This window comes from Perissodus microlepis, chromosome 7 (assembly GCF_051167445.1).
Source record: "Perissodus microlepis isolate ML-2025 ecotype Zambia chromosome 7, ASM5116744v1, whole genome shotgun sequence".
NCBI classification, from domain to species: domain Eukaryota; kingdom Metazoa; phylum Chordata; class Actinopteri; order Cichliformes; family Cichlidae; genus Perissodus; species Perissodus microlepis.
In genome coordinates this window covers 41,589,897-41,867,242 of record NC_140467.1, presented here as the reverse complement: position 1 = coordinate 41,867,242, position 277,346 = coordinate 41,589,897, and the positions used below count along the sequence as shown (strand labels likewise).

Here is a 277,346-nt window from a genome sequence, read left to right as displayed (position 1 = left end):
ATTACAGCAAGTTGCTAGTACCAACCAACTATCTGTGTTCTTCACAGATGTCTTAACTTAATGTGATTAATTTGAACACAGCCTTTTTGCTACCATAACGGTACGAGTTGTATTTAACTTACCTCTACATGCTTGCGCAGGTTTGATGTGGAATTTTTAAAAGCTGCTAACTCGGTCTCTCTGGGCAAACACAGCTTACACTGCATAATAAAGCTGTTGCCTTTCTTGCACTTGAAGCCGAAATGGTCCCCCTTGTGTTGTCCTTGGGATTCCCATATACTTGTTTGCCATTCACCTACGGGTCATTTTTGACCCGAGGACAACACAAAGGTTAAATACGGCCAGGGGTTCACATCCGTTTCTTCGAGTTCAGGGTCAACAGAATTCGACGGGGCTTCTTTTTTCGCTGGATCCGAAACACCGATGTCAGACTCCATCTTTAACGTGACCTTAGCGCCAATTTGTTCTACTGCCCATCATTCCCTGCAGTATTTCTGAAGCGCAATGTTTTTTATTTTATTTTTAATTTACTCAGTAACGGGTGTGATTGAAAACGTAGCGAACTACAATACTTTTTTTTAAAAATATACTTAAGTAAAAGTAAAATTACAGACTTGAAAAATGACTTTAAAAAGTACAAATACACAAAAAAACTACTCAATTACAGTAACGCAAGTAAATGTAATTCGTTACTTTCCACCTCTGCCTAAATGCCCTCTCCAACATTTCTTTCTTCCTCAGTCTTTTTAGTCTTGCAACATCATCAGACTCCCTTACTCATTTCATGACTTTCCTTTTCATTTATTACTCAACTCTCTCACACCATTTTGAATTTCTGGTCCATGCTGAGGAATGAGGTTTACAGAGCTACCAGGCCTACAGAGGACACCATAACCACAACACTCCTTACTGTTGTCCTGAGCTACATGAGGCTGCTCTTTGTAGATTTCAACCTCCCTCACAAACTGGTGACAAAACTGACAGACTGTCCAGTCACTTCTGGTCTGACTTCCTGTCTTTTTGACTCCTAAAAGGTGAGAGTAGGCTGCTACAAGTCCTCAGCCCTCAGTCTCAGCACTGGCTCTCCACAGGGATGTGTGCTGAGTCCCTACTCTTCATCCTCTATACTCTCAACTGCACCCCCACCCATTCCAGCAACAACCTCATTAAATTTCCAGATGACACCACTTTAGTGGGGCTCATCTAAGGGAGTGATGAGTCTGCTTATCAGGTGGAGGTGGAGTATTTATCTGGTTGTCGTAGTGATAACAACCTGATCCTTAACACAACCAATACCAAGGTGTTGATTATTGACTACAAGAAGTAGAAAATGGATATTCAGACCATTTTCATTTCATGTGTGGAGAAATTATTGGACTGATTCCTGGGCATCCAAGCTGAAGAGGAGCTGACCTGGAAGAAGGCAAAGCAGAGACTTTGCCTCACTCAAAAATCTGCTTATGTCCTCCTATCACTGCTCAGTAGAGTAGAGAGTGGTTTCCCAGCTGCACAGTAGCAGAGAGAAAAGCGCTTTCAGAGGGTGATCACAGAAGATCACCTCTCTCCTCCCTGGAAGAGCTTTATAGTTCCCGGTACCTCATAGAAGGAAAGAGCATCCTGAAACATCCATCCCACCTCGGACACTTACTGTTTGAACTGCTGCCCTCGAGCAGATGTTTCAGGACATTAAAAACAAGGACAAAAAGATTTAAAAATAGCTTTTATGCAAAAGCTTTAACAGCACAAAATGCTGCTGGAACTCTGCAATTTTGTGAAGACAGAGAGATATGCAATGAATGCCTGGAGAATGCAAAATGTCTTGTGTGATGTGTGAAGTATGATGCGTGTTTTATCTTCCTTTTAAGTTGAGTAGAGAGGTAGCAAGTATAGAGGTTGCTCATTTATAAACTTTTTATACATATATTTATGGACACATTCTAAGCCTTTTTTGCCTTTGCACTGATAGAATTGCATCTGATGATACCATCAGATGTAGGTTCAAGGTTCAAGGTTCTTTATTTGTCACATGCATAGTTATACAAGTATAACACACAGTGAAATGTAGCCTGACACGCTCCTCGACATGTGCAAAAATGGGGGGGGGGGTAGAGGAAGAACATTTTATATATATATATATATATATATATATATATATATATATAAATACTATATACATTGGGTGAATGTGCAGTAGTAGCAGCAAGCAGGTGAATTCTGTACATTAATATGAATAGACATCTGAGATGTACATGTAAAAGTACTTGTGTACTTAAATTAAATCTATTACTGTCTGTTATTATTATTATTATTATTATTATTATTATTATTATTATTATTATCATGACCTTGATTAAAAAGGGTTATACAAAATTCAGATTCCTGATGATAATCTCTGTACTCTTAACACTCTTTGTTATTCTGATCAAAGCTTCCATTCAGCTGGCCACCCTTTGGACATGTGCCTTGTTCTTTATCTCTACCAAATGTCTACATCTTACATCAGACCTTAAAGAAGATGGCAGGGGAAGCTAGGCTCTTATCAAGATAAATAATTTTTTTTCTGGTAAACAAATTTTGCAATACAAAAGATGAGCAAATGTATGAAGCTACAGTTTGAAATTCAACACAAACAATCCTGAAACATATATGAATGCATACCGAAAAACAGGTAGTCACAATTCCCGTTCCACAGAAATTCGTGCCCCTCATGATGTCATTTAATTATTTTAAATGTCTTGGGAGCTGACATTCAGTCAAATTTAATTTCAAATATTGACAAAAAAGATTAAATCATACAAAGAAAACGTTACCTACATATAAGAATGTTATCAAGCTAATTCTTGGATACTGAAATAGCTGAAGAAATCCCTGCAGTTAAGCTTAACTGAAAGTTTATGTCTGATTGGCTACAGTGACTTACACCCACTGCTTGAGTGGTTTATAGACAGAGGCCACGATGCACCCGTAGGATGGTCTGTTAGTAACGGCATTTAATTTTATTTATTTTTTTCCTTTTTAAAGACTGTATATAGGTAAGTTGTAAACGTGATGTTATTAGATATTTTCGTATTAGGCTGTGTGGCGATGCATTTTAATTAGCACTTATCCAACTCAGAAGAAAATTTTCGGGGTCGTAAAACCCGTTGTTTGTGTTTCAACCATCATTGGTTTCAACAGTGTTTCTGTTATGAATAACTGAAACCCGAGGGTCGGCCTTGTGATTTTTTTAATCGCTTACAAAAATGACGAATTGGCCGAGCGGAACCTTGTAGAATCCGAACCTTGTTTCTATCCGGACACATATTATTGGGCTCCTTTTTCGCGACCGGTTGCTTAAGCGACGTTCATTGGTTGTTGATAGTTCCAGGTTAGTAACAGGATGTTGTGTGTGTGTGTGTTGCAGGTGTTCCTATCAGTTTAGTACCCGTTTCATACCTTTAGCTGTCCCTCAGGCGGCAGCAGCTTCACTGAGGATAATGTCTGCTGCTGGTATGCGCTGTCCGGCCTGCAGTTCCACAAACATTGTAGACGATGACCTGTACTCTCAGGCTCAGCTGGTGTGTGTGGACTGCGGCTCTGTGGTGTCCGAGGGAGTCCTGGCTAATGATCCAGTGGGAGGTTCAGGTACGAAAATGAGACTGAAGTCAAGTCTGTCCCGTTAAAAGACCGTGTTAAATATGAGTAGTTTTTTTTAAATTATTTGTTTCTTTTCTTAATTTTGTTTGCTGAGCTCACCGAGACAAAGTACTGATAGTAAGCGGGACCTTGTATGTGCTCCCTAGTGGACAAATTATGTAATGACGAAGCTTAATTTCCTCACAGTTAGGGATTTCTTAGATATAGATTCAATAAGGTTCTGGAAACATTCATCATAGATTTTTGGTCTGTATTGGTGTGAAAGCATCATACAGTTGCTGCAGATTTATCATCTGCACTTCATGATGATCATCTCAAATGTTCAAAGGTGCTCTACCGGACTGAGATCTGGCCACTGTGGCCATTTGAGTACAGTGAACTCATTTTCAAACCAGTGTTGCACTGTGGTTATAAAGGGACGGGACATGGTCAGCAACAATACTCAGGTAGACTGTGGTGTTTAAATGATGCTAAGCTTGTACTAGTGTGCAAAGAAAACATGCCCCCACACCACCATCTCAGTGAATCTTAGCCTCAGTTACCTGTTCCAGAGTTTCCAAAGATGCTCATCTGCATATCTTGAAATTGAGGTTCTGTTTCCTTCCTATCAGTTTGAAGCAGTCTGGTCTTTCTCCTGTGACCACTGGGGTCAAACAGGGCATTTTCGACCGCTGCTGCTCTGTTGTTCACTGGTATTTTCTGTCTTTCAGAAGATTCTCTGTAAAACCCTAGACATGGTTGTGTGGGAAAATCCCAGGAGATCAGACATTTCTGAAACCCTTTAAATCACATTTCTTACTCATTCTCATGACTTCAGCAGGTCATTTGACCATGTCTGCATGCCTAAATGCATTGAGGGGCTACCATGTGATTGGTTGAATTGATAATGATGTTTATGAGCAGTTGGACATGTATGGCTAAAAAAAGTGTCAGGTAAGTGTAGATACATAATTTGAAATTTCTTAGCATTAGTCAGGCCGGTTTAATAAATTTGTTCTACCGGGGATTGAAAAGATTATGTAATGTCAATAAATGTAGATTTTTATTTTTTTGCTGCTGACATTGACTACTAGCTTCAGTACAGGGCAATGACTACGAGGGCACTTAAAGATTGTAAAGCATGTAAAGTAAGTCCATATGAATGAAATTTATGACCCTCTACTGCTGAAGGGATGGGAGATCTGTCTCTTTACATTTAATCACTTTTGGACTTTGCCTTGATTATTTTCCCCTCTTGCAGATGTCAGCTTCAGTCGAACCACTGCTGTTGCCAAAAGGCCGTGCACAAACCTGATAAAAGGTGAGCTCTTGCCCTCCAAAAGAAGCTTTTCCTTGTTACTTCAGTGTAATTCAGTCCTGTTGCTTGTGCATTTCCTCAAATGGATTTGTTTTACACCTACAGGTCAGCAGCGTGTGAAAGCCATATGTCGGATTCTCATGGTCAACAGGGAGATTGAGGATCTCTCACAGATGTATTACAAGATGGCCTATGAGCATAAAGCTTTCCTCAAAGTGAGCCTTCAGAAGAAAGAGATTCTTACTGGTTGCTGTGTGCTTCTAAGCTGCAGGCAGCTCAATTGGCCCATTACTGTGGGAACCATCAGCTGCCTGCTGGATGCCGACTCGATGGCGGTGGGAGCGATTTATCAAGAAATGGTCAAGAACCTCAGCATCGAGGCCCCAATCATCAACGTCACTGATGTAATAGAAGCTCACTGTCATGAGTAAGTGAAGAACTTACTGCAGCTTTCAGTCCTAAAATGCTAAGTAGGTATTTCAAAACAACTCATTTATTGCAGTTGTAGAAGAGCAACAGTTGTAGGTCTTCTAACTGAGACCTACAGTGGTGATGTAATTATTTGATTCCCTGATGAATTTGTTAGTTTGCTCACTTCCAAAGAAATTAACCATCTTTATTTTTTAAAGGAGACAGAATATGAACCAAAAATCCTGAAAAACACATTACATAAAAGGTAGAAAATGATTTGCATGTCATTGAGTGAAATAAGCATTTGATCCCAGAGCAAAACAGGACTTCATAGCTTTGTTGACAAGAACAGCAGGAAGACATTTCTTGTAGTTAGTATTTTAGTTCACTCCTCTTTACAGAAACTTTTAGGTTTCTTGGCTGCTGCCTGTGAACTCGAAGCCTCAGCTCCCTCCACAGATTTATCTGTAGGACCGAGGTCTGGAGACTGGCAAGGCCACTACATGACTTTAGTGTGCTTTTCCTTTAGCCACTTCTTTGTTGCCTTGGCAATATGTTTTGGGTCATTGTCATGGATCCATCTTTAAAGTTTTGGCCAAGGGAAGGAGATTCTGAGATTTCGTGGTGCATGGCCCTGTCCATTGGCCCCTCGATGTGTCGTCCTGTAACCCTTAGCAGGAAAAACTGACCCAAAGCTTAATGTTTCCACCTCCGTGCTTGACTGTGGGGATGGTGTTCTTTGGGTCATACTCAGCATTTTTGTTCCAAATACGGCATGTTGAGTCGATTTTGCTCAGTCATACCGATAATTTAGTGGTAAGTTATCCTTAGTTGTCGAACATGTAGTTATTTGCTTTTATTTTAAAAAAATTTTTGGCATACAAGTTTTTTATTACTTTAGTTAACTTAAAAAGCTGATTTTGTTTTTCCCCGTGTTTAACATTCATTTCCCTCTTGGCCTGCCCTGGTTTTAAAGGAGTTTCTTGTTTCAGCGTTAAACCTCGATTAAATTTTAAAACCCATTTCATTGGAGTCACTTGAGATTAACTGTGTTTATTTGAAAAGCTGATTGTTAAAATATAAAACTGTCAGTGCTCTAGATGATTTACCAGCTCAGTCTTTATCTCAGATTTACTGAGAGCATTTCTCTTTGACAGATACAAAATTAGCTCACTCGATGTTCCTGAAGAATTGGCTGAGAATTTGAGGGACCTGACCAAACGAGCTGTGGCCCTGGTAGAGCTGGCAGCAGATTCCTGGATTGTGACTGGCCGTAAGCCCATCCCCATAATGATGGCAGCAACGTATTTGGCCTGGCAATCCTTAAAACCCAACAAGCATCGCCTGAAATTCTCCCTGGACAAGTTCTGTCAGGTTGCCAAAGTGAAAAAGCTCAAGTCTGCTATGAAGAGAGTAGCTGAAATCAAGGAGGTGTTGTGTAAGCTAGGCAAGGAAATACCCTGGGTCAGGGAAACAGTGACACCGGATAATGTTATTCAGCTGGTTGAATGCATTCTGCAGAACAGGTATGCCCTGCTAAGAAGGGCTATGAGAACCCACGAGGACGCTCTGCTGGAGGAGAGTCAAGCCAGCTGTGCTGAGGCTCCGCCTGAGGGGACTGCTTCCTCCCAAATCTCTGAGTGTGCAGATCAGACTCCAATTACGTCTTTTGTGAAACAAAATGGGTCGAATTCTGACGGGAAAGAGAAGCCAGGAGATGTAGACTATAATCCGTGTGTACTGCCAGAGCACAGCAACACTCAGGAGAGTCAAAATCCACCTCCAAACTGGGGTAAAAGAGTTCTGTTTGCTCCCCCATGTGTCATTCATGCTAAGAAAAGGAGAGCTGTGCAGCCTGAACACACGGATGTGACTGGTGATGAGGAAATCTCTGACAGTGAAATTGACTCATACATTCGCACACCTCAGGAGGCTCGAGACTTCGCTTTAATGCAGCAGATGCTGTCTTTGTCTGACAGTGCTAAATCATAACCGAGCCCAGTGACTGGTTCTTCAGAGATGGCTGGCATATTTAAGTTTATGTGCACTTTCTTTTTTTTTTTTTATGACTGTTGAACTCAGGATGCAGACATTTTTGTTGGCTTGATTATATAACCTATTCATCTGATTTTGTACAGTCTACATAAGGGGCTGTATCTTTTGTGTTTGTACTTTAAAAAGCTTCACTCAGCACTTGAAAATGTAGCATGAGGAAGTTAATGTGTGTAAATATTTTGTTTTAATGGAAATGTGACTAAAGCAAAGGCCTGATTAAAAGGATGCACCAAGTTCACCGTGTGTCATGACATTTTATGATTTTTGGATGGCTTTTCTGTTTGTTCTTTTATATTAGAGCTCTCACCAGTGAAATAACACATGGCTATAAATGGAGCAATTACTGCTGAGTCCACAGCAAACAAACATAAAGAAAGTAATAAACAAATGTAAGTGAAATCTAAGGATGTGTTTGAGTAGAGCTCTGGTAATTAGTCAAATATACACTCACCAGCTACTTCTTTACTTACACCTTGCTAGTACTGGATTGATCCACTCAAATGTCAGATTTATTAAAGCAGAGCTCAAAGGTTTTGTGTAAGAGGAAAATGTTTGAAATAATTTTTATTGGAACTTGTTTGTACATTCTTCATCTATCTTTGGTAGCAGTTTCCATTTCAAAGGTCCTATTTGGATTAATCCATGAGGGGATTACCTGCAGTTGAACTTCCCAAAACAATCGGCTTTGTTGCTATATTGAGAGAAAGTTCAAAAGTATAGAAGTATCAGACATGCATTTGCATTCTCAACCTCTGTTGGATTTCATTAAGTATTTACTTCCTCTTCAACATTTGTAGTGATGAAGATAGACCTCTAATGGTGCTTTTGCACAGGACACTGCATTTGGTGCATTGTTTAAGGACGCTGTAAATAACAAAGCAAAATAGTCAGGTTTTAAAACTAATACTGGTAATATTTTGTTCTGTATGAAAACTGTCTTTTCCTCATTGCCCTAATTAGAAGCTTTAGAACAGCAACTGGCCACTTCATTAGTTAGACGTTGCTGGCACCCAGGTGAACCTTTTGCCTTCAGAACCTCCCTAATTCTTTGTGGCATAGATTCAACAAGATGCTGGAAACATTTCTCAAATTTTGGAGGCTATTTAAAAGCTTATCGTCATGTTCAAGAAGATGGTAGACTGTGGTCCTAAAGGGCTAGACATGGTCAGCAACAACACTGAGGTGGGTTGTGGAGTTTAAATGATGCTCAATTGATATTAAGGGATCCCCACACCATTACAGCACCACCAAAAGGTTGAAGCACTGGTACAAGGCATGGTAGAGGCATGTTTTTTATGAGAGATCAGATGAGGTAGCACATTTTTCCAGTCTTGTCATGTCCTGTTTGAATTGTAGCCTCGGTTTTCTGACCTTAGCTGTCAGGAGTGGCACCGGTGTGGTCTTCTGCTGTTGTAGTACATCTGTTTCAAGATGCTCTTCTGCATATGTTAGTTGTAACAAGTTGTTCTTCCTATAAACTTTCCATTCATGTTTATTAAGTTGAATTGGTTTAACTGTCCACCTCTGACTTCTGGTGTCAACCGAGAGAACTGCCACTCACTGGGTATTTTCTCTTTTTCCGACCAATAGTCTCTAAACCCTAGAGATGGCAGTGTGTGAAAATCCCAGTAGGTCAGTAGTTTCTGATGTACTCCGAAATAGCAGCACCAGTAGCAATGCTACATTTAAAGTCACTTAAGTCGCCTCACTTCTTCATTCCGATGCCCAGTTTAAAGTTTAAAGAGCAGTTGAACAGGCATTGGGTTTAAGGTTTGAGTATAACTCTGGTAGTTCCTAACACGTGAGTTTAATAAAATCTAATTTCTCACACTAATGGACACCATTTGAAAGAGCTTTCTTCTGCATATTATGTATGAAATGCCTCATATATCAGATGGACATGGACAGAAACTCGCCCGAACATCAAAACCATAAATTTCAATTCATTTTTTTTCCCCTGACAGACCGTTTTTGTGACAACATCACAAATTCTACCTGAGATATGAGGCCTGTGGAGTATAATAAGCCCTTTTTGCTGAATTCATGTTGACATATTGAAGTACATTCAGGTTGTGTGTGTCCTGCCTCTTTGTTGTATGAACCACAAAGATTTCCTTAATACAATAAAGGGACGCTTTAAGGTTACCACTAATATGAGCATTTCCTACTTTGAGGAATCTGCTGTGGAAAAAGCCTGTTGTCCTGAGGCTACATTGTGTTGAGTAAACGTCCAATTTTCATTTCACTTCAGTGAAAAAGTTTGTTGAAACAGGAAATATCTGTTTGAAAATTATTGTTATTGAACACAATGCAGCTTAAAACTCAAAATTCCCACAATACATAATAAAAGATTCACGTAAGTGGCAAACCTGAGAACTTAAAAATCAAACCAACAAAATAAGTTCCCAAAACTGGGGTTCCTCTTGTAGTGTGACTTCAAAACTCAGTCAGTCCTCATAGATGTATAAAGAAATAATCCAGCTTTACAGCTTAAAAAACTGGTGTTGAAGTGGGACAGAGTGATCTGGAATGACGTTCTGGCATTTTCTGCTAATTATGTTAAATCTGATTGTGTGGTTAAATACATAATAATACAAAGCACCATTATTTTTCCTGTGCTGCAGCCTGGCAGTCTTTTCAGCTGATCGCACTGAGGTACTTGCTCAAATTAAAAAGTGGCATCCCACGGTCCTGCTTGCACCCTCTGCACATCCTGTTTTCCTTCTTATCCCTGTCATGCTTTCATGCACACAGATGTCACAGCTGTTGTTGTGGAAATTCTGTATTATAGCCATCTAACAAGTGCTGAAAAATGGGAGCGAGATAAAAGAAATGTGTATTTTCCATCGAGAGAAAGCCTAATGTGTGATAATATAAAGAACTGATGTTATAAAGAGAGGACAGGAGAGGAAGATGAGAGTTAATTTATGTTGTGAAAAAAACTTGGAAAAACAAATTGAATTATAATCAACTTGTGTTATTCCAAGTGTATGAAATTTTTAAGCTGTTTAGTGAATGCTAAACAGCTTACTTGGCAGTGAGCACTGAGATGGATTGGTAGAGCTAGTGGTAGGGTGCAGACAACCAAGGAAAAAAGTTAAAAGAGCATGTATAGGAATTTCTTTTACTTATGTATTAATCACATTATTTTATTGTATGATGCCTTGGTGCCACTGGATTTTAACATGTCTGACACCCATACTGTAAGACAAATGGTGGGGGTGTAGTAAGGAAGTTGGGGGGAAGCAGACCACTCCGCAGGAAGAGTCTTTTGTCTCTTCGAGGACTCTGGGAGGTAGCAAGGGAGTGTGAACCTTAAGGTGTGAAATAGCTGTACTGCCTTTTGTTCCTGAAGAAGGTATTTAACTGAGAGCCATGCTAGGCTCAGAGAGACTCTGCTGACCGTCTGCCCCGCGGTCATGTAGGCTCTCCACAAGCTTGGTTTTCTGTTCTTTGTGTGTTTGGATTAAAGAATGTTAGCTACCGCTCACCGCTCGTCTGCAGGCTTTATTTAAATGGAAAACTTCCACAACAAGCATAAATGTGGCTTTTCTTTAAAGGAAAACAATCAAAGAAGAGTTTGCTGTTGTCTGTTGATGACAGGCACCTTTATTTAAGTGAAACTCATTATAGATTATTTTTTATTATTAATGATTGATCAATTTCAGCAACAGTAGCGGTTATCAATTTAAATTTAGGCTGGTCATGCTTTTTATTTTCACTCGTAAAATGCTATCTTTTATATTAATTTTGTACTTGGTGAGAATGCTGCCATGATAGCTTGTGTAATATTCTTAAATGTTGAATAAATTGTCTAAATCCAAAACCCCCCCCCCCAAAAAAAAAAAACAGGTCAGCTGATCACAGCGTGCACACAAAGAAAACTCTACTGGGGCTCACAATCCAAATCATCATACCGCACTGCTACACTGGAGCTTAGCGTAATCCCACCTATCACATCCCGTTTAAACCCTTGATCAAAAAGCATGTTTACTGGTGCAAGTTTTTGGTCTCTGTGGATAATTTTCCTCTTAACTGGAGTCATTGAACTCAACCTCTCTGGTGTGTTTGCACCTTTGTTGCCTTTTGCAGCATTTTAATTATCTGACAAACTACATGTCCTGCTGTTGCACTTCAAAGCCTTTGTTTTAAAGTTTTGGTAACTGAAGTTAAAGTGTATACTTTAGTGTTTGTTTGTTAGAGCACTTTGCAAAATTCTGGAGCTACCTCTCATTTCCTTATGTTTTGTTAGGAAAATGGATATATGTGCAGTGATTTATTGAAATGTGTGTAAACATGCATGGAAATACAGCATATTAGGTAATAACACAGTCAAGCTTAAAAGTCAATATTTGGTATGACCACCTTTGTTCTTCAACACCGCCTGAAGATTTCTTGTAATTTCTTTAAGTAGTCTTTAGGAGTAGTTCTTCATGGATATTTAAAGCTCTTTTTCGGATGTTGGCTGTCTTTTGTTCTGTTTACTGTCAAATATGATCCCACACAGTTATGTTTAGGTTTGAACTTTGGGGAGGCCAATCCATGACTGATAGTTAGTACCATTGTGTATCTTTCTATCCAGGTGTGGTTTTACCGCATTGGCAGTGTATTTAGGATCACTGTCATGCTGAAAAATGAAGCTGTTGCCAATCAGATACTTTTCAGATAGATGCTCTCCACCATTGGATGAAATGCAGTCGAAACCATGACACAGCTTCTAGTGTGTTTTACAGATGGCTGTAGACACTCACTGTTGTACTTTTCTCCTGACCTTTGTACTTACTAATGCTCATTTTGGCCTAACTCTTTTCTTTTATCTTCCACTAGTCTAATTACCTCATATTTTAAGGACACACTGCACACCATGTGGAGATTTAGCAGGTTTTCAGGTGTTAGCTCTTTGGGAATCACAATGTTGGTGTAAAAATATTATTTTATGCCCGTAAAACTGTGCTATCTTTGGCATTTTTCAAAGACTGAAGGGAAGAAATTTAAAGAAATGATTATGAGCTTTGCAACATGCTGCTAGTGACAAAGAACTACAACATACACTTATTAAGTAAATTCTTCGTTAAGTTATCTGCTATGTACAGACACATCACTGATTCATCCCTCGAGTTAGGTGCCTTCTAAGTGTATTAGGAAATGCGACATTCTTATAAAGGTAAGGACTGGACTGAAAATGAGCGAAATAGCAACAAATGTCCAAACAAAAAAGTCTTAGTGCTCAAGACCACCTCACAAAATGAAAAGAAAGTCTGGCTGGAAAATAAAAAAATTAAAACTTTTGCAGCTTAATGTTTTTAACATCAAACGTGCTGTGTGTTGATCCTGTGTGGTTTATAAATCCATTTTGATAATCACACTTGCCAACATTAGCTAATAATCCACTTAAAAAGACAGCCCAAAATGATGATTTCCCTTCTCTGTTAAAAACAAAACAAACAACCAAGAAAAAAAACACAGATAATATTGAAAAAAAAATCATCAGCTTGCTGGTTAAAAGTAAAACACAAAAATTAAATAAACAAAATCATACATGACTGAATGAGTTGATGATAAAATTTCCACCTACTTAACTGGGTGTTGTCGTGCTGAAAAACAACCACTGCAGGAAGCGAACATCTTTGTTGGCAAGTAGCAAGTTCTCTGACGTGATTGGGGAAATCAATAAATTATCACGTTTTTCAGTGTCCTAACAGGCCTAATTGATATGCAGACAACACTTTTCATCCTCCTCTTCCATTTAATTAGTAAATTCAGCTGTGCAGCTGCACTCTGACCAAGTTGGATATAATTTGCTTCCCGTTACTGCCATCACACAGGCCGGTCAGAAACAGCAAGGTCATTTCATCTCTGGATTTAATCTCAGATTTTCCATGCTACACATTACAGTATACTGTTGTTACATGCCACACCACATTATTTATATCATTTTAAACATTGTGTGATCATTATAACACTTTTTTTTTTTGCAAAGTATTTATACTATGTCCTTTAATATAAGAATATGATAGGGAAAAAAGCAACAACAAAAAAAGAGAGAGCACGCTGTAACATTTGAAATTTGTTGACTCTGCTGCAGAGGCACAGATGTGCACACAGAGAACACAAAGCAAGAAGCATAACATCTGCTGTGCAAACTAAATAAAACTGGATTAAAGACGGTGTAAACAACAGGCAGCTCATCTGTTATCAGTTCAGTGTAACATGTTGGTAAATGCAGTAGACAATTTTATTAGAAAGCTGCATTAACATGACTTCTTTCTTTCTTTCTTTCTTTTGGCATTTTCTGCCTGGATAACCAGTCTTTCCCATTATGTGCAAACTTCCAAAAGCCAGTGGAAGCAAGAGAAACCACAGCACAGAAAAAGCAACATCGAGCCAACTGCCACAGTATGATTATTTTTCTGCAGCAATTATATTATGCTATCAAAAATAACTTGATGACTTAAGCCGCATATTCATCAAATACAGGAAATGTGGGCCTTAGGGACCAAGCTGATGAATTTAATTTCGCACTACACAAAGATTAGCTCTGACACCAGCCCCCCTGGTGCAAACAACCACCTTTGTGGTTTCCAAATGCAATTTGAACTCATGGTTTAATGTACTATTCATATCCAGTAAAGCTGCACCCGTCTGACATGTTCTCTGTCATTTTTGATTAAAAGCTGAAACCCTTCTGATTTTATGTCCTCTAATTCACTGGAAATATTACTATTAAACAAATAATTACAAACATTTTTTTTTAATATTAACATTTCTTTTCAAACAGCGCTGTGGTCCATGACAGAGTAGTCTGAATTCTAACCGTCTGATATTTATGAAATCTGCTGCTGATATGCACCCTCCCCCCGTGTTAGCAGGGATTCTTATCTTTCAGCTCGTGGCACATGGCAACCCATACAAATGAAATGTGTGGATCTAAGTAGCCACAAAAGTAGCTGCATGCACTCATGCTTGCCTTAGCCTGGTTTGGGTCCTCTGAGTTTTCGCCGCTCTTGGCTTAAATGATCAGCCTTTTACACAAATAAACAGGTGCTACTCCTACCTAAACACGACTGATCGTGCCATTTAACAGATCGTCTATTCGCTCACAATCTTTACTCTGCTGCTAATTTTTTGGAGTGATTCCTAAGAAAATGAATGCACATTTTCATGCTCCCCAGGAAATAAACCACCTGAGATTCACCCCCATCCCGTTTTATAACCAATGACTGCATTACCACGAATGTTTAGGTGGATGGGTTTGCTGGTGAGACCTGTGTTTCCACTTGCGCTCAGGATGAGTCAGAAAGTGACACTAAATTAACGACAGAGGATGCTCTTCACTAGTCAATTACAATACCACGCTGGCGGCACAGTGATTGGCAGGCACTCCAATGCGATGATGGCACTTGAACATCTTCCGCAGCTCGGTGCGGAAGCGGTCGTGAAGCCAGGCGTACAGGAAGGGGTTACAGCAGGAGGAGCTCATGGCGCACAGGTGGCACAGCAGTTGGATGAGCAAAAAGTAACGCTTGTTAATGAGGTGAATGTCAATGTCTCTCAGCACGTTGAACACGTGAATAGGAAGCCAGCACACCGCAAAGGCAGACACCAGGAGAGCGACCAGGCGAAAGATCTTTCTTTTGCGAGCCTGCTGAGCGCCTGCCTGGTCCTGCGTCCTGTGGCCCGGAGCAACGCAGTTCCTCAGTTTGACAGTGATGCAGAGATAAGAGACAAAAACAGCCGATAGCGGGAGGACGTAAGTAACCAGCAGGGTGCTGTAGGCATAAGCACGTCTTTCTTTTTCCTGACCCAACCAGAACTCCTCACAGATAGTGAAGCCTTCCTCTTTGAATTCAACATGATAGGTGTGGGTCACTGCTGGAGCTACCAGGCCACAAGACAGAAGCCAGATTCCAGTGAGGACAGAGGCACAGGTCGCCACAGAGGTCCGCTTCTTCAGGGGGTGAACTGTTGCATAATATCTGCAATGAATAAGGAATAGTACTTTATAAAAAAGAAAGGGAAGGTGCTCATGCTTAATTAATGAATGGCTATTAATGCAGTCGTGAACTCCTGCAATTATAATACAAGCTCATTGGCTATAAATGTTAAGTTGAATCATTTTCTCATAACCAGTTACTTTGCATTCGACGTGCTTCACTGAAGGACAATCAAATTTGTTAGAAAAGACAGAGTCGACTCCGTGACCTGCACAGTCCACGAGGAAAAAGAGTGAATTATTTATATTTTAAACTTTAAGACTGAATCCAGTTGTGCATCACAAAATGACAGCAGCATTATATTCTCTGTAAAAGTAAAGGGACTTTTCATTTCATGTTAATGTCTTCCCTTTAGAAGGAGGAGACATTGCAGTAGATTGAATGCAAAGTACAATTGAAAACTTTACTAAAGATCAATGAATTTTTCATGGGTCCAGTGAGCAGACCTGTTCAAATCTGAGGTCTGTTGCATGTCTCAGGGATTTAATGATGAACACCCTATACAGCTGAATAATTAGGTTTTGTCTGGGTCTGGAGCTCATGTAAATGAATTAATGCATTCAGTGGAAAATCTTTATTGTTTAAGTGTCACCTCAATGAAAAGGAAACACTCAGTAATCAGTCTCCCTTCATATCTGCCTAATTTCTAAACTAATGTCTCATTTCTAAGTAATCATAATGAGTTATAATTGCAATTTATAATCACATTTACAGTCTCTCATATATACTGTGAAGTATTTGTTCCTTTCCTGATGTCTTTCTATTCTTTTTTTTTTTTTTTTTTTTTTTACATATTTGTCACACTTTGTCCATGTTTCAGATCATGAAACAACAACAAAAAAAGGCAGTTCTTCATGAGTTTCAGCGGTTTTGCTGTTAATGAAATTAACAATTGTCACACTAGAAGAGCAAAAGTGAGACAATCCCCAAAACAGGACTGGTTTTACATCTTTTCTCACATTTAGGATCAGTTTCACTGCTGGTAGCCCAAGGCGATACCTGGACCCAACAGAGGTAGCACAGGTAGTCCAGCTCCTCCGGGATGACTCATCAATTTGTGCCATGCCAGAAGGTTTACTGTGTCTTCCAGCAGTCTCAAAATCATGGAGGAGACTTCAGGAGTCAGGCAGATACTCTAGGAGAGCTGGATGGGGCTGTAGAAAGCGCTTAAACCATCAGCAGGACCAATATCTGGTCCTTTGTTCAAGGAGGAACAGGATGAGCACTGCCAGAGCCAAAGCCCTACAAAATGAATTCCAGCAGACCACCAGTGTGAATGTTCCAACAATCAGAAACAGATTTCACAGAGATGCCCTTAGGGTCCGACATCCTCCACAGTATTCACTGCCCGGCACCGTGGAGCCCAATTTACATTTGCCATAGAATATCTGAACTGGCAGATCCACCACTCGCATCCCGTGCTTACAACAGATGAGAGCGGGTTCACCCTGAGTACATGTGACAGACACAAAAGGTGTCTGGAGAAGCTGTGGAGAAGGTTATGTGGCCTATAACCTCGTTTAACATGGCCTGTTTGATGGTGAGTCAGTGAAGGTCTGGGGAGGGATGCACAGACCTCTGTAGGCTGGCCAAGAGCAACTTGTGTGCTATTAGGTATCAGGATGAAATCCTTGGACCCATTGTCAGACCCTACATTGGTGCAGTGGGTCCTGGGTTCCTCGTGGTGCATGACAATGACAATCCACGTCATGTGGTGACAGTATGTAGGCAGCTCCTGAAGGATGAAGCAATTGATACCACTGACTGTCCCCCAGGCTTGACTAACTTAAATTCAATAGAACACCTCTGGGACATTATGTTTCAGTCCATCTGATTCTGCCAGGCGACACCTCAAACTGTCCAGGATCTAGGAGGAAATCAGGACTTCAGCCATCATCTCATTCAGAGGATCCCTCGACATTTTCAGACATGCATACAAGCACGTGGGATCTGTACAAACTGCTGAACACTATTTTAAGTTGCTGCAATGAAATTTTGACAAAATGATCTGACCTTGCTGCATCAATTTCTCATTTTGATATTTGGGGTGTTTTCAGGGTCTGATCATTTTTATTTCCATCATATGATGCGGCAGCCTTTTGTACCAAACACATTACCCAGTCCATATCAGTGTAGATATCCAAGAGGATTTTTTTTGCCATTGAGATGTGATGCGTTTTCAAGCCTTTCTAATTGTCTGTGAGATATATACATATATATGTACAGAGCAAGAGAGAGAAAGAGGGAAAGACAAAGGGAAAAACATTTAAAAGAATTCAAATAATTCAAATATTCAATTTTGATCTAAAGAAGATCTCATATGCCACAAGGAGCACTCACCTGTCCACAGCAATAGCAGTGAGTGTGAAGACTGAAACATACACTGTGACAGGTTGGACGAGAAACACCAGATAGCACATGGTGCGCCCGAAAACCCAACCATGAGGGTTGAAGGCGTAGGCGAGAGTAAAGGGGACGCAGGTGACACACATGAGCATGTCAGAAAAAGCCAGATTTCCAATGAAAAAGTTGGTGACGTTGTGCATCTTTCGGATTCGGCAGATGACATAAAGAAGCAGGTAATTCCCAAAGACACCCACCACCACGACTAGAACGTAAAAGGGGATGATGAGAGGTTTGAAAGTTTGCAGCAAGGCCACGTCTGCAAACTGGGAGCTGCGGTTGGTGGAGTTGGTTTGTACTGCAACTTCATAAATGTGCCCATCAGTCTGTCTTTCTAGCAAAGATGGTTGTGTGCTTCCAGTCAAACCACTGTGATTACCCTCCATGGGAGCAGAATCAGTCTGCCAGTAACTGCACTATAAAAACAAAAAACAAAAAGCAGTGAAACGACATTCTAACTTTTCCAAAGGTAAAATCTCAGTTTTGTCCAGTCAATCCAAGACTGGACAAAATGTAACCACATTCTGGTGCAAGCCATTCGTGACATTTGGAAAACAGAACAGCAATTTGCTTTAGTAAAAGCAACACACAGAAAGTGTTGGTCATGGAGAGAAGAGAAGAAGACATTATTATGGTAGTTATGAATGCATTTGAATATGAATGAACAGCCCAGCATGCATTCTCTACTTAAGCCTGCATATTGAGAATGTCAACCCATATGATTGTATCTACTGTTAGAGCACATTCTGCATCTCGTAACTGTGATTATTAAGCTGACTGCTTACAGCACTTTTCTGCATCGACTGAATAATTCAACACGACAAAGAGACTTTGTTTTTTATGCATTATATTAATTGATTAAAATGTTGCTTCCCTTTCCGGTTATTGTCACATGCCACCTAGCAGAGAAGGAATTGCGAGTTAATTAATTAACGGGAGGAAACATTTAAGCGTAAAATTAAATTAACCACTTCCTTGTTTTTGTGTGCCTGAAAAGTGGAACCAGGAACAGCTTCACATGTGTAAGGTGGGACCGAACACCTCTTGGCTCTGTGGTTCGAAGACTTGTGGAAGACTTAAAAGAACTACAGATATTTACCTAGTAAAAAACTGTTTTAAATCAGCGAGCCAAAACTCGCTGATTTATCATCATCGATGTTAAACCTGTCCTTGAAGCTGACAACTGGAACACCACCAGATGGAATGAAAAAGAAACAAAGGAAAACAAATGCTATCAAACTAGCTCTTCTAGGCATCATGTTGAGTTTACAAGGCTGATAACCTCCTCAAAATTGCAATGGGCTGCCATTATATGGAGCACCCGGATGGAAATTTCTGAATTTCTACATATTAAATCTCCTGTGCAAAATAACTTCACAGCCTTATTTTGAAGCCAGCTTGCTGATGCAATGTGTCGTGTAATTATCTAAATGTAGTAATTTGCAAATAGATGATGAAACATGAGCCCCTCTGCAAAGCAGTGGTGTTTTGAAATGAAGTCTAAAAGGAGCGCAGTCAGAATCGATGAGGTTTATTATTGTGGTTGTTTTGTTTTTGCACATAATTTCATGAAAATCTTTCTGTCCTTTTCACCTCACCAGATTGCACAGCTGCAGCACAGACTGTGACTTTCTGTACTCATTCTCTTCTTTTTACACTTGACACTTATACTGCTCTTTAGTGTAGCAGTACACAGAATAACTAAGGACTGAACTGTACTTTGTCAAGGCCTTTTTTTTCCCCATTCAATTCTGCCATTGATGCAAAGGACTGATTCTGACAGCTAATCCTAATGTTCACCAAGAGTGTGAAAAAATGAAAAGATTGTAAAATATGATCAGATTTCCTCCATAGTTTGCTGGTGCTTGTTCAGGATTTTCTTCTTTTCAGGTACAATTGAATACAAGTCTCTCCTTTGAACCTCTTACAGATTTCAGCAGTGAAGAAATTATGCACTCCATAATTTGTATGTATCACAGGGCTTTTTCATACTTGTAAAATGTATTTTCTTTCAGTTTGCCAAATGGATGTTGACAGGTCTAAAAGACTGACCCTGGTGCTTTAAATGTGGTTAAAAAGATCACATCTGCACAAATAAAAAGTACTTTGCTCCCCCAAATTACTTTCCACACAAATGAGGCTCAAACCAAATGACATAGTAACCTGAATGTGAATAAGGAGAAAAAAATGATGGAGTCATGTGCACCAAAAGAGCTCCAAAGTGACAAAATATAAAGTGCTATCAATAAACGTTGTATAAGTGAAAAAAAAGTAAACAACAGAAAATTAATATGCTATTATATGCATTTTCTATGTCTGATAAAAGCATTTTAGAGAACTTTCAACAGCTCTTATGTGGATGAAGGTTTAATGTTATTGTCTCTATATCTAACCCAATATTAATGCATTGATTTATTTGGGTTTATTTTACATCAGAGCTTTGTAGGAACCTGCTGCAGGGTTCCTTATCTGCCCTTAACTCAGGCGATGATGGCAAATAAGCTCTCATCTTTGAGAAAGATCACTTCTGACAGAATTCTGTGTATTGTACTGTATATAGGGGTATCAGGGTTTCACAGGTTTTTGGTGATTCTCAGCTGATGATGCTGTTGGAGTTCTTCCAAATACTTCTCAAAATAAGGCTTTCATCTGTTGGACACAGTGTCCTGCTACCTATTTTTGTTTCCTGTCCGAAGCTCATTATGTTGTACATCTGCAGAAGAGCCTGGATATCTAGAAACATCTGCCTGCTGCAGAATTTCTGCCCGTGAGAGTCTTCGCTAATGCAGGGTGACCACCACCTTGTGTCCTGTTGCTATGCTGATGTTTTTCATTGTGTAACCTGCCAGCTCTCCAGCAGCCCCATCTTTCTCATATGTCCATCTCAGATACAGGTTTGTACACCCTTCCAGCACTTCTTATTTACTAGTATTTTGTTATTTATTAAAAAAAAATATTCTTATATATATATATATATATATATATATATATATATATATATAAAAAAATAATAAATGATATATAAATTATTTCTATTTATCTATCTATCTCGCTCTCTATCTAAAAAGATGCAAATTTCTTCTCATTCAGATATTTGCAATATACATGATTACAAATCTAAACTTTCTCTTGACAGACTAATAGATATTTCATATCAAGAGCAATTAACTGTTCCAAAATACTTTTTTTTCAGCGTTAGATGACATACACAGGTCTTTTTGGTTCCTTTGTGTTCACACACTCACCCTTCAACAATACAAATCTTCACATGTCCATGCCAGCACTTATTTGCAATCTGATTTTATGTTAGAAATCCAGCTGTAGGCCCTTGGATGAAAATGCCAAGAAGCATCATAAAAGAGGTCTGGCATGCAAAGCTATTAGCTCACAACAATGTATACCTTTATATGCATTAATTGAAAAAAAATGTGGATAAGCATGTAGTTGCCATATATATATAACATTCTGAAATTACCTAACATAAGCCCCTACCTGTGAGGCTTGTGTTACATGTGACTGGAAAAGCTTGAAAAACAGGAAACACTCTGCTCGTTTCTGTTCTAATTACATATTTTTATGCACTTGGAAAAAGAAAAATGTTACTACTACTGCTTAAGGTGCAGCTTAAAAAAAATAAAATAAAAAAGAATAAAATAACATGAAAATTCCTTAAAAAAAACAATCAGCTGATAACCTACCTGTGCTGCTGTTTCTCAGTGCAATGACGAGTTGAGTGTGTGAGGAGTGTGAAGAGCAGACCTTCCTTGTGTGCTTCTCCACAGTGAGTGAGCTCGGGCTGAATGCAGTTTTATAAAGACAGGAAGAGAGAGTGCGTGAGAGAGGAGGAGAAAACGGGGGGAGAGAGAGTGGGTGAGAGAAATGCCAATAAGATAGTTTAGTTCCAAGTCTAGGTTGGACTTGCCAAAGACGTTTGATCTTCAACACATTAGTTAGCGGTCTGACTGAGAGATCTGGGAATGGTGACAGTTAAGATAATTAGAGCTGTGTTCACAGGCATGTGCAGGACTTGCTATGACAGTAGTTTAATTAATTGCTTGCTGAACTGTTTGTTTACACGGTTGCGTTGCCAGTAACCTTCTGACTTAACACACAATCAAAGTGCTGTTATTGTCAAAAAGATCAGAAAAATGGAAGCTGAAGCTGGATTCCTTCCAATCCTGCTGGAAAGGGGTCTACAAAAGCCCACGTAAGACAACAGCCACGCATGTTGGCTGCTACAGATGCAGGTCTGCATGTCAGCAGTATCTGAAGTATCTCATGTAAAAATGAGTTATTAATTACCATGAAATATATGAATGAACAGTTAAGGGTGAAATAGAGGAATGAAGATCGTGACTTACACTCATATTAATGTGGCTCACGAGAAGGGTTACCACTGTACTGAAATTAAGTAAACACTGCACAAGTGCTGTTGCAGTTTTTTATATATATATAATTAGAGATATATTATAATTATATATATGTAAAAATGCAGATGGTTAATAGTGGCTACTACCATTACCTCTTGGCAAAAAGGTCTGGGATTAAAATCCAAAAGTTGGCCATGGGCTTTCTGTGTGGAGTTTACATGTTCTTTCAGTGTGAGTGTGTGTGGGTGCGTCCTATCAAAGACATGCATGTGGGTTAACTGGTGATTCTAAATTGGTTGTGAATGCTAGTGTGAATGGTTAGCACTGCAGTAGACTGGCAGCCTGTCCAGGGAGTAACCCCCCTCCTTGCCCTGTGACAGCTGAGAGAGGATCCCATTCAACTGCTGCCCTGCATTGAATAAGCAGAAGGAAATAGATGGGTGGATGGCTGGAAAATGCAAATATGTTAATAACAAAATAAACATACCCACTGGACCCGCAAAAGGTCAAGTTAGGAAAAGCGAGAACAGCCAGAGGCTGCAGCACAGTGTGGGGCTCAATTTAATTTACCGCTAACGCTAACTAAGCGATCACACCACAGTTCCACTACAAATCCAGACGCAAACTTAAACTACACACTGAAGAAGAGTGTGGTACAATCACCAGCACAGTATCTTTCAATGCCAAAAGACATAAAACAATCTATGTATTAAAATTACAGGATAATTAAAACGCAACTGGATAACAATTAATGACAAGTCCGCATAGTCCAGGCACCTACATGTTTTGGAATGTCTTTAAAATGAGTCTTTCTTGGGGAAACACATCAATCTTGGAGGGCCGTGTTGAGTCTTTGCTTGGACAACAAAAAAAGTGACTGTTACACCTGATGCATGGTCGCTTGTTGCCCAAGCACCTCCCACTAGCACACCCACTAAGGAATCACATACACTACATTAATATAGCCAAAAGAAAAACTGTGGATTGCTCAGATGTAATGAATGGATCCACTGAAAATGAATGAACGCAGATGCCAGGCAAAAAGGAAATTGAATTAACTGCACTTCTCTCACTGAGGGATTCATCATGACGGAAACTGACTTAGGGCGATGAGATGGTCAACAAAGCTTCCTGTTTTTAAAGAAAAATTGCTTTTCAAATGTTTCCATTTAGAGCATTGTCCCGCTAAAGCCTGTACAAGTGCTTGCTTACAGAACACAGCTCCCAGAGCCTGCACAGATAAAAGGTTTTTAAAGTGCACCGTGATTGACAGTTGAGTTTGCGGTGGTTGCAAATGGCAGAGGTAAGCTGTATGTAATTATTTAACTAAAAATAATAAAAAATAACAAACTGACCTTTTCAATGTAGGAGACTGAATGATGTAAATCCGGCAGCAGTTATGCCTCAGCAATTCTTCTGCTATAAATTTTTTGACTTTTTAGAGGAAAACAAGGCTGTCATTTCAGTTTTGTGACAGCTGGGACCCTGTTTACAGCTGGGACCCTGTTTACAGCTGGGACCCTGTTTGCTAGAAGGTTTTAAAATTTCTGTACTTTTAGGTGACAGAAGGAGACATGTGGCCTGGTCAAAACACAGAGAGCGGCACTCTAAAAAAATCTTTAAATATAGTAAACATACCTTGTGTGCCACAGACTGCTCCCAAACACGAGGGGGCAAATAATACCTCTAAAACACTTAAGTTGGCTTTATTAAACGTTAGATCTTTAGCTGGGAAAACATTTTTAATTAATGATTTAATCACTGAGCACAGCCTTGATTTTATGTTTTTAACAGAAACTTGGTTGGACCAAAGTAACAGTGGAGCTGTTCTCATCGAGACGACCCTTCCTAACTACAGTTTTATCAGTGAGGCCAGGGTGAGCAGGAGAGGAGGAGGGGTTGCTGTCGTATTTAATGAATCATTTCAATGTAAGCAGCTATCTCCTGGAAGTTTTCAGTCTTTTGAATATGCGGCTTTACAGCTGAAGGCCCCATCCAAAGTTCAATTCAATTCAATTCAATTTCTTTATTGTTCCACAAGAGGAAATTAGTTTAGCAGCAGGATATAAATAAACAGAACAATACTATAAAATAATAATGACAATAATAGTGATAGAAAGTCCAAGGACAGTTATTTGCCATTGAGGAGACAAGATGCAGTGGGGATAAAAGAGACCTGGAGTCTTTTAGTCTTCCTCACAGTCTTCTAAAACGGCGGCCGGAAGGCAACAACTCAAACTCACTGTGAAGTGGAGGGTTCAAACAATTAATAATAGAATGAGCCTTTCTAAGCACATTTCTATTGTAAATGGCCAAAAATCCATCTTGCCAGCGCCCTGAAATTTTGCTAGCAGTTTTCACCAGAAGTCCCAACCAATTCTTATTCTTCACCGTCAGGTTACCAAACCAGGCAGCGATACAAAAGGACATCACAGATTCGATAAAACTTCTATAAAACAAAGACAACATCTCAGATGAGACATTAAAAGACCTCATTTTCCTTAAAAAGAACAGTCTTTGTTGAACTTTTTTAGTAGTGGCATCAACATGAGATTCAAAACACAGTTTATGGTCAAGTACCACACCTAGATATTTATAACTCTCAATGATCCCAATATCAGCAGTTTTAATGATAGTGGGTGATGAGCTATAAGAGGACTTCCTAAAATCAATAATCATGTCTTTAGTTTTTGACACATTAAGTGAAAGGAAGGACTCATCACACCAATTCACAAAATCATCTACAACCTGTCCATGGCCTGACTCGTCCCCCACTAGAAGACTGACGATCACTGTGTCGTCAGCAAATTTCAGGATGTGTCTGTTCGTGAAATTGCTGCGACACTCATTCGTGTACAGAATGAACAGAAGGGGAGAGAGGCAGCAACCCTGGGGTGATCCAGTAGAGGAGGAGAGCACATCAGAAAATACATGATTCACCCTCACGCATTGTGACCTATTAGTCAGAAAGTCTGTCACCCAGCCGACCAGACTAGTGTCAAGCTTGAAATGATTGTAAAGCCTGTCAGCAAGTAAGAAGGGTTGAATTGTATTGAATGAAAGTCAGCAAATAATAATCTTACATGTGTGTGGGGGGCCTCAAGATGCTTATACAAGAGATGCAGGAGTGTGACAACAGCATCCTCCACACCTCTCCCTGCTCTATAGGCGAACTGGAAGGGGTCAAGATGATGTTCAACATACATCAAAATCTCCTTCTTAATTATCTTCTCAAATGACTTCATCACTAAAGAAGTCAGAGCCACAGGCCTAAACTCATTCAGCACCTTAGGAGAACTGCCCTTAGCAACAGGAACAATGACAGCATGTTTCCAAATCTTAGGTACTGTCTATAGCTCTAAAGAAAGTGAGAAGATATGGTGAAAAATCCCACTCAGCTGATCAGCACAAGTTCTCAGTACCTGTCCACAGATGTTGTCAGGTCCAGGACTCTTGCTTTTAGTGGGTCTAAAAAGATTAGCTACCCCCTCTCATCAATACAAATTGATGGGGGAGTGATAGTCTTTTCCCTCGGTGTGCTGGTCTGCCTAGAACAGTCAAAGTTCTCAAAACGAAGGTAAAAACTGTTAAGACTGTCTGCCAGATGTTTGTCAGAGGTAAACCCCTCTAAGGTAATATTACTTTTACCTTTCGTCTGTAGCCCTGCCATTGTTTTCATACCAAGCCAAGCTCTTTTGAGGTTGTTACTGCTGAGTTCTGTCTCAATCTTATTTCTATACCTCATCTTGGCAATCTTTATTGCAGCCCTCACCTCCTTCCTCAATATTCTCATAGTGGGAACGTCTCCCTCGTTAAAAGCAATTTTCCTTTTAAGAATCAGATCCTTAATATCTTTAGAGAGCCACGGTTTGTTATTAGGGAAAGTCTTAAATTCTCTGACTGGAATCACAGAGTCTTTGTTACACACCACATCAGTGAGTTCATCCAAATCAGAAGTGCTCTCTTGAAACAAGGACCAATCAGTGCAATCAAAACACCCCTGAAGGGCAACACAACTGTCTTTTGTCCAGACATTAGTCCGCTTCACACAGGCCTTCTTCCTCCTAATCACACATCTGTAAGCAGGGAGGAGATGAATAACATTGTGATCCGAAGAACCTAGCGCAGGTCCGGCCACAGACTTATATGCCCCCTTAATTGGTCCATAACACAAGTCCAGCGTTTTGTTATGCCTTGTAGGACAAGTGACATATTGAAAGAAATTGTTCAGTGATTTCTTAAAATTACAATTGTTAAAATCACCAAGAATAAAATTAGGAGCATCCGGTGAGAGAGTCTGCAGATTGTGTACCACTTTAAAAATGGCATCGGCAGCAACTTTAACGTCAGCTTTAGGATGAATGTAAACAACAGTGACAAAAATTTGAGGGAATTCCCTCGGTAAGTAAAATGACCTGACAGATACTGACAGGAGCTCGATGTCAGGAAGACACAACCGCTCCCGCACAGTAAAGTTATTACACCAGCCCTGGTTGATATACAAACATACCCCTCCTCCGTGAGATTTACGTGTTACTCCACAGTTCCGATCCAATCTGACAGGGGTCCCAAAGCCGCTGATTTGCAGTGAAGTGTCACTGTCCATATCGGTCAGCCACGCCTCGGTACGCGCCATCAGACAAGCCTCCCTGTATTTCCGTAGATGAAGCACATTTCCTTGTAATTCATCCGTTTTGTTCCTAAGAGATTGGACATTGGCCAGAATCATAGAAGGCAGAAGAACACGATTCTTCCTCCGAAGTTTTCTTACACGCTGACACACGCCGCCTTTCTTTCCGCGTTTTCTCAAGCGGCGGGGCTTTCCAAAATTAGTCTTTGACCGGGCAAATAAATCCTCACCAAGAATCACATCTGTCCGAGCATTAGAAGAGTCGTACATAGACAAACAGGACCACTGTAATCCAAGTAGTTCCTCGCGTGTATAAGTGATTGTCAGTGAGAGTGAATGACTCCAGGTGAATATCGCCAACAACAATAAAACTAAGGTGTAGAAGATCTCCATCTCGGCAAAAAAAAAAACTTCATAAAAAGTTAAAACCACGGTTAAGAACAGAGTTAAAACAAAGTTAAAAAGAAAAAGAAAACGCCAGTAAACACCTGCTGCAGGTCGCCACAAGAGCAGCGCCCCTTTGTGTTGTGTTGTGTTCTTAATGTTTGCAGGCCTCCCAAATACTGCACAGACTGTTTTTTTAATGATCTCAGTGAACTGCTGTCTGTGATCTGTGTTGATTTCGACTGTGTAATTATTGTTGGGGATTTTAACATCCATGTGGACAACCCTCAAGACAAAGGGACTAAAGACCTGAGTAACACTCTGGGCAACGTTGGGCTGACTCAGCATGTAACAGAGGCCACACATAATAGAGGACACACTCTTGACCTACTGATCTCCAAGGTTACTGTGTCTGATGTGGGCCTGTCTGATCATTACTGTGTTTTCTTTGAAAGTAAAATTTCAGCCCACACAAATATATCAACAGCAGTGATCACAAAACGGTGTATAACTGAACACAGTAGTGAGATATTTAACCAGGTCTTCCCCTTAACACCTGGCCTGTCCAGAGGTTCAGTCATTGAGCTCGTCCATAGCTTCAATGTTAAAATGTTAAATGTAATGGACAGTATCGCTCCCATTAAGGTGAAGGTTATCTCTGGAAGGAAAAAGTCTCCCTGGAGAAACTCCACACTGGTGAAAAATGAAAAGAGAGAGTGCAGGAAAGCTGAGCGCAGATGGAGAAAAACAAACCTCCAGGTTCATTATGACATCTATAAAGAGAAACTTCACAATTATAATTTACAACTGAAGAGTGCAAGGAGGTTCTACTTCTCTGACATCATCACCAAAAACAGTCATAATGCTCGGGTCTTATTTTCTACAGCTGACAGGCTAACAAACCCTCCTGTGTCAGTGGCAGCTGAACTTCATTCGACCATGGCCTGCAATGACTTTGCCAAATTCTTCACAGACAAAATCCAAAAGATTAGACAAGCAATTGGTACATCAACAGCATATTCAGGATATGTACTGTGTCCACTGAAAAACTGTTTAAACACCATCAAACAGTTTCACGCTATTAACAGCAAAGACCTGGAGGACATCTTAGGTCAACTGAACTCCTCCTCTTGCTGCTTAGATGTCCTGCCAACAAGTTTTTTCAAAAAGGTCTCAAAGACTTTGGAGTCAGACCTGTTACAGATCGTCAACTGTTCTTTAATGTCAGGTGTGTTTCCAGAACCACTAAAAACTGCTGTAATTAAACCTATACAGATTAACATTAATTGTGTGACCTTTAGTGTTTTCCTGTAATCGTCTTGAACTTAACTTAGTAGAAGAGCTCTTGTCCCTTTAGCAGGAAGGAAATTTCATGTTTAGAGAGTGCAACTAATCGAATGTGCAGCTCATTAAATTTGAGTTCAAGTCTGCTGACAGATGTTTCCACAGGAACTTTGTTCAAACACTGTTATGGCTGATACATAAGCGGCAGTTAATTAAGGCTTCATTAGAGTATTGGATTTATCACTGATACACCTTTAAAAGTTGCACGTTTTGGGTTTCTGAGTTTTGAAAAGTCTCTTTTGCTGGAGTCGGTCCAACCACATGATTACCTTTTTAGTTCTTCATTTGAAAAAAGCTCCAATGGAGCGTTTAAGCCCTGACTTTCTTGGAAACAGCTGCAGAGCTGAATCCAAATTTTATTAAAGCAGCTATGATCAATATTTTTATATAGCAAGAGACCCACTCAGTGTTGTCAGTGACAAACCTACAGACCATCATTATCTGAGTCTGCTGCTCCCTCCTGCACCGAGCTTTCACAATTCAGCTCATTGTTCAGATGTCTGGCCCACAAATTTACTGTAATGGTCTCCCACCAGCGATACAGTGCATCGTTTACAGCCTCTGCTTTTCTAAACACACAGAACATAAAGCACCTAAAGGGCAAGACATTTTCTCTCAGGAATTACAGACTGAAAGCAGTGTTCACACAATTTGGAAACACAAAAGGGAAAAAACAATGCCAATGCATTTATTTTGACCTCAAGTGACTATAGTGAGGTTACAGTTTGTAATCCTACATCTACGCGGCCAAAATTAGTTGTTGCAGGTTTATTAAGAAATTATAAACATTAATAAATTAGTATTGCTTGCGTGTTGTTAATGTTAACTTAGGTTTTAGCTACAAGTTTTGTTGCTTAAATGTAGGAAAGTTGTGTCCCACCGGCAGCCCATGGATGGGCTTTCCTTGCAGCTTCAATCAAAGATTGAATGGCCCTCCAGCAGCTCCTGTAATGTTCAACTTTGCAAAATGAGCATCCTGCAAAGCTTCTGCATCCTCCTTCTCTTGGCTCACAGAAAGTCCTCCTGCCCCTGTTCCTACACTTTTCCTGCAGGTCTTGGTACCTTGTGCGTTTTCTTCTCAAGGTCTTGTTTGAAATACTCTTTCCATGGCACCGTGAGTTCCATCGTGATCAAATGTTTTGAAACTTCAGAGGTAATTATTAAGTATGGTCTGACTGAAGTTTTAACAGTGAGCTCTGGGAACTGCTTTTCACGATATACTTCCAACTGCCAGTCCAAGGCTGTGTGAAATGGCCTGTATTTGTTTGTTGGTTTCTCTGAGGCTTTGACAGTTGATATTGTCTTCTTTGAATCATGATGCCGTTTGCTGCTATTAATAGATAAGTCTAGCCACTGCCATAAGAACCTGGTCATGGCGCCACAGTGGCTGTCTGCCAACGTAGACATTGTCAAGCCCACCTGATGAAGTTCAAACTGAGCATCAAAATGGGGAAGGAAAAACAATTTAAGTGACTTTGAATGTTGTTGGTGCCACACAGGTTTGCGTTCAGTATTTCACAGCATTTCAGAAACTCTCTGGGAGAAAATACCTTGTTGATGCCAGATGTCAGATTAGAGTGACCAAATCAATTCAAGTCAGATTTATTTAATGATCCCCAAATTACAATAGCAGTCATCTCAAGGTTCTTTATATTGTAATGTAACACCCTACAATAATACGGACACTAACCCCAACAATCAGACAACCTCATATGACCAATCCCTTGGTGAAAGTGGGAAGGAAAACAGGAAGAATCTGGAAACTCACCAGCCACTCTATTAGGGACTCTTTAGCACTGTCAAACCCAGTGCTAAAGAGTCCCTAATAGAGTGGCTGGTGAGTTTCCAGATTGTTGGATTTTGAACATACCTGCATGTGTGATGAGGTTTATATAGAGACATTTAAAATGTGTATTTTTTTTCTTTTATACAAATGAAAAAGAAACAACCCTTAAAGAGTCATAATCTATATATTTTCTAAAGTATCTCTCTAATGTGTGACTGCAAAATGAGAAAGAGAGACCTATAGAAACATTTTAAAAGGAATTTAAAATATAAGTACAAGGGGACATATGTACTTCAGAAGAACTGAGAACAAGTGTGAAACTCACAGGAGGAAAACTAAGAGCTTTGCTGACACCCAACTCACGTCGGTTCTGATGTGAAGTGACTCATGTGATTGCTGAGGTCATCATCATTGATCTTAAAGAAGGTGAAGTATCACAGCACTCGTGACTTGTTATGTTCTCAGTTGATGGGGTCTCAAAACACCTTTATCTGACTCATAAGACGCACAGACTCTGTGTTCACTTCATCAGGATAAAACTCACTTCAAATGCTGCATCACACCCTGATGTAAACAAACCGCACAGTTTGTGAGGGACATGTGGAAGAATACTGGTGTAGTAAAGAAGAAAATATTAAATGAGAGGTTTATTTTTTTATTTAAAGGATTTTATCACCACATTTTCTTTCTTTGCCTTCCATGGAATTTGCTCAATGTTAAAGGGGCGATGCACTTTTTTAAAACATGATCGTACCCGGGATCTTCGGCTCTTGAAGGAGCTCTCATAGCTTCGACAAAATAACCATAATGATCTCTTCAGGGTAGCTCAGCTTCAGCTGGTGACTTAAAGCAACGATGATCAATAATTTCATTCTGACAATGGAGCACATGCCTACTTGGATGAGAAAGGGTTCACTCAAAGTGATTTTTCATCCCTCTCATCAACCTTATGCCTTTTTTGGCAATAGGAGGCAGCTGTTTGAGGTTTAAAAAAGGGGGGAGAGAAAAGGGTTTAAAAAGCCGTTTCTTGCCCATCACCAAATGACAGATAAACGACAGCTGGTGAATGTAGAATAATCATAGCAGGGGCTTAAATCACAGCAGCAGCAGCTAGCTGCGGCACCACTGGCTCCCTCCAGACGCCAGAGCATTACAGAGGCGAGTGCTGCTGTTTTGGGGTGACGCCACAACCTAATGTAGCTGTTTGGCACCGCCAGGGGTTGATGCCACTTCTTACCATAGTTGTTGCTGCTTAATTTTGTAGACTATATCTAAATTATATTCATTTTTACCATCTGTGACATGGAAAGCTTTTTGTATGGACCCTTAGACTGTCACAGTACTTCAGTCTTCTCTCTGCCCTTTCAAAATAGGCAGCATTTAGGCTTTATCTTTGAATTTTCTCTGAAACCATTAATTTTTATGAACATACTGATTAATAGGACTGTAAAATATCATACAGTCCTGTATGATTTAGTTATTGTGCCTCCCAGCAACAGATGTGTTCAACTAATTAGCAAGTATAATAAATGTGAAATGCCTAATAAACATCTGGTTTTCAACCCAATTAATGCCAGAAAGTATCATACTAAGTGAAACATGTAAAGATCATAATTAATATACAACTTCCTTACTTACTATCAAAACACAGTTTTTAGGGAGGCTAATGATGCAAAACCTACTCATGGCTGCAGTTCTAGGACTTGTATAATAAATAATGATGCAGAGTAAAACATTAATCTGTGCTTTAAATTGTCCAAATAAAGGACCACAAGTCGCTCTAAGTTTCAGCTGGTCCCGCAGAGACATGGGTGCTGTGTTGATGATATTTTAGTTCCTTCCAGGATCAGAGTTGAACATTATTGTTCTCATTGTTAGAGCAGTATTTGCAATTAGGCAACATTAAACCATTTTGAATTCTGGATAGACATGGGAACACAAAGTTAATGAAAATTAAAGTGAACACAGATTTATAACATTGAGAGAAGCTAAATTAAAGCCTTTAATTATGCTATAATTTAAAAAGAAAAAAGAAAAAAGAAAAGAAGCTTTTTGGCGATGATTTTTAGCACTCATTAAAAAATCCCAACAAATGTTCCTCCTTCTGATTAAAAAGGCTCATATTAAAGATTTTGTGTCCAAATATGCAGAAGATAAGTAGCCAGTTGGTTATTAGGTACACGTGTTGAAACTGGTATTTATGCAAATATCTAGTCATCCCATCACATTTCAGCAGCTCAGTGCATTTAGGCATGTAGACGTCATCAAGACCACCTGCTAAAGTTCAAACTGAGCATCAGAATGGGAAAGGTGATTTAAGTTGTTTTTGTCAGATGGATTGCTGATGTACTGGGATTTCCATGCCACTGTTTGTATCATGGATGTAGAGATTCATTTTTAAGACAGTTTGGGCCATAAATCAAAAATGCTGAATGTGAGAGACCTCCATATTTAGTCAGAATGTTAGCATGTAGCAAATTAAGTTGTACAAATATCAGATTATTGCCTGATACAAAATAGATCCAATATAGAGTTCAAGCCTATCCCCACTGTCATAGGATGAAAGGAGGGTTACATTATGGACAGGTCACCAGTCTATTGCAGTGCAAAATCAAACCCATGAGCCAGAAATCCAATTTAAGGCCAAGACCATAAGCAGCATGACAGAAAGTATAGAACAAAAGGATATGACATACGCAACAAAGCAGAGCAGGAATATGTCTGTGTAGGTTCTCAGTCATCCAGGTCATGGTAATCTAAGGAGCTTGGAAAGAAACTGGATGACTGGACTTCTTTAAGTTTCTTGAGGATGTTTCACCTCTCATCTGAGACACTTCTTCAGTTCTAAGACCAAATGGTGGAGAGTCAGGTGTATTTAAGTGGGAGTTAAGAGGGTTGTTGACCCACTATTGCCTCCACCAGTGTGTGAATGTGAGAGTGAATGAATAGTGGAATTGTAAAGCGCTTTGGGTGCCTTGAAAAGCGCTATATAAATCCAATCCATTATTATTATTATTATTATTACTATTGATCATGTGCCTTATCACATGAGCCAAGGTGTGAAAAAGGGTGTGGGTCATCAGTAAACAAACAAAAGACAGTGAAGCACAGAGGGCACGAGTACATGAACGTGACATTAACCCTCTCCAGGCAGACGTTGCAGATTTGCAACAGTTAAGAACTAACAACCTGATTACCCCACATACATATTTTATGAGTTGTTTTTTTTTACTCAGAAGTACCACTGCAGGACTTGGTTGTGCATTAGCAACAAAAAACTTAATTTGGGCCTGAGAGGGTTAAGAGCGCAGACAGCGAGGCCCCAACGAGGCTGGAATAACAAAATGAATAGAAACCAGAAATCAATTTCACAAGAACAAAGACTCACAATCACAAAAAATAAAACTAGCACTACAGTGGCAAGTAAATCAAAATACGAATGAGAACTGAACCAAAGAACTGAAGCGTAACATGACTGGAATAATAACCGTAATCAAAGCAGGAATCCAAGACGTCAATCCAAATAATACCCTGGGAATTTTTTTAACAAGCAGATTGAATCTTTTATCTTTATCTTTATATATTTACTATTTAATTAACAGGGAACACACATAGAGGTTTTTTTTTAAGTGGTGTTATACAGTACAAGTCTACAATCCAAGGATCCGAGGCTTAAAAGAAAAATAAGGAGAAAATTGTAGCTACTTGGCTGTCTGTGCGTTTGACTTTCTGGATAACACAGAGAGATCATTGTGACCGGTATATGAAGCTTTCAGTAAAAACAACAAACAACAAAACACAAAAATCAGTGTAGGACAAAAGAATGTGTATGCAAATGTATAATGGCTTTCATGTGCCTAAGATTTGGCGCAGTCTCTAAAAAGATCTGTGTGGATTTGTGAGATTTTGAACAAATCTCTTTCATATTCTGGTTGTCTGGAAAACCCTAATATTTGATGTGTTAAATTCCAGTTCATTGCACATGCAGCTACGTGTGCAAATAACACACTTGGTTTCAATGCATTCAACCACAACAACAGCTTAAGTCTTCCCCTGTGACTTTGCCAGAATTTAGTCCATATTAATGCTTGTGTGACTGTGTGTGTGTGTGTGTGTGTGTGTGTGTGTGTGTGTGTGTGTGTGTGTGTGTGTGTGTGTGTGTGTGTGTGTGTGTGTGTGTGTGTGTGTGTGTATTATCAGAACTTTGGTGGTCCTCAGTCAGTCACGAGCAGAGCAGCTGTACATCAGTTTTCGTTTTATTCCCTGAAGGAAATGACCTTCATTAATTAAGATTTTCTGCATTGTCCATCTACTGCACTCACAGCCTTCAAAATGGACCACCTACAAAATGACTGTGCACTAAATTATCATCTGACTTATAAGAAGTAAATGTGAATAAATATTTTTAGCAATTTGCATTTTTTATGCACTCAGTATCAACAATCAGGCTGAAGATGATGTGAAATGTCCATTATTTTGAAAATGAGGATCAGATTTGATCCACAGACATGAACTTATTTACATAGAAAGAGAGAAAACGTCAAAGAAAACTTTCAACAAGACAGTTTGAACAGCGATTGAACAGTGAGTGAGTCAATATCTGTTTTTAAAATCCCATGTGTCATCTCAGTTTTCTTTGCACAGAGAACCCCCACCCCCCACCCCACCTGCCTGCCACTTCCTGTCACTGATTTGTGTTATGCAAATTTCTTCCTAATCTCTCAGCGATTGAACACGATGAGCATTTTGTTTGTTTGCTTGTGTAAATTGGGAGCTAAATTATGATCCGCTGCAAGCATTTGCACCTCGCCTGCTCCTCCGGCATTTGCTTTAATTTACACAACATGTTTGTGTATGCGAACACATTTGCGTAATGTGTTTTTCCCTCATGAAGCAAGCAAATGTTTCAACAAAGGCCTTGGTGATTAGTCAAGCTGAACCCCAAATAAAATTTCCAAAGTAAAAGAGCACAAAGTTGGTCAGACTAAGTATATATGCTCAGGATTTTCACCGAGGAATGGTAATAAATTACTTTAATCCCACTAGATGAGAATGAAGTAATGGATCAATACTGACCAGGAAAGCAATGAATAATGATCATGTTATGGAGCAAATTTCAGATCACATAATACCCTCTATTTTTGCTTAATGAATTTCTGTGAAATTCATTAATGGGCCCATTTGCTCAGCTTTCATGTCACTGAAAATATTTAAATCTGTATTTCTTTAAAGGTAATTAAGGTGTCCCTTTGAAGTAAAGCAAAAATGAGGGATGAATATCTGTTTAGCTTTATAAATAATAAATAAAAACCTAAACAAATAGCTTCAGATTTCAGCTGTGAACCTTAACTTTGAAAGTCAAAAAAATTCATTTTTATCCTTAAATAATGGATCACTTGAGTACTCAGGATGGTGAACCTAGTGAGCATTTCCTCACAGGTTGAAATCTTTCAGGTTTTTTGTTATGCTTTTCCACTGACATGCTGTTTTTGTCCACCTTCGATGCTCTCATACACCTCTTTTCCACTGACACAGTGTCAATGCCCAATCTAAAACCGGTTCCACACATTTACACCAAAAAAAAAAAAAAAAAAAAAAAAGGACTGGTTCCGGTGCCAACAAGCTCGCAGTGGCATTGCACCACATAATTGCTGGGCACAAAGCTGGACCCACTAACAACAATAGTTGCCACAAGAATTGCACAGATGCAGCACGGACTTTGTCTACCTCTTTTGTTCTTCCACAGAGCTGACCCCAGCTTCTGCTGGTAATACTATACATAATAATAAGTAGTTCTCAGATCCACTGATATCTGGGCTGGTGCTCCAACAGAAACACAGAACTGGCTTTGCACTGGCACACTGCTGGAAAGAGGTATTTAGTGTCATTTCTTTGGCCCAGCAGGTGGCCATGTGTGAAAATCTTGTAAAAAAAAAAAATGCAGCTGCACATCAGCACCAAGCAACATATAACATATTTCCTGCATAATTTTGCCCTGCCATTTTTGAAGTACAATTTTGTTAGAAGCAGAAGAAGGTGGGTAATGTGGCCTTCGGGAAACTAAGCCAAATTGAAAGTTAAACGTTAATATATTTTTTACATATATAATCTATTTCTAACACTCTCTCTATTGTATACACCCACCATTAGGCGGCTCGGGTGTTTGACCCTCACTACACTCTGCAGCCCATTAGTGACCTGTGGCTGAACTAGAGTTTCTGCAGTCACTTCTGTTTTATCTTTGTACAACAATGATGCTGTAAGCACTTGGTGAGGGTCAGTACATTTTTGCTTGGCTATTTCAAAGGCCACGAAAAAAATCATGGAAAGGATTTCCATGTTATTAAATTGCTTTATTTTAGCATTAGGTAATTCTGTTATTTCAACTTCAAGTATTTGAGTTGGACCAATGTAATTAATGACTAATCAACTTGATTTAATTGAGTTAATCCAATCCACGCAAATTACGTTAGTATAACAAAGTATTTAATGCTAATATAAAGTCATTTATTATATTTTGTTTGGTAACACATTATAACACGACTAGCAAATAAGGCGCAAGTACCCTGTACTTATGTGCATTTTGCAGGCCACAGATCAGGTTTTCTGGAATGCGAGCCATATTATAGAGTCACATGCAAGACCCTCAAAACAATGAAACAATTACACTGTAAGTACCCTGTACTTCTGTGCATTTTCTGAGCAACTAGTCAGGTTTTTTCAGGAAACAATGAAACAAGTACACTGCAAAAACCTGACTTGTTGCCTCAGTTAATCATCAGTTAATTCGATTGTGGGAGGAAGGCTGAGGACCCAGAGAGAACAACACAGAAAAGGCCCCAGCCAGTTGGTAGATTTGAAATCAGGACCTTCTTGCTGTGAGGTAACAGGGCTAACCACCGTGCCACTGAACTGTCACGCCACAGCAGGAATCAAGGCTTGATACAGAATTTTCTTTATGTTTTTGTCTTTGACAGGTTAAATCACAATAAAAAGCAAGAGCGTGCATGTGGTGTGTGTATGCTTTTCTGCCTCTTATAACCCCAGTGATTTTCCTTTGGTTTGAAATCTCACGTGATCTTGTGAAATCAAGTAACTAACCACCCTTGCTAGACTGTATCACTTAATCTCAGTAAGAATAAATTAATAACAAGTATTAAGTTATTGAATTTCATGCAGATTCAATTATGTTCAACATAGAAACATATAATTATTTTGTTAAAATTACAAGTTAGACTCTTGTAAATGTAATGACCACCCAATTTCACTTTTCGAGTGTAGGTTGTCAGGTTTACGCATAAAAAACACTTTGGTGAAGCTTAGATAAAGGTCAGGTTTGGGTTTGACTTACTTTGTCATAGCTACAATAATATTTGTGCAAAGGTCACACAAAAGTCTTATTTAAAATTCATATTAATGATCACAACAGCAAAACAAATATGAGTCACCTAGGTTCTTGCCAGTGTGGTAGCTTGCATATAGCCACTAGAGGGCGAGGTTACAATTAAAATGTGACGGGAGATGTGGCATTCAGGAGAATCTGCATTTTTGCTAAAATGATCAGGCGCTACACTAGCGCTAAACTGCTTTTCTTCTTTAAACCCATCATCTGATCATTTTCTTTTACTTAACTGATTCAGGGTCGCAACTCACTTATCCAGCTGTCATGAGCCAAGAGGGTCAAGCCAGTGTCACATTCACACTCACACCTACAGCCAATTTATAACCATTTATTAATATAACATGAATGTTTTTGGACTGTGACAGGAAGCCAGATTACCTGGAGAGAACCCACCACTTTCTTGGCATGACAACACAGCGAACCACGGCACCATGCCGCCCTCTTAAATCCTTTTTACGTCTTTCATTTTCCCTTCACATACTTTCTGGAAGATTCAACAAGAAATTCAAGCTTCTTCATCTTAAATGTCAAAGCAGAACATTATGCATATTTGTTTACTCATCCACTTCTTTCATTCAGCATGTTGTTGACTGCAGTGGCATGTTGGTAGTTTAAGCTCATGCACATGTAAGTCAAGTCCTCTTTAAACTAGTGCTGTCTTTTACTTCCTGCATGTGTACGGAATGAGGCTTGAATCACAAACAAAGCAAATCTAAAACTGAATGTAAAGAAAAAAAGGAAAAAAAAAAGTTGTGGTTTGTGATGCCAATTCACCTTAAGAAACACATATATACATTAATTTTCCCAGTCTTGCATAAGTTACTGTGAACTTGAAACACTTTTCTATATTTCCACCTTTTACGGTAACATGACAGCCACATTGGTGCTGAAGCCAAAGCAGCATACCTTTTTACTTGTTGGCAAATCCATATTGTTGATAATGATCTTCTGTCTCAGCTTACCGCCCACTTATGTCAGCAGAGGGCTGAGTGCACAGTATGCATTAGCACATACGGTTTGCTGGAGGTTTTCTTGCTTTGCTGTTATTTCTCTTGTGCTGTCTGGTACATCTGCAGTGCTGTGTTCATTCACCTTCCACAGGACTATTTAGGGATAATTCTTAATGTGTTGAAGTAAATATAAAGAAATGACCTCCGTGTGTGACCTTGCTATCGGTGCATTCCTCGAGATATAAAATGTCGTCGCTTGTGTTTGCTGTATCGACTTATTGTCACCTTGTCTAGTTGTTTTTTGCTGTAGTAACATATGTCCTGTCGAGTCATTCTTTCTAAGTGGTCTTTTATAATGTTTACCTTGATTAGCTCATATATTACAGTACACAGTGAAATACCAAATCCTCTGTCTTGTGAATAGAACTTACCAAAGGTGCTTGTAAAAAAGGATTAAACTGAACGCAATAAAACAAAATGATTTCTTTGAAAGCTTTTGCATCACAATATATATAACAATGCGATAAGGCAGAAAATGACATTACAAATTTAAAATGTTTTAAAGAATTTACACACCTGTAATTCTTTAAGACCAAGATCAATAAAGGGGCACAAACTGCACGATAACTATGCAGGACTAAACAACACAGCAGCCTTTTGGGGCCTCTAAAACTTCAAGACAGCTTTGAAAACGCCTTGTTTTTTCCTTCTTAAATGGTTTCAAGCTATAAAAACAGGCCAGATAAAATAGCAAGGAGCCCGCTTATACAGTTGAACATGCCACCAGATTGTCCAGGGAGCAAACAAACATTACAGAAAATATGGATGTCAGGATGTCATGGATCTGGACACCAGTGCATTCTCATTTTGTACACTGATCACTCACTAGGACCGCCATAAAGCATACTCTGCTTTTTCATCCATTTTGCATTAGAAGTGACCAAAATGTAAGAAAATGAACGTCTTGCTTCACTGAAGAAGAACTGAAACTAGTGACTGAGACCATGAGGTCATAAATGAAGTAAGCAATGGGGCATTTTTCAAATATCTATAAAATCAGACTTCTTTTTGCAGCTGAGAATGGAAGTTTAAAGGGGCCTCTTCATTGGCTTGACTTTTATGGGCCTACAGCTCCTATTTAGTTGTTTTGGTTCCACCTAGTGTTCACCTTGACCACTGCACACTACAGCATCTCCTGGGCCTATTGTTCAGACACTGAGCTGTAAGTTTATACTTTATGTGACATTCCCGATAACCTGATTAGAGCATGTACTGCCTCCCAAATCAAGATAGCATCTTGTTAAGTAATTGAATCAAATGATAAAGGGCTGACTTAGCAAATGAGTAACTGCTACCAATTAAACAAATGGACTTCATTGACTAGATGGTAATGAAAATGCTGCACTGTAAAAACAGCTAGATGCCAACAACATCCATCTTTTTGTTGCTTTTAAAGATGTGGAAAGCATATAAATTTCACTCTCTATAATGCAATTAATAAATCCTTAACACAGCATCAACAACAAGGACAAGAAAAAACAGAAATCTCTGCATAGCTCACTGATCTTTGGTTTAATTGTTTTTAGAAAGCGTCAAATAAGGCACAGTGAAATGTAAAAAGCACAGATGAACAAACTGTAATAAAAAAAAGCCAATATTGTAGATTCCAGAGTAAACACATGGCTGAATGTTGGAGTGAGATTTTCTTTACTCGCCTCCACAGAGCTCGAGCAGAATTTTGCGGTAGTCACCAGATGTGTCTCCCTACGGGGGGGTTAAAAAGAAAAAATTAGAACATATTTTTACGACTTCAAGGCTTCTGAACCCCCCCCCTCAAAATTATCTTAAATATTGTCTTGCAACATTTCAAAACAACATAAGGACATTACATAAAGTTAGAAGTGCATATATTACACCCCAGCTGATGTATTGCAAAGCTTTTGCTGACGAGAGGGCGTTACCGTCCCCTGTCTTTGGTGCCTCACCTTGATGAAGGAGTGTAGAGTTTTTCCATACATCTTCAGGAATTGTGCTTTAATGTCCAACATGTCAATCTCAGCCCTGGCTACCATTATCCGGATAAGGACACTGTCTGTAGTGCCCAGGCCCTGGAAAGAGAGAAACAAAAACTGTATTTGTACTGCACTGGACTCTGCCACAGACTATAACAGCCTCGGACTGATTTCTTTTTGGCCTAATTCATAATATATTATGGCATACAGTGCTGTGCAAAAGTCTTGAGCCACTTTTATTTTTATATCTACCTACAAGAAGCCTGACTTCCTTGTACAAAGTAGTTTTGAGCAATCATTATTCAGGCTCTCTGAAGGTCTTTCAGATTTTTTCCTTTGGACAATGGTTGATTTTTTCCACTCATTTCCACTTTCACAGGGATGTTTTTGCTTGCTTGTTTGTTCAAACCATTTAACACTAAATTATGAATTATAGAAGCATAAAAAAAATCTAAGGGAAGCTTAGCAAAGAACCAAGTTTAAATTGTTGTCTTTAGGCATTTTGTGACAGGCTACAGTAACAACCTGTCACAAAAATTGTGTTTGTTCCAAAAACACAATTTGCTCCTTTTCTTTTATTTGAACCTACAAAAACATAATAATAATAGTAATGTCAAAAATAACAAAGTTTGACAGGCGTGAAATTGTATTTTTGTACCAACAAGGTGCTATTAGCTGAAACCTGGGCAAATCTCAGCATGCCGTGCAGCGTGTCCTTAAAAATTTGGAAGAAACTGTGAGAACAAAAGAAAAAGTGGCAGGCTTAAGAAACCATCTACATCAGATCAACAGTATCTGAAAGTCATGTCCTTAAGAAAAAGAAAAAAAAAAATCCAACAAAGACCTGATGCAAGGCTGGCTGCATCTCAGGAAGTAGAGGGTGTCGTCTACCAACTGAGTGGTCGGTGGTTTGATGCATGTCTGCATGGCTAAATATTTCTGGGAAAGACATTGAACTCCAAGTTTCCCCTGATGCATTCTTTAGAGTGTGTGAATGTTAGACAAGTGCTGTTTGAAGAAGGAAAAATATAGGTACATAGGTATATAGGTAAATAAAAGTGTTTTATATACCATAGTGGGCCATGTGCCACAGGACCTGAAAGATACATCCCGCCCTTCAGCTGATCAATCTATTGTCTGCCATACCTTCATCAGAAATGAGCTCAATAGCTGTCAAGAAGCCATTAATGTTGAGGTCCAACTTCAACATTAATGAAGCAGAGAACAGGACAAAAGGCAGCCAACATCCAGAGTTGAACTATACTTGCAGACTTTTTAAAGAAATTACAAGAAAAACTGTCTGAGAGAGTTCAGGCTGTGTTGAAGTATAAAGGTTGTCATACCAAATATTGACTTTGCAGGCTCATTATAATTGCACAAGCTCTGTTTTTGCCCTATATGCTGTATTTCCATGTATGCTTGCACACATTTTAATAAATCTCTGAATCCATTTCCCATTTTCCTAGCAAAATATACAGAAATGAGGGGTGACAGGAGGCTTTTGCATACAGTAGCACTTAATGGAAGTAATTCTTTATATTTGTGGTTGTTTTATGATAGAACTGGAAGTGGAAGAAAGAAAAGTAGCTATGTATTACTGCATGAAATATTTACCTTCATTGATTTGTATAATCGCTCAGCAAAAAAAGCCGGCTTGTTCCTGATGCATTTCACTGCAAAGTAGAAAACAAATCACTACACATGAGACGCAAATCGTAGTGTATGATGCAGAAAAACAATTTATTCTACTTGATTAATATATTGATCTCTTGTGACTGAAGAGTAGGCCTTCAGTCGACCTGCAATTCCTCATTTTGTGGATTTTTAAATATTTAGTGTCAACTGATCAGTGTATTTTTGTGTTTTTGCACTAAACTTTACACAGACCACCTGGTAAATCAGCAGCAAATATTGTAAGCTTGCTTATTTATTTATTTTCTGTGCTAATTTGAACCCACATGTATCTTAGACTTCATCTGAAGGATCACGTAACTGAAAAGACACACCTATAGCCAGAAAGACGTCTTCCAGGCAGCCAGACATCTCCCTCTTGATGCTCTCCTCAATGTCTCTTCCAGAAATCTTCTGATACTCCTGAAACACTGGAGTGGGACATAACATGATTCATAAGGAAGTTGCCAATAGTGACCTGATGACTCACTAATTAAAAGATTATGTGATTTAACAAGTGATTTTGGTCATAAATTTGATATAATCATTAACTGAAATTCCTTTGGTAGCCAATTTAAGGAAGTAAGGCAATGCAAAGTATTTTCACATGACACCAAGCACTTATAGTACCTCGCAGCAGATGGTTTCGGTTCCTCACACAAAGCACTGTGAGGAATTTAACCTCATCTGTGCCCCATCGAGCCTCACCAGCCTCATAGATTTCCTATAATCACAGACATAAAATTGTTGTCAACCAGTCTCTACGCCTGTGTAACAGGGGAGTTAAATACACCATTTTCCCTTATGACCTGAACCTTTACCTTGGCATCTTGAATAGCCTGGGCCTCGTCCACATTGGTGCTTTCATCCCGTCCAGCCTGCAAAACAGGAGATGTGTCAGCTCAAGAGAACGTGCGTACAAGATTAAGCAACAGAAAAAAGTAATATTAACTGGTTATTTTATTATGCAGAAGTGACTCATTCTTCCTCTTCCCTAAAGAAAATATATTCGATAAAGGTCCAACTGACATTTTACAAGTAAGGCTGAACCTGCTAGTAAATACCAGGAGGTTAATACTTCATACTTATAATCTACACAGCTTGACTTTGTTCCATTTGACAATGGTAGTATTTGCGATGCTGCATGCAAATATCACACTAAAGTCCAAAATGTTTGGGTTTCCTTACTTTTTTGATTGCTAAAATGCTAAAGGTTCTAAATTTTAAAACAAGCCGAATTTATTTTTCTGTTGTTTATTTTCTATGAATTTTAACTTAAAGCTGTCAAACAGTGTCCGTTCTTTGGATTAACACAGTTTAGTAAAAATGCAAAATAGATAAATATTCACTTATGTCAGCTTTGTAAATGATCAGACGTCCGATTAAAGCTTTGTAAACAAACTGGAACAGAACAGCGGTGTGCTGGATGAGGATTTAGGGCACTTACATCAGAAAATGTTCAACAAATGACTTTTTTTTGTTTTGTTTTTTTGTAACACGGTTTGGAGATACAGTGAAGTTCAGATAAGCATTGGCAATATTAGAAACTTCAGTTGGTCTGGACGGTATAATTGCTTGTCTACTTTTGCGTCTCTGGCCAGCGTTTCGCACACTGAATAACACTTTAAAAAGGTTGTGGGTCAAAGTTTGCTCACCGTGAGTAAAGAGACCAAAACCCTTTGAAACATTCCAGATGTATCCCCAGTTACATCATCTTCCAGTTTCTTCTCATATTCTGCCATTAATAAAAAAAAAAAAAAAAAAAGACATAAAATCATGTGACATTGTACTCTTTTAGTTTTTATTTTAAAATTACACTTACCACTAAACATGCAGTTCACTAAATGTAATTAGGCTCTGTTGGTTGTTAGTACTCGTAGGAAAGATGCTGTTAAATTGCTACTTGCTCAACTAGTTCAGTCAGTCATTAAATGTGTCATTAAATATTAGCCATACAGTAGATCAAGACTGAGCACTCTGGAGGATTCTTGTTGATGGCTTATACCGCAGGAGGCGTGTTAGACATAAGTAATATAGTAGATTCTCAGATTTCTACATTATGAACAACAGCTCGTGGGAAGAATAATATTTACTGCAGGCTTAAAAGGGAGCCATAATACAGATTTCTATGAGATTCAACCAAAATAAAAAATAAAAAACAGATTCGGAAGCCAAATATTGACATTCACGTTCAGTTAATATTCATTGTTTTTAATCTAAAATTTCCAACTATTATGCTCTATAGAAAAACACAACAAAGCAGACAAATCACTCAAGGCAAGGTTACTGAAAACCACTTTATAAATACTTTCCAGCTACTCTCATTTCACCCACAGAGGAACAATTCAGCAACAATAAACCGCCACACAGAGAGCAGCAGTGGCTTTTATGAATAATTTACACCATCCAGTGTTTTCTAATAAAGGAGGTCATTGCAACTTCTAACAAAACACAGAGTTTTGTTGGTGCTACATAATATCATATATCATTGGTACCAGCTGGTAGGGAGACCTGACGAGGTGACACTGTTACCTTTCTTGTAGACGTCGTTGATGACTTTTACTTCCTCGTTTGACCTTGAGGCGAGGATATCGATGAGACAAGCCTCTTCGGTTCCAGCCCCCTGTAATAAATCAGTATGCCGTAAGCTGCACATTGGGAATTAAAGGAAAAGGCTGGCGGTATTCAGTATATTTGTTATTGTCACATAATCCCACTTCCTGAGGTTCCCAGTCCCAAGCAAATTTCTTCAATATTTTCCCCAAATCACTTCACACTGTTATAAACAGTGCAACTGTTTAAGTATACATGTATATAAGTTGAGCTACGGATTAATACATATTTGTAAAACAGCAGAGGGCTGATACTGTGTGCAGGATTAGCTCAAAATAAACTACAGTATGTAAATAACAGCAACAGAGGTGTGTCATTCAAAGACTGTGAACATAAATGATGATTTGTGTGACATAAAAATAACAGACTTTGCATACACAGATAATACATGTTGACCTTGGGGACAATAGGAAAATATACAGGCGCATTACTAAAAGACTAGCAGCTCTATCAAAAACCTCTTCTATCACCTTCATTGCATTTCTCAGCTCGTAGGCATCGTATACAGGCGCCAGCATCAGCAGACCCAGAACAACACTCCTGAAGTTCCCACTCAGCTCTGAGGACAGATCATCAGCCAGGTCCTGAAGGGGGATGGAAACAGATGAATGTTCTTATTGTTTTAAAGTTAGTCCTGCATTTATTACTTCTAGCCTGGACTACTGTAATTCAGTATTGTCATGATGTCCTAAAAACCCTCTGAAAAGCCTACAAATGATTGAAAATGCTGCAGCAAGAATACTGACAGTGTCTACAAAGAGAGCACATTTCTCCCATATTGGCTCCTTGTCATTGGCTCCCTGTTAAATCCAGAATCAACTTTAAAATCCTTCTCCTCACATACAATGTGTTGAATAATTAGAGTCTAGCTTATGTACTGTATCATCCCGATAGAGCACTTCACTCTCAGGCTATTTAAAGTAAACCGGGAGGCAGAGCTTTAAGCTTTCAGGCCCTGCTTCTGTGGAACCAGCTTCCAGTTTGGATGCAGGTCTCTACAGCGTCTCTACTTTTAAGATTAGGTTAAAAACCTCCTTTTTGATAAAGCATGTAGTTATGTTGGAACAGGTGAATCTAATCCTCCCTTAGTTATCCTGCAACAGGACTAGGCTGCTGGACAGCTTTACACACCTCTTTTCACTCTGTGTGTTTACACAGCACTCTGTGTTTAATCATTAGGTATTATTAATCTCTTGCCCTCCACAGTGTGTTTTTGTCTTTTTGTCCCTCTCCTCACCCCAAACTGGTCATGGCAGATGGCTGCCCCTCCCTAAACCTGGTTCTGCCCGAGGTTTCTTCCTGTTAAAAGGGAGTTTTCCCTTCCCACTGTTGCCAAGTGGTTGCTTATAGGGGGTCGCCTAATTGCTCAGGTTTTCTCCATATTATTATAGGGGCTTTAACTATGGAAGTAGAATATAAATCACCTTGAGATGACTGTTGTTGTGATTTGTTGTGATATAAAAAAACTCAAGTTGAATATTTAAGTGAATTTATTAGGCTGTGCCGGTGTAACAAACACAGACTCTCTACAACATTCACTTGAGTGAAATGGATTTATGTTGACCATGACTTCACTCATTCCAACAGCATTTGGGTCTCCGCTAGAGGGTGTGGTTCTTGGAAAGAGTTTTGGTGAAAAGAGGAGCTTGTTCCACTCAGCCCCACCCCCTCCCCGTGTGGGTGTCCGCGTGTGCAACATGACTCACTTTTCCTGACTGCAACAACTCCGCTCACTCTGCTGTTCCCATAGCTCCCCTCAGTGAACTTTCAGTTGCTTTTAATGACTTTGTACCAGATGTGCAGTGTGTACAGTGTGCAGGGAGATAAATATTATCTTAATATGTCAATACAATAAAGATCTCAAGCTTCCCGTTTTGTTAATATATTGAGCCCCATAATCAGGAAACAACCGAAGTGACAGTGGGTAACACACCTATGTGGGTTCAGCCTGTGTTTTTTATTGCCTCAGACCTTCCTCTTCTAGAAAACTCACAAGCCCCTCTCCGTATTAGCCTTTATTTGCAAGTGTTATTCATTTCTGCTTTGCAGTTAAAGGTTAACTTGCACCTTATCACCTTACCCCACCTAAAATAAGGACAGTGAGAGTACACAGCGGAGTAAGAGGCAACACATCCGCTGCTACTGCCAACAGCGTCCATCAAACTCATTTATATATTATTACTATATTTAAGATGCAAAGGCACATCTTCAGTTATGAATGGACTACTTTTGCTGCATCTCACCTTCCCCACTGTTTGTTTGTAGGTAATTTTGATGCGCTGCCTCTGGTCAATAGTACGGTGGGCCAGGATCTCAGTGATAGCTGCCTCATTAGTGCCTGAAAGAAATTTCATAGACTCAGGTTATGTAATCTTAACTGCTGTCAATCTTGAAATAAAAGGAACATATTTATTTCTTTTGCTGGAAATGCATTTAAAAGCATAGGTTCGGTCATTTTATGTAGGCCGTAGAGTCGGGCGACACTGCTGCAGGCCTGGAGATTATCCTAACACAAGGTTGTTTGTTCCCATGGCCATAGAAACCATCTGTTTCCAATGGAGCTCAAACAAGAGTCAGGAGAAGATTATTAGAGTATCAAACCCTAACAGCTTGAACATTCCTCTCCATGAATTTGCTGAATTTGTTAACACTACCAAATGCTGAATGTTAGAGGGGATCTACATAGCACCTACACAGTATCTCCCTGCTTGGCTTTAAAACAGCATAATCCATGACAAAGCTAGTCTACTACTACAACCTGCATGATAAGCAAGACTCATTTCCTTCCTTATCAGGAGTGAAAATGTTGTAAAACACAAAGGTTAAAGATTAGTCACTGTCAGAGTAAAAGATTACCAATCAAATGGACTATAAAGGAAACACTAAGATACCCCATGACCGCGTGAGCACTGCGCAATGTTGAAATTAGTTTTCAAACTTTCCTTCAGAAGAAGGGAGAGACCAAGGAGAATTTATTTTCTCCATAGAGGGCTAAGGATATCTTTAGCTGATGGTCAGTGGGTGACAATGGTGTTGGATCACTCACCAGCTCCTTTCATGGATTCTCTAAGCTTCTGGGCATCTGCGTCGGGATTAAAATTAGCGGCTTCAGTCACGGTTCCACGGTTTCCGATCTGATTACAAATGACAAAAATACAATTATTAATCTATTAAACAGAAATTAAATAAGTAAACACAAAGCTTAAAGTACAACTCAATCATTTTTCCCATAAATGCCATTTTTAAATAATCTCACTATGTACACATGTGAAGGGTTTGACTTGATGTTTTGACATCAATTTGTTTGAACTAGTTTAACACATCTGTGTAAGAGCCAATTTTAAAGCCAGTATCCATTTCTCAGAAGCTTATCTGCCCATCGCAAATTTCATCTTTTTCAATAAGTAGAAAAGTAAAGATAAGCAGATGAGCATTTGTAAACATTTTACAGAATTAATTAAAAATATATGTGTAATAAAGTATGTCTGATTATTGATCATTTATGCTAAAGTCAAAGGCATATGTGCTACAATGCGTAATTATTCTTCTATTCATGAGTGTTAGATTATTTTACAGTTTTACAAAGCAGGATCGAATTGTAAGGGCTCTATAATCTTGTTTAGGGGACTTGCATTGAACATAAAAACAAAAAAACGAAGCAAAACAAAACAATCTAATAAACTACCTTTATCACGGGTTGCTGAACCTTTAACCTTTCTTTAATTTGAATGCTGTGTCGAAAGTGCAGTGACTCCCTACCGGTGATGCAAATTCACACTGACTACATGACCGTGCAGCTGAGAGAGACTTACTGCTGCCATTGTAGGAAGAGTGTAGATTTTCAAACTGGAAGTCCTGAAAGCTACAAAAGAACAGATTTAAAAAAATGCACAATGAGTACTTTATTACATTGCAGGGGCAGGAAGATGTTACAGGTTTGAATGTGGCCTTCGTTAACCTTTGATCAATATTGTATACAGCTCATCATCTCACAGAGGGTTTCCACCACACGACGTTTCGTCACAGGTTCTCATGTGTCCTACATCTGTGGTGGTTTCCCGGGAGCTTATCTCATTAAACTTGTTTGTTTGGATACACCTGTAATTACTTCACTGAGAGGAAACCTAGTACACTCCCACCTGGTTTTATCCCTGTGGAGATCAACTTACCCTGTCCACTTCCATCCACTTATGATCCGGCACATTAAATGTTTTTACCATAAATTATACATAACATGACTCATCTCCCAGTATTTGTCTGTGGAGATATTTGATATTCAAACAGGGGAGCCTAAACTCTGCACTTAGGGTTAGGGCCACACCTTGTGGTGTGTAATGTAAATACGAAGCATGCGATTCTTGCTGTTGCCAAAGCGCAATAGTGCAACCTAATGTAAAAATCCTCATTTGCGTGAACAAACCAATACCTTGCTTTTCAGGGTAAACTCTTGCACTTGATCGTGCATGGAGGGGGAAAAGTTCTAACAACTGCTGGATTATAGTTTTCCTGTTAGTAAACCTGTTTGGGCTGCTCACGCTCATTCTGATTCTCCGAAAGCGAGCAAGTGGATTGTCAGTGAATTCACATAAAAGGATAAACTAAAAGCTGAAGCTCAAAAACGAAATAGACTCATAGTGCCAAAGACATTCTTGAAACTGAAACTTATTGATCGATGCATTATAGATCTATGGTTCAGACGTGGTTAGATACGAAATATAAAGAGTACATCGCATCGATTAAAAAGTCAGGAAACAGAAGACTTTACAGTTAACTTGTTTTAAACTCAGTGGGCACACCCTACAGACAGATAGACAGAGGAGCTCCCGCCTAATCTCCACGCTGACAAAGTCACACCGCAAAACAGCGTAAATAAATGACTGACCGGTGCTAAAGTATAGCTTACCTGTCCCGGAGACAAAACTACTGAGCCTGAAGTCAGACACGAAGGTAGAGCGTCACAGTACAGCGAACTCTACAGCTTATAACTACCAGCTGTTTTTCTTGCGCCTCCCACGGACGTCAGTTTTTTGCAGGGTCGCTTGCGTTTTGAGGTGCGTTCGCGGAATGTCGGCCAAGACATTGTTTTGTTCCACTGCAGAAAAAAATTACCTTATAACTCAGAGTCAAAATTTTGAGATATGCAGGTACATTTTATGTTGTGTAAAATCTATTGTAAATTATAAATATATTCGAATGTTTTTTTTATTTTCCAATCACTTTATTCCATGAAATTGAACATACACAACGTAAATTGTAACATAAAATTACATTATTTTTGTCTCCACTGTTTTTTAATTAAACCTATAAAATCGAAAGTAAAACATAAATGCAGGATATGTCTTTATATAATTGAATTTTATTTTATCATTTGGATGCACGCGTGTGAGCGACGTGACGTAATCGCGCCACATGATCGAATAGCTAGGGTGAGGGGGAGGCTGCAGCTGCGCTCTGAACTACAATACCCATAATTCCGTCCGCTCGTCAACAGCAACAGCTAGGATGTTGCGATAACGGTGGAAGCCAAAGATTGCTGTGGTTGCAGAGATTATACCGCTGGGCTGAAACCTCTGTCTACTGTTTTGGTAGATGTCAGAGTCTGTGATTACATATTCGCAGCTATAACTGCGACAGGCGGAGGCTTCAGTCTACTGTCGATTCGACGCTTGTTTGTGTTGATGAGAGGCTTCATCGCGCTAATGCGTTAGCCAACTAAAATCATAGTTTTTTTTATTTATTTATTGTAAATGGAAGCAATTAAATAGCGACACGGTCAGCTAGCTATGTGGCAACAAACGGTCGCTCCACTTGGCTGAGGATGGAAATATTTTTGCTGGCAACGCTGTCAGACAAGTTACACGTCGGTTACATCGCACCCGAAGACATTATCTTCAGAGGATAACCTGGATAACCTTAACGTACACGAAATGTCATAGCGCGTAAGTAGCTAGCATTGAGCTAGCCTAAAAATGGCTGGACGAGATGGAGATGGACCGAATGTTATCGCCGTCAGCAGCAGCCGACCGTGAACAGCTGGATTGATAGCTAAAGAAATACTTTCTCCGGAGATGCTTTAGCCTCCTGGGTGGTGTAATTCACTTACATAACAGTTAGTCGCAACGGCTCTAGCTATCACCAACTGTCTTGATCTGGCAAGCAAATGGGAAATTTGCCACCAGAAACCTGAGTTCTCACAATATTATATATCATAAAGGCATCACTACAGGCTCCACATAGACTCGTTAGGGTTACAGTCTGAGCTGCTTTATTATCTATATCACTGCAATAATTGTGCATACAAGGACCTACAGCTCATCTGAAGCCGCAAATACCCCTGTCATTTTGACACTATGAGGAAGTTCTTTGATTCCCGTCGGGAGTTAGTCAGCTCCGGGCCTGGTTCTGGAGGAGGAGGGAGCAGCTCGGGGTCCAGCCACGCAGGCGGCAATTTCATTGGACGAGCCTTTACTGTCGGGCGACACCAAGTCACTGTTGAAGAGATAATTGCTGAAGGTAAGAAAGGGTTGCAAAGACCAGATGATGCCATTTGTTTGTTTTTTGCCCGTTCTCTTGTCTCCTTCAATGCATGTCACAGTATGATATGTGTCCTGCATGCCCAGTGCATGGGTCGCATAACAGAGATGCAACCTTGTATCATTCCCACAGGGATAATGGAGCTGTGCATCTATGTATTTCAGGTACATAAATGCTAAACATAGGCAAGCTACTTCATCCAAACTGTACTCTGACTAACACACATGTATACAATTTTCTTTTAGCTCTTGTGAATCTGATGAGTGATTCAAGCAGGTGGAGATGTACCTGATGTCAGGCATATGTGTGATTTCTTTGAAATGAAAGGTTTACTGTCAAAGAGATTCTGTATTCAAGGTTTTTGTAAGAACAGCCATTGGCAGGAAAACGTGGAACATCAGGATAATATAATGGGTGCTGTATAAGAAGCCTGAAACCTGATCACTAAAAAGTAGTTTTAACAGTTATGTTAAACCAATACATTTAGTCTGAGTGTGCATTTCTAATGTCCAGTAGCAAGTGAATAGGCTTGTGTGAACACTAGCTGTGTATATTCTGTTGTAATGCTTGCATTAATGTATTCTTAAAGTCTCTTGTCTAACTTAGACACCCCTTTATTCTACCAGGAGCTCTTTGAACCAAAGACTGCACAGTATCTATGCTTTTAATCAGTTCTGTTAGGCTGCCAGCTACACGGCGAGTGCCCAGTCTGCATATAATACAAGAAAACAGTGCAGGACAGCTCATCGCGATGTCAGCTTTTACTGTAGTCACATAGATGCTCCAGACGTGGCTCTAAACCCTCAAACTAGACTGATGCTCTTGCAGATGTATAGTACCATACTGCCATTACACATGATGAGCGAAGGATGCAATGTAAGCTGTGATGTCTGCCTGAAATTGATGACTCCACAGCTAAACTCTGCACAGCAAATTTGTGGTCTGAGCTATACCAGATGGTTAGGCCTCAATGTAGGCCTCTACGTAAACCCCGCAGCAATGACATGACTAATAGATATTATGCTATAAGGCGGTGCCATTTGGTGCTGATTGTGCTTTTTGATGTAAGAATATACATGGATAGAAAGCTCGACAGTTGCTGAAGAATTGAGGCTTAAAAATTAGCACGTCTGCTAAATGTTCAAAATCATGGCATCCTGATAAGGTTCATAAGATTTATGTTTTGATTTTATTTTGAATGCACATTTTAAATGTGTCGTTTCTCTGCATCATGCAGGTGGCTTTGCAATCGTGTTCCTCGTGAAGACAAACCAAGGGGTTCGTTGTGCTCTGAAGAGGATGTACGTCAACAACGAACACGATCTCCAGGTCTGCAAGCGCGAGATTCAAATAATGGTGAGTGACTGAGACTAAACATTTCTCCACAGACTTTCACTTTAAGCTGTCATGGTTTGGCATGCTGGGTAAAACCACGTAAGGCAAGCACAAAAAAGTCCTTCAGAAGAAATCCACAGATGCCTCATTCTGTCCAGAATAAGTAAGAGCAATGCACACCCTGCAGCAGGCTTGTTTGAATTGTTCTACCACATTTGCCATCCTGGTACTTAGTGTGCTGTTTTTCATTTGCCTTTTATGGTTTGATATAAATAACCAGATTAATGGGCTGTTTATTTCTTAATGAATTGTTATTTTCTAAGCATTTACTATTGGTAAGGTATATTAAAAAAAGGATGGGTGTTTGACACATCTCTGATCACATGAAATAACATTGATCTGCATATATCTGCTATAAATATGTTATACATAAAGATGTTTACATTACTCTAAAGTAAAGATTTCTAGGGAATAGATATATTTAGTATATAAACAGATATTAATGCCATGGTAGCCTACCACAAAATATGAATAGTCTATTATGGGTCTTGGAAAGTTTGACAGCATTTTTGATGGCTATCCTGTATTTGTCTTTGATGTTAGAGTCTGTATAGTTTTCCGTTCAAGGCAGCACTCCAGAAAGAACCAAGGAAGAAATATATGGCAACAGGTGTTCAAATTATTAAAACATGGCAGATTGTATCATTAAACAAACACTTCATAGAATTATTTTCATCGTTGGCTTTATTTTGCTTCTGAAGCCAACTGACCTGTCTTCCCCACGTGATGTTTGTGTAATGTATGTATGGTCGGAAGGGTAAGACGGCGCTGGCACGGCTGGCAGCCTTAACCCAATTTCCTTCGGGATGAATAAAGTATGATCAATCAATCAATCAATTAATTAACTGACTCCAGTATTCGCTGTGAAGATGGGGCTTCCCCAGCATTCAGGGATTTCGTCACATCTCAGTCTTTCTCGCTTTGTGTCTCGCACACTCTCATTGAGACACACAAACACACTCATACACAAGCAGATGGTGCTTCACCTGGGCTGTACTACTTGACATTTTTTTTTATTACATAATAGAGTTTAGATTTCAGCTCTCCATTGACACTGCCCCTGCAGATGAACATACTACATCTCAAAACGCTGACCTTATCGAATGAATGGGTTAGCTTCCTTTTATAGAAAGAAATGGAAACATTTTGTGCTTGTGTTCTTGCAGAAAGATCTAGTTGGTCACAAGAATATTGTTGGTTATCTGGACTCCAGTATCACAGCTATGGGATCGAGGGACGTATGGGAGGTGCTTATACTAATGGATTACTGCAAGGGTGAGTGCTGAAAGGGAAGTGAAACCTCATGCCTTGATTATTGAAAGAATTTAAATTTCTGTTGGCCTTTCAATTTCAGGATGGATTTGTTAGAGTGCAGTTGTGCTATTAAATGAATCAAAACAAGCTTATTACACGATAAGTCTGAAAAAAATTGTGATAGAACATGCAGAAGTTAAGGTAAAATCAAATACTTCTTTAGTTAATTTCCTCTGTTTTTCAATGTGCTGCCTAATTGGATGGTATTTTGCAGGAGGTCAGGTGGTCAATTTGATGAATCAGAGGCTGCAGACTGGTTTCACTGAAGCTGAGGTGCTGCAGATCTTCTGTGACACCTGTGACGCTGTTTCTCGTTTGCACCAACGCAAGACACCTATCATCCACAGAGACCTTAAGGTGACACATTTTGCCACTGACACTCACTCTAAAACTGCAGCAGTTATCTTTTTCTCTGTTTTGTTTGATTTCTTTTCCACAAATGAACAACTTCCAGTTTCAACTGGAATTAGGATAACTGCTATTGGCTTTTGCATAAAGTTGCTGTCTAGCATGGCTTTCTTTTGAACCTTTAAAGCTCAGGGTTGGGTGCACAGGAGCAAAGTCAGTTTAGGCTCTGTCCCAGCTTTTTGAAGTCATATGTGAACAGCCAGTAATTCACTGCTATGTACCCTCTGCTTTAAGAAAGAACAGGTGGCCAACACCTACTGTCAAGATACTCCCATCCTGGCACCTTCCTTATCTAAACCACACTAGTGCAAAAATGTGTTCCAGGCAGATTATTTTGTGGAGTGTGCGACATGTCAGAGGAAAATGTGGAAAATGTTCCCTGACTCAAAAGAATTTGGCATTAATGTGAGAAAATGGCCTAGATCAAAGTATAAAAGATTTCAGAGTGGCTGTTTGTTTTAATAAAAATATTGATTGATTCATTCATTGGTACACAAGAGGACATGCACAAATATATTGAGCTATTAATATTTTACTCCGTTTTTAAGCACTATGCTGTGAGTCGATTGATAAAGAGAAGAAAAAGGTAGTTGTCAAAATACTTCAAATAACTTCCACTCAGTCAGCAGCTGCATAGCTGTCTCATTAGTCTCTGGTTACTGTCACTCAGTAATTATATAGAATTATATGGACTTCAATGTATTACAGATTTGCTTTTGATTTTTTTTTTTTGTTGTTGTTGTTGTTGTTTTTTTTTTTAGTGATAAAACCTCAAAAATAATGTGTGACAGAGTTTTTAGAGCATATTGAGAGGAACGTGCAAGTTTTGAACGTGGCTACAATCTGAAAGTCATAATGTGAAGGTGTAGATTATAGATGCAGTGCACCTTTATTATTATCTCAATCTCAGATCTTGCAAGAAACAAAGGCCGTTATTTGACTTGGCAGTGTGGCTCATCGCTTACTGCCAAAATTATTCCTTTCACGATAAAACCCTGTATTGTCCTCAAAGCAAGCAGCCCTGCACGTCACTGTGTGAGTTACGTCTTGTATGTCTGCAGGTGGAGAACATCCTCCTGCACGATAAGGGTCATTATGTGCTGTGCGACTTTGGTAGCGCCACTGACAAGTTCCAGAGCCCTCAGACTGAAGGAGTGGCTGCTGTGGAGGAAGAGATCAAAAAGTTTGTGCCTCTTTTCATCCTCAACTTTCATTCATTAGCACATCTTTTAGGTAATGTGGCACAGAAACTGACTGGATTTTTAAATTCCTAAGCAGCTCCATTGTTTTGTTTTTTTCTTTATTTTATTATGTTTTTGAACTTTCTCAATTTTTCACCGTTGTGTGGAATTGAAAGGTTCTGTTTTTAGGTTTAATTTGTGATAGCTAAAAGCAAAACTCATTTGTTTGCATTTATAAGCACATTGTGCTAAGCAAGTTATCTTTTTTCAATACCTCACTAAAAATCTGTAGCTGTCCCTTATTGCAGGTATACCACCTTATCATATCGTGCTCCAGAAATGGTGAATCTCTACAACAATAAGATCATCACCACGAAGGCAGACATCTGGGTGAGTGAAGATTGCAGACTGCTGTGATATTCATGATGCACGGTAGTCGTGATGAGTTAATACATGCAGCATATACTGGTACCTGGTATAAATCTCAACTTAAATGTAATGTTTGGCTTAAACTACAATATTGTGCAAAAGTCTTGAGCCAACCTCTCATTTATTTCTATTTTGCTTCCAAGGAGCCAGACTTTTCTTTGTGTGTGAATCATTTAATCGTTTTTTTACTAGCAGCCTGTCACAGAAAACACGTTTGTTTGCAAAGCTACCGAAGATAACGCAGTTTCAAAGGCATAAAAGAGTACTTTATGATTCCTGCAGGTCTAAAAAACTAACTAGAGAAGATGAACAGTATCTGAAAGACGTGTTCTTAAGAAATAGGAAAAAAATCCAGCATAAACTTGACACAGGATCTGAGAGAGGCATCTTGCTCTTCAGTCGATACATTTACTATTTACTGAAGTTTCAACAGAAATGGAAAAGTGCTGTCATGAAGCTTTTCTTAAGGTAAGGAAACAGGGAAAAAACCCGAGGTATACCAAATTACACAAGAACTGGACTGAAATCAGTGGCAATAAGTCTGATGGAGGGATGAATCCAAACTTGAAAGTTTTATTTGAAATTATTAACAAAAAGTATGGAAGAGGTCAAGAGAGAAGTACAACAGTGAATGTCTACAGCCATCCGTAAAGCACAGTGGAGAATGTGTTTGGGGTTGAATTTCTGCCAGTGGTGATGGAGATCTTGTCAAAATTGATGGAATTGTAAAATGCAGAAAAATACCATCATATTTTCAATACCATCTGAGTTTAGTCCAATTTCAACTGCTTAAGTTTCTCAGCATGACAGTGATTCCAACCTCACTGCCAATGTAGTAAAAGCATATCTCGTTAAAAACACAATGCAACACTATCAGTCATGGATTGGCCTCCCCAGATCACAGACCTCAACATAATTGAAGCAATGTGAGATATATCTGACAGAGAACAAAAAAAAAAGGCAGCCAGCATCCAAAGAAGAGCTTTGAATGTCCTTCAAGAAGCCTGGAGAACTGTTCCTGAAGATTACTTAAAGAACTTGCACCAAAGCTTGACTAAGAGACTTCAGACTATGTTCAAGTGTAAAGGTGGTCATACCAAATATGACCACCTGCTTGTGTTTTTTCCTTATATACTATATTTCTGTGTATGTTTTCAGTTTCAATAAAGCATCGCACATATTTCTCATTTTCCTAGCAAAATTTTAAAGAAATAAAGGGGTGCTCAAGACCTTTGCACAGTACTGCAAGTTTGACATTATAGCCCAAGATTAAACATGTCTTAAAGAGAAAAATATAAAATCTCTAGGTTTGTGAAATAGCTATGATGTTAATACACACATTTGTAGTGCTATCTCAACTGGTGTTTGGATGAGAAATACTTTCTTATCACCGTATTTGATGAATTATCTTCTTCTCCTCTCGGGCATGCATGTGGTTGTCTTCTCCAGGCACTGGGCTGTTTGCTGTACAAGCTGTGCTTCTTCACTTTGCCCTTTGGTGAAAGCCAGGTGGCCATCTGTGATGGCAGTTTCACTATTCCAGATAATTCCCGTTACTCTTATGATCTTCACTGCCTCATTCGTTAGTACCGCTTACATTTCAGAAGCATAAATTTCATATCTACTAACTGACTGGTGTCTACCTTGTTGAGACTTTCATTTTTATGTACACGATATGTTTCAGGGTACACGCTGGAGCCAGATCCAGACAAGAGACCAGATATCTACCAGGTGTCCTATTTTGCTTTCAAACTAGCTCAGCGGACGTGCCCTGTTCAAAATGTGAAGGTCAGTGCCTCTTGGCACCAGAAGTAGTCAAAATATTTGGATTTGCTTGACTTTGTCTCATCGAGACTCTGCTATGGGTTCTCTGCCTGACCTACATATGGATACAGGCCAGTTGTCACGCTGTGGGAGGAAGATAAGCTTGGATTCTTTATTTTTGTAGAGTGTAAAATACTTGTTTGTTCTGATGATATTTTAGTTAAAAAAACTTTTCCGTTTTTGTGTGTGAAACATTGATTTTCTCATTGCAGATCTCTTTGTAAAATCTGTGCAGACTTCATTGTAAAGCCTTTCCTTTTTTTTCATAAACAAGAATTCTCCGATTCCTTCCAAACTTCCTGAGCCAGTCAAAGCTAGCGAGGCTGCGGCAGCAAAGAAGAGCCAGGCTAAGCCCAGGCAAGCATGACCTGCTTTCACTGTGTTACCATTAAAGCTGTAGTAACATTGTAGAAGTAATTAGGTATCATCTGTATTTTGATACTCATTAAATAATTATGTTAACACTGTTTGCCATGATTAACAAGAAGGCCAACATCCTCCCTTTGTTGCCAGACTGACAGATCCAATTCCCACCACTGAAACCTCCATCACCCCTCGCCAGAGGCCCAAAGCAGTCCACACCCAGCCTGCTGCTGGCATCTTACCCATCCAGCCTGCTGCTCTGACCCCTCGCAAGCGGGCTAATCTCCCTGTTGGTGCAGCACAGCCTGTGGGTACGTACAGCACTCTGTCCTTATTTTCCTGTCTGTCACAGGAAAAGAAAACCAGTCTTTTGAATAAGGATGAGAATAAATACAGGGATGTCTCTAATCCTTTGTGTGCACGTTGAATACCTCAATTCTCAACAAGAACAGCTCAAATAAACAGGTGAAGACTCATGCAAATTAAAGTTATCTAACCAAAACCCCAAAGTGATTATGAAATGATTTTCTCTGCTTTCACTTATAACAATGCTTCAGGTACTGTAGGTTCTTTTTTGTGTGATGAATCACTTTGATGTGTTTGCGTTTAATAGACTGTTTAATCCACTTTAATGCATTTTGATGAGCGTTATATCGTTTTTTGTTGTTGTTGTTTTTAAATTCAAATAAACTTGTTTGTGTTGCTTCACATTAGGTCTTTTGAGCATCTGTGCAAGTATTCAGATCAAATTGTCTCCACTGACTAAAGTAATGCGCTCTTTTGTGTTTTTGTCTGCAGGAGTCAGTTTAGATCTCTCTCAGCCAGCTGCAGCTCTTCAGTCACAGAAGGCTCAGGCTTCAGCTCTGCCTCTCATTCAGTCACAAAATAATTCAAATCAGGCTGCAGCTCTACAGAAGCAGGTTCACTGACCATTGTGTCTTCTTTTTTAACGAAACAGATTACAAGTTGCTTTCATTTGCAGATCTACTGTTTTTGAGTGACAGTTCCTTTCAAATGTTAAAATCTTTGCATGTTAGGCTGTGCAGCCAGCTCCAGCTCCAGCTGCAGAGACAGCAGCACCAGCAGCAGTGGCATCACCGGTGACCAAAGCTGATATCCAACCACAAGCACAGCCAACAGTACAGCAACAGACTACACCAACCTCTGTTGTGAGCTCAACCTCCCAACAAGGAGCACAGACCCCATCCAGCCCAGCCCCGCCTCAGCGCCCAGCTCGTCGTAAGCAGGCCAGCCTGGCTCAACAGCCAGAGGCGCAGCCTTCCCCCAGCAAGCCTGCAGTATCTCAGCAGCAGATAACTCAACCGTCAGCTGCCCAGGCTCAGCCTGGCGCTACTGAGAGCAGCCAAAAACCAGCTGAGACCGTAAGTGGCTTGCTGGCAAACATCTAGCTTCAAACAATGCCTAAATACCAGCACTGCAGAGCTGTCAACTTCATCCTTTTCCCCTTAATCTACGTGAGGCATGTCCTGATCTAAAGTGTTTCTCTGTCTCATCAACCAGAGACAGTTCAAAATGTGAATAAATGTGTTGTTTTTTTTATATTCTTCCTCTTGTGAACACAATTAGCTGTCTTTCTAAATTAAATAGTTGTTGATTTTTGATATTTTGGCTTCCTTTGCCTCTTTTGATCAGACCCCACCTGCTACTCCAAAGACAACTGAAGAACAAAGCCACCAACGCACACCGAGTGACGCCACAGCTCCTGCTGTTTCTGCAGTTCCAGAGAGCGACTCCTCACAGCAGCCACAGGGAGCTAATGAAGAAGCAGCTCTCAATCAGTAAGTGTCACATTTTCTTCAATAATATTCAACTACAGCTTCTCCTATTTGGTTTATTTATGAGGTTTTGCTGCTGTTGTTGATGTTTACTTTCAGATCACTTCCGTCTCAGCCAAATCTTAGTGATGCAGTACAGGACCAAAGTAAAAATGTTCCTGCTTCTGGTGCCACCACAAACACCCCTACACAGCCAGCGTGGAACCCCTTTGATGATGACAACTTCTCCAATCTCACTGCTGAGGAGTTTACAAGTGATGCCAAAAAGGCTAATGGTAACATCTGCATGCCAATGTTCATGTGCAGTATTTTTAAAATAGGATAAACAGTGAATGACAGAGACTCTCCTTTTATCAGACCTAACCCCAGATACTGAAACAACGGCCTCAGAAGAGTTGATACCAGGCCTTCAGGCCTCAGCTGTTGATACCACCCCACAGGAAACTGGTATGTGAGTTTTTACTCTTAGATAATTCACATAGTTTTTCTTCTGTGTGGTCTAAGTCAGCGGTCCCCAACCTTTTTTGCGCCACTGACTGGTTTATGTCCGACAATATTTTCACGGACTGGCCTTTAAGGTGTCGCGGATAGATACAACAAAATAAAAGCAGTACCGGTACCAAAAAAAAGAAGATTTAGTCATAACACACGGGAAAAGACCCAGGGAAACCAAGTTAACGATAAAAACGATTAAAAAAAATTAACTCCTGAAAACCATGAATTTCATACCCGAGCCTCAACTCTCGCAGCCGGTACTGGTCCGTGACCCCGGGGTTGGGGACCGCTGGTCTAAGTGATCCTTGATTGCTTAAATTTACTATTATAATCTAAACTGTGATTATAAAAATGCAAAAAATATAAGCACGTAATAAACTAATGAAACAAGTAGATACAAAATATGAAGGTGATCTTGTCAAACTAAAATGATCTCATTGTACTTTAATGCTATCCTTAATAAATATAACAGTATCAGGATGTTTAGGAACAAGAGACTCTACAATAATACAGAGAAAACCCCAACAATCAGAAAACCCCATATAAGCCTTAACTTAGAGACAGTGGGAAGGAAAAACTTCCTTTTAACAGGAAGAAACCTCCAGCAGAGCCAGCCAGGGGTGAGGGGAGGGAGACAGGACAAAAGACACACTGTGGAGAAGAGCTAGTGTGAATAAATGAATCTTGATAATTAATCTTATGATTGTCATCATATCATCTAACACTAGCATGAGTTTATTAAGACCGCTGTAGATGATATTTACTGTTATCTATACTATGTTTTTTCCCTCCTTTTGTTCCACATGAAGCTCTGCACTATACAATCTGGAGGAGAAACTTTAAAAGTAAACCCCTTAATGAGCCTAATCCTATAATCTGATAGCTTTAATGAGCTTTGGAAAACAACAGGGCTGCACTGTAGTGTGTGTTAAACTGGTAACTAAGCTATGCGGGCTCTCTTTTAACTTGGCTCAATCACTGTAGTTAACTATCCTGCAAACCTGACCAGCTCCAGTGCAGAGTTTTGGTTTTAAAATCAGCTGTGCTCATTTTATTTCACCGTCTTCACTAAATCGTCCCTGGTGATATTCTTTTTTTCTTTTATATAGATTTCCAGCTGACAGAATATGTTGTATATAAAAAACTTTGGCCGTTACAGTTACACGAACTGTGTAACTGTCACTTCGCTACGGGAAAGCGTTCAGCTGATGATGTGGAAAATGTATAACTGTTGTTGTATTTTGTCTGAAAGTCTGTTGTAAACTATGTTTGAAATTAAACATCACAGATTAGATAACTGATTAGTCAGGTGGTATTTATGAAAGAGAAATAGCTGTGAATTAATATCACCAACAACTATCATGATTTCCATGATTGAATCAAAACGATGTAAAGACGACTCATTCATCGATGAGATGTTCAGACCTGACCTGAAACAAATATTTATTTTATTATGAAATAGTTTTCTAAAGCACCGCTGATCATCTAAAGGACACTTTTACTTCATGAGACAAGTCGTTTTTTTCTTAATTGTGAAACTAATAAACAGGTATTGCACTTAGTAAGGTTAGGTAAGTTCATTAGCCTCAGTTTTAAAGCATGGTTGTTGGATCTGCTTTTGAATCAAATTTGCACTGGAGCATAATCAGGCTGTTTTCCTTTTGTATTTTTAGTGTAATTTTCCAACCTTATGTCATGGATTATAAATCTTTCCTTTATGACACCTTTCTGCACCTCCTCTGCTTTCTAGTTGAAAGACCAACATCCATTCTTGATGTGGAATCAGGAGCCTCGCTGCTGGCTCTCCCTGATCCTTTCCATACCCTCGAGCTGTCAGATGCACCAGGTAAATGCCTGTCTTTGTGGATTAGTATACTGCTTGCATATGTGTGAACTGTTATTTCTAAATTTCCTGATTTGTTTTAAGTAGCGAGCCCATTCGCCACACATGCCGATGCCTTTTGCAATATTAAAGAAAATCAGATCAGCATCAGGCTTACCTGGTAGCGTACGTTCCAGCAATAGTTCTTGCTAGGCATGATGTTCTCAGGTTGTGTGTCCATCTATGCCCTTCTCCTCAACCCAGTAACAGGAAATGGTTTTTAATTTTTACACAACAAAACACTTTAGCATTATATTATCCAAATATATTGTTTAACAAAATTATTAGACCACCACCACAGGAAAGGTTTATGCCCCAGCTGCCCTGAATTAGCAGTATTGGTAATTACCAAATCATCTTTTATGTTTCTGTAATAGTTACACCAGTATATATACAAGCTCACTAATATAAATGATATTTTTAATGCCTAAATGTATTTATTGATGTTAGTATGAATTTACAAATTTATTGTTTTACACAAAAAGAGAAAAAAATAGTCCATTATTATTTTTTGATTAAGATGCCAAATTACAGTTATTTACTTAGGGCAGCAATTTCTAGCCTGCCTGCTTAGCGCTGTACTGGACTCTGACTGTTGTTAGCCCAACCTACTGCTTTTGAATGTAAGGACGGTGTAAGAAGGTTGCAGAACAGAGCTATACCCCCAGATAGAAATTACAAACTGGAACTGAATGGAATCCTTGAAAGTTTTAAGTTCGAGCAGGCTACTTGGTGAAGGTGTGCAAGCTTCTTTTATCAGTAAATTCTTCAGTTTAGACAACATTGAACTCCGGGCAATGTTTTGAGCTTTGTGTGAATGCCTGTGACTTAACATCTTTACATTTTTGACACAGTTGTGCTTAAATATGTCTCATTTGTCTCCCTCTTATCTTTCCACTGGGCTTTAGAGAAACTGATTGAAGGACTCAAATCTCCAGACACATCTTCACTCATGCTTCCTGACCTCCTGTCATTATCCGATCCTTTTGGTGGGAACGTGGAAGACTCTGCAAAAGGTGTGTGTGTGTGTGTGTGTGTGTGTGTGTGTGTGTGTGTGTGTGTGTGTGTGTGTGTGTGTGTGTGTGTGTATTCAAGTTTCTGTGTTTAAAAATGCATCAAATACATGGAAAGGTTTTAAAAAAAAAAAAAAAAAAAAAGCAATTAAGGCGTTTCAGATATTATAGTGTAACGCTATTTATAGTTTTCCTTTCCATTATTTAAAAAACCCTATAAATAAGAAGAGAGAAGTTTATTTATATTTATCTTTGTGTATAACTTCACACTTGGCTCTTTTAATGTTTGAAAGTAGTAGAAGAAACCTCACTGACAGGCTGTGCATTCATCTGTTTACTTGTTGTCAGTGAAAATTCAACCGTAACAAGACCTCTTCCTCTGTCCACCTGTCCTGACTTGTCTTAGATCCTCTCACGGCAGACGACTCTCTCCTGGGCTGCTCTCTGATCTCTGGTCCATCTGCCCCCCTGGCAGCAAGCAGTGCAACTTCCTCTGTGTCTTCTGCTCCCACTTCTGCTGCCTCTGCTTTGGATGATTTCAGCCTGTTGTCTGGAGACTCCACACAGCCTAAAGCAGGTAAGGAACTCTGCCAGGGCTGAACTGAAAGCAGCATTACCTATGACCTGCCTACCGTGATCTTTGACAGAAACTTTTCTGTATTGTGGGTAGCAGTGTTTTCCTTAGAGACATAGCACCAACGATGTTCTTTACCATCTCAGTCATGCGGCAGACTGAGCTCTGCTGTCAAACACTAGCTGGGGAGCAGAAACCGGCATCTGTTGTCAGCTACAGTTTTGAAGACTGAAGACAATATCAGCACCTAACCAGTGAAAGTGAGATGTGCAGTTGTAGTTCAATGCTGCAGCCTCTTCAGTTAATTATCCTGCAAGCTTTGCAATTACCACGAAGGTGCATGTTTGGTCTTATTTTTGTTGGCTAATTAAGAATGACACTTTAGCAGAAAAGCTAATGTGGATGTTGCAGCAGGCTGTTGTCTGGCTCCATGTAGCCTTCTGCTGTGCCTCTGTGTGGAAAAAGGGGAGGCATTGAAACCAAATGATCAAAGAAATCCTCACCAAGTGGAGTTGTTATTTGTTTTCTGATTCACCATTCAGAAAAAAGAAATTTTCACCACTGGGTGGCATCAGAAGCACGGCTTAACAAATCCATTTTCATTCAAAATCTTCTCGACTGGCCTCATGTGTTTTTTGTTTAGTTTTGTTTTTTTCCTGTTTGTGTGTCTTGTGTTTCACTTAATCTTTAAAAGTTAAAAATGAAGGCAAAGTAATTAATCTGTGGAAATGTTCTCTATGTCACAAAGTGAGAGCTGTACAGCTGTGGTTTAGTTTTTCGCTTCTCGGCTGGTGAACAAAAGCCTTTGACTGTCGTTGACAGTGCCAGCTTCAAATCACAGCCTGACTGTGCACCATCTGCATGAAAACAATAAGTACTGGCCTCTCCTCATAATATCTTATCAAACAGGCTTTGTGCCACTGGAGAGCAGCAGACACGTTTTTGTAGTAATGGCTGGGTTTTTTTGTCTTTTTTAGAACATTTTTATCGTAATGAGGAACGATAATGGCTCGTATTATCACTAATGTCTTAAATTATATGTGGAAGAAGCAGCTACACTATAAAGCCCTTATAAAATAGTTTCCCTTAGAGCTACCTCTAGTTTCACTTCAAAAGTTTTCTTTTTTGGGATTATTTGGCTTTTATTTTGTGCAGACTCGTCTCTCCTGATCTCAGACTTCGAGTCCCAGCAACCCAGCGCAGAGGCTGGTACAGAGGATGAGTTTGATCCTATTCCCGTCACAGGCCGAAAGAATTCCCAAGGTATGTCTTTACACTCTCCTCTAGGAAGCACAGGATGGGAAAGATGGTTCCAGAAAAAAATGAATCGCAGTGATATTTACTGAGAAGCAGACCAGCTAGCTGTATTATTCTACATGCTCAGTCAAAGTAATGTTTGAAAACCTGTAGAAGGAAATGGGTAAATTCAGCCCTCTCTTTCTCTTTTCTCTTTCTTGACCTCTCTCCCCCTTGCTTTGATTGCTTTATGTGACTCCCGCTCCTGCGCCCCTCCTCACCTCTGTTTGCTTGTATCCATCTCGACCCCTTTGCCTTCCTCCCCTCCTTTTTTGTCTCTCGGCCAGTTTCAGGAGGCCACTCGCGCAGTAACAGTGGCGGCTCTGAATCCAGCCTTCCCAGCTTGGCCCGCTCCCTGCTGCTGGTGGACCAGCTCATCGACTTGTAGGCACTCTCCCCCCCATAGAAGCTGTAACACTGGATTATAGACTGGCATAGCATAACAGCGATCAACACTGTTGTCATAGCTAGCTTCCTGCACCCCTTGGCTGTCATCAGCATTGTAGTTGCTGCAGTAGAAATCACCTTTCAGTGCTTTTTTCCATTCCTGTCCTTTCCACCATATCGATCCAATCATCTGGCCTATCTTGACTTCTCATCTCTCACCTTCACCATCATGTTTTATTTCCTTGCATCATGTATTGTGCATTCTGGAAGAGTGGCCAATACGCAAACGTGTCATCATCATACTTTCTAAAGATGAACCATTACACCATTTCTGTCAATCAGGATATAATACAGCTGTCCAGTTTGTCTGAAAAACACTGAATTATTCCTTATAGCAAACTATAGAAGATCATTGTTGTAATGTATAATAAGCATAGTTCTAAGTGGTTGTAGTTATAATCGTGCGCAAGTGAATTTGTCGTCGTTTGCCTTTTTAAATTCTCCTCCCCAGATTTATTTGCACATTTTAAAGGAAAAAAACATGCAGAAAAAAAATTGAGTGACCATTTATTCAAATGAGGTTTATTCCTGTAAAAGCCAAACTTCTTTGAAACTTAGTCATGTAGCCTGATTTGCACAGTTGCAGAAACGTTACCTCTGTCAGAGCTATAGGAAGGAATAGCTTAAAAATTTAAAGCTGCTATAGATTAGGCTGAGAAACATTAAACGGTGTTACAATCTGGAAACCAGACAGCCATAACCTCAGTGAAGTGCCATAAAATAATAATAATAATAATAATAATAAAAGAAGCAAACTGCTGGATTTCTGAAAGCAAAATGACAACGTCACCACAAAACTGAACTTCTAGCAAAATACAGTATGTCCAACCACGCAGTGAGAGCCAGCACGCGTTCTTTTATGCTCTTATTTTGAGCTTCTTCGTATTTCTTTTTCTTTTTACTTTCGTCCTCAAGGCAGGCAATAGATAGGGTTGGAATTAAAAATGATGAAACAGGGTCATTTATCTGTGTTAATAGCAGCGTGCCATATCGATAGTAATGCATGACAATAATTTGAAAAATCAGCAGTAATAGGATATAAAGTAGCAGTTATATATAGGCAGAGCATACATGACTATTCATATCATTTCTTGGCACTAACGCATCATTTCACAAATTATTTTCACATATTCATTCCACATTGTGCAATTCCTTCTGCATTCCTTATGTTTGTTTACTCCTAATTTGTGTAAATAGATATCTGCAACTCCCTGCAGGCTCCTATCCAGACCGTATATTATATGAAGTCATTGTCATAAAGCTTTACTTGTGGAAAACATATTGCTTTACTTGTGAAATCTCTCTCTCCCTGTTAATACATGTTAATATTATAGCGTGTTAGAGAATGAATGTAAGAAATAAATATTAGTCTATAATACAAAATATATCTATGATTCTTAACACCATAATCATTCAATAATATTGAAGAATATATATAAATATCTCATTCCTCTTTGTGGAATTATGTGTTAAGGAAGTTTTTTTCTTTCTTTCTTGGTTCTATCTACTCAATAATTGTCAGTACATTGAAAATGTATAGATGATAACCCTAGTCTGTTCAGTCTGAAAGGCCAGACTGAATCCTATGTCTTATTCTATCTTCGTGAAATGAAAGTGAGCCTGTGTTCTGTTTGTTTACATGAACTGATGAAGGATTATATTTTTATTCAGAACAGTCTTCTTCAGAGCGGGAGTTGATGCGCTTCATTTGAAATTGTGCTTTTAAAGTCGTTTCTTTTTCTTTTCTTTTTTCTTTTTGTTTTTGTTGCTTAGCCGGTTTTAGTGGTCACAGGATTCATATCAAAAAGCATGGCAGTGTTGTTGAATGTTATGTTCATGTGTGTTGGTATACAGTGTTATGACGTGTGTGTGTGCGTGGAGTCCAAATTGTTGGCTGTGTTTTTTCCAGTAGCCTGTTTGTGTTGATGTTTGCTGCAAATATGACGACGGTCACGTCTCCTCTGAAAGCACAGGCCCCAACCCTCCTCCCATTCTAAATTCTCTCAGGTAGTCAGAGCTACATTGCTCTCTCCGAGAGCTGGAAATGTACAGTATTGGCTTACTGCTCCCTGTCTCGTTGTCCTCTCGAGGTCTGCTCTCCGTATTGCAGTTATTGAATTACAGATGTGAAACGTGTGAGGGGCTCTGTGAAGTGTGGAGAGGTCTACTCTGCCAGTCCGCCAGTCTTACAGTGAACATACTGCACTCCTGCTGTAGCTGTGGTTCAATTATCAGACAGCATTGCTGTCATGAGTTAGAAAGGATCAGCTCTGTAGTCAGCAATATTGATGTGTCCGTAGGATCCGATGAAGATACTTGCTTCCGTGTACCTTTTACTCGTTAAAAAGTTCTTTTGTAAAGGACACTCTAAATGTCCTGATATGTTTGTGCAAGATCTAATAAGAAGACCAGAAGTTTCATGCTAGCAGGTTTAATTACGTACACTATATCGGCTCCTGTGTTATTTCAGTTTATCTGTCTCTGCCCCCAAAATTGGAAGTGTTTTGAGTACATCAAATTTTTGGTCCTCATAAATCTGCAGGAAAAAAGAGGTGGAGGAAGCTGTTTTAAAAGCAGGCGTAATGACTGCAGGTCAGCTTGTGTTTTTGAGCATCCTCTTTACGATCCTTCCACTGAACAGCTCAGTCTTTTGCAGTCACTGTTTGAACCTATGCAACTCCCGAGCTTTCTCCCTGTAGCTGCCAGTGTGCCGTTGAAATCAGTGGGAAGACACAAAAAAAAGCCAATCGAGACGATTCCTTGATGTGAAACAGAAGCCCCTCTTTTAGTTTGTTCTTCTTTTTTTTGGTCATTTGTTCGTTTTCTCCTCTCTTGTTTTTGCCAAAAGTGGCCACTGCCCATTACCTGATATTACTGAGTGTTTTGAGACGCCTCATGTCATTAGGGCCCAATCCCGCGTCAGAGCTGTGATATTGTGTGCTCCTTCTATTTTTGTGAGATAACTAAAGAATTATAAAGGGATGGCAAATAAAGTACAAATGTGAATGTCAGCTTGTCGAGTATTGATTCTATGCTAATTGTGTAAGTGGTTTATAAAGACTGCATTGTGTTTATTTATCCTGATATTTCTATTTTTGCTCAACTTTTTTTTTTGTTTCCTATAATGATATCTACCTGAAGTAAAGGCTTCGAATAGGATTTTGTATGTAAATAATCTATTAAATGTGATGTTATTATGTAGGAGGATAGGTTTAAAGCATTAATAAGAATCTCCCTGGGAAACCTCTACTCAGGTAAGACGAAACAGCAGCTTCATGCTCAATTTAATTCTCGGTCATTTGTCTATTTTTTACAATTTTTTTTTTCGTTTTCTGTGATGGTATTGAGGCAGTTTAATAGCTCCATTATTTGTTTTTGCAGTTAATATTTTTATATGCATGCTTTTAAAGGAAACTTATTTTTAGTCTAACATCATCATGGAGGTTTTCAATTACATAATTATTAATGTAATCATCCATCTTTAATCAATAATGAATTTTAAAGGAGCAATTAAACAGCAACAGTTACTCCTTCATACACTGTATTACATAATTCCAGTTATTCGTGATACAGGTCTGACAGATCACGCTGGCATAGCTGAACATTTTTGTGCCCCAGCACATTTTCTTCTTTACTCTCCTAACAAGTTTTTGACTTTTAACATGCATCAGATAACTCAGTGTACATTCATTTAATAAAAAAAAACTTTGAATTAGAATTCATTTTATGAATGCCTGGCCATTGTGATTTGCACCACAGCAGAAAAGACATCCTTGAAGTTTAACTAAAGTTTGTGTTACACTAATGATCAACGGTTTCCTTGATTTTTTTTTTCTCAGTGTATGTTGCACCATTTTGACAATACTATGATTTTTGTCACAGGGAGCAGTTCACTTGATTCTTTTTAAATCAAGCATCAATTTCTTTTCAATATAAAAATAATAAGAAAAGAAATGTCACTGTGTTGAAAAGCTCTCGTGCATCATTCTCCCTAGGTGACCTTTCTCGTGTCTCTTCCTCATACAGACCTGCAGAGGGAGCCGAACAGCAATGAGCTGCGAGCTGCCTGGACAGCAGCTTCTGTGCAGCTCGCGGAGGAAAAACAAAAGCTGAGAGTCCAGCAGAGGACTGCATCATGTGTCTATGATAAACACATGTTGCTGACAGATGAATGGTACAGTCAACACCATACCAGACAAACTCCTCGCACCAGTCTTCATTTCACACTATTAGACCAAGAATCCCAATTCCAGCCTCCAGACAGCCAGTTTACCTCTGATGTCTTCCAGCTGGCCCCTTTTAAGACTCCAGCAAAAGAAACTAAGGTGGCGTCTCATAAACCTGTTGAGGTGTCTGATGTTTTCCTCCAGGCCCCGTTTGGAAAGAGGCAGGAAACCACCAAAGAAGTTCCTATCAACAGTTGTGTATTTAAGTCTGGTGCACAGCAAATCCAAGCCAGCAAACCACGTCATTCAGCCAGAACGCCATTTTCTCACATTTTTCAGAGTAGACGAGCGGCTCCAGAGACGCCTTTGCTTCAGCAGCCGGTGGCCGTGCACCGGGTCGTCTCCAGGATCGGTCAGCAAGCCGCCGTAGGCTCAGTAGCTGTGGGGCCGTTACATTCCTGGACCATAGGGGGTAGAGCTCTCGATGACCCGTTTACCGCTGCACCATTTCAACCAAGATGTTCTCAGGAGAAACCCTGATTATATAATCATCTTTAAAAAAAAACCCAAAAAAAAAACCCAATTAGGAGCTTTTTTTTTTTGCAAGTAATGAAGAAGCCAACATATAGTTCAGTGGCAGTATTACTCAAATCTCTGGTGTAATTTTACTTTTGAGATTATTGTTGGCTATTTAAAATAATTGAAGTAATCCTTAAACCAGTTCATGTTAAAACTTGATGTTCTACCTCAGCCATGAGATCCGTCTTCAGTCTGAGAACCGCAGTGCATCACATCAGCACTTTACAAATAGTTTGAGCTTTGGCTAAAATGGTCATCGTTCATGGATCTGTCACTGACAAAAGTTAATTTAAGTTTTTTAAGGAAATCCCTCCATGTGTCACATTTTGAAAGGAAAGAAAATCACGAGCATTCTAGCATTATAGAAAACACAAACAACTTCGATCTAATACACTAGGTGCTGTAATTGTAAGTAGTTGTGTTTATAATGTTGTTGCGGTTTACTCCTTAGTTCACATTTAGAATACAGATTGTGCCTTTGTTTTCCAAAATGACTCAAAGCTGATCGACAAACAGACTTAGTGTTCCCACTGACATCAAATCTTTTGCTATAAACCAAAGAAATTCTACAAAACTAAATATTTTTTCATATTTGCTGCTTTCAAATGAACCGAGTTAAAGCATTGTAGATTTACTAAACCTGCAGCTGTACGTTATTCAGAATAAAGTTCCCAAAGAATGAATTGATTACTCACAAGCTACCCCTGTTGTTCCCAGTTAGTTCCCACTAACTGCTGTCATTATAGCGCAGCCAATTTTACAAACTCCTTATAATGATCTTTAAAGAAGTTATATATCATATCTGTTAGTTTAAATCATTGGCGTTTTATGTGTTTGTAGAAACTCTTAGAAAAACCAAGTTCATTTCCAATAAACTGCTACTTCCGTGAGTTTTTTTTTATGGTTTACAAGATTTTGTTTCCAGTTTTGCTTCACACTTTGGCAAAGATGTGGACTTTTTTATAAACCATACTGCCTTTGCTGGAAAAGTATTTTGTTCATGCGTAGTATTTTTTTGAATCTATACTATCTGATTATTAATACTGGACGTTAGGAAATATCACCAGTGAAAATAAATGAATTATGAACACAATGGAGATCTTTTTATTCACTGCTTTGACAAACAATGGTCACATTTCTGTTCTGAATGTGTTGTAAGAGACATAAGCTGAAACTATTAAGTTTTTTGTCTTACTGTTTGGATCGTCCAGATTTTGAAGATTAACCTCTAAAGATTTATATAGCTGAAGGGAAATAGATAAGCACGAGAGATTTATTATAAATTAGCTCAAGGCTGTGTGTAAGCTGCACCGTGGCTCATAAATCTGCATGACTGGGGCGATTAAGCTGCCTGAAGACACTCACTGCCATTGTTTGTGCAGCCAAGGTAAACAGTAGCACTAGCAAACCTCAGCAAAAGCATAGTACTCCATTTTGACTGTTTTTAAAGGTATGGGGGAGAAAGAGCTGCACAAACACTGCTGCTCCTTCTCGCATTGATGGCATAGGTTAATAAAAAAGACAAACACTCTCCCCTGTATAGCTGCAAACTGAATGGTGCCTGAATCTTTTTCTTGCTTTCATGTGAATTCTTTGCCAGCATTAGGATACATAAACACCTTCTTCCACATCTCCAGGTCATCATGGTTGGATTTTGCTTTCACTTCGGCAGTTTGCTGCCTTTAATCCCACTGCCTGCCTCTGCTTCTGGAAGTTTTCTTTGACACGCCTCCATGAGCTCACCGCTCACAGGGCTGCAAGTCCGCCTGCGCGTGTGTGTCTGCGAAAGCATTTCCTACTGGTGAAAAAAACTGAACTAAAACACATGGAAAAGTTACATTAGGATTTATTTTAGGAGATCTGAGTTTAATGAAAATCAGCTGACCGGCTGCTCTGGATTGTTACATAATGCATTTTTCCCCTGTCTTTTGTTATAGAGAGCCACATCTCACCCGAAAAGCAAATCGCGGAAAATGTGTTGTAATATGGTTTAACCTATCGCAACGATATACACTAACTTGCCATTTTATTAGGCACACTGAATAAACGGCTTGTTAGCACAAAAGTCAGCCAATCACGTGGCAGCAGCCCAACGCATTTAGGCACGTAGACATGATGATCTGTTGATGTTCAAAGTGAGCAGAGCAGAGTGATGTAAGTGACTTTGAACGTGGCATGGTTGTTGGTTCCAGACAGGCTGGTCTGAGTATTTCAGAAAGTGCTGATCTGCTGGGATTTTCCCACACAACCATCTCTAGGGTTTACAGAGAACAGTCCAAAAAAGACTAAATATCTAGCAGTTCCCCGCCACTATAACTCAAATAATCACTTTAGAATCAAGGTATGCAGAAGAGCACCTCTGAATATGACACACTGCGTGCCACTCCTGTCAACTAAGAACAGGAAACTGAGGCTATACAGTTCACCCTAACCACAAAAATTCACCAAAATTGGACAGCAAAATGTTGCCACCCTGACGAGTCTTCATTTCTTCTGCAACATTCATATGGTAGGGTTAGAGGTTTATGTAAATAACATGAACGCGTGCATCAATGCATCCGTGCATCCTGCCTGTATCATTACTTCAAGCTGGTGGTGGTGATGTGATGCCGTTGGTAATATTTTCTTGGACCACGTTGGGCACCGTAGTAAAAATCAGGCATATTTAAAACACCACAGCCTTTTTGAGTAATGCTGCTGACTCCATCCCTTTATGATTACAGTATATCCATCTTCTGATGGCTTCTTCCAATAGGGTGGATGTGCAGTCGACAAGCCGTGTGATGCTATCGTGTCAGTATGGACCAAAATCATGAGGAGTGTTTCCAGCAGCTTGTGAATCTATGCCAGAAAGAATTAAGGGGGGTCCAACCCAGTACTAGCAAGCTGTACCCTAATAAAGTGGTTGTGATTATATGTTCTGGTTTTGTAGTTTATTATAAATCCTTTCAGTAACTTATATATGCATGTATGTATATGTCCACATTTCAGCTGTAGGTGTTTTCCCACTGAAGCACAGCAGTAAAGTCCATCTGCCTCTTTTACTTCCCCATTCCCACTGACTTCCATATATGGAAAAATTGGGCATTTTCTTTTCTTTTCTTTTCTTTTCTTTTTCTTTCTTTCTTTTTTTTCTTTTTTTTTTACAAGGATTAAGAATCACTTCAGGCAGCTCACTTCCTCCGCTTCAAAGCTCATGGAGCCACTCAGAAAAGAAACCTTATTTATATTTTTTCCACTTTCTCAGTCTTGCAGTCCTGAGCAAATGAATATAGTTTTGTCCTCTGAAATGACAGTAGATATAAGATAATTGATATTTTTAATTCATTTTTGTTTTTTATTCGAGTGTCCCTAATAAAATTGCATGTAATATACAGGTAGTTTTGAAGGCACATATTTCAGGTGTGGATTTGGGGATCTCGCTGAGTCATAACAAGCGATTCATAAGATGACTTTCTTTTAATATATAGATGCTATGATACTAGTAGCTGTCTTCTCTCCACTGTGACAAGCTAAAATCTGTTTAGGCTTAACAAGTGCACACATTTATCAGGTTACGTGGTGATACTGAACATTATACACATCTACTACACACTTGAGAGGAGTTTATTCATTCAAAATGAATGGAAACATTTGCAGAGGTGCCTGTAGTGTTCAAATTTCTGATAAAATCTCTGACACGGGGCAAAAAAAGGAAAGGAAAGTTATCATTAAAGTGATTTATTGCACATCATAGTGGTGTGAACAAATCAGACGTAACATAAATCTGAGTCTGCCGTTCTGCCAGCTGAATCAGTCGCACAGTGACTTTCCAGAGGTCACATTTGTGACAGAACTTAAACAGCGTCACACGCTGCCAAACTCAGTGTCTGAAGACTCGAACATCTCCGGTCTGCGAAAGAATTTATTTCCACACTGACGAGGCGAGTGGACCAGTTTCTCTGCAGCAAACAATGTTTGTGTCAGCAATGTGTAAATCTTAACGGTGGTAAATATGCTTATTTGTTTTCTTGCCAAAAGCTAGGTGAGGATATCAAAGCCACTCTCGTGCCTGTACGATGAATGTGAAGCTAGGGTGCAGTTAGCTTAGCTTAGCATAAACACTTGTAGCAAAACAGCTCGCCCAGCTCTGCTTACTTTAAAAAAAATTAACCCAAAAACCCTCAAAAATACTCATAGTATTAAAAACAATCAACTTCCATTAAATACAATGTGTGTACATGTATGTTTTTGTGATTCAAAGAACATTCATTCACAAAATATTGCTTCCTGGACCAACTCTCATGTATAAAACACATGATACCTTTGATGAAGCACTGGGTTTTCTGCTGTTCAAACTCGTGACAGTTTAAAGACAAAGGTTACAATTTTCATTGGTAATTTGAAATGTTTGACCAAATTATCTGATTTGAATAGCAAAACTTCTTTAAAAAAAGAAATGAATGCTACCTCCATTAGCCAAAGCTGTGCTCATTTACACCAAAAATTTTCACTTTTTAAACTTAAAAAAACAAAGTCACAGTTCATATCATGGCAGGTGTGGGCCACGAGTGGGTGATCACCAGGTGAAAAGACACAGTGAAAAGCCCTTTTTTAGGTTCCCGTTCGGAGCTGGGATCCTCCAGTATTTCAGTTTTTAGCTATCAGTGGTTGTCATGATTGGGGCGTGGAGGGGGCCGCGATGGAGGTGGTGCTCTACACGGAGGTGGACCCTGAGGTGGAGGCGGCAGAGAGCCAGTAGGAGACGGAGGAGCAGAGAGAGAGCTGTTGCTGGTTGAGGGCAGGGCTCTGTTTGGAGGTGGCGTGTACATGGGCGAGCTGGTGGAGGATGGCGGAGGAGTGGATGGCAGAGGAGGAAGGGTTGAAGTTGGAGAGGGGGGCAAGTGGGAGAGCTCGTTGCCCTCCGACAGACGGCGCTGGTAGCTGTGGGGCAAAGTGTAGACAGGTGTGGCGGGGTGTTTGTAGATGGGGTAGCGAGGAGCAGGATAGGATTTACTCCGGGTGAAGTTTATGCACCTGCCCTGTAATTAGAGCACAGGAAGTGTTCACGGCTCAATAGAGAAGTTTGCTTTTGTCAAGTACTTCAACTGTACAGTGAGAGACATGAAGAAAAAGGGCAATAAAGACAAGAAAAGTCCAACATCTCCTGTGGCACAGCAGGTTAGCAGGTTTGGAGCGATACAGCTCTCGGATGGAAAGAGAAAATTCCACCATTACTTTGCGCTGTGGAAGAAAACAGCATTCCTGACAGGCCAGCCGTGCTGACGCTGGGAGTTTAGGAAGGCAGGCAACATCTACTCTTAATGATTTCTGCAGATGATGAAAGCAATGCTCCAGACAATGCTGCAGTTGTTTTCACTTTTGTCTACTCGCTGTGCCACTTGAGGGTTTCCTTAAAGTAAATACTCCTGTGATTTGAAGCGGCTTTGACCTAAAAATGTTTAGTGTATTGGATAAGTGAAGTTAATGTCATGCAGATAAGATTCAAGGTTATTTTCCATCCACTCCACTTTTCTTTTTTTTCTTGTTTGATCCTGAACTTCAAACATTCCTATTTTCCAAAGATAATAAATTCAGACTCTTAAATGTCTTCCTGCCACAAGCTGAAATAGCTGGTTCGCAATCCTTTTATTATTTCAACGTGTGCTCATCTTACAAGCGTGAAATATCCAGCTGTGTTACCTTGCAGAGGAGGTTAAAATGTTACCTTTTATTTTCTCATGCCTCACCTTGTCTCCGGGATAAGGTCGCATTACAGACACTCTGTCGTAGCCTTTTCTCAGAAATACACACAGAGCATCCAGTTTGCCCTAAAGGAGGACGAATAAAACAAAACAAAACAGCATAAATAAATAAAAATACCAACAATCCCTTATCCACAGTTAATTGCCAGCCTGGCTCTGGAGCACTTTTGCTCCAGATGTATCTCAGGAGGCTTTAATATGACAAAGAGACAGATAAACAAAGAATGTATTTTGTTTGAAATAACACCCGCTCAACAAATTCCATATTCAGGGGTTAGCTCAGTGCATGTCTGGTTCCTATTACCATCCATCCAGCTGACTAATATGTGAGGAAACCAATTGTATTAACTGTTTCCTGGTCATACATAAAGTCTTTTTTTTCTGTGTTGGAAGACATATGTAAGGAAGGGTCCTACACGTCAAAGAAGAGCATCTGGAAACACTATTATCTATATATTACATATGTGCTCCATGCCTTAGAATACATTTTATGGCAGTAATACATTTCTGTGTCATTGCCATGAGATTTAAAACTCTGGGAAAAGCCAGCAAGTAGAGCTGAGATGAAATTTTTTTTCAAAACAGGAAAGCTACAGTAATACTTTGGATTTATTTAACCCTTATTTAACCAGAAAGTGTAACTCTTGATATTAAGAATCTCTTTCGGGAGAGTGTATTAGACCAAAATAGCACGTTTTTTGATGGCAAGCAAGTCTACTGAAAAACACAGTGCACAGAAGGGCCATGAACAAACTGCCAAACAGATGGACATGAAAAGTGAAATACTGGAGCACCTTGATGGGCGAGTACCACTTGTGGGGTTGGGAAGATTTGTGTGAGTTGTAGTAATGCCGCAGTGGAGCAGGATCGTACTCCTGCGCGGGCATCACAACGCGAGCGTTTTTAGCCTTTTCCAGTTTGGCTCCTTCTTCAGTCGATCCTTTATCTCCCCATCGAACCTGAAAAGAAAGAAAAGCTTTGTGTTTCAGACAGCCACATTAGTATGGAGCCTCCAGTGGTCTCCAACGGTGGTAAAAAAAGCTCCACATCTCAGCAGAGAATGGATGAAGGGGTGATAGAAGATAAATAAGGATTTTGTCATCAGTCATGCAAAGCTTCTCTAGTAGAGTCCAAGAGGAAAAATATGAAGCCAGAAAAAAGTGAAAAATTGGACCGAAGTTGTGATTCTGGAGAACTGACAAGATCTGAGCCAATAAAATCACATCCAGTGGGTTCTAGTTTTACTACTGCCTCTGCACGTGTGTCAAGGTGCCTGACTGTGACTGCTATAAATGAGGTTTGTGTTTGACACAATGTGCCGCATTTCTTTTTACTCAAAGAAACAAAAAAATCTCTTTCCTTGTACATTAACATGTTTTGAAGCATTCCTGTGTGGGTTTTAATTAAAGCCAGTCCACTGAAGTCCACAAGATCTCAAAACACACACACACAAAAGTAGCTCCTTTGGCTCTGACTTGAATTGTTTCAATTTGCGACACAAGTTTTACATTTAGGTGTTATTTCTAAACCTTCAAGAGGATATAGAGCATTAAGTCTCAAACCATATTCACTAAGAAATCTTAAGATTCAACAAGAGCCCGACTGAGTTTTTCTCTAACGCAAATATCTCGATTCTCAGAGTCACCAATAAAGCTAAAAAAGGAACCCGGCACAGTAAGAGTGAAAGCATTTCTGTCAAAGCAGCCTTGAAAGTTCATTACTCAAATTTACTCCCTTTCAGCTGCACCAGACAAGCCACCAAGGCTTTAACTTGGCAGAAAAGGCACATAAATGAAGCTGTGCATACTTTCCGTAGCTGGTTTTGGAAGTGTTCACAGCAAAAACTCTTCAGACTTCACAACCAGTCTGTTAAAAAAAACCCCAAAACTTCACACTGACTGGGTGACAACTGTCTCCTTGACCTTATCCTCCCAAAGCACGCACACATCTGGTCCTCTCTGGTCTGAAGATTCTGTTGTCTTCCTCCTCCTCCTCTCACATTTCAGCGTACACTGGGAACAGCTTGCTTGCTCTTATCTCAACACCATGAACCAAACCGCTCCACTCTTTGGAGCACTTATGCCGACTTCGCAGTTTATTGTGCACAGGGCCTCATCTTAACTCTTTCTGTTTCTCAGAGCTAATCACGACAACAAAGTGACTCAGTGCCGACCAGCACAGAGTCGCATACTCATCTCTTTCAAAGGCTGACTTGCTTCCTGTTTTCTTGTGTATGCTTGCTGTACTACTGTTTGATCTCATTCCCGTCTTTGAGCATTTACTTTCAGCTGAATGCCGGAGTGAAGCTTGCCACGTGTATATCAGTGAGGCTGAAACCAGTCAGCAGCACCAGATAAAATGTACAATCACATTAGAACATTTTAATTTCATTTTCACTTGTGTAAGATTCAACAAGAGCCCGATGTTTTTAAGTTGCCAAGCAACTTAAAAACTCAAATAGCATGCAATCTAGCACACAAGCAGACTGGTAACTATATAAGTATATAGTCACAGGGTTTTCCTGTTACCAGGATTCCAATTTTTGTCTTATCTTTGACCGACATAGTAGTATTAGTTGTAATAGTCGCCCGAGTGCTTTCATATTTTCATGTTCTCATGCCCCTCTGTGTTGCCTTGTTAAGTCTTAGTATTCTTGTCTGTTTTGTTTTGTTCCTGTTTTACTTTCAACGTGAGTTTTTTTGTTTTCTGTGTTAATTTTGCTTCCTGTATGACTTCCTGTTTCCCTCTTTGTTTCCACCTCATTCTCCTCCTGCGTCTTAAACCCCAGTCAGCCCTTCGTTTTTGCGTGCATCTACATATTGCCCTCATACTGTGAAGAAACAATATCTTTCCATCATCTTCTGTTTGCTTACCCTAATATCGGCACTCAGGGTGAGCAGTCACAGGAAGCTGATTATCAGCTTGCTAAGTTAACCAAATGGTACACATTAAAGGAGCATCTGACTAATCACAAACAGTGTAGTGTACAGCGTGACAAGCAGCTGATTTTACCAGTGAAAATGAAACTATAATATTAGAAAAATATGACGATGTTAAACATACAATACAGACTGAATATAACACAGCTGCTACAGGTGTGAATGTGTATTGGAGGAAAAGCACTGTTCAGTATTTTAGTAATAAACGTGCTGCATGAACGTGTGAGGCCTTTAAACATTTTGGACTGTAAGGCTGGAGAAGACCTACTATATTAATAAAGTCACTCTATTTGAAGCCTGGCAAAAATATCAACTGTGTAGGTTGACAGACTTATCGACATCACAATCCTATCATTAAGACACAGGAGAATGAGATGGATTAGAATTTTTGTTCCATTAATGCGTGTAAGACAGTTCAAGTTTCAATTCTTTCAGCTGCAGCCCCGTTTATGCTAAATGATGACAGTTTGACTTAAAATCCACAAATGCAAACAGATGTCCTGTTTTAGTATTATATAATAATGCTTATAAACAGAAACAATTCTTTGCAACCAACAAGGAAAGTCAATGAGTCAGATTTGAGACTTTAAATGCTACTGAAAAACAGAGGGTGTGAGCTGCTCTTCCAGGAATACTGATGCTATTTTCCAGAGAACTGGTTGGTCAGTAGGTCGTGACTTCATGGTGCTTCTACAGTAGAAGTTACCATGGTGATACAACCCAATAAAGAAGTGATCTGTATTTGTAGTCCAGAAAACCCAGGGTTAACAATTACAGAGATAAGCCCAGATCCTGCTCCGCAGCACAGACCTCTGGCTGCACTCCTTAGATTCTTTAGTATTCCTCATATTCCTCTTTGTATCCTCCTTTTGGACTGTTTCTTTTGGATTCTGGAATAAGCTACAATGAAACGGATCAGCCCTCGTTAAACATTCGTTCTTCTGCTTCCCACACTTTTGGATCCTAAATCTCCTCTCAACAGTCCACATTAGGACATAGCTCCATGATAGAGTTTAATCGCATTAAATAAATAGAGTTTAATCCTGGAGATAATTCAGTTAAATAAAAGAAAACAAAGAAAATCCAATTTTTTGGCTGGTTGATTAATTTAAACTGTACAGCCAAGAATTTGATTTCTATTAGCCAGCATGAGCAACTGGTCGATACTTGTTGTTAATGGGAAATATGCACGATAGTTATTATACATATGCAGTACTGATCTATTTACAGTTTGCTTTCTGGATTACCTCCATTCTCTTGATACCCCCGACTCCACGGCCTCCGTAGTATGACGCATCTACCGTGGGCCACCTCTTCTTTGGAAAACCATCTTCATCATCCTAAAGAAAAAAATAGGCATACGTTATTTCTAAGAAAGGGAAATTTAGGAAGGAACTTTAAAAAAAAGAAAAGAAAAAAAGAAACACTCCACTTACAGAAATGTCCTCTATTACTGGTGGAGGTGGCTCATGGATGACCTGCAAACCAAAAAGACAGTGCCTGATTTTTGTTTTCGCACCAAAGAGCAACAACAGGAATCATGTAATTGTGAAAATAAGCATCGCTAATTTAGTTGGGATGTAAGTTTTTCATGATCATACCACGGTGCAGCAGAGAGGCCAAAACCACCACAGCAGAGCGACGGTCAACAGGAGCAGCAGGATCAGAAGCGCGATGGCCACAAAGGTCCCGTCAGACTACAAACAAAAGGACATATTGAGGATATGTTGCTCATAGATACACTATTTATATTCATCCACTAATGAACCTCAGAACACTGTGGCAGTGGGTCGAGCGGTTTAACCTGCATAATGTGCGTGCGAGATGACAAATTTCTGTGACGTTATGTCATTATGTGCAAATTCTCCTTCTAAGTCAATAAAGTTCCTCACATACTTTTAGCCATGAGGTAATGTGTGGGAATTGTTTTTGTCCCCTCCTGGTTTCCATTATACTTACACAAGCTACTGCAGTGATTGTGACAGAGCTTGATATGAAGCTCAGGCCATTATTCATGCTGACGTGGAGAGTGGCAGACCTGTAGAAAAGGTAAGAGCGTAACTAGGACTCGGTTTGCATACTTAGTGCTCATAGATGTTTACTGCAATTATAAATAACGATACAGATGAAAACACTTTCATGCTGTCAAGCTGTGTATACTGCTTAGACTTTGATAAGAAGTAATGAAGCTCATTAAAGTTTCCTGTAGCAGCGATTACTTACGTTCCCTGTTTTTCCAGAACAGGAGCTGGGCACAAAAGGTAGGTATCTCTCACCACCAAAGGTCTTTTCACTGTGCAAAATGAAATAATGTGAAAATTTATATTTAGCACTGCACACAGCAAAGTAAACTACACATCACGTGAGTATCCATGATGAAAGAGAAAGCTGTGAGTGATGCAAAGGAAAAATTTACTTCACTTTCCTCTTGCAGTCCTGTAACTTTAGGAGATTCAAACCTCAAAATATCTTCTTTTTTTTTGAATTCCTGGACTTCCTGCTCTTATGGAAAATGAAGCAAATGAGGGAGGGCTGTGGTTTATTTACCCTGGCTGAGTGAGTGTCTAGAGTGTGCAAAGACAGTGCTCGTCTCTGATGAGATCCACATTCCCCTTTAGACATCTGAGATGCGTAAAGCGCTATACCAGCTGATTAAAAGGAGAGGAAGAGTGCGCTGATGGCTTTTCATGAGGGCGAGGATTTACATCGCCAACAAAGAGCTGCTGTCCCCCACCCATCGTACTCCCACGGTGGCCAAAGTAAATTTAGCACAATGGAGAAAATGCTGAGGGCAATCCCTAAATAATACATTCTGCTGATCATTTAAAGGATAATTGTTGGCTGAACCGATTCACACATTTTTCTTTCTGCAAACACCAACCACAAACTGTATATAAAAGATGGCTGTTACTCCCAGCTCTGGAAAGTGAAGTATTTGCAGAAGGTCCTTGACTCTGTATTAATCCTAATAACCAGACCCCTCTGGGTATCAGAGACCACTCTGACAACTCTCTACAGGTAAATGATTGTATTGCTCATTTGCTTTTTAGCCCCAGTAAACATTTTCCTAATAATTTTATCTCCTCAATCATCAATCACTAGTTTCAAAACATGCTAAATAAAAAATTAAGATAAAAAATGGTTCCAGTTTCCAATTTCTTCCCCCTGACTATTCAGCTGTAATAGGTGGTGTAAAATTACAGAGCAGGGTCCCTGAGTGCTGAGCAGAAACATGCTATCCTGCAATAAAAGTATTTTACCTGCAAACTTTAAACAAACTCATTTTCTTCCTCTGTTTCCAATCTATATAAAGAGCAAAGCTAACTCCACTCTACGTTAAGAAGCTTATGTTTTAGTTCAATAAGGAGAATCTCTAATCGCTCATCTAGCTGCTTTCCTGGGTGCTTGACTGCTCGGCTATTCTTTACGTCAATTCCACTTTCTCACTCTGTCAAACTCCATGCTGACATCATTGCTGTAGTCCAATCATTTTCTTTATATCTCGGTGCTCTTCTGTCCTTCTGCCTTTTGGATCTCATTTGTGCATCTGCCTTCTCTCCATAACCACTTCAGCCTGGTCACTCAGACCTCCACCCAAGCCTCCTTCTTCATCACACCAGCATCTCAACTTCAGGAAATCCTGTTCTAATTGCAATGGATTCTGTTTATTGAATTCAATAAGCATGCTTAATACTGCCAAATGATCTCTCCTGATTGAAATAGTTAAAGACATCAGAGTGTCTGACTTTCTGCAACAAAGTGTGTCTTTGAAAGAATATTTCAAAGTGAGAAACTATTCATTTAGTTATAGTTATAACCCAAAAAAGTGGATTTCTGAAAACATAGCATTGCTACATCCAGATGCAAGCATCAAGATATAGTTATAACCCTCATCACTTGTGTTTTTACAGCATTATAAAGAAGTTATAGAAAGCATCTGTTTGAGTCTACGCACACTGACTGGGTGGAGGTGGATTTCATTGTCCAAAGCAATGACTGAATATAAACAGAAGAGTTTTAGTCTTGTTGGGGCAGAGCTCCACAATAAGCTCACACGTGTGAGATATTAGACACTTCAAAATATGATTTCGCAGAAGTTTTAGCAAATAGTTACAGGCACAAAGTAAGATTAGTAAGCCTATATTCACTCTAGTTTTGCTTTGTGTTTTGGTCTTTAGCAACTACTCATAGAAGTATTTGGCTCTGTAGCCTCATCACATTCACCAACTGGTTGCCAGTCTTGCCAGTCTGCTGTTTAGCCCTCAGCATGTATCACTGCCTCAGTAATGTTAGTAATTAGTCAAAACAAATCAATGAGAGAGAAAGCTGCAATGAAGCTCTATGAAAAATGAGAGGGCTGGAGAGCTGGGTAACATAATGGTGTGATGGTTTAAATAAATAAAGTCTGCATGGGAGAGGTGAAATTACAGCTAAGAATGAATTAAAATGAAAAACTTTGCAAGTGGTACTTACTCAAAGTAACAGTGTCGTTGATCCAGAAGCTGCAGAGAACCTTCTGTACATCTCGGGCATGAAGGAAACCATTTCCACTCACCACCACCTGGAAGGATTCTGAAGTGGGATTAAATTGATCATTTAATCAACTTTTGTCTTTGTGGTAAATTTGGAATACTATAGAGTGAGTTTTAGGGAGGGAAGTGCTCTCAGTAGGACTACTGGTCCATACCGATACTACAGTACTGTTATGTCATAGTATAATGTCATAATATCTGATATAGATGATGAAAACTTTTATGGGCCTAAGATGTAGCTGTGTGCCAAGTTTGGTTGCTAAACTGTGATTTTAGTAATTGTCTGTGTATAATTTGGAGTATATATCAAAAGTAACGATCAAGTGTAAGTAGAAAGATGTATGTATACATCAAGCTTTTGCATTTTGAGACAGTATTTTGAGTTCAAGTTTCTTCACCTCCTTCACAGATGCTGGAGGGCTCGACAGCTAGGATTTCAATACATGATCTCTTTAGGATCTGAAAGAGAAAATAATATCAGAAGCTTAACTTAGTGCAGGACCTTCCACTGATATAATGCGATCTTATTGTGTTTTAGTACCGAGTCTATGACGCCTTGCAATGCTTGAAATCCATCATTCACAGGGAAGACGTGATCCTTGCTGTCAGCTATCGTTGAAAGCTGTGGAGAAATATGTCTACATGGTTAAATGGTTCCTTTAGCTGACTGATTAATTGATCTTCTAACTGTTAACTGTTAGATTTACCTGGGTTTCATTAAAGTCTTTTACTCCCACACAGTACACAGTGGCACCCAGTTGCCGTGCTCTGCCAGCCTGAGAGAAAGTGAGACATTAAACAGAATAAACAAGCTACAGTGAAATGGTGAACGCTCACTGAATCACATTAGAATTTGGTTGGGCTGAAACGTAAAAGCTCCATCAGCTATATTGTAGTTATTCTCATGTCACTGACAGCTGCTGGGAACATCTGGAAGTAATGCACAAGAGGTTTCTGTTATAGACAGTATATGAAAGATGTTCATAGCCACTGTGACATCACCCCTGGCTATTGCTATCTCGGGACACTTCATTTTTCTCAAAGATGTCTATAAAACTTGAATTTTCTTGAAACCTAAGAAATCAACCCCTGATGACCATTTAAGAGAATGTAGGTTTAAGTTATTCCACAGTCCATCTTTTATTTATCTGTGATTTCTACCTATAGAGGGACACACACTTTCTGGAGCGTGTACAGTAGTTCAGCATGCATTCACACTTTAGGTTCTCTAATGTTCTAATAGTGTTTTGAGCAATATAGTGAGAAGAAAATACACAGTAGGCTGTATTTACATTATCTTATTCTTCGTACTAAAACAGGCTTTAAATTTCTATTTAAGTTAAGAATTGTTCATAAACTTCTTAATGAAGTGTTATTAAGTTTCTTTTCACACGGATTCTTCTACCTCTCTTTGAGCCAGGTCAAACTGGTTTTCTCTCAGTTCACCGTCCGTCAGGGCAATGATGACACTGGCTGTCCGGTAACCTACAGCACAGAAGGAAGAGCTGTTAAAACGCTAAAAAGAAAAAAAAAATCTTTAAGAGCACAATCTCTAAGTTGGAAAAATATTTTGAACATATTTGTGATGTGAAGAGCAGCTGTGTTTCTATTGTTTCCTTATAGAGTGATTCTAACGTGTCTGAATTAGGAGTGAAATTAATTTTAATGTTTGGGTCAAAGACTTTACTATGATTAAGTGTTAAAAAAAAGAAAAGAAAGAAAAAAATCTACTTACCATCTCCAGTCCCGTAGTATATTTGCTCGCTGGCCTGAGAGGGAAGTTTTGAGGCGTCAGTGGCTATAAACTTTAAAAAGGCCTCATTTAAAGGCTCAGATGCCATACTGTTGGGTAGGGTCCGTTTTTCATTGACTTTACAGATGACTTACCCTTTGAAATCCTCTGTGCATGAAGGTGTCTCCGCCTGGCTGCACCATACGTAACTCCTCCAGTCCCGCCCGAATCTGATCTCTGATTATTGACACGTGAAAAGGGACAAAAACTACTGATCAGAAGGGGATGATACAACAAAATAAAAATTATTATTAAATTTAGGTGTGTTAGTATATGTGCCACCTGTCTTCTGTTAGAGGCATGAGAATCCTTCCTTCTGTTGAAAATACAATAAAAGACATCCGCAGCTGAGGACTGGGAAAACAAAAGCACCGGAGATGATTGTTACATGTTTTTATGTTCTCTTCCCCCCTTTACTCTTATAGTGCCACGGCTTGTGCGTAACTGTACCTGATAAACTTGTGAGCCAGATGATCGACAAAGTAATAGATCTCATTCCAGTAATGCTGCACACTGCCAGACCTGAAACAAAGATTCAGCGGTTTCAGTGACACACAGGAGCTTTGGCATGAAAAAGTCAATTCACAATTGACTGAAAAAGACACGCAACACAATTGACTAAGAAAGAACTTAGAAATACTCTAATAGTGAACAACTTAATGCTGTTTTACTGTTGTTTAGCTTCTTTGCTTCCAGAATTAGGAAGAATAAAAAGGGAGTCATCAAAACAGACAAGAAAAGCGTGACATTAAAAGCTGAAAGACGGAAACACTGAATATCTGTGAAATTGTGGAAACTGCCTTTAAAGTCTAGATCTCCTTATAACCCTGTAATGTGATGTAATTAAATGTTGTTTTTGCACTGCATACAATATAATAGCTTTTGCTGGCTGAAAGAAGGACTGGAGTCTATTCTCACTGACAGTGAGCAGCAGTGATGGAGAACACGGTGGACACTTATTAAAGGTGTTTTAGTTAAAGAGTATTCTTATTGTGATTATCGGCTATCACCTGAATCTTTTTGTGTAAAAATATTTTAGAAAAAAGAGGAAATTACTGGTGTTGAGTGCTTTAAAAGAAGGTGACTGGACTTCTTTTTGGCTCGTAAAGATGTTTTTAACTTTTCATCCACAAGGCTTCTTCAGCTCTAAAACAGCTGGCTAAGAGTCCAGGTATTTAACCTGTAGTGGGGACAGTCCGTTGTCCGCTTGTCCCCTGTCCACTCAACTGAGCTTTAGCTGTTGTGGACACCAAATTATGGAATCAGTGTGAACAACTGATATTTTTAAACAGCTTGTAGAATCATAAATATTCTCCAAGACATTTTAAGTTTAGTACCAGAGTTAGGGTCTTGCCAGTTTCAATCATTTTTTAACCTCCTTATTTTTTTTTATTCATTTTTTTCCATTTTATTTCTTATACATTTTATTGTCTATTTATTTCCATTTTGTATGTCTTGCTGTTATTTATTTTCCTTTTATTATATGTTTGTTTTAGTTTTTTATTGCTCTTTTTGTTTTTGTTTTTTTTTTAACTAGAAAGCACTTTGGTCAGCTATGCTGTTATGCTAAATAAGGTTGGATGGGACTGGTATGCTATTCTTGGTATACTATTCATAAAAAAATCTCACTTTTTATGTGACTTTATTGCCCACTTTTACTCCAAGCCAAAGTTATAGTTCCACTTGATCCTTACATGGCTTCCTCCTGGGTCCAGGTTTTGTGACAGGTGCAGACCAACATAAACAACCAGCTGATTTCTCTAAGTGGAAGGCTGTAATTAAAGAGACTCGTGGAGCAAATATGCACAACTTCTTGTGGCCCCTTTCTCTCTCTGCACTCTCCCTTCGCCTCCTCCCTTATGTTTTCATTTATCCTGTGATGTGAGTCGCAGTGCAGAGACAGCCAAACACTCGGGATCTTTGGAACATCTGGCTCTAATGGAGAAAGGGTTCTGCAGACCGAAGCGCAGAGAGATGAAATTGGGTCTGGATGTGGGCAGCGCCTGTCAGCGAAGAGCGGCCGCTTTTGGAAAACAGGAATCCCTGCAGGGCAGTTTATCATCCGCTGATGCATGCATGAAGATGTCACCGTGTAAACACACTTCATGTCAGTTCTTACAACTTTGAGGTGATTTGCAAAGAGAAAACGATATGCGTGTTTTTGATTTATGTATGCACGGCTCTTTTAAGAGAGAATTTATGAAACAGCACACTGATGTGACTTGACCTGTTCAACAGTGTCATGTTAGCCTCATGACATTTAATTGAACCCTTATGTGAGCTCTTGGCATTTGAGTCACTTATAACCCGCGACTGTTTCCTTGAATAAAATGGGACGATACCGCAATAGCAGCTGAGAACAATAAGTATTCTAAGATAAGTACTATAATATCACAATCATTTAAGCCATTTAAGACAAAAAACAACATTTTTTATATGAATAGAAATATTTTGGGGTTTCACATTGTACAAAATAACACATTTAAAGGCTTTATTTTAGACTCTGAAACTCCAATTGGTGTTTTTCACCATGTTGGCCTTTATATACAGCATTTCTAATCTTATTAACCACTGAATGCAATTTACCCTGCAATCCACACTCATTCATTCACAGATATTCATATAGTGCTTTTTCTTCAATGCATACGTCAAACATACTGACACAGATTGGTGCAACAGGGGCCACTTTACCTCCTAAGCTGTTTGCACAGTGATTCAAAGCTACTGATCACCTAGAAAATCAGTTGATAATTCATTCAGCTTTAAGTTGATGATGTAGGTCACAGCAGCAATGAGTTTGTATCTCACAATGCAAATGCAATATCATGACTTGGAGTTTTGAACTGTTGTGGCAGGTACATCGTTAGGAAATTAGCAAATCTGATGACTGAGTCTGTTCTTTTTAAATCAGGCTTCTACTGGTGTGATCAGAAAGTCTCAAGCTGGTGACATTTCAAAATTAAAAATGCATTATATGCATGTCACTTACGGTCACATTCGATTCAGTTTCTATCTGGAATCCAGACCCTACCTTCAGCTTTATAAAGGCCTTAATATTTCAGTGGGCTAAAACATGCTAGTTACATCACACTAGCATATTTTTGTCAGGCAACTAGCAGCCCATCATTGCCTCTGGATGACAGCTTGAATGATGCGTGCACCTGTGCCTTCAAAAAGCACCGATGAGTCACACAGATCTCTTCTGTGATCAAGTAAAAATGAAAGCACTCACTTGTCCAAAACAAAGTAGAGGTCAAATCCTCCATAGCACGATGACCCGGCTTGCCTCCTCTCAAATAGCTGAGCTGTGCTGCCAGCCGCCAGGACTGCCACCAGTACACCCAGTTCCACACAAAGCACGACCCGCCTGCACCAGCACTGGGACATCACTCCAAATTTAGGAGAGCAATCAGCCTGGGAGATGGTAAACATAAATATTGTCTCAGGATGAAGGATTTTTCTTTTTTCTTTCTGGTGGCTCCTCTCCTTACAGTGCTCTGGAGGTTTCAGCCATACAGACTGAGGGATGAAGAGAGCTCTCCTCCTGATCAGGGTCCCATCTCCTCAGGAGCAGATGTGTGGTGGCAGAGGAGGAGTGAGGCTTGTGGGACTGAGTTTTTGACTCCCACTCACATCACACTTGTAGAAAACTTTGCTAAGAGTTTGCACAACAAAACAAAACTCTCACGCATAGGTGCTTCCTCTCTTCTCAGAGTGTTTCTCTGAATGACTCCACAGCTTTGTCCAGGTATTTGTTTTCACTCATACTTTTCCTTGTTTTGTTTTTTTTTCTTCTTTTTTTCCTTGACTTCTTTTGGTAGTTCACTTGAATCTACAACTTACCCATCAGTGCCACTCAGTGGTAAACATATGCACTGTGCAAAGCTGTCACTGCAAATAAACATTAAACACTTTTTTTCCACACTGCTTTTAATATTTTTGTGGAACTGAATGCCAGATGATTCACAAGATAAATACTATACAGGGTTAATATAAAGTGTCCACATGAAGGATTTTCTCTTTGAGGCTGAACCATTTCTTGGTTATGCTGCTATAGGCTGAGACTGCTGCAGGGAGCCCTGCAATACACTGTGATGCACTGAGCACTCCTCCACTCACCTCTTTTCATTACTTATTTCATTGCTCGAGGCTTCTTCCTGGTAAAAGGGAGTTTTTCCTTCCCACTGTCACAAACTGCTTGCTCACTAAGTGCCGCTTGTACAGTGTTGCTTTGATTTGGTCTATATAAATAAACCTCAGTGGAACTGAACTGAAATGAACTCTTTTAGCTGATTAACAATCAGTAAACCAAATGGTTAAAGAATAACACAGGGTGAGTCACATGCTGTCTGATACTGTATGTTCCACTTCAGAAGCCAAATCAATTTAATGCTCCACACTCAACAATTAGCAGTCATTAACAATAAAAAATAATTTTATATTTCTGTTATGTAGGAATTTCAAAAACATGATTGCTGGATTTTATTATATTTAGTAAGCTCTGGTATATATCATTTCACATGCTTTCTTGAGTGTATTTCATCTCCCACCTTTCCACCAGGTGCCCTTGGTCTGATTTCCAGTCTCATCCCTCAGTCTTCTGGAGCAGCTGGATGCCTTTTCCAGCTGCTCCTAAGTGTCTTACAGGATTAATGTGCCAGATTATTATTATTATTATTATTATTATTATTATTATTATTATTATTATTATTATTATTATTATTATTATTATTTTATGTTAAATCACTCATGATAGAAGTCCCCTTCTATCAGTATCACTACAGTGAACCTTTCAGAAAGTTTGGAAACCTCATCACACATTACTTTCATAATTTCTTTTGATGGGAAATCTTACTGTACGTTATGTAAATAAATATAAATAAATAAACAGTTCTTTTGTTTGTTTTTGGAAATTAGATAAGACGGATAGTAAGTCTTTTGGCAAAAAAAATTTAAATAAACGTTTTTTCTTTTTTTTCTTTCTTTCTTTCTTTCTTTTTTTTTTTTATTTCCCTTAGCTTCAGTTATGAGTCAGCTCCTCTCTTAACTGCTGAGTCAGTATTCCCGCATTTCAGAGCTAACGTGTGAGTGGACCTTGTAGCCTGCAGGTGGTGTAGCGGGTCAGGAATCAGCACCTTGTGATAGTCTCTGAGGCATAAACAGTATCGGGATTCTGTTACACAAACACGACCCAGTCTCTCTTATTTAACCGATGTAGGTTGTCGAGAAACAGTTGTAGTGCACAAATACAAGATGGGCTACATGTCAGCTTTGTGTTCCTGCTATAGGTGTTTTTTCCCCCTTTAATTTTAAATGTTTCTAACATGTTTATTAACACAGAAAGAAATGACACGGATTTTACCCGCGCTTACGTCTGATGTAAAGCCCCCTAAGTCACCTGACAGCAGGTGAAGCACCTCTCTGGCTTCAGAGGCATGGGTGTGTGCGTTGCTGTGCGCTCGGTGCTGGATGCCAGCGAAATCACTGCAGCAGCATGGAGACGTGAGGTAACAGCGCCGCTGGGCAGGAGAGTCTTTTCAGCGCCTTTTTCTCTTACTGCAGCACAATTACAAACTTTACCTCCTCTGCATATTTGATCAAAGGCAATGGAAGTCGTCCCTAGATTTTTGTTTGTTTGTCTTTGCGTTCCTCTGGCGGCTGATTGGGAGACTGTGGACGCAACTTTTACTGACCTCGGGGACGAAATCGACTACAAGGATCCATGTAAAGCCGGTACTGTCCATATTACTGTACATGATACCTCCTTCTCTTGTTGTGTGTTATTGGTGTATTTTTGGCCAACAGCTCGAAGTCTTGAAGGCTCCAATCCCTGTGAGAAGAGCTAGATGTTTATTAAAGGATAAACCTTTAAAAGAAGAAAAAATGATGCTCTCAGCTTAATAGGTGTGAAGACTGGATGTAAATAAGCTTTAAACCAGGGAAAATATTTTCAGTCCAAAAATAATATTTACATATTTTTATTTTTTACATTTTATTGTTGTTTGAAAATATTTAGAATAGCAGCTAATCGATTGTGAGGATGTTACACAATATGTTCAAATACAAAAAGTGTAAATGTTTTACATCCTCTGGAACAAAAAGTGATTTTTTTTAACCTAAAGCTATTAAGTCAAGTTTAATAAGAAGGAAAAAAAACTGTTAAACGACATGAAAATGGTGTAAATGCAGTTTTAAAAGACAAACAAAACGATTGTGCCATTGCAAAATGCAGTGGTATTTACGAAAAAGGACTACTTTTAAAGTCAAATGTAGACTTTCTGTACTGAAAAAGTTCAACCAATAATTTTTTTGTTTGCACTTATTAATATGGTGTTTTTTCTTTCAAAGTAAAGCAAGCATGTTTTTATCTGTACTCAGTTGTAAGAAAGAGATGTAGAGGTGACAGTGACGCTATATAGACACCGCACAGTATGTACCCCAAATTAATTTATTTAGTGAAATAATTGTTCTTTTAATCATGTTATACTTTAAAAAAAAAAAACTATTATTACTGTATTTTCAATGTTTTCAATTTTAGTGTTTAACAGTGTAAATTTTGTTACACTTCAAAGGTCTGTCATGTAAAATAACAGTAATATTAACATTAGCATTCTGGTAGAGTTAAAATAATAGATGCTCCAAAATAAAGTAATGTCATATTTCCTTAATATAACGACAGAGTATTGTGAGCAAGATGCAAGAAACTGCATCTGTTGAAATTAATGTGTTAAAGTACAGTAGTTGTTTTTTAAATGCATTGAAGAGTAACTTTAAATACCTGCAGTCAAGACAATACCATAACTTTCAATTAACATAAGTGCAGTGGTACATGGTACATGTCTGTGTTTTTAATATAAATAGGTTGTACTGTCATAACTAAAAGTTTAGGCAATGGCACAGATTTTGCGTTTCACACACTTTGGTTCAGTTTTTTTGTTACATTTTTACTTCTTTTGATGATGAAGAACAATCATAAGCATTTTATGTATTTCAAAGGCTTTTATTGTTAAACAAAATACATTTTTACAAAGAGTCTGTATTTACAATGCTGACCCTTCTTCATAACTTCTGCAATTCTCCACGACGTGTTGGATATCAGCCTCAAAATCCTGTTTGATGGTGATCCAAACTCCACGATGTCCCCAGTATGTGAGCTTCTGCTTGTCCATCCACTTTTTTAAGGTCTCGCTAAAGCATAAACTCTTGGTCTGGAGAGTTTCCTGGTATTGGATCGAAAATGTTAATTTGATGATTATCGAGGCACTTTCGACTCGCTTTAGGCTTGTGACATGGCGCTCCATCATGCATGAATGTGACTATGATCAACGTTTTGATCAACTTGGTGCACTGACAAGCCAGGAATGGCTGGTCATCAATCAGGATTTACCACAGAAGCCGACATCCAGTCTGCCACAGAGGACTGCAGAAGTCATCAAGAAGAGCGTGTTCCTCATGTTTAACATTTATTGAGAGGGGAAAATCCCATTAAAACAAGAAATGTTTAATGTCATATTATGCTATATTGGTAAAGGACATCCAGGCAGTGTGTGTGTATATATATATATATATATATATAAAAGGTTTCAATCATCCAACATGACAAACAGTTCACTGCGGTTATCCTGGGCCTCCAGCGAGTTGGGGTTCCTTTTTCACTTGTGACTTCTGAAGCTTTCAAAACAGACCACTCTTCCACTCTGAGGGAGTTGCCTGGAGACTTGAGGTCACTGAGGCCCTGCCAGCACAACCCTCAGCTGGACTGTGGTGAAATCCCTCGAGCTCCGGAGCATGGGGTGCGCACTGCAGGGGTGACAGTCATTTACAGTCACCCTTTGCTTGAGTGAGTTTACTTCAAAGGCTGACACAGGGCCCACTACCTCTTTTCATTTGTACTTTCAAAGGTTGTTACACACACTGTTAAATGAGGTATTTAGAGGGAAAGACTCAAGTGAGCAGCTCTGCTTGGCCAATATGATGGATATTATTTTTCAAAGAGCGTTTCATGTCATCCTTGAGTTTTGGAAGTTATCCACAACCCTTAATTGTGTTCCTCACTCTCACCTTTGTTGGCCACTGGAAGATGTTTTGTAGCTAATCTTGTAGTTCAGCATAGAAGTTTAGGGTTTCTTCGTTCACTTCCCCACGGCCTGTTAGAGCCCAGTTTTCTGTCAGACTCTTCTTTAACAGTTCTCTGCAGCTGACACTGAGCTATGCCATATCTTGAAGCTGTTTCACCACTTTTGTCTTCTACTGTGTTTGCTGCACTGCTGACTTTGTAAGAAATCCTGTAGTGACGCAACTTGGTTTTTTTTTCTTTTTTGTTTTTTTTGAAGGTATTGCAGAAAAGTTGATGAGACCTTTAAAAATCTACCTCTGGGGCATTTACCTCTGTGAATTCGTGGAGTTCACTCGTTTTCTGTGTCAAAGTGCAAATTCAGTCCATTTTATCTGCTGTTAGCATTTTATATACAGACCTGGATGAAAGAGCCAATGCTCATTTCTTTATGTTGTGGTATAGAAAATATGTGTAGTGATTTATTGAAGCAAGGATACATGGAGAGCCAGTATATAAGGTAAAAAAAAAAAAATGAGTGCAATTTTAATAAGTTTGAATTTCAATATTTGCTCTGACCATCTTTATTCTTTAACACAGTCTGAGTCTGAGTCAGGTTTTTTGTAATGTCTTTATGTAGTCTTCAGGAATAGTTCTAGAGGCTTCTTGAAGGACATTCAAAGCTCTTCTTTGGCTGCTCTTTGTTCTGTTCTATCAAATATGATCCCACACTGCATCAGTAATGTTGAGGTCCAGGCTTTGGGGAGACCAATCCATGAGACTCGTGGATTGGTCTCCTTAATAAAAATTTATCAAACACTTTACAGGTGGTACTGCATGGCGGATCAGAATCTAGTGGTATTTTTCTATGTTCATAATTCCACAAATTTTGACAAGATCTCCATCACCACTGACTAAAATGCAACTCCAAACCATGACAGAGCGTCCACTGTGTTTTACAGACAGCTGTAGACACACCGTTCCCTCACCTTCTGACCTCCTCCATATATCTTGATAATGATTTGAATCAACAATTTGGATTCATCACTCCATCAGTCTAGTTCTTGTGTAATGTGGTATACCTCAGTTTTTCCTTTCTGTTTCTCTTTCCTAATAATGGCTTATTGACAGCCGTCCTTCCACTGGGACCATTTCTGATGAAGCTTCAGTGAACAGTAGATGAATCAACTGAAGAGCCAGATGCGTCTCTCAGATCCTCTGTCAGGGCCTTTCTAGACGTTTTTTCCTATTTCTTAAGGACATGACTTTCAGTTGCTGTTCATCTGTTGTAGATAGGTTTTTGGCCTTCCACTCTTTGTTTTTCTTCCACTTGTGCAGTTTACTTAGTTTAGTTAGACATGGTGCATCTTATGCAGAGATATCAGCTGATAGCTGGTGCAAAAATCTTATTTTCTATCTATCAAACTGTGCGATCTTTGGTATTTTTCATGGATTCAACTAAAGAAATTGGAGGATTTTTATTTAATTATTCATTTTACAACAAGCTGCTAGTAGCAAAGAGAAAGTAACAACAAAGTAACAACGAGACGGCCTACCTGAAGGAGATTAGGAATCTGGAGAACTGGTGCCAGAGGAACAACCTCCTTCTAAACGTCAGTAAGACAAAGGAGCTGATAGTGGACTTCAGCACTAAGCAGGAGAGGAACTACCAGACCCCTGTCATCAACGAGTGCCCAGTGGAGAGAGTGGACAGCTTCAAATACCTCGGAGTTCACATCACGCAGGACCTGTCATGGTCCTGTCACATCAACACCGTGGTGAAAAAGGCCCGTCAGCGTCTCTACCACCTCAGACGCTTGAGAGACTTCCAACTGCCCTCCAAGGTGCTCAGGAACTTTTACTCGTGCACCATAGAGAGCATCCTGACGGGAAACATCTTAACCTGGTTCGGGAACAGCACCATGCAGGACAGGCGAGCTCTACAGAGGGTTGTGCGGTCAGCTGAGCGCACCATCCGCTCCGAGCTCCCTGACCTGCACTCAATCTACAGCAGGCGGTGCTGGACCAAGGCCAGGAAGATCGTGAAGGACCTCAGCCATCCCAACAACGGACTGTTCTCTCTGTTGAGGTCAGGAAAGCGATTCTGCTCCCTGAAGACCAACACAGAGAGACTGAGGAGGAGCTTCTTCCCGCAGGCGATATGGTCTCTCAATCACACCACCACACAGTACTGACCCACACATATAGTTCTTATACACACACTGGACATTCTGGACATTGTTTTCACTTCATCACTTAAATCACTTTAAGCATATTTGCACTGCACAAGACAATGTGGCTTGCACAACACTGGTCACTATATTCTTCATTTCCACTTAATACTTGTATAGCTGCTGTTATTGTGTGTGTATATATATATTTATTTATTTATATTTCTTCATACATTCTTATATAGTTCTATACTGTGTATTGTGTATTTTGTTGTACAGTTATTTTATTTTCAACTTTAATTTATATATTTTATCTTATTCTTTCCCAGTTAAATTTACCCTTCATTTTAATTTGTGTTGTACAGTTATTTCATTTTTAACCTTAATTTTTTTTATTTATTTATTTTTTTATATATTTTATTCCTTCCTAGTTAAATTTACCCTTTTTAATTTTTCATATTTATTTCCTATCTTATTCATAGCCTTTTCCTTTTTTTCTTTAGGTCACGAGCAGTTGTCTAAGCATTTCACTGCATATCGTACTGTGTATGACTGTGTACGTGACAAATAAAATTTGAATTTGAATTTGAATTTGAAGTGCCTGAAGATACAATTTAAAATAGGTTCTTTGCTAAGTTGTTTGTTATGTGCAGACACAACACCGGTTCACCCCTTGTTAAGTGACTTTTTATGCTTGAATGAGTAATAGGTCAGTGGTAAGTGGCTTAAACAAATAAACAGACAAACAAAAAGAAACAGTCCTGTGAAAATGGTCTGGTACAAGAACTGGAATAAAAATGAGTGAAAAGCAATGTGTAAAAGACTATTGCTCAAGACCTCTTTAAAGAATTATAACAGTCTGTCTCCTTGGAAGCAAAGCATAAAGAAATGGGTGGTGGCTCAAAGGTTTTGCACGCTACTGTATTTAGAAGTCCAAATTTTGCAGCTTGTGTGGATGAAAAAAAAAGTCAAATATCATACTGATATGTCAGATATGAACACACACACACGAACACGCACAAGAGTACACTGATCCGGTCAGTTGCTAAACACTGAATAGCAGTTTTTTTTAATAGTAACTAACTTTAGCATTGCTCTAAATTAAAACCACGCTGTTAGAATAATGATTAATGGTATTTCTAATCTTAAATTAGAAATTTATCTCAACTTATCCCAACCTTCTTAAAGACTCCAAAGAGATTTTATGATATTTAGTTAAAAATGTGAACTGATTTAATAATTCAATTTCTACTGTATGCACTCATTTCAGTTGCTATTCAGCAGTCCTGCAAACTCCAGCTCAGCACGGTCACAGTCCTGTAATGTATTCAGTTCACATCTTCCTTCCTTCCTTTGAAAGGACACAAACAGTCCTCAGATATGTTTTAGTTTGTGAGCCAAGGGCAGGTTGCAAAAAGAGATGACTTTAATAAACTTGTTAAAGTAGATGAGACAATCCAATAAAAGTCCCACTGAAGGACAAACTAATAAGAAGAGTCAAAACATAAAAGACAAAATAAGGCGGCAGGAAGAGGTGAACATGAGCAAACCACAAGAAGAAATAGCAGCTCTAAAAAAACATGTAATCGAATGAGGACGAAAACACAAAGAAGGGGAAAAGACAAACGTAGAAAGGGGTTGAGAAAATAAAACAAAAAATTAAAACCTTTAATCAGAGACTTTTGATATCAGCGACTTTATGCTCATGTTGTTGTGCGACTGCTCTTTAAGAGGTGCTTTCTAAAATTCTCCTCCCTGTCACTTTAACACAAAGTTATATATCTTTAATTTATCGGAGAACTTTTATCTTCATAGCTGCCTTTTTGGGAGACATCGCACTGGATGAAGACGACCTCCGCTTATTCAAAGGAGCTGATGATGCACAGCACGCTGTCCAGAGCAACCACACAAACTCAGGTGTCGAAACAGAGAAAACCCAACTAATATGTTAGGAATTCAAACTGAATGTGCAAATAAGGGGATCATAATCAAAACAAACTCCCCTGAACGTCCTATCTATCTTTTACAGCTAACAGTTCCACTTCCAGTGAAAACAGAAGGAGTGAGAGGGCTGCTGACAGACGCAGCCTCCATCGACAGAGGAGAGCAGCCACCGCCAGACCTGAGCGAGTATGGCCTGATGGTATCATCCCCTATGTGATCAGCGGAAATTTCAGTGGTGAGCTTTGGTGGACAACAATAAGTCTTACATCTGATTTCACCATGATAGGATGGTTGCAGGATATCAAAAAGCAAATGAATTTTAGGTGTAATGCTTAACAGTGCATCCACCTGACAATTCAATCGAAAAGAACTGACAACATACCAGACGGCATAGAGGTTATTTTCTGCAGACTTGCTGGGCCTCGAAATCTTCGGCTTGCCCTGTAGTGTGCATTGGGCACAAAAACATTTAAAAACCACTGCTTTAAGGAGTCTTTGTTGCCATGTGCAGCTTGGACATCCTGAAACTGTCAACGTCTAATTCAGAGTTTCCTTTCAGGCAGTCAGCGAGCCATTTTCCGTCAGGCGATGCGTCACTGGGAGAAACACATTTGTGTAACGTTCACAGAGAGGGCGACTGAAGAAAGCTACATTGTTTTCACTTACAGACCTTGTGGGTAAGTTGGGAGCATGTCACCATTTTTATGATGTCATCGGTTTTTTAACAGAAGTGTTTGTCTCAGCTTATTGGCTTAGAAAAAAACGCACAATGATCTAAACTAAAATTATTGGAGCTCTTATTCATTTATTTATTTATTTATTTTTACCAGATTTATTGTTTCCACTGTTTTCTATTCAGAAACCATAGACTGTATATAAAAGATGGAAAGCTCAGACTGAATACTTTCTTTAAAAGCGGGCATATACCTCTCTTTATAGTTAACCTGTTAAAAACATGGGGGGGAAATAAAAACAGGATGTGGACCTGAATAGTGTCGCTGACCGGCAGGTGTTGCTCCTATGTGGGGAGGAGAGGTGGCGGCCCTCAGGCTATCTCTATAGGAAAAAACTGTGATAAGTTTGGCATCGTTGTGCATGAACTCGGCCACGTGATTGGCTTCTGGCATGAACACACACGTCCAGACCGTGATGAGCATGTAAGCATCATCAGAGACAACATTCAACAAGGTACTCTTACTGCATGCGTGCGTTGAGGATGCAATAAATATGTGGGAATGGATACTGATGCTGCAGATGTTTGTCTTTGCATTTAGTTCTTTGCCTGTTTGTCCATCAAAAGGGCAGGAGTATAACTTCCTGAAGATGGAACCAGGGGAGGTCGACTCACTGGGAGAGGTATACGACTTTGGCAGCATCATGCATTACGCAAGGAATACATTTTCCAGGTTGGCATCTTTTTTTGCTTCATGTTTTATCTCCTAAAGTTAGTATATTCTCAACAGAAATGTAAGCTTTTTTTTTTTTGTTTTTGTGATTTTTTCTGAACATTTACACTTTTAGCTTTACCATATTTACATTAACAGGCAATTAAAAACCTTTCTTACGGCAGTTAATCGCTAAATATCTCTTAAATTCATGATTTTCTCTGCCTACCTCCAAACTGCGAACACACTAGCCTGACTAGCCCCACGTGTCATCGTCACCAAGCTTGTTTCTGATTATCCAACAGGGCTATTACCCTGACCTGGTGTTTGTCCCTTGAGTCAGCTCTGCTTAGCATGCCTCACAGGAAACCTCTGGGGGATTTGTCCTGTATTGTTACAGAAGCAATTCCACACTAGTCTCCTTTTTTGTTTCTCTCCCATGCATGTCGTTGCCCCTTTCAGTTTCTCGGTGTTTTGGTTTTTTACCCCCATAACCACATTGCAGGTCTGGGTCATGGAGGCGTGCCAAGCTAAAAAAAGGCCCGGCAGTTCAGTCTTTGTCAAACAATTTGGGGTGGAGTGGCCTTTTACTCTGGCATTCAGGAGCGGGCTCCACTGAGCCGGCTGGCACCGGCGAAAGGCCCCATTCAGAGCGCTCTGTTTGCACATGCTTGTCATTCATGGGTGCATCACCATGGGAACTGCAGGGTGGGAGCTCCAAACTCAGTGAGCGATGATCACAATCAATAAATCAAGGTCCTGAACAGGAGGTACATCAGAAAAATCATGTAGATTTCATCGATCCTTCAGTTTAAAACCTCTGAAACTCAGATCTTCTTGCACATCAGTAAAAGTTAGAAGTTAGAAGATGTTTTTTTTCTCTTCAGGCTTTAAGTGTAGTCACTGGATTCTTTGCTGTGGTTTTTTTGAAACAGAGGCATCTTCTTAGACACAATCTTGCCCCGTTATGATGTCAATGGAGTCAGGCCGTCTATTGGGCAGAGGACCAAGCTCAGTAAAGGAGACATTGCACAGGCCTGCAAACTCTACAAATGCGCAAGTAAGCTACATTTGATGTAGAGAGGCTACTCACCAAACTATATAATGAAATCCCATGTGGCCTTTATACTTTTATTATTCATTAATTTAAAAGTAACTGGTCTAACTGAAGATAAAACTTCTCTACCCTTGTCAAACAAAAACAAAGGGTTAACAAAAAAGGTTCAGGAATTCTTGCTTGATATTAAATAGAGCAGAAAACCATGGAACAAAAACCTCCATATTCAGGAGAAATAATAAAGTTTTACTCTTGGATAAAATTCTTCTACGATCAAACACAACAACACAAACGGTTTAAGATGCCAAAATTAAATCCCCCGTTCGCTTCATGCTATTTGGACAGCTGTGCCGACTTCAATATCTAATATGAAATCTTGTCAAAATACAGCAACACCAAATGCTGTCAGTTTAAAGAAAGAATAAATAAATATTTCACTGCAGTACATTTCTAAGAAAACAGTCTTGATGCCGTATTTTATCTGCTTTCTTGCAGAGTGTCTTCTGGAGTGCGTCACACTCATTTACCCACATTTCCAGGCAGACGTCTGCTGTTGATCCATTTACTGAGATCAACAGCAGACCTTTGGAGTTCCTGCGTCAATGAATATGTGAAAATTACTCGGCTCACTAATATGTTTCACAGACTCGTGGGCCTCATGTTCTAGCCGAGAATGACGCAGTGAACGATGGTCAGGTTAAGGTTGATCTTTAGACACACAGGAGTGTCGCTCCTCGTCTCTATCGAACCAATTATAGCAGCTGCTACTGGCAAAGCCAACAGACTATCCACGTAGCTGGATAGTCTGGAGAGTAGCTTTTATGTTTTGTTTAGAGGCGCTCTTCACACTGATGGTTTCTAACTGCAGGACAGTGCTGACAGCAACTGTGTTGTGTACTGTAACTGCAATCGAAAAATGAAAAGCTGCTCACTCTTTAGGAAATTCTGATAGAGATAAGGCATGTGGTTTAAGACTCCTAAAAACTCTAACACTCCTGGATCCTTTTCATTTCTGTTTTATTTAGTTAGTGGTAGTTTTCAAGTTGAAACAGCAGTTTCAACCTGATGGCAGCATAATGAAAAGTCTCATCTCTACTGTCACAGGTTAAAAGTAAAAGTGCTTTTATTATTATATGTACCATGGACTGTTTCATACAGAAGATGATTAGAGTCACTGGAACAAAAAGCGGGCACATCTTTTTTTTTCTTTTCCAGAATTCAGACTTTAATCTCAGAAAAAAAGTCAGAATTCCGACTTTTTTCCCCTAAAGAGTGAGCAGCTTTCCATTTCTCGATTGCAGTTACAGTCAGAATTCTGACTTTTTTTCTCAGAATTCTGGAAAAGAAAAAAAAAGGTGTGTCCACTTTTTTTCATCAGTGGCCCTAATCGTCTTGCATAGATTCAAGATGTGTTAAAAATCAGAGGAGATTATATGTTTTTATCCCTATTGTACACCCTATTTGAAGCAAGACATGGAACTCACTTATCATTTCTACTAATTCTGTGCTTGTGAGGCACTCATGTCTGAGAGTTAATCATCACTGGTTTAAATAAATTGATAAAAAATGATATTATGTCTCCCTAAAATGAAGTCCTTTGTGAACTGTTTTTTTTTGTTTTTTTTTTACCTGAACACCAATCAGATGATCAGTCAAGGCTTTGCAATGTTTCTTTCCTCACATAAACTCTTTCTGTTTTCAGTTCTTAGTTAAATATATTTTAAATAATCTCCTATTGTGACAGAATGTGGGGAAAGTCTGCAGGACAGTTCTGGAAACTTCTCTTCCCCTGGTTTCCCTAACGGATACTCGGCATACACCCACTGTGTCTGGAGGATTTCTGTCACTCCTGGAGAAAAGGTACTCAATATGTGGATGCATTAGCTCCATAAGGGCATGATCAGCATGGTTACTCACCTAATGAATTTATAAAGTCTTTATCCATAGTGATCATGAGCTAAATCAAAAGATAAAGTGGTAGTGCAACAAGATAATGATCTTAAACACATCATAGAATCATAATTTATTTTTCAAACTGCCAATTCAAAGCCCTGATGTTAGCAGTTAATGTGAGGAAATCCACTAACATCTTTCCAGGGAATACAGACACAGATAGCTGCAGATACCACAAACGAGCAGTCATTCTTATTTATGCTTATTTATGCATAAGAGCCCATGAGTAGTTAGTGGATTGTTATGTAGTTTCTTCAAGTGACTCCTCAAGTGATAAGGAAAAACTTACTGTGGGAAAACTTGGCAGGCATGCAGACATCTGCGCGGAGCCTCGCCATCTGAAGAAGAAATTCATGCCACTTGAACTTCAGCAGATGCAGAAACTATAACGCACGCATTACAGTCGAAGCTGTTCTGCAAGGAGGACTTGAGTAAAGTTCAAATGAGGTCCATTAAGTGTTGCATTAATGCTCCATATCAGTTAGCATGCATTCACAGCACATGGACTGCAACCATCATCTTTACTTCTTCTGCTAAGTTAACAAGTTTCCCAATCGCAGATGTATAATATTGAAAGAATTTTCTCAAATAAATTAGTGACCAAGTCATATGTTTTTTGTTTTTTTCTCATTTGTTTGGGCTGATTGGTGTTTCTAATTTAGCCACATGGATGCGGAGGTGAATATGGCTAAGTCAGTCTAGTTATTTCATTCATATAATAGCTACTTTTGGTTGCTCTTATTCACAAGGCGTCAACACAATGAGTCGTACTACGGTGGCCCTGAGAGGCCAAACGTACTGCAACTTAAGAAAACACCAGCAATAAGAAAAATGCTGCAAAAGCACACGAAACACAACGGAAATAGGAAAAACAACAACGGAAATAGGAAAAAACGAAACAGAAATAGGAAAAACGAAAACAGAAACAGGAAGAAACAGATTTCCAAAAGCACAAGGGAAGTGTTTCTGGGGGGACAATAACCCGACAGACCAGTTGCAACAAAAATATCCTAAGAATTGTGCTGGGAGACACTTAAAAGAAGTGGAGGATCTATCGGTTTTGTGAGGAAAGAAAAGATGAGAGTTAAGTGTGTTAGCCTAACTATTAGCCTAAAAATCCGTCATCAGTATTAAATGAGTCATGATAAAATATGCCTACCATGTTTTGGGCTCCTGCAACTGGTCCGTCAGGTTATTGTCTCCCCAGAAACACTTCCCTAGTGCTTTTGGAAATCTGTTTTTCTCCATTTCTGTTTTCGTTTTTCCTATTTCTGTTTTGTTTTTTCCTATTTCTGTTGTCATTTTTCATATATACGTTGTGTTTTGTGTGCTTTTGCAGCGTTTTTCTTATTGCTGGTGTTTTCTTAAGTTGCAGTCCGTTTGGCCTCTCAGGGCCACCACCAGTGTTAGTCAAGTTACTTGAAAAAAGTAATCAGTAACTAATTACTGATTACTTCCCCCCAAAAGTAATCTTGTTACTTTACTGGTTACTTATTTTCAAAAGTAATTAGTAACTTAGTTACTTTTTTAAAAGATGATTTACAACCTGAATAAGTAATAAAGCGATAGATCTTTCAGCCCAGTTCTATTGTTTCTGCATAATCCATCATATAAAATGTAATCAAATGAAAAAGTCTCTTTTTGAAAGTAGTTTTATTAGTTTTAATATTTTAACTTTACGCATGAAGCAAAAATTAAATTATATGCAACATTCTCTGACTGGAAGAAAATTGTTTAACATTTAAACCTATTTTCTGCACATTCCAGCACATAAATTAAAAGTTTGTTGTGTTTACACTCAGTCTTTCAAATAGATGCACGTATAAGACAGCAGAAAATAAATAAAATCAAAGACTCAGCGGTCCTGTTGCTCTATTTTCACCTGTAAAGCAGGAGTGGGGCAGGCGGAGGTTTGCCCTGGTGCAGGTGTGTCGTAGCAGTCAGTGGAAGGATCTGGGAGTTTCACATTCCCGTTGTAGCGCACTCGGTGCTTACTCTGAAGTTTAGGGGTTTTTTTGCTCTAAAAAAGAGCAGCAGATGCTAATGTTTTTGTCACTTTTTACGGAATCAAACTCAAAGTAAGGTCAGTACTTCCACGCTTTAAACCCTACACGCTCATACTCTCTCCCGCACTCGTTATATTATCCATTGTTGATCTGCACACAGCTATTGCCATGAAGGTCACACTCACTTACATCATTGTCATGAGACACTCTCGCAAAAAAATCACGGTTTTAGTAACGCAGTAATGCAGCGTGCTTTAGTAACAGTAATCTAATTACCTTTTTGCAATAGTGATCCTTTACTTTACTTGTTACCTGAAAAAAGTAATCGGATTACATATTTTGATTTGGCAGATTTTTTCTAGCACAACCCAAATGAATTTGTATCACCTTCCACCTTTTTTAGCTCTTTTGGGACGACACAGATGTAGAATCTTGATGCCAGATCATTTTCTAACACCCTGGTGTCCTTCTGTCTCCTCTGCATCTTAGATTGTTCTCAATTTTACGTCCATGGACCTCTTCAGGAGTCACTTGTGCTGGTACGACCATGTCGAAGTCCGGGACGGCTTCTGGAGGAAGGCTCCTCTAAAAGGTCTGTTTTACTTGCGTCTCTAATGTGAAGTTCTTACCGAGAAGAAATGACAGTTTGGGGTTTTTTTGCACTTTTGCAGGGCGTTTTTGTGGAGACACACTTCCAGCTCAGATTATCTCGACCGACAGCCGACTGTGGATTGAATTCAGGAGCAGCAGCATCTGGGTGGGCAAAGGATTTTCAGCTGTTTATGAAGGTACAATGCTCAGTTTTCCCGTGCATCACCTTTTGGTACAGATGTGAATTTGGCCATATGAAAGCAAGTCTGTGACTGTAATCAACTGCTGCTTATGTCACTTCTCACCTCCTGCGCAGCCATCTGTGGAGGAGAGGTGAAGCGGGAGAGCGGCCAGATCCAGTCGCCTAATTATCCTGATGAATACCAGTCCAACAAAGAGTGTGTGTGGAAAATCACAGTGGCAGAGGGGTTTAATGTTGGCCTCTCCTTTCAGTCATTTGAGGTAAAATTACCTCTTTTGTTGTTATTCCTGCATTCTGGCAACGTGCTAGCAAATAAAATTAAAAGGTGGTCCCTGCAGTGAATGGTGCAGTTGGCATATAGAGAGGAATGGCCAACCTGGAAAGATTTAAAACAGTCTTAACTAATTTGCAAAGATTTTAATGTGCTGCTATGTTGGAATTTGTTTTATTAAACTTGTTAAATAATTACCTACTATACTATAGTACTATAGCAACTTTTTTAAACTTTGGAAACTCCACAGAGTGTCAGCAGAAAAAACCCCATCTCACTTTTATTGTTTGTGGATGGCGAGGATGACGCTTTGGACAGACTTCACAATCCTCTGCTGTAATGTCTATTAGCAGACTTTTGTGTCCGTGCTGTGCAGATTGAGAAACACGACAGTTGTGCCTACGACTACGTGGAAGTGAGAGACGGCGCTTCAGAGAGCAGCCCGCTGCTCGGACGTTTCTGCGGGTACGACAAACCAGACGACATCAAAAGCACCTCCAACCAGCTCTGGCTCAAGTTTGCATCTGACGGATCGGTCAACAAAGCTGGGTTTGCGGCCAACTTTTTTAAAGGTCAGAAGGTCATTTTAGCAGCAAACAATCTGGCAGCAGTGAGACCTGTTTGATGCATTTGTCTGGCACAGAAAACTAGTAATTGCCATTTTCTTTTGTTAGAGATGGATGAGTGCTCCAGACCTGACAATGGTAATTGCGAGCAGCGCTGTCTGAACACACTGGGTAGCTACAGATGTGCTTGTGACCCGGGGTATGAGCTGGCAGCTGACAAACACACCTGTGAGAGTGAGTTTACAGCCTGACTGCTCATATTAAATTATTGTCAACTTCAGAATGCCACTGCTTCACGATATGAAGTACACTCTGACGAGTATGTTCCCTCTACATGATATATACTCACTATGCACACCTTTAACTGCTCATTAACCAAATATCAAATCATCGAAACATGTCAGCAAGACAGTATATTTAGGCATGAAGAAATGGTCAAATGATCTGCTGAAGTTCAAACTTGAGCATCAGAATTGGGAAGAAATGTGACGCTGAACTTATCAGACGGACGGTTCTGAGCGATTTTCTGGGATTTTCCCACACATCCATCTTTAGTATTTACAGAGAATGGTCCAAATAAGTAAAAATAACCAGCAAGCAGCAAGCATTTAAGCATGACCACTCTCGGTTTATCAGAATTTACCAGATATTTAATGTTAGCTTTGGCTTGGATGAATAGTGGGTCTTGTCTGAGTCTTGTAGCCTTGAAGATGACAGCAGATGTGCATGGCTGCGTAGTAAATCGGTGTGTTGCCCGACACTTGACTAACTTGACTCTCAGTTTCTCAGCTTTTAAAATACACCAACTTCTTTAAATCCTTAAACTACAGAAAAAACAAAAACTTTGCAGATTCCTCTGCTTCCATCAGTGACTCCACTGAAGTGTTGTTGCTATATGTCTCTGCAGGTCACCATGGAAACACTTCATGCAAGTTTCATGTTGTAAACTAAACACTATTTATTTATTTTACACTACACTATTCTATACTTTATTTATTATTATAGTGTAGTATATTAATATGTATATAAATATACTAGGCTATAGCTTCCCTAGTTCACTGCTGTGAAAAATTAATACAAATGGTGACTGATGATTCAGAAAAGAAAGATGGAAATTCCAACCTGCACTGATGAGGTTGATGAGGTGTCTTAGGGGTTAAAACACTGGGTCGTTAGCTTTGGAGGGGAACGATGCATAAATTTGAAGCCTGACAGCATCTCTTGTATATGTAGCTCTGGTCTTTTGGATAAAGTGGCCCTTTAAAGAGCTCAGCGGCAGAGACCTTTTTGTATTTTGTAAAACCTAAAGCCCCACAGCATAATAATAATAATTCTAATAGTTTATATGAGAAATTCATTATTTATGAGGCTACTTCATGTTATTTTTTCTTGGATACTAATGTTTAGAGAGGCCCCACTCACTATGGGAAACACACATGTGCACAATAATAATTCCATAATCCCTGCAGGTACTGACTTTAGAGGGAGAATCAAGACACATAATAAAGTTGAGTTTAGGTAAGGGTTCAGATTTTCAAAATAAAAGATATTTAAACCACCTCGTAAAACGGTCTCTGGTTAACAAATGAGTCCAGTGTGTGATGACTGCTTCCAACAGTATAATGTCACAAAGCTCAGATGATCTCAGACCGGCTTCTTGGCCAGGACAGTGACTTCACTGTACTCAAATGGCCTTCACAGTGACCGGTCCAATGCACCACCTTTCAGATGTGGTGAAACAGCAGATTCACATTGCTAATGTGCAGCTGACAAATCTGTTTGTAATTTCTGTAGTTTAGAATTTCTGCCATGTCATGCTTAATTTTACGGGAGTGTGCCTAAGCTGTCAGCTCTATTATGCCTACAGTTAAATCCCACATCTTTTTTCCCTGTGCTATAAATAGATAGATGTAAACCTAAAGTTATATAGGCCATATATATATGATTTCTGATAATAATCCTGAGTATTTGGGACTTGCAGGTGTTACTAGAATGAGATTTTTACCTTGTTGAGTCTTGATTCAAAGGAAGCTTCCTGTTTCTACCACATGAGGGCAGCGCTCCCCTGTTGTATCTTCACTAACAACTTAGATCTTGATTCATCATTTTAAAAGTGTTTGCAGACACAAATAGCAGTAGGAGCTGACGTTTACTCTCATTTTTAAAAAAATAACAAATAATCTAACTAATGGTGTTAAATTTAAGGATGTCTTTTTCTATTTCCAGTACCACAATTTCAAATCCATCAGTTTAATTATTTCGATTATTTTTAAAATAACATTCAGTTTCAAATTTTGTTTTTGTTTTCTTCTGTTGTTTCTGGGATTTGGGGTTTTGTTTTTTGTTTTTTTTACTTTTACCACTTAAATCTGTGTTTTTGCCCCACCAGCAGCTGCCTGTGGTGGATTCATCACCATGCTGAATGGCTCCATCATCACCCCCGGCTGGCCCAAAGAATACCCACCCAACAAGAACTGTGTCTGGCAGCTAGTGGCACCCATTCAGTATCGCATCACCCTGGTGTTTGATGTGTTTGAAACCGAAGGGAATGATGTTAGTGGGGTTTTTGTGATTTGCTAGGAAAGTGCTTGTACACATGGTTAAAGAGCATTCAGCAGGAATAAATACCTGATAAAAATCTCTCGTGCTAAAATATATGTGTAAAAAATACATCAAGTGAATGATGCACATCAATACATTTATTAACAGGGATCATTTCTGTGTGTTTCCCATCAGGTGTGTAAATATGACTTTGTGGAAGTGCGCAGTGGGTTGAGCTCAGACTCAAAGCTTCACGGCAAATTCTGTGGAGCAGAGAAACCAGAGGTCATCACCTCCCAGCAGAACAACATGAGAATTGAGTTTAAGTCTGATAACACCGTCTCCAAGAGAGGCTTCAAGGCTCATTTCTTCTCTGGTGAGTTGACTGATGATTTAGGAAGCATAGAAGGAACTGCAGAGTAAATGTATCTGTTATGGTAACTGGAGGGACTCAAACGCAGGACTCCTTGGCTCAAAGGAAGAACAGAGGGTTTATTCACAAACACCAGGTGAAATGTGCAACAGTGACAAAGTGCTATATACAAGGGTGCGGGGATCAGGGCTCCAGGGAATCCACAGGGAAAAGCAGGGGAACACTCTCACTCCTCTTCAGTCTCTCTTGGTGTCTCACCAGTCTCTCACTCCTCTCTCGCACCAGAATCTCTGTAGGCAACAAGCGCAGGTCCATGGTGTCTGTACACAGGAAACAATGCGTTAATGCAAGAAGCAAAACCACAGGAACTAGACTGCAGTGTCCTAGCCAGGATTTCACTGACACAGGTCAAGCATCGAGCCAGCGAAGAGCAGTCTTGCTTCTTCCCTTTAGTAGAGGCCAGTTAATGAGACGCAGGTGTTCATCTCGCAGGTATGTAGGCCAAAGGCGGGAGCCCACAATGAACTCCGCCCAGGCGACAGAGGGAGAGAGAAAAAAGAGAAAACAACACATTTCTCAGGCGGATCTGCTGGACCGTGACAATAACAGTATGGTGCAGGGAAAACGGGAAAACCAGAAAGATGCAGTCCGCTGACTTCACAATGAGATATAATGTATCACAGAGATATAATCTTACACAACCTTACCCAGAATGCTTAGTATTCGTGTGTAAACACATTCTTCCTCTTGTGTATTTTTATTATTCACATCAAAATCTGAGGATTTTCTCTTCTTTTACAGTTCTTTATTTTTGCCCCTTTAATCAAGCTAGTCAAATAATATAACAATAAAATCAAAGCACAAAATTTCAATAGAACAGAATAGAATAGCTACTTTATTGTGATTCAGAACACAGACCAGTTTGTGCACATCAGAAAAAAACATTTGGTGCATTTACTCACCATTGGACTGTACGGCTTAAATCATAATACAATCTAAATCTAAAGATGTGAAAAGAATCTCAGATATGTAAACGTAAGAATATAAGAGACATTTGTCTAAATACATTACTCAAAAAAAGAGAAAACCTGTAAAGAATATTAGGAAAATAAGAATAAAAATTAAAAAAAAGAATCATAATGTACAATCACCATTTCAGGTATGAAAATTTTATATTATTAAAAAAAAATACTGCACATATAAACGGCCCCGCTCCATTACTTAAATGGTAAACTAATTGCCCAGTTTGTAAATATGCAGAAAATTTTCCAGAATATGGAACTGAAAATGATCATAATAGTTCCCCTAATGACCAGATTACATGTTTTTATGCAATATCATCAGATAAACAGCTACCTGAAGTTATTTACTTTTCCTCAGCAACACTAAAAAGCACGTTTAAACTCTGCACAGTATGACAATGTATGATTTCTAGCAGCCATATAATCCTAAAATCCTGTGCCTAATGTAGCAGACATTTCCTTCTTGAGGAAAGGCTTAATCTCAGTCTGACCCAATAAGTTCTGCATGTTTTCTGATGCCTGCTTTCACACATTAGAGTGTGGGAAAAATTCTATTCTGATTATTTCAGATATGAAATGTATTATGTAAACTGCCTAGAGTACCAGGATCAGCAAGCTCTATATAACTTTTGGGAATTATTTTTACATCAGTCAAATCCTTATAAATGATATATACTATGTGTAGTAGTGTCAAAATAAAAAGCAAAATTACAAATTACTTCTACAATATCTCAATGTTACTGTTTGTCACTGGAATTTTTTGCTAGTGACAATAAAGTTTCTATTGTATTCTATTCTAATCTATTCTATGTCCACAGATATAGATGAGTGCTCCAAAGGTAATGGAGGCTGCCAGCATGAATGTGTAAACACCTTCGGGAGCTACAGCTGTCAGTGCCGCAGGGGCTTCATGCTGCACGACAACAGGCATGACTGCAAGGAAGGTGCAGTATGTCTACTGTTCACTCATCAGTGTGATGTATGGCCTTATATATCCTTACTTTTCTCTAGTGGGCACATGAAGCTATCGTTTGTGATTCACTTACTATCTAAAGATGAAGTAGTCTCCTAGAGGGAACACACCCTTTACCAGCTGCTGCATATTTACAAACAAAAATATGACCTTAGGACTATTTATTAATAGCCTGAGTGGGAAAGTAGGATTGCCTAAGGGGAGCTTTAGTTTTGCTTTCATTTTGACAGTTAACATGTTCGGCCTGTTTTCCACAGCATGACCTCAGAGGATGCTTGTGCTGGAGAAAAGGAAATGATGTGCAGCTGTCATTGTTTTGCATCCTGTTGTTTTTTTGCTTTGTTGTTTTTTTTTACAGCGGGATGTGATCATGTGATAAACAGTGTGTCCGGCACCATCGCCAGCCCCAACTGGCCTGACAAATATCCCAGCAAGAAGGCTTGCACCTGGTCTCTTTCTATAACCCCGGGCCATCGAATCAAACTCGTATGTCACGATGCCAAAATTAAAGCTGTTCAAAACCATTTATATCGTTTTAAGTTTAACTCGAAACAATTTCCAGATTTTTAATGAGGTCGACATGGAGGCTCATCTGGAGTGCGCTTATGATCATCTGGAGATTTATGACGGAAGAGACAATCGCGCCGCGACTCTGGGACGGTTTTGTGGCACCAAAAAGCCTTCTCCGGTCATCTCCAGCGCCAACAAAATGTTCCTGCGTTTCTTCTCCGACAACTCTGTGCAGAAGAGAGGGTTTGAGGCTTCGTACAGAGCAGGTGAGCAAACTACAGTGGCCCTGAGAGGTCAAACCTTCTGCAACATAAGAAAACACAAAAAGCAAATAGAAAAATGCTACAAAAGCACTCAAAACACAACAAAGGTTAAATAAAGGACAACAGAAAATTTAAAAAATACAATGGAAATAAAAAAACAAAACAATAACAAACACAAAAAACTCACAAGTGAAAGCGTTTTTGGAAAAACACCAATGTGAGTGAACAGCTGCAGAAGTGACAAGCTAACAGTTGCTTTGCTAACAGCAAACATGTGTGTACGGTGTTATATGAATCATAACACTGCATGAATCCTTTGAACACGTCTCAGTGAAAGCCTTCCCATGTTTTGGTCTCCATCAGCTCCACAGCTGTTAATGTCTCCTCAAAAACACTTGAATCTTTGAATCCTTTGTGTTGGATTCAGTTTCCATTTCCAACTTCCATTGTGTTTTGAGAGATTTTGTTTTTTTCAGTTGTCTTTGTGTTCTAGTCAACTTCTATTGTGTTTTATTCAGCTTCTATTTTGCTTTGTTCAGTTTCCTTTGTATTTTATTCAATTCACCTTGTGTTTTGTAAGATTTTCTTCAACTTATTTTGTGTTTTGATTGCTTTCACAGTGTTTTCTGTTTGTCTGTGTTTTCTTAAGTTGTTTTGCATCTCAGGGCCACTGTAGTAAACAGACTATAAAATACTGCTCTGCTGAAAAAGAAGAAAAAAACCCCAAGCAAAAATAGAGTAAAATGGTGTTTTGAAGACAGAATAAAAGCTCAAAAATGTCACAATTCAGCTGCATTCCTTTCTAACTTTTATGAGTTCCTCTTTTTGACCCTCTAATTTTGTGGTTGTGGATTCTCAGAATGTGGAGGAAGCTTTAAAGCAGAGGTCAAGACAAAAGATCTGTACTCCCATGCCCAGTTTGGAGATAACAACTACCCTGGAGGCTCTGACTGTTTGTGGGTGGTAACTGCTGAGAAGGGTTACGGTGTCGAGATCATCTTCCAAGTGTTTGAAATTGAAGAGGAGGCTGACTGCGGGTACGATTATGTGGAGCTATATGACGGCGCTGACACCAAGTCTCCCAGGCTGGGACGATACTGCGGATCTGGGGTAGGGCTGAATAAAATCAGTCTCGCTCACTAATTTCTATTTTTTATTTATTTGTTTATTTACTTGTCTGTATCGGTTGCTTTTCCTCAGGCCCCAGAGGACGTGTACTCAGCTGGAGACTCCATTGTTCTAAAATTTCACTCAGATGACAGCATCAATAAAAAAGGCTTTCATGTACGCTACATAAGCACAAAGTTCCAGGACACATTACACGTAAGCAAGTGACTTTCCAAACCTTCCCCAAACCTAAATGGAGACTTCACCCCTAGCATTTGGTTGGTCACACCCATTTCCTGGTGAGGAGTGAATGCACGGCTTGATACCACAAACAACAGCCCAAACGCTTTACATTGACTTCTGTTAGACAGACTGAAGCCATGCAGAGACATTACATCTTCACTCTTCATCATCATATAGCCCTGTACCGTAACAGTTTGAATGATTTCATATATAAATATACAATCGCACCACTTGTAATGAGCTGATTGGAGCGCTGTTTTAAAATGTAAAATGTATCTATTGTGATAATAGTTTGCCTTTTTATTTTAATCATAATTTCCATTGTGTCGCTTTTTCTCTCTGAGGTTGAAACCTTCATCACTTCTGTTGGATGTAATGCAGTTTCATGTATTATATTACTTGATAAATTAACTTAATATGTATGGAAATCAGCAAAACTGTATTCTTGAATCATACCTAATCTCTTATTTAAGGTTATATTCTTATCTGGCTTTGCTTTAAATTAGTTTAGTTTTTGAGTTTGTATGTCAGCCATCCTCTACAGCTTCTTGTTGTTGCTTCACAGCAGTTAAGTTTTTTTTCACCCGATCAAAAACGATTCCTTAAACTCCTGGACTACTTGCTAATCGGGAAGTTTTTCCTTTGCTGAACTTGGCATAAATGCATGCAAATTATAACCTGCTGGGTGTGGTTACAGCTGCATCATCACTGATGCTGAGCGTGTGGAGAGGACGCTAATGTCTTGGACAAATGTTTGATTTTTGTTGTGAACAAAGTTACTTTTATGAAAGCTGATGGTGAATCAACCAACTAACTTTCTTTCCCAATTTCAAATTACTGAGAGATGTGTGTACGTCTGCACCTTGATGAGCCTTTTCATGGTTTCCCATCTATGACTGCAAAGATGTTTTCACAAATAACATCCAGCTTTGTTTGTAGTTTAGTATGTAAAACCCTCTGCACACCTGTGCCATGCCTGACATCTTTTAAATCAAAATCGATTTCACATATTTTTCTCTTGGCTACAATCTTTCTCTGCTTTGCTCTGATTATTTGGGACTTAATGCCCCCGTTTTGTTTTCTGAGCCAGACTTAATCTCGCTAATTGGGTGAACTGAGTGTATTGCGGAGACACACAGTCACATAAAATTAAACCTACTTGAAAGAGCAAGAAACTGCAGTTCTTCGACCAGCCACTTGAAGCTGCATCCAAAAGCAAGAATCATGTTTACAGCCTGGTAACAAATTGGTTTTGGCCTCTGTGCACGGTTTCCCCCTTCAGCATCACTGCAGGTGGGTGAATCTTTTTATAGCTAACTCATCTATCTGGATACTGGAGTTAGGGAACCTCTAGCTGCTGTGTTATTACTGTTGGAACCTGTTACAAATAGAACTAGCATGCCTTGATGTGTGGTTTAGGCCACCCAAGAAGTGCTGAAATTACTTAGAACTAATTAGCAAATATATGTGTGCATTGCACATGTACAATTTATGAATCCAGTTTGTTAACCAAGCATCCACCTACTAATCCAAATATGACATTCTTGCTCCAAAACAGCAACATGGCCATTAACATAACGCTAACATTATGGTTTCAAAATGAAGCCTAAAGCAAATGGGTAACCTGGCAGTGACAATGGCCATGTTTTAGTTATTTGTTTATTTATTTATTTTCATTTTGTCCCCCCTGCACAATCAATCATCATTAAAGGGACAGTTTTTTGTTCCAGGCTGCAAACGTGTTCATTTCAGTTCTTTGCTTGTGACCCCGTAGTGTAAAACATTTATTCATAGCGCTGCAAGTGGTTGAATAAATTAATTAATGAACTCTTAAGGGTACCATAAGGTAGTCATAGAAAGCAGAATTAAGGAGTCTGATCATGGAGGTGTTCTGTTCATTTTAATACTGGAAATAACACACTTGTGCATATAATTACGGACATCTTTTTACGTCTTTGGTACCACACATTTAGTGTAGCAGGCTTTTGATCAATATGTGCAAAGATTTCTCAGTTACAAAAATGTGCACACATACAAAAAGGCGATTTAAATTGATTTTTATTTAAGTATGTGCAAACCTAATGTTTGCTATGATGAAATAAAAAGTTTCTCCATGGTCCTTGAATGCATCACATCATCAAGTCTTGTGACTCCAGTATAATTCAGGATGTCAGTTATTTACAGAGTAAAAAACAAAGTACTGAATGAATTAATGAATCATGCATAAAGAAGATTACATAACAGCACATTACAATAATGTCACTACAGTCAGATAACCAGACAGTTTCACATTCTTCACCGAAGCACAGCTTCTCTGAAATGAAATGGTTGACAGTAGATTCATAGTCTGCAAACTCAGCAAAGCTTAGATACACGTGTTTCTGATTTCTGATGAGATAAACTGCACAGTGCATTTGCACAGTTTCAAATCTGTACAGTAGGAACCTTTTTTATTCACATATGTTTTTTTGCATATCTAGTCATTTTTGGTAACTGTTTGACCCTTTGTCCTCTTTTTTTTCACAGCAGTTAAATCTTTGGCAAGAAAACTTTGAGAGGCTCATTTTCATGCACTTTGTCCAGGAAGCCCAAGTTGAAATAAGGATACAGTGTTTCAGTGAAGGTCTCCCTGAAGGTGTACAGGTGTGTCATGCTCTCTGCGTTGTAGAAGGACACCAGGCCCCTCTTGTAGTCCACGTACACACCGATCCTGGCCAGTGGCTCCTCCAGTGACAAGACAGTTGGAGGGGACGTACCCGCCATGTACTGAATCCCATAAGAGAGAGAGATAGTCCAGAAGCCGTTAGCTGGAAGGGCTTTGATGACTCCCTTTCTGGGTACCGACTCCCGGGCTACCCCCACAGTCCAGACTGTGCTGCTGTAGACCTCAATCTCCCAGTAGTGGCGCCCGTGGGTGAAGCCCTGGCTACCCAGCAGCGACAGGGCGGCATTAAACCTGTTGGGATTGTCCTCCACAGTGTGGTTAAAGTTCTGGTATCGAACGCAGGTGAGGGAGGAAGTCAGACTGAGCCAGGGGTTGGCCGTGCTGGAGTTAAATGTAATGGAAGCTGGAACTAAAAAGAGGAGAAAGAAAGGCAAGAGTGGAAGTTTAAGGCTAAAGATGTTTCTTTGCTGGATATTTCAATGATGGTTTCTGAGCAGTGCAGCGATTCAGGAGTCTGAGTGTCACTTTTAAGTACCTGGATAGATGCTTCCTTTCATAGATTTCCACACTCTGTACTGTAGGGGCCCTGCAAACCGGCCCTCACACAGACTGGGCGGTGTAAACACGGGTTTCTCAAACTTAAGTGGAGGCCTGTCAACGAAAGCAAAGTCAGACAATGAAACCAAAGAACAAAAACAGAGCCTTTCAAGGACAAAATATTCGGCCCCTTTCCCACGCTCACCTCTGGAGAAGTGCTTTGATGCTCTGAAATGAGACACGGGAATAAACACAGGAAAAGAGACAAAAAGACTGTAATTAGTTTTGCTGTATTTGAAAGAAGAGAGAGCTTTTTCCACATTACATCAATGTCTGACCTCACATTATCCCACCCTGCGGGATCTCCCTGTGGCCGGGGGAAATTCCCACTGCCTTGGCCTGAGTATGGCCCGGTGCCTGAACTGAACTCGTTTTTCTAGAGCTCAGCTACTGAGGTCGTTGGCCTGAATCCTGTCTAAGCTCATAAATGTTTTGTTTGGAAAAAAACTACAACAGTGTTGTTGTTATTTATCACGCTTTACCCTTGAAGTTTTTTCATAATGATGTAATCAAATCGACCGTCTTGCTAAGACCACTCTGCAGACTTAACAGGAAAGCCATAGCGGTCACACCCAGCTCAGTTATATCTTGAATGTTGAAGTTGGACCCTGTTTAACCTGTTGGCACAAAAATGTATGTCTGCTACATAATAGATTGAAAAACACCTCATTTTCTTCCCAAATATTGTGCTTCTGATTCTATTTCTTTCAAAACAGTGATACAAATGTTTTGAAAACATATTTAAAATCAAGAGTTCAGCATTTTTTGGCTTAATCATCCCCAGAGCTGACTCATCATCCTGGTAATAACTTCCAGATGAACTGTGCTGTATATACAAACAGGCTAAGCGTACCCGGAGCAGAGTGAATGGGTCCTGCTCTTTTAGTTTGTCCTCTATCTCATGGACGGCCCTCTGCAGACGCGAGATCTCCACGCACAGCAGGGCCTTGTGCTCGTCCAGGCGAATCAGCTCTCTTCGCTCCTCCGTCTTCAGCTTCACCTGCAGCAGTTTCTCCTCCTGGTAGAGGAACTGGTGCAGGTCGCTGAACTGGGCTTCGATGCGCTGCTTCAGATCAGCGGTGTGCTCCTGAGTGGGAGATGCACATTGTTACTGGGAGCGACGGTCTATTTCAAAAAGCTCAACAGTCTGTGCGCACATACACAAAAGCATTAAAAATCCATGAGGGGAATGAGACAGGAAACTGTGGGTCGAGTGGGTCAGTCTGGATATTTATAGTGATTGTAGCATGCGCAGTGGCGAGGTTTTGATTCCGATGTGTTTCCTCTCACCTTCAGCTTCTTGACCTCGTCTTCAGCTTCTCTGTCACACTGCAGCGCTATGTTGAGCTCAGCTTTTAAAGAGTCCATTGAGCTGTGCAGAGATGCCTGTCAGGGCAGAAACACAAAATCAAAGCATTTTGTTTAACCATCCATTCTCTTCTGCTTAGCCAATTCAGGGTCACAGGGGGGCTTTAGCCTATCCCAGCTGCGAGAGGCGGGGTACACCCTGGACAGATGGCCAATCTGTTGCAAAGCTAACACAGAGACAACCATTCACACCTGTCTATGTCTTTGGACTGTGGCAGGAAGGCAGTACTTTGAGAGAATTCACGCATTCAAAGGGAGAACATGCAAACGATGGTGGATTCAGACCCCAGACCTTCTCACTCTGAGGCACCAGTGCTAACCGCCTCACCACTATGCAGCCCGTCAAAACATACTGACTCCCTCAAAGTCAATGTCTTGTCCAGGGTGATTTGTTGAAAACACAATGGAAGTGTGATAAATTAGAGCTTACTTTTGCTTTAAGCCTAACCTGGGAGACTCCACACTGATGAACAACACAAGAGGATGCATGTTTGCAATACCAGAAGAAGTTGTTTTTGGGAAATATGCAGCCAAGTCTAAAACTTTGTAAAAGCAAAAACAGTTTAAACCCCATTAACAGTGATATTGACTTCCTGCTGAACGTTTAACTGCTGACAGGCACCTCATTAAAGCTTAACTCACCCTGTACTTCTGTTCTGCCTCCTGGACACACACCATGGTGTGACTTCTGTGCTCCTGGGAGATGCCACACACCAGACACACCAGCTCCTGGTCCTCCTCACAGTACAGTTTCAGCTCCTCCCTGTGTCGGCTACAGCGTGCAACCGGTGCAGGAGCCCTCTCTGGCACCCCGGCATCTGGCAGGCAGGGTCCAGTCCCACTCTCCTCCAGACCCTGACAGTAACTCTCCACTATGTTGGCCACTATACGGTTGGGTCTGTAGCTCGGTCCGGGATACACCTTCCTGCACTGAGGGCAGGAGCCGGCTCCACCTTGCCCGGTGCCCCGTGGCCCTGCCCAGTAACCCTCAATGCAACCCTGGCAAAAGGTGTGATCACAGGGCAAGGATACCGGCTGCTTGAAAAGATCCAAACAGATGGAGCAAGTCAGGTCTCTGCTGATTCTGTGAGCCGAGCTTTTAGCCACTTTTCCAGCTATGGGAGGCTGTCGCGGCTTTTCCATTGCTGTTTGCACAGCAAAGTCTCCTTCTTTAGGTTTCCAACTTTTTTTGTCCGGCTTTATCCCCTGGTTCACTTTCTCCAGGTTCTGCAGATAGACTGACTGGATTTTCTTCACTTCTTTCTGATTCTTGCTCATTCCTTTGCCTTTAGTGTCCTTCTTTGTTCTTACTGTACTGCTGGACTTCTGAGTCCTTCCTCTCCTACAGAGTGTGGCCGCTCTCTTTGGCCTCCAGTTTTCCTGTTGCTGTGGGGAAAACAAGGGGGTGGTGCAGAGGCAGCATGAGCCTCTCACATGCAGATCAGATAGTGAGGGGATCTCAGAGGCCCCCCTTTCCCCCTTAGACTGACGTCAGTCAGGAAATTGAGGCGGACCATGGATATTTTTTCCTTTGCATGTTTGTTTAGTAAAGTCTGCGCAAGTAAAGTCCGACTTCATTAAACTCTTAATCTGCTCTAAGAATAATTAAAGAAAAATGTAAATCCAGTGGATGTGACTGTGTGAGCTCTTGCCGTGAGTGTGTGTTAGAGGGAGAAAGCAGGAAAACATCTGTGAGTAGTAGATAGCGATTTCATCATTCTAATTATGGCCACGATCTCTGCCAAGTAAGTAAAAGGTAGAAGGGTATCATTCAAAACTGTACGCATAGAAAGCTCCACAACAGACAGAGTACTCTTTATCCAGACATAACGTCCAGTAAAGCTTATTTAAAAATCCAAGCTGAGTGAGAAATTTGTGTTTCGCTTGCCAAGACTCGTATCAGCAGCACCACATGGGCCGACTAAATATTACAGGATGTTACATCAGGCTGATGACACTGTAAATGTAGGCATGCTGTGATTATTTAGTGCATAATCACAGGTCGGGTGAGTAAAAGCACAGCAGTACTGCATAAATGTTTATACTGAGTGAGAGTTTTTATTTGTTTGCCTGTTTGTTTGTTTTAATCAGCCTGTCTTGTGTGTGCCAATATTCTGATTGCTGCACTCTCTGTAAATAACACTTAGAACCGTGTTCCTCCTATGATGAATGACATGAATATACCTGAAGATATTCTTGTTTTCTTTTAGAAAACCTTTCAGTCAGTTTCTCTGCCTTTTCTCTGCCTGTACTCTGTGTTATGAGCAATAGGGACATCTGGTGTCCAAAGTGAAACTTTAACTAGAACTAAACTTATTACAGATCAATATGATGAACATCAAATTGATAATATAACTGGGTAAACAACAGCTATGATTAAACAAACCCATTTTTTTTAATGTAGTACCAGTTGAGGGTGGAAAGCAGGAACCAACACCTAAAGGATTTCAGAAAATTGTTTTGCATTGAATCAGAGTTTTACAGGTGAACAAAGTGCTTGCAAAGTAGCAATATTACAGTGTAAAATCAGTGTGCTGCAAATTAAAGGCATCGCAATACACTCATGGAAACTTATTAAGTACATCTATCTCACTGCTCGTATCTGCATCACATGCACTTAATCATGTAGACATCAAGTAAACCCGCTGAACTTCAAACTGACCATCAGAATGGAGAAGGATGACTTAAGTGATATTCTGGGATTTTCCCACAAAGCCATCTCTAGGGTTTCCAGAGAATCGTCCAAAAAAGAGAAAATACCCAGTGAGCTGCAGTTCTCTGGTGAAAACGCCTTGTTGAGAATGGCCAGGCTGCTTCGAGTTGATAGGAACAGTGACACAAATAACCACTAATTACAACCAAGGTGTACAGAAGAGCATCTGTGAACACACTAGATTTTCAAGCAAATGTGCTAAAGCAGCAGAAGATGGGGGTGATGTGATGGTGTGCAGGATATTTTCTTGGCACACTGGGCCCATTAGTAGCATCTGAGCAGAAGTTAAAAGCTACAATCTACCTGAGTATTGTTGGTGTTGTTGCTGACCATGTCCATCCCTTTATGACTACTGGTGGAACCAGAGAGACTTCGTCTTTACCATAAAGAATTAAGGCAGCTCTGAAGCCAAAAGGAGTCCAGCCTAGTACGAGCAAGGTCATACTAGGCTACGAATATTTATTTATGAATTTGTTATATTTTATTTCCTTATGAATATTGTCAGGTAATTGTCAGGAATCCCAATTAAAGTAAAATAATATCACATCTTTCTTCTCCTCTGTATTTTTACACCGGCTGTCCTTGCGCCTCTTATCTTCCTACAGGTTTGCCTCACTGCTGCAGACACTTAAGTTATTTTTAGCAGCACAAGTTCCAGAGAGCCTCCAGTTTCCCTGGTGCCTTACACATGAGCTCCGAGTTTAATTGAGGGTGTGTGCTCAGTGCGGACATGCTTCATGTGTGCGTGTGGGAGTTTCTTTTATTTTCTCTCTCGCCTCATGAATGTTGCATTTTTTGTCCCCTCTAAATTTGCCACAAACACTCACATGCATGGCTGCACGCATTTATGCACATATCCGCCCTTTTGTTCTCAAGCTCTGCCACAAATATCTGCTGATACTCGTCTGTGAGTATCATAAGAGGCAAGCCTACCTGTTTCTGCAATATTATTAAAATATATAATAATAATGGATTGCATTCATATAGCGCTTTTCGAGACCCTTATAGCGCTTTACAATTCCACTATTCATTCACTCTCATATTCACACACTGGTGGAGGCAAGCTACAGTTGTAGCCACAGCTGCCCTGGGGCAGACTGACAGAAGTGAGGCTGCCATCGGCCCCTCTGGCCAACACCAACACCATACATCCAAAGCTTTAGATGACTATCAAAGGATAAACACATGCACATGATGCGCATGAGGTTTTACAACCTCATAGGAAACAGCACATTCAAACACTCTCCCCAAAAGTTCAACAGGATGAAAATACAGAGGAACCAATATTAAAATCATCACAGCCTTTGAAAGAAAAATTATACTTGTCCTTTGAAGACTTGCTTTATACTGTCTTTTGCGCTAATACATATAATAAACAGCTTATAAATCACAAGTATTCTGTTCAAAACAACCTGTAAAAGCTATTATTATTATCATTATTATTAAAAAGCTGCAGGCATGTTTTTCTTCAGTGTCTGTTTAGACACAGGATCTTGGCCATGTTGGACGCTGCATTGTGGGGTTTTTTTTTTTTTTTTTTAAAGCAGCAGGAGGAACATTTCCAGGAATACAAAGATTTCTTCCACCACGATGTCTTTGTCCTCTTCCCCTCTGCCTTTTACTTCCACAGCCTCTCTGTCGATTTGTCTTTTATTAAGTGAAATACCAAAATTGCCGCTGGAGTTTTGCAGCATGGCTGTATGGCTTTTAAGTGCGACGTGTCAGACTAGAACTTCTTCATTCACCCCACTCAAATTTTTTGACCCACGAGTCTTCCAGGAACCGTAACATTGAGGCATTTCAACATCTTAATTAACTCAACAACCCTTAACCCCTCCCCTGTGTTAATTATGTGCCGGCATCCCCGAGCAGCTTGAAAGATGTTGTCATGGCCATTTTTTTTTATTAGGGACTCCTGAAGGTTAATTACACTCAGTGCCATCATTTTATTATTTTTTCCACCAAAGCCTCATCATGAATGTGGAATAGAGCAGATAAAAGTTTCATATCATACTGGCTTTCTTCTCTTTCCAGCCATTGAACATCATAACTAATGCAGCACATGCAGCATATGCGACCTGGGCTTTTCTTTGCAGGGTTTACTTCACTGGACGTATCACTACGTGTGCATGTAAAACGTAAAACAGCAGCCACAGAATCACTGCGTTCAAAACGATTTATGAGATAGTTTTCCCACTGTGCGTTGATAAACTGTGTTTCTTTGACGCATAGTGTATACTTAATTTTTTATTGTTTTTGGATACCATGAGAACAATCTCCTACTTCTAAAAACATTAATTCTCTGTATAAAAATGTTATGGTGCTGCCAGACGCAGTGTCTTTTAGCCTTGTCTTTTCTGTCTCTCTCCGCTCTCACTGTCTCTCCCCCTTTCCATACCTGCAGAGTGATGAACTGTGTGGATGCAGGCTGGGATGTTTTCCTGTAAGACAAAAGGCTCTTCCCTCACCCGCCTGCCCACTCTCCACTAAATGCTAGTGGTTTCCAGTTTGTAATATTACTGACCAGCTCTATCCTCAATTGCAACAACAAAGACATGTGTCATTAAAATCAACATACCTTCCAGTTCTGAATGAACAGTTATTTGTAAAGCTAACCGGCTAATCTGTCATTGTCTTCTCTTTTTTGCTCTTGCTCTCTCCCCCTTTCCCTTCCTTTATCTCCCGGGTGTAGGGAATACCAGAATTCTACCCAGAACTCATGGACATCACCAACTGCCGTGTTTCTGGCCTTGTCACCTTCTGCCAGGCCTTTCATGCTGCCACTTTCAGTCGCTGCTTCTTTGCGGATCTTGCTGCCCTAAGTTTTGTCTTCAGTAACTAAAAAGTAGGTTAAACCATGTTGAGATCAGGTGGTGGCCACCTGATCACTGCCTTGAGAAACTCTTGGGTTGCTTTGGGTCACTGTTGCAACATTTGGTTGAATCTGAGCCGCTTATAGCAGAGTACACTTCAGACTTCATCCTGTTACTTCTATCAGCAATTGTGTCATCAATAAACACTAGTGACCGAGTTCCATTCAATGAAGCCCAGTGAACAATGGGCTGGGAGGTCAGTTCCTTGATCATTAACATGCAAATTGTCATGACCATTGATCAACAATCACTAATCAAAGCTCATTGATTCAGTGGGCATTTCTTGATAGTAGACCTTGACAATGATATATTTCCACACATAGTTAAAAAAATCACATAATAATTGTTCAGTTTAAAATTTAAGGTGGTGCGCATAAGGCAATCCCCAAAAACAGCAGCAGATGTGTGTGTGTGTGCGTGTTCGTCAGTCTGACTTTCAGAGAATTTCAGATGAAGTACTTTAACAGATGCGGTATCAGAGTATATTTTAGGAAGCTTCCTGTACTTGTATTCATTTACCTTTCAAGTTGATACCATGCCATAGATAGAAACTCGTGCAGGGAACGGAGCTATCATTTTACATTTCAATGTCAAAATTAAGAAATGTTTTACCATAATGTGTTTTCAGCTAGAAACCTGCACACTGAACATTAATGTCTGCAGCCTTTTTTTCTATGACCTGACATCATTTGACAAGAAGAAATGTAATCAATGAGCACTCAAATATCATAATATTTCTATTTACAGGTCTAGAATGATCAAAATGATCCCTCCAAGTAACTAAAATTATAATTATTCAATGTCAGATGTAGATGCTCTTTTCTACATAGTGCATTATGATTCTTTCCATCCTCTGAAACTGAATGTGAAATATTTTTCCCTATACAGCAGACATTTGCCCCAAAACCAAACTCGAATTACAAGTGAGAAATCCTTAGAAGCCCTTATAGATGAATGTCTGTATATAATAATCTTTTCATTATGATATCTGAGCAGGAGCTTACAGACAACACAGCAATATTTTTTTAATTTCCTCAGAGAGGCACGCCGACTGGGCCGGGACTCGCACGCCAGTGCTGCAGGTTATAATGTGTCTGTACTTCTAATAACATTTGTCACAATGTAAACAGCTCATCCACACTTCACTGCCTCTGCAGCTCTATAAATTGTTCACTTGTTGAGATGAGCACTGGCACTTTTCAGTATCTGCTGAAGATCACGACTCTTCCCTTAGATCAATGACTCAGTCATTTTTCTTCAGAGGTGTTGTCCTGCGACGCTGGATGTGATGATCACAACTGTATAGTGTTTATGTTCGGCTCAGCTTGTGAGCGCAGGACTCTGAGCAGCTCTGCTCCTCCTCCTCTAAATAGCTGATGTCTCTCTGTGTCTGCAAGCGGCTGCAGCTCGCCCGGGGTCTCATCTGAGGAGCGCAGACGAAGGTTGCAGCGATTTTTTTCCTCAAAACAGCAAGTGAAATCCAGACGCAATGCAGGTAGGGTGAGCATTTATCACTTTGACTGTTACTTTCTGTCATTGCTGAATACGATTTACCCAGAATACAGACCGATTAATCACAATAATGCTCCTGCAGTGTCTTACCTGCCCTAGCGCACATGCTCTGACCTTCTGGTTATTTATCAGCGCTAAAAAGTCTCACAACTGAACATTTGAAAGAAAGAGGACTGGACCATATGATTTTGTGATATTTTAACGATACAGAGATCCATCAATGCTCCTTTTACAGTACTCCAAAATCAATATTCCAACTTATGGAGTAACTAATACCTTGGTATTATCTGAAAACCACACATGAAGTATTAAAGGTGAAATAAGCCCTTTGAAACTGTAACTGACCATAACTTATAATACATCTGCATTATAAGACTATGCAGATGTAATGAATTTTATATTCAGTTATTGATGTTTTATGTTTCCTCAAACATGTTGCAGCTGATTATATGTTATTTTTTGCTCCTTATTGTTTATTTATTAATCATTTTTATATCTAGAGATTTGGACTACTGTGGTGGAGCAAAACCCGAAGTATTTCTCCTAGAAATGTAAATTTACTAGAAAAGAGTACCTTTCATTATTTAAGTACATTCTAAATGAGATTTGTTTCCTAAGTTTTAAAACTTAAAAGCTTACTATCCTGCCCTCAAGGAGAATACTAAAAGGAATACTCATTTGTTGTTCATGACTGAGCTCAAACACAGGGCAAAAACATATGCATGCAGCAAAACTGCAAGGCAGTCTTGAAGATACCAAAAACACGACACAACACTATGTGTGAGCTCATGCCTGCATGCAGGTGTGTGTGCATGCAAAAAGGTAACATATGTGACGCTCAGTGGGGGTCGGGTGCCCAGAGAGTTCACGACGAGGTAGATCGCACGGAGCATCTCTCTTTTAATAATGCAGCTCCCCGGATGTGAAGACCCAAAATAACCTCCTTTTGGATCTGCTAGAGCAGAATGTGAGTTCTTTACACATCATTTTGTCTAATTTTGTTCTGTTTACCCTTTAAAGGTAAATAAATGTGTAAATTCCAATGACATCTATTTGATTGTTGAATTTATTTTGATTCGGGTGAAGTAAAATCAGATTTCAGGTCAGAGGAGACCGTTTTAGACGCGCCAGAAGGCTATACGCTGCATTTATGTATGAGACTGCTAAATGTGTAGTCATGCATTTTTAAATGTGAGCGTGTGACTGGCACAGATGCATACAACATGCCTGTGTGTATGTAGGCTATGTGTGTATTCTACTATCACTCCTTATATTCTTAGTCATCCTTCACCTCACCATGGCTGTCCACTCTGATCTTTTATTGATGAAGTTTTAAGCAGTGTGAATTATTGAGCAACAGCCTTGATGCTAAGATGATTTAGCATCCTTCCATATTCAAATAGGGGACAGAGGAACTCCCCAGACAGTTGTTTCCTACAACACTCTTAATACTTTCATCTAAATATCCTCTAAACAATAAGATCTAATGGCTGCATTATTCATGCAGTGTGCAGAGAGTTAAAAGGAAAGGAGAAGAAACTTCTAAATCTAAACCTGTGGGAAAGGATAAGCAAGCAGAGTTACATATCTTAACATCACGTGGTACAGTAGCACTGATAGGTTGGGAGATCGTGCCCAAAGACCTCATTCAGAATAAAAAGCAACAAAAGAGACAAAGCCAATAAAAAAGCACTACTCTTATATTATTTCACAGTACATCATTTGTGCTGCTTAAAATCAGAAATGTGAATTACATTGCTGATACAGAAACACTGAATATGTGAGTTGTGATGATATAATGTGGTGGTAACATGAGAGCTTTTGTGCCACTGTTCCCAGAAGCGCTCCTGTTACTGGAGACCTTTTTCATTTCTTTCTCTGTTTTTGCAGACAGAAAGCACATTTCTAAATCCATCATGTGAAAAAAAGTTAAGGTCACTTCTAAAAACATAGAAATTGTCTGCAGTTTGCTGGTCTGAAGCATTCAGGTGTGTTAATGTCAGTGCATCAGCTATGACCTTGGAGAAGCAACTGTCACTGCTCATCAATCTGGGAAGACTTATGAGGCCATTAACACAGAATTCCAACATTATACAGTGAAAAAGATTATTCACAAGTGAAAAACATTCAAGATGACTGGTCAGACTGTGCAATGCTCAAAGAAACTGCAAAAAAAATCAAATCTGGACATGACGCTCAGATTCTACAGGCCTTAGCATGTGAAAAGTTCATGAGAGTGCAGATAACAGAGTTATTATAATGTTATAATTTCTATATAATTGTTCTTTTTTATTTCTTTTTGACTTTTTGTTTTCAGTTCAGTTTAGTTTTCATTGGTGTTACGACCCCCTCTGCTAGGTGTCAGGGAAGGAGTAACATACACAAGCCCCCAACACAAAACTGAGTAAAGAAAAAGGTTTTAATTACAAACTTTAAACAGAAAACCGACAGGGCTGTTCAACAGACCACTGGGCAAACAATTATTACATAAAGAAAGAACAGTCAAGAGTAAAAGTTAAAGGTTAACTAAGGCAAGCTGGCCACACACAAAACAAAAGCTAAGGGTTAACTAAGGCAAGCCAGCATCACAAAAATCTACTCACAGCCAGCTAGCAGCTCAAAACTCTAAACAGGTTCAAAGCATGCACCAAGGTTTGACAAAGTTCAGCAATATGAACAAGTTCAACAAAGATCGAAGAGGGAGGCACGAAGGGCAAACTGCATGTTCAGTCCTAAGCAGCAGCCACTGAGTGAAGGACCTCCAGCCTTTTGTAGCCACAGGTGGGCACGATCAGCCACTGATTGCCTCTTGGAGCATCACGGGATCCCCGGGCAGCCAATCGTCCGTGTGGTCTGGCACACTTCATTCTGCATAAGAGAGGGTTGGCACGGGTCTCCCAGTAACCAATCACACACAAGTCATGGCACACATGGATTTGCATGAACACAAAAAGGCAGTCTCACTCCCTCCAAGGCCCAGGGCTGTAACAATTGGTTTCTGTGTTACATTTTAATTATTATTGTATGGAGGGCACATGTCAGAGGTCAGATTTAGGAAAAATCCATGCAGGTATTAGAATAAAAACACAGAGCCTTTTAAAGACATCTCAATAACCAAAATCTCAATAACCACGTCCATTAAAGCCTCATCAGGCAAGTTATAATAACATTTTGGTCAAATTTTGGTACTAAAAGTGAGGGCATTTCCACTCTATTTTTGTTTTAGTTGGTTTTCTAAGTTCACAAAATAGTTTTTTTTTCAAAGTCTAGTTTTTATTTTAGTTAACCAAAAGGTTTTTTTTTTCACATTTAGTTTTAGTTTTGCTTACTATATTAACCTTGACAGTTAGGAAAAGACTGAACAAGTCTAGCTTGTTTGAGAGGGTTGCCAGGAGAAGTTGAAAACAAATCCCCAGACTTCTGAAACAAGTGGTGATGTTTGGCCATAATGCACATCAGCACAAACACCTCGTACCAGCTATAAGTACGATGGTGGAGGGATGATGATTCAGGCTTGCTTTGCACCCACAAGAATTTCGGCGCCTTGCAGACATTGAGTGGACCATTAACTCCTTTGTATACCAATGTATTGTAGAGTCAAATGAGGTAATCTGTCTGATAGCTAAAGCTTGGCCGAAAATGGGTCACACAGCAGGACAGATAAATAAAGAAACACTTTTTAATAGTCTTTTTAATTAATGACTAAAATGACTAAATGATCATCAATTACAAATTAAATCAATGTCTAAATGTTGCTTTGACTCATTTCACAATATAAATATGGATGCAGCTTGTGATTTCTACACCATTATTCTATTAAACATCCACATCAGTTCTATTCCTCGTTAACACTGTTCACTCTCTGCAGCGCAGTTCTTTGCTTATGTGTGCCAAAGTCTGTTCAGCCACGTGCCAGTCCCAGCTTGTTATTTCTCTAGGTTACAGCTTCTATATTAACCATTGTAGACAACATCCTAGACATCGAGACAATACACTCCAAAAGAGAAGAGCTCTGAGTATATTGGTGAGGTTTTTTAGGCTCTGGTGAAGTGGATAAAATCATTAAACCTGCTTTAAGCAACACATTAACATTCATTTGTGTCCACTTGATAAATGTGGGTCAGATATTGATTCTTGTTTAAAATCTTTGGTGTTCATCTCCACAGGGAAAATCTGGTTTGTTACCTGGTAAATGTTCAGCTATTTCTCACTGGCTAATTGCTGACTGTGTTTGTATGGATTTAGTCATTTTCAGCTGTTCATGGCATTGAAGAGAACTAAATCAGGCTTACTGAGCTAAACCATGCAACATCAAAAAAAAAAGATCTGCAGAACTGTAATTTTTATTAAAAATGAGAAATACTTTCTCTAAAATCTAATTTGTGACTAAAATACCAAAATATTAAAGAATGAATTCAGTGTAAAGAGACACGCCACAGTTAGCAGTGCCTCTATTTTACAGCCTGAAATAATTACACCTGGTATATTTACATCCACTTACAGAGAGGCGCTTTTGTTTTATTCCCCTGATTTAAAGCGTGGCTAGTTCTTTAAAATCAGGTGTGTCTGCTTCTCTTTTCTCTCTCAGAGGACAGTTTCTTTCTGTCTTCAGGCAGATGAAAAGGCGGTCGATGGCGGTCTGCTGCCGGATGCCAATGGGAAAGAGCCAAACCCGGGCGGTCAGACGGAGGGTTCAAAGTGGCAGAGACCACGGCTCTCGCGTAAATCTCTGATGAAGTGCTGCCTTGTGAAGTGGATAATTGCCAGCACCACACAGCAGGGCCCAGGTAGAAGCACAAAGAAGGCTGCAGCACCACGCTAATACCCTCAGTGGAAATTGTTGATTGTGTGTGACAGCAGGGTGGAGGAAGAGAAACTCAGGATTAATATAGGAAGAGTGCATGCCCGCTGTCATGTACTACACAATACATTGATTTTAACCATATTCATATGTGCAGTATAGATTTACTTTATAAGTATCACATTCTTTACCATGTAAACCTTTTTTCAGCTAAAAACTTCATTTTTCAGCTTTTAACCAGTCAATGAGTGCATTGTGGAGGCTTTCACTCTTGAGTTTTTATATTTTTACCCTCCTTTGTCATTCGTTCTCTCTCAAACACACACAGACAGACTGTTGCCATTCTTTGTCTGACTCCCTGAGAAGCGAAAAGTGGCACGTTTTTAAAAATGAATGCCACAGAGTCTTCCAGCATCTGCCCCTCTTTTCTTGGTTTATGTAAGTTATTGACATATACCTTCAGTGCAGACATTTTTTTCCCAATCCATCCTAACAATTTCATTTGATTTTCTTTCCATTTCTCACATTTCACTTGTTTTACCGGAAAAAAATGTAGAATGAGGTTAATAGAAATTGTCCTCTGTGGTTTCTGGAAACGACCCACTCCTGTCATCCAGACTCATTTTCTGCTGACTTGTCTCTCTGCCAGCAGACAGATGGCAATATGTCTTGGACAGGAAGACAAGAGGGCAAATGCTTTTTGGCAAACACAATATTTTGCACTTATAAGAGTACCATTATAGTGTAAATATTGTTTTTATCTATAATAATGCATTCCATCTCATGTTTAACATCAGAAAGGGAATGTGTGTGCTAATCTTAACTCATCCAGTATATTTCTGGTAGCACTATTTTGCACTTAAAGCAGAGAACAGCAAAAATTAGAATTAGATTATTTTTAGTTTTTTGAACGGTTATTCAGAGAAATTTAAAGGTTTGTTAAAGCTCCTCCACAGTCTCTGCAGCACTATCACCATCTACTGGCGTGTGGAGATTACAGCACCTGAATTTCACACACACCACTCTCTGTCTATAGTAGCTGATGGGCTGCACTGACATTCATACTGTGCGGTTGTACAGTGACTGGTAGAGTCTATGAAAGAGGAGATTCATCTGCATCAAATGAAATGCATTAAAATGAACTAAAAAACAGATGCGATGTAGGTCTGCACTGCACAGCCAATTCAACATACCCAGGGAATCTTTCTGTTATCTGGACTTACTTACCTTAAGACTGACGATCAGGATAAGCAGTAACAGGACTTTGGTTATCAGCCTATTCCAGGGTTTTCCCTGCATGCTTACATGAGTGGACCTGGCAGCATCCAATCAATCACAGTTATGGATAAGTGAACTGGCAGCAGTGTGGTTGATTTCACAAAAGATAATAGAACTGAGCACCGGGAAAATATGAAGAGGTTAAAAACATTATACAGACTGAAAGCAATACAGCTACTGCTGACAAAGCAGCATGTGTGAGAGGAAAAGCAGTGTACACACTTCAACAACACTTTTAGTATAAAGTGTGTCCACTTTAAACATTTTCCTGTAAGACTGGAACAGAGCTGCTATATTAATGACACTGAGCCTATTTGAAGACCGGAAAGAAAGCTGGCAAAAATGCAAACTGTGAGTTAACAGACTTATCGGTATCATTCTGTCATTAAGTATTTCATTAAATTAATGTTTAATTAATGTTTGCATTATCTATAATTTGTCTGTTTGTCATTTTGTGCAGAGTTAGGACCCAAACACGGGAGGCAAGCTGACTTACAAAAGGGGAGACACTTTCTTTAGGATGATGATAAAACAAATAGTGAAACATCAACAGAAGGAAAAAAAAACCAAAATCTAAATGGATACAAGGAAAGAGGACAAGTACAGAGGATAGAAGATATCTTAACAAAGGACACAGGGAAGACTGGACTGTTTTTGCACATATTAAAGGGCTGATTAGACAAAAGTTGGAATGAGACATCAGTGCAGACATTCAGGAAGTAAAACCCACCTCACGAAACTAACTATAAGAATAAAACAGGGAATGTACTGAAAACAATGAAACACAAATGAACTAACTCAAGGGAAAACACAGAAGGCGAGACAGACAGAGGAACAACTAGGAAAACCTTTGGGAACTAAACACATTAGAAAGAAACTCGCAATAGAAACTGAAGGTATATAAAAACCAGTAATTACTATATATGATAATCAACTCTAAACAGGACTCAAAATCTCAACAATAATTAAAGACTTAACTCTTTAAAGCCTAAACGATGAAATAACAGCCAGAAAAAAGTGTCAAAATAAATCAAAAATGATACACTTCAGGGTTCAATGTGTTAGGATAACATTGGCAATGAAAAGAAAACTCAAAATAAGAATTCAAAAAAACTCCAAAGCAACTAAAAACCTGGAGATTGTGACTTTGTTTGTCTTGTTGTTGTTGTTGTGCTATAGTGGGAGCACTTCAAATGCAACACTGACTTGGAAGGTCTTCCACTTTGATGATGCTCAGTGTAAAATCTATATGAAATCATAACTTGTCACCATTAGACAAGGCTCGGTTTAGTGGCTCCATGGTGTAAAGCTTTACACACCTGCCCCAACATGTGAAAGATCCTCAGTTCAATTCTGGGAGGAAATACAAACGACAGCCAAGCTAGTGTACGCCTAGTAGTGGTGTAAATCCCTGATAAATGGGAGGATTGTGTCAGGAAGGGGAACTGTGCCAAATCAAACACGTAGATCCACTTGCAGAATAAGGGAGCAGCTGAAAGTTCCTTTAGAAAAGACTCTACAACAAGCTCACTGTTCCTGCTCTTGGCCAGCTTGTACATCACACCCATCCAGAGGGGACAAATCTGTTAGTCTAAAATAAAAAATGCCCTCAATTATATCTTGGAAATCATTACATTATAATATAGATATTCTGTATCTGTATAGAGTTTTCTTTCCTTGTTGCTGTATTTGATGTTAGTAAAGAAAATGAAAGCACAAGATCTGAAGAAACTGTTAAAATACAGTTAAAATAGTTCACGTTGTTGCTGTTGCTGGCCCTGTTTCTGCTTAATAACTAAATTGGGCAACTAGCAAATTTCATTATAACTCGATAAATAGTGAACGCATTTATTCTTTTTCCAAATCATATCATCTCTAAAAGGATGAGGTAAGGACATTTTTAAATACCCTATTATGGAAATACAGAACTAACAATGATAGCTTTATAGTTCATGTTTTCTTTGGTGATTCATACCAGCGGTCCCCAACCTTTTTTGCGCCACAGACCGGTTTATGTCCCACAATATTTTCACAGACCGGCCTTTAAGGTGTCGTGGATAAATACAACAAAATAAAACCAGTACCTGTACCAGAAAAAGAAGATTCATTCATAACACGCTAGAAAAGACCCAGGGAAACCGAGTTAACGATAAAAACGATTTTAAAAAATTAACGTTAATAACCGATAAAAACCCTGAAAACCATCAATTTCACACCCAAGCCTCAACTCTCGCGGCCCGGTACCAAACGAGTCACGGACCGGTACCGGCCCATGGCCCGGGGGTTGGGAACCGCTGATTCATAGAAGTGACCTCTTAAGTTTCAAAAGCAACACAACTGTAACCTGAATGGAAAGCCCAAATGTACCATTTGAATGCGTAGATATTAAGACCTGTGCCTTAAACCAGACCTCCATGCCTGCATCAAGAAAAAATGTCCTAGCTAGCTAATTTAATTGTTTGACAAGAAGTTTTGATTGATGGCTTAGACTCCAGGCTGTAATGTTGCTTTCAGTGTAGTCATTAAAGCCTGATGATGGAACTGATGGCTGTCGGCATCTCTGCGAGCTTAAGCCACCTCACTCTTGTCTGTATTTAATAGAAGAACAGGAATACATCAGCACTTAAGGTGCATTAAACAATGTAATGATGCATTATTTTTATGGAAGGTTCCCTCATGAGCTCATGCATCTTGCATGTTTTATATATTGGCTGAGTCCATCTCACAAAAAAGACAGGTTGCAAAAAATCCACATAAAAGAAATAACAAGTTCCTGCATTTTGTTAGCTGGGCAGTACATCTGCTCTACTTTACAGTTTACAGTGCTGAGTAAAAGCCCAAGTTGAGCTTACAATGTAGTAAATTTCATTGTTGAATGACAGGAAACTACAATCATTGAGATTTTACAGGATTAAACGGTCATTTTACATCTGTACTCTACAATAACAGTTTCTTACTGTGATAAACAGTAACTGTAACTATAACAGTGCTATAATGTATAAAATATACACTTTGTAGTATACTACAGAGTATTTTAAAGTACTATTTTTTTGTCAATGTCCAGAAATTTGTATCTTCTCAAATGTCAGGGTGTCACAACCATGAGACTTTTATTATGAAATAAAAAATAATAACAGCAAGGATCACACAGACTCCAATTGGCAATCAGAATGAAAGTTTTAATGAGCTGTTGTGCTAAACATAGATATTATTTTTGATGATGATAATAATGTAAACAAAAAAGATGCAAAACCTAGCTAATAGTTTAAGCAGGCAACCATACAAAGCTAAATGCAACAGCGCAGGTTTGACTCTGACCTGAGGCCCTTTGATGGGCATGTTTACCCACTTTCCTATTTACTCTTCACTGCAAAAAGCCAAAAAATTATGGAAAAAATACAGGTCATGCTGGTGACCAATATAGGAATCATCATGTGTGAACTCAATTTAGAGTCAGAGTTTGAACTCATAAAAGTTTGCCTTCATAGACCATCTTCTTGAGCTGCTACAATAATAGAAATGATTGCTGTTAATATTTTCTACATCAGCATTTGCAGTATATGGCTGTATTTACAAAAAGTGGTGTATTGCTGTACAAAATATATTGTATTTTTACAGCAATTTGTTACAGTGTAGACACATATTATGAAGTAGGTCTAAATTTACTAAAATAAATGAATACAATGTATTTGATTATGCCATATATAATGTCCTAATCAAATAAACAGAAGCCTTTTTTCAGAAAATGAGCAATAAGTAGCTGATAGACACCTTTTTACAAAAAACCCATACATTTTCATAATGCACAACGACATCAGGTCTCAGTCTAAATTACATCGTCCAAATGTACATTTGAGGAGCTCGGCAGCTCTACTATTGATATTTCTTGTATTTTTGGCAGGGAACTATCCCCGTTCATTAGGTCCATTTAAACTCTCTAACTTACATAAACCCTCCCTGACCATCGAAATGCATATCTGGCATACATCCTCTGCCTGCTCACAGACCAATATTGTTACTCTGCACAATTGATTTGCTTTCCACCCCTCTTTCCTACTTACATTGAGTCCATTATGTTGTGCAGACTCATCAGTTGTGAACTATCCCAATGATCTTTACAATAGAGCATAATCATAAAAAACTCAAAAAGTATATATAAATACTCTTACATACATTATTTATAAAATATATATATCTGTTGTCAGTTTAGCTTTGCAGGATAGCAATAGTTCATTTCAGCTTTTGTTTTGTTTTTTGCAATGTCATAAAAGGCACAGTTTTTACAATCACAGTGGTCTAACTGCTTTTGAGCTCAGAGTGAATACATCTGTATTATTGAGTGCGTGCATTGCTGAGCAGTCCTGTAGACACAGGCAGCACCACACAGGACACAATAGTTTTCTTTATGAGTGCTGTTAATATCCCAAACATCAGAAGATGTGAATCAGTGCTTGGTATATCATTTTGCATCTTTATCATGACCGGGCATATTTAGACATCGCAGATTGCCAATCAGAAACTATTAGCAGAGGAATCCCTTCAGTAACACTGATCCACCCACCCGCCCACAACCTCAAACACACAGCTCAAGACAGTGTAAGTGGAGGTGGAGCCCTGAGTTGATGGGACTGTGGGAAAGATCCAGCAGGATGCGAAACGCTGCTGAGCCGCAGCAGAACTGAAACATCTGCAACTGGGGATAACTTTGGATAATTTGGGGGAACTCAGATTCAGTGATTTTTTTATCTACCTGCAGGAGCAAAAATGGACTTTGAACCTGTTTCTTTAATGAAGAAGGCTCTGCAGTCACTTTTGTTTTTTTCCCCCATTCACTGGCCATTTGCATATGAAAACTAACAACTAGCGGAGCTTGCACTATAGCAAGTGTTATATGTCAGTTGTTATTTTAAAGGGTTTTTTTTTAAAGGGCTTTTGCAGAAGCTATATCTAATGAATTGCAACGATGGCTTTGGAGGGCATGGAAATAATTGCTATCATTGTTGTTATTGGACTATGTATTGTTGTCCTCAAACAGTTTGGGATTTGCGACCCTTTGTCACTGGAAGGTAAGACAGAGAAAGAGAGAAATGAAACATTGATCTTTGTAGGATAGCCTTTAATATCTCACAGGGTTTTTTATATACGTAATAGAAATGGAAAAGTTAACAATAGTCATGCACATGCAGTAAGTTGAATTTTCCCGTACTGACAGTTAATTAATCCCCTTGTAACTCTTTTCATGACAAAACTTATTGTGTTTATTGGGACAAATTCATGGACTTTTGAACAAAACTCGAAGTCCATAAAAAAAGAGTAACTTTGAAAGACACTATGAGGCCTCTTCATGAACAAATTCTTACAGTGTTTTTTTTACAGCAACCCTGAACCAAACCTTTTAATTTTCTGTATCGGTAAAAATTTTGGTCTAACTAAATATTTTTTAACAGTCATATCAATTTCTCCTTCCCTGTTTCTCAACCTCTCCCATATCTTGTTCAACTTGCTATATCTGTGGCATTCTCATGAAGATGGTGAGTACCTACAATGGTATTCCTCTGCACATTATTACATGCGACTGTAATTGCATTCCAGCTGTTTTTGGAAATTCTTGGTTTTTGGTAATCGCAGTATGTACATTTTTTGGTCCTTAAGGCTGACGAAGCAAGCTTTTTTTCTCACAGTTGGCATTTAAGCTTGTCAAACACAGGTGTAACTGCATTAAATGCCAGTGGCTGTCTAAAAATGTGCAACTCCTTTTGCTTTTGCAACCCTAAAAATGTGCTTTAAATCACCCTTGTCTAATATCTTTTCATTTAAGCATCAGGATGCCAACAGCGACCTTGAAAATGCCAAAAAAAAAAAAAAAAGCATAGCAGCATGTACTTTCTGCCTGGTTATTTCTTCATAAACAAAATTATGAAGAAGAAAAAGCTTTTTCTATCAAGATTATTTCTGTTACGCCTTTAGCAAAAAATATTCCTTCATGCAATGTTCATAAAAATGTAGCACTGCACCAAATAGCTCAACTAGAACTGGAAGAGTTTGCTGTGTTACTTTAGCATAATACTTCAATGCTACAAGTTTCTCTCTTTCTCTCAAAACAACTCCCACGTCTTTCTTTCTGTTTCATCTTCTTATTTTTTACTTGTACGATGTTGAACATTCTTCTTACACCGTTGCTTCCACCCATTTGTCGTCCCTCTCCCTCTTAAACCTCTCCATGTTTGTGTTGTTTCTGTGAAGATGGTGAGCATTTTGAGTTATAGGATGTAAATGTAAATGTTTTGCCTCTATGATTTCCTTTTTCTTTCTTTCTAGTCTTACTGCTGTTTCTTCCCCCTTTCCTTCCACCCTCTCGTTTCCCCTTTTTGTCTCTTTTCGTGTGACAGACAGCAGTGACAGTGACCTTGAACTCTCCATGGTGCGTCACCAACCTGAGGGCCTCGAACAGCTCCAAGCCCAGACGCAGTTCACCAGGAAGGAGCTGCAGTCGCTTTACAGAGGCTTTAAGAATGTGAGAAAACAATCAGCATACTTAGAAGCGGTTCATCAGTTTTACTCTTTATTATTTGGCAGTGTTTTAGCACAAAGGAGCATCTTTCCCTAACCACGTGTTTTGCTATTATCCTTTATGTATTTGTGACATTGTGAGTTGCAGTTTGATTGATTAATTATAGAGTAGTTACTTAATTATAAAATATAAGCACACTTCATTACACATAAATTCAATGTACTTTGCATAAAAAGAAGCATCATTTAACTTAATTTCCTGTGGAGCACTCTCTAACCATTCCTTCTATTAAAATGAATATAAATGCTACAAAAAAAATATTCAATATAATGAAAAGTACAAGAAAAGTTCTTGTAAACATATATAGACAACCAGGTTTTTATGTCTAAACTGTGTGTAATTATTAATCATCAAATGTCAATAACATGGACTTCCAGAAAGTTTTGAATCCTGGCTTCAAGGATTGGACCACAAGAGCACTCGAAACTGGCACAAAAATGACCGTTATAATATAAACCGGCATCTTTTAAACAGAGATATGACAATCACTAATAAACCAAATAAAACCATAAAACTTCACAGACTGACTGAATACTGAATCTATTTTTAATACGTTATGGGACTACTGCGTCAGTTTAAGAAGTTCTCCTGTGTTGCTCAGGCCACTTTTCAGGTAGCCTACTCTAAACATATGATTGGAATTATAGTGTTTTATGTGCACATTTTGGCACTTCAGTCATAAAAACTTTAAAAATCCCAGGCTTAGAGGAAATTACTTTTATATTCTATCTATTTGTTGCATCTTATTGGGTTGTCTAAGCAGAGAAGCTCAGACCTCCCTCGCCCAGGCTCTTCACGGGGGATACCCAGCCCAGTAACATAATCTCTCCAGTGATTCCTGGGTGTGCGTAGGGTTTCCTCTCTGCAGGACAGGTATAAAGCAACTCACCTGTGAGGAATGCAGGAAGCATCCTAGTCAGATACTACCATTTTTCCCCTTTTTTCAAACAAAAAAAAATGTGTAATCATGTAAAATCGTTTCTCTCCAAATGTACAATTGAACAAGAAGATTATTGAAAATGAGAGCTGGATGTGCTGTCCAATCTATTTTGTGGCGTGCGTGCGTGCGTGCGTGTGTGTGTGTGTAAACAATAAGTGTGCATGCAAGTGCCTAAGGGCAGAAATCTTTATTTTGATGGCAGCTTCAGCACTTTTGCCCATTTCTTTCTTTTTATGAGCCGGTGCATGTATTGCTCAAATCGTATTGGTCAACCACGGCATGCACGCATAAACTTGGGAGTGACTTAACACATATTTTTGCCCACTGCAGGACGGGGTAATAGATATCGACAGTAAGTGGTTGTAATAGGAAGCAAAGCTCCATTAAAGAGGGGAAGGAGAAGACCGCAAGCTGATGTAAACAAAGAAGCTTTAAACTTAGAAACAAAAGAAGCCTGAAAATGTTTTAAGAGTCTTCAGAGGCATTAATGATACATAAAGAGTTGCGCAGAGAAATGTCCAGCATAAACAAATCTTTAATGATGATATCAAGAAGATGATTTTAACTAACCAAACAGATTTGTTTTCACAGCAGACGTTCTGACTTGTCATAGCAGGATAAGTACAGTAGTATTAAGTACAAGAGTATTAGTTGATACCCGGTGCTGTATTCCACTTTGCTTTGGAATTCCAGGTAACACTAAACGAGCAGAGCAATCACCAAAGTTTATTGTTCAATCTGAGTTTTTTAGTTGTTTTTGCAGCTTATTACATTTTGCACTAAAAGCGGTTTCCACACTTTTTTTGCCAAATGAAATCAAAGTTTTTGCTTCATTCCTGTGTAGTTTATTGCACTTTCTTTTCCCAGCACAAGCAAGGTATTCTCCACACATGTATCAGTGTTACTACAATTGTTGCGTTGTTTTATGACAAATCAATTCTTTGAGTAAACGTTGATCTTACAAGGTCTCAAATAAGATTTCCTTAAGTTTTTTCCTTAAGACAATGCAACATACGCTCTCTCTCTCTCGCTCTCTCTCTCTCTCTCCATATATATATATAGATAGATAGATAGATAGACAGATAACCACCTGTAGCTTTCCAATCTGATTCCTGTCTATTTCCCAAAGGATTTGTTTATATATCATTCTTAGCCTGATTTGACTGAGGATGATATTTAGAAAAATATGATTAAAAAATATGCAATATTTGTGCATATTTACTGTAAGCATAAAAGTTTATAAAAAGCACAAGTAGGGGTGGTTTGCTGGTCTGGGGGACACAAAGCCGACGAGGAATGACATCATCATCTTAGAGAAGCAAGGGCCATGTTGTCTGTGAAGGTTTTTCTGTTATCCAGGTCATCATAGTCTAAGGAGCTTGGAAAGAAAAGCGTCTGGACTTCTTTAAGTTGCTTAAAGACGTTTCACTGAGAAACTTCTTCAGTTCTAGAACCGAAGAAGTTTCTTCAGTTCTTTCCAAGCTCCTTAGACCAAGGACCGTGTTCCCATCAATCTGGGAAGGCTTGTATCACTAATTACAATCAATTTGAAGTTGATTATTCAGCTGTAAGAACTATTTTCTATAAGTGGGAAGTATTCAAGACAAGTCCCAATCTTTCCAGGATTGGATGTCCCAGCAATTTCCTGATTCACTTTTAGTGTCTCACCTTTAATGTTGTTAATATTCTGTACTTCATAACTGGTATACACTAAGTCCATATGTGTTAATGACTCCTAACTGTTCATTAGCAGAGTTAAACACTCTTTTCTTTCACTGACTTTTTTTTCTATTGTTTACCTTTCAATAGGAGTGTCCCAGTGGGCTAGTGGATGAAGAAACGTTCAAGAGCATTTACTCACAGTTCTTCCCTCAAGGAGGTACATTATGCAACTTGATAATAAAAATTATAATAAGCATGATACTTGATACTTGATATTTTAAAGGTGCAGTTTATATTTGCTAGATGCTGTTTCTTTGTAAAGTTGCCATAGCAACATTAAGTAATTAAGTACATTTTTCTCACTCCCTCTAGATTCATTTTTTTAAAAAGGACCACAGTTGATTACAGTTAATATTCAGTGCTAAACATGCATTGCAATTAACAATGGTCATTTCTTGCTTTTCATTATTTTCTCTCAGATGCAACTACATATGCACATTTCTTGTTTAATGCTTTTGACATGGACAGAAATGGCTCCATCCGGTTTGAGGTGAGTACAGCAGGGGCTGCAAGTTTAAAGGTTTTCATTTATAAAAAGCTTAAAAGAAATTAAACAATGGATTGCATTTACAGGACTTTGTTCTAGGTCTGTCTGTGTTACTTCGAGGCTCAGTTACGGAGAAACTTCGCTGGGCATTTAATCTATATGACATCAACAAGGATGGCTACATTACAAAAGAGGTACAGTCACTGAACAATGATAAAAAATAAATAAATAAAATCCAAATCTGTTGCACTTTTATGATTTCTATAAATGTCCACTTTGTCTGTCTTTTTTCCTGCAGGAAATGATGGCTATCATGACCTCCATTTATGACATGATGGGCAGGTATACTTTACCCAGCGTACGAGACGATTCCCCAGGTGAACATGTGGAGAAGTTCTTCCAGGTATACTTAATCCAGAAACAAAAATCCCAGTTTGATCAGCTGTTTTTAAAATTTGGCACCAACAAAGTTGCCATGCTCAAAGTCACTTAATTATATTGAGTTTGTGACATTTAACTGACTGATTAGATCCTTGTGTTAGTGTGCAGTTTAACAGAGGACCTAATAAAGTATGCGGTGAATGTACATTAGTACATCCAGATATTGTATTGAAGCACTGAGTGCTCAAGTAGAGTAGAAAAGTACTATAAGAACCAGTCCATTTACCAATTACTACCCAGTGCCACATTTTATTTGTTACTGTAACAGGCTACAGGGGTGTACACTTTTTTTCAGTTAGTCATTCATGAAAGAAATGAATGATAAATAAACTGAAAGAAAGAAAGAACCTGTTATTTTACCTCATGTTATCCGCTTTGTTTCTTTAATATGGATCAGAAAATGGACCGTAACAGAGATGGAGTGGTGACAATAGATGAATTCATAGAAACCTGCCAAAAGGTAAATCCTTATGTAAATCTAAAGATTTTGCCACATGATGATTGGCCAAATTTATGCACTATATTCCTTGTATAACTATTGTTTCCATAACAGGATGAAAATATAATGGCTTCTATGCAGCTGTTTGAGAACGTCATCTAGTTTCTGCAGAGAAAGGTGGACCAATAATGCTGTATAGAGCTCCCCACTACAAACGTCTGGGCCTGAACAATTTCATTTATCCTAAAAAGGAAAAACTGGGTGTTTTGACACTTTCTACTGCAAACTGATGGACACTATTGAGTTTCCAGTCAAGCTGTTTCATGCAGAGAAATGTACAGGATTCACCAAAATCACCTGAGAAAACAATGTTTCTTTGCATGATATTTCAACTTTTATTTCTGCACATGAAACAACGTGCTGTGATTACCAGATGAGCATGAGTGTTCGCCTGACATTAGAGAGCATGTACTGCAAACCACCTCAAACACAAATGATTCATTTTATTGTATTTTTTTGCCACAAACGTGCAAATGAGAATTCTTTGTTACTATATTCAACTGTGCAGAAATGAAACCCAGACATTGTTGTGCTTACCAGAATCCAATTGAAATAAATATTTGCTCTCACATACTGATACTCCTGCTGAATCCCTTCTTTTTATAAAAAAAAAAATGCAACAGGCAAAAAAAATACCACATGTGCATTTTATCAGTTTCCATATGTTTAAAAGTCCTTATAGAAAATAGAGTATAGAGTAAGTGATTGTATCAAATTTGTTGCACTGAATCTGGCATTTTGTAATAGTAAAGCTCTTAAAATGCTGTAAAACAAGTCATTCACAGTCTTAAGTCACTGTATAAGGTCAGACAAACAATACTGCAGTTGTGCAAGATGAAGCCTCAGGGGGCTTCTTTAAATTCCTGATCTAAACCAGTGCTTCATGGTCATGGTCCCAAGAGGGATTATTCCTGATCTTTTAGCCTTTGGCAGACAGTCATCTCTCATGCTCTACATCCTCAGAGTTCTCTTTATCCTCTCCATTACAGGTTTGTTCTTTGTTCCATGTAAAAATAGTTTTATTCTCTAAGTCTGACAATGGAATTTCATTTTCAAGTTCTGACATTAAATTATAATCTTTAAGAAATAATACTAAAAAAGAAAAATGCACACACAATCAGTCACTGGCTCAACTGCCCCCTTATTCTGCAGGCCATGCTTCCATCCAAAGGACCGGTGTTCTGAGAAACCATCCTACTCTGACAAAACGTCCTACCCGTATTATAATTTGACGGTGACTTGCGATTAAACCTAACCCTGCCCCTAACCATAACCCTAACCATAACCTTAAGAAGTATTCCGGATGGGTGAGAGAAAAAGAAGTTAATTCGCCTGCTGGTTTTGCACAGTTCTTATATTACTTAATGAATTCTGACTTTTTCAGTTTTACTTTTTTGGGGCAGAAGTCTGAATTTAATTTAGATTTCTGATTTGGTTTTCTGATTTTAATTACAATATTCATTACAAACTTTTTCCTAGAATTTGACTACAATTTTATTTCTGAACTTTTTTTTTTCTCAGGATTCTGAAAAATGTTATAAGCCCAGAACATTTTTAGTGGTCAGACACTTTATGTAGACATAAACATAAATAAATACTAAATGAAATGTTAGTTGAGACAGTAATGTTTTGATTTGTTTGCACTCATGTCCATTTGCTGAGTAATGAGAGAAACTCACACTGCATGTGTGAAAATCCACTGTCAGCAAAAACATTGAACCTGTTCTGTATTATTGATGTAGAACCAATAGCAAAGCAGGATTTTTTTTTTTTTTTTTTTTTGTGGGTGGGTGGGTATGTGTGTTGGGGTGGGGGGGGAGGGGTCTTGGTGCTGACTGTGTTGGTTGGGTTGATAGTCTGTAAATGAAGATGAAAACCACCTCGCAGCCCTGCTGTGTTGTGGTTTGATAAACAACAACCGCTCCAGGATCACAGCCTCTTTAAGTAACTCCTAAGAAAGGTAAATAAATTCCATTTTGTTTCCTTAAAAATGTATTTTTTATAGATAATGTACACATTTAATCAGTTTTATTTAACAACTTTCTAACGTTTTTTTAAAAGGCCCCTTACCAAATATTTTGCAATAATGTACATGTGGTTACTGTTCCAAATACATCACTGATATGTTTTTTAAGAATTGATATGATATGCACTGTTTATGAGAGATAAAAGAAGCAAATACCTAGTGAATGGAAGAACAAATGTGCCACATAATGCCCAGCTAATCCTCGTGTTTACAGAACATGTGGGCCATTCTAGATATCTGTTGTGTCAGGGTTAGGGAGCATGTAGCTTTTGTTACTGAGCCGCAGGAAATCAAAAGCTTTATCGCCAGCTGAACTGACTGCTGACAGGCTGCTGACAGGCTGCTGACAGACTTTCAAAAAACTCCTCTGTGCGTGTCCTAAATGACAATTAACGAAGCGCAGTATCATTTTAATAACATTTTTTTCTTTCTAAAGTTCAGGTTACTCAACCTAATCTGTTTTTGCAGCTCTGCTCTGATGGCAGGCCAGCAAAAGCTCCCCTCACTGTGGGTTTGGATGCTGCTTATTGCAGCTTTGTGCCCAGGTGCACAGTATGCATACAGCAAGCGAGCAGGCAGCTTCAGAGGTCGCGGTACTGGTAACAAGGTGCCTCCCTCTCAGAATCGAGGCCTCTCCAAGCAGGGTGTAAAGTGGGCAGGTGCAGCAGCAGCGGGGATGCTGGGAGGCACAGGCACCGGGTACGGGCTGGGGTTCCTTGGAAAGCCAAAGCATGGGTCCGGAAATAACTATGGCCACAAAGCAGTCGCCTCTGAGCAAGATCGACAGCTTTACTACCAGCAAGACCAAAGATGCTGCAACCAGTCTCTCTGGAGAGCCTTCGTTAAAGGCGCTGCCCCTGCTCCTGCGACTCACCTCTTTCTCAGGCTGGGACATGTGTTGCCTTTTCTTACAGCAGCTTGGATAAGAGACGTGTGATCCACCATCTAATTAATGAAAAAGCTGTCATTTATCAAAGTAAACTAAAGCTTTTTTGAACAAATGATCTCTACTGTGTCATTTTATTGGAATTAAATGTCATCATGTCATCCTCATGGAGGATTTTTCTGAGTTTGGTTAAAAAATACACAAGTAGTCCACTTGTGCATTTTTCTAATAACCCCTCTCTTGATATCCCTTGAAGAGATACAGCAACATTTTTTGTAATGCGGAAGGAGCTTGACTGTCTGTGCAACCTGCAACCGGGTCATCTTACCTTGCCTTAATTTTTTTAATGATGTCACTGGTTTATGAACCATTAGAAAATGAAAAGGACTTTATGTTATTTTGTAATGCTCAATACAATGTGAATGTCATTTTTCTGAGCAATTTACCTAAATGAATAAATAAATATTAGTATACATACAATTTGCTCTATGAAAAGCAGTAAGTTCTCTGATAACTTAAACTGAAACCAATCACATGTTTATCATTTTGGCTTAAAAAAATCACATTAAACAAAAAAACTAATCAATAAATAAAAATTAAAGCATGCCAATAACCTAACTGTTACAGCTAGTTTGGATCGATGCCCAAAATATGGAGCGGACATAGTTTTTGTGATTAGCAAGTTTCTTGTCTGAAAATGAAAACATTAAAAATGAAAGGATAATAAAATATCTTAGAAATGCTGCTTAGAACAGGGGCAGATGTTTTTGAGGATAAGGATTTTAAATTTTTTTAATAGACGTGAAGATGTCACAGGCCAGAGAAAAGATTTCATGATTTATTTTATTTAACACATGAACATCCAAGACAAACTATATTACACCGTGTTAGTCATAACATCTGAGGAGTATCACGAAATGTTTGCAATTCTGAGTCAAAAACAAGCGATGTCTCTAATGATAACATGAGCTCAATTACAAAGTTACAGAATATCCACAACTAAGGAGAAATAAGAGCACTTTACAGATATTCCACAGCCTTGATTTAAGGTGGAATTTCCCATCAAATTAAGTTGTTTTGCCAGAATCAACCAAAAAAGCAAAACAGGAACAGTCGAATATAAAAGCTTATTAACAGGAGAGAATAAAAGAAATTTGAAAGCCTGGTTACAAAGAACAACATCAGTATGGGAAGGAGAATTCCATCACTTCGAGATTTTCACACCTAACTTACACAGCATTTTTCCAGAATCCTTTACAAAACTCGGGCATGGAGGAAAAATAAAACAGGATCATAAAAAATACGGTAAAAAGAAAAGTGAAATGATCACATGAAACACCCACAAAAATAAAAATAATAACAACACCTACTCTTGAAGAAAAAAAAGGAGAACAGATTTTAGTAGTCATAATCGCAGAGACTGTACCATGACAACCGGCGCAAGAAAATAAACAGTAGTATTTACATATCTGAGAAAAACTGTCCTATGAGACTGTTTCCCCATGCTACAATAAGATGTAGGAGATTAGAGGAAGACGCACGGAAACGATGACCAACTTCAGGGCAGACGACTGGAAAATAAGTGGCTATGGAAAGTTAAAATGTGCCTGGGGATATGGATGTAAAACCAAGGCTTTTATGGGCATAAATGTTCTAATGACTCACACACATAATGGCAGAGTTCAACGGGATAAAGGAATGCAGTTTGAGTGCTACCACACCCATTTTAACTAAGGACAGTTTACATACTACAAGGAAATACAGAGAAAAGACCGCATCCGTTCAACAGACTGCACAGATTAAAGCAACAAGTGCTATTTGTGCAACTTCACTGCTCATTTATGAACCCATCATAATTACTGTCTACTTTCTGTGAAAAGCTATTACATGCAATAACATAAGTAGCACATATTAAATATGAACCAGGGCGATTCTTTCTACCTTTATTTTTATTTCTGTCTCTGCTGTTCAGCAAACCTCGATGGCTTAAAGTTCATGTGGGAAGTTTGGCTGAATTATTTACAAGGAATCCTTTATCGCCATCAAGCAATCTGTAAAAACTATTAGTGACCAGGGTTTGCTTCAGTCTGTGCATGCGCTCTGTGGAGTGAGACTGAGTGGAATCCAAAAAACACACATAAAACTTAAATCCTCCAAAGAGATTTCTCCTAACATTACCCCAGATAATAAACAGGGGTTAAAGTGAGCTGGATTTATTATTACTGATCAGTATTATTGCTGAATGCCTTTATTTTTCATGTGCCACAATCCTGCTGCCAGTTATTACATGCAAATATTTGCCCGGTAATAAGCCAAAAAAATGACATCCCACAGCCCACTTATAACCTGAAGTGAACTTTTTCAATCTCATCCCTGTGATGTGTTCATGGTGTAAAGGTAAATAATCCTAGTTACTGTACTTCAGCATCTAGAACATCACAGAGGAGTGAGCATCAAGGCAGTAAAGTTTTTTTTAAGTGGCGGTAATTTCAAATGCAACTTCTCGAGGACATTAAAATATCACCAAATACACAAACTGTTTCTGTGCAGTCTGTCAATCAACAGAAAACATCTGACAAATGTGTCTGCCAGCCGAAGGGAGAGGGGAAAAGAAGCATTGACGTGCAACACTATCAGAGATGTAGAAAAAGATGTATGAAAGACAGGAAACCGAAGAAGAAGATTATTTTCAAGGGTAAGGATGGCAACACGCAAGGTTTGATAAGCTGAAAATGTAAAACTTCCAATATCCTCGTTCGTTTTAGAGCTCTTAAATGGATCTACACGTGATGTGTTGCCAAATTATCCCAAAATAAATGGAAGCATATTAATTTTGCATTCTTCAAAGGTTGCATGAAAATACCAGGCAAGTTAGTGCAGGCTGCACTGGTTATGTTTGCAGTACTGTGGTGAAGTTCACAGTGATTCACTCTGCTGGAGGGGTATGGAGCAGGCTGTTCATGGTCAATGTTAGATTAGATCAAGAGTAGCAAATATTATTACATTCACTAAGCTAATTCTAGCTTTTATACAATGCATCAGCCATGCAGCTCTGGATAGATCTGCTTATAACTTGTTGAATTCAGCGTGGTTAAATCCACAAAAAAGCAGTGAATACTGAATACAGGAGAAGCAGCACAGCTCAGCTGATCACAGCCTGTATGCACAAATCTGGCCTGCAAGTCATCATGTGACTTATTTCTACGTAATTCTTGTCCCCATGCTGCACCAATACAAACAAATCTCTGAGTTACCCCACTTACCAAATCCCACTTGTACCCCTAAATATAAGCCATAATGTGGACTATGAGCTTTCATTATTTTTTCATTCTTATCCAAACTATGAAAGAAACTGCCCTGATAGTCTTCCTAAGAAAAAACTGCAAAAGTAATTGTCCTGTCCTGTTTTCTTTCTTTAATCATGAATCTCTGCATTCAGTGTCCAACAATCTGGAGATAAAAAGTGCAAAATATGGATCCAAAATAAATTAATATAAAGTATAGTGAACATCTAAGACAGATCTAACTGTAACACTTGAAACTGAGTGCCACACTTGAAATAGACATTTTTAGTCAGTATGTACATGTCAATATTTTTTATATAATAGATATTAAAAGACTGTACTCTCTGGAAGTATGCAGCTGTGGTTTGCAATGTGGAGCTACTATAATATAAGCAGGAAATGAATGTGTGCATATGATGGAGGCAGTAGAAAGCCATTTGAAGTGAAGTGGAAGGTGTTTTCTCACTGGAGCAGGAGCATGCTGGACAATAGCATCACGGAGGAAGTGAGAAGATGAATGAGCCCTTGGCTCAGAGGGCTAGAGCGACTTAGCTGATATTGTTGTTCAGTTTTACGTTCCTTCAGAAATTGCTCGGAGTACTTCATGTACTTCTCTACACACCGCCGCGACTTCACTTGCTCAATCAGGGCTGGGTATCCAATCTCCTCAATGCTGACGGTGTCGTCATCTGCGTCCTCAGCTGCACTCTTGGATGTGGAAGAGCCTTGATCCTTAAACATATCAGTCGAATTCATGCAGCGACTCATGAAGCTTTCGTAGGTCTCAGCACGTGGAGGAGGGCTGTAGACGTAATCACGGCCATAGTCTTTTTGATCTGTTGACTGGGTGCCATAACGACGCTGCATGTAATTATTGTAGTAGTACTCTTCTTCAGGGTTACGGAAAGTGAAATGTGGTCGGGGGAAGCGTCCTAATCCATATCCAACTGCCATTCCAGCCAAAGCACCGACGCCTGCAGCCACCATGGCTTTTTTGGCAAAATTTGGTGACTTGGGTAACCCGGATCCTGGATAACGTCCTGGATTTGAACCAGGCACATTCCAACCTGGTCGTGTGTTTCCAGTTTGGACTGGGTAACCACCTGGATACTGGTAAGGATACCTTCCTGGGTTTTGTGGATAACCACCCGCTGCTGGGAAACCCCCACCTGGATACTGATTAGGATAATTCTGGTTTGGATAACCTCCAGCAGGGTACTGATTAGGATAACCTCCGGGGTTGGTACCAGCTCTGCCTGGATATTGGTTGGGGTAGCCTCCGGCAGCTGGATTTTGATTTGGATAATTTCCTCGAGCTGGGTTTTGATTAGGATACCCTCCTGCTGGGTATCCACCTGCAGGGTTCTGGTTCGGATAACCTGCAGGATTGCCTCTGCCAGGGTACTGATTTGGGTTGCTACCGGCACCTGGATAACTTGGCTGGTTCTGTTTGGGATAAGGGTAACTTCCACCAGGAGGATAAGGATTGGTGTTTCGATTAGGACTCTGTGGCTGACGAGGGTAGTTTCCTGGTTGAGAGTTGGATGTCTTTGAATTTGTCCAACCCTTGTTGCTGCTGGATGAAGATTTTCCCCTGCTGCTGCTGCTGCCACCTCTTTTAGCCCATGCCAGCTCAGTGTTCAAAAGCGACATGATAAGAAGAGACACAAGAACCATCTCACACAACCTCCCCATCATGGCCCTAAAAGGAAAAGCCATGGTTGTAAACACCCGTAAATATATACATATATATATATATATATATATATAATAAACAAACATCTCTTCATTTTAAGTGTGTTGTATAGGCATAAGATTAAAAAGAGTCAGCTGCACTTTTTTTCGATAACGATCAATAAGACACAATGTATCATTCTGGCTATATCTATTTATATATTTATATAACGCGTATGGCTAGAACACCCTCATTGAATCCTTGTCCTATTTAAAATTTAGAAATGGTGTCAATCGCATTATTATCTTATCATTTGATGATAACAATAATAATGATAATGATAATAATAATTAATGAAAAAATTTAGGGTTCATAAACGCGAGGCTGTTATCACTGCATCATCCTCCCCCTTCCATTAGAAAAACATAACAGTGCCATATTATAACGGATGTGTGTGTTGTCTTTTTATCTCGCCGAACCAATCAGCAAAGCGTTTTATAATAGCATCACAATTAAATGAAATGTGATGAAGGCTAATATCTTACCAGGAATTGGTGTTTTGTGTGTAAGCGTCGATAATTCGAGTGCGTTTGTTGCTCTCTCTCCGTCTTCTCTCCGCTCCCTAAAGGGACCAGGGTGGTTTCTTCCAAATGCGGTGCGCTCGTTTTTTATCATACGAAGCACCGGATTAAATGTTCCAACGTCGCGAAACAACAGCATGTATACTAAAACTATTTTTAACTGCAAAACTGGTATTCTTACTTAGTGTAAAACTAATGGCGACCATATCAGAAAGTGTCCTATAAGGGAGGCTAAACAGTATTAATTATATATCCGCACCGTCCGTTACAACTGTCAGCTACGTCCCGTTATTCACGACAAGCGCACATATGTACCCTACATAGAATGTATTTCCGGTCAGGCCTCTTTACCAACAGCCTGATAACAGTTTCAGTGGCGAGCCTAGGGTTTTTTGGGGAAAAGGAACAAAAATGACAAGACCTCCTCCAACCACAGTTCAATGCAATTAAATAATAAAATAAATAAATGATACTATCAAGTTAAGTGGATTTTTTAGGTGTATTGATCTGAAAGGACAAAAAAGGAACACTGCAAATGTAAAAATATTTACAGCTTCAGTGAACCATTAATCCTTAATTTCTAGGAAAATCTGAATGAAAGGAATGCATGTGCTTTGGGTGTTTTGATGATAGAGGTGGACATGATGAGTAACAGCTGAAATAGATAACTTTGAGGGCATGATATCCCATACTTATGTGTTGTACCGAGTGGATCGACTGAAAGGGAACAGTAATTAAATAAAAGCTCAAGGGAAGATGGCAGACAGAAACAGTGGTAAGAAGAAAGAACTGGCAGGTGGCTCTATAAAATTCAAAGAAAAATTGACATAATGAGGAAAACAGGACAAAAGGATTAAATTACCATATCCAAATTATGCTTTGGTCATACAGGATTAAACAGTACATTATTTAAATTGGGATAACATACTACAGGGAATTTTGGCTGTTTTCAAGAAGAGACATAGAACAAGTTTGAAAACTCATCAGCAACCCAAGTCCCTTTAGCTTGAGCCAACTTCAGCTTATACACACATATAAATATACATTTGTTTGCGACATCATATATATATATACACACACACACACATACATATATGATGTTGCATATCTGTCCATGCATGAAAGCATCAAATGCTTATACCCATGTTTTTCTTATTTTTATCCATCTGCAGAATACTCTTTGTTGTTTATTTATTTTTGGCCATATTTAAGGCAACCTTTTAATTATTGAGATTTTAAAAGGTTAACCCCTTGTGGTAAACCCTCTGTATTCGCTCTTATAACATGACCTTATTATGGTTGACTTGAAAAATCCTTTCAAGTCTATCATACACAATGCACTCTTCACTTGGCTCAGTATTGTCAAGGGGATTTTCATCACCATAGAAAGGATCCTGCAATCATCCCCCCACTGTTGTTTCCTGTACAACTCAAGTCTTTTCATGCTGCTGAGGTTTCCAGTGCACCCCCTTCCTGCAGAATATACCAGAAGGTTATTTTGACCAGTCATATTTCTGCATTCTTTCTGGTAATTTTGTTTTGAATTTTGCAGCCTGGGGATGTAAATGCCACATTTAGAATTAACTCCAGGCATTTATCCGGTTAATTAGCTAACAAAAACAATGAAATAGCCCACACATGTTGGAGAAACTTCAGAGCCAATTGTCCAAGTACTCAATTACGTTATAAACAAGAGGGCTACATATCAGAGAGCTTACCAAACCCTTCTTTTAATTTTCTTGTCTTTACATTAGCACTTTGTAACACTGCAGTAGCTTATATTGAAATTTCACATGCATTAAAAGTATAATTTGCATTTCCTTTATCTAAAATACTAAAAAAAAAAAATCAATTACTTAAAAATTATTTACAGTATATTTGTTGGCCGTTTCATTTTAAAATACTTGAAGGTACTCATTTCTTAAAAATATTTATCCTACACTTTATAATACTTCTAAATCCCTATAAAACCTCCAAATTTTCCCTTTTAGTTTTAGGTTATCATGTATAGACCCCAAATTTTAAAGAAAATAAGAACATGTTAAATCTTCTAGGGCTGCATTATTGGGTGCAACCTACGTTAAGCCCATATTTATTACATAAGTTAGCTAAAAACAACAAAAGATGAATTTGGACACCCCCACGGTGAACCTGGTGGGCGGGGCCACGTTACGGCACGCGACGTCACGGTTGTAAACACCCGTATGTACTCGCATCTTTGTGTCCCGTGGAAACATGTCGGGGAGGAGAGAGCCCGGTGGAGGAACTGCTTCGTCTATCAAATGCTCACCTGAGACATAAACCGAAAGCGACAGAGTCAGAAAGGAAACGGCGGCGTGTTTGTTCGAGTTTGGAGCAACTGCAGCCTTCCGCTGTCACAGAAGCGAGCCGGCCGGGATCGGATGGACGACTAAAGACAGACAGCCGGGGCTTGATCTGAAGACTTAGCCTCGCAGGCAGGTGGTCGAGCCGGTTAGAGAGAAAGAGCGAGAGAGGGGGGACAGCGTGTACGGTCTCGGATCAGAACGGGGTTTCTCCTTGCTAGGGGATGTTATCCGTACTGTCTTATGGCAGACTGGTAGCCAGGGCTGTCCTGGGCGGACTCTCTCAGACGGACGGTCGGGACTACAGTCTGATCACCGCCAGTTATGGTTTCGGTAAAGACTTTCGCAAGGGGATCCTGAAGAAAGGGATGTGCTACGGTGATGATGCTTGCTTCATTGCACGGCACAAGACGGCTGATGTCTTGGGTAAGGATTCAGGGCTCTGCAAATGGCTTGCATGAAAGTTAGACGCCCTCTGTGCTTGGGTGACCTTCAGTGAGTTTAGCCAGCACGTGTGCCGACCCGTCGGATCAAAACACACCAGCCCCCCTCCCCACTCACACATAAAAAAGACAGCACTTTAACCCGGATAAAACAAGACTCTAACCCGGATAGACGCTTAAAGCATATCTGTACGCACATAGCACCTGCACTCACGTCATTACTTTAATAAATGACATTTATTTTACTGTTAGGGGGTAGTTTTGAGGTGAAACGCTAAATGACCTTTCACCTACATGTGTCCCCACTGTGGGATACACTGCGATGACGTAGGCTGTTGCAATCACAACATTAGAAGACGTAAATCGGCCTTATTTAATTCGGACGTGGCAAAAAATAGAGCTCATTAAAACGTATCAGACTTAACACTACAATGTCTTGCAAAGGTCAGAATGGTTGAGCATGGAGGCAGCCATGTTGCTAATAGCATCATTAGCCTATTAGCTTAGCTAGCAGGCTAAGCTTGCTTTGTCCTCGCCACCTTGCTGTTGCCAAAGACTTAAACTACCACGTGGTTGGTTAGACACACACAAGGTGTGTTTCATAGTTTAGAAGGTGTGTTTAGTGTTAAACGTTTAGGTTGGTTAGAGAAATAAAATTGACATCTCTGAGGAACACATGGCAACACGTGTATACACGGCAAGGAGAAATGGAAGTGGAGTCTGTGAGACTTCAAGTCAGAGTGTTGAAAACGTCCCTTGCTTTAATTCAGGCTGATGGAAATCGTAGTGAAGGGCGTAGCTGACAGTGATGATCAAGCAGTGCAGAAGAAAATGCGTGGGGTTTTCCAGGATGTATAATATGTTCACTTTCTTTTTAAAGGTTACTTTCACCTCTGTGAGAAAGGGAAAATAATTCCAAAGTCACAGCCTTATAAACTATGGAAGCAATATTCCCAGTAGTCTGTGTGCTGTAGAAAGAAATACTTTCAAAACAACTGAGCAGGGAGTTAAGAGGAAACACATAGATTCTCTGAAAGTCAAATACTAATGGGGAGAAAAGTTATACATCATTATTACATTATTCTCATTGTTATGTACATATTTCTTTTACAACTGTCTTTTGACAAAAAAAATACTGGTGCAGATATTCACTTGCCATCCTCTTTGGCCATTGAACTAAACAGAACTTAAGTAAAATCATCTGGTCTTGGAAAAAAATTGCTTTGCATCAGCTTTCAAATGAATGTGCAAATGAAGGCATTTATGAGGTGATTGATGTGAAGCCACAATGTGTAAATATATTTAAACTGACTTTAGAAGTCATTTGGACGCAAGTAACCTTACCGGTATACCACAAAAATTATATGTATTTTGGAACCGCGTGCTTACAAGTACAAACTTGAATGATTCATGTAGCACCTAAATTACAGGATATTAGATTACGTTTGTTTGTGTGTATAAGCTGAAGGTGTCTAGAGCTAAAGAGACTTTGGTTGCTGATGAGGTTTCAAAGTCAATTTGTATCTTTGCTGTTCTGACTCATGGTGTGCAACTAGAATGAATCAAAAGTAAAATAAAACAGGAAGCTAGTAGATTATGAGGTATCAGTGTATAAATATGAATTACACACAAGATGTTAAAGAGTATACAATTATTTCTGTTCCATAGCTGCAAGTAACACATTCTCCGGGGTAAAATTCTTACACTTCAGATAAACTAGATAAATTAGGCACACATGAAGCAGTACATGAGAAGTTACAATGGAAAGATAATAAACCAATGTGTTCCTGTTTAGCAGGGATACAGACACCAGAGAGAAAAGCAGTTCAGTAATCAATAAAGCATCAGCACCTAGAAAAGAAAGATCAGAAGAGCAGTGTGGCTGTGCAAATATAGACATGATGCATTGACCTTGGAAGGAAAAGAAAGTCATGTCTGCTGTAAAAAATAAAGATAACTTAATAAAAATTCAACAACTAAAATCAGCCAAACTGCTACCAGCAGATGTTTGGTATTTACACTTTTGAAATGCCTGATCAATCCTCTGTCATGAATCTGGTGTTAATAAGGTATTGTATGGTAGTGGTTCAGTAGTAAAACAAATGTTTTTAATTCCTTTTTTTTCCCCATCAGGCGTAGCAGATGGCGTAGGTGGTTGGCGGGACTATGGTGTCGACCCATCTCAGTTCTCTGCAACCTTAATGAAGACCTGTGAGCGACTGGTGAAGGAGGGTCGCTTCACACCCAGTTATCCAGTGGGCATCCTGACGTCTGGCTACTACGAGCTCTTGCAGAACAAAGTTCCCTTGCTAGGTGAGTACATAGAGATGATCCACCTGGTTACAAACACAGCAAGTGGTGGAGCGAGCTCAGCCGTGCTGAGAGAAATAAATAACATAGCTGCAGTATGAGTCACACTGTGAGTATTGGCCCTGCTCACCGAGCACAGAACACAAGCTCTGTCCTGAGTTATACTATCTGTTTAATATGGAATCTCTTCTTCTACCTTGGCAATTACTAATATACAGCCTTTAAGTGCGTGATCAGTTCATCAAGAGGGAACCAAATTATGCTTCAACGATTGTGTTAGTTGGCGAGGTATATATATTATGTGAATTTTGTTTGACACAAACCTTTGTCCCACCGAGTGATTTAAAACCAGAGAGGTAACTATCTTTGATTGGGCAGGGATTTCTTATGCTAACACTTGGTAGTTGAAATTCAGTGATCTTGTGACTCCCCACAATTTACCCTATTACGCAGGCCAAACACTTTGCCCCCTGTCAGAGCTTCAAAAGGTCATGAGTCTGTCTGTAACTGATACTACAGGAGGGTCAGTGAGATTTTAAAAGTAGGTTAACACCAAGCACGTGATCAAGGTCTCATATCTTGGCTCAGTGTCCCTGGCCAAGAGTTAGTGCAGACGCAGGTTAGCTGTCGTTAAATTTAGTTGGCATACTTTTATTTTGGAAAGTTGTGGCAAGGTCAGCTCTTGACCTTCTCTGCTCAAGGTTACCTGAATTGTTGCTAGTAGCTGTCACTGGGAATGCAATCTTTTTGGTTGTTTGTTTTTTTTTCGTCTGTATTATATTTCTTCCACTCTCCATGGATATATTAGATTCACAATGAGGGCACTCACAAAGACTACTTTGTACTGGTTGGGCAACATAACTCTTTTCTTTTGCCCTGATCAAATTATCTGTTTGTATACATAACCTTAGTGTTGTTTTACTCCGCTTTATTTTCAGGAAGCAGCACGGCCTGCATCGTAGTTCTGGATCGGCGGAGTCACAGGCTACATACGTGTAACCTTGGCGACTCTGGCTTTTTAGTGGTACGTGGTGGAGAGGTGGTTCATCGCTCGGACGAGCAACAGCACTATTTTAATACACCCTTCCAGCTGTCCATCGCTCCTCCGGGAGCCGAGGGAGTCGTGCTCAGTGACAGGTCAGTTGCTCAGTGTTAGATATATCTTTGTAAATAAATAAAACTCTATAGTGAAATTCAAATTCAAATTTTATTCAAATTTTATTTGTCACGTACACAGTCATACACAGTACAATATGCAGTGAAATGCTTAGAAATGCTTATATTAGATAGATACCACAGGCTGGGCTGGTAGTTGTACAGCACTGTACATGTCCTGTTTACAGCAGGCTCGGATAAAATGGTAAAGGCATATCATTCCATTTTGAGCATCCCTACTTGCAGTCATTGGGTTTGTATGCCACTTTGTAATGCAAAGCAGGATTTAAAATAGAAGTGCAGGTCATGATCTCTGTCATTTTCACTGCCAAGCTAATTTGTGGACAGCTTAATTAGCCCAGCTTATCAAAAACATGACTCATCTCTCATGTGGGAAGCAAATATCATAGCATAAAGGCCTTTATGTTGTTGTTTGCCATGTAAACAGAACCTGCTTTTCACCTCACACACTAAAGTGTGTGCAGGTGTGCACAGGTTTGCTGGCCAAACCAATTTACGTCTGTTATGACTGGCATCAACTCTAATAAAGCTTTTGTAACATGATCTGTTTTTATGTCTGAATTGCCAGATGATGTCAGTGATTACCTGGATTTGGCTAGAGTTGGTAGCAACAACAAAAAGTGTCCTTCTTTAGAAGTTTTCCTTAGTGTTTTTAGCTCTCTGCAGACATCAGGAATGTTACTTTCAAATTGCCCGTTCCTCCATGGATACAGGCTTTCAGTACTAGCAAGCCATGGCAATGGCAACTGATAAACAAGAGGGAAACTCTGTAATACATTTGGAGCAGTCTAGATGTTTTGTTTGACTTTTCTCACTGGTTTGGCAGGTTTAGTGGGTTAACGTTCCCATTAAAGTACATTTATAGACCTGTTTAAATGTCATCATAAATTAAGACCAAGCAGAAATATAAGGCTCCCAGGTAATAAAACCTCAGTCTGAGACTTGTGTATGGTGGTAGGAAGTGACAGGCCATGCCGGCATTCGGCACTGACGGAGACGTAAACGGAGAAGTCAGGTTTTACGTCAGCTGTCACATTAAACGCTCACACTCCATCTTCAAAATTTAGCAGAGTGGCTTCTGACCTGCTTAATTCCACACTTAAAACTGTTGCCAGCAGCTCAGGTGCTTCTCGCGCTCTAGTTTCACTTCATGATCTTCCCGTGCCTCCTTGTTTCCTGTAGTCCCGAAGCGGCTGACAGCTCCTCTTTCGACGTGCAGCTTGGTGACATCATCTTAACCGCAACAGACGGTCTCTTTGACAACATGCCAGACTACATGATTCTTCAGGAGCTCAAAAAACTCAAGGTATCACTTCAACATGTCAGCTTATGCTTATATGTGTTGGAAACAAATTCAAATTTTAATGCTTTTTTTATTATTGCATCTCATTTCAGACTACCAACTATGACAGCATCCTGCAGACTGCACAGAGCATTGCAAAGCAAGCTCATGATCTTGCCTACGACCCTAATTATATGTCCCCTTTTGCACAGTTTGCCTGTGACAATGGCCTGAATGTAAGAGGTAAGGTTACTGTTAGCTCCCTTTAAAAGCACCATACACATAACTGCAGTATAATGTTTTTACAGCACGCCCCTTTTCCTGATTAATATTAATAATAAGTTTTGGTTGTACAAATTTTGGAGATGGCACTATTATTTATCATGTTTTGAATAATTAATTAATAAACATTGAAATAAACATAATTTGTGTGTTATTAGATGCATAATGAGGAGCATGCAAGCATACATACTCCAAAGTACTTTTGATGTCCTTAATAAAACTGTACACTGTTAATATTAGTAGTTGGCCACAAAAGACACAAGTTGAGGATGTCTCGCTGGGGCTTTATACTTCAGCGGTAAATCTACACTGTAACTATGTCGTAACCGCAAACCCCTCTGAAACTCTACGTCGCAACCTGATGTGAATCTCCATAGAAACATAACTACACATCTGGTCTAACTACACACAGCACAAAACTGTTGCCGGTTCACTACAGTCGATACCTCCTGTGCATTTCCAGCTGCGTTTTTGAATTTGTCAGTGAGAGAATAACACTCATCCCCCTAATCTAAGAAATAACAATCATAACATGAATTGAAGTTCTCACAAATGTCAGCAAATCTTTGGAGGGAGATTGCTGAAACTATCTGAAGGGGTGTATGTCATAGGCTCTACAAAGATTGCTCACAGAAGTCCAAATCAGGCCTTAAACCACTCAGACTTTTAAGTGTGATTCTCCTTGCGTTGACTAAAAGTTGCTTTACACAATAAGATTTCAGCAGTTATACTTTATATTTGAAGCCACATTACATGACGCGGTTGTAATAAGCTTGGTTAAAGCATTTTTTCAATCAGTTTATCTAGACCTATTAAGGCTCTGACGTCTGCAGATCCTCCGCTGTGTCCTTGGCGTGGTCATGATAACACACATGAGACGAAACTCCTGCTGGCACAACCAGTTTTTCTTCTCTGTAGGAATCCCAAGCGTTTAGTTTTTGCAAGTTTAACCTTGATTTTTTTCCTTCTGGATTTTTTTGTTTGTTTTGGGGGGGGGGGGATGGCTGACCACCGCTTTACAGCTAATACGAAACAAATCACTACAATTATTGTTATATGGGGCTTTAACACTATTATGAAATAGAAAAGTCTTCTCCTATATATTCAGGAGGTCTTATAATTAAAAAGAGTAATTTGCATGAACTAGTTCTTACATTTCCTCACTTTATCTTTGTTTTCTTGTCCTGCAGGAGGGAAGCCAGATGACATCACGGTGCTGCTCTCTATCGTGGCTGAATACACAGACTAAAATGTGTGTGTGTGTGCGTGTGTGTTTGAGTGCGCTTCTCTGGGGCTGTTCCTTCTTCGCCGCCTGCCTGAGTCTTCCACCTGCGGCCCTCCCAAAATGCACTGCGTCCTGTGGGGCTGACAGGGGAGGCCCGCCAACACCACAGCACACACTCCTTACAGCACGGCCCGTGTTAACATTTAGTTTTCTTCCGCTGGTTTTGTTTTGGTGCTTGAGCGGCTGAGGGAAGGCAGGCAGCTAGAACGTTTTTTTTGTTTTGTTTTTTTTCTTTCATGTTGATCGTGATGCAGGAGGAGCAGAGAGAGAGAGAGACGGGCGGGAAGATGCCTTTCATTCTTCAACGTCTCATCCTGTAGCATCAACATCTTTTTCAATGATGTGACAGCCCAGGACAGATGGACGGCCTGTAGGCTTTAAAATCTGAAATAAAAATGTGATAAGGAGTAAGCCATGGGTTTGGATTCTTTAGAGCGTAGTGACAGAGTTAGCAGGTGAAACCTGGCTATTGGTCTCTGTTGTTAATGTGTTCCATGTGGTAAATGTGTTTGAACAAAGCATGTAGACTAGACTGAGGAAGCTGCTGCTGGGATGTTGTTTGAGTATGAAATGTACGAGTTGGGATTAAGTGTCTTTGCTCAGATCAAAACTCTGTAATGAGAAACTGTAACACTTATTAAAGCTTTCACATGAAGGTTAATCAGGTTTTTTCGCTTGGCCGAGGGAACCGCACCTCCTGATGAGTTGTAAATATTTTTGTTTTTTGAGAAACTTGTTCTGGCCTTTCTGTTGTCTTTGAATTGGTTGTTAAAGCGAAGAGCTGTTTCGTTACTTTATGGAAGATCTACACATGCTCTCGTATACTTTCTTGTACAGATACTAATCTCCAGGTGATTTTCATCAATACCACACTTCCGCTTGAAAGTTGAAAGTCGCTTCCTGAGATTAATCTCTGAAGCAGTCGTGTTGCAGAAAGGCCGCTAAAACATATGACTGGTTTGTGTGGCATATTTGAGAAGCTGTTGTACGTAATGTTTATATTTGTTATAAAGCTCAAGTTAGCATCTGGGAATGCTTACAATTGCAGTGATAGGTCAGGAACAAATTTAAAGGAGAAAGATGTATTTTTTAAACCTTATTTTGTTTTAAAAGCTACAGACTGAAGCATATGCAGATGTGACAAACGTCCCGTGGATGACTAAAAGATCCAGGTATCTAAAAAAAAAAAAGAAGAAGAAGAAATGTGCATTGTGTGAGTCTGCTTCAAATGTTTTGTTTCTCTGTCCCTCATTTTCCTGTTTCATTTGTTTGCTGCTGCTTTTGTTAGTCACGTATGACTTGATTTGCATAAACGCTGTGACCGTGATTGCGACGAGTGCGTAAACGTGCGCGCTGGATTTCACCAAACTACACGAATCAAAGACACTGATGATACCGTTCTGCTTATGAGGGTCTAACACTTCACCTAAGTGTTGTGGATAAACTCTTTACAATTTAAAAGCATGTGCACCAAAGACACATTTTCTTTGTGTATCTCATTATGCTCTTTTTTTTTTTCTTTCTTTTTTTTTTTTTTGGACACAAACATCATACAGCAATACTCTAAATACTCTAATTTTCTTGTTCTATGTGTGTGTGATGGCCAGAGGTCTGTGTGGAAATGTTCAGAATTACATTAAAGTGTATTTTCTATTCCTAAAGTTGTATCATATTCCTGGTTTTAAGTTATATGTGACTGGTTATCTGTAAGTAACTATAAAGACAGGTTTTTAAAAGAAAAACCAAAGAAGGGAAGCCATAGTTCACAATTAGGGCACTGCTCTGGAAGCACCACTGTAATGGTAACAGTCACTGTGGTGCTTATCTAACAATCACGGTAGAAGTTGTACTGTTGCTGCCATACTTGAATCCACTGATCCATCATGCATTTTATTACTAGAGAGCAGTTCATATGTGCAATTTGGCAGCAGTTTGTGCTACAATGATTGCATTTCACATCAAATTGGGCAAGTTTTTCTTCCTCATAAACATAATGGGGGTAATGATTTGCATATCTGTCCTGCTGTCATCATTGTTTTTGTTTTTTGTGTAGTTTCTATTTTAGTTACTGGTACTTCCCCCCCCCCCCCCCCCCCCCCAAAAAAAAGTACTTTCTCACTGTTTTAGGCTCTTCTTGTCTTTGAGGGGTTTGTGTAAGAAAAAAAAAGGGAAATGTCTGTTTCTCAAATATAGACCTATATTTGACAGAGAGACGTAACCCTTATGCAGGAGGGGGTGTGAACTTGCAGTATGAGGGTGAGCACAGTTTCAGCCTTAACCAATAGCTTGACCTGTAATCAAGAGGCCTTTCCTGTCATTGCAAGCTTGTGTCGTCCCTGCCGTGTTGCCCGGTGTTTGATGTAAATGAAATGTGGACATGTCTTTTTCTCTTATAAAGCCGTTCTCAAAGGTGCTTCTGCAGTCTGTATGGTATGATTGTCCTGTTCCCAGCAAGCGTATGAAAGATAAACTTATGTCTACAGTGAAACAATGCAGGTCTAATTTATGTAAATATGTTTTAAAATATGTACAATATTTAAATAAAGAACCTAGTATTTATACTAAACTTGTTTAGGTGTCTTCTTTATGCATATCATGTTTGAAGTAGTAACTTAACTCAAGGGATGAACAGGATAAGTCAATTACAATAACCTACCTATGTCCCCAAGAGGGACAAAAACCCTGTGGGAGTTTAAACCTCTGTGTGAGTGTCCCCCCAAGAGGGACAAAAGGGGGGGATACTCCCACAGGGTTTAAATCTGGGACTCTCCACCATTTGATCCTGGAACTGAAGAAGCTTCTTGGATGAGAGGTGAAATGTCTTCAAGCAACTTAAATAAGTCCAGACGCTTTTCTTTCCAAGCTCCTTAGACTACGATGACCTGGATGACTGAGAACCTTCACAGAGACGTTAAAGAAACTGTTGGACATTATGGACAATGCTGGGCATCCTCTGCACATGGCCATAAACAGCCAGAAGAGTCTATTCAGTGACAGGTTGCTTCTTCTAAAGTCAAGGACCAACAGACTTAAAAATGCTTTTGTCCCACATGCCCTAACTCCTCGCTGGAGGGGAGAGGGAGGGGAAACGGGAACAAAGGAGGGGGGAACAACTAATCATTAGTGCCTTTTTCACTGTGCAATATTTCCTTTTTTTTTTTTAAATATCCAACGGTGTAATAGACTTGCAATAGTTGAAATGTGCAATTCCCTGGTATTCTTATTCCTATTTATTCTTATTTATCCCTGTTGTATACTCTGTATTTCTATGTGTCTCTGTATTTATATGTGTATATACGGTACATTTCTGCTCACATTCTGCAACTTCTGTTGGTGCTGTGCTAATGGAAACAGAATTTCCCAGAGGAACCCACCTGAGGGATAAATAAAGTTTCATCTAATCTAATATAACTTAACCTGAAACCCAAATACCTGATCGGCCAGTCACGTGGCAGCAAGTTAAATGAAGTAGACATAGTCAAGACGTTCATACTGAGCACCAGAATGGGAAAGGAAGGAGATTTAATTTATTTTAAATGTAGCATAAATACACATAAAATACAGTTCTGCAAAAAAAAAAAAAAAAAAAAAGATACTGCATGTCAACAAGTGTATTATGTATGAGAACACATATGAATGTATAACACATTGTGCAGGGGGGTATTTTAGTGACACACTCTGGGCTCCTTAGTACCAACTGAGCGTCATTTGAATGCCACAGCTTATCTGTTTGTGACTTATAGGTTTCCTTTGTGTGTTTTTCTAGCCAGGTATGATTTACTGCATTGGTGGTGTGGTCGATCCACTATGGTACAGCCTGGTGGATAAAAATCTGATGGTTATTAATTCCATCGATTCTGACTGACTGAAATTCAGTCCCAAACCTATAGACAGTCACCTCCCACATACACACTGACAGTGACCTGTTGCTACAGATTCAATCCAGTTCTTGTGTAATATGGCATACCTCCCTCTTCTCTTCCTGTTTCTCTTCTTAAAAATTGGCTTCTTGACAGTCATCTTTCCACTGAGACCATTTCCGAAGAGGCTTCAGTGAACAGCAGATGGCTCAACTAAGGGCTCAGATGCATTTCTCAGGTCCTATGTCAGGTCTTTGCTGGATTTCTTTCCTGTTTTTTTAAGGATATGAATTTCAGATACTGTTCATCTGCTGTAGATAGTTTTTAGGCCTGACACATCTTCGTTTTTGCCCCTATTGTTTAAGAACACTTTAAGCACCATGCTGATTTATGCCATGTTTTCAACTAATATCGCTTCAGGAACCACCTCGTCGATCCCAAAATACTGTTTTATGCCTGTCACACTGTGTTATTTCTTTCATTTTTCATAGATTCATCTCTAGAAATTGGAACAAATTACATTTTCCTAATAACAAAGTAGATAAGTATACAATTTTAAACTATTTTTATATTGTCTTATCCTGTTCATCCCTTGAGTTAAATTCCTTTCTATGTGCAAACATAAAATAGACACCTAACTCTTTTATTCTTGAAATATTCATAAGTTACAGTAAAGTGGTTTGACAAACAAACAAACGTTTTCACTCTGGAATTGAATCAAAAAGGAGCCGCTATCTTTGGAAGACTTTCAGAAAGCCCAGAGAACTATTGCTCAAGTCTGACTCCTTGAAAGCAAAACATGAAGAAATGAGGGATGACTCATGACTTTTGCAGAAGTGAATGATTAAAGATGTGAATGCAGGGCGTTTTTGCATGTCTGATATTTTACTCCGTATTCTGCATCAACTAACATTTTGCTGCTTCAGTGCAATGCAGTTATTACAATACAACTTCTGTCTGAACTATTTGAAAGACAATGTCACCTCACTTGTAATTAAGATCAGATATAACGATTTAATGGAGCACTCTTATGCTGGTTGCAGAAAAATAACTTCCTGTGGTAATTGTCAGTGAGGTGAAATTGCTAACCGTACCTGCATGTGTGATTTCCAGCATTAGGTGGCAACAGGGAGTCACAAGATGCCATGGATGTTTTGTTTTCTACGCTCTTCGGGGCAAGACAGCTTTTCTCTTCCCTGTAGCCAGCAGCTAACTCACATTCCTGCTGACAGCACAGAAACTAGGTGTGTGTCAGCTGACAGTTGTGTGATGCTAGCATAGTAACTTTGGGGGATTAGCAAACAGATACTGAGCTGCTAATTAAGCGGTCATCGAGGTGCGATTTAGAGTGTAAGTGGAGCGTTAACTATGTGGAGGAGAGGGGGATGTACATAAAAAAAAAAAACTCAAGTGGCTGTTGTAGCGTTAGCGAGCTAGCAGCTATCTCAGTAGCAACCGTAGCTAGCAGGCGGCTTCCATGGACAGCGTTAAAGTGTCAGCTTTTCTTCTGAAGACCCTGTAGGCGGCTTACGCTAAGATAAATGTTGGCTCAATGGCCAGAACGGAGCTGAGCAATGGACTTAATTTGCGAGACAACCCGGAGAAGCTGACAAAAAATGGGACGGGCTCCTCGCACGGATTAGACCCAGAGGTAAACGGCAATGTCGTCCCCGGAGAGACCCAGGTGGACAAGTACGGATTCACAGGAGGAGCCCAGCAATACGCTGGAGACTCGTAAGTGTCGTTTAACATAACTGATATTTTATTTAGCCCTCGAAATCAATGGAGTAATTCATAAAGGTTTCCTTGTCCGTTTTCTTCTTTGACTGAGATGGATAAACGCGAATAAAACTGCGGCTCAGATGGCTTCTTTCCCCCACTGACGCTGTAATATTTATCATTAATGAGTTTGTTTATAGTCAAAAGAAGAAAAGTTAAGGTTGGATGGCTTCAAACTGTACACGGTAAACACATTGCTTTACAGTTTAACCCAACCCCACGTGGTTTAATGGTTCACTGCTTTTTATTGTTACTGTTGTTTGCCTCAAAGTGAACCAGAGTGCGCTGATGATCCCTTGACCTTATGAGTTGTGCATCAGGGTGAATGTTTTTCAGTAAAAAAAGTGTATTTAATTATTTGTTGCAAAACGATATTATACCATTGTAATCTTTGAGATGCACCGTGATAAGACTGGATTTGGTTTCAGTGCATTGTTACATGCTCTTCAGCATCAGCACAGCTGCTGTATCATCTCTATTTCACACCACGGCGTAGAAACAGCAGAAATAAAGCCCGCATGTGCAATAGTGTACACTGCCCTGAGTTTGACGTCACTGTTTTGTAATGCATCACTGTCAGGAAAAAAAATGGCGCATTGTTAAAAAGGAGGGTTACGATTCAGTGGATTGGTCAGTTTGTTTCTGATGGAACTGGCTCTCCATTCATCCCAAGCTATTTGTGTTAGTCTGTATTCTGTGTTCCTACTTTTCTTGCTCAACAGCTCTCTGGCACCAAAATGAGAGAGACCAGATTCCTTCTTTGTTGTATTTTTCTCACTGGCATTAATATTCAGTAACTTGGCACTGTCACTTCACAGGAAGAAATTTCTTGGTTCAAAGTTTCCATGTTCTGTCTGCAGCTGGGTGGGTTCACTCTACTCTGGCTTCCTCTCAGAGTCAAAAGACATACCTGTTAGGTTAATTGGCCATAGGTGTACCCCACATTTCATCCCATTATGGCTCTGGGACATGACCCTGAATTAGATAAGGGTCATTTCATGTGAACGGACCAAGTTCCTTCAGCCTAACCACCTTTCCTTGGGGGAGCAGCGGGATCTTGGGTGATGATATCTATACTTCTTAGTAGAAGAACTGCCAGATTACTGTTGTTTTTCAATAAGTAAACTAACATATTGTGATGAAGATAGTTTTCTGTGGAGCCATTTTTAAACGGGTATACCTAGGGAGCTGCTTAAATTATATCAATCACATTTTTTAGGCCAAATATCTGCTACTATGATTTAATGAATGTGGAATTTCAAAAATGTAGCTGAAGTTCAACATCAAATTCTTGCATTTGCTTGAAAATCTGATAGTACAGCCTGCACTAGTGTTTTAGAAACCCTGTAGGCAGAACAGTTTTAAAGAGGGAGTTGAAATTTGTTACACAGATTCCCATATATGAGGTGTGCTCTATACCATCAATTTACCCAAATGACATGAATGGTATTAAAAATATTAAGGCTTGAAAATGGGGAAACAAATGTATTCTAGTGAACAATATTTGAGATATTCCAAAAGAAATGACATCAGACAGGAATTTCAATGTGACTTTTCTAGAAAGATTTCATGTTTGGTAATAACAAGTGGGAGTGGGAGAAAAGTTTCTTCCGCTGCTAAATTTGCTCTCTATACCTTCACCATCCATCCCTGTGGAGCCAAAGGAGCCACATTTCCATGATCCACAGTTCAAAATCATTATATTTCTCTTATACTGGGACTTGGTACAGCCCCTCAATTCAACCTCAAAAGAAGTCATGGTAGCTTCTCTCTTTTTAAGGACACACTTCTTTTAAGACAAGGTTCTTCTGATTGGTTGACCCTTGTAAACAGAAGGTAGGAATAGGAGGTAGCTTTTTTGTTTTTTTTCCTTTGTCACACTCACCTATGTGTGGTCATCATACAGACCTAAGAGTTAAAAAAGTGTCTGAAAAAGTGTGTTTGGTGCAATATAAATCCTGACATTTTGGATCACAAGGATTGCTTGCACATATGCTGACCTTGTTAGCTGACATAAAAATGTCTACATTTGTTACTGTACATGTTTGTGTATAATGCAGTAAGTCCCCTTTAATAAAGCCCTCCTCAAAAGCTAGCTTTCACTTCTGGGTCTGCGCACCGTCCTGGTTTGTCTATCTTCCTTGCTCTTAAAGCTAGTCTTGGACTTTGCCTTGAACATAGGCAAAGTTTGGCAGAAAGTTTGTTTGTTTGCTTTAATTAATTCATTTCTTTTAATTTTCCTTATAAACCAAGTAATATGACTCCTTTTCAAATAACAAATGAAGAAAAACAGATTCAGCCAAGCAGACTGACCTGTCAACAACAAAATGTTTAGTGTTTTTTACTGTTTTGAAGACACAATGCAGTCTGTCCTTATCTTGTTCTTTGGGGTTAGTAGATAACATTGGTGTAAGTGGCATTGTTTGAGCTTTCTTTAATAACTGCACTGCAGTAATTTGTAAAGTTAATCATATAAATAAATAGACCAGGTTTCTTTGGTTGTTTTTGTGTGTGTCAAATGTGACAGCTCAGGTCTTCAGCAGATCTGCAGTGAGGTGAGAGATTAGTAAATGTTTTGAGTAGGAGGCTGTAGTAAGCTGAACAAAGGGAAAGTTCTCCCACAGCTTCCTGTTTTCCATCCACTTCTTTGCTGATTGCCAGTGTTTAACTGCTTAGCCTGAGGTTAGGTTTCCTACACGTACAAGGAAGAGATTCCTGCCCTCTGTGATGACAGGATTACTGGACATGGCACAGAAGAGTGAAACCATTGTCAGTCAGGGCTGAGAATAATTTGTTTGCCTCTATCAGTTTAATTGTTTCCTCCTCCACAGTGCTGAAGAGGTCCCAACTGAGGTGTTGAGACAGCGGGAGGCAAAATGGCTGGAGATGCTCAACAGCTGGGACAAGTGGATGGCCAAAAGACACAAGAAGGTCCGCTTTATAAGCTGTAAATGACATCAGATGTATTAATTATGTCCAGATGTTATATACAGCTTCTTCTTGAACTGTCCATGTGTTGTATAACAGGTGAAAGAGCGCTGTCAGAAGGGGATCCCTCCATCCCTGAGAGGCCGAGCTTGGCTCTACCTTTCTGGAGGCAAAGTGAAAAGGGAGCTAAACCAGGGCAAGTTCCAGGTCAGTCATAGAAAGTTGTTTAAAAAGTGGACTTTTTTAAAGATTCTCAAATAAATAAAACATAATATGACAATATTAGATGACGTATTACAATAAGACAATTACACATTAAACATAGGAAGAGACAAACAGAAATATTACAAAAAGAAGGTGATGAGATGTGTTGCACTTACCAATCATGGTAGGCAGTCTTAGCATGTGTTCAGAGTATATGCTGGGTATGATGAGAAGAACATAAGCTCTGTAACACAAGAATGGAGATGGGTTTTTCCACTTTGGATCAATTTTTCTTTAAATTCACCCTGAATTGTTTTCCTAGAGTAATTATATAGTTATGTATTTGGAAAAAAGTGCACTCTTTTCAGGCCTGGGACAAGATATATGATGCAAAATCATTTGTAAAATAAGTCAAGGAGTCTGTCTTCCTGTATTTGACAGAAAAAGTTTCAGCTGTACATTTTTTACCATATTTGTGACAATTTTAGATGTGAAACTGTCGTTAATGATCGACTAAATAAATCCTTAAAGCAAGAATGTAGTTAAAGGAACAGTTTTAGTTTTAGCTCTGGCTAAAATATCTTTGGGTGGAACTGTGCAGGAAGAGTCCTGATACGTACACATCACTGACAGCATGCCAGGATATTGTCTATTGTCTCAGTTTTAACAATAGCACGCAAGTAAACATCCAAACACGGTACACACTTAAAGTTTTAGTTACAATATTTCTATCTGTGCTGTTGCACTTTGCATTGAAAAGCATTGTTAAGCTCAGCAACCAAAACTACACTGCTATAGTTTAGCAAAGACTAAATTGCAAACAGATGTTGCTATTTGGAGTAGAAGGCTTGTAGCTATACTTAGAATGTTTTACAAAGCAACATAATGTTAAAAATGCCAACCAAATTGTGTTATTTAGACACTGGACGAGGAGCAAGGAGATCCCAAATGGGTTGATATCATTGAGCGGGACCTTCATCGACAGTTCCCTTTCCATGAAATGTTTGCAGCGAGAGGAGGTCACGGGTATGCGTTTCCATTCCTCGCTTCCAGAATCCTTTTATATGTCCCACTTTTCGCCTAATGAGGCCAAACGTTGTTTCTAAACCAGCGGTTTTGATGTATAGGCAGCAGGACCTGTTTCGTGTGCTGAAGGCTTACTCTCTGTATCGGCCTGATGAGGGTTACTGCCAGGCTCAGGCTCCCGTTGCTGCTGTACTTCTGATGCATATGCCAGCTGAGGTGAATATTTAATCATTTAACCCATCCCTGTACTTTTTCTGATCTAACATACTGGATGCCATCTGTTCTAATCGAAAATGTTAATTTCTAAGTTTGTTTTTCAAATGTATATTTTTCTATCAACGGCATCATCGTTTTACTTTATGTAAAAAGTACTTTTTTTATTACTTTAATTTGTGCTTCCTCTAATTCTCTCTCCCTCTTTCTTTGGTCCTAGGATGCTTTCTGGGTTCTTGTTCAGATTTGTGAAAAATACCTTCCTGGATACTACAGTGCAGGGCTGGTATGTTGCTGTCAGTGTCACTGTTCCGCCTGTTATTTATCTACCTGTAATCTGTACACTCACCAGCCACTTTGTTAAATATCTAATCACACGCTGTTCCTGTCACCTAAGAACAGGAAATTTCTTAGGTGGATATTTTCTTGGCATAATTTGTCCCTTAGACAAACTGGGCATGTTTAAATGCCACAGCATGTCAGAACATTGTTGCTGACCTTGTCTATGTCTGTGTACCCATGTTTGGTGGCCGCTTCCAGCAGAAGAAAGTGCCATGTCATAAAGCCCTTGTTATCTTACACTGGGGTTTTTGTGTTATTTGAGTTCACTGTACTCACATAGCTTCCACACTCAGCAGATCACAATCTAATAAGCACCCTTGGAATGTGGCTGTACCGGAGGTTCACATCATGGATGTGAAGCCGACAAACCTGTAGAAACTGTGCAGTGGTGTCATTTTAATATACACCAAAATCTCTGAGGAATGTTTCCACCACCTTTTTGATTTTGTGATGAAAAGATTTAATATGGGCTGAGACAAAAGGGGACCAACCTGGTAATAACAAGGTGTAAGTGAAAGTTGTAACAAGTTAATACTAAATGAAGTGGTTGGTGAGTGTATATCTATGTACACAAAATGAACGTGTGTTTTGTACCAACAAGTAAATAAATGAGTCATTTAAGGACTCCAAACACACCCCATAATGGGCAAAAATCATTTTGTTTTACAGTTTTGATATTTATGGTTATTTTTTCCAGGAATTAAGGTGACTTTTACCCGTAGCTAAAACAAATCCAGCTTCAAGATTTGAAGTCATTCAAAGTTTAGTTTGATATTTACAGCTTGTCTGTTGGCCTAATTTTCTAAAGTCAGAACTTCGCTTTTTCAGCTCGATGGTACGTGTGGCTGCTCTAGTGTTACAGCTCTTTAGGCCGTTGTCTCTGTCACTCATGCTGATATGCTAACAGCCTAATTACCTGAGGTGGTGACCAGGCTAGAAGGATGAGATAATCAGACAATCAGATTAAGCAAAGACAAAGCAGTCTGTTCTTTCTCTGCTGACTGTTTTTGCATGTTGTCTCCACAGGAGGCGATCCAGCTCGACGGGGAGATTCTGTACGCTCTGCTGCAGCAGGTTTCCTCTGTGGCCTACCGTCACTTAAAGAAGCAGAAGCTGGAGCCCACCCTGTGCATGACCGAGTGGTTCATGTGCATCTTCTCTCGCACTCTGCCGTGGGCCTCGGTGCTGCGCGTCTGGGACATGTTCCTGTGTGAAGGTGAGGTGCCCCACACTGATAGATTTTCTTCTTTTTTATAATTGCATTGCATTGAATTGCTACTCTTACAGAGATGATGGGATAGATACGATAGTGTATTCAAATGCTATTAAACAGAAGTGTTTTACTTTAAGCTCACAGATGGAAGATTTGTTTGATGTGGCTTGTGGTTGATTTTTGTTTGACTGAGTGGAGAGTTCACAGTGCAGTAGTGGAAAATGCCACACTTGAGTTTGGGGGCACACCTAAGAAGAACTTCCTGTCTTTGCATTGAGTTAGTTGGTGCAAACAAATAAGAGAAGTGTTGAGATAGACAAGATGAAGTATTAGTGGCCTGGCTGAAAGTTGTGTGCTTTTTGGTTTTTCATTTAAACGCATCTCTCCGTTGCTTAAATTATCAGTCTCTAGACAGCAATTAAATGTATACAAAATGGTAGCATTTAACAGTCCTCCAATACCCATCATATGACCGTCATCCTCCTCTTTGATTTTACTTTAATGTCAGGAATCAGTAACAGTTTAAGGTAGATAACTGTAACAAAACCAAGTAGAAAGTACAAAACCTGAAGAGCTGGGTCTGATGGTTCCAGAGGGGGAGGCGGTTTTTCAGCCATTGAAAGGTCAGTGGTTCGATTCAGGCTTCTTCCAGTCTGCACATCAGTGCTCTTGGACAAGATACTGAACCCCCAAACCTTCCTTTATTGTTGTGTGTGAATCTAAGTGGGTTGATAAAACTAGAAAAGGACTATATAAATACATTTACCATTTACATGCACAGGACACTTTTCTAGGAACTCTCTTTTTTTAATGACTGGCTGTCTTAAATTTTGGTTGCACAAAGTCAACAGGGTGCTGATAACATGATAGCATCACAGACTCATGCACATCCATGATTGCAACCTCCCGTTCCACAACATACCAAAGGTGCTCTTGAGATCTGGTGACTGTGTTTTGAGCACAGTGAACTCATTGTCATGTCATCTCATGATTGAGATGATTCTAGCTTAGTGACGTTGTGGTTATAAAGGGTTGGTCAGTATTAATACTCAGGTAGAGAGTGGTATTTAAATGATGGTCAGTTGGCACAAAGGGGCACACTGCTTTGTTGTGCCAAACACAACTTGTTTTCCAAGAGGAGCACTATGGACTCTGTAGGCTCCTCTTGTTAATCTTTTTATTTTGTTGTTTATCTTATTTATATTATTATCACCTGAAAGACAAAACAAAGGGAGGTACACAAACAAAAATAAAATTTTGCTGTGTGTGAGGGAGAGCGAGAGAGTGAGAATCTGCAGCAGAAGACTAACCAGATTAAGCAACATTTTTCAAATCTTTAGATGTCTACTTGTTGTGAGCCCTTAGCTGACAGGAACGGCTCCTGCTGTGGTTTTCTGCCACTCTGCTTTAAGGTTTATTGTGTTGTGCATTCAGAGATGCTTTTCTGCATACCTTGCATACCTGACCATTTTCTGTCAACCTTTGAGATGATTGTTCAGAAAAATCGCACCTATTTGTGAAATACTCACATCAGCCCATCTGCCACATTCAAAGTCACTGAAGTCACCTTTTCTTCTGAGTTTAACCTAAAGCATGTCATCTTGGCCATGTCTACAGGCCTAATTGCATTTATGTGCCGTGTAATTGGTTGTTTATGTGTTTGTGTTAACGAACAGTTTAACAGATGTGTCTAATGAAGTGGCTGGCAAGTGTATATGCGCTGATGGAGGGTTTCTCTGGTACTAATCGGTGAGCTGTGATCAGAATATCCAAGTAACAACCCACAGAGTAAAAACATGAAGCCTCCCTGTTGTTTTATTTTGAAATAATAAAAATGTGTCACCACACTGAATTATTGTGTCACCCAACCCAACTCAAAGTACTTCTCATGGTTATTATGGAGAAATGAATTACTGATATAAAATGTGAAAGTTAGTTGATCTGGCCTCATGTTGTCTTGTGTGACTTGTATGTTCTCAGGAGTGAAGATCCTCTTCAAAGTGGGCCTGGTCCTCCTCAAATGCACGTTGGGATCCCAGCAGAAACTGAAGGACTGCCAAGGTCTCTATGAGACAATGGAGCTGCTCCGAGCAATAAATCCAGAGTACATGCAAGAGAGTTTCCTGGTGCATGAGGTACACCTACACAGACCATTAAGTCTTTGCAATCCATTTTCTTATTTTGACCCTGCAAACCCTTCTGAGACTTTGCCCTGCTGAGATTGTGAAAACACCAATAATGGAAATGCTTTAACTAAAAACTCAGACATTAAATCACGTGTGGCTCACACTCCTGTATTTATGTGTGTTTCAGATTATCGAGTTAACGATATCCGAGACAAAGATTGAGAAGGAGCACAATGCTCAGCTCCGGCGCTGGAAGGAGAGTCACGGAGATCTGCACTGTAAGTCCCCTCCCAGGATGCACGGGGCTAAAGCCATCATGACCTCTGAGCCACACAGCAAACAACACCTGAAACAAAGACCTGCCATCACCGTGGAGTCTCCCTTGGCACCCAAGACGGATGTGAATGAAGAAAATGCAGCCACAAGAAGTAGAAAGACTAAGGATGAAGATGAGATGAAGACAGCATTCCCTTCACAGGAGCTGATTAATCCTTACGCTCCTTCCTCTGACCCCTCACCTCTCTTCGAACATATAACCCTAAAAGGGTCCAAAGAGAGTCTGAGCAGTGTAGAGCAAGACACCTACCTGTAGCAGGAGAAGATTTATCACAGTTTACAAACAGCAGTAAGTCCATACAGGCCTAACCAAGCAGTGACATGACGACACCTTTCAGTGTGTCTGGGGCAAAAATAAAACTGAGATGTTTGTGAATTTTTACGTAAGTTTGTAAAACTGAACGCCAGCTAAGCAGCTGCTGAAATCATTTCACTCACACAGGTTGCTATGCTTTTTAACTACATCCTACAGCCACATTTTTAAAGTGGAACTCAGAGGTGTCATTTCCAGGGACCAGCAGCAGATGACGACAATGTGTGACGCTGATAAATTAGGTTTTATTCCTGCAGGCAGGCATTTGAACTTGGGGCTATTTTGCCCATCTCCATTGGGCTTTAACAACAAAAAAAGATGAATATTTTAATTTTTCTGAACCTCATAATCACTCATGTAAACACATAAATGTCTAGTCCTGATTCCCCCAAGTTTAATTCAAACTCTAAAAGATAAACAACGAAGAAGAAAAAAGAATTAGTGAGTGCATGATCAAATTCGCCTGCTTTCACCTCTAATGCCACCAGTATGCTTGAGCCACTACTGGAGTTCTGTGATTGTAATCGCAATGCAACGTTAAAGTACTAAATAATTAGAAATAGCCCACTGGAGAATAGTCACATGTGGCAAAAGATTTTAATGTCACCTGTCGGTAATGTTGACAGGGTCACTAATGCTTATTACGCTGTGCGCCTTCTTGAAAAGAGAAGAACGTATTCTTTATATATAAAGTATATGTTCTCTTATTTATCACAGAGTTGGGAAGTTCCATAAGTAGAAAATTATAAAGCTCAAATAGGTTTTGTTGCTCCATACATTTGTATACAGAATTGCTTCAGAGCAGCTCTCTTGATGGTAAAGGCTGCTGATCTCTCCCTTTAGGAGAAAAAAAGCTTGTAGCTAACTGTTAACACCTCCTGCTAGTTACCTCTTAAAAGCAGCACTCTGATTATCTCCCATCTTTTAAAACATTGAGTCTTAATTATTGAGTTTTTTGCCAGGAGCTCTTTGCTTTTTTCCCCAGACTTCCTTTTTGCCTACAGTCACTACGTTGCCATCGGATAGATTTGTATCGTTAGTCTCAGTTATTCGCACTAAATCGCAGACGCACAGTTTTTACGTGTGCACTCTGCAGAGTCTGTGGTGCTGCCTCAGTGAGTCGGTCTCTGCTGTCACTGAACACTAGAGGGCGTCCTGAGATTATCTCTCAGCCTCCATTAGTGAGCAGCAGCCTTTGTCTTACAGGGGAAAAAGGAGAGGAAAAAACCGACGCAAGCTGTTTGACACTCAAATGAAGGACGATAGTTCAGGGACATTTTGTGCCACTAAGCCAAAGATTTGTAAAGTTTATTTTTTAAGATGTATTCGTGGAAGTAATTCAGTTGTGTCTGACAGTATTGTCAGTTTGGGAGTGCGTGGAGTTTTTATTTATGTCGTAAATGAAACAGTATAAGCTGTTTTTGTACAATTACACTTTAAAGGTTTCATCTGCTTTAAATTTGTATAATTATTACAATAAAAGAAAAGGAGCGCACTAGAGGGTTGTTCTCTGCGGCTAAAGCCGATGGAGCTGTAGACCTTTGACGGTGACGTGTAAATACTTGTATAAAACCGAGATGCTGCAAATGAAGAAAAATTCGAAACGAACTGAAAAACAGGCAACGTTTAACATTACCAGCAAAAGATGTGGCTTTATTTGGAGTTACCACCATACCTTTGGAGATTATTTTCAGTCGATGATTTTTATAATGGAAAATGGTTGTGGGTATGTGTTGACTTTTAAACACTGTCAAATGTTGTAAAGCATATGCTACGGGTTCATTTTAAAAAATTTGTTCTGAAGCACTGTTTACTTGTGATGCCCTGTGGAGCTTTTTAAAGTCACATTGGAGATTTTAAAACTTTGATTTTTGTGCGGTTTTTGTTTTGTTTTTTAACCAATACTTCAACAGTTTCTGCAAAAAGCTGTCCTGAAGAGCTGATTTTGGTCCAGGGAAGGAATTTGAATAAGTTAACCGGTCGTTTTAAAGAATAAGAACATTTAGTTTGCTGTCCAGCCACTGGAAAATGCACACTCCAATAAGTTGATAAGATGCTGCTTATTATTAATCGTTGCAACAGTTATATTTTGAAACAACAGAGCATTTATTTTGATAGGGGCATCTAGATTTCTGATATTTTGCCTCATTTGATTTAAAATGTGTATTTTTCCCACCAAATTCCATTTAAATCAATAAAACCTGAACATGTATTTTCTGGGTTTTTTGTTTTATGATAACGCTCCTCTTACGTCTTCATTTACTGTCAAACACAAGGGGATAAAGTGCCACACAGACGGGACCAAAGTTACGAGCAGTATTTGAATGCCTCCTGTGTTATCGTTCAGCGCCCTCACACCCACCCGTCCGCCCGCCCGCCCTCACCCACGCAGCAGCACACTTCCTTGGACACCTGTTTCTCCGGCTCTTTCAGCTCTTGGAGGAATTTGCATGTCAAATAGGGCGAATTCCCACACCACCATCCAAAGTGCCTCACACAGCCATTTGCCTTTGGTCTCTGAATGGAGTCTTCTGCGTGCACACAGGCCTTCTTTTTCTTCTTCTCGTTCCCTCAGTAAGATTCAGCTGCAGTCCAAGAACATGACAGCCAAGAATCTATCCTGCTACATTTTAATTTACTAAACTGGTGAGAAGCCAAAACTGCATTAAAAAGTAAAAGATGGTTATATGGTCTCAGTTTTTCTTATTTTCTGTCATTTGATAGTACACTTCTTGAATTAGAGGAGATACTAGGATTTAATTTGCCACGCCCAGCTTCCTCATGTCACATTCTGCACAGGAAGCCTTCACAGTGGCTTCTTCTATTTATGTGAAGGATTTTGTGCGTGTTTTCGTCAAGGGGATGCCTGTCATTAGAGCATTTTTGTGTACGTCTCCGCTAGCTGTAACAATGCAGGCTGAACTGCCTATTTCCAATCCAGCAACACCCTTCACCTCAATCTAACCCCACCCTGCCCCCCAGCCGTCCACCTGTGGACCTTCTCCCTCTGCTAGTGCTCAGTGACACTGGTTAGACCTGATCGTAGACCAGAGAGGGTGTAATGGGAGACTTTGTGTTTATGGCTGATCTGCAGAGGAGGAGGAGATGTGACCCAGACATGATCCCATAACCACGATCTGTAAAGAGCGCAGGAGAATTTTGAGCTTTAGCAGTGTAATCGCCTGTTGCTGGGCCTCGGTTGCGTACAAGAATATCACTGTACTTTGTTTAGCTTTTAAAATGTTTCACCCCTACTCTGAGTGCTTTAAAAGTAGAGTGACCTGAACAAGTCTTTTAATAACAGTGAAATCATCTTCAGAAAATAAGTGTTCTAAATTGGAAATGCTATTTCTCCCAGTGGTGAAGCTTTTTGCAGGCTAATAACGGTGTGTGCGCACACTGAGAAGAAAATATGATTCAGGAAAGTGAAAAAATCATGTATTTTGTTACACTGGAAGCAACAACAATCACCTTCTATCTACAGTGTTCTTGCACAGTTTTCTTGGCTACTGCATTTTGCACTATGCCCCTGCTAAAGGTCCCCAGTGTATATGAAGCACAATGTCCTGGTTTAAATAGCGCTTTCTTATGCACTTTTATGTTATGTGGCTCATTTTATATGTTAAAATATGTACATATGTACAAAAACCAGTATAACAACATTTCTTCAAAAGGGAGCATCCCAGAGGTGGATAAGGATGAAACCCACAATATTTACTCACAATCATTTAACCATTTTCCTTTCAGCAGATTCACATCAACAGCATGAACATACAGTATGTGTATGTAAGCAGCTATCTCTCATGTGATGTCTGTTTATACACTGTAGCTGTTTATGGGGGGGTGAGCAGAGTGAGGTGGATGATCTCACGATGCCATATGTGTGAAGCGTCTGGGAGATTATAGTCTGCCTTCGTGAGCTCTAAAGCTCTTGTAAAGCTTTTTGGTAACAAGGACTAGTCTGAAGCTTTATCCCCACCTGCCATCCCCCCATCCCTGCCCAATGGGCAAATTAGAAGGGGTGACTTTAAAAAAACAAACAAAAATAAAATGCAGCCTTAAGTAAATTGAACATTTGTGGAACGTTCTGAAAAAAACCTGCTTTACAGTGGCTAACTATGATAGAGCAATTGCTTAAATGAAATTCCTGCAACAGAGAAAGCTTGCAGGATTTAAAACACTCAACAGAGTATGCTGGTGTGGCCTTCAAAGCTCAACTGTTACCGTCAAGTCTTGAACTTTGAGCACCAACAGGAGTTTCTGAGAGGCCTGCTGTACTTATAAGGGGATCAGCAGCTTACTGATATGTGCAGGAACCCATCTTAAATTTCACAGAAGGCGAGTGTCCCAAAGCCAGCACCAAAGTGATAACAGAAAGTCACTCTTTGGACTAACTGTAGAAACGACATTGCATCTTGACTTAAAAAAAAAGAATAAAAGTTAAGTGTGTTACAGCTGTCAAGACCCAATGAGATAAAACAGAGTGTGATGTGTTCAAGCTGTTGGAAGGATGGTTTACCAAAGTGAAAATACCAGGATGTGGGGGAAATATGTAGTTTCTGCAAGTCGATGATTCATAAGTCAATGGACTCGTGTGCTCTTGAAGTCAGACAAATTGTTATTTGTTTAATTATTCCTGATTACATTTGGGATGAGGTTCTGATATCACTACACTGAAATATGTGAGATCCCTGCAACAGTTTGCAAAGTTGCGCACACACACACACACACACACACACACACACACACACACACACACACACACACAACTGCGTATCATCAGCATAGCAATGACAATAAACACAGCCCAGCTGGTTGATAAAAATCCCTGAAGGGAACATGTGAGGACAAGATAAAACAAGAGTGTATCTCTGAGAACTGTGCATAGTGGACATTTTAGCTGGTAGGTCATCTCATCTGCACTCTTATCCAGGCAGATACTGGTTATCTGCCGCTGGATGTTCTCTCGCCTCTCCAGCTCCATGATGACTGGCACCACCCACTCCACAAGGTCCTGGTAGAATTCCTCAGCAGGGTAGTGGTATTATTATTTATCTTCATCTCTCAGAGCAAACTCTTCTGGGGCTTTCACCTCGCCATACGTCATCTCCTCACACACGCTTGCGTCAATCTCATTAAGAGCCTTCCACTGCTCTTGTGGGTCCATTATGAGTTGTAAGGATTTGCTGATATGATTTTTCTGAAGTCTGCATTTGCGTGCAAAACCAAATTATTGCTGGACAGTGCCAGACAAAACAGCTGCTCTTGTAAAACTAATCCAACCCAGTACTCCTTTAGGAAGGCTGACTTTTTATGGGAGAAACATGCATTTAGGAAATTATCCATCTTAGTTGTCTGAGACCTTGTGGACATTCCAGTTGGTAACCCCTCTGTATTTGGGGGGCTTTGATGAGAAGTTTCAAGTAGCAGAGCAGCACGTGTGGGACAGGAAGAGGAGTGGAAGGTGTCAGGGGGGCAGACAGATGCTCATTGAATGGACAGTGAACAGGAAGTGTGTGTGCGTTCCCTTTATCACTCTCCCTCAGGATAACAGTAGTTGGGAATGTAACTCTGATGATCTCAGCTCCATCAGCTTTTTCTGACACTCTGTGATTTGTAATAGGAAATGATAGCACACACCTGTTTGGTTTAAGCCCGGGGTTCCCCCCAGTCTCTTTTATAGAAAAGTTACAGCTAAGCAAGCAATCACCGAAAGAATGATTTCCTCTCTTTGTAGCCTGTACTGCAGAGCATGAAGTGCAGGATAGCAAAGCCTTGAGGTCCTAGGACCACAGATTCTCTTCATACAAAAGATCCAAGAAGATGCAAAGAAATCGCTGCCCTTTATAGACTAAATATAATTTCAATTTATTGGGTAATGTCAAGTTTTACACATTAACAGAAAAAAAGACGTCATACAGTGAAATGATAATATTCTTTGGTTACTGCAGCTCTGTGCACCAGCATTGACAGTTAATTTGCCAATTTTCCACCAGATTTCAGAATGTTTGAAGTTGGCTAGGCTCTTGGTTACACAATAAACAACCTCTACTCCTATCAGGTTTTCTGTTTTAGTAACCTCCATGTGACCTCTGACCTGCTGAACCTCCCACTCTGTTTCAAGTTGTTTTCGTTTCATCGCGGTCACAATCTCCTGATTAGCCTTTGTGTTTCAATTTGCACGTTTTCTTTTTGGGATGTCACTCAAACACTAGCGCCGTGCAATACTTGTATCGATCTGATGCCAAGTGAATACAAGGCCAGTATTGCCAATACCTATACCGACACTTTTAGGCAGCTTATGTAGGAGAGAGCAGTGTGCCATGATTTATGACATGAATCATCATCAACTTGCAAATTCTGGACACATTTTAATGACGACTAAATCACTGTGATGTAAACTTTCTGCAATGATCAATATCTATCCTACCACACTAGTGTCTTTCCAATACCAAGGTTGGTATCGATATCATAGATATTTGGCTCTACCCACCTACCTATATCAAACACTGTATAACAATACACATTTAAGCTGATGGAAGCCAGCAGGCTGGACTGCTCAGCATGTTTATTACATTCATTGCAACTGAAGCTGTCAGAGGATGATTATACTTTATCTATTTGCATATTTAAAACACAGAGGAATGCATCATAACTTAAAAATACCTACAGCTCTAATTCACTGTGGTTAAACCATTCCAATTTTAACATATGATTATAATAATTAGCTAAAATCATCCAGTGCTGCTTTTAATCTATAACGGGTGTTTAACATACAACAACTACTCATTTTTTTGTTTTTGTTTTTTGTAAATCAAAAGCCAGTGACAATGAAATGTCGTAGCTCATGAGTGAAGTTTCAGCAGCTAACTTTGTATTATGTAGGAGATGTTCTGCTGATTTAAGGTGTAAAATATCCTATAACAAGACCCGTCTCATGTGAAGATTTTTTGGCACTGTTCGTGTGGCGTGTTTATCTCTTCACCGGGGGATGTTTGTTGACTCCGCTCTGCTGCGTTGATGATGTTTTCCACTAATCTGTATTGATCTAAAGCCACTTCCTGCCATTGTTTTTTCACATCCCCACTGTCTCCTCTCTTCCTGTCCATCTAGTCCTCTTTTTCCCCGGCAAGGAAACCGGGGGCTTGAAGAGGATACACAAAGAAGCGGGGTGGGGGTGGGGGTGGTAGTGCCATAGGTGAGTGTTTAAGCATTAGGGCCATTAATCTGTTTACAGGCACGTGAGGGGGACAAAAAGAACAATAATAAGAAAAAAATACAAGGGCTGTGATTCAAAATTTTAAGATGAAGCTGTGTTAATTATATGAAGGTCAAACCTTGGGATATGTTAGTTGTGGCGTGCATGTGTCTGTGTGTGAGGGACAGAGTCTGCTCTGACCCTGATAACGTAGCCACTGGTGAGCAGAAGCACTTGCCAGCATTTGATAACACCAACAGAAACATCAGCCAGATCCTTACATCAACAAAGACCTGCAGAAGTGTAAAAAATATTGAGGTTAGTGAGTTGGGCCTGCCTTCAGAATAACTCAGAGATACAGAGAATCAAAGTTCCAATCAGAAATGTATATCATTCGATTTATTATAGTGGATCTTGTTTTACTGGGTTTCCTGGGTTACAGCTGGGTTTGTGACCCTAAACTGGATAAGCAGTTATAATATTTTTAAATGACTGCATGAATAGATGGATCTTATTTTCAGACACAAAGCAGTATTCTGGCTCAGCTTCAGTGCAGTATACCTGTTGTAGCTGTACTTGTACACAGTTTTTATATGCAATTAGCACCCTCCCAGAAAGTAACACAGCAGTACAAGCTTCTACAAAAACAGCATGCTAATACAAAGCTAACAACCCAGCAGTCACACTTGTGGGATTGTACCCTCCATTTCTATTTGTACCTTCTTTTGTAGTAGTACAGTAGCTACAGTGGCTACAGGATTTTCTTTGGGTTGTTTTAAAACTTTAAAACAGCTTTGAGTTAATCCTTAAAAACCAAATAATAGGTGTTCTATGTGTCCTCATTGGCGCAGAGATTGTGGCCAGTATGAGCGACTGCAGCCCAACATTTATACTCTTAATTATGTGATGTGTTTTCTGTTGGACAATGGTTGCATTTTCACCCATTTTCAGTCCAGTGCCTGTACTTAACCAGTTTCAGAGGATTTCTTTTTTCTTTTTCATTTTAAGTTCACTACTTTCTGCACTCACAGGCTGTCACAAAAGCACATCATCAAGAGTTTTGCACAGTACTGTACTAAAGGAAGCTAATAAGCTAATAAGTAATGTAATGCTTTACGTAACACACTTTTTTAAAATGACAAGTAATATGTAAGACATTGCCTAAAAAAGTAGCAGCCCTAAGCAGTTACCATCTTTATTTTCAATATAGTGTAACAAATGTCTGTGCACATATATATATGTTATTATTTTTATATAAATGTGGAGAGATTTAAGTCACTTACAATATGTATGTTTTCAAAAATAATCTTCAGGCTCCTGTAGCTTCAAATGTGGTGCAGATCGTCTGTCAGTGTTTCAGAAACAGAAATAATTAGAAATATCAGGTGGACAATTATGCAACTGTAGTACGTCCAAGTAGGGTCTGAAATCTATAAACAGCTGTCTGCACGTGTTCCCCACTATGTAGCAAACACTAGTGGATGAGTGAGCGAACAAGTGGACAATTTGACCACAGCGTAAGAAGAGGATACATCATCAACCAGTATTTTACATTTTCATTTTATGTGTATAAAAGTGTCAGACAGCTAAATGCTGTGGCTATCATTTCTCTCACAATGTTTTGGGGCCACAGTAATCTGTAGAAATTCATGCTACACAAGTAAGTGCATTGTGCACATAGGATACAGTGGTGGGGAACTAATGGGAGCAACCTTCAAATTAAATTCTCAATAAAAGTCAAAAATAAACTAATAAAAGGCACTAAGAGAGACTATATTCTTTTTTTAATATTTGCTTTGTGTGTGTATACGTGTGTCCCCTCGAGAGAGAGAGAGAGAGAGAGAGAGAGAGCAAGGGATGTACGTGTTAACACACAGCAGCAAGTGACCTCATTTTATAATTTTGAACTAATGGCAAAAGCACATGTCCATCAAGACCTCTGGTTTGAGGTTACAATAGCTTATTGTATTGCATCCAGTGCAGTCATGGGTGTAATTTTATGAACATGCAGGATTTTGTGGATGTGTGTGTGTGTGTGTGTGTGTGTGTGTGTGTGTGTGTGTGTGTGTGTGTGTGTGTGTGTGTGTGTGTCCATTTCTCAACCTTGAAACTATACCAGAGGCTTGTGTTTCAAAAACTCTGTGAAGTTTGGACAGCCATAAAAATCTATAAAAATGTTCATGTTACATGTGAGGGATAAAAGACTCAAACACTTACTAAACCCTTGAGGTGCATTTGGAATAGTTCACACAGTTGTTAGGCTACCTAGTGCTCTTGCAGACAACATTGGTCTTCCAACGAGAAGACGAAGAAGAAGAAAAAGAAGGCGAAGGAATGCAGACGATAAAGTTTTCCTGCCTGCTGGATGATCCCTGCAGGAAGAAGGATGTGTTACTGTGGGTTTTACTGCAGGGAACCACTGGTCCTATCTCTATTGTTCCCAAACAGTTTGGATCGTCAAATCGGCATGCATCCTCTCCCTCAACACATAACATTCACACGCATAACTGCCAGTTAATGACACAGCTACAGATTCAGTTGCCACTAAGTCTGCTATCAGTAAATCCACTATGTTTTTCTTTTTCTGCACGCCCAACACAAGTGGAAGACGGGTTCTTTAAAGCATTTGACATGTCTAACACTGCCTATGTCCAGAAGGCAAGCCCATTAGCTATTTTTTTAATTCACTGAGACCACAATGGTAGAGCCAAAATGAATAATCTTGGGTGATGTTGATAAGAAACACCTTTGAGAATTTTTAAGTATTTTTAAGATTGGTGAGACAAAGACTTTTTGTTCACAGTGACAAGAGGTATCTTTACAGGAGTAAAGGTGAGGCTTTCAAACTTAAGAACAGATGTGTGCTATACAATCATTCTACCCTGGAAAAAGGAACAGTTACAAGAAATTAATAAACTCTAAAATTACCATTCACAATTTCCATTGACATTCGTGCCAATGATGATTGCATGAAAACTTCTGTACATTGCACCTCCTAGATGAACTACAGCCAGTGTTTTTCAGTCATTTGTTCAGTTTTATTTTGGCCTTCTTGTTGTATACGTACAGCTTGCACCTGCTGCTAACTAATATCAGTTACTTCATCTTTCATCACTCCTGTATTGTTACTATTTGAGCACTGCATATTCAATAACTGCAGTTGTAATCCATAATTCCTATCTACCTGATGCCTTAAAAACTTTCAGAAGGAGTCCAGTCCCCCATGTCCTCACCCATCCCCCCCATATTAGTAACAAACCCCTGAGCAGGCTAAATCCTGCAGCGTGCATAATACAGCTCCAGTCTGCAGCTTCAAATGGCTGCAACACTCAAACCAATACTGAGTAATAAACATACGTCACATTCACGTCTTCTACACAGAGTCAACTCTATTAGATAAATAAATAAATAAATAAATACTCTGAGCAAAGCAGGTTTGCTCTCCAAGGCTCTGACCTGAAGACGACACAGTCGCATCTCATACTGCTGTGACTTTGTAAACAAGGGCGGTACGAGTTACTGTACATCTCTCACTATTATATGCTGTATCTGTTCCCTACCATCACCAAACAAACAAACCTCCTTATAGGTCATTATCCTGCAGCAGACAGGAAATGAAAACACACTGATACAGCGCTCTGTGGCTGTAAACAAGCCGCTGTTGCCATGCAACAGTGCTTCTATAAATCACGAATTAGCTCATCACGTTTTGTTTATTATCAAAACTCAACTCAGCTTAAGAGACGAGTAGTCGCTCTCTGTAAATATTCTATTTTCACGAATGATCCGGAGTCAAGCCTGAGTTATTTATAAAAACAAAAAATATTCAGGATTTTCCTGTCTTGTCCTCGGATTTGTATTTGATAAATATTTCTGTCTTGGCTCAGAAGACAGCAACACTTTGGAAAGCAGGAAGATTTCTATCAACAGACTGTCCTGGCCAGATGACCTACAAACAGAAAACACTAACAAGTCTGCAGTGGGTTGACCTGTTGTTGAGCTTAGCTGCTGTTCTTCTTGATATCTGAATGACACGCAGTGCAGTGGGGTCATCAGGTCAAAAGTGCACAAAGAAAAAAATTCTCTGACCTCTTGCACGTGTGCTGCAAGGAAACAAGAAAGTGCAGTATTAGTATTTACACTGCTCGGGTGCTGCGGCATGGCTATTTCCTGATCCTTTGTGACCTTTTATTTAATATAATTGTTCTCGAAGTACTATACGTCATTTATTTATTATGGCTGTGAAAGTGAAACACAACTGAAACAGTGCTAAATGTGAGGAGGACAAACAGAAAATAAGGAAATCTATGTATTCAGTACTCATAGCTTCTGTGCCATCCTGCTGTATCTGGACCAAATGTGTCAATGAGGATATCATCTGTTCCAGTAATACAAAGAGTCTGGAATCAACAATGATTTGTTTCTTTTAATAATAATAATCCATCATCCAGTTATCAAATTCGGGAGGCATGGCTGGAGCCTCAGTTACACTCTGGAGAGGCAATCAGTTGAGAGGCCATGCAAATGTCACAGAGAAAGGCGGGGGAACAACCAGGATGTTCAAAACCAGGATCCTTCTGCTTTGAAGCACCAATGTTAACTGCTGCTCTTTTTTAACAAACAAAAAACAAAAACATAACAATAACTTAAAGTAGAGCTATCCAAGACTCAAGTGAAACATCCCAAATAAAAGAGTATGATCGTTTTACTCTGTATCATCTGCAAGAGAAAACTTTTTTCCCCACCCACAGTCTGGCAGGGCAACTGGGCACCAGCTGCCACAAGTCTATGCAAGGTAATCACTTCTTAAAAGATGAGCTCAACGCTGGTTCAGCCAAACAAATGTAAAGCTGTAAAGCTCAGTAGTCTCTGCGGAAATATTTATACATAAACTTCCACCCTGTTGGTAACAACTTGGTGTCAATCACCCCAGCGTCTCTGCTTAAAAGACCAGAATGACACCCAAATGGTCTCGCTCTCCAGGAGCAACTCAAGTGTTAGCTTTAATGAGTTTCTCATAATTAAAAGTGGATATCAGGCTGTAATTGAATTGCTAATATCACCTGTGCTGATCAGTATCTCCTCGAGGGTTATTTTATCATCAGGGCTGTGAAACTGCTCTCGGGTGTTTGTATCAGACGGGCAGCAACATCATAACTTTTCCACACGAGTCTGACTCAGAGTTCGTCAGAACACAAATAAAACCTTTGCGGAGACAGTTGCCTTGGTAAAGTGGGGGAGGGCGGGGGTGCTGGTGTGCATGTGGTCTGACAACTTAACACACACATCAAACAACTGTCAGACCCCCACCAACTCTCACACACACCTAAACAGAGAGAACACACACCTCATGCTCCTCTAGCGCTATAAGTATCACTGAAAGAGGTCCATAAACACACAAACACACGAGGCTGCGATAAAAGATCAGAGAGGCGTTCTGCAGCCCTGCAGACACACTTCCACTGTAGCGTGTGTTTATGTCTTTGTGACGGATGACAGCTGAGCGAAGGGCTGGGATTAAGAGTGAAATGCCTTAAAGTGCTTGAAGAAAAGGCAAAACACAAGGAGCATCTTTGTGCATTCATGGCATGTGGTTTACAGCACAAGGCCACACATGAGAGTGGACTACAACAACAAACAGTACGACACACACAGGTGGCCAATTAAAGAGGAAAAACAAGAGCTGAACATTGTGGAAACAGGCTCTGATCTGATTAAGTGAAGCAGTCGATGGTCTGCAAGGAGTTACCAGCTCAGTTTCCAACCTTCAAGAATAAAAATAGAAGGAAAAAATACTTCTTTTGTGGGCTCAAGAAATGCATGCATCACACAAGATTCACAGATTCTGTCTTGATTTGTTTTAAAGGAGACTTTTTTTTTAAAATTTTCTTCTTCCCAAAACTCCTCTACAAAACATAACAAGGGTTTTATTTTTGGGAAAAGTGAGTGGGTGGCAGGCTGATTATCAAGGTCTAGTGTTTTATTCAACTATATGTTCACATTGCTGTCAACAAACAGCTAAAAACAGACTTCTGTCCCACCAGAGTACGAGAAGGAAGCTTGCTTTGATTCACTTTGCTTTGCTGTTTTCCTGTTCTGCCCAATGAACTCAGACCAAAAAAAAAAAAAAAGCTGGATGGACAATCAAGGCTCACAATGCGGAGGCAACACAAATGCAGTCACATCAATGTGATTACCGAGTACCGCAGGCTAACAACACCTCACAATAATTGGCAACAACAAGCAGCTCTGTGACAGTAAATGATGTTGGTGAAAGGACAGGAGATGGGAATATATCCTCATCTTCATAATCAGAGGAAGAGGGGGATGACTAAGGAGGGGACAGGAGAAACATGGTGGAGTGGTGGAGGAAGGGATCAGTGGAGGAAGATTGTTGAGTGATACAGTAGTTGTGTCTAAAGGTCTGTGCCCTGGCGCCACTGCTGCCACTGTGCTGAGAGACGGAGCCGGCTGAAGACTGAGATGTTCCACCTGGACCAACAAAACAGCAAAGAAGAGATGAAGGCTTTAATTTGCTTTTAGAGTCCCCCCCCCCTTTGTTTCCCTTTCAGTGGTTAGAAATGTGTGATTTTGCACTTTAAGACAGCAGCAAGCTTCTGTGTCAGCTTGTTACATCTCCGTGTTCGTGCAAAGCTCTTTGGAAGTTTGTTTTCTTGCATAAATCTGCAACATATCAAAGGCACTCACATATGCAGCAATTTTCTGGCTGCATTTCTACTGAAACCCAAATTCAGAGCAGCAGCTGAAGTAACCATGAAATCACAGAGAATACTGTGAATATATATAAAGACTTTCACATGAGAGCTTTTTTATCGTTCTTAATGTAAAGTTGGCAAAAAGTTGCATTTAAAAATGTCATTTGACTGCTTCCCCATATAAATGTGTCCCACTTTGTCCCACACAAACACTGTTTGTCCCACATTGGGATATGGTCACCCTATAAAAATGTATATCCAAGTTTCTAAAATTTAGGATTGGAAGACGTTCAGACATGAAACTGTAGGTAAACACGGGTGTTACTAATGGTGTTGATTAAAGCTCTGCACCTAACAGGACTTTGATTAATGTCATTAGCAGCACCTGTAACACCCACGGTGGCTACTGTGTCTTTTGTGTCACACTGGTTGTAAGTTTTGCTGCTTACAGAGGCACTTTTTAGCATTTATTTTTAAAATAGATGATTATTATTACTATTGTGTTTATGTTTTTCATATATAAATATAGATCTCCAACAAAATAAAAATTCATCTCAAATAAATTGCAGAATCTATCTTTAGTTTGTCTTCAAAGCTAATATTAAGGTTGTAATGGAAATCTTTGCCTGTTTTAACGGTTTTTGTGTCCTTTAATTCAACAGACCAAAACCATTTTGTGGCTCCACATGTCTGAACATGTACTGGCAAGATAAAAACAAAACAAAAAAAAAATCCAGGTAAAAAAACCTTCAGTTTCTTATTCGGGTTTTGGGTAATCAGGATCGTCCACTACCAGAACGACTCTATTGATATGAAAATTGGCCACTTTAAGGAACTTGCTGTGCCCAGGCGTAACTCTGAGCTGCTGTCCAAACATGTCTGTTTATTTAATGAACTTTCATCAATAATCTGTATCTGTTATATTTGTAAGTTAGATTTTAGTATTTTTTTTTTTTTAGTTTTTACAAACTAAATATGGGAAATTAAATGGGGTTTAGAAAAAAAAGAAGCACAAAAAACACAAACAGATAATGTTACAAGCTTTTTTTGTTTGTCTTTGTTTTTTGTTGCTCATAATTACTTCATTTTTAATTCCTGTATAGAATTTTCTAAGACATTTTTTGCACTTTTAAACTACAGGGGGGAGTCAAATTTGTAGTTTTCTGGTGGTTTTGTTTGCGGCTTCTCTGAGAGTCTGTACAGTTTACATTTGCCTCCAGAATTCTGTTCATGTTGCAAATATTTTGTGCATAAAAGTCAGAAATTACTTGTAAATATATTAAAACTTTGACAGTCTTTAATGAAGTTACTTCACAGTGCATTATCTAGTGTGGCAGTCAGTGGAGAGAAGGGGGTGTATGCAGAGGAGGAAGGAGGAGGGCAGTGGGAGGGTGCGAGTTGGGTGGGGGTATATAAGTGGAAGCAGAATTCTCATACAGCAACAGACTTGAGAGTGCTGTCAGCTGCTGTGAACCAAGTCTTTTTTTTTTTTCCACCCCATTCTCAAATTTTTTTAACATAAGGATAAGAAAAGAGGAAAGGGTGAATATGGAGACAACTGTGGGCTACGAGTACTATGAGGACTACGAGGAGCCAGACAACTCCTCAATGTGTGACTACTCAGAGTGGACGCCATCGTACTCTGTCATCCCAGTACTCTACATGCTCATTTTCATCCTCGGCCTCTCTGGAAATGGAGTGGTCATCTTCACCGTGTGGAGAGCACAAGGCAAACGGCGAGCTGCCGACGTCTACATCGGAAATCTGGCCCTGGCCGACCTCACCTTTGTAGTCTCGCTACCTCTCTGGGCTGTTTACACAGCCATGGGTTACCACTGGCCCTTCGGAGTGGCTTTGTGCAAGATAAGCAGCTACGTGGTGCTGCTCAACATGTATGCCAGCGTCTTCTGCCTCACCTGCATGAGCTTTGATCGCTACCTAGCCATCGTCCACTCCTTATCCAGCAACCAGCTGCGCAGTCGGGCTCAGATGCAAGGCTCCCTGATAGCCATCTGGCTGTTGTCTGTTATACTGGCCGCTCCGACTCTCGTCTTCCGCACCACCAAGTACGATGCAGAAACCAACCGCACATCCTGTGCCATGGACTTCAGTTTGGTGACACAGAAACAGGAGAACCTGTGGATTGCCGGCCTCAGCATCTCCTCCTCCGCTCTGGGCTTTCTTCTACCTTTCATGGCAATGATGGTGTGCTACGGCTTCATCGGCTGCACGATCAACCGCCACTTCAACACCCTGCGCAAAGAAGACCAGCGCAAGAGACGCCTGCTGAAGATCATCACCACACTGGTAGTGGTGTTTGCTGCCTGCTGGATGCCCTTCCACATCCTGAAGAGCGCTGACGCACTCTCCTACCTGGACTTGTTTCCCGCCACTTGTGATTTCCTGCGCTTCCTCCTGCTGGCTCATCCCTACGCCACCTGCCTCGCTTATGTCAACAGCTGCCTCAACCCCTTCCTTTACGCCTTCTTTGACCTGCGCTTCAGATCCCAGTGCTTGTGCCTACTTAACCTGAAGAAGTTCTTGCATGCGAGCCCGGCCAGCTCCCTGTCCTTGCAGAAGACAGAGATTCAGTCTCTACCCACAAAGGTGTGACTATGGATTAACACCCAGAGGCACGCTGGGGTCAAAATGAACACTGCAGAACAATGTAGGTGAATCAAAAGTTTCCAGTACTGAGTGCTTGTTTATGGTTCAGCAGCAGCCAGTTTCGGGGTGTAACCTTTGCTTTTCACTCTGGACTATTGACTGAAGACTTATGGTTTTGGTGTCTGACAGCACCGAATCCCTAGACTTTTTTTTTTTTTTTCAGCAGCAGGCACTGAAACTGAGCTACATAAGGAAACATAAGAGAGACTCATTTAAAAATAAGGGGAATGTACTTTTATTAAGACTGATATACTCATCAGTTCGTCTTCTCCTGTGGACTTTCTGCAAAAGTACTGAGCTATGAAGTCTGAAATCATGTCCTCAAGTCATGGGAAACTATATTAGGTTGATTATGATCATGCAATTTCCCCCTCCCATTACTGTTTTTTTATTAATAAACTCTTGAGGTGGAGGTGTGACATATTAGAAACTGTGCTCTTGAGATCTGTCTTGACTGATCAGTATCTGCACCACAGCCAGCAGGACTACGTCTGTGTGTGTGTGAGAAGGGTGTGAGTTAGTCAGTAAGAGGTGTTTGAGTCTGATAAGAGTAGAGTAAGAGGTGTGTGTGTGTGGCATGTGGGTTGGGGGGGTGGACAGACCAGACAGACAGATGGCAGCTGACAAATGTTTTCTAGTTGCGGAAAGCCCCAATTAAAAGGTGACTGTATCGACAGCCTCTGATGTGTCTGCCTTTAAATATGAATGAATTTGTTCCCTGGTAACAACATGAAACCCATTTTTCTGAATATACACTATTTTTTGAATTCATGTCTATGATTTGTAATTAAAAGCCGGTGTTTTGAAGGGAAAAAAAACCCAGTCTCTCTCGATCTCTCTCACTTTGTTATACCCTGCTGTGATATCTTGTGGAATGTATTTTCTCCAATCCAGTGAATACGCGTCTTCCTGTTTGGTGAGTTGCTCAGAGGAGGCAGCCTTCCCTCCTATTGTGTTTCGGGGGGCCGAAATCAAAGCACACAGTATGTCTGGAGGAAATGCACGTCGGACTTCTGTTTCCCTCTTCAGGCGTGTTTGTTTCTTCTCTTACAATTCTCCCCAAATTAATCAGTGAGCACAAACGGGATCAACCACACAGAATTTGGCTTTGTCCCAGACAGAGTCGTAAGTGTTAATTACCAAAACTTCACTTGTAATCCGTGCTGCTGTGTATCCCAAATGCATCTGAATTATTTTGGTAGATATCAATATTAATGTGATAGCACACTGAGCTTTAATTCAGATAACCAATTCGGACTCTAATGAGCTTTTTACAGGATAAAATCAGTGACAGCGGGGAGACTTGGGGATTGGATTAATCCTGGGTTACTAATTTGCAGTGGACTTGCCGTCTCTTTGTAAAACCTTAGATGAAGCAGAGCTTTGTCTAAATCAGTTAAGACTGAACACCACATTTAAAGGTGACACTGTTGGAAATTATAGTAAAAACTGGGAGCAGGATTTCCTTTAGCCTTGAGCTCTTACTTCAAAATATACCTACTATACTCTTCTATGTAGCACAGAAACCCATACAGTACAGCACAGTACAACCTTTATAGTTAATTTTAATATTTCTCTCATATATAACTGCATGAAACCTGAACTCAGTTTCTTGCCTTTTTAAAAAATCTTTACTATGGTAACATCAGCTTTGTTGCAGCAAAACCTTTGGAGAGGAACTGAGACAGATCTTAATTGCTATATTAGTTGCAGATGCATTCACACCAGTCAATATCTAAACATTAAATAATAAAATACAGCTACAAAACGACTAAATTAATGATTTTAACTTAAACATTTACATTCCCATGAGTTTTGGCACTCATCACAAGTAAAATACCATATTACACTGTAAAAATTCTCAGGTTTACTTTTCTTTTTACACAAACATGTGACTTTTTTTTTTGGCTAAATGTGACCAAATTGAATTTCTTGTAGGAGGAAAACTTCAGCTGTGACTTCAGTTTGGGAAAGTCGAAAAAGTCTGTTATTGAAAAAGAAGGAACTTAAACAGCTGCAGCCACACTCGCTCTGCCTTCTCAGTCGCAGTCTCAGTTCTCTTTAATCTCTTCTGAGCCACGACACACACAGACACACACACACACACAGACAGACATGCAAGAAAAATCTTTATCCGAATTTAGTCTAGAGGACAAGCGCAAACATCTTGAGCTTTTTGTCAATTTTCAGTTTTCACATTTTCAAACTGGGACAAACATTCAGGTGCAAATTAAATAAGGACAAACTATGTACTCGAGCCAGTGCAGCTAAATGTTTCTAAGTGAAACGGCGTACAATTTCAAAATCCCATGCAATGGCTATTTCTTTTCTTTTTTTTAACAAGATGGCCAGTCACATTATCCTCCACAGCATCAAAGTGAAAGCTAGCTGTGAAACATAATCTGCTCAGATTATTTTCATGGGTTTCCAGGATTTATGAAGCTCACATGTTCATGTTACAGATTTGCTAAACTACACCAGAGAAAAGAGAATTACTCCCTTTGATTGGGTGACTGACATGACTATTCAGGAATTATTACACCAATGTTTTCATTCTCCTGTAATTACAATGAGTGTGAGTTAAGCATGTCTAGACTGGAAGCAGGCTTGCCGCAGGGAATCCCGAGAGCAGAAACAGCCTTCAGTTCCCACTCAAATGAATCATATACAACTAGGACAGTATGTTCTAGGATAAACACAAACATGGAGTTATTTGGGGGGTTTTAAAGAGAAAACCTGACAATTAGCACGGCTTTCTGTTGGTAACTTCTGCAGCTGAAAGGTGCAGTCAAGCCTGCGCAAAGATGGACAGTAGCTGTCCTATCTGGGAAAAAAAAAATCAAAGCTGTGGTGTATAAAATAAATTACCACTAATTATGTATGTCCATAACCATACATGCCTATGTGCTACCAAGAAGATGAAAACCAGCCAACGAGTCATTCAGCGGTTTTAATGAGAAGAATTTCTTTGCCCTTAAGTCCTGAAAGCAGTCTGAATTTAGTTTAGTTTCACTTTATTAAAGACACACACAGGTCCATAGCAGATAAAATAAATACATACAAAATGCATGAAAAAGAAAAGAAAATGTAAAACAAATCCACAAAATTACACAGAGGCTGTAACGCCGTTGATTCCATAACTTTGAATAAACTGAATTTAGTGCCGGGTCAGTCAGAGATGTAATTATACTGTTTCTGGAGTCCTTTACCCTAAACATACAACTGTGCATCAGATTGCGAAGTATAGCACAACAGATAGGCACTCCAACACTAACAAACATTTGGCTTGCACTGCTCCACCATGGCAACTTGTGCATCAACCTCATTCCATTATTATATGCTACACTGAGTTTCCGCATGCTGCTTTCTCTGTAGCTGTTGCACAAATGAGCAGTGTACATTGGAGTGCAAAAGGCTTTGAAGAGTCCAACAATCACTGGAACAGTGCACATACCAAACTTACAGCTCAACATATTAGCTTGTGCATACATTAAGCAGCATTGTCTAAAAATGACTATATCATCAGACAAATCATCAGACATGTAATGACCTAAATATTTAATTGGCGTACACACTTTAAGAGAGAATTCAGGAATGGCTAAATTCTGGTCCTCCTTACTTTTGTCAATAAAAATATTCCTCTTCTTGCCATTATAATGAATATCAAACTCTAGACCACATTCAGAGCATGCCCTCAATAATTGTTGAAGGCCAGCACTATACGGTATTACCAACTACACAACCTGTTACACAGTCATCTAACAGCTTTCACAAATCACCCATATAAACATTAAACAAAAGAGTAGGCAGAATACTCCCCTGTCTAAGCCCGTTCCTCACATAAAAGGGGGCAGACACACAGTAACCCCATTTTATGTGCATGGACTGATGGGCATACCAGAAGGACAGAATTCTTACCAAAGATTTAGGAACCCCTCTGTTGTATAACTTATAAAATTGCGTTTCATGACTTTATTACGCACACCCCGCTTTGCAGTTATTTATTTGTAAAAAATGTTTGGAATTATGTATGATTTTCGTTCCACTTCTCACGTGTGCCATGAAAGTCTTTGTGCAAACAGTTCGTTTTTTCCAGATCTTGCTTAGATAGAAACGTTTCCTGGGCACACAATCTATTACAGGACGCTAAGAATTTATCCATTAAAAGAGACAATATTAATACTCATTTATCTCACCGTGTCATGTGCACCCCACTGAAAGCTGCCGCCCTGTGCTGCTTCAGAGTCAGTGTTTGACTCAGTGCGCTGCCGCTGCACCCCAATCCTCCCTGTGGTAGTGACTCCGCTGCCTCTGCTCTTCTTAGGCCTACGAGCCTCAAAATAGCGGCGAACATAAATACATATCCTTTATGTCATCACATTCAGCAGTAACATGAAATGATGCTAATCATTTGTGGGTTGTGTCAATTTTCCGACATGTCACGGACTTACCCAGCTTCTCAGTCAGATAGGAGTGCAGAGTTTCAGCGTCGAGATCAGGGAAAAGCCATATTGCAAACACACAGTTTGGTTTTAACCACAACGATCTTGTCATAACTGGGGTCATGCAGTGACAATCATGTTGTTGCACGTTTTTTTAACGGATATTACGGTACGAAATATTAGCAATTCATACATTTATAATTCTTTCACTACACACTGAAAATAAAAATACAAATTACAAATTCTGTAAGAGTTGACAATATATTTCTAAAGCATTGTCTTCTCACTATACTGTACATTTCTATTCAACCTGACCTTATCCCCAACTAAAAAAAATTGCAGTAGTGCATTTTTGATATTGTGTATTTTTAAAATGTTATTACAGGAAACTGTTAGAGGCGACACAAATATTTCACTGGATTCTTACTCTAGATCACCCTCACTCTTCCTCTTCCGACTCACAGCTCTCTGAACTGTAAGGTTTCACAGAAAATTATACATAGAGAGATAGATAGATACTGTACTGATCCTGTCACATAATGAAGTTATTATACACTTTTACAGAGAGAACCATAGAAAGGTTTCCCTAAGTGTTCTTCGTGGTTGAATCAGTTAGAGGGAGAAGGAGCTCTGCTGCTTCACAAAGGTGGAATGGAGCAGGTGTGACAGGTTGTCCATGATGGAGAGCAGTTTGTTCAGTGACCTCTGACCCTCACTCACTCAGATGCCTCCAAATTCTCACCAGTGCTTCTTCTAACCTTGCAGATTAATTTGTTCTTCTTTTTGGCATCCCTGGCACTGATGCTGCTCCTGCTTACTTTAGACCTTGTGCACAGCATCACTGCTGGTCCTCCAGTCTAATCTGTCATTCAGGTGAACTCTGATTTCCACCCACAGTACCTTACTTCAGTTGGGATCAGTGGATGGAGGGAATCAGTACTGCATCAGTACAAATTGTTCGACCCTATAAACCTGAAATCTGTGTGGAACAGCTGATCTGTACGGTGTGCAGAAGAAGTCAAAACATTATTTACCGTCCCAGTTACTATGTTACTGCTCCTTGTGGATGAGTGTGTGCATCACTTAGTTTTAATAGCACATTGCAACACTCAGGCATCAGTCTAACACACTAACACTTTTACTTGTTACAAATTCAGCAGAAAGAAGTTGCTCATCGTATGCACTGCTGAGAAAAAGAAGCTAATTTTATTCATTTCTGCTGTTTCATGAAAACAGTGTTATTGAGGAACAATAAGTGGGGTTCGCTCTAAACACTCCACGTAAGGACTCAGTCAAGCGTTTTACGACAGAGCCAAAGTTTTAGCACTGCGCAACAGCTTTGAGCCACCCATGCACAGTGCTGATTACACACTCGTTCTGATATCATCTCCCCACTTCTAAAAATACACTCTCCTAGCAGCAGCTATCACAACCACATTAGGCATGAACACAGGATTTTGCGTGCATCTTTTAAATATTCTTCCCCTGAAAGTGAAACTCCTGTTAAAAACTGTCAGTCACAAAACAGACGCTGTTCCTCTTTATCAACTTAAGTAGCGTTTTTAATGTTGAAAAAAGGCTTGCAACTGCTGACGTTAGTAGATCTGGTCCTAAATGTTCCTCCTCCTTTAAAATGCCAGCCTTTGTTATGATTATATTTTTTAAAGGCTGCTTTTGTTTATAAGACCTCCATACAACTATACTGTCAACACGTTTTGGCAGGATTTGTAGTCCATGTTCTGCATATTTTAGTTTCAACATGGAAAGCATCCGGCTTCATGTTGTTAAGGAGAGACTAGAGTATGGCTGTTCCAATTCTTAGCACACGGCTCTTCTCTTTTCCTAAGTCCTTAGCAATTCTCCTACTCACTTTTCCTTTTCTTTACAATGGCATTTTCATTGAGGTTAAGGAAATGAGGTTAGGAATAAGAGATAGGCGGTACTTTTGGTACTTGGTCAAGACAACCAAGCATCAAAATGGGGACTAAAGGTGATTTCAGTACTTTGAATGAGGCATAGTTCTTGGTGTCAGATAGGCTGGTCTGAGTATTTCAGAAACTGCTGATGTACTGGGAATTTCCCACACAGCTATTTCTAGAGTTTACTGAAAATGGTCCAAAAAAAGAGAAATTATCCAGTAAGCGGCAATTCTCTGATTGAAAATACTTGGGTGAGGTCAGACATCAGAGGAGAGCTACAATGCGGATAGGAAGTCAACAGTAACTCAAATAACTGTACATTATAACTAAGGTATGCAGAAGAGCATCTCTGAACACACAGCATCTCAAACTATGAAGCACAAGACCACACCGGGTGTCACTCCTGTCACCTAAGAACAGGAAAGTGAGGTTACAGTTTGCAGTGTGTCACCAAAAGTGGACAACAAAAGGTTAGAAAAATGTTGCCTGGCCTCATGAACCTCAATTTGTGCTACGATATTCGAATGATAAGCAAAATTTTGCATAAATGAAATTAAAGCACGGATCCATCGTGTCTTGCACCCATCTTGGGATGTCTGCTTCCAGCTGGGTAACATTCCATGTTACAAAGATCAAATAATCTCAAATTAGCTTCTTGAACATGACAATGATTTTACTCTACTCAAATGGCCTCCACAGTCACCAGATCTCAATCCAAATGAGAACCTTTGGAATGATATTGAACTGGAGATTCCCATCATGGATCTGCAGCGGACAAATTTGCAGGAACTGTGTGATCCTGTCATGTCAGTGTTGACCAAAATCTATCAGGGTATGTTTCCATCACCTTGTTGAATCTGTGCCATGAAGAATTAAATCAGTTTTGTTACTAAAAAGGGCTCCAAGCTGTTATTAGCAAGGTGTATCTTATATAGTGTCCACGTGTACAATTTATAATTATTATAAACACTTTTTTTTCACAATAGTTCAAATATTCACATCACGGTTTTTTCTTTCTTCCTTTCTTTCTTCCTTACCATCATTGACCTTAGAGGCGACCTCTGAATGCAGAAAAAACACAACCCTGTGAAAATATCCAACCCCGGTCCATCAGCACACTGGGTCAGCTCTTTATCAAGTAAATGCAAATTGCTTCCTTAATGGCAAAGTAAGAAGATTTTCAACCGATTCATTGTCATATAAATGGGTGACAAACAGCTATTGTGTTGCTTTAAAAATCAGACAGTCTGTGTGCTACAAACACGTGTCCAAGTGTCATAAATCAGAACCCAATAACTCAGGTCAAGCAGAAAATAGTCAAAGGAAGTGTGCACACATTTCTCCTTGAGCCTAACAATAGCATCTTAGCAGCCCAGCCAGTAAACCGGACCTTGAGCCTGGTCTTGCCATAGTGTGGTAGGATGAGATGCTGACCCCTGGAGAGTCTTGGAAGACCCTCAGCTTCCTGCCACCCGGTATTCCAGATCTCCTCCCTGTACTGTCCCGAGAGATTAACAGACCCCATGGACAGGATAGGAGTCAGCAGGCCTAGCAGGAAGAGTAAAGGGAGGGTAGGCAAGGTAGGAGTTCCTGCACTGGGATATCCTGTCATTCAGAAGCATCTCTCTGCATTCAGTGCCCTGTGCAAGACCTGCAAGCTCCACCTGAGGCCTGCCTGCTTTACACACTCTCCTGCAGTTTATTTTTAAGGAAGCAGACACATGATGTGAAAAGTTACTTTCTCTGAGAGCATGTGTGACAATAAAGCAGTGCTACATTGAAGGCAACATAGTTTACAATAGAGTAAGCTGCAGATGTGAGACTTGAAGTGGCAAATCGGACGTGTCCCTCTTCTCTGTCTCTCCTGAGATGGCATTTCAAAAGCATTCACACAAGACAGCTATCGCTAGTGGAGACACGTCTTTTCCGAAAGAGCGGAAGTGCCCAAGCTTTGGGAGACTCCGGATCTTGGGTTATGTGAGTCTCAGAGGAGATCATCCTCTTCAACGAGCACAAAGTGTCCCTTCATTCTCTCCTCTATCCTCTCCATTGTGCATCCTTCCCTCTCTCGGGCCTAAATGGAGGCACTGTCGCCCACAGTGCAGCACTGAGCCAGTTCAGAGGCTCAGCTGCACTGACTTGAGCATTACAAGCTCTACAGGTATCAGAGCAACATCCAGAGAGGCTATGTGCTGCAGCTTTAATTCGTTTCATTAATGAGTGAAGATCACAATCCTTTAATACTCCCAACAAATTCATTTGTAGAGCGAAAACAAAATCAGAGTTTCCAGCTGTCGCATGTTGTTGTAGCCACACACTGGAGCGACTCTTTCCCAACAATCCACTACCACACACAGTATGTTTGTGCTTCTGTGTGTTCTGACTCGTTTTACATGTTGTGTGGACATAAATCTGTTTATACAAACAGGTTTTTGTTTATGCAGTCACACTGACGCGACCCTGCTTCCTTTTGGAGACAAAAAAAGCCAGTCGATTATTGTAAATCATTAGATTTTAGGTTAAAGACTTGGTTTAAGGTTAAGCTAAGGCTTAAAATAAGTTAAGGGCTGATTCTGGGGTGCAGACATGTCTTAAGGCTAAAATAAATACTCTACTTTGAGTAATATTGAGTGAACATTGTGATTTTTGTGTGTTTTTAACAGAAGTTTCCACACAGCACTTTTACATTGGACCACCTTCTTTCATATCCAGTTGTCGAGCTTAAATTTAAGGTGAGCACAGTGAAACTTTCTCCTTTCAGATGAATTGCTGGGTTAAATTCTGCACATGCATCATTTTGCCCAGCAAGGCTTAAACATCTGAGGTCAAAGGTCAAAGCTCCAGCGACACTTATAGTATAAAGAACAATTTTGTTACTTCTTTATACTCTTTATACTACAAGTGTTACTGGAGCTTCAACCTCTTCAGACCTTGTTTGTCTCCATGCAGTTTGGATAGTAGGTGAAGTTTGCCAGAAGCCCTGTTCTGTCTTTAAAAAGGGACTTCTGACTTAACTATGCAGCAACTTTATAGTAATACGTTTCAAAGTGTGATGACCCCTTAGGCACTGGGTGTCTCTGGGTTGTTGTTCTGCAGGGGCTCACTGAGGAGCCCACACCAGCATTTTGGCTCGGACCAGCTTGGCTACAACGTGATTTCTCGGATTTCCTTTGCTCTCTGCACACTCCCACACTTCCATGCGTGCTTTACTCTAATGACCTACTGACAAACATGTTCTCTTTATTTAATTATGTTTTGTAAATAAATGATCATTTCCTGTGTTACAAGTTTCCCTCATTTCATCACACTCTATGAGCCAAGCTGTGATTCTGTGATAAGCGATTGATATGAGCATAAAGGGCCTCTGCATCTAGTCTGTGGACAAGCATCAAATTGCATCAACCCCTGATGTTCTTAGTGTTTAATTGATCTGCTGCTACTTCTGTTTTAATTTAAATCGTTAGTGTGATGGCGGCTTCATTAGCAAAAAGTCATCTTTGATTTGTGTCTTCATAAATTTGGCTGAGATAACCTGAATCAGAGACGTTATGAGAGAGGAAAATGAAGATATGGCCCTGAGTTTAAATCTGCTGCAGAAAGTATAATTTCCCGGTTGGGGGGTGGGGGGTATAACATCAAAATAACTACAAAAATAAGTGCCCACAGGCATTTCCCATTGTTTGCCAGTTGCAGATGCTTTCTTTTGGAAAGATTGCAACTAAGATTTGATAAAACAACTTAAGATGTTACACTGAATGAGATAGGGGTGATAAAGACGATTGTTCCACATATATTTATTTTCAAATGTAAAACTTACAACTGTACATTTTGAGGAAAATTTCTTCTGCTTAGCTAAATTCACTTTGAAATCTGTGTACTTAAGGCAAACTAGAAAAGATTATTGACGTCAGCCAAACTGTGAGTGATTTCTTTTTACAGTGTAGTCTCTCAGTAAAATGACTTCCCTGTGATCCTGTCTGCAGCTGACAAACTGAAGTGGTGCTTCTGAATAAAGAATCTTCATTCATGCTTCAGGCCCTGCTCTACAGCGAGATACAGTCGGGCAGCTTTCAGGCAGCTGGAACAGTTGTTTCTCTGCTCAAGGTTTAGTCATAGTTATGGACATAAAATCAAACTTCAAAACAACGTGCAAAGTCATGTGGCAAAGCTTTTGTCAGGGCACAGTGGAGTTTGAGCGCTGTACCTCCGGACAGGTGGCATGATGAAAGCAGGCTGAGGCACAGAAACCCAAAGAGAAGGGGGATGAATACTGAGTGGCGCCTTAGTTCATCTTGATATAACCTGCAACGTGGTTCCTGAAAGTGACTCCTGAGATTTGTTTTTCGCATTTTTAAAAGGCAGTGATTGGGGTGACCTCCTTATGTGTCACGTGAGACTGTCCAGTTCCTATTCAACACAAGTGCAAAGAGGATTGTGGCAGACAGACTAGCAGCTGATGGAAAAGGAAAGAAATGTATGAAGGCCATTGCATGACAATGCTCATTATTTGCCTTGTGAAGAAGCTGGAAACATTGCACTGAAATACAATACAATATATCTGTCTTCACATGATGAGGGGCAGACCTGTAACCTGCTTAGTTTATTTATTTTTATCTGCATGTTACACTACGTTACCTTAATCCCAGACATACATATTCTAGATCCGACCTTCTTAGCAGCAATGCAAGTTATAATAAAAACGTATTTTAAAAATAATTCCATTAAATGGCAGGCATTCACTTTCATAGTTAATGCTGCCATCTTGTGGTAACACAGGACATTATCTGTCCCCGGAACCTGTGTCTGTGCTCTTGCTAACTACGGACCTATTAAAAAGACGGACCGAATACTGTTAGCGAAAGCTAAGCATTAGCCTCGCCTTTGTTTGTGTGTAGTAATGGTGTCCCGCAAACAGACGCGGGTGTGGAAGTACGTGAACGACGGCAGTTTGATGAAACTGAAATCATACCTACGGAAACACACGGATCTGGACGTGAACTTTTCCCAGGGTAAGAGGCAGAGGAGCCCGCTGCACCTGGCCTGCTGTCAGGGGGACGATGCTGTTCTGCGGCTGCTGCTGAAACACGGAGCCGATGTTCTCCAGAGGGACCGCAAAGGGGACACGGCACTACACGTCGCGGCCAATAGGGCTCTTAAACACGGAAAAACGGGTGAGGAGGACCTGGAGATTAACATTAATAATTAAATAAATAGCTTTATCCGCTGCTAATTGTTAACTTTGTGTTTTATTTGGGGGGGCTCTTTCAGCGTTTGATGACCTGGTGGTGCCTCTGAGAAAGCGCTGCCCTGAAGCCCTAAACGTCCAAAACAGAGCCGGAGTCACACCGCAAGACCTGCTGAACTGGATGAAACATCCAGAGGTAAAAGTGAGCTGAAACTCTGACTGAAACTTGTCTATCATTGCGTCTTTGAATCTATTAACTGAAACCGGAATAACATAATATCTTTAATATAATATCTTTGGGACAGCAAAGATATGAAGCATGTAACATGCAAGGAGGACAGGTAGTGAAAGTGGATGAGTTTAAATATCTGTGGTTAAAAATCCAAAACCTGACAGAGGAGAGGCTGTGAAGGCTTTTACTGAGAGTAACCAGTATCGACAGGAAACAGTACGTCATAGGGACAGCTCAAGTTGAGCTATTTGAAGATAAAGTTAGAGAAGCATGGCTGAGATGTTTTGGACATGTTCAGAGGAGAGATGGTGGATACACTGGACTAAAGATGTTGAGTATGGAACTGCCATGCAGGAGGAAAAGAAGAAGACCACAGAGGAGGTGTTGTCATGGACTTTGTTTGAGTCATGGGATTATAAATGGCTCAAAGCTACGTGGTTCATAACATGAACTAAGATTAAATTTGAGGAAATGCAGGGTGAGTGTGTGAGGGTTTCTGGCTCAGCACAGCCAGACCTCATTACTGATGAATTGGTGATGAGTTGGAATAAACTGAGCTCAGCTCTGCTGTGTTGGATTACCCATCTCAGATTGATTTCCTGCGTCTTCAGTAATATTTACACTTTTCCCCTGACATTTATTGCAGGCTGAAGCAAACATGAGCCATCCACATGAAGCAGACCCTGAGAAGGAATTCCTGGAGAAGCTGTTTGACGAATGCGAGGATGAATTCTATGAAACCTTTGGAGTATATGATGGTAAATCCTAAACATCACAGATGAATCTGAGTTTAACTCTCTCTCTCTGCTTGATAACACTGCTGTATTTGTTTCACAGCTGATGACTTTCTTCCCGTTGATGATGACGAGGAAGACTTTGGGGACTGGGCTGATCGCATCCGGAAGGAATACTATGATAAAAAACACGCCCAGGCCCAGAGACTCGCGGCCTCATCTTCTGGGTGGAAAAGAAGCAAGAGTAAACGAGAGATGGAGGAAGAAGAGCGAAGCCGCAATGAGCTGCACAAAAGGCTGCAGAAGGAGCACGAGGAATATCTGGCTCGTGCAGCTCGCAAAGAGGAGGAGACTCAGCGTGGCAAGAAGCGGCAGTACGATGAGAGGTGCGCGGCGACCTTTCAGGGTGGCGCCTCGGCAGGCAGCACGAAGCTGAGCTTCGGTGACATCCCCTGGCCGGCTCCGAGAGGTACGGTCCAGGAGATGATCGAGGTCATGCTGCATGGTGTGGACCGAAAGGACGTACCGGCGTTTCGCAAAGCGCTTCGAAAGCAGCAAGCGCTGTGGCACCCCGATAAATTCGCTCAGCGATGTGAAGCTCGATTGGAGGAGAAGGACAAACAGAAGATCCTGGATACAGTCACCGCTCTGTCACAGGAGCTCAACAGATTGGCTCAGAGTTTGAAGACTTGAAAATCACACCATGAACGTTATATGTGCTCTTCTTGAAATCTTGTATGTGTGAAAAGAACCACTGTCACCTATTTGTGTAGTACTAACACTACCGAACAGAGGACTCAAGCACCAGCTATTATCTTGCAGGTGAATGAGCTCTGCTGAAAACAAGCAAAACTGCAGTGAACTCATATCTACATTTACAAACATTCAGAAGAGCCATTTATTCATATTGACTGATGCAACAATCCTATATGGAAAATGGAACTTTAAAAAAATACAGTAATTGTAAATTGTGTGTGTATCTAAAGACTAAGTTACCAGTTTTCAGTTTTCCATACAACATAATTCCAGGACTCAGGAGACACCTGTCCATAAGACTCTGAGGAGATCAAAAGATGCACAGTCATGACATGTTGGTTGGTTTGTTTTTCTGCCCATTTGATCAAAGAATAAACTTAATATATTGTTTTACTGTACAATAGAGTGCCTTAATAGACACACATGGACACACTCGGCCACATAATGTTTAGCACGTTTTCCTGGATTTTGTTTATTGTCTTTCTGCCTCCCCCACTGATGAGAACATGTCATATGGGTCATCAGAGCCAAGCAGCTTGTCTTTTCTTTTCCATAAATAGGTCAGATCTAAATTCCGAGATTTTAGATCTGACCTAGGGTCTGATTTCACAAATACGCTTCTGGAAGAATGGTCAAAAGTTCCTATAAGCACACTCCTAAACCTTGTGGAAAGCCTTCCCAAGAGAGCTGAAGCTGTTATAGCTGCAGAGGGTGGGCCGACATAATCTACTTTACAAAACAGTCCACACCTTGTTACGACACCGCCGCGTTCTCTGTTTTGTAAGCAGTGGCTCCGCTCAACCGGATGAACTGTGTTATGACAGCGTTTGTATAGTATTATATCTATATTATAGTGGTTATCTGTGAACGTCCCTGGTTTGTCACTAACAGGAGACACAAATACAACCTTAGCTGCTCCCAGGTACAAGCTCAGCGCCCGGATCCATCCGCTATGGTGACCCTTTGGGAAATAAGGGAGCAGTCAAAACCACCTTTCTTCTCACTATCTGACAGCTATCTGTCAAAATACTGGAAACGGTTTGTCTCGCCATCTATGAGGAATTCTGAGATTCTGAGTGCGATGCTGAAAGTCCTAATGGATGAAGCTCTGACCTCTGGTTTATAAAGTGGTTGTATGAGAATGTGCAAAAACAAAGACATGTAAATGTAACTAATATGTGAGTCTCTGCTTGCAAGATGAAAACTCCATGATTTCTTTCTTCTTATAAAACATCACACAGGTGACATTAGTGTTGAGTCACGTTGTGCGTGTCTCATCGATTATGTGCTGCAGCAGGTGATTGGCTGCATTCAAATCCGCTGGAAAAAGTTATCAAAACTAAAACTCTATTTTTAAAAACGTTCAAATCACCGCCCGAAAACAGCCCAAAGAAAGACTTTCACATACAAAGAAAAGCATATGGTCGGTCGGTTTTCAGCGGTGGAACCGAATAAGAAGATGCGCTGGTTGCCAGGTTTGTGAGCTAACCCCCTTTAAAAAAAAAAAAAACAGTTGCCATCCAAGAGACAAAAGAATGAAGGGATTTGTTTATATCCAGAATTTATACTGTAGCTTTAAAAAAAAAAAAAAAAAAAAAAAAAAAAAATATATATATATATATATATATATATATATATATATTATCATTAATTGTGATGGAGGTGTTCACAACCACCACAAATAAAATAATCGAGTAATATCCATTCATATTTCACATTCATACAAATCAGACACAGAGCATGATTTCCCCACTGTTAGTTTACAGTCACTATACAGCAAATAATTAGCTTAATTAATTTGCTTATTCGTTTTAATACATCAGGACATTACATATATTCAAAACGATCAATAAATATTATATATAGTAATTATTTTTCTGTTTTCTTCTGCTAAGTGTATGCTGTGTCACTCCTTCCTGGTTTAAGCAAAAGAGAAGAGGAGGAGACTTTTTTATTTAAAGCTTATTTTCATGATTATGTATTTTTGATATTAGTTTACTTTTTTTTTTTGAAATCATACCTGTGCCTGGTATGTAGTGAGGTCACCCGGCTGCTACTGAGCTACGAGGTAGCTTTTTTTTTAAAGATAAACGGAGAAAGACGGATTATTTCAGAGGATGCGACCGTACCTGGCAACCCGGGGGACGCAATCTGTGTCAATTGCCGGGCGACGTAGCGCGAATAAAGGCCGTAGCCTATTTCTGACTGTGGCTTATTTTTAACCGGCGAGGCCGCCTTTAGCCCCGTTTGTCTACGTGACGGGTTGATAATTTATCCTCTAGCTTGCCTGTTGCTCGTTTCCATCTGTGTTGTGTCGTTTTTCGGGTTTTTTCTTTGTCTTTCTGTGTTTTTGCGCTGTGATGATGACAGGTGTCAGAGGTAAAGATTCCTCAGGATGACGCCTTTCTCCGCGATCGCTCCGCGTAAAAGGTGCATCGGGGAGCTTTCTTCCTTTGTTTTGCTGCTCTTTATTCAGTAGATACCCGGCGACCCTCCCGCTGAAAAACAAACCAGCGCAGTATGAGGACAGTCCCACCCCCCCTCTTGTGAAAATCGTAATTATTAATATGGATGCATTAATTAATCCCGGGGGCGAGTTAATTGGTTGAGGGGCTCATTTCGGTGATTTGTTGCGATGTCGTGTTTTCGCTTGAAGTGAACGGCTCGTCGTCCGCGTTCAGTAGGCTACCGTGGGGGGCAGGGGGGAGATTACGAGGCAGCGGAGGAGGATCTGTCTGTGTGGCAGATAAAGATGGTGTTCAGGAGTGAGGAGATGTGCTTGGCGCAATTGTTTCTGCAGTCCGGCTCTGAATATGACTGCATTAGTGAGCTCGGAGAGCTGGGGCTGGTCGAGTTCCGAGATGTAAGTAGATAAAACACTTCACTGCGTGAATGGAAGATGTGTGTCACCAGTTTAAAGAGTATTTGCATTTTGTCAACCGATTTAATTGATTATGCATGCATATTTAAGGGAGGGGAGCAAGACGGGGCATCTATCTAGATGATATACAGTGACTATACCTGGCCAGCAAGAGGAGGATAGAGTTTTAATAATATAAAAAAACACATCACCTTGCTGAACCTCACTATGATGTTATTATGCATCATGCAGTAATCTGCATCCGTCTGACTTGTGATGCTCCTCTTGTTTCAGCTCAACCCAAGTGTCAGCTCATTCCAGCGGCGCTTCGTCAGCGAAATCAAGAGATGCGAGGAGATGGAGAGGATTCTGGGTAAGAACGGAGAGCACCTGGGATGCGTGCTCCAAACCCTGAGCACGCACCTGTACAGTTAATTTACTCGGGTAGCAAGAAAGTCGTGGTTGACTGTGCTTTGTAAAAAGTTTGCCCTCAGAGATTTAGGCTTCACCGCTTCCTCTGATGGCTAAGTTCTAATTAATATGAAAAACAAACAATCGGCAAATCTGTGTGCACAGGCTACCTCCTGAGGGAGATCCAGAAGGCTAAAATAGCCATTCCACAGGAGGATGAGAGTCCACTTGCTCCACCCCCAAGACAGGTCCTGGAGATCATGGTGAGTATATGCCAATATATTGGGAAGTGGGGGTAATGGAGGATTTACATTCATTTTAATACCCTACTCAGTGATTTTCCAGAACTCGACCCTCTAGTACATTTAGACATTTGTTTTTTTAATCAGAGGCTTTGATTGGCTTGTAACTTTCTGCCTCTAAACGCTATATTGTGATGTTTTGTTGTGAACAGTGGCTAACAGAGCTGCAGAAAACTTGAGGTGATGATGAAAATAGCTCAGGTGATGGTGAGGAGCCAGAATTCCTCTTGTTTTTTTGATTGAAAACTATTATTAATTAATTACACTGGAATACCTGTTGTATATAAAGGAAACTGTATAGGTATGACAAGCACATATAGAGTCATGGACAAACAGTATTCCTGTATTTTTTTTTTTGTATGTGATCCAGAGCTTCAGGCCTGGCATGAACTACTCATAGGATTATCATAAATGACCCCATTGGCCCATTTTAGTCTCATGAGAGGGTTAAAGAAATATGACATTCATATCTCTGTTTAAAAGATCCTACTGTAGTAAAGCAATTTGTTTTTTCTCGTCGTTTATCCATCGCTGGATAAACGATTTGTTCATCTCATCATCATGTAGATATATTTCAGACATATTTAAGCTAGTCTATAAAGTTTGTCTGCACAGCACGAGTTTGTCTCAGCGATCCCACCAATAGAAGTGAATAGAATTCACTTAACTGCAGCTGATGACAGTTTCATTTATTTTCAGCCTGTAGCCCATTATGACATGTTTATTGTTGGGTTTTGTGTTATACATAACTCAAGTGAAGGTTGCGTCTGCATACACGGCGGCGAAATGGTAGAAAATTGGTCCCAATATTCCAGTTTAGGCTCTCCATTTACCAAAACCAGTTAAAATTTTATTTCTTGTTTTTAAGAGTCTCAGTGGTTTGAACTTTTGAAACCCTACAATCCTGCCAGAGCACAGAGGTGTACGAGCCAGCTCCTCTTAGAGCCAGGCTTTGAAAGCAGAGGCGATCGAGTCTTTTCAGTGTTGGCACAACCTGCCTTTTTGCAGTGAGCTGCCCAGTTTCTCAGTCATTTTAAAACACTTTTGAAAACCTACTTTTCTCATTTTCCTTTCGGGTCCAGTCGAGCAGAGTACCCTTCCTTTTATTATGCAAATGCAGTCTTAGAAATAAACTTTGACTTTAATCTGCTGGTTCACCAAGTTAACTGAACAGGTTTTTCAGCTGATGAACTGAGACCTAAAGGTTCACTCACCCAAAAAGCAAATATTCTCCACATAGATAAACTAGAAACTAGGTAGCGCACAACGTGACAAAAATGATCATAATATTTTTTAAAAAGCAGCAATGTGCCATTTCACAAACCATGACCCGGTTACTCAGAAATCCACAAGGGTTGTGAGCAGTTTCATGTGAGAACTGCTTTTTTTGCTACTAAAATGCTGTCAAGGCGTGCAGCCTTTAATCGAATCCTCCTGCCTCAGCAGCCGACCGAGCCTGCTGTTGATTGTTGCAGTTGGGAGCGAATCACAGCTGACCCATATCTGACTGTCTAAAATGACAGACAGTCAAATATGGGTCGCTCTTTCACGGCGTCACAAGCACAAGCCTCTCATCGCTGCTGCACGCATGCTTCCTGCACACTGGCGTGGTTGCCTGAATGAAATAAAATACTGTGAGTAGATTTATTCATTTATTTTTTATTTATTTTTGGCGTGTTCCTTGTCATGTTCAGGAGCAGCTTCAAAGGCTGGAGATGGAGCTGAGCGAGGTGGCGAAGAACAAAGAGAAGCTTCAGAGGAACCTCCTCGAGCTCACCGAATACACGCACATGCTGAAGATCACGCGGACCTTCATCCACAGCCGCTCCAGAGTGAGTGCGTTTCCGTCTCTTTGATCTTTTCTCGCATCAGTTTCTTGCTCCTTGCTCCTTCGGCGAGGCGCCTACCCTCGCCTCCCCGGCAGCATCTTGTTTTCTTGTCGCTGACATGTTTTATTTCCCTCGGTGACAGAGCTGGAACTAATGCTGACTTTAATTAATAACACGGTCACAGTGCAGCTGTTACCAGCGCCACCTGACTCACCCGGGCTGTGAGACAGTCAGCTGTGAGAGTAAACATTACAGTCCAGCGTGTGAACATTACATCAGCTTTGTGTGCTAGAAGTGTGCGAGGAGCACTCGATGGAAGCCGTCATAAATGAAACATGTTCCTTTTTATAATTAGCATGAGGCTCTTGGTAACCAGTATGAAGAGTTCCCCACCATGGAGACAGACTCGGTCACAGGATCCACTGGCATGCAGAGGCTCGGCGCCAAGCTCGGGTGAGCTCCGTATTATTTATGTATTCACAGCCACTCGACCAGATGTCATAAAGTTCTTCCACGGACATTTTTAAAAAGAAAAAAGAAAAGCAAAACCTTACCTGACCTGTCCTGGCTGTAGGTTTGTTTCAGGTCTGATCCAGCGGGTGAAGGTGGAGGCCTTTGAGCGGATGTTGTGGAGAGTGTGTAAGGGTTACACCATCCTCAGCTACGCAGAAGTGGACGAAAACCTGGCCGATCTTGACACTGTAAGTCGTTTGAATGTCGTCTTAATGTCGTGAGGAAATCTAATAATTACACTGCAGGTAAGAATTAGCTGACGTGTTCTGTTAGCGTGAGCTCAGCATGAGTACTTTAGCGTTAACGGGTCTGAACTGTGTTATAATTCCCTCGAAGCACAGGCAGACGCAAGTGGTTTTCTGTCACTGGTTTATTTGAAGACTTCTCTCCAAAGCCACCGTGAAAACTATACAGCATTAACAAAATAAAACTCAGCGTAAGACACAGCAGTAAAAACACTGTACAACAAACACGATAAATAAATAAATACCTCGTTGGCTGCATGCTGCAAAAAGGGAATTAGCCGCCGTTCTTCTGAGGTTTCCTTTAACCGTTTAACCGTGTGTAGTTAAAGTCCACTTAACATGTCTTTCAATAAAAACCATCCTTTCTGTGCGCTTACAGGTGTTTTTCTTCTTCTACCCAAAGAGGAAACTAGCGCAACTTGTAAGCGAACTTGACTTTCAAAATAAAAGCACCAAAACGTTGACTACAAAAAACAAACAAAGTAATGTACAGCTTAAACAATTTACAATCATGACATGGATCTTGACAAGATAAAGAAATAATCCAAATTATATACAATGTCATCATGCCAACAGTTACACTCCCACCAAATCACACAAATCTTTACGTGGGATTTCCCTAATGAAATAGTCTCTACAAACAAGCATTTCTACTTATCACCAAAGACTTCTCGTTATCAACCCTTTGTCAGGTAACTTCCTGCAAACAACCATTTAGTCTGCTTCTAAGAGAGTAACCACTCTTTGAACAGGTCTCTCAAGAACAACAGTTTTAGCTGTGTGGCTCCCTCCTTTGTCATGTGTATCACTGACGAGCAACTTTATTCTCCTCACTCGATTATCTGATCCTGGATAAACTTCTGTGACTCTAGCCATCTTCCACTCATTGCATGGTGCCAGATCATCTTGTAGAAGGACAATGTCGTCAACCTTGATGTTCCTTCTGTTCTTCCGCCACTTTTGTCGCTCTTGTAAATTTAGAAGATATTCTTTCTTCCATCGAGTCCAAAACATATTAGCCAAACACTGCACTCGACGCCATCTTTTCCTAAGATAAACATCTTCTTTGACAAACTCTCCAGGCGGGGGCAGAATGATCTTGGACTTCATTGTTAAGATGTGGTTTGGAGTCAATGGTTCAAGGCCTGATGGATCATTCAAATGTTCAGTCGTGAGTGGTCTGCTGTTGATGATAGCCATGACCTCATACAGAAAGGTTCTTAAGGAGGTGCAGTCAAGCCTTTGAGATGACTGATCGAGAATAGCGGTAAGAACACTTCTTATAGTCCTTATTTGACGCTCCCAGACACCTCCCATATGGCTTGCTGTTGGAGGGTTCATGAGAAATTCACATCCTAGAGTCTTAGCCTTGTCTTGATCCATTCCATTCATTAACTCCATGAACTCTCTCCTAGCACCAACAAAATTTGTTCCTTGGTTGGATCTTAGCTGTCGAACATTTCCTCTTATGGCAATGAATGCCCTTAAAGCATTGAGAAATGCATCAGTTGTCATGTCATCAACCACTTCTATATGTATGGCTCTTGAACATAGACAGGTAAACAAAAGACCATATCTTTTGAGAGTCTTTCTTCCTTCCTTAACATAGATTGGACCAAAGCAGTCCATGCCAACGTAAGTAAAAGGCGGTGTTGTTTCTGTCCTATCTTGTGGCAAGTCACCCATTTTTTGCTCTTCAGTGGATCTTCTGTACTTCCTGCAGGTCACACATTTAAAAATATGTGATGAAACTGCACCGCTGCATCCCAGGATCCACCAACCATTTGCTCTCAGTTCGTTCATTGTCATTCCACGTCCTTGATGATGGATTCTTTCGTGAAAATGCTTGATTAGTAAAACTGCTACGTGGCTATTTTTTGGCAGAATTGCTGGGTGCTTCACATGAGGGTGCAACGTGGCTTGACTTAAACGTCCTCCCACTCTTAAGATCCCTTCTTCATCCAAGAAAGGATTTAACTTGCACAGTGGACTGTTTTCAACTATTGTCTTTAGCTCCAAGCTCTTTCTCTCATCTGAGAATGCTTCTTCCTGAACCAACTTGATAATAACAAGTTCTGCTTCTTTTCTCTCCTCTAGACTTGTGCTATCACTTGTTCTTTGCTGAATACCTTTGTGCATTCTGATGTATCGTTTCAGTCTGGCAACTGCTCTCAATAACCTTGACCAGTCAGAGAATTTCTTAAAGTTATCCAACAATGATCTGTCTTCCTTTGACTTTGTGTTACACACAATCAGCTTGCGGAGTTCAGGATCATCCTCCTTGATTTCACCCACCTTGCATTGTCTGCCAGGAAGTGGCATTTCAAAGAGACCTGTATCATTTTGCACAATGTTTTTTCTCAACTTTGTCAGGAACTTGAGATCATCTTGAGACACAATATCATCTCCAGTTCTTTCTGAGAAGTCTGATTCCAAGACCCTTATGATGTCTGAAGGAGTTACTTCCTTTACTTTGGTTTGGCTCACATAATGCACTACCCTTTTGAGGTTGACAGAAGACTCAACATCTGGTATCACTTGTCTCACTACTATGCGATGACTGATTCCGATTGCGTCCCCATAATCAACACAGGGGTTTCCATTACCAACAATACTCCATCCAAGGTCTGTACGTTGCGCATAAGGCTCGTTCTCTTTGCCAGACACAACTTCTCTCGGAAGCAGGGCTTGTGAACAGTCATATCCGATAAGCAGACCCACTTCACAGTCCTGCAGAGGTGCAATTTCTGACTGTAAGTGTACTAGATGGGGCCACGCCTCTGCAGTTTCATTGGTTGGGATGTGAGTTCTGTTAGCTGGGATGAAATCACACGTGTACACTGGTGGTAAGGAGATTCTCTTGTTGGAGTAAAAGCCACGGACTTGTAGGTTACTTACTCTTAGAGAACTCACAACTGTAGTTCTTGACGTCATGGTAGAAAGCTTAAGCTTGACTTGCTCTCTATTTATCTGTAAGGTTTCTGCTACTTCACTCAACACAAATGTTGTGTCACTCTGCGAATCCAATAAAGCATACACAAGGACTTCTTGTGCTGGTTGTGTTGTGCAGGAAAGCCACACTGGAACTATTGCAGCTGTTTGTATTTTAGCTCCATGAAGCATTACTGTATTTGAAGTAGCAGTTCTGGTCATTTCGTAATCCTGTGCTAGTTGTACTTCTTTGTGAACCTCACTCGAAGTTTCATGATTCCGATTTTTCTTGGCCTGTGGTGGTTTTTGCTTCTCTTTGGTTCGTTCTTCGTGCAAACAAGTAGGATGACGCTTCTGGCACTTGTCACAAACACTCCTACTGATGCAACTCTTTGAGTGATGACCGTACTTCAGACAACCAAAGCACAACTTTTCCATTTGAATGAATTTAATTCTATCATTAACTGCTTTCTCCCCGAACTTCCTGCATTGGTGCAATGTATGCCCAGTCCTTTTGCAGAAAAGACATGTATCAGCATATTTTTCACTGGAACTTGTGATGAGTGTCTTTGCTGCAAAGTTGAAATGTCTTGAGGATTTGGTTTTTTCAGCTTCATCTTGTTTCAGTGCCTGCAGCGATGTGAGAGGGTTGCAAGAAATTTTCACCTCTCTTGTCAAGAACTTCACAAATTGGCTGAAGGAGGGAAATTGATTAGTCGCTTCTTCTATTTCAATAACTTGTCTATTCCATCTTGCTGTTAGCCAATCTGGTAATTTTGACAAAATTTTTCTGTTTTCATTACAGTCATTCAAGATTTCCAGTGCCTTAATATGGACCATGGCGGCTTCACAACTACGGAGAAAGTCAGAAAACTCTCTGAGTTCAAAGCTGTCCTTGGAGCCTATCTTGGGCCATGTCTGAAGCTTGTCTCTATATGCCTTTGCAATTGTGAATGGGTTTCCATATCTTTCCTCCAAAATCTCAACTGCGGCAGCATAGGCTGATTCAGTTCCAAGAAGGAAATAGCCATCGATTGCTTTCTTAGCTTGTCCACTTACATACCGGCGAAGGTAGTAGATTTTCTCCTTGTCTTGAATGCTCTTCTGGTCAATCAGCGTTTCAAAGGAGATTTTCCAGTCACTGTATTTCAATGGATCCCCACTGAATACTGTAGGTTCAGGAATTGGAATTCGGTTGGCACTTAAAGCTCCTGCCAGCACTTTGACAAGTTCTGCAGTACTGTCATTTGAAGAAGTGGTCACAACTTGTGGTGCAGGAGGCATACACTGGGGCAAAGAGCCTGTGGGAGCACAAACTTTATTATCCACTACAATCTCAGGTTGCAGTACGTCCTTTTGCTCTTCCTCTTTGTCATTCTCTTGATTGTACACCAGCATTCTCGCCTTTGCTGCACTGAGATCCTTCATTGCCTCCAGATGCTGTAATTTTCTCCGCTTTTCCTCCAGAGTCCTTTGTAGAGCTACGTGCTCTTCCTCTAGTTGAGCCTTAATTTTAGCTTCTTCTTCCTCTCTCTGCATTCTTCGTTTTACCTCTTCTGCCTCTCTTTCTAACCGACGTTTTACTGCTGCTGCCTCCTGCTCAGCTATCTTTTTCTTAGCTTCAGCTTCTAGATGCTCGATTTCTAACTGTTCTTTTTCTTGTTCTTGTAACACTTTAAGAACAGCCTGACTTGCAGCAACATCAGCAGCAGCATCTTGTCGCCTTGCAGAAGACCTGCTTGAAAGTACTGAGGTGCCTTTCAAAATGGAAGCAACAGAACCTGAATTGCAGGTGCTTGAATTAAAGAGAGAGCCTGCTTCTGGCCAGTCTTGCTCCTCCTTTTCTGGAAACCTTCCATGCAACCTACTTGAGGCTCTGGATGCAACAAATGTAGAAATCTCTACACACCGATCCACTCTACGACGCGTGACCTGGTCTGGAGCAGAGATCTTTCGTAGCTCTTCATAGACACGCTGGACATCTGCAGAAAGACCTGTGACATCACTTATAATGTTTCACCTCAATGTTTAACACTTACTCATATGTAAATGGCACAAAAATAACACAGTTCAAATGGAAGTGTTATCTTACAAAAATACACCTGATAATAAACTTCAAAACAGTTCAAGAATTTACATCCAAAACCTTCACTTATTGCTTCCCAAATGCACTTTTACCTTAAAATCTTCAAAAGTTTTAGCTTACACACCAAAACAAGATGTACTATACACCACGGTAGTTATCAATCACAGTATTCTTTAGCAATGTTTGCAAAAGTCCCTTCTTAGGCCACTTAACTTAAACACCTTTCCTTAAAACACTGCCCTTTAATACTTGTGCATGTGTCATATCACCATATGCATATAGTACTTTCAGCTTATCTGCCCATTCTTGTCAGCTCCGCTGCGCTGTAGACATGTAGTAACAAGCCCGCTGATGCTTTGAAGTTGCCACATTGTCAATTAGTGGCCGCTTGCGTCGACGAACAGTCCGAGTTTTCACTATAATTCCCTCGAAGCACAGGCAGACGCAAGTGGTTTTCTGTCACTGGTTTATTTGAAGACTTCTCTCCAAAGCCACCGTGAAAACTATACAGCATTAACAAAATAAAACTCAGCGTAAGACACAGCAGTAAAAACACTGTACAACAAACACGATAAATAAATAAATACCTCGTTGGCTGCATGCTGCAAAAAGGGAATTAGCCGCCGTTCTTCTGAGGTTTCCTTTAACCGTTTAACCGTGTGTAGTTAAAGTCCACTTAACATGTCTTTCAATAAAAACCATCCTTTCTGCGCGCTTACAGGTGTTTTTCTTCGTTGTACCCAAAGAGGAAACTAGCGCAACTTGTAAGCGAACTTGACTTTCAAAATAAAAGCACCAAAACGTTGACTACAAAAAACAAACAAAGTAATGTACAGCTTAAACAATTTACAATCATGACATGGATCTTGACAAGATAAAGAAATAATCCAAATTATATACAATGTCATCATGCCAACAGTTACATGTGTTGTTTCAGGGTGAGATAAGCAAAAGTGTGGTGTTTCTCATCTCGTTCTGGGGAGACCAAATTGGACAGAAAGTGCAAAAAATCTGCGATTGGTAAGAATTAGCCAGCTTTACCCTTTAATAGTCACTATATTCTCCATCATTATCAGCCTGGACATCTGCCTTTGTTTCCCTCAGTTACCACTGCCACCTTTATCCACACCCTGAGAATGATGAGGAGCGAGCCGATGTGTTGGACAGCTTAAGGACGCGCATCCAAGACCTTAACAATGTAGGACTGAAGCCCTTTTTAATCATCGCAAGTTCAGAGCTAGCTTGTAGTTAACTGCTGTTTCCTGCAGGTGCTTCATCGCACTGAAGACTACTTGAGGCAGGTTCTGCAGAAGGCCTCAGAATCGGTCTATACCTGGGTGGTGCAGGTGAAAAAGATGAAAGCCATCTATCACATCCTCAACCTCTGCAGCTTCGATGTCACCAACAAGTGTCTGATTGCCGAGGTGTGGTGTCCCGTCAGTGACCTCGCGAACCTGAGGGGGGCGCTAGAAGAAGGCTCAGTGAGTACAACGTTCTGAGTTTAAACGCTGAATATTTATTGCTATTATTCAAGCAAAATAATTTTAATGCTCCCCAAATTGTAAGATTTTACAATTTTATCCATAGTCTGACATTTAAATTAATAAGTTAGAATTGTTTGAATCACACTGTTTTCCCCGAGGACTCTGCGTACTGTAAAACAAAATGTTTCTTGTTTTTTTCTCTTGGCATTATTATCTGCAGCATTTGTTTTTCCAGGTTTTTGCTTCAGTAGGCACTTTTTTCTCTTCTTGTACCATTCCTCCTGCTTTATTCGGCTTATTTGGTTGCTTTAATATAAAATCTCTCACCTAGAAAAGAACAAATGTTCCTGTGATTACCTGACTATAATAATGAAGTTAAGGGCCAGAAAGGTTTAGAATATCACAGGTCTATAAAATGTCCCCTGTTGATGTTGTATGTCTTTTATCATCAGAGAAAAGGTGACGCCACCGTACCGTCTTTTGTAAATCGCATCCCGAGCACTGACACTCCGCCCACCCTCTTAAGATCCAACAAGTTTACTGCTGGTTTTCAGAGCATTGTGGAGGCCTATGGGGTGGGGGACTATCGCGAGGTAAGCCCAGGTAAGAAGAAGTAGTCATACAGTGTTTTTGTGAATAGCAGCAAAAGCATCTCTTTGTTTTCTTTCGAAAGGAGCTCAGAATAAATAAGCTGATCATGTTTCCATCATCAACAGCTCCCTACACCATCATCACATTCCCGTTTCTGTTTGCTGTGATGTTTGGTGACCTCGGCCACGGGATGGTGATGAGCCTCTTCGCCTTGTGGATGGTGCTGATGGAAAAAAAGCAGAAGAAGAAACGCTCCAGTAATGAGGTGGGAATGACCTGTTATGATCATCTATAATGCAGAGCTGGAGTATCGTAAATCAGCTTAGGCTTATCATTTTCATTGCTCTCAGATATGGGCTACGTTTTTCAGCGGTCGCTACATCATCCTGATGATGGGGCTTTTTTCCATCTACACCGGCCTCATTTACAACGACTGTTTCTCCAAGTCTCTTAATATATTTGGCTCTGGCTGGAGCGTCAAGGCTATGTTCACTCATAGTCAGTGGACGTGAGTTATCAGTGCAAACGCACACACTTAAACATATCAGTGCACAAAGTCCTTTTACTTGTTTCTAATTTATTTTCGTCTTTTTACTCTGTAGAAACAAAACGCTCCAAACAAATGCTTTGCTCACATTAGACCCTAATGTCAGTGGTGTTTTTAATGGACCGTACCCATTTGGCATCGATCCTGTGAGTAACTGCACTTAGGCATCATACTCAAAATACAACCTCCTTCTGTCATTTTCACTGAAATGCTTTTTAATACACCATCAGATATGGAACCTGGCAGTGAACCGTCTGTCCTTCCTCAACTCTTACAAGATGAAGATGTCAGTTGTCATCGGAGTCATTCACATGAGCTTCGGTGTGGTTCTGAGTGTCTTCAACCATTTGTAAGTGACTCAGAAAATTGTTTTTACTTCATATATCTCCCTCTTTGGCTCTCACATCTTTCCCCTCTCCCTCCCTTATCTTGCCTGCTGCTGCTTCTATGTGTTTGTCTAGTCTCGTCTAACTCTAACCCTCAAAGAGTTTCTCAGTCTTGTTCTCTAAAACCTAAAGAATTATGGATTTGATCAACTGGTCCCGTAATGGAATTGACACCCTGCTAGGCTTGGGAGAGCCCGATTGTCCTGCGGAGACGTTTGCTGCCGGATACTCGATGGTCGGTTGCGTCGTGTGTCTGGCGACACTCTTGATGGAGGACAATGAACGACATCTACCAATTTGGAACCATGATAACAGAGTTCGGGCTGATTGGAGCTGGCTTGGACCTGGCTTATCGAAGAACAAGAAGCATCTACAGCTGTTCAAAATCCCACCATCTTCACTCATGCGGCCCCCCTGGTGCCAGCTGAAGGCCTGCCAAGGTTGAAGCTGACTGGAACAACAAATTCTTCCCATGATAACAGGATTGTTGTCAGAACTCTTTGTACCTCCTTCAAGGCCGCCTGGGTCCACTGGAGACTGTTGACTGACGCTTAACCGAGCGTGGTGACACTTTCTCTCAGCTGAACACAGGATACACACACACACACACACACATGTACACGCACGAAACACGTACACTGATACGCCCTCACTATCACCCTCCCTACCCCGAATCCAACGCCTCCTCCCATGCTTACCTCCCATCCGATGTGGACACCGGATCAGCTGGAGGCGCAATCGAAGATTGCAGCGGTCCCAGATCAGCTGTACACACTGGAACACTCTCCCATGTTGCTTGTCTGTGTTTATTGTGCTATGGTGTGTTGATATCTGTGCATTCCTGTATTATCCTTTTGTGTTACACATTTCGATGTTTTTTTCCCCTTGCTACCCTAGCCTGACCTGTCTCCCCAATGTGATGTTTGTGTATTGTATGTACGGTTGGCAAGGTCTGTCATCTCGGTTGTGGGCAAAAGACCTGCAACTGAAAAATAAAGGCTATCTCATCATCATCATCATCATCTTCTGCTACCAGGCCATGTTGACAAAGAAGTAATGAAGTTTGGTGATCACAGTTCTGCTGGAAGATGATGGCTAGGAATCATACCTGGAATTCTTTTCTTTCAGTGCCTCGTGGGATGTGAATCTGAGTAGATTCACATCCCAGTGACGATCTTTGAGATTTAAAGTGGTGGCAACTCAGAAACCAAAGAATATTACTAAGCTGTAGAATACAATAAAAAGCTGCAGTATTGCCGTTTCTGCATCACATCAGCACACGTGTGCAGGCAGTGACACACACATAGCATTCCTGCTATGGTCTTATTACTCACAAACTACTTTATTTTTTTTGTTTACATTAAGTCATAACACTTTTTCTTTTATCCCTGTACACTTTTTCTCCCTTCAGGCACTTCCGACAGAAGTTCAACGTCTACCTGCTGTTTCTTCCTGAGCTGCTCTTCCTGCTGTGTCTCTTTGGCTATTTGGTTTTCATGATTTTATACAAGTGGTTGATGTTTGATGCACGTTACTCCAGCCAGGCGCCCAGCATCCTCATCCACTTCATCAACATGTTTGTCATGCAGGGGAAGGATATCACTCGTCTATACCCAGGGCAGGTATGTGTCCTGGTAATAATAATCTGTCGATCGGCTTCTATTCGGGTGGATACTGATTATAGCATGAGTTTAAGCATGCCGCCTTGCTTCCACAGATTGGCCTGCAAATCTTCCTACTTGTCATAGCGATGCTGTCAGTTCCTGTGCTGCTGTTCGGAAAACCTCTCTACTTGTATTGGCTCTACCGTGGAGGCAAAGGCCTGCGCAGACGCAGAGTGAGTCTAGTCCAAAATACCGCAGTCTGTTATTTTGGATCTTTATTCAGTACCTAAAAATAGTATTTGTTACCACACCTCAGGGTTATGAGAGGGTGAGGCGTGTAAGCGAGGATGACGGCTCCACAGCACCATCCTATGATGATGATGATGAAGAGGAGGGACTTGATGAAGTGACCAACAGAGAAGCTCTTCCCAAAGAGGTCAGAGAAAAATGATCTCTTACATTAAGGAATCTGTCGGTTTAAGTGTGATTCAGTGTGTCTTCATTTTTCTATCCACCTTGCTAATTGTACCTGTGGTATTCAGCATTAGACAAGACAAAGTAGGGCAGCAGAACAGGGCCACCAGTGGAGCTAATTCAGTACCAGCATTACAGCATACGTTAATAAATCCTAACCTTTTTTAACAGTAGGAATTAGGCTTAATATTTTATACATAATCTGAACTGTTTTGCAGTTTGACTTTGCAGATGTGCTGCTGCACCAGGTCATTCACACCATAGAGTACTGCCTGGGCTGCATTTCCAACACTGCGTCCTACCTGCGTCTCTGGGCACTCAGCCTGGCTCATGCCCGTAAGTGCATTCAGGTCAAGCCGTCTTCCCACGAGCTGCCTGTGCCTCTTTCTTTCTGCTTACTATGCATTTCTCGACATTTGGTACGCCTTCATTTTTGTAAATCTCGTTTGTTGTGCGCTGTTTCTGTCGGCTTCAGAGCTGTCGGAGGTGCTGTGGGACATGGTAATGCGCCTGGGTTTCAGGATCACCACAAAAGTCGGTGTAGTGCTTTTGGTCCCTGTGTTCGGCCTCTTCGCCACGCTTACGGTGTCTATCCTGCTTGTCATGGAAGGCTTATCAGCGTTCCTCCACGCTCTCCGACTTCACTGGTGAGGCTGCGTGCTCCTGTTTATTGCACTGGCTAATCTGTATGTGAGTTTTCTTCATACAGACAGATAAACTATATAAACAAAAGTGGACCATACTTCTTAACCTTTGAATTTAGATGTTTTTTGTCACACTGCCACAGGTGTATAAATTCATGTCCCATGATCATGCAGTCTGTTTTTGCAAACGTGTGAAAGAATGGGTCGTTCTACAGTCTCGCTGAATTTCACGATCAACTGAAAGATGTATTACTTCATAGTGGAACCACCGACACTCTCTGACTCAGTAACTGCAGAGTTCCAAACCTCGTCTGATATTAACACCAGCACAAAAACTGTGCACTGGGAGCTTCATGGCATGTGCGACTGAGCAGCTCCTGTAGGTGTAATGTGTAGGTTGGCCCCTACTTATGTTGATGAACCTAGCATGAGCAACACCACAAACCAAAGCATTGATGGGATATTTATACATAATATAGCTACATTTCAGTGCCAGTCCCTAGAGCTGCAGTGTCAAACATAAGGCCCAGGGACCAGAATTGGCCTGAAAGACTCTAACCTCACTGAAAGAGATGTTTTAAAAAATTTGACCCTTCACATTTTCCAAAACCTCTCAGTGAGCCTGACAAAGTCTTCCCCTATGTCCATTTATGCTACACCAAAGTAATGAAGTATAGATAAACAATTTAATTACCAATAAGCTACCAGAACTTTTTTTTTATAACTTAACACATTTATTTCTAATTTATATCCCAAAGAGTTCTGCTGACAGATGTCTTTCATTTACTACATGAACATTTGTTATCATGTAGAAAAAACAGTGATAGACTGTTAAAATTGCACTTCTTTTTCATATATCAAGATATCTGAGCAATCCAATATGTAGTTAAACTTCCTCACACTGACAGAAAGGGGAGTTTCATTGGTCTGACCCACTTAAGATCAATGTGGCCTGCAATGTTAAATGAGATTGGCACTCCTGCCCTAAAGCCTAGGCGTTTAAAATACTTAAAAATTAACACAATTAACAAAAAACAGTACAAGCTTAAAGTCACCAACCAACAGAAAAGGCTGTTTTCCCAAATGAGTTTAAATATCTCGTATAAGAGCGCAGAGGTAGTGGTACTATTTGTTTGTGTTCTTGAGCTAAAAACTCATATAAGCCTGATTATGTAAGGAAGTAAAAAATTGTATTTATATAGCACCTATCAAGACAAATATCACAAAGTGCTTCACAGCAAAAAAATGATGAACAACAAAAACGTACAAAAATAAAAAGTTACTAGGCAAGTTTTAAAAGATGCATTTTTATCTGCTTTTTTAAAGAAAGTACAGAGTCCACAGATTTTAGATTAGAGAAAGTTCCAGTCTGTGGGCCTCTGTGGCAAAAGCTCTATCTCCTTTAGTGGTCAGCTTTGTAGGCTGCACAGCTCCACGTCACACAAGCTCTGTCACTGTAGCTTCATGATGAGTTTATGATCAACAATCTTTTGAAATAATGATTGTCTAACATTTTTAATCTCCTTTTCATTTGTGAATCATTATAAGAGGCTTGGTTGATGTAGCTTTTGGTTTTGAACAAGAGCTGAAACATTAACTTACACGTGAAGATGTCAGGAAACTTTTTCCGGCATGAAATAACCTCAAAGAAGTCTTAATGCAGGGACTTTTTTTTTTATTGTTGTTGTTGTTGTTGTTTTTTGTTTTGTTAAGTCATTGAGCCTTAAAGAAGAGGCAAACTTACAGTTTCCTTAATGTTGAGTGTAAGACTGAGTTTACTATGATGCTGTAGACTGTAACTGTCAGCCTTTCATTTTTGGACCCAAATACAAACTAAAAACACAATTTAAAATAAGTACAAGCCATGAACTAAACAGCAAAAAGCCAAAAATCAGCTGTGAATCAAGATAGTTCTGGAGTCAAAAGGCTCACAGGAGGAAAATCCAGTGAAAATAATAAGGAAGACAGGGCTGAGTGTACACGGAGGATTAATTCGGGATGGTAAACAAGAGAAATGAGACACAAATGAAAGTAATTACACACAGCTGAAGACAGTTAGGGCAGATAATCATGAAGCAGGAAGTTAAACTAGTGCAAGAGGTGAAAGAAAGCTTCAGACAGGAAATAAACAAAAGAAAACACTGGAGACAAGACTAGCCCTAAACGTAATAACATAGAGCATACAAACAAGACAGGGAAACAGTGGGAAGACTACAAATATAATAATATCAAACCAGTAATCATTGCTATGACTGCTAGAAACACATGTGAATGTATTCACCTGTTTACCCATGAAAACATGCAAATATTATTTTCTTCAGTTCTTTCATTTTCATGTAGCTGAACTGGAAGCTCACGTGTCTTCACTATTAAAGCAGCAGATAAGTTGAATGATATGATCATGCCTGTTATTTAGCTATAAAGTAAAAGCATCAGTTATGATAATACTGAGTTGAAAATCAAGTGTGCCTTCATCGTTAATTAGTCCAGCTTTGTTAAAGTGATCTCTCTCGCTTTTCTGTTTGATCTCAGGGTGGAGTTTCAGAACAAATTCTACCACGGGACCGGTGTCAAGTTTGTGCCCTTCGACTTCTCCCTGCTGCCGTCCGTTTTTGAGCAAGACGGCTTGCTTTGAAACCTCTGAATTACCGGATATGACTGGAAACAGACTTTACAGTTGGGAAGGTTACTGGAAGTTGGAACAATTCGCACTGTGATAAACAAACCTTCAAGACAATTGATTTGAAAGTCATTCTTGTAGCAGCGTTTTTCACCACAACAGTTTTTAAATGTTATCGGCTGTGCTGACTGCCTTACTACTGCACCCAGCAGACTTCTGAGTATACAGAGGCTCGCGGTCCTTGTTCTGCTATTTGGGTTTTGTAGGTGAAACATTGCTCAGCACTACTCATCGCACCAGTTGGGTTTGATTTAAATATTTCATTTACACTGTGCTGTGTAAACTGGTTTTTGCATTACTTACAACATGGTATTTAAACAGTTAATACAGTGCAACGTAAAGTTTCAGATGTTACAGCAGCGTCTAAAAACCATATCAAGCATCCTGATGTAGTGCCATAGAGATTTTTTTTTTGTTGTTGTTGTTTTTTTATGACGATATCTAATAATGGGATGCCTCTGGGTTTGTTTGTTTTTTAAATTTCTTCTCCTTGTGATGAAAGAAATACTTTTAGGCAGTAAATTTAAAGACAAATTAAACCATTGCAACCCTTTTTTGTGAGGCTGTCACAACGCACTTTGCAGAAATGATTGTACAAATTGAAAGTTTTCACAGATAACTGCGATGATGCCAAATGAAAATAATCAACTTTGCTGTTTGCTTATTTGCTTATTAATGCATTTATTTAAATGTAACCTCCCCTGTAATCTATAGAAGAAGAAAAAACACTGAAATACTACAGAAAAAAAAGACAAAAAGTCTTAGGTCTTTCTTTCTTTGATGATACCGCTTATTGCATTTGTTAATGATAATTAATCATGGTATTTATTTAAATTATCGTCCGTACAATAATAGTTGAATATTTTACCATTTTGACGTGTTAAATAAAGGTTTCAAGAAATGCAAGCAAAAATAAAAGTGTTTGTTGTGATTTCACTGGCTCTGTGATGCACACACTTTACTGGAATTTTTTTAAATGTCAGTTTAATTACACTAAAAACCTGCTTCACGTCATTTTTAGTCAAAATCTGAAGTGATTAATAAGCTTATGAAAAATAAAGCTATAAATCAAAATAATTAACTAATTAATGTTTAATGAAATATTTTGCATATATGCAAATATGTGCATCTGTTTGTGTATAATATGTCATTTTGGTGGTATATTATAGTAATACTAATAATACAAATAAAGGACTAGCTTTAAACATACACTCACCTTTTCAACAGACAATAATCTAACCAATCAAATTTCAGCAAACTAAACCATTTAGGGGTGTAGACCACACTGCATTTGCATTTATTTTTTTGGGTAGTGGGATTTTGCCAAACAACCATCTCCAGGGTATACAGGACTGAAAAACAGAAAACACCCATTGAGTGAAAATGCCTTTTTTAATGTCAGAGGAGAATGTCCAGACTGCTTCAGACTAACAGGAAAACACTTGTAACCACTTATTACAGCCAGGGTATGCACAAGAGCACTTTTGGATGTACAGCATATTGAACCTTGAAGCAGATGGACGACAGCAGAAGACCACACTGGATGCGACTTCAGATAAAAACTGAATCAAAACTGAGCAATAAATCTGCAGCAACATGTCAACATGGATCGAAATCTGCGTGGGATGTTTCCAGCAACGTGTTGAATCTATTCAGTGAAGAATTAAGGCAGTTCTAATGCTGGTGAGTATGTATTTAATTAAAAAGGCAAATGCAAAAAATTAATACCTTCATCTTAAAAATAATTTTGATGCAAAACAATTATCATTTTAGTAGAATTTACTTAATATGCCAGGCCATGATGATCCACTAGGTAAAATAAATCCGCTTGGCATCTTTCTTGGCCTTAAGACAACAATTCTGATGGCTAAAGATCCAAACAGTACAACAACAAAACAAAAAAAAGAATTTACTTAATATTTAAATAAAAGGATCTGTTATTCTGTAAGACTTGCGGGAGCAAGAGCACCCACCTATTGTTCTAAGATAGAATAAGAGTCCAAAAATCCAGAACTTTAATCAAAAACAGGCAGTGGTTACATACAGGGAATCAGACACCATCAACAAACAATCCAAATGAGGAGCAAGCAACATGCAAATTCTATGAAACATCCAGAAGCACAGAAGGAATATAAAGAACACTGGACTACAAAAAGCAGACGATGATCTGCCTGCGAATAAAGGAAGTCTATGATTATATTCAATACAGGTGGCATGAATGTAGACAGGACAAATCACAAAGAAGGCAACATGAGACAGAAAGTGACAACAGAAGAGAAGAAGAAAACAAAAACTGCTTCTTGACATACTCAATATAAAATAAGAGGACTGCATATAAGCTTGAATATCTGTTACAGCAGTCCCACCCCATTTAATAAACTCTGGAAACGCCCCTGACAGCCACGTAAAGAAGCAACGGTGTCCTCTTTCGGCTTCACGCTCGCAGTGCACCTGAGGGGCCATAGAGAAAGTAATCTTTTAACTCTGAATTATAAAACTTCTGCCTCCGGAGTGTGTTTCAGCTCACAACCCCGACAACAATTTCTAAATTAAGACTTCTGTAAACCGCGCGGATTAAATGTGATTCGGTGGTTTTGCAATGATTTTCTGCAGCGATGTAGAAATATGCCATATGCCACACGCGCACGCGCGCACACACAAACCCGCATCCATATGCTACAACCCCGCGAGAAGGACGTCATCACTCCCCCCCTCCTTCACATCCTCTACCTCTGTCCCTGCACGCAGTCAAAGTGCAACCTCTGAGTAGTTTCGTGCAATAATATGCTCTGTTGTTCCACCCTGGCTCCTGAAACAGCCGACATTTTCAAAGTGTGTCCGGGTGGAGGGGCACACTGCCTCATCACCACACAGCTGCAAGCAGGCAGTAGCTTAAGCGAAGGGTACAGTGTTGCAGTGCAATAATCTGGCTCACTCGCAGCTAGCTTATCGGTACAGCTGTTGACTGGCAGCAAGTCCACTGAAACTGCACCGACTCTCCTCCGTCCATCCCGCCGGAGCACCGGCCGAGAGGAGCAAATGAACGAGCTGGTGAAGAGTTTACCCTCCCCGACTCTGCCCGGGCTGCACCTCCCGTCCGTGGATACCCACAAAGGCTGGCTCTTTAAATGGACCAACTACCTGAAGGGCTACCAGAGGCGGTGGTTCGTGCTCAGTAACGGCCTGCTGTCCTACTACAGGTGACGGTGATTTACTCAGTTAATAATATCAGAAATAATAATGGAAGCTGTTAGCAGCATGTCAGAAATTATTTTTATTTAAGAGGAAATTCAACTTTTTTGCATACCTTATCTGGAGGAAGAGGTTTAGTAACAGCAGCCTAAATAAATAAATAAATGAAAATCACATGAGTCATAACTACAATGAGATGACCCGTGAACGATGTTAAAACCTATATAAGTTTAAATATGGTGTCTAATAGCACTTATTACGTCTATCTATCTATAAATAGATAGATGCTGTCTCTAAGAATAACTTTATTGATCCCAACAGGAAATTCATATTTCTTGAAATATCATATCATAGAAGTCTTCTATAGTATTATATTCTATAATAGAGTGCTAGATATATTAATTATTACATTATTATATATAATAAGGTAATAAATATCTATCTAGTGAACAGCAGTCTAGTCTTTCTAGAGGGACTGGCCCTAGCATAATACAACTAATAATATATAACATAGTATTCATATAATTTTATATGTATTCTCTATGTAGATAGATAGGCAGACAGACAGAGAGACGGATAGATAGATAGATAGATAGATAGATAGATAGATAGATAGATAGATAGATAGATAGGCAAAGCTCTCATTGTTAACCTACAGTACATATTGTCCCGAGTTGTCTCCTGAGGGAAACTTAAACTTGTTTGGTATGACACTTATTGCGACTCTTTTAAAACTGAAATAAGTCAAAAATGGAGCTGCTCCATTTTGTAAATGGGGCACATCAGCATGGAGCTGAGCAGAGAGGCTGGCGTATTCTTGTTTTGTTTTTTTTTTTGTTCTGCTGTTACACACTGCTGTTATTCCCCTCAGGACTCAGGCAGAGATGGCACACACTTGTCGGGGAACAATTCCCCTGGCGACGGCGCACATCGAGGTGGGCGACACCTGCCACTTAGTGTTAACCAGCGGAGGCCGGAGTTACCACCTGAAGGCCACATCCGAGGGAGAGTGCCAGAAATGGGTGTCAGCACTGCAACAGGCCAAAGCCAACGCCACTCTCCTCATGCATCACTCAGGTGAGACAGGCATTTTATACTCTTTGTGATTCGTGTTTTTGGACAGTAAATTTTAGTGTAGTGTTAGTGTTACTGTTCTGTCATGGTACCTTTATTTTATGGGGGGTTTTTGTTTTTGTTTTGGGGTTTGGGTTTTTTGGGGGGAATTTAAACAAAAACACCCACTGAGTGTCCCAGAATTTGCACTTTAAAGGAACAGCATGGTTCAGCCGAGAAGCTCTGAAGCAGTCAAACTAATTTTAGCTGTAACCTGAATGCAGGCTGACACAACCAAGACCCATTTTCCTAAATGCATATTATATTTCTACACATTCTCTGTGCTGATTTTATAGTTATGTAAACAGAAGGACACAAGGTGGCAGTGTGGCAGTATGTCCTTATGAGAACAGTCCGTTGGGGGCAAGGGGTGTGATTAAAGGTAAAAAGAGGAAGCTGTATTTAATCTTGTCATATTAAATTACACCTCACCTTCAGCTATGATCATTCTAATACCCCCTTTTTTTTTTACCTTCAGACAAATAGAGCATCTTTCTGTCTTACACAAATGCAGAATCACACATGCAGCTACCGCCACCTACCCTCCCCACCACGCTGTCTCCTTTCTCCCTCCCCGTCTCCTTCACTATGACGACAGTGAGTGCTGAATGAAATGACCTTCCTGTAGACTCCTCCTCCCCTTTCTGAAAGCAGGAGGGGTAAGAGAAAAAAAAAGAGAGAGCAGGAGGGTGTGAGCATTTTCATTGAAAATATTTTTCCACTATACACTCTGTGGACAATAGGAAGACACGAGGGCAGCCTTTTTCAGTGAGTGTGTCACCTTGTAAGTAGCCTGCTCATTATATTACCAGTGGCAGGATTAGAAGTGAGACAGTCGCCGTGCATTTGCTTGCATGCTTTTTTTGCATCCATGTATGCATTAGTAATCATAGATTTATGTTTATGGAGTTCAGTAAGTTGGGCAGTCCCTGCACATGCACAGCAGAGCCGTCGTCAACCGTCTCTGTGGACGTTGCCTAGTTCGATTTGAGGTCTGCAACACCCAAAAATGTTGTGTAAAATGTTCGAACTCGGAAGGACTGATGTGTTAGGTGTACATGAAATACTGGTTCAAATATAGAGCTTAGCCCATTTACACTGTTTTATGCATTTTAAGACTGCCAGAAATGGTCTTAAAGTGCTGCTGCTCCATGTTTTTGGGTAATTATTTTCATCATAGATTTATGTTCTATATATTATGTGTCGTTCACACAGCTGTGGCTGATGTGCTTGTGTGCATGTGTAAGAAGAGACAGTGCCTTGTGTTTTTTGGTGTGATGTGATTATAGATTATTATCGAGTGAGCTTTTTTCATCTGGGCTCATTAGCGGGACAAATTAATTGGCTAAAAGTCGATTAGAACAGCATCTGTCTGTCTTATAATAGCTATTACTAAAATCTTTAGGCTCCTCTGAAATATGTATAAATAGGTGTGTTGTGAAAAAATAATGTTTCCCGCTGGTGTTGAAGACAAGATGAAAGCGTGAGGATGAATCCAAATAGCCTGTCCTGGAGCCGGCTTTCAGCACACACAGTCAGACTTTAAATGGTTTTTCCATGCTGAGGAAGCTTACAGTGCATCCCCTGATTTTTAACTCTCTCCTCCCACACTGTGTCCATATTGATGCTCCCGCTATCACCTGTGGGTGTTTTTTTTTTTTTTTTTTTTAAATGATTCAACGATGAGTCACCAATTGAACTCTCCAAAGTCCTGTGTGGAAAATAACCAGTCAGTGCACAGACTAGACCAGTATCCCTCTGCCCTACATGTATACTGTTATTCTATGTCCGAGCACTTCCGTATAAAAACATCGGATGGCAGATGGCCTCAGATCGCAGATTCATAGCGTCTTAACACCTTGAGCTCCACCAGTAGAGTGCGATTATTCTCTCTCTATATATATGTGGGTCATGAAACCATTACAGATGCCTGAAGGATTTTTCACCCTCTCATTTTTAATCTTCTCCTCCAGAGACGTTCTTAATCCACTTTGCCCTGATTGTTTTCATTTCTTTGCCCCTTTAGATTGAAGTAGTTTATGTCCCGTACATAGGCAGGTGGTTTTCTTTCAAGCACAGCAGGACCTAGAAAAGTTTCATTGCATAGGATGGAAGCAGTTACATGAACTTAAAGCTGGGTTGTTTGTTTTGGCATTTATTGCTCGCTATAGATATGGGTCTGTTTTTATACTGCATAAGAAGCTTTAATAGAGCACAGAATTGTGAGCAGGTGCATCATTCAATCTTCAAAGTGCTTATGCAAAAAAATGAACATAAATGGTATTATATATATATATATATATGTGTGTGTATATGTATATACAGGGAGTGCAGAATTATTAGGCAAGTTGTATTTTTGAGGAATAATTTTATTATTGAACAACAACCATGTTCTCAATGAACCCAAAAAACTCATTAATATCAAAGCTGAATGTTTTTGGAAGTAGTTTTTAGTTTAGTTTAGTTTAGCTATTTTACGGGGATATCTGTGTGCAGGTGACTATTACTGTGCATAATTATTAGGCAACTTAACAAAAAACAAATATATACCCATTTCAATTATTTATTTTTACCAGTGAAACCAATATAACATCTCCACATTCACAAATATACATTTCTGACATTCAAAAACAAATCAGCGACCAATATAGCCACCTTTCTTTGCAAGGACACTCAAAAGCCTGCCATCCATGGATTCTGTCAGTGTTTTGATCTGTTCACCATCAACATTGCGTGCAGCAGCAACCACAGCCTCCCAGACACTGTTCAGAGAGGTGTACTGTTTTCCCTCCTTGTAAATCTCACATTTGATGATGGACCACAGGTTCTCAATGGGGTTCAGATCAGGTGAACAAGGTGGCCATGTCATTAGTTTTTCTTCTTTTATACCCTTTCTTGCCAGCCACGCTGTGGAGTACTTGGACGCGTGTGATGGAGCATTGTCCTGCATGAAAATCATGTTTTTCTTGAAGGATGCAGACTTCTTCCTGTACCACTGCTTGAAGAAGGTGTCTTCCAGAAACTGGCAGTAGGACTGGGAGTTGAGCTTGACTCCATCCTCAACCCGAAAAGGCCCCACAAGCTCATCTTTGATGATACCAGCCCAAACCAGTACTCCACCTCCACCTTGCTGGCGTCTGAGTCGGACTGGGTCTGAGTCTGCCCTTTACCAATCCAGCCACTGGCCCATCCATCTGGCCCATCAAGACTCACTCTCATTTCATCAGTCCATAAAACCTTAGAAAAACCAGTCTTGAGATATTTCTTGGCCCAGTCTTGACGTTTCAGCTTGTGTGTCTTGTTCAGTGGTGGTCGTCTTTCAGCCTTTCTTACCTTGGCCATGTCTCTGAGTATTGCACACCTTGTGCTTTTGGGCACTCCAGTGATGTTGCAGCTCTGAAATATGGCCAAAACTGGTGTCAAGTGGCATCTTGGCAGCTGCACGCTTGACTTTTCTCAGTTCATGGGCAGTTATTTTGCGCCTTGGTTTTTCCACACGCTTCTTGCGACCCTGTTGACTATTTTGAATGAAACGCTTGATTGTTCGATGATCACGCTTCAGAAGCTTTGCAATTTTGAGACTGCTGCATCCCTCTGCAAGATATCTCACTATTTTTGACTTTTCTGAGCCTGTCAAGTCCTTCTTTTGACCCATTTTGCCAAAGGAAAGGACGTTGCCTAATAATTATGCACACCTGATATAGGGTGTTGATGTCATTAGACCACACCCCTTCTCATTACAGAGATGCACATCACCTAATATGCTTAATTGGTAGTAGGCTTTCGAGCCTATACAGCTTGGAGTAAGACAACATGCATGAAGAGGATGATGTGGACAAAATACTCATTTGCCTAATAATTCTGCACTCCCTGTATTAGGGGTGCAACGATACACAAAATTCACGGTTCGGTTTGATACTTTGGTGTCACGGTTCGATATTTTTTCGATACAAAAAAAAATGTTCATGCCTTTTTAATTTGTCATTTATTAAAATTATAAATATATATTTTAACTCAAAAGTACAGTTTTTAAATTTAATGTTGCTGAAACAACAAAGTAATAAAAAAAATAAATATATTTGATTGAGGAATCACTCATCTTTGGAAAAGAGAGTTTATTACAGAGAAATGGCTCTTTCCAAAATAAAAGCTATACTATACGCTTCTTCTGGGCTATATTCTCAGCAGCATATTAAACATATCAGGTCCCCATAAGGAGAATCATGTGCTAACGGCTGTCTAAATGACTCGGGTAAAGTTTGTAGCATGCGTGCTTGTTGTTTTTGTCTGCTTCCACTTGTCTTTGCACTAGGATGCTGTCGTCGTAAATGTGCAGTCATATTCGTTGTGTTCCCACTAGTGCTGTCAGCGTTAATCTGAAATGACGTTAACGCCACAACACTACAAATCTCCGTTAACGAGCTACTGCGGATCGCCCCGTGCGTGGGGCTGGACGGCCAACACGTTAACGAGCTAACTGCGCTAACACACTAGTTCCCACCAATGTAATTGAGCATTGTGTGGCACATCCAACATACTGTTTTACTTTAGTCCATGACGCGCTTACCTTCAGGGTCATATGTCACATGAAAACCAAAATAGTTCCAAACGCCAGATCTGAATGAGGGTGGGGGAGGTTCAATTTGCCATGTTGCAAGGAGAGCTTAGCTTCTGTCTTGCTAGCTTGCCCTGCGCTCAGTGAATCTGCGTTCGACTACTCCGCCTAGGCTGCACTGTCGAGCGCAGATCCACTGAGCTCTCAACACAGACAGCATCGTCAGAAGGAAAGTTGATAAAATAAATTAAAAATTTTGTATTGTTCGATACATATGCGTACCGAACCGAAAGCACTGTATCGAACGGTTCAATATCGATACGAGTATCGTTGCACCCCTAATATATATATATATATATATATATTTGAAGGATAAACCTGCAGGCGGTTTATCCTTCAAGCTCGGGTCCTCTACCAGAGGCCTGGGAGCTTGAGGGTCCTGCGCAGTATCTTAGCTGTTCCCAGGACTGCGCTCTTCTGGACAGAGCTCTCCGATGTTGTTCCTGGGATCTGCTGGAGCCACTCGCCTAGCTTGGGAGTCACCGCACCTAGTGCTCCGATTACCACGGGGACCACCGTCACCTTCACCCTCCACATCTTCTCGAGCTCTTCTCTGAGCCCTTGGTATTTCTCCAGCTTCTCGTGTTCCTTCTTTCTGATGTTGCTGTCATTCGGAACCGCTACATCGATCACTACGGCCGTCTTCTTCTGTTTGTCTACCACCACTATGTCCGGTTGGTTAGCCACCACCATTTTGTCCGTCTGTATCTGGAAGTCCCACAGGATCTTAGCTCGGTCATTCTCCATCACCCTTGGGGGCGTCTCCCATTTTGACCTCGGAACTTCCAGGTTATACTCGGCACAGATGTTTCTGTATACTATGCTGGCCACTTGGTTATGGCGTTCCATGTATGCCCTGCCTGCTAGCATCTTGCACCCTGCTGTTATGTGCTGGATTGTCTCAGGGGCATCTTTACACAGCCTGCACCTGGGGTCTTGCCTGGTGTGATAGACCCCAGCCTCTATGGATCTTGTACTCAGAGCTTGTTCTTGTGCTGCCATGATTAGTGCCTCTGTGCTGTCTTTCAGTCCAGCTTTGTCCAGCCGCTGGTAGGATTTCTGGATATCAGCCACCTCCTCTATCTGCCGGTAGTACATACCGTTCAGGGGCCTGTCCTTCCATGATGGTTCCTCGTCTCCCTCCTCTTTCTTGGGTTTCTGCTGCCTGAGGTATTCACTGAGCACTCGGTCAGTTGGGGCCATCTTCCCAATGTATTCTTGGATGTTCGTTGTCTCATCCTGGGACGAGACAACGATATATATATATATATATATATATATATATATATATATATACACACATATATATGTGTGTGTGTGTGTGTGTGTGTGTGTGTGTACATATATAAGCAAAGTGAGGTACAAAAAACTGTTGCGCCTAACTTTCCATAAGTGAAAATGGGACTGTAAATGAGATACTTTCAGGTAAAAGCATTGTCATAAATCTCTCCATGATGCTTTGTAATTAGCCCAGTCTCTTTACACTCCTCCATTAAAGCTTCAGACTGATGGTTTGGCTCACCCCAGCAAACGGGTACAGAGAGAGATAGTGAGGGGGAGACAGAGGAGAAAAGGGTAGTGCGTCATCTTTTTTTTTCTCCTTCTTCCTCTAAAAATAGCCTTGCCTCCTGATTGCACAGACCTACGTTTCCAGGGCAACAGTGTTCATTCACAGCTTTCCAGTGTTGTAGAGAGGAAGATTTGTGGTGGATCAGGGTGTGAAGTGTTAATATCTTCCTCTAGCCAGTCCCCATTAATGCTCTCTCAGCTTGTCTCGATCTAAATTTTAAATGCATTTCTCAATCTGCCATTACATCCCAGTGTGCTGTTTACTACACCATCACAAACACCCACTCTGTTTACATGTAATAACCTCTAATGATGCTGTTTTAGTAAATGAATAAAATTTTGTCCTGGCTCTATTTTTTTTTTTTTTTGTGCATGTGTGTTTGAAGATGACTCGGGGGATGAAGTCCCAGTACCTCAGGAGGATCGTACTCTAACCCAAGGGGTGCTTAAGACTCTGGCCAGCAAGCTAGATGACCTGAGCACCTGTAATGAGCTGATAGGAAAGCATGGTGCTGCCCTCCAGCGCTCCCTCAGTGAACTCGAGGACCTGCGTGGATCCACTGACAGCACAGACAAAGTGAAAGCCGTTAATGAGCGAGCCACCCTCTTTCGCATCACCTCCAATGCTATGATCAATGTGAGCCATTCAGTTCTCCCCCAGTATGTAGCCACTCTAATGGGAGGCTAGCAGAAATGCTTTTTTTTTAACAAAGGGGGAATAGAGCTTGAGGGTGCCGCCCGCATTCTTTGATGTGTTTTGTGTTCACACCTCAGGCTTGTCGTGACTTTGTGGACGTGGCAGAATCTCACAGTCGGAGGTGGCAAAAGGCCCTGCAGCATGAGAGAGAACAGCGTCACCATCTGGAGGAGACCATCGAACAGTTAGCCAAACAGCACAACAGCTTAGAAAGAGCCTGGAGGGAGAATCCCACCTCATATACAGGTGAGACTCTGTCTGTCTCCCAGACATCCTGTGTCACCAAAGAGCAAATGGGCCTCTTCAACAGGTGGTGCACAGACAGGTTACTTGAGTTAGACTTTAACCTTTCTTTAAGCATATTTATCTACAATCTGCATAAGAAACTACAGTAACCAAGTAAACTATTATTTTAGTGATTTTTGGTTTTTCTGATGTAGTTTGTTATGTTTTACTGTTTTTGTGATCAGTGTTAATCTTTGGGAGCACATTTTTTCTGTTTGGTATAAATTATGCTAACAGGTTAATGGTTACAACCTGAGCTTTGCACACAAAAGTAACAAAGCGGCCAATGTTGATGTTGAAGTGTAGCTTCAGTGTTTGTTAATCGTCCCTGGGCTTGTGCGTATGTGTCTCTGAGCTTGGAAGGCCTTATTTTGCAGTGCACAGAGTGTGAACACACAACACCTACAATCATTAACTGCTGTAAATAACATTTATAAAGGTAAATAAGACCTTTATATGTTAGTTATGTGAAATGCCTCATGTCAATTAAAAGCAACCTGCAAAGCAAACATTACGAAGCTACTAATAGTTAAACAATTTCTTCATACCGCTTTGAGGCAAGTATTAATGAAAGTTTTATTACCTGAAGCAAACATGCAAGTCTTTTTAGTCTCCATTATTTGCTACTTCCTGTGTGGCTGTAGAGGATGTGCAGGACTCTCAGCTGACCTGTCCTGTGCTTGCTGCCGTAGGCGTGGAGCGATCCCAGGAGGGAGATGTGAGCGACGAGAATGACGAGGCAGAGTTCTTCGATGCCATGGAGGACTCACCCGCGTTCATAACTGTGACTGCTACTGGTAACATAGAGCACAAGTGAGAGGCATCATCTCTACACAGTTACTGTATGTCTAACCCGCTGAGCTATTTTTGTGAATGTTTTTAATGTTTGTTTTTTTCACTTAGGCGCTCAGGAAGTAATCAGAGTATGATGAGTGGAGGCGTGCCCAATGACTGGACTCACAATGAGAATGTACGTCACAAGAATACGGATATTAATGAAAAACACTTTACTGAGTAGCCCTATTCATCTTAGCTTGTCCTTTTCTCTACAGGACACCTCAGGCGCAAACCACATGCAGCTACGAAGAACAAGGCGCAGCCGTATTCCTGACAAACCAAATTACTCCCTTAACCTGTGGAGCATCATGAAAAATTGCATTGGGAAAGATCTATCTAAGATACCCATGCCTGTAAATAGTGGACAAATCTGCATTCCCCACTTATGAGCTCTAGTCAAAGCTTAATGTGGCGGGAACTTAATTAGATGTGTATGAAATGTGCGATTGCAGGTAAACTTCAACGAGCCGCTGTCGATGCTCCAGCGTCTGACTGAGGATCTGGAGTACAGTGAGCTTCTGGACCGGGCCGCTCGCTGCGACTCGTCCCTGGAGCAGATGTGCCTGGTGGCTGCCTTTTCTGTCTCTTCCTACTCCACCACAGTCCATCGCACAGCCAAGCCTTTCAACCCTCTGCTGGGGGAGACTTATGAGTTGGATCGGCTGGATGAGTATGGTTATCGCTCCATCTGTGAGCAGGCAAGGAAACACTTAATTACTGTGTTTATGCGTCTTTGATCACATTTTATAAACAATGGAGAGGAGAGCAAACACCCAACATATTGTGCTTATATTCACTTTCAGGTTAGTCATCACCCACCAGCTGCTGCCCACCATGTGACATCACAGCGAGGATGGACCCTGTGGCAGCATATCACTATTGACAGCAAATTTCGTGGGAAATATATTTCAGTGGTGCCGTTAGGTAAGAAGCAGTCAGAGTGTTCACGATGACAGTCACTTTATATGAGCACAAATGCTACTACATCTGAGATCTGATTTATAAATACACTGAAATGTCTGTGTGATGTTTTGTATGCATTTCTTTTTTACCATAGGAAACATTCACCTGCAGTTCCACTCGAATGGAAACCACTATGTGTGGAGCAAAGTGACTTCCACAGTGCACAATATTATTGTAGGGAAGCTCTGGATTGATCAGGTGTGTTCCTCGTGGACAGTAGTTCGCAAAGCTTTCTGAAGGTCCTTTACATTTTTTCTTTATGCATTAGCTTCTTTCTCATTCATTTGTGGACTAGTCTTTGTAGCTTATCATGTTCAGAGGAATATTTTTTATGCTTGTTTGTTTATTCTGTTAAAATGGACCTATGAATTACTCCAGGATAAAAAAAACTACCTGAATCAAGGGATTTAAATTGCATCTCTATTTCTTTTTTTCTAAATCTCTTTAGTCAAATCTATTTTAAAAAAATATATAAATAACACAGTTTGACAGGCAGAAAATAATAATTTTGGACCAACAGTGACAATATTAGCTGAAACTTGGCATATCCCTAAAAAAAATCTGGGGAAACTGAACAAGTGGTAGGCCTAAACAGGATCCACAGCAACTGATTTGAAAGTAATTTCCTTAAGAAATAAGGAAAACATCCAGCAAACAAAAGCAAAATTTCTTTTTTTTTCCATGCATGAAGGAAAGTAATTTTAGTCACTGTACACTTTTAAGTCACATCTGTTTTTTTTCTTGTTGGCAGTCTGGGGACATTGACATTGTAAACACCACAACCAAGGACACCTGTCGTCTTAAATTCTCCCCCTACAGTTACTTTTCCAGGGAAGTCCCGCGCAAAGTAAGTCTCTGATGAACTAATAGACAACTACAACATTAACACAGTCTTACATTTGCCGAATGTCTACTGCTACACAAGCCCTTTAGAGAGAATCTGTAATGCTGTTTTAACAGATACAACTTTCTCCTAATATTGACTAATATTGAATATTGAAAAAATGGATAACCTACTTAAAACAAGGATTACCAACCTTACAGCTGGAGAAATAAGAAAAAAGAGGGCACAAAGTGTCAAACTAACAGAACAAGAACCTCTCTTTGAGGGCTATGATGTGTTGAAGCACTAAAGATCATAAAGGCAGCAAAATTCAGGAGGGGTGGCAAAAAATGTGTGATAAATTAAATACATTTAAAGCGCATTTTAAGTACGTTGAACCAAACAACAGCTAAAAAAAGATGAAAGAAATATTAAAAGTAAAAGATTGCAATATTTCTATTAATATTCTCAGCAAGAACCAACAGCCAGAGAGCTGGGAAGAGATTAAAGTAAAATATAGTCTTACAGTCGGTCTGTAGGCCTTTTCTTCTAACCCAAGAGGTTACACAGAGACAAAACACATGGCTGAAAACTCCATCTAGCAGCATATCTCCCTTTGGAACGCCAAATTGCCTTTCATGGTTCTTTTTCCATGAGTTATTTTTCTATTTCTGCCAGCCTTAAAACCAGTAACACGCAGCGAAAATCCCCCTTAATGGAGAAAAGCAGCAGTGTTCAGCAGCAACAGCTCTACTAATTTCCAGTGCTGATTTGTGTCTTCACTTTATGTTGTGGAAATTACATCTCAGTAGACTGAGCTGTCAGGTTTAACCAGAGCTGATGCATCAGAGGGATACGACTGCTTGCACAAAGAGAGAAACCAGCTTCATCCTTGTTATGACAACTTCTTTCTATTCCTAAAAAATTCCTGAATCACTCCCGAAAGAAAATACCTTCAACTGTCACTCTAGGCTGTCTACCCTTCGGCAAGGGCATTGATATCCCCAGACACCCCGAACCATCACAAATATGAAAAACACAGTCATACACAAAACAGATGATTAAACATATTTAATTTAAACACTTAAGTGAATAAGGTTATATAACCTGCTTATTCGTATTCTCTCACACTGCATAATAGAACATAGAACAAGTAACTAACACGAATAGGAAAACAGGATCATTAAAAGAAGAAGAAATAAGAGAGGATCAGCTGGGTCAGACTCGGGCAGACTTGACCCCATCTGAAAAGCTGGCTGTCCACCTGTTTTTCACATGATTTCGGAGGTCATCTAAGGTACTGGCAGGATGTAAGGGTAAAATAAATGGGTAAAATAAATTCTTATCACAGGCGATGATGTTAATTAGGTATATTTTATAAATCCCAGTAATGCTGTTTCTGTGGTATGCAACCACGCTCTCATTCTCATATGGCTTCCCAGTCGCATGTCATTAGCTAGTGCACATGCAGTTTCATAGTCGGACATTTTCAAACAGCAAAAACTGAAACTAAAAGGGATTTTAAAAAAAGAAAGTAAATAAAAAACCTAAAGACCCTGATGAGGGCTGATCTCTTCTTGTGTGCTATGTTCTTTGTTATTTTTAGGTGACAGGAGTGGTAGAGGACCGAGAGGGCACAGCTCATTACATCCTGTCCGGAACCTGGGATGACAAAATGGAAAGTGCCAAGATAGTGGATAGCAGCCAAGGATGCGGAGGCTCCGAAGGGAAACAAAAGACGGTTTATCAGACTCTTCCGCCCAAACTGCTGTGGAAGAAATATCCCCTTCCGTATGTAATACATTTTGTGCTCCATCTTAATGATTGAGTGTGTCGGTGTGCTATTTCTCCTTTTCGGTCTGCATCTTTTGTCACACTGAGTTCTCTAATCCGTCCTCCAGAGAAAATGCAGAGAACATGCACTTTTTCTCCTCTCTGGCGCTGACCTTAAATGAGCCAGAAGAGGGCGTCGCACCCACTGACAGTCGCTTGCGGCCAGACCAGCGGCTGATGGAGGCTGGTCTGTGGGATGAAGCCAACAGTCAGAAGCAACGTCTAGAGGAACGACAGAGACTGGAGAGGAAAAGAAGGGCGCAAGCTAACCAGGCCCTGGAGGAGGGTGAGTGCAAGGAAATGAACAAGAACAGTGATGACAAAGACTTTTCTGGCTTTTGCATCATTTGTGCCAACCTTCAGCACAGATCGAGCAGCTGTTCAGAGCTTTATTTTGCAGTGAGCTCATAGCAATAACAGATTTTTCCTTATTTAGAAACAGAGCACAGGTGAAAGCTCTGTTGTTATAAAATGAGTGACTATTGATCTTTAGCTTTGGTCAACAGCTGACAAAACCTGACAAAAACTTGCAGTAATTGGCAAATTTTACAATATTTAGAGTCTATGAAGAAAGAACTTTGCAATATCCTGAAAATGAGCACATATGTTCTGTCTTTAGGGCAAGATATTGAGGGTTACCAGCCACTGTGGTTTGAGAAGAGGACAGACGAGACAGGCGATAACATTTTTATCTACAAAGGCGGCTACTGGGAGGCCAAAGAAAGACAAGACTGGAGCCAGTGTCCTCAGATCTTTTAGGACAACATGCCTCTTGCACCACAGCATCAGCCAGGCTGAGCGTTTCCTCGTGGTTTAAGGATACTCTGAAGGATGGAGAGTTGTGTGTATGAGTTTGGATGTACATGTGTGAGTGAGTGAGACAGCTAATCTCTCCAGGGATTTTCAAGCACAAAAACATCTGGTTCCTAATTTACTTGCTCTTGCTCTGTTATATCTGCATTTCAAAAAATGCATGGCCTCAGTATAAGAGAGTTAAGAGCTGCGAATAATATGTACACTAAAGGTAGTTCTGCGAAACACACGTGATCAGGTGTGTGTGTGGGGATAATTCTAGGCTGAAGACCTAGAATGTCTTATTTTCTTCAAAACTGGCACAACTTGCTGAGATCTCCCAGTGATGCTGGGTTTCAAAAGAAATTTAGCAGGACAAAGCCTTCTTCTGTGCTAGAAGACTTCAAGACCAATCCCTATAATTTCTTGGTGTTCTTTATTAATCTGTTTCTCAAAACTGCACAAACTGCAGTTTGAAAGGATTAACAGTTATTGTCTGACTGGCCTCTAAAGAACAGTCACTCCACCAAATCTTTTTACAGATAAATGCTTTGTCTCCCATAATCTTGAAATTATAGTATGTCCACCTCCATCACTGTTACATTTAAGTCAGCAGCAGAGAGCAGCACACACCCACTGAAAGCACTTGAATAATGTCTTCACTGACCCTGGAGGAGCCTGAGTGTGAGAAAATGACTAAAACAACATATTTGTGTAATCTCATCTTGGACTCTATATAAAACTCTCTATTCAAAAAAGTCTGCTTAAGCTGAAGATGCTGAAAGGTTTTTGCCTCATATCAGACAAAACTGCCAGCTCATTAGATTGCATGATATTATTTTCATTGCCACCAGGGGCTTCCCTAATCAATTGCTAACACTTGTAAACAGCTTGAAAGGAGTGTTAGTCCCACTCACACTCATTCTTCCACAGCAGTCATCTGGACAGGTTTAACTTTTTCTTCCAGAGAAACTGCTGTTTCACATCAAAATGCCTAATGAGTCAACTGCAATGGACTGATTTTAAGGTCTGGATCCAGCAGCAAACGTTTACCAGGTAGGGGAAAATCGAGTTGCAGTGTAGGATCCAGGATTTTTGGAGCTCCGCCATTACCAAGGACTAAAATTTAGGATGTTGCTGCTACTGCTGCATCAGTTTAACTTTTTAAATGATGATTAAAGGTTAAATAGCTTCAGGTGAATGTGAGTGTTAGTTATCTGTTTCCATGTGTTAGCCCTGCAACAGACTGGCGACCAGCCCAGGGTGTCCACCAGTTCTCATCCCGCCAGAGCTGGGATAAGCTGCAGCTTATTTCTCAGCAGGTCTCAACAATAACACAACTGACACTGTCAGAGATGGTTCTTATAAAGTCCCAGACTTTGTAAAAGTGAAGTAGTACATGAAGCACCTGGAGTACCCCTTCAAATATCTTGAAACAAAACCGTAAGAGTTGTAAGTATAAATATGCTAATCTTGGGATTTTCCTCATCAAGGGATATTATTGCTGCTGGTGGCAATTTTAGCCTTAATTATGTAACAGAATAGCAACTCCCCAGTAACCCCCTCATTGAAACAAAAAAGATTTTGCACAGATTAAAACGGTTCTGCAGGTATACCTCCAGGTAAATTCAACTGAGTAATTGTTTTTAAAATTGAATTTACCCATTATCAGGGTTTACCATTGTGGCAAGTACCAATGAACCTGTTCCCTTGCTTAAAATGGTTGCAAATGACTCTAGTAGTTATTTGTATGTTAAAAATTGTTCTTCATTTGCATTATGTTAGCAATAAGAAATCCTGCACGGTCACTTGTGATTTAAAAAAAAAACAACACTCCCCAATCAGGGAGTTGTTTTATTCAGCCCAAATATTAAGTTGTATTAACATTATTTCATCATATCACTCAAAACATTACACTTGCTCACGTCTTTGTGCGGAAAGCACTTGTGTAAATTGGTAGTAAATACACTCTATAATCTGTTTATTTATAGTTTACTGTGTATTACAGCGGGGCATGATGCACAAATATGGCTGCCTGTTTGGTTTTGGCCTGTAAATAGCTAGAATATACTAGAAATAAAATCGTAGTATCATTTGAAGAAGATATACAGTGCTTTAACATCCATGTTGTCATATATTAATCTCTATTATGTATACATAACAAGTCATGATTGTATGCCAGCTAAGGAGATGTTAGGTAAATTAAATAATGAATCTTATGTTTATAAGCGTACATAAATGATGCAATGAAATGTTGATCAAATAAAGCACAATGTCATGTTTACCTGACAGGACATGTTCTATAATTTAAAGTCCACAGCAAAGTATAGCTATGCATGGTTTTAGACTGCTTGTGCACTAGGCCTCTTCACCTAGCTAGCTGTTTGTGGATTGTTACTGAAACACCTTTTGTGCCCGACTGCCTCAGAAATTTTACATTTTTGAGCTCAAATAAAGACTTAAAGCTGCCAGTGTGCAACTGTTTACTGCCAGTGGTTTTTATAATCTTCTGTCAAACAAAGCACAGGTAATAAAGAAGAAAACAGAGTTTGTCACAATGCTTTAAAGTGGGTATTTCTGTCTGGAGCTTTTCTTGAGTCCAAAGCAACTGTCCTGATCTACAAAAACATATAAAAAATGTATTAGTTGTTTAACTAATGTTGTTTACTCGAAAAGAATAAATAAAAAGTAAATAACTGAATTTCCTCATGTGCTCACCGTCACTCGTACATGAACTACATGGATTTACGAGGTTTACCCTACAAACTACAAAAGCATTATTTCTAAACTCCACCTTCTTTAGAAAAAAAATATTAAACATGCAAGTGTGATTGTTTTGTTTTACCAATGCTATGGTGACGATGAGTCATGGAAAGGACATTTGCATATTTTACAAGTGCACATGCAAACTAACCTTTAACTCATTCAGCAGCACCTGAAGTAATGCACAGAGTAGAGCAGGGGTGTAAAAACATGCCTCCAAGTACATCCTGAAGACTTACCCAAGATCCAAGATTTTTATAATAAAACTGAACTCATAAGCCCCAGTGAAAGATGCTCTCTTACAAATTTGGCAGATAACATAAATTTGTGTTTTGATTTCAGTTATTTTTCTCATTTCATCAGCAATCGTTTACAAACCAGATGATGGGCAGCCTGTGATTGACAGATGCAACAGTGTTCAACATTTTTCCACGCTCACTGTATCTACTGTCATGCAATTGCATGTGCATTAAAGTTTAAAGCCCCTGGCAGCAGTTCAATGCATGTATGTAGACATGGTGAAGATGACACGGTGAAGAATCAGATTGGGGAAGAAAGACATTTTAAGTGACTCTGAATGTGGCTGGTTGTTGGTCTGAGCTGATCTGAGTATTTGAGAAACTGCTGATATACTGGGACTTTCTCACACAGCCATCTCTGGGGTTTACAGAAAATGGTCTGATAAATATAAAGTGAGCAGCAGTTCTCTGGGTGAAAATGCCTTTTAAATTCCAGAGGTCAGAGGGGAAATGGCTAGGCTGTTTCAAAGTGAAAGGAAGGCTGCAGTAAGTCAAATGACCACTTGCTGCACCCAAGGGCATTTCTGAATGTACAACATGTTAGAGCAGATGGGCTACAGAAGCAGAAGAGCACAATAGATGGCACTCCTGTTAGCTAAAGCTACAGTTTATACAGGATCACCAAACTTTACAGTAGAACTCTGAAAAAATTTCGTTAGGTATTGATTTCTGCTGCAACATTGAGATGGTGGCATCAGATTTTTGAGGCGTAAGGTCAGAATTTGTAGTTATTTATTAATTAACTAACCTATCCTGTCCGGCACCTTCAGCAAGCACAATCATGGTCTGAATGCACTGCTGTGCCAAACACATTTGCTTTTCAAATAGGAACTCTATTCAATTTTATCCTTTGTACTTTATATATATGCATATAGCGAGAGTAATAACTCAAAAAGAACTGATACCCATCTATCAAGGTATCGGAGAGTGAGAGAGGTGTGAGAATCATTCCTACTGTTCTCTATAAAACTGTACAACAACTCTTCTTTCTGTGACTGGTGAGCACTTCTGTCAGGCATAAGATTACACAATTATTTTTGTTATACACCTTCAGCCGGTTTTTAAGATTGGTATAGAGTACATATTACTTATTATTGCACTACTGTCGTGCACAGGTTTTTTTTTTTAAATCCTAGGCTGTACTATTTTTATTCAATTACTCAGTTCTTTAACTGACCCAATCTGACCCACTTAGGATTAAGCTGGCTGGGCTAGACGGAGCTCGTGAACTAAAAATGAGTGTGACACTCCCGGTCTATGACATAGTACACGAACACCGTTAAAAACAGTAGCATTGCCCTTTAAGTGAACCGTCCAATGACACCACCCGCCCGGCTCGGCTCGGCTGACAGTTTGGTGACCGAGTGACGGAGATTTGGGGATGCTGTCAGAACAAGGTAAAAGCGGCGAAGCTCCTATTCTGATCAAGTATCTCTGAGGTGTATCTAATTGGTTTCTAACTCGTCGCAAAGCCTGTAGGATAAACGGGTGTTTCCTTTTTTCCTTAATATTCTTGTAGCTAACAACCTGCTGTTAGCTAACACTGCGGTTTAGAGTCACTAGCTAGCGTTAGCATGAGCATAATGGCATTTAGCCGTCTGGTGTCAAGTGCCAGTCCACAGTAGAGGTCAGATAACTTCAAACACATTACTGTTAAACTGTGTGAGGCTGTCGACCCCTCTGTTTTGGCTAAAACTGTTAAATTTAAAGCGCTCAGGGCCATGAATGAAATGTTGTCAGAGTGCGCTGCACTTAGCGTTATATGTCGCTTCTGATGTCAGGTTCTCGCTCTGCTTCTCCAGAGCTGGGAAAAAGATGCTATTTGTCGCCTGCATAAACGGGAAAAAACATAATTCCCCTGATTTCATGTGTAGATTAATACTTATTGGCTTTAAATGACAGGCGCACAGCATGCCTCATCGTGTTTACAGCTCACTGGCTCGTCACTTGCGGTCCTTTTGCTACACGTCGGGATAATAATAACCAATCCAGTCATTCCCCGTCGTGTGTGGGAAGGCGCGGACGGTTTTCCAGCCCGCCCCGAGCTCCTCTCCTCCGGCTGTCTTACTGTTGGATAATGTCATATTGCCAACGCAGGGGTGTGTTACACAATCAGGCCGTCATGTAAAACAGAAACACGTGTCTATAGGCGGTGCTGAAAAACGCACTTCTGTTTTTTACTGGGCAACAAAAAGACCGCAGAGTGGGTAAAAACAGCTGCCTCTCGGTTATTTTCGCAGCTTTCAGCCTGTTTTATCATCCATTTGTGATTGAGATGAGAGGTGCGAGCTGAACATGTGTTTTCCTTACAGAGAGGACAATGATAAGAACATGATCAGCGCCGATGGCTTCTCAAAATGCGAGGCGACCCTGCAAGAGACAGGGAGGAGGAGGAGGCCACCCGCAGAGATGCTCCATCTGCTGTCAGCTGTCATTGTTTGGCTGGTGACCGGCACCACCATCTCCAGTCTCAACAAATGGATATTTGCCGTTTACAACTTCAGGTACCCTCTGCTGCTGTCAGCTCTGCACATGCTGACAGCCATAGTGGTGGATTACGGCCTGATCAAGCTGCAGGTGATCCGCCACAGAGGGGTCGGAGAGCAGGACCTGACCCCCAGCGCAAAATGTAAGGTGTTCCTGTTGAGCCTGACGTTTTGTGCCAGCATCGCCTTTGGAAACATGGGTCTGAACTATGTCCAGCTGTCATTTGCACAAATGATATACACTACCACCCCGCTTTTTACCCTGGCCATCTCCACACTGATCCTAGGCAAGCAGCATCACATCATCAAATACACAGCCATGATGCCCATCTGCCTGGGAGCCTCTTTCAGCATTATGGGAGAGGTCCAGTTCGATCAGACTGGCTGCTTCTTTGTGTTCGCAGCAACCATGCTGAGAGGAGTCAAGTCCATCCAGCAGAGTGAGTACCGCTTTCTCTGCATCACTGTCCCGTTTTGCCATGCTGGGAAACTGACATGTTGTTTTGTCCCGTTGCTAAAGAAAACAATAACCCAATTGACATCAGGGAGCATTTTAGACACTGCAGCCGTCTGCGGTCCTGGAACTTCTTAGAAATTTGGTGATTCACTTCTCCGTTCATAAACGCACCCTAGCATTAAGGTGGAATGGCACATTGGCTGGTTTTTCAGTTGCTAGGGGAACGTGATAAATAAACACATATGTTTTTGTGGTATGCCCCAGTGGCTGGCTGATCTGTTGTATGTTTATGTTGGTTTCTAATATAAACTTTAATTTCATTATGAAGATGATTTTATCGTCTTTACATTTGCTGCTCAGGTTTCGATTTACTGAATAAGCTTTTTGTACAGTCAACATTTCAGAAAATCCACCACAAACTGAGAAGTTTTTGAATTGCAAATCAGTCAGGTTCTTCTCTGCAGTCCTGTGTGTCCCTCACTCTCTAACTTTCCTATCTAGCTATAAAGACCTAAAATGCCCCCAAAATAATAATAAAGGCCAGATTGTTGCTTGATTTTGTTAAATCTTAAATGATTCTTAAGAGAACTTTAAAGTTCGTGATTGGATTATCTAAATGAGGTAAAAATGAATGTCTTTCAGTTGAAAAAACATGCGAGAGATTCCTTTCTTAGATTGATGTCATGTGGACTAACTTTTGCCCTCGCTGCATTTGTCCGGTGTACTCATTCACCTAATGTTCTGAGCTCTCACTGGAGCTTTCATTACATAAATTGCTTTAAAGCTGCAAACCGATTGCGCCACAGATCGGTAGCTTAGCTTCTGCAACGTCATCAGTCTTCATAAGAATGTGGTTGTCAGAGAGGGACAAAAAGAGTCTCTAAACACACGTATAAAGAGAGGCCCTGTCTTTAGTCTGTTGCAGAAGCAGACATGCAGGTTGCTCAGAGGAATGTAATGCTGCACACTTTGTTCCTGGTGGAGCAGAGGTACAGGCACGCTCATAACCTCAGGGGTCATCACTTTAAATCCCTTCTTAACAAATTGCAGATGTTTTTTGCTTGTTGCTTTGTTTAAATGTTGGAAGGAAAATGTAGGTCCTGCTTTTGCTTTTGGGATGTAATATGTAAACGATGTCCTGAACATTTTATTTTTAATCATGGCTAAAATTTTATGCCCTCAGATGTTGTCTCATGTTTCAAGAAGCTATTTTAAGCCTCTTACGCATGTTGTTGCAACAGTTTATTTTTGTACTCTGACACACTTTGTTAGGGCATTTTTTTAAAAAACATTCAGCATTTAGAGTTTTGTTTTGTTGTTTAACAGTAATGTGTTTGATTTTCCATGACATCATGGCGTATTACACAAATTTCCCAATAAGGAGATTTGCATAATGAGCTTCTGACGTACTTTTCGCTCTCCTTTTGATGGACACACACGCACATAAAATCACACGGACCTGCTGTTATGAAAGTACTCCCTGTGTTTTTGCTAGGAAATATGTCTGAATCGATTGGTAGCAAAAGTATCTTTTGTAATGGGGAATGTTACAGTAATACAGATTTTTTTTGTTGCCTGTTGCAGCTGCTCTCACACATCATGGTAACTACATAGACTGTATATAAAGGCTGGACATAACTACCACACTGGACTCATTTTAAAGGCTCTAGGTTAGCATTTGGCCCCTGTCACGTGAGCCAGACCTGACCAAATATGGACGAGAGAGTGGAGCATTAACCTGTCAGTTAGTGCTAGCAGGCTCTGTTAGCATGCTATGTCCATACAGCATTGTGCTGCAACACACTGATAGAGATATTTGCTAATTAGACTAATAAAGCACTAATTTTCCACTTACCACAGCTGATGCACAAGCTTCTGGGATGCTCTGCACCTCATAGCAAACCAAAACATTAGTAGACTTTTAAACATGTTCCAAAAAGTAGGAACAGCACAAGCATGGTGTAAAAGCTCCGGCTCAGTGAGGCACAGCAGATAATCATCACCTGTCTGCGATGTTATGAAAATAAAAACTATGAAATGTATCTGGTTATATCAGGCTGTAAACATGTGGTTTAGTGTTGTAATTTTCAGCAACTTTTGGCATGAGAGTCTATTGGAATGTACTGCTTTAAGTGGTCGTTAAAGGAACTTCCCTTCAGTGTTGACTTCCTTTTCCAGCTTGCCTAAAACACACATTATTACATTTTGACAGACTGAAGGGTAATAGCCATTTGAATTGTGTGTGTGTGTGTGTGTGTGTGTGTGTGTGTGTGTAGCATTGCTGTTACAACAGATGCAGCTGTCACAGAGAGATTACAGATGTAAATATAAAGTAAACCAGATAAACTAATTCTCCCTGAATGAGTACAGATCAGGACATTGATGTGACTAGATAAGCTTGAAGTGTTTCCTCTTTCTATTGCAAAGCCTCTGCGTACTTTCATTTGTATACATGTCTTTTCTGTATACGCAACTCTTTATGTGCTGGGGTGGGGGTTTGTCGTCACCAGTCTCATCAGACCGTTGATGCACCTGCAGCTCCACGTTGGTGTTATTGTGCAGCATCTCCAGCACCTACAGCATGTGTGGGACTATTAAATTGAAAGAACTGCTGTCATGTTTTTTAGCTTGTGACACCGTTAGCTGTGCCTCAGTATCTTTACTTTGACACAGCTGGGCAGTGCTTAGTTTTCTGTTTTCTGTATGGGAATAAGTAGTGTGTTCTGTTTGTAACTGCTGTGTACATTTGTCTGTTTTTATAGGTATTTTACTTCAGGAGGAAAAGATCAACTCCGTGTTCCTGCTGTACCTGATGTCCATTCCCAGTTTCTGCATCTTGGCCATAGCTGCTCTCGCCTTGGAAAACTGGGCCATGCTTGAGTCGCCGCTTCATTACGACCGCCACCTGTGGATCTTCATCTTGCTCAGCTGCCTGGGCTCGGTCATGTACAACTTGGCCAGCTGCTGCGTCATCACGCTCACCTCGGCGGTCACTCTGCACATCCTCGGCAACCTTAGCGTGGTGGGAAACCTGCTGTTGTCTCAACTGCTCTTCGGCAGCGAACTGTCGGCCCTGAGCTGTGCCGGCGCAGTGCTCACGTTGTCTGGCATGCTCATCTATCAGAACTCAGAATTTATCGTTAGCTACCTGGATGCACGCAGGGCCAAAGCAAAAGGCTCCGTACGAGTGGATTTTCACAGTGCACGTGGAGAAGACTCTGTTAAAGCTAGTGCGTCTGATAAGACCTATCATCCCCATCATCAGGGCACAGACAGAAAACAGGAAGACAAAATGGACTGAAAAGAAAAGAGGAGTTGTACCCTAGTGTGTGACTTTATACAGCTATAGTGTTGCCAACAGTGACAGATGTTTTTTAAAATTTTTTTGACTTCCTCACTGTGCCACTTTATTTATCTCCTATTCACACAGAACTGGAGTCTGCAGAGAGGAAAAGTTGCCTTTTTGCATTAGTAGTACTATTATTATTATTATTATTATTTATTTATATTTCTTTGGTTCACAATGAAGGTAACATTTTTTTTTTTTGCCCTTATCCGTGTCACATATAGCCTATAGCGGTATATGCATGCATGAGCACACTGAACTCTTTGATACCTCATCAGGTATTCACACTGTCACTCTTACTACTCCACTGTGAAAATGTTCTCGTATCCAGAGGGCTCTAATCAACGTTTTGGGTGTCTGTTGTGGATATTATCCGCTATAGTAAAGCCTCATAGATGGAGGGGGGAGGCGGGGCCTCAGATCTGAGCGGGCACAATTTGTAATAAAAAGCTATATTTATGGTACTGTTACCTGACACTCTCCCGGCCCTGTTGTGGTAAGGGACTGGGTGTTTTTGGCAGCTTTTTTATGTAGACATGTAATGTGGGTAGCTTGTTAAATAAAGGCAAAGGCACTGCTGTTGTGAGTGTTGGTAAGTTACGAGTATGGATAGAGCTGACACTTCTGTGCAATGCCACATCACATTTCCTCTCCTGAAGCACATTTTTAATAAGAGGCTGTGTTTCGCCCTACTATAGGAACGTCAGTGTGGCTTTCCACTTCAGGCCTAAATTTTGTTCTCGCACCAACCTGGAAAGACGGTCTCTGTAGAGCTAGTCCAATTATTTCCAACTTTTACAACGGCGCACTGATAATTAGGTTCACAAGGTCTCTAAGGAGTGTCACTCAACCTTAGCTGGCTTTTCCCTCTGGAAGACCCGAGGAGGGGAAAAAAAAAAAGACTTGAGATGTACTTTAAGGTCGCTTCTTAAATCCTAACCTTTGTGTCATTGTTAAGCCAGCACGTCTTAGAGAAACTGACTTCTTTTAAAAAGTGTTCCATTTTCACTCTCAGTATTTAAAAAGCATCTTATTATGACATATTTTAGCCCCCCTCTGATATTTATATGAAAGAAAATATTTATTTTTTAGGGCCTTAGCAATAATCAGAGGGGGTTTAATGCTGTGGAATTTGGTCCTCAAGTGTCTTGCAGCTGTATACATGTAAAGTTTGAGTGTGTTAAAGCAGACGCTTGCATGCCTTTGCTCCAGAAAGCATCCAAAATGTCCTCGGATGCTTGTTGCACACCTTCCTACATGCACGGTATGCCAAATGTTTACTTTAAAGCTTTTTTTCTCTCTGCTTTTTTCTTTTGTCTTGTGAAACCTGTTCTGTCAGTGACCAGATACGACCAATGCTCACGTACAATGTGAGCTCTCAAAAGATGAAAACAACAAAGCTCTGCGTGGAAAAAGGCTCAATATGACACACCAGTTTTTTCAGCATGTTTCACTGTAAGAATAAAAGCAAACAACGCCGCATGTTGATTCAGCTGAATAACATTTCAAGGATGTCATTCATGAAAATTACTCAAAACGTGTAAGATGCTTTTATAATTCCATGATTAGTTGAAAATGGTTGCATTTAATTTCTTTTGCAGTGTGTATGGTTTTACTGGTTTTATATTTCTTAATAACACCACTCACATTTAAAAGTGATGTTCAACAGATCATTTCACTGGTTTTAGGCTACTGTACTGAATACCTCAACTCTTAAACAGGACTTATGCCCCCTTGCGTTCATAGGACTGAGATCAAGCAGCTTTTCAATAGTCATAAAGAAACCACAGCGAGGGAGATCGATCACAGATAAAATAGTTCATATATACATTTTGACAATTTAATAATCGGTAAGCTATAGTTGGTTTGCAGGTTTATGATCTAATTTCACAGTCTCAGCTCTGTTTGGCAGGTTTGGCTACTTGTTCTTGTCATGTTTGAGAAGATTATAAGTCTGGAGAAGATAAAAAAAACAATGCAATTGTTGCATTGACACGGTACGAAGACGCCGCTTAAAAAAAGCCTACAGTTCCTGTGTGCATTCTGGGTTTGATTGTTTGCGAAGCTAGTTGGATGTAAATAGTTATTTTATTTTGTTATGTATTTTATAGTCATATGACTGGTTGAAACTATACTGGTTCAGGAATGAAATGTCTGCCTCATGCCTTATTTGGACATACTGTAGATGAGAATGCAGTTTTGATGAATGCTGTTGGTGTTTTTCTTGTTTACGGGCAAAGATATGGCTCATCCATGTACACGTGACCTGCAAATGTATGAAAAGAAAAAAATGGACTGGTATAATAAAATAACAAAACCAAACACCTCATTTCTGAATTGCCTTGTTCTTGAAACTGCATTCATATCTGAAATGAATTCAACACCATCTTCCTGTTTTGTGGTTAGAGAGACCAACCACATCCTTTGTAATTGATGTAATTATATGCTTAGGTTGGGTAACTGAGTTTAAACTGAATTCTTAACACAGTCTAACTCTATCTTAGAAGACATTAGCATTTTTAACTATTGTAAATACATTTATTGGATACTTTATTAGCCACACATTGCTAGTACTGTGTTGGACTCCCTTCTCCTTTCAGAACTGCGTTAATTCTTCATGATATAGATTCAACAAGGTGCTGTAAACATTCCTCTGAGATTTTAGTTCCTATCGATATGATTGCATCACAGAGTTACTGCAGGTTTGTCATCTGAACATCCATGATGTGAATGAGGGGATGGCCGTGATCAGCCATACACAGGTAGGCTGTGTTGTTGGTGCGAAGTAGCTCAAAATGTGCCAAGAAAATGTCCACCACACCGTTATACCGGTAGCAGCAGCCTGAACCATTAAAACAAGTCAGGATAGATCCATGTTTTGATGTTGTTTACACAAAACCACGACTCATCAGACCAGGCAACGCTTTTCATATTTGCTGTTGTCCATGTTTGACGAGGCCGTGGCATCAGTATCCTGTTCTTAGCTCACAGTAGTGGCAGCCTGTTTGGTCTTCTGCTGTTGTAGCCCATCTGATATAAGATCTGATATGTCATATGTAGTCACAGGTGCCTTGCTGCATACCTTGGCTGTAACAAGTGGTTATTTTTGTTACAGTTGCCTTCTTATCAGCTCGAACAGTCTGCCCATTCTCCCTCCTCCTCTGGCACCCACAAGGCATTTTTGCCCAAGAACAGCCACTCGCTGGATATTTTCTACTTTTTTTGGACTGTTCTCTGTAAACCCTAGAGATGGATTTATGGGAAAATCCCAGCAGATCAGCAGTTTCTGAAATACTCAGACTAGTCTGTCTGCCACCAACAATGTTCTTATATCAACTTTTATCGCCTTTCTTCTTGATTCTGAAGCTCGGTTTGAACTTCAGCAGGTCGCCTTCATCATGTCTAAAGACACTGGACTGCTATTGCGTGATTGGCTGATTAGATATTTGCATTGATAAGCAGCTAAAGCTCACACACACGGACCAGTACCTCCTCTTTGACTCCCATCACCCTCTGGAACACAAACTTGGGGTAATCAGGACCCTACACCACCGGGCAGAACATGTTCCCTCTAAGCCTGAAGGGAAAAAGAAGGAACACACACATGTAAAGGAAGCACTTAAAACATGCGGTTATCCTAATTGGGCGTTTATAAAGTCAGCAAAGATGCACAGAAAAGAAGATCAGACACCAGCGAGGGATGATAAGAAGGACAGACACAACAACATTGTCATCCCCTATGTACCCGGTGTATCAGAGAAACTCAGGAGAGTTTTCTCCAAGCATGACATCCCAGTGTACTTCAGACCCAGCAACACACTCAGACAAAAACACCCGAAAGACAAAACTCCTAAACACAAACTTAACAATGTGGTGTATGCTGTACAGTGCAGCGAGGAATGCTCAGACCTCTACATCGGAGAGACCAAACAGCCACTTCACAAGCGCATGGCACAACATAGAAGAGCCACCTCCACAGGACAAGACTCAGCAGTCCATCTGCATCTAAAGAACAAAGGTCACTCTTTCGAGGATGCCAACGTTCACATTTTGGACAGAGAGGACTGATGGTTTGAAAGAGGAGTGAAAGAAGTAATTTACGTCCACTGTGAGCGACCATCTTTGAACAGAGGCGGTGGTTTACGACACCAACTGTCTGCCATCTATAATCCAGTTTTGAGTTCCCTCCCCAGACGCCTTAACACCCATTCACATCCTGGGCCATCTGACCTCAGGAATTCGCATGATAAGGTGGGGCCAGGTTTCACAATGAGCTCACCCGAAACCCTGGCTGATTGGGACCCACACCCGCTTTCACACCTTGGCTCATGTGATTAGGTAGAGGATCATCAGGGGTTCCTTTTGTCCCTCTTTGGGGGGAAACTCCCACTGGGTTTAATTCTGGGACTCTCCACCATTTGACCCTTAGAACTGAAGGAGCTTCTCGGATGAGAGGTGAAACGTCTTCAAGCAACTCAAAGAAGTCCAGACGCTTTTCTTTCCAAGCTCCTTAGATAGAATAGAGCTGGAACTAATTTTCATTACTGATTCAAGATCCACTGATTAGAAGATTTGAAAACTTTGAATCAGTTTGTATAACTTTAGCAATGTCCAGCTTTTCCTGCAGCTTGAAAAATCTCTGCTGGGGAAATAAGGCCTGAGCCACCTCATGTTGGTGCTTTCTCACTTCGAGGACATTTTGAAGCAGTTATGCATGCTCACCACTGGATGGAGCACTTTGTGTGCTTTTTGATTTAATGGCACCATATCTTAGGCTCTAAAACTTTTCAAACACTTAACAGTGTCACAGCTGAAGTTGAGCATATTTTTTTAAGCTGTTTTCTCCCAGACGCTTGTTTGTATTCGTCTCTGTGTGTCTGCACTCCGTCCTCCTTTACAGACATTCTGACTTCTGTAAACAAAGTCCAGTGGTCATACTTTTGCCTCAATAAGGCAGTGCTCCTCACTTTTTTTGCCACTGTTAACTCCTTATTTTCCACCCCGATGATTCGTCTGGAGCACTCCAGTAGAGCCACGGTCAAAGTTTATATGAGGTTATGCGCCATAAATTTTCACATGGCATCATCCAGAATCCACTAACAAGAGGAGGAGGGACTCTTCTGAAGGTGACAGAGATGGATGGACCAGGACCTGATGTGTTTCTTTCTTCTCCTCCTCCTCCTTTTTCATCCCTTTTTGGGTGGTTCGTGTAAGCAATCTGCACTCTCTCTCCAAACATGTATCCTTACGAAGCGCTGCAGTGTGAGGTGTGATGTCAGGGCTGAGCTCCCACAGCTCCCCAGAGAACTTTAAAGGAGGAGCAAGGAGAGGAGCAAGGCGTGCTGACTCCTAAAGATCACCACAAAACGCACCCTGAAACAGGTGAGTCACACCAAACCTCAGCAGCCGCCAACCCCTAATCTGAATCTCTAATTTTCACAGTCTTGTTTCTTTGTGCTTCCCATGTTGTGTCATTGAGTACTAGATTTTTCCAGTGTCTCAGCACATAGTTGCACGCTGTTATCAGATTCTTTTAGTAATGCTTGCTGCATTACTATATTTGTACGTGTTTTTCCCGCCTCTGTGCCATAGTCAGGCATCTGCTGCGATAAACTGAGACGTCCTTCTGTGTCGGCAAAGGCTCACAGAGTAGTTTGTATTAGAATTACTGACTGCATGCAGACGAATTCTTCAGATCTATCTGTAAAACCTGTGCTTTATTTTTACTGTAAACAGTGAGCACTATCTGGCCTGGTTGGTCAGAAATAATTCAAGTATTTTTAATCCTGTGTCAGTGATTAACTTTGGATTATTACAGCAAAGTTGTTGCTAAAAACAACAACCAAAAAACCCAGAAAGTCAAGAATTATTTCAATATGTGTTAGGACAGCTCTGTTATCATACAGCCAGGTTCACCTGTCAGACATGGAGTCAAAAACTGATGGCAAATCATCGCTAACCAGCGAAGAACTGGCTGCTATTGAGGATGAAGATGTTCTCAACAAGATGGTGAGTGAGTTATAGGTGGCTTCAGCCAATCAAATTATCCATATCACATCTATGCAAAGAAAAAGCAGTGAGATAATTGTTGTCTCGTTTCCATTTTGCCATCCTGTGTGTTCTAAACTGTGTAATTTCTGACATTTAAATTCAGTTTTATTGATACAGCACCAACAACACAACAACAGTCACCTCAAGATGCTTTATATTATAAGGTAAACGTCCTACAGTATCAAAGAGACATGACCAGCTGGGTGTTGAAAGGAAAGGAAAGGAAAGGAAAGGAAAGGAAAGGGAGACAGGACAAAACACAAACTATGGGAACGAGAAGATCAATTGTAATGACATAAAGCAGTGGCGAATAAACACAAGGAGAATGAAAACGAGTGAGCGGAAAAGAAACGCTCAGTGCTCATCGTGGGAAGTCAACATCCTGAGGCTTTAGCAGCATAACTATGAAATAATTAAGGATCACCTGATCCAGCTTGCCATTATAAGCTTGTTGTGATCCTCATCTTAAAACTAGAAAAGGTGTCTGTCTCCTGAATCCAAACTGGGAGCTGGTTCCACAGGCGAGGGGCCTGATAGCTGAAGTCTCTGCCTTCCACTCTACTTTTAGAAACTCTACACTGTATTTGATGTAATGCAATGTTTTAAATGATTCTCACTCAGTTTTCTGGTTTAGTTTATAACATTTTGGGGGGATTTCTATCAACTTTCAATTCAAGTTGAAATTAAAACCTGTTTTGTTAACTTATTTCTTTTTTGTTGTTGTTGTTTTTTTTGTTTTGTTAAGTGACAATGCTAAGTTTCACTTATTGTGTGTAACTTAAACTGTAACTTAAATCTGTTGGGTTGATCTGAGTTGTTAACTTCATTTAATTAAATCACATGTTACCAGTTGACATAACAATGATCTTTTTTGGGAACCACAAAAACACTTATATGTGCAGAGAATGATTTTAAATTCAGTTCAATAATTCTTTTAGTAGTTCTTTTATTTCTGGTTTAAATCTGGGCCAATGATGAGAAGCTAATATGGGCAAAATATTAAATATGATCTCCCTCTCTCTCCTGAGAGAATAACTGCAGCACTTTGGATTAATTGAAGGCTTTTTAGGGAGCTTTCAAAACAGTCTGATAATAATGAATCACAGTAGTCCAGCTGAGAGGTAACAAATGTGTGGGCTAGTTTTTCAGCATCGCTCTGGATTATTGCACAGATGACAAAAAGCAGTCCTACATATTTGTTTAATGTGCGCGCTGAATACATATCCTGGTCAGAAAAACGACTCCAGGATTCCTCAGTGTTACTAGAAGCCAAAGTAATGACATTACTTAGGACCAAGTATCCTCAGTTTTGTTCAGATTTACAAGACATGCCTGCAGTCATATAAAAATATTCTGAAAGACCAGATTACAAGGTGGTTTATAATATTTTTTCTTTATATTGTTTCTTTACCTGTAATTATCTTTTTAGCTCGACAACACCTCAGATTTTGAAGAGAGACGGATGATCCGTTCTGCATTAAGGGATCTCCTGAAGAAAAAAAGAGGTGAAATCTCAGGAAAACTTTGACAGCTCTGTCAAATAGTGAGGGGAAGTGCTATAATCATGACTCATTTGGTGCTTTGCTTTCCTTTTTCTCTCTTTAAATTGCCTATCATCAGAAAAACGGGAGCAGGAGCGAGGGTTAAGGCAGCAAAACCTAAGACAGCAAGGTCTGAGCAAAGCGGGAACGACAGGCGGGACTGTTAGCATAGGAAGAGCATCCATGAACCAGCAGCCGCCAATAAACAGTAACTGTGAACCCCCTAATGTTTGTTAATGCATCATCCTGCACTTCAGTTCTAATAATTTTTACACTTTAATTCTCTTCATCATTTTAGAACCAAGCAGCCAGCCATCTCCATCAGCATCTACTCCCTTTAACAGGACAGGAGGCAGGTGAGTCCCATGTGAGGCGGTGTAGGTGAACATTTTTGCAAAAAGAGGATTAAAGAACAATCATCTGCTTCTTTGATATAGGCATGATGCTTCAGCTCAATGAGCGGGAAAATGCTCAAAGCATTTGCCATGTGAAAAGATGAGGTGACCCGTACTTTTGTGTCTTTGTTTCCTCTCCTCAGCAAGGCCAGTTCTGCTGCTGCTGCTCCTCCTGCTGCGGCACCCAACGCTAAGAATGTCAAACAGATGCTTCTGGACTGGTGCAGGGCCAAAACAGAGCCATATGAGGTAAATATGCCCTGCCTCACTCTGTCTATGAATTATTGCCCCGTGGAGCTACACATAGCCCTGACTCTTATGTCCCTCTTGCTGCCACTTATCCCGCTCTGGTATGAAACAGGGGGTGGACATTCAGAACTTCTCCTCCAGCTGGAAAGACGGCATTGCCTTTTGCGCCCTGGTGCACCGCTTCTTCCCTGACGCTTTCGAGTACTCCATCCTCAACCCCAACAAGCCCAAGGAAAACTTCCAGCTGGCTTTCAGCACTGCGGAGTGAGCTCTCCTTCCTTATATGTCCTATCTGCAAAAACTCGAGCTTTGAATTATAAATAACAAAGTAACTTTACACTTACATTGTTTCTCTCAAGTCATTTTTCACTGACATTTGCACTTTCTGCAGGAGGCTGGCAGGCTGCCCCCCTCTGCTGGATGCCGATGACTTAGTCCGGATGAACGAGCCCGACTGGAAATGCGTGTACACATATATCCAGGAGTTTTACCGCTGTCTGGTGGAAAAAGGCCTGGTTAAAACCAAGAAGCGGCCATAGACTCAGAACCTTCGGGAGTTGCTGTGATTACAGTTTTTACAAATATTACACACATTACAGCAAGCTGATGTCAAAAGGGACAATGTTGTGTGCTTTTTTTCAACTAAATATTTACATCTCGCCTCCGATCACATCTGGCTCATGCATCACTCGAATGTGCCAAATGTGTAGTATCATATTGGTTTGTGTGTGTTAGCAGGGGCTTGTGGGTGTCTGTGCTCTCAGTGGACAGCTGGCGCTTTGGATCAGTACATTCCAGTGAGATTACACATGTGTATTAATCCCACAGTCACAGGGAGATTCTGGGAACAACTTTTATGATGATGCTGTTAAGGGCCAGAGAGTGTAAGCACTACAGATCCATTTAATAAATATTAGTTCCATTATATGCGTTGTACCCCCTACTGTTATATTGATAAAAATGGTACTAAAGCATTTCCCTGATGCCATTTTCTCCAGCAGCTGGTGGTGTGCTGGATACTTTAATGAACAGCTTACAATTTGCCTTGACATGGGGCATGGAGTTTAAAAGACGTGGGCTGTCTGCGACTCTGACTATCTCACCTTTAAAAATTGTGATCAGAACTTAATATATATACATTATGGCCATGAAAGGGAATGATTGTACAGCCTACATCTTTACAAACTTCAAAAAACAGAATTGGGTACACAAGTTTGAATTTATTCTGGATTGTCCCTAAGCCACACATTATCAACAATGTCTTTAAACTTGACAAGTCCAAGGCCTGTTAACTTCTCATTAGTGATCATGATTGACTATGACTGGTAGTTTGTCTGGCAGCATAAAGAGGATTTATTTGATAGGATCAATACTCAGAATATTGAGAAAGTCTAAAGATGGAGAATTGCCAATTTACACAAGTTAGGAAGGTTTTTCTGAGCCATTTCTAAGCAACTGCAGATTCCAAGATCATCAGTTCAAACAACTGTATACAAATACGAGTTATTCTATGTCACCACTTTGCATAGATCTGGAAGAAGATGAGAGGAAGTTGGTCAGCATTTTCAGGAACAATCCAGGGACCTCTGAGGCATCACTATCCACACTGAAGGGTGTTTTACATCACCATGGAGATAGAGGATGCTGACCAAGACAGAAGCCCCTGCTCCAAAATCAACACCTTCAAGCTTGACTGAAATCTGCAGATCCCCACATGGACAAGGCAAATGCCTTATGAAGAAAAAAATGTATTATCAGACAAGACCGAGATAGAGCTATTTGACTACAGTGACAACAGATGTGTTTGGAGTGAAGGTAAAGCTTCCACACTTACCAGCTTTTAAGCATGGTGGTGTTAGCATAATGCTCTGAGGCTGTTCTGCTGCCAGTCGTACTGGTACGTTGCACAAAGTGGATGGAATATTGAAGGAGAAGAACAACCTCCAAATTTTTCACCTTCACCTCAAATCAGCAGGTGGATCATTGAACAGTTGATGGTTCCAACAGCACAGTGATCCCAAACACATCAAAACAGGTTTTTGAATGGATAACGCAGGCTTATACTAAGCTTCTGGAGCGGCTTTCCCACAGCCCTGATCTCAACCCTATTGAAAATTTGTCGACTATGCTTAAAAGCCGGGTCCAGTCAAGGAAACCAACTAATTTAAATGAACTCTACCAGTTCTGCCAAGAAGAGTGATGAAATATCCAGCCAGAACTGTGGCAGAAGCTTGTTAAGCTTAAGCTTAGCAGCTTGCTGAGAATCCCTGTATGAAATATTAGTGGGGTATATATTTGAATCTGTGTGGATCAGAAAAAATATAAAATTAAGTCAAACTTGTGCAGCCAATTCTTGATTTTTAGAGTCTTTTTCCATCCAGGAAAAAGAACAGTACAAAGAAATCATTAAAAGCCCCAAATTACCATGACATTCATGCTCATGCTGAGTGGATGTAAACTCCTGATCACAAATGTTCCCTTTTTCTTGCTGTGATGTTTCTTATGATACCTCACACTTTATTTTCTGGAATCTCTTGTATGTTCACAAGAGATTTTCTGATGTGCATTTAAATGCAGTCCAGCACAATCTGTAGAATAATTTTCATACCTTGCAAAGAATCAAAATTAAAGGCTTTATTAAATGCTCTTTTAGAGAAAATGTTGTATGTAGTCAGTTTGGTTTGAATGCATTGTCACTGTATAGACTGGCCCTACTACCTGCCCAAACAGTAATAACAGTACTTTTGAGGTAATATGTTTTCTGTTGAGACACGGTTGTTTTGTGCAGTTGTTTACTGCGCAAGCTGGTGTGGATTAAGGAATATAATACAAACGTAAAAAAAATGCAAAGTCACAAACATTATACATCAAAATTCTGTTTCTTGATAGGCTCGACAAAAAAGCTCGGCATAAACACCATCAGTTGCTATTAACGCTTATTATTTTGTTCGTTTAATGGATTGTTGTGATGTACATAATATTAATATTACCAGCTGCCAGTGCCCAAAGTGAAATTTAAATATTGACATATGGATCAATTCGTGCTATCAGTGACGCACTAATGTCAGATTAATGCGTCAGTGATAGGACAGATGCTCAGTTATTTCTGGTAGGCTGCACTTTGGCAGCTGAATTTTGTTTTGCCTGTCCTGCTCTGCCCACCCCCGGGTGTTCATGCTTTTATCTAGGGTGTATGTGTGATGGAGAGAGAGAAGGAGAGGGTGTGTGTTGGGAAGAGAGAGAGAGGGAAAGAGAGGCGCTGGGTCGGTGTAAGACTGCTGTGCAGGAGGTGCAGGCGGGATTCTGACTAAAAAGTGCACAGCTGCACCGGCGAACTGCGCGAGGTAGCCAGAGGCAGCGATAGTAAGTAGGATGAGGTATAATCAGTTGCTGTATCACGGCACAGGCATCAACATGCAAGAGTCCGGGCGCATCAACCGTGACCGTTTTCTGTCCTGACAGCCCGGCGGCGGCGCAGGCTGCACCGTGACGAGACGATCCACGGTACCGACGGGTCGCATCAGCCCTGCAGACCGGACGGGACTGTCTCCGGACATCATCGATTTTACTCTGTGACAGCCAGCTCACGTTCATAAGTGTGCGAGAAAAAGAGAAGAAGAGGACTGATGAATGTGTGAGCTCACCTTTTCGTTCACCTTGGAAATATAACAACGCATGAAAGGTAATTTTCTCCCCTCACAGCGTCAGTGAGCCCGAACAGCCGCTGTCTTTGTGTTTGTCTTGGTTGCACCTGTAAAACTGCGTTTTTTTGTTGTTGTTGTTTTCTATGAGTCTCTTACCTTTGTATATAACGGAGCTGTCATTCAGACTTGCAGCCTCATGTGGGGGGGTGGGGGGTGCATATGTGAAAGGCCCACCGGCACCGGGTTTTAAGCTCCAAAAGTTTCCTCTTGACTTCAAACCTGTGTGATCGCTATTACTCACAGCTCTGTTTCACGGGTTATTGCTGTGATCACGTGAATTTCTCAGTTACAAAGATGTCCTCATTTGAGCGTCATTCATTATTAACAGAGGTGTATAATTTATGAGTGGAAGGACTTTAAACAAAATGGAGGGAGGCACCTGTCCTTCTTATGTCAGGCATCCTCTTTCATGTAACCACAGGTGTAGATTTTAGGGTTGAACACATTTGACTCCATAAATAAAATCAGAGAAAATGCCTCTAAAATCTTTTTTTTTTTCCCAGCAATGCTTCATTCTTTTACTCTGGAAATATTATTTATCCCTGCAATATCCAAAGCTCACAACACTGGATCTTTTCTCCTAAATGTAATTAATCCCACTGAGCCCACAAACACACACCCTGTTTTGATGTCAGTCAGAAGCTGCAAAGCTTGACTTCTGATAATTTGCCGGAGCTCAGAAAGAAATGATGAGGATGAGGTCTAATGTTAGGACATTAAACATGTTGTTAGTTTATTAAATAACCTTAAGTTTGTGTCATTTGTTATTTTCGGTAAGTCTCAATAACATAGCCAAGAAAAAAACGATTGTATAAAATGTGCAGGAAGTTTTGAATGTGGATTTATTAGTGAATCTGTGAAAAGATAAGAGGTGTGCATTTACTTTACTCCAAAGAAAAGGCACAGAAGTAGCCTGATATCATGCAAACTGTCCACTTGTTAAGCATCAAGATCCAGGCAGAAACAAAGGAGTGGAGTGCAGCCTATATGTGTCCACTCACCAGAGATGAGCTCATATCTATCTATGCATGTATATATATATATATGTATACAAAATTGAGACAAAAAGCCTGAAAGACTCACTGCATTATATTCCAGGAGGCTGTTGTAAATTGTTATTTGTGGGGTTAGTTTTGACATTTCTAAACAGAAAGAAACAAATTGGAGCATTAAAATCACCAGAAGGCAGGAAATGAAGTGTACAATGCTTCAAATTTCCTAGGGGACTAACACGTACCCCAGGTTAATGTGTCCCCTCCTGAATATTCAAGCGGACTGACACCTACGCTTGTGACCCACAGCATCTGTTGACATTGCCTGATGTGCTTCATTATCTGCAGCTGTGTCCGATCCCCTTTGCTTCCCTTCTGACTGAACTCAAATCTTAAAGTGAGAGATTACAAAAAGCAGTGTGCTCTAAAAGCACATTACAGCCCTATTCCTTATCTAAATAACCACTAACAATCTTTTCCTTTGCTTTGTAAGAGGGTCAGGGGCTAATTAACTTTGCTTAGCAGCTAGGGTGTAATCCAGGACGCAGCAGGCCTAAAGTTAGTTCCTTAGCCCAGTTGCCTAGTCATGATAACACCATCAGTGACGCCAAGGGAGCATGATGTGGACAGGTACTCAAAATAATGTAATACTCTTTCTCAATTTCCACTCACTGCAGGCACTTCTTTTGCTCTTCCAATTGTGTGCTGACAAGCAATGTTACAATTTTGTGCCTTTTTTACATTCTGCAAGCAGAGTCACTGTGATTTCTTTTTCCTTTAAACACCATTAAGAAAAATGTCATAAACACGATGTTACAGGTTGATGGATCGCCTGCTGCAGAAACAAGTTGGCACGGACCCTTGTGGCCATAAAGTACAGCCTGGAAACTGTTCATTAATTGGAGCTGGTCTGGATTTACCTCCACAACTCCAAACACAGGAAGCACCTCTAAGCAGCCAGTCGGAAAAGCTCAAGAAAAAGTCTGGATTGAATCCCATGCAGGTGGTCGTTATGCCAAAAAGGGGGACTGAGCAGATGCAGTCAGGGCAGACGAAACCTGCGTCCACTCCAGTAACACTGGCATGCATAAGCCGACCGAGGCCAACTGCTCTTGGAAATAAACCAAGGGGAACCAGAATTTCAGTGGAGCCATCCAACGAGATAGATTTGATCCCTATTTGCATCCCAGGACCTCAGAGTACAAACATACTCCTACACTCCCCAACAGACTCTTCATTGCCTCCTCACAGTCCTCATTCTCCCCATTGCCCCCAGCCTTACCTGAACCCCACCCCCTGCCTTCCTCCACCACCACCACCATCCCCTCCTCCCCCTCCCCCCCCTCCTCGCCAGCCATCACCTCACCTGCCCTCCAGCCTAAGCTTCAAGCCCAGCCTCAGCCCTCAGCCCCAGAAGACCCCCTCACCTGGAAGCTCAGCACAGAGCCAGATTCAGTCTGAGAAGCCAGGAGGAGAGAACAATGACTTCAGGTGAGAGAAACAATGTGTGTGGCTGTTTGCCCATTTTGTGTTGAAACACAGCTGCAGATGCTGTCCTTCAGTCAGGGCTGATAAGAGAGCTGATGTGTGCCAGACCACATCACATAAATCACAGCAGCAAATTTCACTAAAAGCTTTTTGAACTGACAGAGTGACACGGCCACATTGTGTTGGTAGATTTCCCAGAGGCACTTCTGTTGTGTTTATTTATTTATTTAACCTTTATTTAATTAGAAGGTCCCTTGAGATTAATACATCTTTTTCAACAAGGAGACCTGGCTGAGGAGGCACACCATTATAAAATTAGAAATTATAAAATCAATGCTTACATGTTATACAAAGTAAAGCAAGTCAAAGTCAATAAGTAACACAATACAAAATATCAAGTTCAGTTTATGAATAGCAGTTGCAGTCTTTGGTTACAGAAGAACATATATGAGTGCTCTGAAGTCTCCCAGGGAGATAAAAGCTTTCAGCTTAATTGTCCTCTGAAGGTTATTCCAAGACCAAGGTGCAAAACGGGATACTGTCGTATCCTATACTGTTCTACCAAGTTCAGAAAAATCCTGAGTACCCTAAAAAGGAGCCACTAAGAGAAACGCAAATCATAGCAGCTGTTTAAAGGGGTTAGGAGTTTACACAGATAAGAAGGGAATTTACCCAGTATGGCTTTGTACATAAATTATTGTTGTCTCCTTAGGGTTAACGAAGGCCAGGGAAGCAGATTATAAAGTACACAGTGATGTGTACCAGACAATAAAGTGTAAATACTACACATCATCTAAAAAATGAAGTGCAGAGGTGGCAGCATGCATGTAAATAATGTCACCATAACCAAGTACATTTAAGAGTATAGCCTATGCAAATGTTTTCTTAATTGATCAATTAATACAGGCCCTATTTCAATAATAAAAACCAAGCCTGACTTTCAGCTTTTTCGCCAAGTGCTTAATATTCAGCACTAAAGGAAAGTTGGCATCCAACCAAATACTTCTCTTCTACGGTTCAAAGACCGACATTGTCTAAGATTTGAAAGCGATTTCTAGAAACCAACATGAGCTCAGTTTTTTTAGGATTGTGAATGAATTTTAAACCTTTCAGTGATGCCTGCAATTCCTAAAAGTCATCACTCGTTTGAAACTCACAAACAGCCTAAATCACCGTAACGACTAAAGAGGAAATGATGGTGTCATCTGCATAAAGGTTCACGTTAGCTCTTTAGCTTGAGGCATATTCTTCCCAATGTTCTCAATTAAAAATAGAAAATAAAACAGGACCCAAAACTAAACCTTGTGGAATTCTGTTCTTTAGGAAACTTGATTTGGCACACTGTGTTCTATATAAAGTGAAGCCCTGTAACTCAAACCAGTATCACTGAATCTGCCTAACAGTAACTCATTGTAAACAGAACCTGCCTTTGAAAGATCAGAAAAAACATAGCAGCACAATGCTCTGTCCTACTTAGGGAATTAATAATATCATTTGTTACCAAAACACTTGCTATTATGGTACTAAAACCCAATTTGAATGCAGACCTAGTTTGACTTAAGACTTAAGTCAGACAAATATTCTTTCAGACTCTAGAAATTTGGCAGGGTATAAAGTTTATATATCACTGGCAATAATTGTTTACATCTAAAAGGTGCCCAGTCTTAAATAAGAGGAGAACACAGGCTGCTTTCCATATTTTAGTAACAACATTAGTCTGCAGACTCAGATGGGGAAAAATGTAATTAATAAGCTCAGGATTAAAATCAGCTGCAAGCTTTACAAGATAAGCATCCATACCGTCAGGTCTAGTTGACATTTTTGGGGGGTGAATGGATTTCAAAGCTTTACAGATTACAGCAGTAGAATTGGTTCTATAAACAAATGGATCCATTGATAAGGAAGTAAAAGACAGAAAAGACAAGATTCAAATTAGTGCTGACACTTATTTATAGCCTGTAGCACATTTAAACAACAGAAGTTGACCTAGAGTGCTTTAGAGAAAGCCACAATTACATTCCAGGTCAAAAAAAAAAACAGTTTCAAAATACATGAAATGCTGAAAACACTGTTTTGATATGTTAACTCATTATTGTGAAAAAAAAATCACAATGATTTAGTTTTCATTAAAATGTGTTTAGAATTTATAGGTTGAGGATAATTTATGTTATAAATCAGGACACACTGATCTCCCTACTTAAGCTACCCTTACAAGTTAAAAGTATCAGGACTGGTATCTGCAATACTGCCCCAGTATTTTTCTGGAATCAGATCGATATCAAAATTTGCATTATCGCACAGCACTATTGTACATGTAAAACTAAAGGTTGTGCTTCAAATGTCTTAAAACACCTTTTAAAAACATAATGCAGTTTGGGCTTGGGTGATTTTAAGTTTCTTAAACAAGCAATGACACAGTGATCGCCGTTATAATTACAAAATTCTGCAACAGATGAATATTTGTTAATATTTGTTGGGTGCATTTGTAAGAAAAAGGTCTATTAATGCAGAGATATTTGGATCTTTTGGACTGAATGAATAAATGATGTCAAAGGCTGTTTAGATGACACCAAGTTTAACAGCTCTCAAATTCATCCAAAGGCACTTTTTTTCCTGTTTTTTTTTTTTTTGGTGTAATGTAGCTCACAACAAATCATATCTGCACACTTTAAATTATGAATAAATGGCTATCGGCAGAGCAGAATATTAACTCTAATGATGTGCTTTTATTTCTGTAAATACGCACTGTAACTAACAACAGGATGTCCATTTATTTAAATTATTTGACCCCGAACGTGTGTCTCTGCTAATAAAACCATTTTGTCAGTGCAGAAATTGCATATCCAAATAATGACAAGCAAAATGTGCAGAGGTGTAAAGCTGATTGACTGAGTCCATTTAACCACATTCACTCAAATATTTTTTTTTCTGGGGAAAAAATGCCAAATGCTTGCTGGTTCCAGCGGTTCGAAAAACAGGATGTGTTTCTTTTTCTTGATCTCACGTTAAAGCAAAGTGAATCAGTGGTTCTCACTGTTTCTGTTAACCGAGGAAAATCACAAACCAAAGAAACTGATGGTTAGATGGAGTCTTAATTAATTATTTTGGATATTTCAGCACAAAATAATCAAACTGGTAATTCAAAGGATGATTAGCTCCATACTTTCTTTTTATCTTTGCCAGAACTCATCCACAATCACACATGCACACACACATACACAGACACACACACACAGACACACAGGCAGGCAGAATACTTAGTCATCATCAAGGGATGCAGAGGTGCTTAATTGTGCTTATCTTTTTTTCTGTACACAGAAACCCTGATGAAAGCTCTTTCTCTGAGGATTACAGCATGGATTACGTCCTTGTTTACCTTAAACTATAGAACTCATGCAATTTTCCCACTGTTTCTGTCCTTTCAAAGGGTGTACATCATCACATGGAACGTGGGATCAGCTGTGCCGCCAGATGACATCACTTCTCTCTTTGGACCAAATGTCTCAGATGGGAACATTGACATGTTTATCATCGGGTAAGCAAGTAATTCTGCACGGCTCAGCGGTGCCAAGGAGACAGCCGTGAATGCCCACTCAGTCATCTGTGTTCATTTTGATTCTTCCCCTCCTGTTACCCATCACTGTCCTTTTTTTTTTAGTATTATTATTTTCATTTTGACATTTCTCTACTTTCTGGCACCATCCAGACTCCAAGAAGTCAACTCCATGATAAACAAAAGACTGAAGGATGTTCTTTTCTCAGACCAGTGGAGTGAGCTTTGCATGGACACGCTCAGCCCTTTTGGATATGTTTTGGTCAGTAAGGAGTGAAATCTGTTGTCCTTCATAACCTTTAGCACCATTAGAATTGTAGTTTCTTTTGCTATGGATATATTATTTTTCATCTATCTCATCTGTTCAGGTGGCGTCCCAGCGAATGCAGGGAGTGCTGCTGCTGGTTTTCTCTAAATTCTGCCACCTTCCATTTCTCAGAGGTGTGCAGACACAGAGTACACGCACAGGACTTGGGGGATACTGGGTACGTGCTACACATTACAGAGTGCTGCTTTGAAACCAGCCGAGATTCATGATGTTGCAAAAGTTGAAGTGGGCTCATGTCACTGGGGGTAGCAAGGGAAGATATAGTGTGTGTGTGTGTGTGCCCTCCTGCCAGCAGGTGCATGCATGCGTGGGTGCATATGTCAGTGTGTGACCTTCCTGTGCGTGTTGATGTCAGCATCACCCCTGGCTGCTGCTGGTGCAGTCTCCTTCTCTTTGAGGTCAGTGCAGCAGCAGCAGACTGTCTGGCTTTCTGGTGTTGTGAGTGTTGGGAAAAAAACAACAACACGACCTTGTCCCCGAGCACAGATCTGGTTGATATACGCTGATGTTTGTTTAATTTTAAATCTTGTCTGCATAAGAGGTCCCTTTGACGCTGCATGCTTTGCCCTTTCCTGTCATTTTAAGGGGAATAAAGGCGGCGTCAGTGCAAGGATGACCATGTTCGGCCACCCTGTGTGCTTCCTCAACTGTCACCTGCCAGCTCACATGAGGAACCTGGAACAGAGGATGGAAGACTTTGAAAGCATCCTGCAGCAGCAGCAATTTGAAGGAGGGGCTGCTACTGGTGTACTAGACCATGAGTGGGTGACTTTCCTTTTTTTTTTTTTTTTTTTTTAATAAAAGGTCTAATTAACTGAAAAAAGCTTTGCACACCCATACAAAGTGATGTCATTATTAAGTTATAACAATGAAAAAATCCCACACATATGTTTGTTAAAAAATCTTTCCTGCTTTGATCAAACCTCTTGAACCCTTAGCGTGCACGCTTAATTTAGCTAATAATGATATGTATTTATGTTAATTTTTTTAAATTGAATCTACATAGGCAGTGCACTACAGTGGTAAATTGACTGTTTTATTCTTTGTATCTGTGCTCTCTTCCTGAAGTAAAGGCCTCTTTATTCTGTTCCCAGTGTCGTGTTTTGGTTTGGGGATTTAAATTTCCGTATTGAAGACTATGATATCCATGTGGTGAAATGTGCCATTGACAGCAATAAGCTGCCTCTTCTGTGGGAGCGGGATCAGGTGAGGCACCTTCAGCATTTTAATAAAGCATTCACACATTCACAGAGACAGATGGATTTTTCTGGAAGGCTTCATGCCACCTGTTTAATCAGACGCTACAACCAACAGAGGGAGCTGTAGCACAAAAACTCGTGTTTAAATAATAATTATTACTAATATTATTATTCTGGAATGTTTGCCCTACTCTGTAGCTCAACATGGCTAAAAACACAGAGTCCATCCTGGAAGGCTTCATGGAGGGACAACTTAAATTTCCACCTACTTATAAGTTTGATGTAGGCACTCATACCTACGATACCAGGTTGGTTCAGTCATCTCTATCTAGACCCTGTTTACACTTGGTTTTAAAATGTATCTTGGGCAATCAGATCCCAAGTGGAGACACACTATGATCCTAAATCCTAATATGTCCGGATGTTTCTCTGATAAGGACATAACACAAAGTGTCATCAGTGTAGTCATCTTGTCTTTGACTTTGAAGGACATCCACTCAGTCTCATCAGGTGGAATAGCACGAATCAGTCACACCAGAATAGAAATAGGATTGTAACCTTCTTGTGACTATAGGAAAAATTGGTGGTTGCCTGGTAATTGCATTATTATTGTCCCATCTGGTAAATGATTGCCATTTGATTGTCCAAAGATTGAATACGCAACACTTTTAACCTCTGGACAACAGTTTCAATTGCAAGGTGATAACACAAATCAGCTGGTCAGAGGCAACCTGCCTCCAAACAGTCACGGTCAACCTGTTAGACCGGCTCATACAGATTGATGGAGGTTTTCAAATACTTGTCATCAGATTGACAACACAACAGAATCAAACTGAATCAGTCTGATCTCTTTGCAATAGGGGACTGGACTCAACTGGTTGTATTCTGGTTAGACTTCTATATAACAGTAAGGTAGCTGAGCGTATGTATCATTTTGCAGTAAAGTTGCTGTCCTGCAGAAACTATGTAACTATTTATGGAATTTCTGTTTCAAATGAGGATCTAAATGTAAGTAGTAAATGTGAATTTCTGTGCATGTAGAAAGCAGCAGATTTGTGATTTTCACAGTTTTATCAAAGTTAGCTCCTGTATCATCACAAACAGACTGCTTCTATTTGCCAACTTGACCGCATTCAGTCTCAAGCTACTAACAGACTGACTCCATCCTAATGCCGTTGTATCGCCATTTTGAATCACCTTGAAGACAGCAATTACCTGTGAGTGGTCACAAACCTGGTCCTCATCTTTAAAGTAATCATCTATAAGGCAAAATTGTCACAAGTTTCATAATAATTTTGGCCCTTTTGCTGTTTCCAACAATGGTTTTCCCTTGTGGGAGCAACAGCATTTATTCTTGAAACAGATCTGAACATTTTTGTAACTATTGTGTGTGATAACTGAGGGGCTCTTTCACCTTCAGCTTATCAACCTTGGCCGTAAACAGAAGTGAACATTAGGGTTGGAGTAGCAAGTATAAATGATGATGAATTATCAGCTCTCCAGTTGGTGTTCAGATGTCTGAAATGCATTTTAAAACCAAGTGTAAACAGGGTTGTTGATTTTATTGTCTAAAAGCAAAGTTTCCACCGCTTATAACCGTGTGTCTGTTTCTCTGTCAGTGCTAAAAAGAGGAAACCTGCCTGGACAGATCGCATCCTATGGCGTCTTCGCCGCACTGGTTCACCAGTTCCTACCCACAATGCAGCACTGCAGCGTGGCCTGACCTCGTGGTTGGGGGGGGCAACTAAAGTGACACACCATGCGTATCGCAGTCACATGAGTTTCACCATCAGTGACCACAAACCTGTTTCTGCCCTGTTTTCACTACATGTGAGACAATGATTATCATACGACCTCAGATGAAGCATGTCATAATTACATCTCTGTGTTGTTACATTGCTAGGTTGTGCTTTATCTAACTATCCATAACTTATCTCCTAGTTCCCATTCAGGGTGGATATGCCTCTGGTGGAACTGCAGGTAAACAAGGAATGGTGCAAAGCCTCAGATGCAACAGTCAGATTCACTGTTGCATCAACTTATCAGCGCAGCTCATGGGACTGGGTGGCAATATACAAGGTAAGTCTTAAGTTTATAAATTATTACACATATTTCCCACAGTGTCAGCACCTGCAATTATCTTCCTGCAGGTTGGATTCAGACATCACAAAGATTATCAGGCGTATGTGTGGGCCAAAGCGGAGCATGCAACGCAGGTGAGCCTTAGCACAAATTCACAAATATGTTTTGAGCTGAACTCAGAGATACTCTGTCTGGTTTTCTCTCCACAGGTGACATTCTCAGAGGAGGATTTGCCGAGAGATGACTGTGAATACATCCTGGGTTACTACAGTCATAACATGAACAGCATTGTTGGATTGTCATCACCAATTCAGGTAACACGAATTATAGAACAACGTGAAGCAAATGCATTCCTGTTAGTCAAGAACAGATCCAGGTACACAGGTACAATCATCAGCCACTTCATTAGGTATGTCTTCCTAGCACCAGGGTTAGGGCACTCTTATGCCTTCAGACATGCCTTAATTCTGATTCAACAAGGTGCTGCAAAACATTCCTCTGAAATCTGGGTACATATTGACATTATAGGATCACACAGTTGATCACACAGTCGCTGCAGATTCATGAAACGTAGCCGTAGTTTCCTGTTCTTAGCTGACAGGAGTGGCACCCAGTGTGGTTTTCTGCTGCCGTAACCCATCTGCTTCAAGGTTTGACATATTGTGCACTCACTGATCATCTTCTACATGCATTGGTTATAACCAGAGGATATTTGGATTTTTGTTGCTCTCCTATCAGCTTGAAACTGTCTGGCTATTCTCCTCTGGCATCAACAGGCATTTTCACCCAGAGTGCTGCGGCTCACTGGATATTTTCTCTTTTTCAGTCCATACTCTGTAAGATGGCTGTGTGGGATAATCCCAGTAGATCAGCAGTGTCAGAAATACTGAAACGAGCATGTTCAAACCGACTTTAATCACCTTTCCTCCTAGTTCAGATGTTCAGTTTGAACTTCAGCAGGTCATCTTGACCATATCTATATGTCTATATGCACTGAGCTGCTACCATATGATTGACTAGTTGGATATTTGCATCAATGAGCAGTTGAACAGGTATAAATGGCATGGCTAGTGTATACTGTATATATAAGTAAACTGAATATTATATTTGACATTTAAATGCAAATATAATAGCAAAACAAATCTGATTCTATCCACTAAAATGTGAATATTTCCAGGATCTGTTTGTCCTCTGTGAGAGTGAAGTAATATCTGACAAATTTCCAACTGTTTGACTGACAAAACAGGACGCGTGAATAAGGCAGCTGAGCTTATCAAAGAGAAAAACATGAATATTTTATCATAAAACTTCTTAATATGTCCGCTACTTTTCATTTATCTGAGTCAAAATATGGAGATTAAACTGCTACCACTGTGCAAGCAGTGAAATTACCCCCACTTTACCTGGCCACAACATTAAAAATCTGCTCAAAAATGCAGATTGTCAAAAGACACGAAGTGCCTGATATCTTTAAGTTAATTATTATTTTTAATTCACTTGCACTTATTGTACTTACTTGAGTAAAGCATATTGAGCGTAGCACTGACATAAGTCTTGTCCTCAACAGATCAACATGCCAGTTCACAGTCCCACCGTGTGTCACTCCGAGAGCTCCGATGTCAGCTCTGAAGATGACAGCACTCTTGTTCTGCTGGCTCCAAACTCCCGCAGCCCGAGCCCTAAAGCGGGCAAACACCACCACCGTCACCGGCGCAGTCGCAGCCCTGCACTTCCTGCTCTTTCATCTAATCCCCTCCCTTCTCTGCAGAGCCTCAGCCTCGGGCCTCGCTCCAAAGAGAGCCAGACACGAAGCCGCTCTCCCTGCTCTAAAAAGGAGCGGCTGATGTCCCCCGACGCCGTGCCATCTCCCACCATCAGCCCGCTCAGTCCTCGCAGCCCTGTGTCTCCAGGTAGTGTGGTGACTGCACCAGAGGCCCTGGTTGCTGCTATCCTAGGTGAACCCAGACCAGCTCAGGTTAGCCCCACAGGGGTGAAACGGATAGGAAAGACAGGGGAAACAGACACTGCAAAGAAAATGAAGATCAAGAGTTAAAATGAGACTGTGTATGAGCAGGAAAAAAAGCAATATCCATCAAATCAGAGTCTGATCTGACCCCTGTGTCACTGTGCTCATAGTGTCACAGGGCATTTATTGACTCCTAATGTAGTTTGCAAACATTCCTTTGCTTTCCCAGTGCTTTTATAGACTCATAAGCTATATCATTATGTAAACAAGCATATTGAATGTGAGGCTAAAGTTGGAGCAAACCTGTGACCGATATGAACAGATGTTATTGACAGCAATATGGATCCATGTAAACAGTCCTGCATCAGAATAAGGACCTTGGATCACAAGTATTGATGGTATCATAGTTAACAGCAGAGAGTGTGTGTGTGTGTGTGTGTGTGTGTGTTTGTGTGTGAGTGGTTTTGTGTAGACCTTTGTGCTAAACCATAAATATGTCAAACTTTCATTTTGGAACACATGATGGTTTAAATGTTTAACTCTATAGGTCTTGGTCTGTATTCATAAAACAAATCTAATGCATCCAAAAGTAGAGAAATCATCTAATTCTATCTGAAATCTACATGTGACCGTGAAAACTTGAACATCGCTTTTTGTGGATACAGCCCCTGTTCTATAGGGCTCCTTGAGTGACTGTTTAGGCTAATAATGTGTTTCTTTGGCTCCCAGGAAACTGTGTTGTGTCATCTATGCGAGTGTGCAAATAAAAGAGCAAATGCAAACTAACAAATGCTGATTATTGGATGACATTAAGCTGTCAAGAAAAAGCATATGTTTGTACATTTGTGTGAACTCACTTAATCCTCAGTTCAGATATATCCTACTTGCATTCCTGCTTTAAGTGAACAACAACTCGTGACTCCACTTGGACTTCAATATTTTGATTCAGAGAGACTTTGAAAGACCAAAGGTCAAAATTAGCATTCGTCTTCAATCCCCTGGCAAATGTTAACATCCAAACATCCATGTTACTAGAGTCATGGGGTCACAGGGAAATGTGTGTTTGATACGTCATTTACAAACTATTATGGATCACAGGAAAGGGAATCACTTGTCTATGAGATGCAATACAAGTTGCCACTTAACTTGGGGATTTAAATATGGCGATTAATTGGATTCAGTTCAGTTCTATATATAAAACACCACTTCACAAGAAGTCATTTCAAGATGCTTTATATTGTAAGGTAAAGATCTTACAATACAGATGGAGAAGCCCAACGATCCAATAATCTCCTATCTCGCACTTGGCGAGAGTGGGGAAGAAGAACGCATGTAGAGACTTTCGGGTGTAGTCTCTATGTAGGGGCAAAACAAATTGTCCTTGTTTTTTCTAAAAAATGGTGACATTTATCGACCAACGGTGAAAATGGTTGTCAAGAGCCCCATACCCTTTGTTGTAATAATAATAATAACGAGTGAAAACTAAGAATTTGTAAAATAAGAGTTCAACACTTGTCTGTACAAAACAGGCAAACAAACTACTGCGATCATTCTGTCTCTACACAGCCATCACCGATCTCCTCAGAATCTGTTTTACTCTCAACTTCCTGCAACAACATGTCAGGTTTGCCTTTTTTTGACCCCACAACAGAGGCTATAATGTTTTCTAGGTGAGGATTTCCCTTTGCCTCCTCCTCAACTCTTTCCAACACCTCCACATACTCATCTTTCTTCAGATTGTCCACAAAGTTTTCAAATATAGTGAGCAGAGGAAAGGCGTACACAATCACATTCTCGAATGTTCGGAACCCCATAGAAAAACCCGCCACTGTGCAGACCAAACACTCGTCCGTCGGCATCGAAAACCGGGGAGCCCGAAGAGCTGTGGTACATGAGAGTGTTGTAGGTGATGTAGATATTTTCATACGGGTCGTTTTTGATCTGCTGATTGATTTCACAAAGACTGCAAAATTCCTCGCAGTCTTCTACATTTTCATTATTCTCAGCGTTCTCTCGCCTCTCTTTCTCGATGATGCACGTAGGACTCATTTTTTTCACTCCTCCTCCTGGGTGTCCGACGACACAGGCCTCACCGCCTGAAGGCACAGGTCCAAATCTCTTAAGGAGCCCTGGCGGCACTTTCTCTGTTTCCAGCTTAAGTATGACATAATCTAACTTATCGTTGCCGATGAACACCTTAGCACTAAAGTTGTTCCTGTCTGATTCTTGGTCTTCAAAGTTAAAGACCACGGTAACGTTTACAAATTCACGCCAGTTAGGTGTGTTTGATTTAACCCAGTAATGGAATAAGTGGACGTCGGTCAAGACAAAGTTGTCAAATAGCACAAAGCCTGTGCCTTGCAGGCAAGTTATGAGACAACAACATAACACTGCGAATTTCAGTAAAAGACTGTCGGCTCGTTCCAAAGGTCTCCTTCCTGTATTTCAGTGCTTCCAGAATTTTTAGGGAATCTACTCTCCATCCATCTTTTCAGACGTGGATACTGCTGACAAAGTAGATCGTAAACCTCCTTATGGTCAATGCTGCTGCCCGTTTCTTTGATTGCTGTTTTTAGACTCAATCCGTTCTGCTGTGCTACATCTAAGACTGATGTCATTCCACCACTGCACTTTGCATTATTTGATGCGTGTGGAGGTTTCTGCTGCCCTGGGATGGCTACATCTTTTATTTCCGTATCTGCTCCCTGTGGAAAACATATCTGGATTGTCTAGACAATCGATTATGTCTGTGCACTCAGTCTTACGTACGTTAACCAGCTCAAAGTAGCCCAGGTCATTGGTGAAGTGACCGTCTCTTTTCAGAGCCTCGGCCGCAGTTATTCTCTTCTCCCCGTAAACACAAAGATACTTGAACTGTTTAAAGCGTCATTTTAAAAAAAACAAAAAAAAAACAACTTTTCTCTTTTTTGGCATTTAGTCCTCCCTTTGTACCGATGTAAAAGACAGAATAGCAATCTCTCGCCTTAACCATCTTCTTATATTTACTGAAAGGCCTCCAGCACTGTGCGAGGTTGCGTGTGCCGTCTGAACTGATGTCCGTGTGGGTCCTGCAGAGAATCAGAGTTGGAAAAGTTGTTAATGTAGCAAAAAACAAAATGTATTGCATTTTGTTCATAATCTCTTTAAAGTCATGATCGTTTTTTTTACCGCTTTCACTGGAGTGGGTAGATGAGTCTGCAAAGTTAAAAAAACTGATTTACATTTATTGTTTATTACGTTTATCGGACATCATCCGATCTCATTTATACACATTTAAGATATAAAGTGGAAAATATCCTTTTGTTTGCATTTGGAGACTCGGCATTTGACCATCCCAAATATCTGGACCAGGGAACCAACTCCTCAAACCGGTAAAAAGGTCAATTACACAGTTACACAATTGCTAAACTAACCTGTTTTGAATAAAAGAAAACCATATAAGCATGTGCCCTGGAATCTCGGTTGTAAAAAAAAAAAAAAAGAAGCACTACACATTACTTTTCTTCTGTTTAGTATACAGGAGTTGCTGCTCACACTCTGAGTTGCACTAGTGTGTCTGTCAGATGTCCCAAATGGAATGTCAGGCCGCACGCGCACTCACGCCGGACACCTCCTGACCTTATTTCCACGAGCCCTTGACTCAGCTGCAAAGTGCTTACGTGGTCATTTCCCTTTTCATCAGAATTATCTGCCGTCATTCAGACATAAGTTGAGCAATGGTTTAACCAATTTTCCATCAAAGGGATGCCGGAATTAAACAGAACATAGGATGTAAGTTAAGGAAATATAAGTCTGACTATGGAACACATCTCCTTCAGCGTTCACAATAATGGATTGCATTTCTCTCAGTCAACTGACTGTTTAGGGGAAAAAGCAGCTAATAGTGGGCTTAGTGGGCTCTGTGTTTGTGGTTGTTGTTTGTTAATCACACTAGGAGTGAACAAAAGCAGAAAAAAACCCTGTAAAGATGCAGACTGTGAAAGTCTGGTTTATACCATAAATCTTACCAGCTGTAACTGGGTTTTTTGTGTTTTAAGTTATAAGCACGTGTCAAGACTTCTGTCTCCCATTGCTGATGTGATCTTCCTTTTTTGTTCCCTATTAATGATCTACGGTAATTTGTGATATTGCCCCCATAAAATAATAAGGCTTTATTGAAATCATTGTGATACAGAGATTTGATTTCTTGTGCATGCTTTGGATAAAAAAGTAATTTTGTCAAGACTGAATGTAGTTTACCAACTGCTCCTCTGTCCAAACTGACTTTATGGTTCATACGTGTCAACTCAGGGAACTCCTGCCGTGACCTCCTCTCTGTGAGTGCACACACACACACACACACACACACACACATGCAGAAGGAGAGAAACAGAAAGATCATTAATGCAGAGGATTGCAGCAGCTCTTGGATTTTCACTCTGTCGGATTTCAGAAGAACGGTCACATAAATTTCATTACAAATTTTTTGCCTTTGCTTCAATGTGTCTTTAAATCCTTTCTTGTTCAAATTGTTTATTCACATAGTAAAGAAGTAGCTCGGGAACTCAGTAAGTAGGAACAGCGATAGTTTAAAGACATTTTCTACAATACAGAGGATTTCATCATCCGCAGTTTGTGAAAACTGCAGTTAAAAAACAAATCAGTAAATTCACAAATGATGGACTCTTTTCAGAGGTACGCTTCATGTACTGATTAACATACAGTTCAAAGATGTACATTAGGGTGCACACTGGTTATGTGGATTTGCTATATGAATATGCTCAAGAGTCTGTTTGAGCTAAAAAACCTGAAATATATATATGTATATTTTAAATCAGTAACATAGATGAAATGTTTTTGGATAACAAACGAGTCACATTTTAAACACTGTTTGAATAATCAAAGAGATATTTATAAAGGGCAGGCTAAAACAGACATGCGAGCTGTATTGTCTCTTTTGCATAAGCCACACCAGAAACGCTCTGTGCGGATAGCAAAGTCTGCGCTGTGGGAGTGTCTGGACCCTCCACGCCAGGATCTGCCGCACAACCTTGCACTGG

At 40.1% G+C, this 277,346-nt stretch overlaps 19 protein-coding genes and 1 pseudogene across 29 annotated transcripts; 14 read left to right on the top strand and 6 right to left on the bottom strand.

The window, feature by feature from the left end:
* The first annotated feature begins 3,182 nt into the window (after nt 1–3,182).
* On the top strand, nt 3,183–7,637 carry brf2 (BRF2 general transcription factor IIIB subunit). The gene is made up of 5 exons (XM_084935138.1): nt 3,183–3,367; nt 3,453–3,624; nt 4,877–4,936; nt 5,039–5,360; nt 6,502–7,637. Exons 2-5 carry the CDS (start codon nt 3,477–3,479, stop codon nt 7,334–7,336), a joined length of 1,365 nt encoding a protein of 454 aa, XP_084791264.1. The 5' UTR covers nt 3,183–3,367; nt 3,453–3,476; the 3' UTR covers nt 7,337–7,637.
* A 5,607-nt stretch (nt 7,638–13,244) lies between these two features.
* LOC146383720 (prolactin-releasing peptide receptor-like) lies at nt 13,245–21,627 on the bottom strand. Its single transcript, XM_084935136.1, has 3 exons — nt 21,495–21,627; nt 17,734–18,212; nt 13,245–15,375 (listed from the first exon to the last, which is right to left on the bottom strand). The coding sequence occupies exons 2-3, from the start codon at nt 18,180–18,182 to the stop codon at nt 14,742–14,744; spliced, it is 1,083 nt and encodes a 360-aa protein (XP_084791262.1). The 5' UTR covers nt 18,183–18,212; nt 21,495–21,627; the 3' UTR covers nt 13,245–14,741.
* An 18,588-nt stretch (nt 21,628–40,215) lies between these two features.
* anxa4 (annexin A4) lies at nt 40,216–50,001 on the bottom strand. Its single transcript, XM_084935135.1, has 13 exons — nt 49,862–50,001; nt 48,771–48,820; nt 48,005–48,092; nt 47,202–47,296; nt 45,429–45,542; nt 44,878–44,968; nt 44,001–44,080; nt 43,167–43,223; nt 42,976–43,069; nt 42,681–42,776; nt 42,289–42,347; nt 40,648–40,770; nt 40,216–40,426 (listed from the first exon to the last, which is right to left on the bottom strand). Exons 2-13 carry the CDS (start codon nt 48,777–48,779, stop codon nt 40,370–40,372), a joined length of 963 nt encoding a protein of 320 aa, XP_084791261.1. The 5' UTR covers nt 48,780–48,820; nt 49,862–50,001; the 3' UTR covers nt 40,216–40,369.
* A 406-nt stretch (nt 50,002–50,407) lies between these two features.
* Nucleotides 50,408–71,726, top strand: LOC146383718 (AP2-associated protein kinase 1-like). Of its 2 annotated transcripts, none has more exons than XM_084935134.1 (20): nt 50,408–51,471; nt 52,730–52,848; nt 54,054–54,162; nt 54,416–54,558; nt 55,671–55,792; nt 56,099–56,180; nt 57,669–57,801; nt 57,904–58,007; nt 58,318–58,400; nt 58,557–58,717; nt 59,205–59,326; nt 59,444–59,788; nt 60,060–60,205; nt 60,302–60,477; nt 60,560–60,649; nt 62,448–62,543; nt 63,488–63,595; nt 63,999–64,169; nt 65,322–65,429; nt 69,936–71,726. In XM_084935134.1, exons 1-20 carry the CDS (start codon nt 51,309–51,311, stop codon nt 70,613–70,615), a joined length of 3,261 nt encoding a protein of 1,086 aa, XP_084791260.1. In that variant the 5' UTR covers nt 50,408–51,308; the 3' UTR covers nt 70,616–71,726. The 2 variants fall into 2 exon arrangements, with proteins under 2 accessions (XP_084791260.1, XP_084791259.1); XM_084935133.1 differs by lacking the exon at nt 69,936–71,726 and adding an exon at nt 65,750–68,920 and having other exon boundaries at nt 50,409–51,471.
* A 2,384-nt stretch (nt 71,727–74,110) lies between these two features.
* antxr1b (ANTXR cell adhesion molecule 1b) lies at nt 74,111–89,216 on the bottom strand. Its single transcript, XM_084932596.1, has 18 exons — nt 88,894–89,216; nt 86,112–86,183; nt 85,944–86,015; nt 85,757–85,838; nt 85,605–85,638; nt 85,275–85,354; nt 84,577–84,645; nt 84,411–84,491; nt 84,268–84,328; nt 83,811–83,909; nt 81,561–81,630; nt 81,297–81,375; nt 80,939–81,034; nt 80,774–80,815; nt 80,585–80,677; nt 77,193–77,357; nt 76,384–76,464; nt 74,111–75,675 (listed from the first exon to the last, which is right to left on the bottom strand). The coding sequence occupies exons 1-18, from the start codon at nt 89,091–89,093 to the stop codon at nt 75,298–75,300; spliced, it is 1,854 nt and encodes a 617-aa protein (XP_084788722.1). The 5' UTR covers nt 89,094–89,216; the 3' UTR covers nt 74,111–75,297.
* A 1,892-nt stretch (nt 89,217–91,108) lies between these two features.
* Nucleotides 91,109–113,706, top strand: LOC146383716 (bone morphogenetic protein 1-like). Of its 2 annotated transcripts, none has more exons than XM_084935131.1 (20): nt 91,109–91,394; nt 97,701–97,802; nt 97,915–98,064; nt 98,389–98,506; nt 98,839–99,017; nt 99,130–99,235; nt 100,150–100,274; nt 102,016–102,131; nt 104,720–104,822; nt 104,902–105,018; nt 105,138–105,283; nt 105,671–105,866; nt 105,969–106,094; nt 108,253–108,413; nt 108,597–108,777; nt 110,615–110,740; nt 111,128–111,255; nt 111,332–111,545; nt 112,402–112,652; nt 112,743–113,706. In XM_084935131.1, exons 1-20 carry the CDS (start codon nt 91,268–91,270, stop codon nt 112,875–112,877), a joined length of 2,907 nt encoding a protein of 968 aa, XP_084791257.1. In that variant the 5' UTR covers nt 91,109–91,267; the 3' UTR covers nt 112,878–113,706. The 2 variants fall into 2 exon arrangements, with proteins under 2 accessions (XP_084791257.1, XP_084791256.1); XM_084935130.1 differs by having other exon boundaries at nt 108,250–108,413.
* Nucleotides 113,707–114,933: 1,227 nt separating this feature from the next.
* trim69 (tripartite motif containing 69) lies at nt 114,934–119,072 on the bottom strand. Its single transcript, XM_084935132.1, has 6 exons — nt 118,165–119,072; nt 117,445–117,540; nt 117,008–117,241; nt 116,300–116,322; nt 116,093–116,208; nt 114,934–115,966 (listed from the first exon to the last, which is right to left on the bottom strand). Exons 1-6 carry the CDS (start codon nt 118,798–118,800, stop codon nt 115,422–115,424), a joined length of 1,650 nt encoding a protein of 549 aa, XP_084791258.1. The 5' UTR covers nt 118,801–119,072; the 3' UTR covers nt 114,934–115,421.
* Nucleotides 119,073–124,278: 5,206 nt separating this feature from the next.
* LOC146383714 (calsenilin-like) lies at nt 124,279–141,936 on the top strand. Of its 3 annotated transcripts, none has more exons than XM_084935127.1 (9): nt 124,279–124,603; nt 129,233–129,407; nt 137,089–137,213; nt 140,020–140,089; nt 140,352–140,422; nt 140,506–140,613; nt 140,718–140,822; nt 141,258–141,320; nt 141,414–141,936. In XM_084935127.1, the coding sequence occupies exons 1-9, from the start codon at nt 124,598–124,600 to the stop codon at nt 141,459–141,461; spliced, it is 771 nt and encodes a 256-aa protein (XP_084791253.1). In that variant the 5' UTR covers nt 124,279–124,597; the 3' UTR covers nt 141,462–141,936. The 3 variants fall into 3 exon arrangements, with proteins under 3 accessions (XP_084791253.1, XP_084791252.1, XP_084791254.1); XM_084935126.1 differs by having other exon boundaries at nt 124,280–124,603; nt 129,209–129,407; XM_084935128.1 differs by lacking the exon at nt 124,279–124,603 and adding an exon at nt 125,467–125,587 and having other exon boundaries at nt 129,209–129,407.
* Nucleotides 141,937–143,187: 1,251 nt separating this feature from the next.
* Nucleotides 143,188–144,322, top strand: sprn2 (shadow of prion protein 2). Its single transcript, XM_084932595.1, has one exon. It carries the CDS (start codon nt 143,768–143,770, stop codon nt 144,320–144,322), a length of 555 nt encoding a protein of 184 aa, XP_084788721.1. The 5' UTR covers nt 143,188–143,767.
* Nucleotides 144,323–145,095: 773 nt separating this feature from the next.
* Nucleotides 145,096–149,904, bottom strand: LOC146383712 (uncharacterized). The gene is made up of 2 exons (XM_084935125.1): nt 149,776–149,904; nt 145,096–149,257 (listed from the first exon to the last, which is right to left on the bottom strand). The coding sequence occupies exon 2, from the start codon at nt 149,251–149,253 to the stop codon at nt 148,018–148,020; it is 1,236 nt and encodes a 411-aa protein (XP_084791251.1). The 5' UTR covers nt 149,254–149,257; nt 149,776–149,904; the 3' UTR covers nt 145,096–148,017.
* A 2,100-nt stretch (nt 149,905–152,004) lies between these two features.
* Nucleotides 152,005–161,003, top strand: LOC146383711 (protein phosphatase PTC7 homolog). The gene is made up of 6 exons (XM_084935123.1): nt 152,005–152,561; nt 154,712–154,891; nt 155,827–156,025; nt 157,247–157,370; nt 157,460–157,589; nt 158,819–161,003. Exons 1-6 carry the CDS (start codon nt 152,360–152,362, stop codon nt 158,875–158,877), a joined length of 894 nt encoding a protein of 297 aa, XP_084791249.1. The 5' UTR covers nt 152,005–152,359; the 3' UTR covers nt 158,878–161,003.
* Nucleotides 161,004–163,897: 2,894 nt separating this feature from the next.
* LOC146383710 (TBC1 domain family member 10A-like) lies at nt 163,898–175,465 on the top strand. Its single transcript, XM_084935122.1, has 9 exons — nt 163,898–164,507; nt 167,384–167,483; nt 167,580–167,687; nt 168,604–168,710; nt 168,812–168,926; nt 169,144–169,209; nt 170,292–170,481; nt 172,459–172,613; nt 172,792–175,465. Exons 1-9 carry the CDS (start codon nt 164,326–164,328, stop codon nt 173,194–173,196), a joined length of 1,428 nt encoding a protein of 475 aa, XP_084791248.1. The 5' UTR covers nt 163,898–164,325; the 3' UTR covers nt 173,197–175,465.
* Nucleotides 175,466–188,620: 13,155 nt separating this feature from the next.
* Nucleotides 188,621–190,656, top strand: LOC146383709 (apelin receptor B-like). Its single transcript, XM_084935121.1, has one exon. The coding sequence runs from the start codon at nt 188,716–188,718 to the stop codon at nt 189,778–189,780; it is 1,065 nt and encodes a 354-aa protein (XP_084791247.1). The 5' UTR covers nt 188,621–188,715; the 3' UTR covers nt 189,781–190,656.
* A 10,353-nt stretch (nt 190,657–201,009) lies between these two features.
* nfkbil1 (nuclear factor of kappa light polypeptide gene enhancer in B-cells inhibitor-like 1) lies at nt 201,010–203,492 on the top strand. Its single transcript, XM_084935120.1, has 4 exons — nt 201,010–201,366; nt 201,464–201,576; nt 202,259–202,370; nt 202,450–203,492. Exons 1-4 carry the CDS (start codon nt 201,093–201,095, stop codon nt 203,037–203,039), a joined length of 1,089 nt encoding a protein of 362 aa, XP_084791246.1. The 5' UTR covers nt 201,010–201,092; the 3' UTR covers nt 203,040–203,492.
* Nucleotides 203,493–205,246: 1,754 nt separating this feature from the next.
* Nucleotides 205,247–223,607, top strand: atp6v0a2a (ATPase H+ transporting V0 subunit a2a). Its single transcript, XM_084935119.1, has 20 exons — nt 205,247–205,965; nt 206,257–206,335; nt 206,539–206,636; nt 208,370–208,507; nt 208,860–208,957; nt 209,079–209,205; nt 215,217–215,299; nt 215,384–215,477; nt 215,548–215,760; nt 216,216–216,366; nt 216,480–216,619; nt 216,705–216,862; nt 216,957–217,047; nt 217,132–217,250; nt 218,699–218,909; nt 219,005–219,124; nt 219,208–219,327; nt 219,584–219,701; nt 219,841–220,012; nt 222,542–223,607. Exons 1-20 carry the CDS (start codon nt 205,855–205,857, stop codon nt 222,642–222,644), a joined length of 2,544 nt encoding a protein of 847 aa, XP_084791245.1. The 5' UTR covers nt 205,247–205,854; the 3' UTR covers nt 222,645–223,607.
* Nucleotides 223,608–225,368: 1,761 nt separating this feature from the next.
* osbp2a (oxysterol binding protein 2a) lies at nt 225,369–241,969 on the top strand. 2 transcript variants are annotated; one of them, XM_084935113.1, is made up of 14 exons: nt 225,369–225,889; nt 226,753–226,958; nt 233,565–233,815; nt 233,953–234,121; nt 234,805–234,973; nt 235,064–235,130; nt 235,213–235,350; nt 235,450–235,695; nt 235,801–235,921; nt 236,055–236,158; nt 236,712–236,807; nt 238,390–238,574; nt 238,685–238,902; nt 239,236–241,969. In XM_084935113.1, exons 1-14 carry the CDS (start codon nt 225,729–225,731, stop codon nt 239,373–239,375), a joined length of 2,271 nt encoding a protein of 756 aa, XP_084791239.1. In that variant the 5' UTR covers nt 225,369–225,728; the 3' UTR covers nt 239,376–241,969. The 2 variants fall into 2 exon arrangements, with proteins under 2 accessions (XP_084791239.1, XP_084791240.1); XM_084935114.1 differs by having other exon boundaries at nt 225,376–225,889; nt 234,853–234,973.
* A 1,719-nt stretch (nt 241,970–243,688) lies between these two features.
* Nucleotides 243,689–251,088, top strand: slc35e4 (solute carrier family 35 member E4). Of its 3 annotated transcripts, none has more exons than XM_084935117.1 (3): nt 243,689–243,867; nt 244,783–245,396; nt 248,176–251,088. In XM_084935117.1, the coding sequence occupies exons 2-3, from the start codon at nt 244,802–244,804 to the stop codon at nt 248,712–248,714; spliced, it is 1,134 nt and encodes a 377-aa protein (XP_084791243.1). In that variant the 5' UTR covers nt 243,689–243,867; nt 244,783–244,801; the 3' UTR covers nt 248,715–251,088. The 3 variants fall into 3 exon arrangements, with proteins under 3 accessions (XP_084791243.1, XP_084791244.1, XP_084791242.1); XM_084935118.1 differs by lacking the exon at nt 243,689–243,867 and adding an exon at nt 244,369–244,673; XM_084935116.1 differs by lacking the exon at nt 243,689–243,867 and having other exon boundaries at nt 244,681–245,396.
* A 2,835-nt stretch (nt 251,089–253,923) lies between these two features.
* On the top strand, nt 253,924–259,619 carry smtna (smoothelin a). 2 transcript variants are annotated; one of them, XM_084935111.1, is made up of 8 exons: nt 253,924–254,141; nt 254,666–254,768; nt 256,240–256,315; nt 256,431–256,559; nt 256,650–256,707; nt 256,890–256,995; nt 257,108–257,259; nt 257,387–259,619. In XM_084935111.1, exons 2-8 carry the CDS (start codon nt 254,685–254,687, stop codon nt 257,532–257,534), a joined length of 753 nt encoding a protein of 250 aa, XP_084791237.1. In that variant the 5' UTR covers nt 253,924–254,141; nt 254,666–254,684; the 3' UTR covers nt 257,535–259,619. The 2 variants fall into 2 exon arrangements, with proteins under 2 accessions (XP_084791237.1, XP_084791238.1); XM_084935112.1 differs by lacking the exon at nt 253,924–254,141 and having other exon boundaries at nt 254,173–254,768.
* A 471-nt stretch (nt 259,620–260,090) lies between these two features.
* Nucleotides 260,091–273,097, top strand: inpp5ja (inositol polyphosphate-5-phosphatase Ja). 3 transcript variants are annotated; one of them, XM_084935109.1, is made up of 13 exons: nt 260,091–260,358; nt 260,458–260,677; nt 262,511–263,182; nt 266,607–266,714; nt 266,886–266,994; nt 267,101–267,217; nt 267,646–267,821; nt 268,155–268,266; nt 268,458–268,567; nt 269,879–270,089; nt 270,201–270,338; nt 270,410–270,655; nt 271,909–273,097. In XM_084935109.1, exons 3-13 carry the CDS (start codon nt 262,515–262,517, stop codon nt 272,392–272,394), a joined length of 2,481 nt encoding a protein of 826 aa, XP_084791235.1. In that variant the 5' UTR covers nt 260,091–260,358; nt 260,458–260,677; nt 262,511–262,514; the 3' UTR covers nt 272,395–273,097. The 3 variants fall into 3 exon arrangements, with proteins under 3 accessions (XP_084791235.1, XP_084791234.1, XP_084791236.1); XM_084935110.1 differs by having other exon boundaries at nt 260,092–260,677; nt 270,410–270,475; nt 270,551–270,655; XM_084935108.1 differs by having other exon boundaries at nt 260,091–260,677.
* A 621-nt stretch (nt 273,098–273,718) lies between these two features.
* Nucleotides 273,719–276,005, bottom strand: LOC146383702 (serine protease FAM111A-like; annotated as a pseudogene).
* Between the last annotated feature and the right edge of the window lie 1,341 nt (nt 276,006–277,346).

Excerpts from the sequence above, each read along its gene's own strand:
- brf2 (XM_084935138.1), top strand. The coding sequence starts at position 3,477 with ATGTCTGCTGCTGGTATGCGCTGTCCGGCCTGCAGTTCCACAAACATT. Across the intron at positions 3,625-4,876 it reads TGATCCAGTGGGAGGTTCAG|ATGTCAGCTTCAGTCGAACC; the intron begins GTACGAAAATGA and ends CCCCTCTTGCAG. Across the intron at positions 5,361-6,501 it reads ATAGAAGCTCACTGTCATGA|ATACAAAATTAGCTCACTCG; the intron begins GTAAGTGAAGAA and ends TCTCTTTGACAG.
- LOC146383720 (XM_084935136.1), bottom strand. The coding sequence starts at position 18,182 with ATGGAGGGTAATCACAGTGGTTTGACTGGAAGCACACAACCATCTTTG. Across the intron at positions 15,376-17,733 it reads ACTGCTATTGCTGTGGACAG|ATATTATGCAACAGTTCACC; the intron begins GTGAGTGCTCCT and ends TATTCATTGCAG.
- anxa4 (XM_084935135.1), bottom strand. Across the intron at positions 47,297-48,004 it reads AGAATCCATGAAAGGAGCTG|GCACTAATGAGGCAGCTATC; the intron begins GTGAGTGATCCA and ends AATTTCTTTCAG. Across the intron at positions 42,777-42,975 it reads CCGAAACCATCTGCTGCGAG|TGTTTCAGGAGTATCAGAAG; the intron begins GTACTATAAGTG and ends GTCCCACTCCAG.
- LOC146383718 (XM_084935134.1), top strand. The coding sequence starts at position 51,309 with ATGAGGAAGTTCTTTGATTCCCGTCGGGAGTTAGTCAGCTCCGGGCCT. Across the intron at positions 51,472-52,729 it reads TGAAGAGATAATTGCTGAAG|GTGGCTTTGCAATCGTGTTC; the intron begins GTAAGAAAGGGT and ends TGCATCATGCAG. Across the intron at positions 52,849-54,053 it reads AGCGCGAGATTCAAATAATG|AAAGATCTAGTTGGTCACAA; the intron begins GTGAGTGACTGA and ends GTGTTCTTGCAG.
- antxr1b (XM_084932596.1), bottom strand. The coding sequence starts at position 89,093 with ATGTTTACCATCTCCCAGGCTGATTGCTCTCCTAAATTTGGAGTGATG. Across the intron at positions 84,492-84,576 it reads AAGACTTTAATGAAACCCAG|CTTTCAACGATAGCTGACAG; the intron begins GTAAATCTAACA and ends ATTTCTCCACAG. Across the intron at positions 77,358-80,584 it reads GGGGTATCAAGAGAATGGAG|GTTCGATGGGGAGATAAAGG; the intron begins GTAATCCAGAAA and ends CTTTCTTTTCAG.
- LOC146383716 (XM_084935130.1), top strand. The coding sequence starts at position 91,268 with ATGGAAGTCGTCCCTAGATTTTTGTTTGTTTGTCTTTGCGTTCCTCTG. Across the intron at positions 102,132-104,719 it reads CTGTCACTCCTGGAGAAAAG|ATTGTTCTCAATTTTACGTC; the intron begins GTACTCAATATG and ends TCTGCATCTTAG. Across the intron at positions 111,546-112,401 it reads TGAGGCTTCGTACAGAGCAG|AATGTGGAGGAAGCTTTAAA; the intron begins GTGAGCAAACTA and ends GTGGATTCTCAG.
- trim69 (XM_084935132.1), bottom strand. The coding sequence starts at position 118,800 with ATGAGCAAGAATCAGAAAGAAGTGAAGAAAATCCAGTCAGTCTATCTG. Across the intron at positions 117,541-118,164 it reads AGGCAGAACAGAAGTACAGG|GCATCTCTGCACAGCTCAAT; the intron begins GTGAGTTAAGCT and ends CTGCCCTGACAG. Across the intron at positions 116,323-117,007 it reads ACCCATTCACTCTGCTCCGG|AGCATCAAAGCACTTCTCCA; the intron begins GTACGCTTAGCC and ends GTCTCATTTCAG.
- LOC146383714 (XM_084935126.1), top strand. Across the intron at positions 140,090-140,351 it reads ACAGTTCTTCCCTCAAGGAG|ATGCAACTACATATGCACAT; the intron begins GTACATTATGCA and ends ATTTTCTCTCAG. Across the intron at positions 141,321-141,413 it reads TCATAGAAACCTGCCAAAAG|GATGAAAATATAATGGCTTC; the intron begins GTAAATCCTTAT and ends TTTCCATAACAG.
- sprn2 (XM_084932595.1), top strand. The coding sequence starts at position 143,768 with ATGACAATTAACGAAGCGCAGTATCATTTTAATAACATTTTTTTCTTT.
- LOC146383712 (XM_084935125.1), bottom strand. The coding sequence starts at position 149,253 with ATGATGGGGAGGTTGTGTGAGATGGTTCTTGTGTCTCTTCTTATCATG.
- LOC146383711 (XM_084935123.1), top strand. The coding sequence starts at position 152,360 with ATGTTATCCGTACTGTCTTATGGCAGACTGGTAGCCAGGGCTGTCCTG. Across the intron at positions 156,026-157,246 it reads GGAGTCGTGCTCAGTGACAG|TCCCGAAGCGGCTGACAGCT; the intron begins GTCAGTTGCTCA and ends TGTTTCCTGTAG. Across the intron at positions 157,590-158,818 it reads CAATGGCCTGAATGTAAGAG|GAGGGAAGCCAGATGACATC; the intron begins GTAAGGTTACTG and ends CTTGTCCTGCAG.
- LOC146383710 (XM_084935122.1), top strand. The coding sequence starts at position 164,326 with ATGGCCAGAACGGAGCTGAGCAATGGACTTAATTTGCGAGACAACCCG. Across the intron at positions 170,482-172,458 it reads GGACATGTTCCTGTGTGAAG|GAGTGAAGATCCTCTTCAAA; the intron begins GTGAGGTGCCCC and ends GTATGTTCTCAG. Across the intron at positions 172,614-172,791 it reads AGAGTTTCCTGGTGCATGAG|ATTATCGAGTTAACGATATC; the intron begins GTACACCTACAC and ends TGTGTGTTTCAG.
- LOC146383709 (XM_084935121.1), top strand. The coding sequence starts at position 188,716 with ATGGAGACAACTGTGGGCTACGAGTACTATGAGGACTACGAGGAGCCA.
- nfkbil1 (XM_084935120.1), top strand. The coding sequence starts at position 201,093 with ATGGTGTCCCGCAAACAGACGCGGGTGTGGAAGTACGTGAACGACGGC. Across the intron at positions 201,367-201,463 it reads TCTTAAACACGGAAAAACGG|CGTTTGATGACCTGGTGGTG; the intron begins GTGAGGAGGACC and ends GGGCTCTTTCAG. Across the intron at positions 202,371-202,449 it reads AACCTTTGGAGTATATGATG|CTGATGACTTTCTTCCCGTT; the intron begins GTAAATCCTAAA and ends TTTGTTTCACAG.
- atp6v0a2a (XM_084935119.1), top strand. The coding sequence starts at position 205,855 with ATGGTGTTCAGGAGTGAGGAGATGTGCTTGGCGCAATTGTTTCTGCAG. Across the intron at positions 215,761-216,215 it reads GGGCGCTAGAAGAAGGCTCA|AGAAAAGGTGACGCCACCGT; the intron begins GTGAGTACAACG and ends TTTTATCATCAG. Across the intron at positions 219,702-219,840 it reads ACTCAGCCTGGCTCATGCCC|AGCTGTCGGAGGTGCTGTGG; the intron begins GTAAGTGCATTC and ends TGTCGGCTTCAG.
- osbp2a (XM_084935113.1), top strand. The coding sequence starts at position 225,729 with ATGAACGAGCTGGTGAAGAGTTTACCCTCCCCGACTCTGCCCGGGCTG. Across the intron at positions 234,122-234,804 it reads GAATCCCACCTCATATACAG|AGGATGTGCAGGACTCTCAG; the intron begins GTGAGACTCTGT and ends GTGTGGCTGTAG. Across the intron at positions 236,808-238,389 it reads CCAGGGAAGTCCCGCGCAAA|GTGACAGGAGTGGTAGAGGA; the intron begins GTAAGTCTCTGA and ends TGTTATTTTTAG.
- slc35e4 (XM_084935116.1), top strand. The coding sequence starts at position 244,766 with ATGTGTTTTCCTTACAGAGAGGACAATGATAAGAACATGATCAGCGCC. Across the intron at positions 245,397-248,175 it reads AGTCAAGTCCATCCAGCAGA|GTATTTTACTTCAGGAGGAA; the intron begins GTGAGTACCGCT and ends CTGTTTTTATAG.
- smtna (XM_084935111.1), top strand. The coding sequence starts at position 254,685 with ATGGAGTCAAAAACTGATGGCAAATCATCGCTAACCAGCGAAGAACTG. Across the intron at positions 256,316-256,430 it reads TCTCCTGAAGAAAAAAAGAG|AAAAACGGGAGCAGGAGCGA; the intron begins GTGAAATCTCAG and ends GCCTATCATCAG. Across the intron at positions 256,560-256,649 it reads CCAGCAGCCGCCAATAAACA|AACCAAGCAGCCAGCCATCT; the intron begins GTAACTGTGAAC and ends TCATCATTTTAG.
- inpp5ja (XM_084935109.1), top strand. The coding sequence starts at position 262,515 with ATGGATCGCCTGCTGCAGAAACAAGTTGGCACGGACCCTTGTGGCCAT. Across the intron at positions 266,715-266,885 it reads ATTGACATGTTTATCATCGG|ACTCCAAGAAGTCAACTCCA; the intron begins GTAAGCAAGTAA and ends GGCACCATCCAG. Across the intron at positions 270,090-270,200 it reads CTGCCCTGTTTTCACTACAT|TTCCCATTCAGGGTGGATAT; the intron begins GTGAGACAATGA and ends CTTATCTCCTAG.